Source organism: Colius striatus, chromosome 3, assembly GCF_028858725.1.
Source record: "Colius striatus isolate bColStr4 chromosome 3, bColStr4.1.hap1, whole genome shotgun sequence".
Classification (NCBI taxonomy): Eukaryota; Metazoa; Chordata; class Aves; order Coliiformes; family Coliidae; genus Colius; species Colius striatus.
The window spans coordinates 27625516-27913873 of record NC_084761.1 but is presented as its reverse complement, the minus strand read 5'-3'; the positions used below and the strand labels follow the sequence as shown (position 1 = coordinate 27913873).

General features: G+C 38.6%; 7 protein-coding genes across 20 annotated transcripts; 2 read left to right on the top strand and 5 right to left on the bottom strand.

The window, feature by feature from the left end:
- The first annotated feature begins 33764 nt into the window (after positions 1-33764).
- On the top strand, positions 33765-45880 carry PGRMC2 (progesterone receptor membrane component 2). Its single transcript, XM_061992095.1, has 3 exons — positions 33765-34138; positions 43780-43935; positions 44667-45880. Exons 1-3 carry the CDS (start codon positions 33772-33774, stop codon positions 44762-44764), a joined length of 621 nt encoding a protein of 206 aa, XP_061848079.1. The 5' UTR covers positions 33765-33771; the 3' UTR covers positions 44765-45880.
- LARP1B (La ribonucleoprotein 1B) lies at positions 45710-81501 on the bottom strand. 7 transcript variants are annotated; one of them, XR_009818391.1, is made up of 21 exons: positions 80865-81501; positions 72696-72757; positions 71605-71664; positions 68474-68642; positions 66930-67073; positions 64410-64553; positions 63848-64016; positions 59960-60104; positions 59563-59737; positions 58598-58770; positions 57896-58267; positions 56509-56683; positions 55509-55717; positions 55032-55138; positions 54390-54550; positions 53928-54072; positions 52789-52898; positions 52461-52588; positions 51087-51652; positions 49587-49663; positions 45710-48724 (listed from the first exon to the last, which is right to left on the bottom strand). XR_009818391.1 is itself a non-coding variant. In XM_061992089.1 (19 exons), the coding sequence occupies exons 1-19, from the start codon at positions 81139-81141 to the stop codon at positions 51419-51421; spliced, it is 3159 nt and encodes a 1052-aa protein (XP_061848073.1). In that variant the 5' UTR covers positions 81142-81501; the 3' UTR covers positions 49705-51418. The 7 variants fall into 7 exon arrangements, 5 of the variants coding, with proteins under 5 accessions (XP_061848073.1, XP_061848074.1, XP_061848075.1 ...); XR_009818390.1 differs by lacking the exon at positions 45710-48724 and having other exon boundaries at positions 49185-49663; XM_061992089.1 differs by lacking the exons at positions 45710-48724; positions 49587-49663 and having other exon boundaries at positions 49705-51652.
- Positions 81502-85653: 4152 nt separating this feature from the next.
- Positions 85654-108547, bottom strand: ABHD18 (abhydrolase domain containing 18). Of its 4 annotated transcripts, XM_061993434.1 has the most exons (15): positions 108494-108547; positions 107502-107591; positions 105459-105607; positions 104542-104650; positions 101847-101931; positions 100733-100833; positions 99017-99095; positions 98852-98936; positions 98148-98175; positions 95843-95981; positions 93971-94060; positions 93157-93258; positions 91457-91835; positions 89324-89486; positions 85654-88369 (listed from the first exon to the last, which is right to left on the bottom strand). In XM_061993434.1, the coding sequence occupies exons 4-15, from the start codon at positions 104631-104633 to the stop codon at positions 88318-88320; spliced, it is 1395 nt and encodes a 464-aa protein (XP_061849418.1). In that variant the 5' UTR covers positions 104634-104650; positions 105459-105607; positions 107502-107591; positions 108494-108547; the 3' UTR covers positions 85654-88317. The 4 variants fall into 4 exon arrangements, with proteins under 4 accessions (XP_061849418.1, XP_061849415.1, XP_061849417.1 ...); XM_061993431.1 differs by lacking the exons at positions 98852-98936; positions 99017-99095; positions 100733-100833; ... (3 more) ...; positions 107502-107591; positions 108494-108547 and adding an exon at positions 96381-96523; XM_061993433.1 differs by lacking the exons at positions 98852-98936; positions 99017-99095; positions 100733-100833; ... (3 more) ...; positions 107502-107591; positions 108494-108547 and adding an exon at positions 96381-96469 and having other exon boundaries at positions 98148-98171.
- Positions 108548-108794: 247 nt separating this feature from the next.
- Positions 108795-120199, top strand: MFSD8 (major facilitator superfamily domain containing 8). The gene is made up of 12 exons (XM_061993821.1): positions 108795-108912; positions 110469-110554; positions 111553-111596; positions 112702-112942; positions 113231-113344; positions 115021-115165; positions 115762-115820; positions 115946-116051; positions 117140-117274; positions 117638-117741; positions 117841-118100; positions 118792-120199. The coding sequence occupies exons 1-12, from the start codon at positions 108827-108829 to the stop codon at positions 119005-119007; spliced, it is 1596 nt and encodes a 531-aa protein (XP_061849805.1). The 5' UTR covers positions 108795-108826; the 3' UTR covers positions 119008-120199.
- A 1822-nt stretch (positions 120200-122021) lies between these two features.
- PLK4 (polo like kinase 4) lies at positions 122022-139076 on the bottom strand. Its single transcript, XM_061992735.1, has 16 exons — positions 138937-139076; positions 137948-138043; positions 137127-137222; positions 136922-137036; positions 133994-135026; positions 132390-132490; positions 130662-131035; positions 129671-129775; positions 129474-129576; positions 128559-128708; positions 126762-126892; positions 126408-126499; positions 125893-126034; positions 124128-124268; positions 123135-123241; positions 122022-122428 (listed from the first exon to the last, which is right to left on the bottom strand). Exons 1-16 carry the CDS (start codon positions 138964-138966, stop codon positions 122329-122331), a joined length of 2916 nt encoding a protein of 971 aa, XP_061848719.1. The 5' UTR covers positions 138967-139076; the 3' UTR covers positions 122022-122328.
- Positions 139077-160019: 20943 nt separating this feature from the next.
- HSPA4L (heat shock protein family A (Hsp70) member 4 like) lies at positions 160020-184710 on the bottom strand. 2 transcript variants are annotated; one of them, XM_061991758.1, is made up of 19 exons: positions 184349-184710; positions 179965-180022; positions 178842-178982; positions 178047-178169; positions 176448-176547; positions 174555-174688; positions 173376-173620; positions 173213-173289; positions 171878-172029; positions 171278-171384; positions 170733-170866; positions 169351-169553; positions 166745-166846; positions 165708-165845; positions 164915-165040; positions 163648-163755; positions 162456-162575; positions 161753-161914; positions 160020-161334 (listed from the first exon to the last, which is right to left on the bottom strand). In XM_061991758.1, exons 1-19 carry the CDS (start codon positions 184453-184455, stop codon positions 161140-161142), a joined length of 2532 nt encoding a protein of 843 aa, XP_061847742.1. In that variant the 5' UTR covers positions 184456-184710; the 3' UTR covers positions 160020-161139. The 2 variants fall into 2 exon arrangements, with proteins under 2 accessions (XP_061847742.1, XP_061847743.1); XM_061991759.1 differs by lacking the exon at positions 166745-166846.
- A 7108-nt stretch (positions 184711-191818) lies between these two features.
- On the bottom strand, positions 191819-248530 carry INTU (inturned planar cell polarity protein). 4 transcript variants are annotated; one of them, XR_009818424.1, is made up of 17 exons: positions 242646-242782; positions 237526-238112; positions 228272-228357; positions 222274-222477; positions 217811-217929; positions 215187-215276; positions 214532-214609; positions 213550-213739; positions 208886-208939; positions 207438-207500; positions 206173-206394; positions 205194-205616; positions 204580-204677; positions 203795-203984; positions 202900-203054; positions 200685-200952; positions 191819-191882 (listed from the first exon to the last, which is right to left on the bottom strand). XR_009818424.1 is itself a non-coding variant. In XM_061992545.1 (16 exons), exons 1-16 carry the CDS (start codon positions 248523-248525, stop codon positions 200841-200843), a joined length of 2760 nt encoding a protein of 919 aa, XP_061848529.1. In that variant the 5' UTR covers positions 248526-248530; the 3' UTR covers positions 200141-200840. The 4 variants fall into 4 exon arrangements, 3 of the variants coding, with proteins under 3 accessions (XP_061848529.1, XP_061848528.1, XP_061848530.1); XM_061992545.1 differs by lacking the exons at positions 191819-191882; positions 242646-242782 and adding an exon at positions 248437-248530 and having other exon boundaries at positions 200141-200952; XM_061992544.1 differs by lacking the exon at positions 191819-191882 and having other exon boundaries at positions 200141-200952.
- Positions 248531-288358: the final 39828 nt, after the last annotated feature.

Here is a 288358-nt window from a genome sequence, read left to right as displayed (position 1 = left end):
TTCACGTATTTATAACCTTGTTGTTTAGTTTCCTTCCATTTACTCTATGTATAGGTTACCTACCAAATGTACACATGACAGCCAATATGGACCCCTTAAATGCTGACAGTGAGCTATTGGATGTTAGGAACCACACTCCAGTCAGGTTTGTAAATGTTACGGACAAAAATGTTTATCATGTAGCAAAAACTACAGGAGCTGCCTGCCAGACACTATCCATAAAAACAAAACTGTTGGAAAGTGAGGCTGACAAAATAAAAGTAACCTAAGAGTCACCTCAGAGATGAGAAGAACACTTGGTTTCTGCACAAACAGTGCTGGGTTTATTTACTAATGTTTTGGGGTTTTTTAACAGATTTCTGATGAGCCTCAAGGCAGAATTTTTTGGGCCATGTACTCAGCCTTTCCTCAAAGCCAGGCTAAGGCACCATTCAATGAGAGATGATGCACAACTGTTACCTTCTCAGGCAATCTTACATAATGTCATGACTGGCTCTAGTAGCCTTGTTCTCCTCCCAGTGACCCCATAGATGTCCTTTCTACTCTTTTTTTTCAGCATTCTGAGTAGTTTGTGGCTTTTTTGAAAGCCATTACCAGCAAGGACAAGTTTAAGTAATGAGACCATTTGTAATGGTTTCGCCTGGGACAGGTTTTGGTAGCGGAGGGGCTACAGGGGTGGCTTCTTTAAACAAAGAGCTACCAGAGCTTCCCCTGTAGCTAATAGTGCTAATGCCAGTCAGTTCTAAGATGGACCCGCCACTGACCAAGGCCTGGCCAATTAGTGAGTTAACCCCTTTGTGAATAACATATTTGAGAAGTGGAAGAAGTTGCTGCAGCAGCAACAGGGAGTGAGAATGTGAGAACATCTCCACAGACACCAAGGTCAGTGGAGAAGGAAGGGGAGGAGGGTGCTTAGGCCCTGGAAGAAAGACTCTAAGACTCCTCTGTGACCTGTGGTGAGGATCGTGGTGAGGACCATGGTAAGCCAGGTTGTCCCCCCTGCGGTCCATGGAGGCCACCAGGGAGTAGAGATCCATTCACAGCCCATGGAGGACCCCACGCTGGAGGGGGTGGATGCCTGAAGAAGGCTGTGACTCTGTGGGAAGCCCGAGTTGGAGCAAGTTCCTGGCAGGTCCTGGGAGCCCATGAGGAGAGAGGAGCCCATGCCGGAGGAGGTTTGCTGTTGGGACTTGCAATCCTGTGAGGGACTCAGGCTGGAGCAGTTGCTACCTGAAGGATTGTTCTCCCATGTTGGGGCAGGGTGTGAGGAGCTGCCCCAGTGGGAGGCCCCATGCTGGAGCAGTTCATGAGGAGCTGTAGCCCATGGGAAGGATCCACGTTAGAGAAGTTCATGGAGGACTGTCAACTGTGGGAGGGACCGCACACTGTAGCAGCAGGAAGTGTGAGCAGGCCTCCCCTGAGAAGAAGCAGTGGTGAAGTCCATCTATAATGAACTGACTGTAACCCCCATCCCCCATCCCCTGTGCTGCTGGTGGGGAAGGAAAGAGGGTCCCGGGAAGAGGAAGGGTTGGGGGGAGGTGTTTTAAGATTTCATTTCTCATTTCTCTGCTTTGTTCTGATTGTTCATTAATAAATCAAACCATTTCTCCTCAAGTTGAATCTGTTTCTCCAGTGACAGTAACTGCTGAGTGATCTCCCTGTCATTATCTCAACCTACAAACTTCTCATTATATTTCTCTCTCCCCTGTCCAGTTTGGGAGGAGGAGTGATAGAACAACTTAATGGGCATCTGGCATCCAGCCAAGGCTAAACCACCACACCATTAAAGGTGAACACATTGGTTCTAGCAGTTTTTTGGTAGCACATGGAACATGATGCAAGACACAACACTGACTACAGTGAAACCCACATCTTGGGTTCTTTGGCTAAGAGGAGTGATCTGATTAGCCAAGGATGTTTCTGGCATGCATTTTTGTATGAATATGATCCATCAGCAATATATCTCAGTGGTAAAAATCTTCCCTGACTTAAAAATAGAATAGTTTTGTAATCTTATCCATAAAATAGTACAATGTTATTCATGTTGAATGAAGGCTTCTTCTTAATAGAGCTTGACAGAATGGTTTCTGTTAACACCTCTTAAAAGGTCAGCTAGGGCGTAAGAGCAGGAATAAATCAAATGTGACTAGATCATTCTACACTTTGTTAGGAATAAGATTTTTTTAGTTTGTTCACTGTATTTAAACACTGTTTAGTTAAAATAATAGCACTGCATTTTAATTGCAATCATCCCTCCTGCTTCAAAGCTTGCTTAGTTGTTTTGGATCTTCTAGTTGTATCTAGGTGTCTCTGAAAGGCACAAATTCATCCACAAAAAAAATGAAGACTAAAGCATTATGGTAAGGTTTAGGTGGCATCTGGGTGTCACAATTCCAGTTCTGAAAATCCTGTCCCAACAAAGCAGCTACTGAGCCCTTTTTATTTTTTCTTTCTTGAACATTGTGGGATTTATGCTGTGAAAAATGAAGTAGCATTCTCTGTAAGCAGCAGATGGGATAACTGAGCCTACATCACTCTTGATATGTGCCCTGAAGCAAGTCATTGCTCTCTCTGCAACATTTACTTCAACTGTAAAATTAACGTATTGTAGTGTCCTCCTCAGAGCAGGAATGGAAAAAAAACCAGTAATGTAAACATGTAAAAACTTTTGTCACCTTTAAATATCCCATTCCTAAATGAAAAGGTTGTTGAGACTGGTGGTCTTTGGTATACTGACTTTTTTTTTAACTATAGTAAAAATTATGAAACTATTGTAGAAGTTACCAAAATACGAAGATCATTTATTGTTTAATCTTTCACTCAATATTTGTCAATTATCTGTTTCTGGAGGCAGCTTTATAGGAAAATGGAAAGTTCTTAGAACTGGGCATTCAAAAGTTCTCCAGCTTTGTCAAGAGATTAATTGAAGGAGAGACCAAGAACCTGTTGTAAGGGTCCGGAAGATCTCAGGTTGTAACGTGAGAGGTGGAGGGTACAGAAGAGGTGGGCACAGGGTGGAGTGAAAGGAGGTGCTTGTGTTAGCAGATAAAAGCACATGGTGTAAACAATTAGTGGGAATAAAGCATCATCCATACTGTGTATGTAGTGATCTTGTCTCCTCAGCGGGGGTGGGCTGAGTGATCCGTGTGGGCAGCCTGGTGATGTTGCCAGTAGCAGCAACAAGAGCCTACACCATCAGCTGTAGGACTCTATGCAGACCAACAGGAGCAAGCATGTCACTTGGTATTGATCCAAACTGAAATAACAGAGAACCAGTTTAGGACTCATTTGTGATATGTGTCTCTTAAGTCTGCACTACATTTATAAACAGATGGACTGTAAATATGTGTGAAACAAATTTTTCAAAACCAACTTGTAACCTCATAACCAAGCACTAACTGGATAAACATCTGTGACAATATAATTGAAACAGCTATCTGGATTTAAGAAACATAGAATATAACAACGTAAATCCTGAGTAGACACTTTTAGAATGACTAGAATTTGCAAGATGCTATTAAATGACATAATAGCACTAAATGTTTTCAGATCTGGAAAGTATTTAGGTTCCTGAATCAGTGCTCATAATTGGAATTAGGTATAAATTCATTGTTGCCCTAGGTAAAAAAAAAGCAGAACCCAAACTTGAATGCAGAGTCACAGTAGCAGAACAGGATATTTGAGTTGCATTATATCCACAAAACACTGACGTTCTCATTTTTATAGTAATCATTGCAGCAAGAAAAGAATGTAATAGTCTAACTTTAGATGTTATTACTAGAACCAGGTATCTTGTTGGAGAGATACTGCAATTGCAGAGTTTACAACCCCATAAACCTCAGCAGTGGCAATTCTAGACTAAAAATAAGCAAAGATCTGAAATGTATAAAAACATCAAAAGGAAAATAAAGGCAACTGTTGTACCACAGCACGCAATAGTCACTGTATGGTTATTTTGACACGTACAAAGTACCTACTATGACAGTATCTTAGACATGCTTCTAAAACTTTCTAGGGTAGAATTGATTTATATAGACTGAAAAACAAAATACTTAAAATTTAAGGAATGACATATTTAGGCTGGTGTTATAAATGTCATTCTCTTTTTATGCTTTCCCAACTCCTTAGCAAATAATAGGCTGTCATATAATTGTACACTGCATCATAATGTATTCACTCGAGAAGGCAAAATTAAAGATACATTTACTTTCATAAGAAGAAAAAAGTAAGTAATGATGGTGAAGGTTTTAGAAGCCTGTATTTGTCAAGAACAGGGCATCTAAAGGCTTTTAGCAAATAGGCTTTTTCTAACTGGTAAAAGTATCATTACATTGATATTCTCCATAGTTACAACTCCAGCACTAGTTGCAATAATGGAAATGACATTAGCAATAGAGCTCAAGGCACTAAGGCTCAAATTGCTGCCATAACCAAAGGGAAATGCTACATCTAATTGTAGCATTGTTCTCAAACAATCAGCTAGCGTGATTTACTCTGATGACCCATCAATATTCAATACTGAACTTAAGTAGGATTTTCTGGAAATAGTCTGTATATAAATTCTTACTGTGATTTCCTGAACACACTGCCCAGACCTTGCTCTCTTTACAATCAGTTTTCAAATTATGGAACACATTGTACAGATCTTGTCCTCTTTACATTCAATTTTCAATTACTTTTTGTAGTATCTTCTGACATTTAATAAAGAACATATTTAATGATCAGAAGATGTAACTTCATACAGGTTAGCTTTAGTAGAGATGCAAACATGCTGACATCTAAGAGGACAACTCTCACAGCAGCTTGTGTTCACAATTACCTTAGTTGTCTCAGTTTCAGACTGAAAATAAGCTAAAGCTTTCATTCAGCAGGTTTCTCTTCCTTGTTCTAGTAGGTAATTCATTTAAATATTAATAAATCATCATCGACTTTTATCTTGTTCCTGTTGCCGCAATAACAAATAAATTCGCAGTATTACTCAATGGGTACTTTACAGATAACAGATCTACCTACCAGCAAAGGCTGGGAGTATTCCAATTGTATGTTGTAGCTCATGTTTATTTCCAGTAATAATATTAACTATACTTCTCAACAAACTAAACTGTATTAAGTTGGACTTTACCTTCTAAAATATGCAATTCCCATATTTAGCCACTGGATGGACTTACAGAGCCAGCGAACACTTTTAGACTGGCGACAAGATGCACAATTTGGTGAGCAACTTGGAAGAACTTTCCTTTCTGGGCAGTAGGAGTAGCTTTCTGTAGAAAAGTTTTGTGCCTAAAAGGCAAGGTGCAAGAACAGATTTTAGCCTCTCTTCTTCAATAGATCCTTATTTTTCAACACATTTAGTTTAAGAAAAACTAGGCTGTGGAAATGAAATAGACAGAGTGATAAGAAAATGAGTTTGTAGGAGAACATACAGGTCAGTTCCAAATGTGACAATTTGGCATTAAAGTTTTAGGGTAAAAGCACTAAAAATTGTACTGAAAAGAATCTCTTAGTAGTTTTTTGATAGTTCAGTCTGCAAACAGAAGCAGATCACTGTTATTTAAAGTTCTGCTTAATTTTTAAAACATATGCTACTTTAAAAAGCCCATATTCTTTAACAATAAATTAGGAAAGCATTTGCTTAATCTATTTCTTACCTTTTTCTGGAATAAGAACTGCATAAAAGTTTGAATCACTGCACACCAAGTGTAAAACAAGCCCTGCATTAAGTACAAGCACTATCAGCCACAAATATAAAACTTTTATTTCCTTTTTTTACTAGAGCTGATGTTGTAATGACTTCTGAGTATTTTGTGTGTATTATATTTACCAACAGTACAATCTCTTTCGTGCACTTTTTTAGACCAGTTACCATTTCAGTGTATACAGTAGTGACAAAATAAGTATGTGATTCCATACGCTGTGTTCAGATGTTGTGTAGCTAAGAGAAGTAGTAGGCATCAGTTGTAGCAGCAGAGCTCAGTAAATTCACCTCAGAGAAAGCAAATAGAGTTGCTCTGGGGAGAACTAAGTGAAGTTGGAGAATACAAGTATACATACATAAGTCTAGGAGAAAGAAGAGCTGTTGCATAAATCTCCCCATATCTGCTCCCTCAAATCTGTGATTAGTGAGATCTAACATAACCTCTTCACATTGCCTCTGCAGATACACTCAGTTATATGGATGTGGATCACGTGGTTTTAGTATTTTATCTGCCATTACTCTATTCTGTCCCAAACAATTTAGAATGACACTTACAGGTGAGAATACATAATCTCACTACAGGTGAGATTACTCTACGTGCCTGAATTTATTTACTGTGAAGGTCATGTGCAGAGTCTGTGTAGTGAGTGAATGTCCTTTGACTCCTTATTTAATTGCACAAGATAATCTTACCGGGTACCTATTATAGCCCGGATGAATGAGATATCGTCAAAGAAAAGCATGTGAGCAGAGAAGGAAAGGTCAGGTTCCATGCTACCATCTATTGCTTTCAGTCCTTTTCCAGAACAAAATATGAAAGGAGACTATAGACACATCTCAGCTAACAACTTCTTCTCCAGCCTAATTCACTTCTTAACCATTTACTCTGTGGGTAAAACAAAACCTGCACAAACACCACTCTGGATATCAACAATATTATACTACTTTCTACCATAATTCTGTAAATTCCTATTATTTTTTAGAAAAGCAATCAAAGCTTGATGTAGGGCCCAAAGGAGACTAACTTTTACATTTTTAACATTTGAAGTTACACTTGCATTTTAACACCATTCTAAGTCAGGAACTAATATCCATGAATTAATAGCCTATGATGATCATATAAGGCATGGAATAGGATGGAATAAGGCCTTCTACAATTACCACAATCATGGTGCTCATCACTGGACACAAAATGCAGGCAACATGTCTCTGGCATGCTAGGGCTCCTGAATGCGATATGCTGTCCTGACCTCAGACAAGGGAATACCATCTGGCATAGAAGCCCTGCAGTGTGCACTGCAGCTTGCAGGCTCCTTTCCCTCTCACCCAACTTCACGCCCTACCTCCCTGACTGTTACCAAGACTGTGATCTTGCAGGAATTAAGTCAGGCTACAAGAATACTGAATCATCGAGTCAGAGGCTAGGAATGGGGCTGGCAGCTCTAGAGACTGCCTGATACATATCATTGCCTAAAAGTAAAATTGTGATAAATCAGGTTCTCCCATACCCCTCCCTAGGCAATGAGATCTCCTCCCTGTTCTCCCCACTACATACAGAGTCATGTCACAGGTGTGCAGCTTCCTGCTAAAAAACTCCCAGAAAATATACCTCTGCCAAAAATGCTTCCCCCTGCAAAGCCCCTGAGCATGACTTGCTATTCTTGGCTCGTTCTGACCTCCTTTAGTTTCCTGACCTTGTTCCGGGAACTAGGTGTTGGTCTGCTTTTAATCACGCCAGACCAACCGAACAGCAATCTTCTCATACCAGTGCTGATTTAGGAAGCTTTTGCTAAGCTGCTGCATTAGGAATCTTCCACCATACAAAGATTAGGTCACAGATTTCCTTCCAGGGTAGGTGGCACCTTGAGCTGCCAGCTCCAAGCTGGGACGGTAAACTGGGTGGGGCAGCATCCTTATATTAGAGGGCAATGTAGACAGAGCCTATGTAATTCCTAGCACCACTAATCTAACCGCCTACATAAGCAAATCAAATGAATCATCTACCTTACTGGTCTATCAAGCCTCAGACACACATATGATACAGGATGTACAATGGTGGACTGGTTCACATGAATTAGATTTTTAAAGTGCTTCTAAATTACATGTTACAATTCAAGCCACTTAAAGACACATGTTTGGGAGTGATCCTCCTTCAGACACAAAACATAAGTAACTTATTATTCTAGATGAACCACTGAATACAAAACCGTTTATTCCTCTGAATAGAATATTTGTCTAAAGTTCTAAAACCAAAGAATTGCAGGATAATCTCATTATTCTTTCCCTATGTCAAACTTTTCAATCTACTCTAGTCAGGAAAAAACTAAGTAAGTATCTCCACCTATAATATTGCTTTCAATTAAAGCTCTGACAGGCAATTAGTTGCTAGCTTCACAAAAGACAAAACTCATGCAAAGCTCTGAATCTTTTCACACACAGATTGTTTGGTAAATTGCTTTATTTGCATTAGATGCACTACTAAAATCATTCAAATTAGTAACCAATCTGTTCCTGTTACTGTACACCTGAAGCTGTAACAGCAAATCGGTCCTATTACAGCAAAATGACAAATATCAGAAAAAAAGTTGCCAAGACTGCCTGGTTTATCTGTGCTGAGGCCTGTGGATTCCCACCTGTTCTGTGCAGTGCCACTGTGCAGATTATATCACAGCACAGGCTAAGTACAGATTGCAACACTGCAAGTGTGGGTGATATATGACATCCAATATGAATTCCCCTCACTTAATTAACATCATGTACTTTCTTCGACACACAAAAATTTTAGTAGCATGTTCTTAAAATTTAGAAAATTGGCTTTGATTTCTTTTTGGGCATCCATGTGTGTCATTCTGAAGAAGTAACAAGATTAAAGTACTCATTGCACAAATCCAGTATTTGGAATGTCAAAACCTTATGCCAAATTATTTTCTGCATATCCAAAGTGCTTGCATATACTCATGCTGATAGGTATTTCTTATCTCCTGACATTTCGGTGTTCATTTCAGATTAGATTTTTTAAGACATAAAGATTTTCAATACATGTTTCCATGTGCTCTATAGCCTATTTCTACTCAATTCAGAGTTTAACTTCTGACACCACATTTACAGCTTTTGTTCACTGGAAGCAAATATCTACGCAAATATGAAGGAAGAAGGAATTCAAAAGGAAAAAAAATAATTTGCAATTCCTGAGCAACAGATGAAAAAACTTATAAACTTTCTATCCTGGAGAATATTTGCTTTTATGTATTTATAATCAAATTCCAAAGCCATAAGTTAGTAACAACAGCCTTCTCTCCCCACTAGCAAATGTGTATCCAGAGCTGACCAATTAGATGAATGGCCCACTCAATGAAGGAAGTCCTGACCCAGGGATAACTCTATCCATGTTTTGCTAGTCTTCATGCTTTAAGAATTCCAGCAATCTATGCCTAACTTTGATCCTCACTGCTTTATAATCAGGTATATGTTTTTATGAATTGTTTTTTATTTAAACTTAGGAAAATAAGATGTTACTGTTACACAGTGTACTTGCACTTAGAAACAGGAGTCTCGCTCTGCTTGCTAATGTCCAGATCACATGCCACAAATCCACTCACAATTAGACATCAAATCCAGTCCTACCGAGGGAACGGATTCCTTCAAATGGAGTGGGTACGACAGGCAAGGTATTAATTTCATGTACCAATATGTATACTAACAGACTACTTTCATGTACCAGTATGCATTTTCCTTATCCATGATTTAGAGCCTCTGGATGAGCTCAGAGCTACTGGTGACTCCAAAAATCCAGGGAATAGTCTTAATGCATACAATTTAGACAAAGATTGATGGAAATGAGTGCCATAATTATCTAGGGAAGATATGCATTCATGTGTGTGGTAATTAAAAAGGAATATAGTGGTCGAGCATAAAACTCATAGTACTAACAGAATGGAGAAGCCAGCATAATCTTTCTCCTAATATGTTGTTCTTGTACTAAGGAGTTCAGTGATTTCTAAATATAACAGCATTGTGTAGCAGCACTATTTAAGATAAACTCCAGTGTCAATGTCATTTAATCTAAAAATAGACAAAATGCTGCTCCCCAGAAAGACTGTAACTGGTTTCACAAGCAGTTTACAGCAATCTAAGTTTGCACAGTTGTGGAAAGCAGCTGTCTTCTCCTTTCCTCCATCTCTGCCTACAAGTTTCTGCTCTCTACCCTTGCCAGGACACTGTGCCATAAAACAACTACGTAATGGTCATTCAGTTTCCCAAACAAAGCTACCTTGCATCTGGCCAGCTCAATAAACACAGCAGCAAACTCCATGACAATTTGTACAGAGATCTTAGGCAGCATTTAGGTTAGATATTCATGAGATGTGACTGAGTCTGGAACCTAGAGATTAGGTTTCATGCTTAAGCTCCTGACACAGTAGATGTCTGCATGCCTCAAAATGAAATCCAAAGCAATGAGTGAGCTGACTGGGAAGCTGCTTGAAGCCATTGTCTGACTACAGTGGGTCGAAGGAAATCTCAGTGCAGAGCTGCAGGTGCTTTGTTTCATATACATATGTGTCACTACACAGAGCTTCCAGAATGAAGTCAGAGCAGATCATTGTCCTCTGTGAAAGCAATCTAGCAGGAGAGAATACCATGGTGGTAACATTGTGAATACAAAATGGTATGAGGCCTTGGTTTGAGGTGGGAAAATTGACTTAATTTCTTCTTTGAAAAAAATATGGTTAAACACAGATCTCTCTGAGGTATGCTCTGGTCATCAGGCTAACATTTTGGTCTTTGATGAGGGCTGGAATAAAGTACATGGTCAGGCACTTATGGTACTTGAAGGTACCTCAATATTAAAAAAACCAAAGAATAATGACATGACCAGTTGTAGGTATGGGAAACACAGCTTTGCAGCTGAATGTAGAGGGGGGAGATGTAAGCTGCTGATTACTGTCAATTAAAAACAAAACAAATACCCAACCCAAACCATAGATTTGTCTTATAAAGCTTTAAGAGTCTGGTCTTTTTTCATGCAACCAGATGGAGGCTGCGTGTGTCACACATTAATTTACATTAGCAAGCCTAAGGTTTCTACTGCAAAGTAGTACTCACACAGAAGCTCTTACTTCCATTCATGCAAAGTTATGTAAATAATTATGAACAATTACAAGTATTTTCAATATTTTGCTTATATGACTGTATTTTCACTGTCTCAGACAGAATGCCTCCAGATCAAGTAGCAGAGATGCATGCCATAGCACCATCTATCAGACTTTTTGAAAAGGTACAGACATTTCACCATTCCTATTTTTGGGTTCTTCTTCCCTTAATTGTACAAGAGTAATGAGACTACAGACCAATTTCGACATCTTTCCCCTCTTTTGAGTTGCAATAATTGTTTTTCATTTTTAAGATGCTTCCAATGTTTAATAGCAAGGAGCATACAATACGTATTGCTGTTATAAAGACTGTAAAGAAGGGGACCCCTTGAAGCCCTGTGTAATGGGCCTTCTGACATCATTCCATGTACACAACGTAAAGAGCTTTTCTCCTCATCCTTAAAATCAATTAAAGCAATCTGAAGACTATTTCAGATTGGACTGTCCTACTAGCATTGTTGTCCTTTAACAAAGAGTCTTTTTATGGGTTGCCAGTCAGGTCACTCAAATTCAAAGAGCAGGAGAATCAGCTACCATGTCTTCACATTTCCACTACAGCTCTGGCATCAACACACAACAACTCGTATGAATCTTCAAGCTCAAATCAATAGAGAGGATATAGAAAAAAAAGTGCAAGTATGGGCAATAACCTCTGATGAACACCAGATTTGTATCTAAAAGACACTCATAAACTGCATATTCTATTAACAGGGGTTTGTTTCCTTTTGTTCTGGAGAATGAATCACACAGAATCACAGAATCTCATGGGCTGGAAGGGACCTCAAAAGATCATCTAGTCCAACCTCCCTGTCAGAGGAGGACCACCTAGGGTCAGTCACACAGGAGCCTGTCCAGGTGAGTTTTGAATGCATCCAGAGAAGGAGACTTAACAACACACAACAGCCTGTTCCAGTGCTCTATCACACTAATCGTGAAGAAGTTTTTCCTGGTATTTCTTTGGAACCTCTTATGTTCCAGCTTGTACCCATTGTCCCTTGTTATATCATTGGCTATCATTGAGAAGAGCCTGGCTTCATCCTCCTGGCACCTGCCCTTTACATATTTGTAAACATTAATGAGGTCACTTCTCAGTCTCCTCCAAGCTAAAGAGCCCGAGCTCCCTCAGCCTTTCATCATAAAGGAGATGCTCCGCTCCCTTCATCATCTTTGTGGCCCTGCACTGAACTCTCTCCAGTAGCTCCCTGTCCTTCTTGAACTGAGAGACCCAGCCATACACACATTAGTTCTGATCCACAGCACAGACTACAAAGATATTTAAACAGGGAGACTAGGCTATATCAGTTACCCTTTGAAGTGGTCTATAAAAAAAGAAATTATGGCTGCTGTAATGAGGTAACACCTGTATTCCTGGCTGTAAAATGTCTGGAATTCAATCAGATTTGAACTTTGCTGTATATTTGCATACATGGGTCAGTTCACAGTTCTTTGCTTTCTGAACAGATCAAGACAGCGTGGCTTTGCAGTTAGAAGAATGGGCTTCCTTTCTAAATAAGTACAGCTTTTCTATCTAGCTTCTTGGCAAAACTAGAACTAATGGACATCTCTCCTTTTGGTCACTGATTACATCCATAAACAGCTACCAAGCTGGATGCATTTCTGCTGTATTTAATGAAATAATTTGTATATTTCAGAGTATTACATCTCAAATTTAAGCTTACAGCCAGTCCATCAGGATTGGAAGAGAAAGATAGATGGAAACCACACAAATTTAGCAGCTATGGCTAAAGCACAAAGCAGGGCATGGCAAGTTGTTGTATCTGAGAGACGTTTTCAGGTGTAAGTCTGAGAAAGAAAGATAGACTGCTGAGAGCAGCCAGGTGGCTGGTTGGTGGCTGCAAAGTGCTATGGCACCTTAATAACAGCTGAGAGGGTGTTAGTGATACTGCAGCATTTTAGAACACAAAGAAGTGTTTTCTAAAATAATCTGGTTTAGCTGGGTAGGAAGAAGAAAGGGGAGCTACTTTCTTCTGAATCTGCTGCTCTTGCAAGGGCTTCATTCCAGTGGTTCTCTTCTGTGATCTACCTCAGACTAGAGAAAGAAGTAGATATAACCAGCTACATGGGACTCGTGACGTTAAGAAATCTGCTATTTCCTGAAACATAGGCTTAGAAAATGTAGCTGAGATGTGAGATTTTATGATCATATTAACAAATATTTAAGTACCACTAATGATACATAATGCATAAATGGGATGGAATGGAACTACACACCACTGATTATAGGAGCAGCAAAAGGGAGGAGCATAGATACAAATTACAACAAATACAGCTATACTGATGCATGGAGGACTGTAGTCTTGTCAGACCAGCAGAAAGTTATTCCCCCTCTCCATTTCATTTTGTATAGAGGGAAAACAGAACTTATGTACCTGTGAGCATATATCTCCAATCAGAATTGTCTAGTTGTCAATTAGAAAAGTCTCTGATAGCAGAAATAAAATCTCTGATTTTTCATAGGCAAGAATAATTGTTACATGTTTTTACATTGAACAATATTTTGGTAATAAATATAAAATGGCTTTTGTGAAAGCAAAAGCAGGATATGGAAGATATCACAGTGAAAGTATTTCATTTACAGTCTCTAGTTGTGCTTCGTTTTCCAAGTTTAATTATCAAAAACTGCTAGGATCCCACTAGAAGGAACTGAACTTTTTTTTTAGTAGTAGATAAAATTTTCTCTGTTAATAATTCCTTTCCTTAAAAGAAGAGAGCTTTTTCTTTCTCCTGTGTGCAGCCTTTAATTAGTCTGTTCAAATACAAGTAGTATTAGCTAGACTCTGTCACAATTACCCACATTTGGTAGCTAATTACTCCTTCAATAGTCTTAAGGCTACCAGCAATTTTAGTACAATTGGCAGCCTGGGGCCCCTAGGAGCTGTTCCAGCAACCAGGAATAGCTGGAACAGAGAGGTAAAGCAACCATGACCCCTTCTCCTCAGTTAAAATCTAACATACCTATTGTGCCAAAGGCAAGAGCACCACAGAAATGAAAATATTCCCAAGTGACTACATGTGCTCTCTTTATGGCCTTTGTAAACTAATGGAGCAGCATAAAAGAGCTACAGGGAAATGGAAAATAGGATCTTTTAAATGCTAACGCATTGGCAGGACTATTAATGATTTTTCAATGTTGCAATGTTCCATTCAAACAACAGTGCAAAGTGCTTATGTGGCATCAGATTCTGACATAAGACTTTTATTCTAGTGTAATTTTATTCACTGATGGCTCATGTTGGGGTAATTTACATTTACTGCAATATGAGTGTCAAGTGGGTATAAAACGCTGACTTGATTTAGTTACATTTCATATGTATTTTACACAGGTAGAAAATACTTCACAAGGGACACGGCAGTCCCTGTGATTTCAGTAAAATGATTCCTGCTCTACAGTTGTGTGACATCAGTGGCAGACTAAAACTAACATAAAAATGCAAATGAAAACTTCAGGATAAATACACCGTTAATTCAGATTCTACTTCACAGTTCCACAGAGTGTTTCTTTGCAAATTCAGCAGTACTGGGTTTGCAAAGAGCAAGGAATTCCTTTCAAAAACCTATACAAGGCTATGCAAAATCCCTTTCTAAATGTTTCTGTAGATACATCCTCGCTGAAGAATTAGCTCATTAGCTCTGCTTTTCCTAAACCCTTCAATTTAGGACAGTATTCCCATTTAAAAAAAAAAAAACAACTCCATCACATTCTCAAAGTGAACTGACTCTTCTTGAACTGCATAACCAGTTGAAAAGAGGTGCCAACACTTGATGTACACTACTTTGGGAGAAGAGTAGAATCTGCTCTTTCCACTGACTGCCTGTTGTTATTCTGGATCAAGCATATGGTAAAACTACACTTCATTCAGTGCCACTCTGGAAACTCTTTTCTACTAAACTGTGGAGACCATGAGAATTGACAGAAGATGCTGCAAGATTCTTACCCTTCAAGTTAGTAGTTATCCATAGCACAGAGTTGACAACTACATCCTTTAAATTTTACCTCTAGCTTATCACTGCTGACGAGCAAACTCATATAGAATCATAGAATCATTTTGCATGGAAAAGACCTTTAAGACCATCTACATGGCTTTTTAATATCTCCAAGGATGATGACATCACCTCCCTGGGCAGCCCGTGCCAGTGTCTAACAATCCTCTCAGGGAAAAAGTTTTTCTTAATACTCAATCTAAACCTACCTAAATGGTGCAATTTGACCCCATTTTCTCTTGTCCTATCACTCGTTACTCTGGAGAAGAAATAAATCCCCATCTCGTCCAACCTCTTTTTAAGTAGCTGTAGAGAGTGATCATGTTTCCTCTCATCGTATTCTTTTCCAGGCTAAATAACCCCTGCTCCTCATAAGACTTTCTTCAGACCTTTCACCAACTTTGTTGCCTGTCTCTGGACATGCTCCAGCACCTCAATGTCCTTGTTCTAGTGAGGGGCCCAGCACTGAACACAGTATTTCAAATACGGCCTCAACGGTGCTGAGTACAGGGACACAATCACTCCCCTGATCCTGCTGGTCACACTATTTCTGGTATCAGCCAGGATGCCATTGATCTTCTTGGCCACCTGCGCACACTGCTGGTTCCTATTCAGATGGCTGTAAACCAAACAACTCACCCAGGTCCTTTTCCACTGGACAGCTTTCCAGCCACACATCCTCAAATCTGTAGCACTGCATGGGGTTGTTGTGCCCCAAGTACAGGACTTGGCACTTGGCCTTGTTGAAACTCACACAATTGGCATTGGCCCATCACTCCAGCCTGTCCAGGTCCCTCTGAAGAGCCTTCCTGTCCTCAAGGAAATCCACACATCCGCCCAGCTTGGTGTCATCTGTGAACTTACTGAGGGTTCGCTCAATCCCCTCATCCAGATCATTGATAAACATGTTAAACAGAGCAGACCTCAACATTGAATGCTGGGGAACAGCACTGGTGACCAGCCACCAACTGGATTTAACTCCATCCACCACCACTCTCTGGGCCCAGCCATCCAGCCAGTTTTCCATCAAATGATGAGTACATAAGAGTTACTAGATATGGATGTGTCAGCATTGCTGAGGTGCCCTGACTCACAATTTCCCACCCTTTGTGCTCCCTTAACATCAGAGTCCAAGACTGGAAGAAGTGACAAGAACAGCAGATGCTGAGGAACAGATAAAATTACTTCCTAAAACAGTCAGGGACATGGATTAGACAGTAGGATTGACAAATTGTAGGACAGATAGAAGAATTATTGTAGAAAAAAAAAAATGATGGTTAAATACTGAAGCAAGCTACCCAAGGAAGTCTATTGACTCTCCATCAGTGGTGATATCCAAAACTCATTAGGACAATGCCCTGATCAACCTGATCCCAGACAGCTCTGCTCTGAACCAAAGTTAGATGAAGTGACCTTCAAGGATTTTTTCAAACTAACTTATTCCATGATTCTGTGACCAAGGAGCACATGCGCATGACTCTGATGAGGCTCTGTGTGCAAAAGGCAACATAGTTTAAACTAGGTAAGGCTCTGGATTAATCCCAAACAGCAGTCAAAGCAAAGTTTCAGCCTGTCCTTTTGTTACTTATCCATTTCCCCAAGCTCTTCTTTCTTTGTCCCTTGACCTTCTCCTTTCTGAAAGTATTTTGTAAGGTCACCCAAAAATTTCCTTTATAAAAAAAATCATTCCCCGTTGAAGTTTGCCATGTAAGCACTAGATAACACAGATCGGTTTGAGGAACTCAGAGCCTAGAAACAAAACTGAAAGGTGAAGAGTTACTGTTCAATTTCCAGTTTTTATAGCAGCAAAAAAAGATATTGATTCTGTTTTTTTAGTCTTTCCAGATTATGGAGATCGTATTGCCTCTTCCCATCTCTTATTTCATATGCTTTAGAAATTAAGGAAATGTCCATAGCTCTGATACTGTTGTAGTTGCATCACAGCAGTGAGGGAAATGGAAGCTTGTTTATGCATAGAGCATGTTCTCACTTTCTTAGTATTGTTTGTAACAGTAGAGAGCCCATGTTAAGCCTTGACATAGGGAAAACAAGGCCAAAACTAAGTGTAACTCAGGAATCATTTAGAGTGTTAAAGCCTTGGGACAGGTATAAGGCCTTGATTTGTTGCCAAAAAAAAAAAAAAACCCAACCCACTTGTTTAAAAGAACAATCATTTTCTGTAAACCTGCAAGGCCTTAGTCAGAAAGTGGTTTGCTTTGCATTAGAGCCTTTCCAAGGATTTTTTGTTGGGAGGAATTTCTTTTTCAATCGTTTGTGGGCAAATCCCAAGTTAGGTGTGCCATTATCATTGCTGTGAAATGAGATTTAAGCACACTGGGAGTTCACAGCACAACAGTTAATTGCATATAATTATAAACAGAGTTTTGTAAAATGTTTCTGTATTTATCCTTAATAAGTACAATGTAAAGTCAGGGGGGGTTTAAGATTTATATCTAAAAAGGTTAATTTTTTAATTGATTCAAAAATGCATTGGTAAGGCTTTATAGACATCACTGTATAGTGATTAATTATTTCTTCTATGGTCAAAATGTTCTTACTGATACATGTTTTGATGACAGGGCATGTTCTCTGGAGGTTGATATAACAGGCGTGGGAGCATACAGAACAGTGGCTGCAGAAACTATCAGTAAATGAGCAGGCTCTTACAGGTCACCATTTGAAGACACCATTACTTTAAGCCTGTATTATGAATGGGCAGTTGCCTAGAGGGATGAAGAGGAAACATGAAATATTAAAGGGGAAAAAAAGTTTGTGGCTTCTTGGCTTACTACTAGGAAAGAAACAGTCATTTAGAGCATGTAAGAATGACAGTAACTCAACTAGAGGTGAGCATTCACAAAAGCTAACCCACATCACAAAACCTATCCTTTTGGCATGTTAAGAGTGCCAAATTTCAGCAATGAAAGTAAATACTATGAGTAGGCAACAACATGGAAAGAGGAGGATGTCTGATATGTACCTCAAGGGGATATGATTCTAGGTGACAATAGCCAATGATATGCTGGGAATGGCACCGTATGGTCTGGGATATTCTTCTGGTGGTCAGGGTCAGCTGTCCCAGCCATGTCCCCTCATAGATTCTTGTTTATCCCCAGCCTCCTTGCAGGCAAAGCACTGTTTTCAGCCCAAATCCAAAATATAGCCCATACTAGCAACTGTGAAGAAAATTAACCCTATCCCAGGCAAAACTGGTGTGCATCAATATCTTACAATGGTAGGGGCAATGGTTCTTACAAACTCTTCCAAGAGCGAGATTTCAGACAGATTATTTATTTGACAGAAGGTCTGCCAGCAACAGGGACATTGGGAGGAAGGTAAACAAGAAGGAACAACAACAAGGGACTACATCCATACCCAAGAGATTGAGTTTCTGTATACCAAAGATCCCTTGGAGACATGACATATAGATATTCCTCAGCCACACCACACTAACTACCCTCTTCTACATTGTCCATGTCCACAATGGAGGAGTAAATTGTCAAGGTTGCCAATAAGAAATCACATACCTTTTTTTTTTTTTCACATCACCCTTGTTCCCAGCTTGTTTACCACAATGAACAAGCTATCATTCAAGATAGTAGTAGATTGTAGTATCTGGGCCAACCATACTCAATGTTCTTCAATAGTTTTTTTGCTTTAGGATTTGTGGTCACTCCTGAGTCTCTGAGCATCCAAAACAGCCTGCCTAAGAGGATGCATCTATAATGCCTGCGGCTCAGCAGCTGGACCCATTGAGTCCCAAGCGCACTATAATCACACATAGGATGGCTGTTGTTTCTCTTGCAAGTGGAAGTCAAATACATAAATCACACTTTGGATTAAGTATTTACATATATAGCAAACTGCTATGTACCATCAGAGCTTAACTTACTTGTGATGGGTTTGTATGAAACTGCCTCTGCCTAGTAACAGGGGAAGGGGGTTGCAGTGCTGTCCCATTAACAGTTCCTGAAACTTCTCCCAGCTCTGAGGTGGACCCATCTCTGGCTTGGCCAGGCCAATCTGGCACCTCTGCCATCACTACGTAAGACCAGAAATTTTTAGTGAGTAGGAGGAAGTAGAAGAGTAGGACAAGATGGAGGTGACCACATGGACCTCATAGTCAGAGGAGGAGGAAGGAAAGAGGAGCATCAGACCAGAGATACCCCTGCAGCCCCCAGTAAGAACGCAGGCTGTCCCATGTGACCCATGGAGAGCAATGGCATGACTAATGCTAGGACTCTGGGAAAACTCTGTGCTAGAGTGGGTGAGTTTTGGAGATCCTGTGTCAGAAGGGACGTGTGTTTTGGATCCCAATCCAAAAGATGCAGAGAGTAGTTGCAGCCCTCAAGAGGAACGCATGTTGGAGTGGCCTGTGCAGGACTGCCCCGTGTGTAAGGGACCCTGCTGTGGAGCAGGAAGGGCCAGTGTGGAGTCTGACTGCCTTGAGGAGAGACAAACTGCAGGAACCGCTGGAAAAGGATTGACTGAAACCTCCTTTCCCTGCCCTCTGCGCTGCTCTAGCAGGTGAGATCAGGGCTCTGAACCCAGGAAGAGCAGACGAGTGGAGAGGTGATCTTAAAGGGACTGGCCATACTGTTCATCATCACCTTACTCTGTATTGTTTTCGACTGGATATTTGTTATGGTTTTGGTTGGTGAAGGATTAAATAAAGCTTCATTTTCTTCTCCACGGCCCTTGGTACTTATGGCTGATAGCGGTCACTTGTTCCTGGATGGGCCTAAACCACAACACTTAGTACATTTAATCAACTTTCTCTTGGACCTTTTACTAAGCACCCCATTTTGAAAAATTTAGCCCTAAAGGATGATTTAAGTTATCTTCTCTTCTTGTATACATTTAGTTCTTGCATATAATGTAATGTGATTGCAATTAAAATAGCACTGCTAGTACAGATGACATTGGAATGGTCATGAGCCCAAGCCTGCGTAAGCGATGGGAGTGCTTTGTACGAACTGAATAGTGGTATGCTGCCAAAAGTCAGGGTTATTTATCCACAGGAAACTGTATTGAAAATAGCAATCTTTCAGTACAATCTGGTCCCACTCTGAGAACAAACACAAGCTTATAAGAGGTTGTAGTGGTAGAAGAAACAGTAGTAGAAGAATGCTAAAGATGCTTCAGCTGTGCTGTGGAAAGTTCACTGAAATGTATTAAGAGAAATAGAATGTCTTTTCAGCTTATAAAAAGGAGCTTCCGCACTTTCCTGAAGTCCTAGCTTAGTGAATTACAGCTCTAGAAGCTCTGAACTAAGATGGAATTTTTGTGGAATTTGGAGTGTGCGATGCTTACATTTAGATGGGTATACTATTTTTTGGTGATTCCAATTTTTAGGGGTCTCGTGCCCGTAAAACTTTTATTAACATAACTCTGTCAGTTAGAAGAGTTTTACTAGCATTCTTCTACCAGCACAATTGGTATAGATATAGTCACAGAATCACAGAATCTTAAGGGTTGGAAGGAACCTTGAAAGATCATCTAGTCCAACTGTCCTGCCAGAGCAGGACCACCTAGTGTATGTCACACATGAACGCATCCAGGTAGGTTTTGAATGTCTCCAGAGAAGACTCAACAACGAATTTGGGAAGCCTGCTCCAGAACAAAGCTCCCTTACAACCTTCAGTACTTATTTTGTATTCATAAGATAGCACCTACTTCAGGATACCTTGTTCTACTTTAATTTGTAGAATAGAGGTACATATATGCTCTCAAGTTTGTCAGGAATAATCCTTCTTTCTGTTTGTTCCACAGCATCATACCCTTTTGCCACATCTGTTGTAAGTTCCCAGCTCCATTTGCTTTCATTGACAATGTAGTTGTGAGAAAAAAAATTCAGTGGCAGTGCTGGCTTTTATAATTGCTGCTACTCTTCAGCTAAATCAGTTCCACAGACTAGTCTGCTCTGCACCCAAAAAAACTTCTGTACTAGCCTCATAAAGGCTGTGGTGCAGGTACAGAAATGAGTAGCCTGTTGAATTTCAGTCAGTTGTTGAATGTTGAATTTCAGTCAGTTACAATTCATGGCCAAAGACAAACAGTACTGCAGTGGTAAAAGTAAATTCATAAATTCTAATGGAATTCAAATATCAACTAACTAAATCTCACCAAAACCTTAAATAGCCTCAACCAATTTTATATCAAAGGTAGTAAAACCTGTATATAGCAACTGATGGATTCACCCTTTCATCTTAAGAAACTTCAAAAATCATCTGTTTCACAGTGTAATGTTTTTGTTTATGATCTGCACCTCCAGTAACTACTCTCATGACAATTCATCTTCAGAATGAAATGCCAAGGATCCATAATACGGCACAGCAGCTGGATATTTAAAAGATGAAACATGGTAGAAAGTGCAAAATCAAATCCCTTTTCTTTCATAATATGGGTCCAAATCTAATCCCATAATTTCAAGAATTATGTTCCTAATTATCATCACAACTCATTTTTTCCCATCTCATTATTTACATTTACACATGAGTACACTTGAGGTTTCTATACAAATCACACTCTCAAACATTTCTGTATTTGCCTAAAGTGTAAAATATAGTTTGAATTTGCAACTCTCCCCTTCTTTTCCTCTGAGGAAAAACCGTCAGTCTTTTTACAGCTAATCAGATATAGACATGCTCTGACTTGAAAAAGATTTGTCTAAAGACTGTGTAGGGTTTACAGTATATTAGGGTGGTAGGCTCTCATTCTGCGAGACAGTAAATAGATTGAAGAAATAATTTTGTCCCAGGAGAGTTCCTATCAGCTGAGATATTTTCTGCTTGTACCAGTCTAACTTTATGCTGGATCGAGTATCATTTATCCTCCTCAACTGACAGAAAGCTAGCAAAAAATTTGACTCTGGATGATTTGATAAAATTGTAGCTGTGTGCTCATGCCAATATGGATCGAATTTTTACTGCCAGGGAATCCAGTGTGCACAGATTTTTATATTACTTAATGCAGAACCACCAACATACATTGCATCATTTTTTAATGTATATGAATTGATTCTTCATTATGTTATTATGAGCACAAACAAAGAGTCCAGGTTTGTTTGAAATCTCCCTGACAAATACTTGCGTGGAGTTAGCCTACCGTAGCCTAATGACTCTCCAAACGTGATCTCCAGACAGCACAACTGTCTCTTTCATAACACTGCCATAAATGATCTTTTATCTTTATGGTCTAAAAGAAAAAATTATTTACTCAAGGCAAAAGAGGCTGTAACACCCCTCTGTAAAAAGTATGTTGGACTGGCAGTATATTTGCACCGTTGATACTCACTCGTTGATTCCCACTGCCGATATACTCACTTGCAATGTAGGATTTTTTCTGTTATTTTTCACCTCTTTGCAGCCACTAATAGCACTGGAACAGAGAAAACAAGCTACTCTGATCTTCAACAGGAAATAGTCCTGTACAAGCTTTATGCTGTACCTATAGTCTCATGCACACCTTGCATTCTGCACAGTTGAATCCCTGTTCAGCACAAATTTCTAGAAGTACACAGTTGCTGTTACCATTGGAGGAAAAGCTCAGTGTCTAAAGACTATTGCCTCAAGACTGAATATAGATGTTGACAGGAAAGTTCCCAAATCCTTACTTGTGTTACAGACAGCCTCACTCTCTCCAGGTGAACAGGCTGATTCTGTTTAACGCCCTACCAGCTTCCAATTCCAGCAAACACATTTTTTAAATAATAATATTGTATTGCTCCATTGGAATGCGGATTTCCGATTTAGATTCAGCCTAGCCCTGGTCATTATTCAAAATGAAAAGGAGGAGACAGGGGTGAGATAAAACATGGATGCATACACACTAAACCTGCTTTTCCAGTGTCTTGTCTTTTATTTAGCTATACACACTCCTGCTAGGTGAGTACAAAATGCAGGTCAAGGGCTATTTGGATTTGTTAGTATTATGCAGTTAACTTTCAAAAAGTTTTAATAACAAAAGATTTGCAAGATATTCTAGTCTAACTTACTTCTTGTTACAGTAGCTAAATATTTGCTAAGAATAAGTTGAGGAAAGTGTGTATTTGACAGCAGGGTGTGCTCTGAAAAACTTCAGTTCTTTCCCACTCAGCCTTCCTCTCATTGGGTAGCACAGTCCAGCTAGGCAGCCATGATCCTGCTCACAGTAGAACCATGTGACTGAGCAGCTCTGTCATGTCGGCATCACAGCACCTGACCTCTACTGAGGCACGTTACTATCATCTACCATATGTCTGGTGGTCTTTGTCTCTTCCAAGGGGAGGGACAAAAGACACATGGACTACAATGTTTTGCTTACACAGTATTTTGTTTTGTTTGGTGCTTTTTCTCTCAGTAGAGAATAAATGTTCACATCCTTATAATGCTTAAAAAAAAGATGGATTAGAATGAGAGAAACTAGCTAATACTACCCTTCATTAAAAAGTTCCCTGTAAAACATAATGGAAGGGGTTCACTTGTCCTAGAGTACATCAGTAACAAATCGACCTACCGGCTTAACGGGTTTACAGATGCTTTTTAATGTAAAGTAGGAACTCTGAATCTAGATACAGATACTTCAAGACTGATGTGTATGGTCAAAAAACCATAATCATAACACATAAATTACATTTCTTTTTTGCAGTTGTCCTTCAAATCATAGAATCATAGAATGGTGGGAGTTGGAAAGGACCTTTAGAGATTGTCTAGTCCAACCCCCACGCAGAAGCAAATCATTAAATATTTTATGTATTTATAATATGCAAAATAATTACATTCCTCTCATCACAGGATCTTGACTACTCCCAAAAGGATATGACTGTTTCTTCTCACAAAAGCCTTGCCTAGCACAGGGAATATGCTTCCACAAAAACAACTAGGCCCATAACTTGTCCTCCCAAAAGTTTTAATGCCCACATTAACCAGATGAAATATAACTCAAATTCTGAATGTCTTGAGGAATTTGGTCACACCTATGTCAAAACCACTACTTAATATTGGCAGGCACTGACAAGATACTAGACAAACTGGAACCTTATTCAGAACCAGTGGCATTGCTTCTAATGGGTTGGAAGTTGTTAACACACTTGGGTAAACCTCATTTATCTTCTCGTGACATAATTACAGAGGCAAGCCCCAGACAATGTGGGGCCTGAACAGAAAAATCAGCTATGTTTGTAGCCACTGCTGAAGTACAACACGCATTTGGAAGTCAAGACAACACTTTCAAACTACAAACAGTTTAAGCAAGTTTGAGGAGCACTTCATTTTGCATCTTTACGTGAAAAACTGAAAGTGAGGATTCTGACAAGGTTTGCATCCTGTAGCTGAGTCACACTTCTGGGAAGTATCCACACTTTTCACAAGAATTCAGGCACGCTAAAATTAGAAAGACTGTATGCATTCAGATTAAGTCATTTTAGGGAGCAAATTATTGCTAACACATAGGGTGTTTTTTTGGGTAGAAAAATGCTCTGGCACATGTCATACACAAGTTATGAAGCTTTATATTGTGGTGCAGTGCTTATTCTTTAAGAAGCTTTTGGTTAGGTGACTATAAATCTGTACAGTAATACAGTACCAGATTAATTGTATGGATTGCATGCGATAAGGGTTGATTGCTTTTTAAAATTACCTGTCAATTTAAACACAAATCTTGGCATACGCTTTTCTGTGAGCATCAGATGCTGTTGTATCTGACCTTACAGACTGTTTTACTATTCTTTTATAAAGCATTCTGGTATAAAGGTAATTTCTTTATGATTAAGCGAACAAGTGTCTAAAACAATTTCATTCATATTAGAAACATAGAAAAGTTTAAGAACAATGATATCAAATCTTCTGTCAGCTAACAAAAACTTCACGTTTTTTTAACTACCTAGTATAGTTTGGCATGCCAAGTGCAAAGTATAGCTAAAGTGAAATCTATAAAAATAAAGTCTGTAAGTGCACTGTCATCATTTTTATGTACTATACTGTACAAGTTATTGCTCGGAGATCTTGACATTAGTCTTTATAGAATCTGTATCTGCACATAAACTTGAGGTGCTGGAAACTATTCATTACCCTTCTAACATGTGCCTGCTTTCCTCCTTTTTCTCACATCATTAAGTTGTCAGAGTTTATTATCCCTTGTTGCTGTAGTACCAACAGCAAATCTTGGAATTCAGTGTACCTCTTTTGCATCTCTGCAGCAGTGTGATTGGGAATTGAGATCCACTTGTTTGCTATCAGAGCAATGGCTTTGCTCAATCTCCTACTTGACCCATCCATGTTCAGAGTACTTGCAAAATTAGAGAAAGAGAATTCATTAATTGGAAATTAAAACGCAAAATGTTGCTTAGCTTCTTAGTGATAAAAGACCCAACTTCTAAATTTTAACACAATGACTATGCTGTCTTTTGAAGCACAAAGGTATTCTGTTTCAGTAGAATTTCTTTAGACAATAAAAAGATTTTGTAGACTCTGGTGACAATATCATGTCTCAGGTAATGTGAGTGTTAATCATGGAAATGACCCAACAAGAATTCACCTTCCAAGCCAAACAAATCAACCAAAATTCTGGCTCCATAATAAGTCTGTATTATTTATTAGAAGTGGCCAAAGCTACAGATGAGGTGGTGATGTAAATGCTGCTTCCTGGTAAGTATAATCTGTCTGTACTCTGCAACTTCTTCCCCTTATCAAAAATAGGAAAATAGAGAAATAATGGGCCAAAACTGGAAAACACAGACATTAACACAGAACACTTCAGCACTTTATTCCTCAGTATGAATGCTTGCCAAAGAACAGGAGTTGCATGTGTGTAGTTTTAACACACACGCACATACACACACACCTGCCCCAGCCTCACCTCCCCCCAAAAGTACTTAGGACAGACTGGTTTTTGGTGACTTTGAACTCTGATGCATTTTATCCAAAGAAGTCTATTATCAGTAGCCTAAGGTATGACTCAAGTCTATATCAATTTCCCATTACATGAGAACAATGTGGTTCTACAGATTATGCCAACACACTAAAGGAAAGGCATCTAATTGTATGTAGGGTCATATAGGCTATTTAAAATTCTTAAGTCACTACTATAGTACATTTACACTTTATTGTGTATTTACCATTTTCCATCCTCAATAATGTGGACTTTGGGATGTAAAAGAAGCAATAAACTCCTGCACAAGCTGCTTACATAGCTTCTGCTCTTAACAGAAGCCAATCTTTCTAGGAAAACCAACACTGTAACAGATACAGCTAAAAAATGTGTATTAGCTTGAAAGAGGTGACTGGAACATTGCTGTTATGAGGAAAGGCTGTGAGACCTGGGGCTGTTTAGCCTGGAGAAGATTGAGAGGGGATCTGAACACTTATAAATCACATGTCAAGAGGATGACACCAGTCTTTTTTCTGTATCACCCAGTGACAGGACAAGGAGTATCCGACACAAACCAATACACAGGCTTGTTCCTTGTGAACACAAGGAGAAAATTCTTCCTGTGAGGGAAAGGGAGCCCTGGCACTAGCTACCCAGGGAGATTGTGGAGTCTCCTTCTCTGGATGTTTTCAAGACTCATCTGGACATGCAACTTGACTGAGGTAAACCTGCTTTATCAGGGGGATTGGACTAGATGATCTCTAGAAGTCCCTTCCAACCTCTACTATTCTGGGATTCTGTAATTGGTTCCCTCACTTTGATCTTGTGGGGGCACCCATGAATTCATTGCTGAAAACTCCTAAGACAGTGAGTGACCACTCTGAAATGAACCTAAAACTGGAGTGCATAGTGTACCCTCCCAGCACAACTTAACAAACACAGGTCTGCTTCTATGGTAAGCAACTCTGGACCACTGGCCTGTCAAACCAGGTATTCATCAGCTGTCTCTCTCAACAGTAGCCTAGAACAGTCCATGGAAAAACAAATAGTGATTTCAGATTTAATAGAATATAAAATGCCTCATAGACTTAATTGAACTGAGAAGGAATGGTAGGCAATCGGGGAAAAGAGATACAAGAACACAGAGGAGGAGTATCTTACTTCTGGTTGGGATCTTTTAACTTACAGCTAGCAGAGTGGTGTGTCAACACTAATGCAGAGAAAACAGTAGCTGAGGTAGACACCTGTGGACAATCTAGCAGACAAGGACAGTAGTGAACCAAGGAAAGTACCATAGGAATTGGGCTAAATCAGTATTCGTTTTAAAACTAAATGTAAAATATCCATGTTAGTGCTGTTTCCTATGGGGAAAATGCACAAGCAAACCAACCAGCCCAGCTATTTCTAAAATCAAGACAAGGTTACTAGTGTTATTAGGTTCACAAATGGAAAAGCTCTCATTGACTTAATGAGATTTAACTATATCATTGCACAGGTAATTATAATTTGCTTACTGAAGTGCTTGGTTTGCCAAGTAAAATACACATGGTTCAATTCTGCCCAGTGTGCAAAAGGTCACACCTGTAGGGTTGGGAACTCAGTCGGAAGAATGGAAATATTAAAATTCTTTTCAGTTGTATTAAGATGTTCAAATTATTTTCTGACTTTAATTCTACATTTTACATAGACTACTTCATTATCTATAGTGCCATAGCCTACCAGTGCTAAGGCAAGAATACCCATACCTGAGCTCATGAACTGCAACATATCAAGAAAAAACTTATCTCCCAAGCCACTGGACAGATCTTATCCCCAGGCTCCTTGCTACACTCTTATGACTGTGTAACATTTTTTTTTCTTGTGTTCTTTTATGGAGATCTGCTAAACAATATCCTTCTACACCTCTTATGTAGTATCCAGATTGCCTGTTGCCACAAAACAGTGAGCTTATACAATCTAGTGATAGACATGGGCATGTCCCGTAAGCATGTAGGGTTGTTCTGGTTTAGGAACAAAGGACCATGATCAGCGATAAGTGCCAAGGGCCTCTGGAATGCCCTAACGACAGGGAGGGCTCAGTTCCCACTTATGGTCCCTCTATGGGCAAAATAGACAAGACTACTCAACTTGGGGAAGAAAACAGAAATTAATCCACCACTAAAGACATAAAACCAAAAAAACATAACAGAAAACAACAGAGCAATACAGTGATGAAGAGTACAAACAGCCTTTTAAGACCACCTTCCCCCCACTCCTCCTCCTTCCCAGGCTCAGAGTCCTGATTCCGGTGTCTTATCTCTTCCCCCACTGAAGAGGGGCAGGGAATGGAGGTTTCAGTCAGTCCTTTCCAGATGGCTCCTGCTGGACTCCTTGCTGATCCTCCCTGCTCCAGCGCAGGGTCCCTCACAGGCCAGGCAGCCCTGCATGGGCAGCTCCAACGTGCATTCATCTGGAGGGCTGCAGCTCCTCTCCGCCTCTCATGTGGGTCTCCAGCATGGCCTGTGCCATGGGCACCTCCTCACACAGTCTCTCGCCCATCTGTGTGCACTCACCTGGAGCTGCTGGTGGCTCTCAGTCCTGCCATTGCCCTCCATGGGTTGCAGGGGCACAGCCTGCATTCTCGCCACGGGTTGCAGAGGGGTCTCCAGTCCAGCGCTCCTCCTTCCTTCCTCCTTCTCTGACTGTGAGGTCTGCACGGTCACCTCCATCTTGTACCACTCTTACACCTCCTCCCAAGCAGTTCAAATTCCTGTCCTTAGTGATGGCAGAGGTGCCAGATTGGCCTGGCTAGGCTGGAGGTGGGTCCAACCTCAGAGCTGGAGGATGTTTCAAGAACTGCTTACTGGGACCAGCACTGCAGGGTTACCAAGCAAAAGGCGGATCCCCACAAACCCATGACAAGGGTCAAATATGAAAACACAGTGCACTGTTTATATTGAAAATCTGCCTTCTTCCCTACAAACAGCTGTGCCCAAGGCCTTCCTGGGTACCTTCTCTGCTGTTTCATTATAGCCTAATCACTGCAATTCTGAGGTTACCATTTGAAAACACAGCTGAAATCATCCAGTTGCAAATGTCCCAAATAAGTTGTTTTGTTAAATACCTGCCTTTGCAAATGCACAGGCATATGTTTTTTTAAGAATTATCTATAGCATACAAGTCAGTAACTTACTTGACCAGCTTTGCAATGATATATGTCAGAGCTCCTGTGAGACCAAGAGCTGAGAGCCAGAGTAACCCAAGCTTTTAATCTTTGAAGGAAAGCTGCTCCCAGCTTCTACACCAAGCTGAGCTCCAGTTGCAGCTCCAGCTCTGTAGCAAGGCACCACCAGATACTCATCTGAGCAGCGTTTGACTGGTGCTTACAGATTTCTGCTGGTCCTAGTCTGAACTAGAGAGAATTTTCTGTGAAATACACTGTTAGATAAAGTAACTTTTCAGTGGATGAAGAAAACCAATCTGCTTTGTTACAGATTAAGTTAATCTATTTCTGCAATATTATGGCCAGCACTTCAGATATCACAACATTTACAACCACTAAGAAACAAGAGTTGACTTGTCACCAATGAAAAATTGAGCCCCGTATCATCAACATGAGAAGATAAACTCTGTCCTAGCCCTAACAAGCACAATGGGTTGATATGAATTTTGCTATAAGGGTATCCATACTATATTTTTAAGTTTTTCAAAGCAATCAATGAATAACTTGTATGTGTTCAGTATTCCTTCATGAAAAGACCCTGTGACATGAGATTAAAACAATTATAGATAGGTCTATATGTAGCATTTCAAATAAATAGGAAATAAAGATGTGTTAAAACATGTAGGCAGACACCATTCTGAAATAAGACAACAAGCATTGCATTGACATCAGTAAGCATTTCTAAGTTGTATCAGCTTTATATAAAATCATCACTGCGTCTCATACTTTAAGCTGGGTTTTAAAAATATCCCAAATCAATAGAGTCGATTGATTATTCTGCTTTTCCAAATTTACTGAGACATCCCTCCAGTCCATCATACTCAGTTCACATCCTAATCTGTCCTGAACATAGCCCGCCCTTGTATAATAAGAGATGCTTCCTTAGCTTCAAAATCAACAGAAAATAAACTTTAGCCATGACAGTGGCTTGTATCAGAGCTCAGTTTTGGTTTGTAAAGTTGTGCCCTTATTGTGCTTTTCACAGAGTTCAGTCTTCATGCCAGAGACTGTAACAAGCAGTGTTTGAAAAGAAAAAGTAAGGAACATAGCTATGAGTTGATGCGTTCTCCTCCTAATGGTAAGGTCATCTAGAAGCATCCTACCTCCTCTTCTCTAAAAAGAAAAAAAAAAGAATTAGAGAATTATTTTATGTGGAGCAAACAAAGTTGGTGGCAATTGTGACATTCCTAGGACAAAGGTGCAATAGTCGGTCATAGTAAAATTGACACAGTATAACACAGATGTCTCTATTCTGAAGGAGAAAATGCAGATGGATGTAGAAGAATATTGAACATTTAACACCAACGAGCAAGTAACTTTAAAAGATACTACTGTTTTTTCCTTGTTGCTAGAATGAATAATGTCAGATATGACACAGAAGTAAGTCAGTGGCTATTAACCTTGAAAAAAATGAAGGATAAACAAGTAACAATGATGAGATGGCATATGTATATAGCGATAAATTATTCATTTTCTAAGTACTCCTCAAATCTAGATACTGCATCAAAACAAATAACCATGGGATCATGTAGCCATTTCAGTTGGAAAAGATCTTTATGAGCGAGTCCAACCGCTAACCTTACACTGTCAAGTCCACCACTAAACCATGTCCCTAAGCACCTAATCTATACCTTTTAAGTATCTCCAGGGATGGTGACTCCACTACCTCCCAGGGCAGCTCATTCTAGCACTTAACAATCCTCTTGGTGAAAAGTTCTTCCTAATCATAATTACTCAAGAATAACAAAAGCTATAATATATGTTAGAAATTTGGTAATGTTTTTTCATATGTTTTTTCAGGGCTTACTAAGATCTTTATGGGAAACTCTTCAGATTCAATCCATAAAAATTAATTAGCTATGCATTAATTTCAGAATTGGGAAAATTCTGAAGGGCTTTTCCCACAGGTAACCCAGAATGCCTACTTTTCCTTTCATTCCTCTAATCATATGGTTGTAATTACTCCACATTTACAATTGTATACATCAGCAATACCTGGAATCCCCAATCACGGGTCAGGATCTATGACAGTTGCTTGTCATTTAGATCAAAATGAGATTTGTTCCCATCAAAAGAACCACTAAGTGCACATGAAAAAGAGCACAAGAAATCCAGTAATGCCAAGACTTTTGAGGACCTTACCAGTCAAAGGTTTATAGAACTTAACTTTTATACTTTACAGACTTTTTTGTCTTGGCTAAACCAAAAACAGCCAAGGAAGAAACAGTGGATACAGAGTTGAGAAACTGGATTTTTCTGGCATTTTTCTGGCAGGTAAAGCTAACAACAGAGTTACAAAATCTAACTGAATTTGAAACTAGCTTCCAGTCTCAAGGTTGAAAGATATTTGCTTATTGTACTTGAGTTAGCAGATCATGAGTGCCTAATGATGGTGTTTTGGCACTGAAGATGCCTGCAGCTGCATGAGGACTTTTAACTTCCTTGGCACTTTGTAGACTTGTCCAAAGTGTTCACTAATGAGGGGGCAAAAAGCCAGTGCTTCTCCAGTTCGGAACTTACGTGTTTTCAGGGGCTTCTATCTGCCAGTTTGAAATGTTCTAATCCAAGTATACATTGTATTCTATTCTTTTTAATTTATTTGTCTATTTTCTAGTGCTCAAATTCTTTCAAGTAAAGTTCTTCTAAACTAGGTCTTTCAAAGAATTTCATTTCCTTAGCATGGGTTCCTGCAACTCCTCTTGGCTTCCAGTTCCTATCTGGAGAACCTAAACTAGCCAACTTTTTGTTGCACTAGACCCAGTGCTCACAGAAATAAATCGAGGTCTGCTTGCCAAGCCCAGGTAACAGTATCATCTCTTAAGGCGGCACTCAGAACAGACAAATGAAGGATCAAATGCTTACAGTGGTAACCCTGATTTCTGAAAGCATTCCTTACAGAATATAGCAGAACACTGCATTAACGCTGTGGAAAACTATGTGCTTTCAAAGAAACATCAAGGATCATTTAGCCAGTATGTATTAGTTTAGAGACAAGATCTTGGCAGGAAGATGGGCAAAAGTGCTTCACATCTCTTACCACTTGTTTTCTCAATCCATCTTTAAAATACAAAGGAAGTTAAGAGAACATCATGAGATGTTGTGGGAAATCTAAACTCATGAGGGAAACAAAACCAGAATTGAAAATGCAATCCTATCTTTTTCTGACCTGCATCACAGTTGTGCTCAGACAATCCAAACACATTACGATTCTGTGATAAAAACTGTTTCAAACTACAATCAAGCTGTGACTTGAGATAAAAGGACTTTCTTAATAGTGTTTACTTAAGAATATATTGTGTAGAGCCTGCTTGGCTGAGAGGAACAGTAGTAGTATCTTAATTTAAGTCTTTAATTGACAAGAACTTCATCTTGTTTCCTCACAGAAGTAGTCATTAGTGGACTGGCTCAGAAAGCAGAAAATGAAACACCTAATCGTTACACATAGCATTGAAAATGCAGAGCTTTATGTAAATGTTAAGGATCGTTAATGTTATTTTCCACCAGCTTTGAGTCTCTTGTGCTGTTTACTAGCTTTTGTGAAAACATCTGAGTTTTTCAACATTTGCTGCCGAGTTATGTAGCTGTGAACTTTTCCTATGGGTGATGATATTAGGAGTTGATGATATTAGGCAGCACCATTCAGTTACGTGGAATAACGTGGCTTCCCAAGTCTGAAGTATTCCTTGTACCACGTTCCAACTGCAAGGAGAGCGGCTGAGCTTGGCTTATGTTCCCTAGGTGCAATTACTCTTTAGTATCATTTTATACGACAAACAGTTTTTATTGGGAACACATTCACAAGATAAGAGGAAGCTTAAATTCTGCCCAGGTCTTTGTCTTCTCTCGAAGTACGTGTCGTCCTACTGAGGTAGTCTACATACACCTCTCCTTGACTTGAGCTTTAAGTGCTCACGTAACCAGGAAAATTCACTCCTGGGCATGGGCTTTACTTTACAAGATACGCTAAAGCCATCTATGTCCTGCCACTGCTGTATTTCACAGCTCAAGAGTAATCCTAGTGGATTAGCCTACTGTTAGGGATCATCCTGTTTTCTGACAGAAAAAAAAGGAAGGGTATATTTACCCTAATCGGTGAAGTGCCCCTGAGCTACCGCCAAAGGTTTCCCCTCCAAGCCTGGCGGCTGCGTCACGCCAGGGTCACGCCTGCGTTCACTCAAGGGGACAGCAAAACCACCGCCGCACCAGCGCTTGGAGCGGACGTGTCGCTTACTCAGCAACCGCGGAAAGGACACTGCACAACGTGGCTGCACCACGATGGCCAACGCCGCCGCCCTTCGACCCTCTCCCGGCGTCAGATGCACGCGTGTCCCTACACCCCCTACCCCCCCCGCGGATCTAACGCGCCGCCCCGCCGCCCTCAGCGACTGGCAGCCGGTGCGTCGAGCCCCGCCGCCCTCAGCCCCCTCACACCGCGCCGCTGCCTCCCCGCGCTCTGCTTTTACTGTCGCGGTCGGCGGTGCCCGCTCACTCCTATAAAGAGAAGCGAGGCGGCGGCGGCGACGGTGCCGCCCCACAGAGCTCCAGCCACCGTCCATCCCCCCCCGCCCGCCCGCCGGCCCTCTCCCGCAGGCTCCCGCCAACGCCACCTGGCCGCGCAGCTGGCCCGGCGGGGGCTCGGCGCACGCGCGCTGGCGGCGGCGGCACGTCTCGCGAGCGGATGGCCGTTGGGCTGGCGGGGCGTGTCTGCACCCCATTCGCCCGCGGGCGCGAGCCTGGCGGGGCGGGCCGCTTCTCCCGGCCACCAATGGGAGCGGGCGGGTGGCGGGCGGGGCAGCGGCGCGGCGGCCCCCTCGCGGCTCTCCAGGCGCGCGCGGGGCGGGGCCGTGCGGCGGGCGGGCGCTGGCCTGGCAGTGATGGCGGACGATGGGGATGCGAGGCTAAGGACTGAGGGGAACGACGACGGCGGCCGGGGGGGCAGGGGCGCGGGGGAGCCGCCGGCCGGCGCGGCGGCGGTGGTGGGCGGTGAGATGCTGCTCAACGTGGGGCTGCTGGCGCTGGCGCTGCTGGCGGCCTACCGGCTGTACCTGCGCTGGGGGACGCGGAGCGGGCCGGGGGGCGCGGCCCGGCAGAGCCAGGCCGCCGCTCTGCCGCGGATGAAGCGGCGGGATTTCTCCCTGGAGCAGCTGCGCGAGTTCGACGGGACCCGCAACCCTCGCATCCTTCTGGCTGTCAACGGCAAAGTCTTCGACGTGACCAAAGGCAGCAAGTTCTACGGGCCCGGTGAGAGGCCGGGGCCGGGGGGGGGCTCCCTCGGCGGAAGCCGCCGTGCCGGGCGGGGGCCCCGCGCCGCCCCTCGCTGCCGCCCGCCGCCTTTTGGGAGGTGGGGGCGGCGCCGGGGAGGACGGCGGGGACCTGTAGATGCGGGTGTGCCCCGCCGCCTGAGGCTCCTTGCTAACGGCACACGGGCCTCTCCCCCACACCTGGGGGGCGGTGGGGTTCGCGAAGGCCTCGCTGACTTTCGGCGCTGGTGGCCTCTCCCGGGTTCCTGGGGTTAGGTCGGACGGAGAGACCCAAGCTCGCTGTCTCCACGCGTGACAGGGACGCCGGGTCCCCGTTGTGGTGTCAGGTGGAACACAGTCCTGCAAATCGCCCTGGTCGCGGCGGTCCGCAAGCCATTACTAGGGAAACATGCCTGCTCAGGGTCTAACGGTAGCTCTAAATTGGTGCAGAACGGGTCTGAGTTCTGCTCGGGCATCTGTCACCTGTCCATTCTCCATTTGCCCAGATTTGGATGTGCAATGTTTAATTTTTTTTTTGTCTTCTGCCTTTTCTAGTAGGTTTCCCAAGTGCAGCTGAGCAATGCTTCCATCATTCTAGCTCTTATAATTCAAGAAAGAAAAAAACCCATCTGGTTACTTATTTGGGTGCAAGTGCCATATTTCAATCAGGATAGAGGCAAGCAGGGAGAGCTGGGTGACTGATATGAGAAGAATGCAGAGATCAACCCAATCTCTTAAATAGAAAGACAGTACGTTTTTTTTTAAATTTATACTTCAAAGGTTCAGAAGAGTATGCTTTAAGTATGTTATGTTCCCAAATTCACGTTGTAAATTGTGAAATTGCAGCAGATTTTCTTGTAATAGATAATGTCCTTAATAATGAGGTGGATAACCTTACTGGGGAGTGCTGTGTTCACATCTGATGCCAAAGGAAATGAGGGTTATGGTTGCTGATAATTCTCTTCCTTAAACAATGGTGGTTTGGAAAACTCGATCTAATCAAATTACAGAGGAGTTTTCATAGTAGGGATGTAAGTGTCCTTGCATGAGAGCTGGAAGAGAGAGAGAGAGGATACTTTTTGCTCCCCCAGGAAATAGTTCAAGTTAAGTAATTACAAATTTTTAATAATCTTAGGTCACAAAAAGAACAATACAGAACAGGCACGTTAAAAGTCTTTGGTTCTTACCAGGGAACCAAGAAGCAGCTGTACAGCTGAACTGGGCTAGTATTTTGTAACTGTTGTAACCCTCAAAGTTTGTGATACTAGCTCTGCTACCAGTTGCCAAAATTGAAACTGCCATTATGGAATCAAAATGTTTTTCTGACTGGGTACTGTAGAAGTTAACAATGGAATCTAAACTACCTTGCTATGCCTTTACTTTTGACAAGTAAAGCTGACAAATGCAGTCTGTTGTGCTGCAGCTTTCATGACACTTATTCAGGCTAGTTCTTTTATCTCTCCTACTTTTTTGGTTTTTGAACCGAGACCTATGTGCTGCTATAAAATGCAGGCAATATCTATGCTATGTGAAACTTGAAACACCAGTAAGTTGACAGATTGCTTCATAAATTACTCCACAAAATAATACTGAACTGCAATCTAAACATTCGCTTAACTGTTCTGTGTATCAAACATAAATTTTATTTTGGACACTCCATGTAGATGTCATCATTGGTTCATCACCAAACTGTGGAGGTCTATTATAGTGAGCAAGCTAAAGCTTTATGTTTTGGGACATCAGTCTGCTTTCTGGGTAACTGGCAGCAGCAGGTTTCCCTAAAGCAGTGCTCCCAGTTTTTCATGGAGAGGGACAAAGGCTTTTTCTTTTTTCCCCCTGTAGTAAAAGATTGCTCACAGCAGTTCCCTGTGGTAATTTTATGCATGAGAGCAAGAGAAGTGCAAAGCACACCAGCAGAGCCATGGACAAATTTTATTTAGCAGAAGAAGCAGTTAAGGGCACTGGCTTTCCTCACATCTCAGGCTTGGACTCTGAGCCTTTTGTACTTTGTTGAGGTGCTGATGCAAAATAGTGCTTCAGCTTTGAAGGCGGCAAAAAGCATTGGCTGAGGGCTTACTATCAAATCTCAAGTATGGCTTGACTGCTGGGTTAATGTTGAGTAACAAGGCTGTCTCAGAAGTCTTCTGCTGGCTTGAAATTAGAGTCTGTTTTTTTTTTTTTTTGCCCTTTCAGCGTAGTTTGGATGCAAAGATATTTCTCATTTTTCTACTTACAGCAGAAGGCTAAAAATGCACACAATTGTCATCTAGGCCAGATTTTTGTCTAGCAGTCTCTGAGATTCCATTAAGATTCCTACCAAGCTTCTGATTTTATTAGAAGCTATTCTGTTTGGTCTGTTTCATTGAAAATGCTCTCTTTACTTACGTGCAGTTAAGATATTTTTCAAAACTGGTAGGCTGTTGAAGTTATCCCTTCAGATAGCCATGACTGAAAACTTCAGTTTTTTGGACATTCAGTCAAAACATTTTCCAGTGTTTTGTTCGTTTGTTTTCTCATGTTGTCTTCTTTAAGCCTCCCACAATTTATTTCATTGGTATCCAATTAGTCTTTGGTATGTCTAATGCATTTTAGCTAAGAACAGGGAAAGATTATATCACACATTTAACTGTCTATATGTCCAAAAATCACTTGGCTTATGTTGAATTCTTAACCTAAAACTTTGCTTGCCAATTTTTTTTCCCAAAATGCTGCTTCCTGGGATAGTTTTCTGTCTTGCAAGTATACCCTTTGTTTCAACACTTCACTTTGAGTTGTATTAAATATTTAACACCTCTATTTGTATTCAAATGATTAAGTGTCCTAGAATTCTTTGCTTGATTATTAATTTCATTTAATTACCTTTTCTTTTATCACCTACAAACTCTAAAAGAAAGAAAATAAACAATTAATGGCTCGCTATTAAAAATGTCATGTAAGTAGAATTTCAAATAAGCTGTTTTAGGGTGATTTCTCCATCATGATCACATCTCATTACTTAGAGTCTAGTGATGAATACCTTTAGTCTGTGTTATGTTGGTTTTATGTCCTTCTAATGAGAGAAGGGTTTATCACAACATTTAATTTGATGTTTGCTTATGTCGAGATCCCTGGTAGCACCTTAGTCAATAGAAGAGCATAGTAAGAGTTAAAAGTACCTTAGTATTTATCATTTAAATTGGTATGCCAAGATGATGCTGTATAAAGGTTTTGATTAACTTAGCAAATACTTTCTACAGTTATGAAAAATGCAAGGCTTTGAGCATGACAAAGCAAGACTATATGCAATCCAGTGTATACAACTGTGCCACATCACTTCTTGGTTCTTAATGTTTCATGATTTAAAAAAAGAAATCAATTTGCTGACTTTCCTTCGCTGCAATACATTGTCACTGTCAACTCATTTCTCATCCTACTCTTGTCTTTCAAATTGTCATGATGATTTTGGCTTTCTAGATTGCCAAGAGGAGTACATTAGGCAGTAGTAGTTTCTTCTACAAAAATTTTCATCGTCATTCATTTTTCCTGAGGGGAAATCTACCTTTATTTTATGTTGCAAATCCAGATAAGAACTAACAAACAGCTGTCATTTTTTCCCCCCTCATTTGTATAAAAATTCTCTGATGTTGTTAGACTTCCTTTGGAATTGAGTGCTGTAAACTTAATTTTGTCTACTTACAAAAGATAACACTGATGCCTTTTGATACATCCTTTACAAGGGTGTGTTTGGAGTGAAATGTTGCAGGAGGGACATCATATATGCTGTGTCTGGAGAATTCTGTTAAGGGTGGCCTTATCTTAAGAACACAACAGGCTCAGGGTTTACAGATAAGTACAGAGGATAAGGCGGGGAAGGGAGAAAGAAGTGTTTCCTGTAAGATCTTCTCTCTCTGTTTTTGATGGTTGTCAGCTCTTTGGTAACTGTGTAACGGAGATGCCTCTCACTCTGGGACTCAGCTTTTCAAAGAAACACTGTTTCTGGATAAAGAAGCCAAGTGCCTACAGAAGCAGTAAAACTGAAAATGTGTATACATGCGTATCAGCAAGAGATTGTTTCTGTACTCCTGCTTGAGGGGAGTAGTGTTGTTGCTGCCAGGATGAAGGGTTTCTTCTAACCTCTCAGTCCATGTTTGTGGAGAGCAGAGGTCAGTAAAGTGGGCCTATGCTGGAGGATACATCACACCGACTCCTCTGCTTCTGCTTTGTGCATCTCTCTGCTCTTGTGTCTTTTTTTTGCCCCCTTTTTTCTTCTTTACTAACCTGAATATAATCCTTAAAATTGAACAACTGAGTGTTTGATAAAAGGTTTGTGTAAATTTCTAGTTCTTTTCTAAAGCACTCAGGTTCCAGTCACCTGAGGTTTGAGGGGCCTGGTCAAGCAAGTATGCTTAAAACAAGATAAATTAGGATGCAAGCATGGCATCATTATTAATGACATATGGATGTTAAATCCAGTACAGAGCAGTGTCATTCCTTCATTGAATCAAACACCTGGCCAGCAGCATTTGTCACTAAGGCAAAATGTAGGATCTAGGTCCTTCTCAAATATAGGGCTGTCTTCCAGCTATCTCCTTGCTATGGAACCAGACTCTTCTAGCAGCGCTTGTTGTCTGGCGCTTTAGTTGAAATTGTGTCATTGATTCTTGCACTTTTTTTCACAGTTAAAAAGGAAGCCAGCAGAAGAGAGAACTGAGGCTCTCATGCCTAAGAAGTCAGGCTTAGACTTCTCTTTTCTAAGTAGTTCACATCTTAGCATGTAGACTTTCTGGATTGCTCTCCTAAGAACACTTACTTTCCATACAAGTTACAACTTAAAATCAACTTACATCTTTCACATAAATCTGGAGCAGTAAATTAAAATTTTGTCACCTTAGAATTCCTAGTGATAAATGTTATTAGAAAGCTTCTGCTTTCAAGCTGCCTCTCAACACAGCTTTGTCTTATTTTGTAACTTTTTCATTCCCTCATAAAAGATGCAACACTGAACAAACACACTTCAGGATTCAGATGGAAAATTTTAAATAGTGGAAATTTCACTTTGATTTGGAGTGGAACAGGTAGACAAAGCAGTAGAATAGAGCAGCTGCCAATAATGTTGTGGTCTATCTCCTTTTGTTCCCTTAACTTACATTGAATTAGAGATGAGTCTTTATTCTTGTCTGCAGTTTAAGAATTGTTGTCCGTGATTTTCTAAGCTTCAGACAAAACTGAGTTTTATTTTCAGTGGCTGCGTGGATGCCACAGCTGCAAAGAACATCTGGTATGCTTTGCATATTTGGTGTTTATTGACTACCTGAAGAAACCAATACTGGTTTAAAACTGAACCTTGTTAATCCCCGTTGCTTCTCCAGACAACTTGCGCGAACCTTGTGAGAATAGATGCAATCCTTAGATTCCAAACCACTTAGGCATAAGCCCACACATGGATCTCTGTTGCAGTCCCTGTGCTGACAGTTGGAGCGATCCAGAGTTTAGTGTACAGTGTTCACCTTCGTTACCAGAATTGGACCAGTAGTCTGGGATGTTCTGTAAAGCCCGAGGGGAACTGAAATGGTCAGACAGCCTCTTTGGTAAACCAAATCATATCTATGCAAAAGTTGAACACCAGCATAGGTTTTGCTAAACAGTTTGAAAATTGAAACACATGCTGTTCCAAGATGCCATTTAGCCTGTTTTAGAGTAAGTGACTAGAAGCAATGCTTCCAGATAAAAACTTCAGGTTGGACAGCTTCTTATCTCAATTTTTTAAATACAGTGCTTAAATGTTAAATTTATTTTTCCTTGCCTGCTTATATTTTAGAGTATCTGCAAAGAGAAATTATGTCTTCATTTGAGAACCAAAACAGGGCTAGGAGAGGTGCAGAAATCCCAAGTGCAGGAACTGGAAAGGCACTTCACTAGCTGAAGAGACTTTGTCAATTCTCAGTCTACCAAGTTCATTTGTGAACAAAGATGAATGTCAGGCTGGAACAAGATGTCAGATTCCTCAGATTTTAACTGGATTCTGAAAGAAAACTCGGACCTGCAGGTGGTGTGGATAGCAACATTTTGCATGCATCAGAGCTTGGAGAAGGGCATACTTTACAAAAGGTAGAGTAAGGTAAATGAGGACTTTATACAGGGAGAAAAAAGCAACATATAAATGCACAGGTGTGGAGATACTTAGGCAAATGTGTAGTCTTGGTAACTGGTCTCAGTAATAAAATAATCGAACAACTCTGAAACAAAGGGTTTTAATATGTGGACACAATGTTGGAAAGAAAAGCATTCTTCGAGGAACAAAGTTTTTCTTCATGTGAGGCTCATACCTCCATGTAGCCAAGTCACATGTTGCAGCTGTGTTTTAATGGGTTTTGACACTTCCCTGACTTCTCTTTTCTTGTTGGGAGATGCCAAATAGGAGCAGGAAGAGAGTTTTGGAAATAAATATTTGACTATGAAATTGGGTATTTGTGGGTAGGGTACAGCAAAAGAAAACCACTGCAGTTTTGTGACAGGGTCTCAAACAATTTGGTATACACCTGTGTGCTAATGCCATGTGTGCAACCTCCTCAGTATGCATATCGAGTCATGGTGCAATCAATTATTTAGAACAAGAGCCGGTCTAAATAGGTAGGCAGACAAAAGGAAAGAGGAGAAGGACTGTGGATGGGGCTTGAGGAGTAAATTGCACCTGGTCATGAAAGAACTCTGGGAGTATGTCTAAGATTGCACTCATGTCTAACTCAGAATCGTGTTCTTCAAGCATATTTTCTCCCCAGGGCTCTCTGTGCTGGCACATTCCTGGATGCTTCTCCAAGTGCAATGAAATCTGATTGGCAAAATACCTTTTTAAGACTGTTGCACCAGTATTTATACAGAAGGGAATAACATACTAGAACTTACAGCAAAACATCAGACCTGTATATTCTATATTAATGTAATATTGTACTTAAGCTCTGTGTAAAAGGATCTGAGTGGAAGCTTTAAATCTTGAAGCAGATTGCCTGTACTGAAATCTCTGAATTTTTGCGTTAGCAACTCTGCAAATTAAGGTGAAGCCAGGCTTGCACTTTAAAAAAAATAACATAATTCGATATCTGCCTTTTAATAAAGGATTAAAGAATGAGACACATTTCTGAGTTACATTTGCAGAGTTGGAATTTGAGATGCTGTCTACCAAGTCCAAAGGCTGTTTTTCACTAGTTAGTATTCTATTGAGTGCTTGGACTCTGGCTTCATGGTTCCTCTGAGACTCCTGAATACTTCTGTAGTAAACACACTGGAATGTTAACATTTATATTAAATTTTAGGAAAGAAAAAAGAACCCAAGCTCAGTATAATAGCACCTCACGTTGCAAAGTTTCTGCACATGTATTATAGTGATTAATCCTAATGCAAACTGATACATTCTTAAAGCATTCATGCTTTCAGCTAAGCGTATTATTGAGATATAAGGGTGCTCAAGGCTTGATACTGATAAATACAATGTAATTCTCTTTTTAATAGAAATAATTGGAATCAAGCTGGTGGACCCAAAGGTGGCATCTCGGCAGATGCTGTAAAACTCCATAAACCACAAAATGCAGGATACAAGGGGAACGGTGTGCTTCTTTAGTTAGCTGGAATTTTGAAAAGACATAATGCAGATAGCTGGTAGGGTTTATGGAAATATTTGTTTTAAACACTTCAGAGGAAGGAAAATGTGGGGACAAAATGCTGTCAGTGGGGAGGTAGCAATTTATAATTGCTCTTAAGGATTTACTGATGGTGTGGGTTTTTTGTAAGAGCGGTTCATAGCTCCTGTGTTCTTCATTCAGAGTACCAAAAACTACTACATCACTTGGAAGACAGCTGTTTTGGAGCAAAGCAAGGCTTTGAAGAAGCTCTGTGTTATGTTGTAAATGATGGCCACCTACCCTGTTTTATGGGAAATGATTGAGCATGCAAAATACGTAGATTATCTTGGTGTATAGAATTGATTTCAATCTCTGAATCCTGTTTTTCAAATAGGCATCTAATTCAGGAGTTCACGAGCCCTATCAACTTTGATTCTCTTAAGTAGCCTAAAAATAGTCCCTGATCCCAAAGAAGTTATCATGAATGTTGTTCCTGGAGCTAATTACCAAAAGGATGAGCATGGAGATGCTGTTAATCATTATAGTTGTCTCTTACAGCGAGACTTGTACGGTGCATGCTTTCAACTGATAGTTCTCTCTCCGATATCTACTTCTTGTGAAATTTTGGTTTTAAATCAGTTGGTTTATTTCCAGAGAGACAAGGGAGTTGTCTTTGGCATACAAGACACCCTTCTGTTATCAGGTTTGACTGTAAGCAGTGCCAAGAACTCTGGGGTGGAGAGACGACATCAGTGCTGGGGAGGATGTAGTTTCTTCTAATCCATGCAGTACTCGGGTTCCTTGCCTCAGGAGTTCTTCCTGCTGCATTCAGCCTCTGTGTCAACTCTGAAGTCAATGCCCAGCAAGAATCAGATAGGTGTGGTGGCTGGAGCAAGCGGCCTGGGAGGACACCAGCCTCTCTGGATGATTTCCCGTGTCTCGTCTTGGTGCAGAAGAGGTCTGAGGTGCTACAGCAGGCAATAGAGGGGGTGAAGGACAGTGTGTTGCCACTTGCTTGTGTTCATTCTTGCCCATGAGTGCTGCCTTTTCTTCAGGCTGATGGCCACTGTCGTCTTTTGAGAGGTAAGCCAGAGAAGGGTTCTGGCCTATTTATCTTCAAGTAGTGACCCCTCGTTAGAATGCTTTAGGCTTTTCCCTGTTGCTTAGCTGCTGCACTTATGCAGAATATTTTAAAATGTTGTTTTGTTTGGGTTTTTAATTGACCTGAAATAAGGTATTTGGTTTTAGGTCAAGAAAGTCTAAGAAAACAATATGCTTGAAGTTCTTGAGATTAATTAAAATTTGAGAAAGCCAGTTATCAACTTCCTTCTGAAAGTTGTTGGTTTGCAAATCATTCAGTTCTCTTTGTAATTATATTATTTGACAGTTATTGCTCAAAATTTTATCAGCACATTTGTGTTGCTTTGCATCCATCAAAAGGCACCAAGGAAGCAGTTGCGTTCCATTCTTAACATGAGGATTTGTGCAGTTTGAAGAACAATATAGGATAGATGTATGGGTAATCTGCTGCCCAAAATAAATTAGGTTATTTCCACAGAAGTAAGAAATGTGTTAGAAGACACACAGTCTGTCAAGTATGCAGAAAGTTCTGGTTATTCTACAAAAGTTTTCCACTTTAAAGTCCTATTTATTGATAAAATTCAATGGATTTATAATGAAGATTTCTATACAATTTGCTTCTATTTATGCCTGACTTGTAAATATACTGTGTTTTGCTTCATAGAAGTGCGTTTCTTTTGAATTCCAGCTTCCAGTCCCTTCGGAGTTTATATCAACCCATATGCATCATATGACAGGGATTTTTCCAGATTCAAATCTCTTTTCCTGGTTCTGCTTCTCTCAGCAGACTCTGTCTCTTAGTGATCCCTAAGACTGAATTGCAGTGCTGTCCAGTGTCGAACAGCCATGGCCTTGGGACTACTGCTGTTCCCATTGCTGCAGAAGAGTCAGGAGGCTTTGTAAAGAAATTACATTGGTCACCATAAACAAAGACTTGAAGGTATCAATTTTGTCTTTTTGTTTTCAGAGGGTCCATATGGAATATTTGCTGGCAGAGATGCCTCCAGGGGACTAGCAACTTTCTGTCTAGATAAAGATGCACTGAGAGATGAATATGATGACCTATCGGACTTAAATGCTGTACAGATGGAAAGTGTAAGAGAGTGGGAAATGCAATTTAAAGGTAAATTCTCAAATTAGCAGCACATCTTTAGCTTAAGGAAATGCTTTTAATAAAAAGAACTGATTTGGGCTTGGGGCAGCTTTTAAAGAGATGTTGACAGTAACATTAACAATGCAATGTAACTTTCTTGGGAAAAGAGCAGGGCTTTCAGGCCTTTCTTCCACAGAGAGGATTCCAGTATAACCCACTATAGCTTTTCCAACCTTTTGTTTTTATACAGAAAGGTGTTCCCCTCTCAGCTCTTCAGCACAGAATTTCACTCTGGAGTCTCACTGTAGCTTAGTTGATGGTATTCCTGCATACAGGTCGTTGGCTTTGGATGCCATGGAATTATGATTAGGACTAAGAGTTGTTTTGGCATGAAGAGTTGAACAAGTTTGCTCAAAATTATTTCTGAAAAGGATGGAAGTATGCCTCAGGGCGGGAGGGTGTCATTTTTTCACACGAATTGAAATCAAAACAGGAATTTGTGCTGGTTTTAACAGCAGCATTTTCAGCCCGTGTGATAAAACTTGCTGGATTAGCTGCTGGAGAATTGAAACAAAGTACTTGGAGTAGAGAAAGTAGCGAGATTGGTTTAGGAGGCTGAGCTTGCTGATGAATTGCCATTAATTTCAGTGATTCAGCTTCAGAACCTTAGTGTGTAGGAGAAAAAGTAAATTTGCAGCAGTGCAGGCTGACTGGCAAATGCAGCTGTGTTTGATTGTAATGAAATCATAAATCTTTTTCAGACAAATATGACTACGTAGGTAGACTCCTAAAACCAGGGGAAGAACCTTCAGAATACACAGATGAGGAAGATACCAAGGATCACACTAAACAGGAATGAACTTTGTAAACAACCAAAGTCAGGGGCCTTCGGAACTGCAACCTCTTATTCCCCATCACAGAATGTCCTGCATCTTTGGGTACAGTTCATCTGCTGCGAAAAACATTCAACAGGTTTTGTACAAGGAAAATAATATACTCACAAATGAAGATTTGAGTACTAGACATTATTTGTGCTGCCAAAACGTTTTGTTGCAGTTTATTTGTAATGTCTGGTTAGGCTTCCTTAGTGAAGAGGGGCCAGGGATTTAAAGGCAGAAACGCTATTTCCTTTTTATCAGTAAGCTGAAGCCTTCAAATAGTCTGTATTACAAGCTCTCTAAAAGATGTGAGTCTTCAAGCTCAGTGGAAGGTTTGAGTCGTTTCATGTGTGTCTTCTTGAGCATTAAAGAAAGATATGTTCATGTACATCAGTATCAGTAGGTTAGACTACTGAAACTGGTGTTAAAATGTGAAGTTCCAATTTTGTTTTGTTATGTTGGCGTTAGTAGCCCTGGCAGAATACTTCAGTTCTCTAAGAGAAGTCCATGTGGATTAGGATGGAGATAAAAATCATCCTTTTCTCGAAAGGATTGGGTAAAACCATTTCCTCTGCCACAAGTATTATCTGAAGCCTGCCTCTCCCCCCTTTTCCCATCCTCTAAATCAAATAAAATATTAATTGTGCCTTATTTCACTTACATAGACTTGAATTGTTTTAAGAGAGAGCCCCAAAATTGTTTCATAGTCACTACAAGCAGCATTGAGGCTGAAGTTAGAATGTTCTGTTGACTGGAAAACCTTGATGTCATTCTGTGTATAGAATGTAAAAGAGGAATACTCAGTGTTACTGCCATATGTTAATACTACATATACTTAAATTAGCAATGTGATGGCCAAATGCATATTCCCATGCTTCTTTTTAAGTAAGTACAAACACACGAAAAAAATCACCCTTCCTTCTCTTCCAGAAGCTGCCTAACTTTTGGGAGCATAGCCTTCACACCCTGGTAGAGTGAAGGGGCCTGCGCGCGTGCGTATGTGTGCGTGTCTGTCTGAGTGCAAGACTCAGGAGGGATTGTTTCTGCAGATATTGTAAATACGAGTACCATTTTAATAAAGCATGTACAATACCAAATGTGCTGTCAGACTTTATGTAGAAGCTGTTGAGCAAAGCTGGAAAATGACACAATACCAAGTAAGGGGAAGAAGTCTTGGATATGAAACATCCACCACTATTCATTCTGTTCCTTGTCCTTGTGGTATTTTTTTTCAAATCACAGCTTTTGAAGACTCTTCAAGACTCGCTCAGGTAAGCTGTATTTCAGAGAAGAAGCACGGTAGGAAATGGCATAACGTGCAGTAATAGGACAATGTCTCATGGCGCTAACAGGACAAGAAGGCTGGAGAACTATACGTGGGTATCACTCAACGTGTTGCAGAAACGTCACCGTCTGTTCTGCTAAATTCCTAAGGATAACACTATTAAGTTCATGACCTGCAGCTTTATGGCTTACCTCTGTACTTCCCTTTGCAGACTTCACCTGTGATAAGTCTACAGTAACAGATTTCTATATATACCTTCTGTTGAACTGTAAATTGTGAAATTCCAGGGATGACTACTTTTTTATTACTATTTTAAAGATTTATATCGATGTAAATGGAACAAATAAACAAATATCCTCTGTTGAATCATGTGTAACTTACGTGTCCTAGAAAGCAGATTGAATTCTTGCATCTCCAAGCTTGGAATAGCATAGTTCTATCACGGAAGAAATCCCAGTACAGGAGCCACTGCTCAGCTGAAGTTGGGCTCTGCTGGTGGGTTGGTGTACTGGCTGAGCCATCCCATGGGGCACAGGGCTGCCCGGCTGCTGCCTGGAGTCCAGGACAGTGCCGCTTCCCACGTAGGCGCTGTCCTTGTCAGCCGAGCGTTGGAGGCGCAGCCAGACTTCCCTTTGCACCTTCACACTCTTATGTCTGCTGACCACTTAACACGGCTGCAAAGCTGGGCGTGCCAGGGTAATGAACCACAACAACCTGTGTGGTGTAGATGGAGCAGTGGGACAAAGAAAAGCTTCCTCACATGGACTAGGAGCTAGGACTAAAGCACTGGTTCTTTAGGTGTATGCTTCACTAGGGAGTGTTTTTCTCTAAATCTCACTACAGACGATTCTACAGTACACTTCATTTACAGTATGCCTTTCCCTTGCAGCTTTTGTGCCAGCTGCTGCATCTCATCGTGACCCTGAGCTCTGCATGGCTGTAGAGCACGAGAAGCAGCCTTACCCACCTATTACATAGGACAACCCAATCAGTCGTTTTTCCCCAGGCAGCCACATGAAAATGCATGTCATGTGTGTTACAGCTTCCTTCTATTGCACAAAGTCATGGCCAGAGGTCCCTAACGCTTGCTGTGAGTTACTCTGCCCTGTGCTCACCGCGGTTGTTGGTATTGCTGTAGCATTAGCTGTTTATCTGCTGCTCTCTGGTTTATGTAGAAACTTCCTACTGGAGAAAGAAAAGGAGATTTGTATATGCTGTGACCTCCTAGTGCAAGTGCAGCCTTGTCCTTTCCCTTGCTCTAAGAAATGCTGTGAAGAAGCATCACAGCAAAGTTACGTGAAGTTTTGTTCTGTTGGGGTTGTGTTTTTTAAAAATTGTTCTAAAAGGCCAATGCTCAAATTTCTACTTTTATGATTTACTATTGAACAGCAAGATGTGTAAAGGATAAGTTTTGCTTTAGAGCTACTAATTGGTAACTGTGAAGGACACAAAACTTCCATGCTGTGGCAGCAAGGTATTAATCCTGTATTTTGATGTCTAGTGGGTCTAAATCACATTTCTCCTACCTACAAAGTCACTGGTGATTTAACACTGACAAGATAAGTGCTGTAAAGTACATTGCAGTCCTCATTTTTATACAAAGTTGACACGTACAAGAATATTCTAGAGGAACGTCAGCTCCATCAAAACTTCAGTGCAATTCATGTAATAATGTTATGTAAACATTCAACCTGTAACATCTGTGTCAAGCCCTTGGTCAAAATCCACTATCATCTAAAATGACAGGCAGTTTGATACTGACAATAGATTAAATTTTGTTTAAGCAACATGAGGGACGTGTAGTGAGTATTTCTTATCTTCAGCAACAAAATGAGATTTGTTTTCCTAGACTAGGCTCAGTGTTAAACTAGTTGCAGCAGTCATTTGTTTTGCCATTTCTGCCTCATTTGTACACCATTTACCAAAAATGCTTTATTGTGGCAGGAAAATTATTTTTAAACCTTCTTGATTCTTTTTTAGAAAAGTACCACATTATTTGAACATCTGGCCCTTACTCCTAAAGACTACAGAATAATCCTTTCACGTGCTTCTATATCTTTTCATTGAGACAGAGCTACTTTGCTCATGTTTACATTTTCTATCCTTCAGTCTCAGGCACAGCATGGAGAAGTCGTGTGGCACTCTGCTTCTGATCTTATTTCACTGGAGATATCTAAGCTATTTTCTAAAGTTTGAGGTATTTGTTTTTCTTCCTACAAAATCAGTTTGATTTTACTATCTTCACTGTGGAGGTCAAGGATAATTAAGCCTTACTCATGCTTTGTTTGAGTCTCTTTGGTAACTGTTTTCTCTGCAGTCAAGGGCTGTGAGGTTTTATTTCCTCCAGGAAACACAGGCATTGTTGAGTAAAATAGCACAAAATCTTGATCAAGACCTAGTACTTTGAATATAATAGTCTTCCTGGATCTGCTTTGGGGTTTGTTTTCATTATTTAGGACCAAGCTGTGTAGTTTTTCAGGAAGCACAACTAATTCAGCAACTGCATAGTGAAGTGTTGCTGAAATTCATTAATGGCTCTCAGAGCATGTTTGTAAGGAAGTCCTGGGGCCTTCCTGCAGTCTGGGGTCTCCCCTGGTTGACTGTTGCAGACTGAAGTATAGGCTGGCAGTGCTGTCCTCCAACTGTTCTTCTGGGCCTGAATGGAATGAGACAAGTGCAGCTGTAGGTTTGGCTATTTACTCCTTTTCCTACTTAACACTAGTAATAATGTAACTCTGGCCTTCAAGGCTTACCTAAATATGGAAACCAAATAATTAAGTAAGAATGGGACTGGCAAAGCCTTCCACTGGCTTCTCATTTATGGTTCAAGGTGTTAACAGAGAGGGGTTGAAGCTTGCTTTTGATAAAAGAAATACTAAGACTGGTTCAAATGCAGGATTGTTTACCTGAAAACTTACAAATACCCAACCTAAGCAAACCCAGTGTTCCCTGTCCTTCCATTGGGAATTCTTGTGGTTTTGTGTTGGCTTAAATAGACCTGAAAGGCAGCAGGTCTATTTGTACACACATGTACAAGGACAAATTTATGGCTCTGCAACAGACAGGGCAACTGTTGCTGGGTGATCATCCACTTAAAGCCATGAAGAGAAACAAGCTGCTTAGCCAGAGAAGTCTTAGGGGTTTATTCTAAAATTCAGTGATTTTGTTCTCAGCAAAAAGCACTTTTTGCACCAATCTGCAAGTGGAGAGAAGGAAGATTCAAGGGCACAGGAACTGAAAGTAGATACTCCTGAAAGGTAGCCAGAGCTGTGGTCAGATGGAGATGGGTTTTTGTCCACCCAAAGGGACACACAGTACCTAGACCTATGGAGGCCAACAGGACACACAGCAAGTCAAATAGTCACACTCTCTGCTTTCAGACGTATGTATCGTGCACCTGCTGAGTTTTGACAAATACCCAGTCACATGGAAAAAAAAATTAAAAATCAATATTGAAGAAAGCTGCCTCACATTCCGAGACTCACTTCAGTCTTTAAGGAGCTGTGTATCCTTCATACCTTGGTGCATCAGCAGCAACAGGAACTCACATGCAAATCTACAGCCTTCACACTATTTCAAGTTGCTTTTCTTCACACTTTAGAGGGAGGGGAAAAAGTTGATATACAACACTATTAGTGGGGTTTTTGTTGTTTTTATAAAATTTGTCAAGATATCACAAAATTACACACACTAAATGCTTAATCTGCACATTTTCCAATGAAAAAGTAAAAGGAAATATCTTAGATCCATTACTTGTATATACAATTTCAATCCAAATTTACATTTGCATCATTTTCTTGGATAGCAAAAGGCAAGGAGGATCAAACACAGGATTGAGATGTGTCACTTCAGCATAGTTACAGGATATTACTTAAAACATCAGTATGTGTTCAGTTAAATTCCTTCAGAGCGGGCTGCTTACAAAAGGCTCCTTTTTGTACTGAAATTGCATTTACTGTTGGGAAGGCCACTGCTAATGTACACTCCTTCACAATGCAAACATTCACCATTTGTTTCATCTGAGATGCACAAGACAAGGACTGAAAAACTAATGGCCTCATTTTAACCTTTGAGATCTGATACACATTTAGAGCCCCATATGTGGCTGTGTGGTCAGGCAGGACACCTTCACAGATTAAGGCATTTATGCTAGATGTTACTTTTTCCACTTTAAAAGTTAAATGAAATCTCTGCAATTTAAAAAAAAGCTGAAACTTCTCACTCTTGAATGGGAAAAGTTACACACTTGGTTCTTTTGGAGGCTTTAAAAGCAATGTAATGAAGTTAATGAGAAATTACAGGATACAAACGTCCCCATCTTTCAGCTACAGGTACAGATTTGTATTTGAATAACTTAAATTCATTGAAATTGTATTTAGACCTGTTTGAAATTGTTTAGGTGCAGCTAGCACAATTTAAGCAGAACTTCATTCAGGTATTGCAAAATAAAGCAAAAAAAAATTTACAAGTATTTTGTTTCCCTCCAAGCTCATTTTTATTACTTGAAATATGAAGAAAAAGTATTATGCCTCATGCTGGAGTACTTAATAATCATAAGAGAATTCAAATGAAGATGCCTCTCAAGCTGAGAATAGTTTTAATAGTTTGCTATTTTAACAACCCGCAAAAACTGTAGATACTCTTGTTAATTTAAGACACTATGAAAACAGATCTGTTTCTCCTGTATTTTTCTGTTTCTTAAGAACCAGTACTGAAAGAAATATCTGCAAAACTATCCCAGTTACGTCCACTCAAGCTCCACACTTAAAATACTATGGAGACCCTGAAAAAAACAGAAACGATGTCTTTAAATAGAATCCAGAAATGCAGTTTCATATATAGCTACACATTCCCAAGTGCACTTTTGCACAAAACAATGTTTAATAGATTTGAGAGCAAACTAATCACATAGATCCTTTCTTTACATAAAATTTGACATATAATCTTCTTCTGCTTTGGTGAAATAATGGGAAAATCTGGGTGAAGAAAGCACAGGAAATAACTTGGGGAAATCATACCTTTTTTTAAGAAATACGAGCTGAAATGTAAGGCATCCCCCAAAGTTTGTGGGTTTTTGCATATGCAAGGAATGCAGTTCTTTGTAAACAAAAGCTTGAGGAAAGCAATACTGAAGCCAAAGAATCTTCCCTAGGAGCCTTCTGATGATCCCAAAACCAAGAGCAACTCTCCTAGGGTGTTTCGGAACTAAATCCTGTGGACAAAACCAAAATCTAGTCTTTTATCATCCCATATGTTTTCAATGATGTATTAGATTGGCTCGCCTTGAAGATCTCCAAATTGAAAGTGTGACATAGAATTTGATTCTCGAGGGCACAAGCTTGTCTGAAGTTTATTTTTCTGGTACATCACTTTCTGCGGATTTTGTGCCGGCGGTGACAGGGCTGGTGGATGCTGCCAAGGGATTCCCACTGGTGATGCAACCCAGGGCCTGGGACTGGTAGGTGGCTGTGGGTTTGGTGGCAAGAAGTGTTTTAGAAGTAGTAGACTGCTGTCTGCGAGGACCTGAATCCTCACCTGTTGCAGCAACTGGTCTCTTTCTGCCAGATTCTTCACTAATAGGAGGCTGAAAAAAAACAACCAACAAAACATTGGCAACCTGGTACACGTCTTTCTGCAAGGCCAGGCATTTGCCTTTTGAAATACTTAAAAGGATCAAAAAAAGACAGAACATTCCATGATTAGGCCCTGAGTCAGGCCTAGTAATCTTAGTTATTCCTAATTCCCTGATGATACTCTAAAGCTTTCCTGGGTGTTCAGCTAGAAGTGACATATTAAGGACTTCTAACAGTCTCAACAGCATTAAGTTGTCATTACTCAACCATTTGCCACAACTCCTAGCAAACAAAGGACGACAGAGGATGATGGCAACGAGGCACACTGTAACCCTGCTGCAAGAAGCAGGCAGCACTACACTTGGCAGGCGCACACTTGAAGAGTTCAGCGTTCTACAGGAAGGCTACGCTGAATCGGGCATATAAAGTGTCAGCCAGGGCATTGCCTGTCCCAGTTCATTAAGAAATGCCACTTGGGCATTAATTCATTTGCCAAATTCTTCAACTGTCAGGAAGCCATAAGTCTTGCCAGATGCCAAAATAAGCTATTTTTGCGATTTATTTCATGACACAATGAAAACCGATCAATGCTCTTTACATTGTAGCCACGGCATCTCAGCGCCACACTTGGGTACCAAAAAGAATACCTAGAATAAAACTGCATGTTTCAACTGAATTTATTTTTTTACATCGTGCTTTTTCTAGTCATTGACAGGATTTGTCAAGCTTCCTTTTTGTGACACGTTCTGGCTGTTCCCAGTTTACCTTGCAGTAAAAACATACATACATTAAATACTTAAAACAGGTATTGACACTTACATCCACTCTGAAGTCCTCCAGTCTCTTAAATTTATTAAGGTATTCTTGCAGTTTGGGGTCAATGGCTGGGGTCTTGTGCTGGGAGTACTTTAGATAAGCCCAAAATTTTTCCAGTCCGTAGAGCTGACCTAAATGTGGAAAAAAGAATCCAATTTACAAAGGTCAGACTTAATTAAAAACTTATGTTATTCACTGGTTAACTGTAAGATAAAAGGAACAAGAACAAAAGTTGATCTTGGGTTCGTTAACAAATCAGTGCCAAGAGATTGGGATTCTCTCCCAGCTACGGATACCCAGTTGAGAGCAGTGACTCGTGTATGGTAATTACCAGCTTCGTAGTCTCTCTTGGTTTCTTCTTGGAAATCCTTGAATACTTCTTGCCTGAATTTCTTCTCTAGGCCATAGCTGTAAAATCTAAACAAGCATTCCAATCCATATCTGTAAGAGAACAAAGAGGTACAAAAGCCTTATATGTATGCTCCTCATTCCTCAGAAAATTCAAGTTTTCAGACTTTCCTTGCACTTAAGTAAATGGCACACTCTTATTTTGCCCTTCTTATAAACCCCACTTCCTTTTCACATCAATTTTTATCAACCTATTTTTCTGAAATATGTTCACAAACAACCAAAACTGACATAGGTCAATCAGGTTTGTTCCATGGTTTCCACTTAAGAACTAAAGACGCTATATGCATACAAAATGAAGGCAAACGTTTTCACATCGGAGCTGCTATGAGCCTCTAGAGAGCTGGGACCTCGTGTTCTGCATTCACCTCTTGTCACCTTAGTCCCCTTAAGAGTTGGGGGGGGCTGACATTTCTCCTGGTAAATGTATCCTTGGATAGCCATCACAGACCATCACAAAGCTCAGAGCAGAGACACAGGGTACCATTAAAGCCACTTTTGCACCCTAGGGACTTTCATCCTGCAGTCTCAGACAATATAGCTGACTTTCAGGACTTCCATAGGCAGTACTTCCTCACCAGGCACTCAAAACACCGGGCTATCTTGTCTCTCTGGCTAAGAGAAATAGAGGCAGGGGAACTGGGCGAAAGGAAGGGAATAATATCTAAGAGCTGAGGGGGCAGCGGCAATTTCCTTTGTGGTCACTCTTCTGGTGGTTTTGCAAGACAAGAAGCAGTTTGAACAAGCTGAATGAAGTCAAGAACACCTTCACATACAGAAGGAAGAATTCTTTGACCGCTAGCAAATACAGAGCTGACTTGTCACAGTCAACAAGTTTTGGGATTCTGTAGAAATCAGGACCAATTACAAGTCAGGAAACACTGCGTGTTTAACTATTTATCTGCAAAGCACAAATAGATACAAACAGATTTTTGCTACTGCAATATTAAAGAGTCAAAGCCAATACTAAAAATGTTCACTTTAGATCTACGTAAACTTCACAGTCGTTGAAACAAACCATAAGACTGCAACAGTTTTTAACTACCAGGAAAAGTCAAATACCTGTAGTGTTCTTTTGCATCATCTACAGCAAGTTGTTTGAATTCTTCGTACATTTTTCTGTTAAAGTGATCTCTCAGAAAAAAGGACCAGAAACGAAAAAGTGTGTTCATCTCTTGGGACTGGCCAATTCCCAACCGTTTCCTCTCTGGAACAAAATAAAAAAGGGGGACAAAAAAAAGAAGATATTTTTAATTGCTCAGCACAAGATTTTTAAGTGCTTTCCCATTAGTAATATACACATTCAAGATCTTGCAGTAAGTTAAGTTTAAATTTGAGGGTAATTTTTTTGTCGAGGAGTGTAAAGTTACACGGAAAGCAGAGTTTGTAAAATAGAAGCATGAAAAAAATCTTGCTTTCCTTTTCCAAGAAAAATTAAGGAACAATATGGAGAAAACTGTTATCAGATGATAGACACCTGGTGTCTTCTACCTAAAGTTTTAGGAAGCGCATTTAGCAGCTTACCTGTTAGACACCTTCGACGATACTTGTGGTACACGTGTTGAGTAAAGCCATTTTCCTTTAACAGTTCATGAGAAGGATGCTGAAATTTTGGAAGAGAATTTGGGGTACACCCATAACTTCCTGCTAGTGGAGCTCCTTCTGAAGGTGAAGCATTGGAACTGCTGAAGAAAAAAAAAATACGAGAACATATTTCTGTCCTATGGAGAGTGCTTTTCTGCACAATCAGTTTTCAACCATTCTGATCTATACCAAGAGCTGTTGGAATAGTAGAGTCACCTCGTGACCACTGCAATGCATGCCTGGGGTCCCAAGCTATTTGTTTTTAGGTGCAGCTCAGGAAAATCAGATTCTGTGACAGTCTGTCAAAAACCAGGAAGTTTTGAGTGTTGATAATTGAACATGATTGCAACGCCCGATTTTAGGTGACATCAGTACTTCAAAGTAACAGTACTGCTACTGTACCATGGATCAACAAAAACATTGTGAACATCATCAGTCCGTCCACCTTGCTAACAGAAAGACCTGTATTCTCTGGTTCTGTCTTTCTTGATTGCTTTTTTCTTGCTTCCACTGTATTGCTAAATTGTCTTTTCTAGTTCTCCATCAGCAGTGAGAACTGTGACAAAAAACAATAGTAATTACCTCAGAGAAGAAGTTCTTGGCCTGTGATCCCTGGAATCCATCACCCAACCAACGTGGCATTCTAAAGGAGGATTTGTACTGTGTCGTGTTTTTCTTTTTCTGGGAGTCTAAGAAAGTAAATGAAGTATTTATTTCCCTAATTTGATTTCACTCCTCCTCTCCCTTGTAAAACAAAGTTCTAAAAATGTTATAGTCTAACACACACTAAAGTTCCACACTGCAGTTCCGTAGCCTAAAGATTAATCTTATTTAACAAATTAAAAATCTTTAGACATTACACTTTTCATCAACCACTGATGTTCCAGAGAAAACTCAGAAACCATTTTCTAGAAATTAAAAAAATAAACATTTAAGACAAACAATAAGGAAGTACAAGCATTTAATTTTTTGCCTTTTCATTCTTGTTAAATTGTTTGCACAGACAGGAGTTTTACAGGCTTGTCCGGTTTAGAACAAATATTACGTCCTTCCCTTTACCTTTACATCAATGGATCGTGCCTCTTTAACAACAGGGTAGAACCTGGGAGTTTTGTTGGGATCCTGAAGCCTTGGGGTGCGAGGTGTTCGCGGGGTGAAGCCAGGGTGAACACAGGGAGAATCTGGAACTGCTGTTGGGAGCGATCGAGCTATTGCTGCGGTTGGAGGTGCTTCAATACTTAAATTAAAAGCCAGCTCCTCTCCTATATCTGTATGCATGAAGGAGAAAACATTGCTTTTCAAGAACAACTTAGGATTTCATAGCCTAAGCTCTCCTTGTATCTAGTATCTTAAAGGCTTATTTCAGTTCACATGAACTACTTCATCTCCAAAAGATAATCAAATTAATGGAAGTACCTGGTGTAGAAGCAGCACAAACTGCTCAAAACTACAGAACAGTATTTCAGCTATGTCTTTGCTAGAAAATTTACACAAGATCAAGGAGTTCAGAAAAAAGTGAGTTTAATCTACACTGGCAAAATAATGGAAAATCAACACTAGTGAAAGTGTTAACTTGCTTTTTGGTGAGGTGGCTTCAGCTACTTTGAAGATGCTATTAGCACATATCCTAGCAAATGTTAGTAACACTACTACATCAGAAATACCTCAAAAGATCTGGACACCGTGACTTCTACTGTCACTTCTTACTTCTATGAAAACACTGGAGTTGAGAAAATGTTCCACAACATCACTAGCTGTTATTTCACACACTGTAAATGCCAAGTTACACAAAAAGCACCTGGTGTTGGTATATTGTGACAATGAAACAGAACTTTGCCTGCTGATGCTCCTGTCTCCTGAAAAGTACAAATAACCAGCTTCTTCTAATTCAATGTTAATCATCGTACTGATGAATGGCTGACAATTTGGAAAATTAGCAAAGAAAAAGCCCCTCAGACTGCTCAGTGAATCAAAACTAAAATACTGCACAGGCAGGAAGAGTTAAACACACCTACAAAACTGTTCTTTATTACAGAGACTCTAAAAATGCATTTCTTACCTTTCTGTAACACTGGAGGTACTAGGGGAACTTCTTGGGTTGGGTCAGCAGTTGGTTCTGGTGCAAGACTCTCAAATTCTTCCTTACTAATGAGATTTAGCTTCTTAAAGTTCTCAATCTCTTGCTGAATTAGAGAAAGCAAATTGTAAATACGAAGCACGGCAATGGATATCATCTGGAGAAACCAGGGAATTTCTTGAGAGAAAAGAAGCCAGCCAGCATTGACAAACAAATACCCACGGACAGTACAGATTTCTTATAAGCTGTACATAACACAGCTCACACTGCACTAGCTAAAGCAAAGTTAGGCTGACAAACGGAGAAACAGAGGTGGGCATGGCCACCTACGTGTGAACTTCCACAATTAAGAAGCAGAAATGACTGAGAACCTTGCCCCTTGCAGTAAGCACACCAAGAAAGGAAAACCAGTTTTCTGGGTTTCTTGGTCTATTTCCTCTATAATAAAAGCTCCACCTTCTGAATTCTACCTTTACTTCTTGTTCTTATTCTCAACATTCATTTATGTCAGTTGTTTTTTATCCTCATATGTTCCATTTGTCCTTTAAGCTATTCCTCCCCCATCTTCCTTCCCCACCCCACTTTATACAAAGATGAAGTTCTTTCCCCTCACCACTTAGTGTTCAGACAATTGTTCTGTACACATAAAATCTGCTAGGGATACAGTGGGATCATCTACAGACACACCACTCAAAAGAAGAGGTTTCTTAATAAACCAAGAGCAGCAAGTGATGACAGGGCTGCAGCATGCCATGTTGACCTCTGCCTGTGTGCTGCTGGAGTTCAACTCATCGGTAATCTTCCAGCTGCTTCGTATATTTAAAAAAAATAAAGCTGACCAAAATGCCAAGTTTTGAAAGCCTCAAAGACAAGGACACAAGTAGAGGCTAGAAAATAAAAGGTTTTCTCTAATAAAAAGAAAGGCGTGCAATGCAAGGTTTGATTTGCTCACAGAGCTATCATTCCAACAGCCCACAAGGCAAATACAGCCTTAACGTAAAATCACTTTGAAATTACTGTATTGACTTCCTCTCTTCCTCTCTCACCTCAGAAATGCAACCCCTCCCCTCCAGTAGGGGTTTGCAAATGTTGTGAAACAATGTGTTCACAGAACAAGGCTGAGTGATCTCCAAAACATTAAAAATAGTTCCAAAACACACTCATGCATTGTTTTTAGCCAAATCTGTGACACGAAAAAACTTGGTGTTTTGCTTTCAACTCTGTTATCAAAATAAAGAGAATTCAGCAGACCTGTAAATTCAACTACTGTCCCTTTTTTTTTCCAACAAGCTGTAGCATTTGACTATCACACAGCAGGTGGCTGAAAACAGGCACGGTTTTCAGGTTAAACAAGAAAATGAAGAGTTACCTTCATCGTAGTGTCATTTTCACTCTGGTCCATCCACAAGTCCTGTTCATAGTAGTATAAGCCATCGTTAATAACTTTAGCAAGTTCTGATGTAATCTTTGCACGGCACACGTGGTTGCCAGTACGATCTCCACCAGGATGTTTTCTCATATACGGTGGTGTCTGTGTTACAATCAAAATCTTGTTTATGTCCTGATCGTCCATTTCATAACTGGAGTCACTGTCTGACCAATCAGTAAATTTATTCTTCCGACCTTGCATTTGTTCCATCTCTTCATCAAGCAAAAAATCAAGTTCTTCTTGTTCTTGTTTCTCTGAAGGCACAGGTGGCTGTTGTCGATCTGGTGTTTGATCAGGTACAGGAACACTTTCCTAAGTTGGAAAAGGTGATCCGTTTTGTATTTGAGTTGGACAGTGATTATCCAAGTGGGGAAAAAATAGAACATTTTCAATAAATAAATGTATGGGAACTAGGAACAATACAGCTGCTTTCACATGTTAAGTACTGCTCTAAATCTGCCATAAGCTTTGTATTACTTTTTTTCAATAATCAACAGGTACAACTGTCTATCAGCAGGAAAACAAACAAAGAAACAGTATTTCCTTTTCATTTTAGCGAGCTTTGGATCAGCAAGCTAATCTGAAAGTTGGCAGGTTTTACATTTGTTTATTTAACCATAACTTAAAGGGTTTTTACTTTACCTTTAGTTTGACCATGGACGCGCGATGCCTCTTCTTCACTTCTATCCAAGGTTCAGAGTCCAAATCAGGTAAACTTGTAGACAATCCTTTAGACATTGTCTGAAAATTACTTGTTTCAGGGTTTTCCTTTGGATTGAGTGGGCTTCCCATTCTTGGAGAACTTGGTGCAGATTCTAGCAGGGGAAAATAGCAGTTTAGTTCTTGCTGTGGGTTGTTTTGCTGGTTTGGATTTTTAAATTGTTTCCCTAGTCTTTCTTTTAACCGAAGCTGCTATTTTCCCACCTCTCTGGTTAGTTATAATACCAATCAGCAGAATTTCTTTTAATTGTTAGAAGATAGCTTTTCACAGGTTCACTCATTTTAGGAGAAGATCAATTCTAGCAACTTATTTACATGAGAAGTTTCTGACAGTCTGAGAGACATTATGTATTTTTCAGAAAACAAGAACAGCATCATTAGGGACATGCTTTCTTCACACCATCCTCTAGCTTTATGGTTGGATGCCTAACTCAGTCTTCATTCTTCCCATCTCATGCCAGCCAACTTTTCAGTAAAAACATCTCCTTGCCAAGAGTTGTCAGTCAACAAAGCCATCTCTCTCTTAATAATGTGAGATCCCCAGGATGCACAAGAATTAGCTTTCAGCTGCTACCAAAATGATGCACATTTTACAAGTAACTTAAGATTACTGTTACTACTTCTGCTGCTACTGCTAAAGGACTACAGTCCATCATACTATATGCTGAAGAACGGTCACAGTTGTAACATGAAAAGAGACATTTTGATCTGGTTCACATCAGCCATGCCAGCCACGTGACTTGGCAACTGCAGGACTGACAGGCATATCAGCTGAATAAACTGTTACCAAAAGTACAACTTCTATTACGAAATCAGTATCAAGAGGCAAACTTCCCAAGACAGACAGACAGTCCTAAACTTATGTTTATCTAAAATAAATCCTTTACCAGTATGTGAGCCAAAAGTTTGGCCTGGTATGAATTCCGGACAATTGATGAGCTGAGAAAAGTCAGTCGGTGGCAGACTGCTTGGAGGAGGGCCTGGAATTGGCCACTTCTCTGGATCAACCCTTTTCCTTATCCTCTGATCCACAATTTCAACTTCTGTACTGTCCTTTAGGGCCTGCAACACAACTATGTTACATCTTTAAAAATTTTTGGATGGTGTTAGATATGTAAAGAGAACACAAACACTAAAACCCACAAAGTCTGCCATTTATAACCTCTACAGAATCCTTGTCATTGCAAAAAGAAATCTTTCTTAACTTCAGAGCACTGACTTTAAGTGGCAGTGCAAAATCAGACCATGCTACTTTCTACATAACATACTTCTGTATTGTTTTACCTCCAAGATGAGCGCAGCATTTGTAGTCAGAGCTTGCATCCGACGGAAGCTAGCAATCAATGAAACAGGCAGAAATCCTTGTTGGTCCATCTTTCTCCTCAGAAAGAAGTCTCTTTCCAAATTTTCTGTGCTGAAATAATACTCACTGCAGAAAGAAACAGACAAATATGAGCCTGTTATAGGTTAAAGAAATCCTACAACAGCAACTTAAGAGATTCCTCATTAACGTCTTCCATTAAACACAGAGAATACTTAGTCATCAACAAAATCATTCTTTCAACAGATGTATCACCACAAGCAAAACTTGTAGAACAGCACACATGCTTGACACATTAAGAAAGGCTTATGATCCAGTACAGTGCATTGGGGAATAAACCAAGGCCTTGTTACATTAGCACATGTGAACTGTGTAAGGAAAAACTATGCTCCAATTCTTCTTTCACCCATGCCCTCCATTATTACTTACATGAGCGGAAAAAACCCAACATTCTCTTAGCCTCCATACACATGAAAGGACAATACTGCTTACAGACAGGGCATAAGTTATGTCCCACACAGCAGTATCAGTGCACTTTCATTCTGAACTGCATCATTTCTTTTCCCAGTTTCCAGTACATTAGAAGGTTTAAGTACTCTATCTGAGTGTTGAGGCACATGTATGTACTCTGAATCATTATTTCAAGTATGCTTGTGGGAAGATGAGAAAACAAAAATAGTAATGTTGTATTTGTCATGAAACTGTACCAAAAGGCACATCAGTTCACAAAGAAAGGTAAAGTCAAAAAGAAGAGATGGTGTTTCGCAGATAAAGAGAAGGAAGACAAGGACCATTTCAGGAATCTGACAATACCACAGAACAAGAGACATGAGGGACAAAAAAAAAATCAGAAAGACAAATCTTCTTAAACAATGAAGTTGCTCTGTGAAATGATCAAAGTGTCAAGATGTTTTATACTTAGTGATGAGGAAAAGTAAGGAATTCAAATCACAATCTGTCACACAAAGCGAGGGAGTGAAAAAACATCCTATGAAAAAGAATGAGAAAGACTAAATTAATCACGACAACTAAAATCTAGGTCTTTCACAGAATTTATACGTCATACCACAGTTTTGAACATTACATTCAAGGAACATTACTCCTCATCAGGTTCAGAAAAGTGTAGGTAGTGAAATATTTAATGGAGAGCAATTAGAAGTCTATGACACGAAAAGAGAGCTAGTGCAAAAAAAAAAACCCAAGAGCATTAAAATTCTGAGGAAAACACACCCCACATGCAAATGTAAATAAAGTTAATTCTACTTTCAATGAAGTACAAAATGCTAATTATCTCCACTGAACTTGAGATCGAGGCCAAAGTTACCAAGAGGAGAGGACTCCAATGCCATCACTGACCCAAGGAGAAACTTGAAACTGTTTCTTTCTCTAATTTTTGGTAGCTAAAGAAATTCAAAGCAAAAGCTCTCTAAATGAAATGCTCAGCTCAAAGACAGAATGAACATAAAGTCTCAAAGTTGGACAACAAGACATACCACAAATGAAAACATTGCCATTAAATCAAAGCAAACAGAGAAGACGACAAAGCTTTTGGAGAATTCAGCTCTTACTCAGAGCTAAGTAAACTGATTAGTGAAGCAACTGTGCACAAACAGATGGTTACTTTGAAGAATACCCTATTATGTTCTGAACTGCTACACTTCTTTTCCCCTCCCAGTCTAGAAGATAAGCAAGCACAAAAGCCATATACCAGCATTTTACTAATGTTACCTTTACAGTCATATAGTAAAGGTAAAATCTTGTAACGATTCACCTAGTTAAAAATTCCACAAGCAGAAATGGACAATGACTGAACTTGACTCAAACTGCCTCAATTGATGTCCATCACTCTAGAAAAAGGAATGTGAAAGACCATTAATGATAAATGAAGACAATGCACAAGTTTGCTCCAAGGAGAGGAGCAAAACTAAAACAGACAAATCTCACCCTCCAGCTTTTCTCTTCCATTTTCCTCATAGTCCCTCCACTTATTCTTGAATTTATGCAGACTTGAATGCATGTCTGAACTTTTACTCATTTCACTATTTTCTAATGAAAAAGGATTTTAAGTAGAGTTCTACTGCATGTTGCAAACTGAGGAGTTGCTAAGCACTAAAACTTTTCAGACTGACAACTTCAGCCTGTAATGATAAGTGTCAGTTTTGTATGTAATGCAAATATTACTCTCTTGCACATCACATACACTGGCTCTTGGGACAAGCATAAACTGCTTGATAGCAGTGTATTTCTTACTGTAATTTAACTTAAACTCCATTGAACAATGTATCTTTTTCCCTATAAGCAGGTAAACTGTTTTAAAAGGCATAAATTCACTACGATTTAAACCAATCTCACTTTAATATATTCTGATTTATCTTGGACTCCATAAGGAACTCTGAGAACTAACAGTTCTGTGCAGCTTTGTTCTTTGGCATAGTCACTTTAACAACTAAATTCTGAAAGGCAGATAAAAGCTTCCCATTTAGAAGCTAATAATAGGTAATGGACGAATAAAGTCTGTTTCCCCTCATTTTTGAAGTGATAAAAGAAGTGAATAGATAACAAACCACTTTTAAGGAGCATAAAAATAGTGAAGTTACTTTCTAAACCTGCTCAAGAATCTCCCTCTCTCTCTCTCATGGAAAGCAAACTCCACAATCAAACTGCCTTAGGAATTTGTATCAGACAAGCAACCAACGGCTCTGGATAGCCAGCCATGCCAAGCCTTCTATTGACACCTGCCAACCTCTTGTTGCTAAAATAAAATACAAATATAACCAAGAGTCAGATGCGACCAATGCTGTAACTGACATTTTTCTCAGCAGAGGGGGACATCATCATGTCCTACCTTAGAAGGTCTGGATTCTACACTGCATGCCCAGAAATCTGGCCAACAGTGGAGTGTCTGTGCTCCTCCCTCATTTGTCTGAGGACAGTGCAGGCCGATTATCCTGACATGGGGGTACATGTCCACTGTCAGGTCTCTTAGGGGCCTGGCAGCAAGAGTAACAAAAAAAACTGCAATAGAAGTTTTGAAGTTGATAGCCACATGCCAGATACTTTCTGCCCTTAAAGAGGCTTTTTTCTTCCTTTTTGCGTCAACTGTAACAAAAGAAGCAAGAATAAAATAAGCAAGTTGCTGTATGGAATACAAGGGCAATCAAAAACCACCACAGAGGCATCACAGAGAAATGTGGTTGCAAGTACAGAAGATGAAATATCTGCCAGTGGTGGAAACTGTCTCTTTAAAATGAACTAGCAGTTTCCAGGCCCTTTTTGACTTGTCTCCTGGTGATAATCAGTCTTCCGGATGGTTTCTCTTTGCCTAATGGTGTACACGAGAAAGTAAACATTTCAGATTATTGAAAAATCAAGTACCATTGCAAAACTGCTTTCTTTCCGTTAAATGCTTCAGGTGAAACACTCTGAAAACATAAAACCAACAAGACTTCTCAAAGTGAAATTGAGAGCAAATAAAGGGAAACGTCTAGCTACATCACCCAAGAGCAGCTTTTTAGGCAAACAGACCAACAGTACTCAAAAGCACAAGCTCAGAGACATCCATATCTCAATTACATGACAACATAAAAAGAGGGCTATGTACCATAAATAAAGCAGGTATACAAGTTAGAGCCAGACTGCAGCACAAGATGCAGAACAACTTCCTTAAAATTCCTCCCCATCACTCAAGCTTTTCCACCCCACTAGTGAACAAATTCAAACTGGAAATGGGCAAAAAATTAAACTGAAATGCCTAAACTCCATCTTTATATGGATACTAATGATTTATCACTCATTTTGAGATATCTGAAATAGATCTCTAAAAATATTTGTACATTAAGCAACCTACTTACATTTGATGTTTTATATATTCTTTGAGAAGTGCTTCATCCACAGAATACATCTGCACTCCTGTTCCATCACTATAGTAATACATCACGCTAGCATTAAGCTCAGGGTGAAACATTGGGTCAATTCCTTCACTGTACAGCTCTTGATAACCAACGGAATATTCAAAGTTAACTTCAAAATAAAGGAGAACATAAAAGAAAGAAGATGAAAAAAAATATTAAGTCCTGCACACAAATATTTTAAGGCATGACACATACTGCCACTTTATTGTAGGCTTTCAGTATCTCATTTTTTAGAAGACTCAAGCTCCTCAATTCCTTCCATCCCTGGAGGCATTTAAGAGACAGGTGGATGTTGCACTTAGGGAAATGGTCTAGTGGTTGATAGGGCTAGGACAAAAGCTGGACTTGATCTTAAAGGTCTCTTCCAGCTGAACCGATTCTATGACTCTGATAATTAAGTTACAGGACACGGTTTTTTGAGCCAACTCTTACTTAATGTGCAAACAACAACACTATAAACACAGTTTTAAAATTTTTGCTAAGCATCTACTTCTCTGCATACTTCTAGGGTTTCCTCTGCCTCGTCCTCTTCCTCTGCCTCTACTTCTTCCTCTCCCTCTGGAAAATCCTCGAACGCTGCCACTCTCGCTTCTCACGCTGCACACTTCATCCTGATCATCTCTCTTTTCTCTATCACGACGCCAATCTTTAAGAGAAAAAAAGCAAAATACTTGCAATCACAATTAAATATGACAGTGCCAGAAAGTCCCTTGTAACACAGAATTCTCAGCTTGAGCCCAATCAATCCACCAACTTGGTCTCGCAGGCTGAAGTGGGAGGTCAGATCTAAAAGCTGAAGTGGTTTGCCCAGCCAGGCCTGAAGATAAGTTGAGCAAATGTTGTAAGCCAGAAAGAAGAGGAAATGGGCTTGAGTGGCAGTCCATCTCGAATGCTTCCAAATCAACTGGACACTGGTGCCAGCTCAAGGATCACAATACCTGTGAGTGGCTTAAAATGGGAAGGAATGACCGTACAATTCTCCTTCCAGGAGTGATAATACAGTGTCCTGCTATGGACAACTCCCATTACCTAGTGAGAGCCAGGAGGAGCTGCTAGCTCTTTATGACCCTGCTCTGGAGAGGACTTCCACAGCAAAGACTCTCTGGACTCTCTTATTTGTTCCCAGCAGCAGTCACCTAGCACTGCCCATTTAGCAGCACTCATTTTTTCTCTGCTGGTCCTGCCTGAAACTGAGCTTTTAAGTTAAGGACCTCTTTTTGTTAACATATTCAAATCTAAGATGACTTTTTATGAGTCTATGTAAGGTTTTCATATAAATAAGTGATCTGCACATAGCAAAACAGAACAGGAGAGAAGGAGAAGAAAAGAAGAAAGGAAGGTAAAGAAGCAGGTTCAAACCAGATCCCAGAGACCTTGGCTCCACTCACCATAAAACTTAAGGATAGGTGTAATTCCCATTTTACTCATGAGGAAAAACCAAACACTTCTCTCACACCATTTCTCCCTCTTTTCCTAACACTCTCAGAGACTTCCATCTTCAGTCAGTCTTCCTTGCTTAAAAGTTTATTTAGGTTGTAATTGCATAGTCTTCCAGAACCTGAGGGATCTCTTTGTCAGACGAATGCCTGGGCATACAACTGCTGTTTGATCAAACTGAGGGTTGCTAAATTTAACAAAAGACTGCTTAAAGACATGATTTTTTGTTTGTATTAGAAACCCTGGTTTACTATCAACTAATTTTAATGAACCCTTAAACAAAATTTGTATGCTTATATATTCAAGTTCCTATATTTTCATTTTTTGTCAAATAAGACTGATTTATTAATACCATACTCTGTATGTGGGTGTCTCATTGGAAATTTGGGTCTTAGCTTTCACACTTAACTACCCTCAACCTTAAAAATCTCAAGTGTGTAGGCATTATTTGACCTATTTCCCCAGAATAGTTCCATTTCAGCATTCTTGAGAGTACATTTATGTGGCTGAGACATGTAACATCCTGTAATATTTAACAGCTGCATGAGCTAGCATTCTATTTAAGACTGAAACAGATTTTTAATTTACACAGTCAATATTCCTGAAGAGCATATGTTTTACGTTCTCTCACATTGAAACTGGTCTTGAATCACTATAGCCTTGAGGCAGAGTTCATGCTACAAGTTCCTAAGGAATAATTGTCAAAGAAAGTGATGGACTAAAGGTCCTTTCCCTGCTCCAGCCCATCCCTCAGACATCCAGATCAAATCCTTGAATCAAATTTTGTGAAACGACTTCAAAAACAAATACCATCTCAGTAGCATCCAGCACTTGATGTAATGACAAAAACACTGTTAATGTGTTTAACACTTATACACAGGTGCATAAACCAAAGAGTTACACTCAGCCTAAGACTTCTGATGTCTGACAATCGGCACTCCTTGAAACCTGAGGACCAGAAGCAGTACCAGTTCTGGTGCATTTCTCCCTCTCTAAAAAGTACAACTTTTTGCACAGCTGTGTTGAAAAACAGGTCAGGGCACTGAAGAAACTGGTCCATCTTAAAGGAAAAAAACACAAGCAGAACTGCCAAAGCAGAGTTCAAAGTGCAAGTCTGCAAGCAATTGATCTAACAGCAACACACTGTGGGAACAAGAGTAAAGCAGTAAAGAACAGCCATCTAATTAGACTATTTCCAAACTTTCTGCATGGCAAATTGGTGAACCAAGACTCTGTAGAAAAATATAAGAGGAAAATATATGCTGTTTCAACTGAGAGCACTAGCACATACTGTAGATAGACTGTTTCCAAACTTACTCAGCAGTTAGTGATTGAGAAACAACAACTCTGGTCAATTTTTGATGAGAAAAAAAAATTGACAGTACACTTTTAAACACAACTTTTCCAATTTAAAATGTTACACTACAGTATGATTTATTTATTGCTAGTTATTGTACAATATAAAAACTAGGTTTTACTTAGTATAGGCAAAGTCAAGTTTCCACTAAATGCCCATCTAATGCCTACTCACACGGTCTCATACTTTGCCAAAAATTGAAAGACTCACACATTGAAAACTACTTACTTCTTGTCTCATTCCGTCTGTTGTTATGAGGTATTAACTTGTTTGTTTCCAGCAAAAATCTTGAACTAGTTCGAGAGCTTGGTCTTTCTTGACTGTCTGACCTTACATCATTCAAGTGAAGTGGCACCCATTTCTGCTTGTTACCTTGAAAAGTTAATATATTACTCTTAATTACAGCACTGCTTGAGGTTTCAGCTCTTGAAAAAATCCTGTAGAATTCTTGTAGAACAAGTAATGGTTCGTTTCAAAGTTTAAAAACTGGGAGAAGATTAACATTGGAATTTTAAGCTATGACGAATGACTAAATAATAAACACAGTGAACAGGAATTTCTCAGACTGAAAGGTAGCCTTACCTGAGCTTCAAATAAATGAAACAAAGGTGAGCTTGTTTTATTCAATGAAATTTTAAAAGTAAGCTCCATTACCAATAACTTACAGCTATCTAAGTGTTAAACATACACAGTAAATTTCTTACTATATAATTTCACAGCCTGCATATAAAACTTAAAGGTAAAAAACAACCTTTCAAGTTAACCATTAAAGATTTCAAATCACAAACGATAAAAATCTGTCTTAGAATTTAGGTATTTTTCTGTTTTTTCACCTTGAGATAGATTAAGTTCACACAAGTGCATCAAAAATTATTAGTAAGGCTGGTTTTTTGTTGAAGGCTGCCCTAAAAATCCACTAACCATTTCTTTAATGCTATTTGCTGTTCTCTACTTGACTGGTATTGTGGGCTTCATATCTATGTAGATAAGAAATATAAATACATAAAAAAAACCCATAAAATGTGTTCTCCACACTGGAAGAACAAAAATTAACATAGCTTTTACCTCTGGGATGCTTTGGGTTAGATTTACATAGACTGAAAAAATTAAAAGCAATTAATGATTTGGTTTTACATATATACATAGGAAGATTAACAAATCTAAACAACAAAGGTCTTTAGGATACCAAGAAATATCAGCAGGAAAGCGAGAAAAAAAAGCAGCTGACAGCAGTAATACCTTTAAAGTATCGGCTGCTTCTCCAGCCTACTAACCAAATGAGATGGAGGTTTGCTTTCTATTTTTATGTAACAGATTGGATCAAAAGGAAATTAGCAACCTGTTTTAGTTTTTCAAGTGATCTTCTCAATATGTAAGCTAATAGTAAAACATGAAAATTCAGGTGTTGCTATATATACTAACATACATATACATTTTGAAGTTAACACAGTACTACATACTTATGGAAATAAAGGTATGAGAGACAGTTATGGTTTGTACAGCCTTGTTAAAATTTTCCAGGAACTGTCAGAGCTCCATGGAGCATCAGTATGACACAAGCTGCTTTTTCTCCAAAAATTTCTATTTCACTAAAGAGAACACTCCAAAAACTGAGAAAATCAGCCTGTTTTAAGCTTCCTAGCAGAAAGCAATACAATCTGTGATTACGTAGAACTCGCAGAACATGAAGAGTTTCAAAAAGTCATTCAACTGGAATTAATGCAACTGTATCAATGGCAACTTACTCCATTATACATAGTGCCCAGACTGACCTTTTCTCCTTTGGTTATTAGTTTGAGCTTCATCTTCACTGATATTTTCTCCTGGACCATCTGGCTTTGCCTCTAGGTTATCCTTGATTCCATTATTGCTTTTTTGATCAGTTTTCTCCTCCCTTTCTCTTCTGTTTATTGTCTTCTTATTGTGACTTATACTCTTACACTGCAAGAGATACTGGTAATTATTTCTGACAGGACAACTGCTGATAGCAAAATGTATATATTTTCTTCACCTATTAAAATTCCTTTATTATCTGTTCTCAGCCTCTTCAGTAGTTTAAGAGCTGTGTTGTTTTTGTCAAGTCTCATTTAAAATAGTTGTGTTTTCTGCTAACTTGGCAAGACTATAAAAAGAATTTTAGACTAAGAAAAGGTTGGTTGGTTTGTTTCTGAAATGAAGACACAGAATGGCAGAGTACACAATAATCATATTTCAATACCTCAAAACTGCGATGTATTTGATAGGAAATAAATATTACTCACCAGTACCTACTGTTTAGACTGACTATCTTTAAAAAGCTGTGTTTACAGAATAACGATTGGTAAATCACAAGTTCCCATGATGCTGTAGTATCTCAACAGCATGCCAAACATTCATGTAAACCATAAGGAGCCATAGGTCTCAGAGTTTGGTTCATGTTCTGATTTAGTGGAACAGAAGATCAGAGGATGTGTAGGTGTATGACTACAGATTTTTTTTCCCCACATTAGAATATGGCATTTACTGGGATCTGTGTGCATTTGAGGAGTGCCAGCATCCTGCAGACCGTAATTTCTTTGAGATCTGTTATTCTGTGGGATTTCCAAGCTGAACAGCTTTTTAGCAAATAGTGAAAAGCTTCCTTTTTTCCTCCCCCAGTACTGACAGAGGTTGGGGAATGAAGGGCTTTGAGAAGGACTTAGGGCTACTGGTGGATGAAAAGCTAGATGTGAGCTGGCAATATGCACTTGCAGACCAGAAAGCCAACCATACCCTGGGCTGCATCACAAGAAGTGTGGCCAGCAGGTCACGGGAGGTGGCTCTGTCCCTCTGCTCCACTCTGGTGAGACCCCACCTGCAGTGCTGCATCCAGGTCTGGGGCCCTCAGCACTGGGAAGACATGGATCTGTTGGAATGAGTCCAGAAGAGGGCTACAAAAATGATCAGAGAGATGGAACACTTCTCCTATAGTGAAAGCCTGAGAGAGCTGGGGTTGTTCAGCCTGTAGAAGAGAAGGCTCTGGGGAGTTCATATTGCGGTCTTTCAATACTCAAAGGGAGCTTGTAAGACAGATGAGGAGACTTTTTAGTAGAGCCTGCTGCAATACGACAAGGGGCAACAGTTTTAAACTAAAGAGTGGATTTAGACTAGATAGAAGGAATAAATTTTTTACAGTGAGGGCAGCAAAACACTTGCACAGGTTGCCCAGCTCTATCCCTGGAAACACTCAAGGCGAGGTTGGATGGGGCTCTGAGCAACCTGATTCAGTTAAAGATGCTCATTGTAGAGTGGTTAGACCTTTAAAGGCCCCTTCTAACCCAATCAACCTATGATGCAATATAATATCTACCTGCAAAATTAAGCCTCACAGACATTTCTGACAAAAAGGAAGAATACTCCTATGTTGTGGAAATAACTTTGAACCTGCTGAACAACATACAGTAGATACTGCAGTACTAGGCTGTAATTAATGTCAACACAAACCCTTGCCTTAGGCAAATTGAGATTAAATACAAACTAAATGTTATGTGGTTTAACAGACATTGTATGAATTTGTGTACCAAAATTCTCACTTAAGTCAGCAAAAGGTTGACATCTACTCAATACAATCTAGATCATCTGGAAAACTAAAACATCTTTCAAAAAACGTTCCTAAAGCAGAGAGTGTTCTGTTTTCAAACATAAAATATCCAATGTGTATATTCTTATGAAACACTACATACATATCTATCAGCCACTCTGATTAGTACTGTACAGACATCATTAGTCATATCCAAATTTCACATAATAACCAAATAGATGCTAAAGACCTGCACTACTAAGGAGAGCACAAGAGATACGCGTGCACATTTTCTACAGTCACTAAAATCAGTGCTTCAAAAAAGTTTAAAAGAGACATGCTAAAATAAGCATATTCTAGACTCAGTCATAAATCAACATAAGCATTTACAAATACTATTAAAGGATATAAAATTTTATCCTTTCAGTGCTACACAATCTCTCAGATTTAGGCTTGGCAGACTCTGCTTTCCTAAGCACCGTAATATGGTAAAAAAATATTGTTTTCACACAATTACAGAAATTTTCTGCACTGTATTTTGTGTTACAACAGTAGTCTCTGAAAAGTTACCAACAAAACTATTGCATAGTGGAACTGACCACACAATCTTCAAGAATGGCATTTTTGAGTTATTAGGCTGCAGCAAATGAGAGGTTGCACATCTGAAGTATAAAAAGCATGGTGACATTCTTTTTAACTTTATGAGTAGTGAGGGGAGGAGTCTGATGCACAGCTGAGAAGTATAGACCTCTAATGACACCAGATAAAAGCATCACAGAGGTGCTGGAGAACTAAAGGAAAGAGTGAAATGTCACTCACAGCTTGCAATAATGTGTGCTCTGTTCCTGTTTTAAATAGCATAAAGCAGGGGTAAGACATATTACACACTTACTTGACATAAAATGAAAGGAAGATAATTTGATGGAACAGATGTTACCTAAAGATCCAGCAAGGGGAAAATATATTACATTAATAGGGCACGGATAACTAATTTGTCCTGCATCTGAGCCACAAGGAAGGACAGCGTGTTCACAACCCCACAGGCCTTCTCATCTGGACATAAAACTTGCCAATGAGTAGAAAAGAGAAACAAGTTTTAAAATGGTAAAGATGCCACATTTGTACCTACACATCCATGGCACAGCACTAACAATAAATGTAGTGTATACGTGTGAGCTTGTGAAGGGTTCAGAAATGTCAGTAACCATGCAGAAAGCTGAGCATGGCTCAGTATCCTGAATTATTGACAAAATTTCTGCTGAAAGCCTACAACACCCAAAGCTCACTCTAGGGGGAACATTAGTAAGCAAAGAAGTCAATATCATTTTAAAAAGAACAATATTGAAGAGAGTAAAATATACTTACTTCATTGTTTGCTATTTCGCTTGGTGTTGGCCAGTTTGTGATATCACCAAAATCATCACCCTGCAAAGATGATAAACAGTTTACAGTACTTCCTAGATTTAGTCCTTTTTAAAACATGCAAGTTGTCAGTCATGACTTGGATGGCCAAACTACTCCTTTGAGCAGAATGATTACAAGTATTGATTTTTAAAAACACACAAAATACACAGCCAAGTCTTGAAAAAAGGATACTATCAATTGTAGAAACGACTATTCATTGCACTTCCATACAAATTAATGTCCATACTAATGTAATTAGTAGGACTAAAGAATATTTTAAGTGAGTACAGACAAAAAAAGGATAGAACATAGACATTTTGCTTGCTGGCTATTATAAAACAAAGCGGGTTTACGACTTTTGAGCACAGATAAAACAATTGTCAGATTGAATTCTGTCTTACACATAGCTTCCCATGGGATTTAAAGATACCTACTGCTTAAAAGTTTTTTAGCTTTTGGATGACCTTTGAGCACAGGTATTACTATTCAACGTAAAAACGGGTGGCTATACAAAATTTTAGAAACTGAATTTTTTGATATTCAGTGTCTCCTGTCATCAGTAATGATAATTTTATAATAGCACATAAATCACATTACATAATAGGCAAAAAGTATTTTCAAAAACAATCTAGCATCACTTATGTTCAAGTGATAGCATTTCTTTGCAGTCCCTCAACACTTTTGTATAATCCCCTTGCTTTTTTGTGCAAAAGTGCCTTTCTTTATCCCTCAAACATACACTACTTCAGCATCCCTTCCAATTTTAAATTTCCCTTCCCTTTCCACTTTGTCTTCAAATCAGCCAAGGCAGAACATAATACTTCTGGTTGTAACTTCAAAATACCTTGCCATGTTTTTATTTTAAAAATATCAGTTATTTACCATATTGAATACTTACAGTCAGCAATGCTCCTTTGAAATTACTTCATTTTCCTACCATACTACTAGCAAAGCTAAATGCCAGTTTAATTGAAGAGATTAGACTAACTAACTGAGACTCCTGACACAACCAGACCAGTAAGTCATACCTAAATGTTCTTGCAAATACAAACCTTGCTGCATTTCCTTGTCCTGGGTTTGGCTGCTTTTATAACATTAGTGGAATTTTGTAGTTCTGAAAAGGGAGAAAAAAAGCTTTCAGATGAAGGATTAGACTGCCCTTAAAAAGAGTAAGGAAGGTATACTTGAACAATACTTTTTAACTATGTATTATTCTACACCAAAATTTATTGAGGCCTTGGTATTCAAGTTAACGAACACATCCATAAGGTAACTAATAGTACATGACACTAAGTGTAATTATCTTGAAAACCAGGTATGGAGAACAACTATATAACAGTATTAAAGCACTTGCTCAGCTATAAAGTCAAGTCTATCTCAAAATACTGGTATTTTAACCTAATTAGCAAAGAAAATGAGCCCCTGCAACACCTTAAAAAGTTATCCTATTAGAAGCTGTATTTAGAAGACAGGATTAATTTATGTAATCTATTATTATGCAAACATGAAAAAAAAATCATAGAAGCAGTTACTACATATTCACAAATTCCTAGTAATTTCCTTTTATAAGCAATTACTCAAGTGTCAAATAAAATTTAGCCATATTGCCCATAACCAAGCCAAAGCAATGAAAAAACTTTTAAAGAAAGAAAAAAAAACACCTATAAAAACTACATTAGGATTAATAGATTTTAATGCCCAAATTCCACAATGGATATGTTTATGATGAGTATTTTCAATGCCAATGACACTCAAACTTTTTCAGAACCATCCAAGACCTGAACTTTGTAACAATATAGCGTTTTTTCCTGGGCCAGGTTTGGGGCAGGTGGGGAAGCTATGGGAAGGGGGGGGGGGGGGGGGTGGCGCGTGGCGCGTGGCTTCATTAAAGAAAGAATGCCAGGAGTTTCCCCTGTAGTTGATAGGGCTAATGACAGTCAATTCTAAGATGGACCCACCGCTGACCAAAGCCTGGCCCATTATTGACTGAGGTAACACCTCTGTGATTAATGTATTTGAGAATCATAGAATGGTAGGGGTTCAAAGGGACCTTCAAAGACCATTTATTCAACCCCCCTGCAGAAGCAGGTCCACCTAGGTCACATCACTCAGGAACGTGTCCAGGCAGGTTTTGAAAACCTCCAGAGGAGATTCCACACCCTCCCTGGGCAGCCTGTGCCAGGGCTCCCTCACCCTCACTGTGAAATAGTTTTTTCTTACGTTTAAATGGAACTTTTTGTGTTCCAGCTTCTTTCCATACTCCCTTGTCCTAACACTAGATACAACAGGAAAAAGGGATGTCCCAACCTCCTGACATCCACCATTTAGATATTTGTAAATATTAATGAGATCCCCCCGCAGTCTCCTCTTATCAAGACTAAACAGCCCCAGTTCCAAAAGTTGCTGCACAGTTGCTGTTCTGTGCCATTTTTCCCTATCCATCTCAATTTTTGTATTGGGAATTCAGGGAAGAAAATATTACTAGTATTAGGCAACTTTTGTCAGAGACTACAATTGAGAGAGAAAACCACCTCTTCTGTTAACACCTGGTTCTGTTCTCCCAATCTTCCAAGAGAAGATAGAGATAGAGAAGTGGTCACAACCTTCCCTTGAAACTTCTTCAGTACTTTATTGTAAAGCAAGCTTGAAACACCGAACTTGACTGAAATCACTAGTGAATTACCATTTCATACAGGGATAAAATCACCTCCTCAATCCTTATCTCTTTTACATCCAGTGACTAATCTTCCTTATCATGGCTTCACACTAGGAACTCCACCCTCATACCCCAGTGACTCTGTCTGCTTCCTGGAATATACAGTGAACGTTAGAAGGATAAACTCACGTATATTCCATATTCCAGACTGTAAATTATATTAATACTGATAGATACAACTTGAATATTACACAGGGCATATGAATTCAGTGAATCCTGATCAACCTTTGACCTTTGCCACACCATTTGCCAGCAAGTATTTTTTCTTCCTCTCCCACAGATCTGCTTTTTAAAACAAAGACAAAGCACACACCCCCAAACTGCCTGTTTCTTCTTTTTCAGCTTCAATTAACTTTAGTCTGAGAGCTTTCAGAAACACACAGTGACTGTGTACTCCTAATGTTTACTTGTCATAAAATAGTAAACTAATTGCCCTTTAAAACAAGACAAATAGCTGTAGAGGTGGAGTAGCAAACAAATTTGTAATTTTCTGCTACAAACCTGCCAATTACCTGTAAAGGTAAACTGACTGGCCATAGCATTTGTGCTCCAGTACCCTGTAAACACACCTCTCTTTAGCTGTTCAATTACCTTATTGAAGCCCTTTTTCCATCTCACAGCACTTTTACTTAAATTGCTGCTGAAGGGACTGCTCTGCCAGAACTTCTACTTTGTGTGTCACCAGGGCGTAGCAGTAGATTCAAAAATAAAAGACTCAATGTCCCTGCACTACCTTAATCATGGGATATTATTCCAGGCGGCAGGAGAGGCTATCTGAATCAAGTAGAATGAGACTCAACTTGTTTTAAGGAATCTGTCATCTGTATGCAGTAATTCAAGACTTGGAAAATGCATTTGCAAACTAAATGGAGAGAAAATGAATATTTTCTGGGCAACATACTGCCCAGCTGATGATGCCCCCTCTGAAATCGAAGGCCCAAGATCCCACCACACTCCATACTTCTCTATCCAAAAACTACTCCAGTTTCTTCTCCTCCCAGAGCAGCTATGCTCAAAACCAAATTTAACTGACCATCTTTGTGGGACTTACCCGTCAGAGATGGATTTTAGTGTGAATCAATGAAAGGGGAAAAAAAACCAAAACAAAGGGTGTGAGAGTAAAAGAACAAAACATCAGATCATTTAATAGGTGTGACTTTGTGTGTTATGAACAGGCCTAGGCCCACTGTTCAGTCAAAAATTAACTCCAGAGTGCATTTCGATAAAAGCTCTATGCTTTACATTACTCTGTTTTTTGCTTTCAACGTCATGTAACAGCGCTGAATGCTCACCCATGGCATCTGTAGTACATTGCTCCTGCAGAACCAAGTAAGCCCTTGCAAATAAACTATTTCACTCGTTCTTAATTCAAACCTAACTGTATTAAAATGGTTCATTCAGTCACATGCTACAAGGTAACCTGTCTAGTAATGGCATGTTGTGTTGATAAAGGAATTCAGTTATTTTCAATTGCATTGCTTGCTGAGCTTCAGCTGATTTTTGATGGGGTGGGGAAAGAAAATAAAGATGAGGATGTTTAATTGTCAATTATTATCTTTCAATCACTGAACTCCATTCAGAAAAGACACTATCCACAAGAAATCAGCCTTCAAAGTCATTTTTATTTAGGGTTCTTCCAACTCTTAACACACCACATCCTAAGATGAGCTATCTTCTGCAGAACAACATGGATGCGCAAATGTGCCAAGTGCAGTAGGTCAGGATATATGGGATGACAGTTCTGACCAAACTGAAGAAGAATTTTGGAACCACCAAAACAGTAGCCATGGGGACAATGGCAGCAGAAAAGGACAAGTACACTGGATGCTATGCAGAGATAAGACAAGCAAAGTTTGTACACAGAGCTCACCAAAGTAACACTGATTATATTTTCAGCAGCAGTACTTCAGAATGGAGGGTTTCAACTTCTGCAAATGACTAGTCAGCAAGTAATTATTTCTGTTAGAAGGGGAAGGAAGATATTGCCAACTTCTTCTGAAAGCAAACTCTATTAATAAAGGTGGACCACATTCTAATTTTGACACAAATGTGGTTTATGCTCTAAGGATTTCTAGACAACATTCAGGTTTTATTTTTACTTGGACTGAACATTAATTTCTTTCAGTGAAGGAATATCGCATAAATACCAAAAGTGCTTCAGGAGGCAAGTGAAATCACTCAGCAGAACAGTTCTTCAAAACTTCAGTGGAACATGTTTGTTGAACTTGTACAACATTTTCTTTTTAACACTCGGTTTGAAACTTCACAGCATAGTCCATTTTTATACAAGGTAAACTATACTTAAACCTTTTGTTTTAATAGATTAATGTGACAATCTCTTGGAGTATATCATAATGGCTTTCAATGAAAGATTGTGGGAAATTAAAAACAAACAACAGTAATTAGGCTAACATCCTTTCCTCCAATAGTCCCAGCATTTTTCAGTGAAGCAACATTACATTGACCTTCCTTACACTATTTGAACAACTAATCAAGGCAGTTAGTTTTTATATCTACATCCTTCCACCTATTTACATTCAAAACCAGACCATTTTTCAATATAATTAGCAATGGGGGAAAAAAATCCCCAGTACACAACTTATTAAACATTACCTCTTTCATTATCTCTTTCCCTTGCACTTCATTTCTCATCTCAGTTTTTCTCTTAGTTTCTTCAGAGAAAGCTACAACCTGTGGCTCAATTTCTACAAAAGCTTTCAAGGTCTAAAGGCAGCACATGCTAGACCACAGCATGCCAGTACTGTGCCTTAGACTCTAGGCAGCAGGATGGATTTCTCTCTCATAACCTCTCTCTGTTTTAGAAAGAAAGAAACAAAATTCTACCACACAAAATTACACATGCTATTATACACAACTAAATTATAAACAGCAGGTTTGTAAAGATACTGTTTTTAATCTCTTCGGGGCTGAGGCAATCGTCAGTGGTTTACGTTCTGATAATTCTTAAAATGATTATTTAAAAGTGCTATTAAAATACTCAAGGAATTAATAAGAATGATAATATCTGCCTTAGATACATAAAAGATGATAATCAGATCATTTACCAATCTACTAATCAAGCCCTTGCTATTCCTAGTAACACAATATAGAATCATAGAATGGTAGGGGTTGGAAGGGACCTTCACTAAACCATGCTTTTATAACGTGTTTTGTTAACAGACTGAGCAAAATAATTTATACAACAGCACTACAGTCAACTGGTTATACTGCCAAAATATCAATCAGATGAGAGGTCTTTGATGCACAGAAATAAATGCAAGGAAGACAGACAAACTGAGTACAATATACGACTGAAGCATGAAGTTATTTTATTTAACTTCATCATCCAAGCACACTAAGAAGTATACCCATTTCAATCACTTAAGAAGTGCATATATTTTGCTTCATTCAAGACTTTCATAAATTTCATTAACAACTTTTGAATAATTATCTAACAAATCATTAGAGACCCACATGAGCTATATAAATCATGTTAAGGCCAAGGATCTTGTTATTGAGATTCCCCTCTGCAAGCTCACCGAATGGGCAGCACTTGAAGCTTTATCAACAGAAAAAAGAAGTAGAACTTTCACAATAAAAATTTTGTCAAAAACTCCATCCTAGGAGAAATTATTTATATTGAGGAAGAGTAACTGGTTTCTTCTCTGAGAACCCAGCTCTGAGGGGTAGATAAGGAAAAATAAGATTCAGAGGAAAGACAAGGAATACAGGACTAACATTGGATTCTTCCACAGCTTCTGTCTGGGCACATTTTGTTGGCTGTATTTTTTAAAAAGCTTATCTTGTTACTTTGCAAAAAATTAGCTACAAGATTATATAGGACTTCTTCCTTGGAACCATTCCTGTTTTCTTACTGAGCTTCAATGTGAAGAACAGGAGACTTACTGCAATATACTGGCCAGGTGCAACAAGAGGAGGTCAGGGGAGGAAGACAGACCGTAGCAGTACCTTTCTGTCAGTCTATGCTAAAGCTTACTCGCCATGCTCATCGGGATAAGACCGAAGCCTATTAACTTTAATAGCAATTTTATACTGCTATAAGTCTTTCGCCATGAGTTAAATGCAGATTAGGATGCAAAGATAGCTGTATAATTCCAAAATAATTCTGTTTAACAGGGAAATTTAATAAAAGTCTCAGTCAGAAATATCAAACTCTGGTAACCAACATACCAGGAAAAATTCAAGTATGTTGACATTAGGTGTCTGGTTTACTGGAATATAATTAAAGCCTACTAACACATATAAGATAAAAACATAATAGGTCATAGTAACAGCATTTTGGCCAAATTATTTTGCCCAGAATTTTAAGCATTTTACTTTAAGTTTTTCCTTCAAGTGTGGGGTGATGAGAGACAGGTATGCCTCTATTACAAATTAACATCATGCTAAAGTAAAAGTCAAAAGATTACAGATTAGGGTCAATTTTCCTTCACTGTGTAACTATCACTAACCATACATGCATGTCTCAGGAAATTATCAACAAATTAATCCAGGATCAACAAGTGAAACAAGATTCAGTCACTACTTTGATGTGAGATTCTTTTACATTTTATTAGCCTCTTTAGGGATACTTTTATGTTCCATCCCAGTATTTCTTCTCATCTACTTATTTCACATAACTAATTTTCACACTATTACATTCATAAGGGCCTAGTGTGTCCGATTTTGATTTGCAATTAGTTACTTCAAAATACACCCCTCATTGGAGGTGGAGACACATAGCAATTCCTTCCTTCAAACAGACAGAAAAGATGAGCCGCTTTGCTTTTACAAAGCAAAAAGCAGTGACTCCTTCACAGTGCTTTCTGTGGTGGTCAAGCTAGAACACACACCCTGGTTCTTCACCAACACCGTTACCGTTACAGTGACTCCCACATTTCTTCCATCATACACTTGCCAGCAAAATAGATGTTCCAGTGTAACTGTTCAATTTATGGTAAGCACAACTTTTATACAGAAGAAAAAGAATTTAAAGTTCTCTGAAATCATCAAATTAAACATATAACATGCATAGCGTATAAAGTCACTGCCTCCTTTCTCCTCCTTCCTTCAACAACTGTTCACGTGTTCACTTTTCCTTAAGTGGAAAAGTAAACATAACAGAAGGTGAAGCACAAGATGTTAACGCAACAAAAGCAGCTTTCCCGATGCTTCTGATGTACCATTATTATTACTGCCACAGTAAGGCAAATACGAGTGACAAGTTCTCTTTCTTGCATGGACAAGACCACAAGCTACTGACCAGTAAGCTGGATTGTAAAGCTACATATAAATTGGTATTTATGAGTGCGTCAGCACGTACAAACTAAACAGGCGAGATGATAAAGACAACTATATATGTTGCCAAAAGGTTTGATCTTGCAGCTAAGTAGAGGCTTTGTGGTCTGCTTGCATGACCTGTACGCTTGAAACTATAAATTACATATTTCTCTCTATAAAGGAAGTACATATTTAATTCAAGGATAAAAGTGACTGTGAGATCACAAAAAGGTTTGTCAGGTGCCTTCAGGAGCAAGTGCTGAGATTGAAATTCTCAGGAAGCACACGTTGAAATACGTATTTTGAGGTCAGCAGTTTACTTCCAGCCAAGAACAACACTCCAAGAAGCTGCTAACTTCCAGGAACTCTTTGCTAGCATAAGCATAGCGCATGGCCGTTTCAAGCCAGGTCTTTGAAGACCAACATTGTAAAGCCATCTACCTCTTCAGTCGGTATAGAGCCCGTAAAATAGCTTTATCTTACATGTGGTGATTAAAGGCTGGGAAATTATACCACGGCTACTCTCACTCCGCCTCTCTCCACATAAGCTGTTTGAATCCTGACAACAAGCAAACTGATTACTTTTGTTAACACTTAAAGCCTCCACAATCCAAACGTTCTGGAAAGCAAAATCAAGTAACGGATCGTATTGAGGGCCTTACTACATAATTAAACAAAAGAGATTCGCGCTAAAGCAAAAGGCAATTTTCAATAGTTCCGAAGAAAAGCAAAGTAAGACAAGTACCTTTCCAGCCCTATTTGCCAGTACTAGAGCCCAGCGTCATGCGGTGCTTGCCGTAGGCAACCCTCCACGGCTGGGGGCGACCATTTACAATCAGCACAATGCCTTCCTCACCCTAAATCGTGTCCTCGTATGTCCCCCCACCGCGATTCGGGAAAAGGCGGCGGCCGGACCGTCCTCCCCTCGCTCGCTTCCCTGCTCTGCCCATGTATGTCAAAAGCCGGAGCGCCCGGCGGAGCTCCCGCGGAGCTGCACCACCGGCCGACCAGCACCCGGGCCCTGTTCGGCTAGTACAGAGAAACACGTTTCGTCTCATAATAAAAAAGAAAGAAAGAAAGAAAGAAACAAAACCCCTGCCCCACAAACACAACCTCAAAACAAAACCAAAAGCTGAAAGCCGCCGCCGCCGCCATCACCGCACGCCAGCCAGCACCCGGCCCGCCGCACCCCCACCCCGGGCCCGGCCCGGCCCGGCCGCCGCACCTGGGTCCTGCGGTTCAAGCTGCCCGTCCGCCGCGGGCGGGGAAGGGCTGTCTTGTGTGGGTCTGCGCCTCTTCCACGGGTTCTCCTTGGGCGGCGGGGCTTCCACCGCCAGCTGCCACCGGCCGCCTTCCTCCGCGGCCTCCTGCCCACGGGGCGAACCGGGCTCCGTCTGCTGAGGCTCCTCCGTCCCCCGGGTCCGGCCTAGTGCCGCATCGTTGCCCTCAGCGCCCCAGCCTCGCCGCTCGGCGGGCGCCGCCGACACCTGCGCCGCGGACATGCCCTGCCGCCCGCCGCGAGGGGCCGCCAGCCGGGGCGGCCGCGGGGAAGCCAAGGCGGGGGATCCGCCTCCTCCCCTCGCCACCGCCCCGCCCCGCCGGCCGGGGCTCCGGGAGATCCCCTGTCAGCAACGCCGGCCGGCCCGCAAAGCCGCTAGCCCTCTCCTGCCCCTCAGCCGCTCATTGAGCGAGCGCCTCCCGCAGTGCAGCCCTTTCCCGCGGGTACCGCGAAGGGTCAGGGGAGGAGCGAGAGGGAGCGAGACGACGCGACCCACCGCCGCCTCCCGGCCCCGCTGCGGCTCAACCGGCCCGGCCGTGCCCGCGTGGAGCGGGGTGCGCGGGCGGCGGCCGCCGTAGGAAGGGCGGGGCCTAGGGGCACTCCCCTGCGTTATGACCTCACACCGGCTGGGCTCGAGCACGGCGGCTCCTCCTTCGCGCGTCGTTGGAAGCGACGGTGCTGAGGCCACGCTGTTTTTTCCCCTCACAGAAGCCGGGCCGCAGAAAGAGTCTGTTTAAGTAACGTGCCAGGCGCGCCGCAGGGCAGCGCAGGGACTCCACTGAAAACCTCTTTGCAGAGTTCAGGCGCCTCTGTTAGTCACCCCCTCTGACCTCGTATTAATGAGCTCGCGTTAATTAAAAAGAAAATAAGGCCACGCAGGTACGCAGCGTACGATGCTAAACGGGCAGTCGCCCGAGGGCGCTCAGAACTGAGCCCACTCACACACCCCAGCCCAGAAACACGCTAACTCAGGACGCCTCACTGCTGCTGAAAAACGTAATACATAAATCACCCAACACCTGCTTTGAAGTGAGAACATGGCACAGTTCCAAAAACCTCACTAGGACCAGCTTTTTTTTCTTCTTTTTTAATATCCAGTCTACTTTGAAACTGGCTGCTTGAGTGGAAGGCAGAGATGAACCACAGCTGAAGAGGGCAGGTGATGGTAGGACAGGAAAGCACAAGGTACAGTGGGTGCCCTGTCCTTGCTCTCCATTACAGACACACCTCCTTAATGACGGTTTGAGCTCTCAACACTTACGGGACATTTCATTTTTATAGGTCCATTTTATCTTTGTATAATATGATGAAAGTCTCAGTAGGAAGGTGAACAGGATTCATTGAAGATAAAGTGGACATCTCCGGTTCAGCACTTCCAGCAGCACAGCCTAGAGAATACGTTCAATGGGCAGGTGAGAACATACTTGGGCCCAAGTAGCAAGGGATTCCTGTATCATTTCACCGTTGCTACAGAGAGGTACCCTCAGTTATCACACCCTCTGCCTCTTCTACCTCTCTACTTTCTGCCAACCTTCTCCCAGAAATCATCTGGCAATAGGACGTGTGCTTGTACCATGCTTGCTGGATTCATTGGGAATTTACGCCAGCATTTCTGCTGCTGATTATCCCAGAAGTGCTATGGTCACAGAATGAGGAGAGCCACTGCAGCATCTCCCTGTTCTCTCTTTACACTCTCATAGTGGTCCCATAGTTCTCCTTCATTACACCTTCAGGCACTCCTTCCTCTCCTAGTTCTTCTATTCAGTTTCTTGGCCCCATTTTACTCCCTTTCTTATAAAAGGTCTTCCAAAAAAATGCCAACAAAATGCTTTTTAATGAAATAAGCAAATTCATAAACAGGCTTTTATAAAGCTAATCAAATATGTTTAAAGTAGGGTCCAGTGTTTTGCAGCAGAAAATCTTTTTCTGCTTGGGTTAACATTATTCTCTGATTTAATGAGTTTGTATGCAGTTTTACCCCTTCATCATAAAAAAAACCACACAAACTCCCACTATAGCTCAGTTTTTCAGGCCCTGAGGTATTTTTAGGATTACTCTGTCACTGTGGGTACAGTAGCAGCTCAGAAGAACAGAGGCGATCTTCTGCAACACCAAGCACTTCAACTATCCTGACTTGCAGAAGTGGCTGATGGATGCCTTCCTCCCAAGAGAACGGTCATTAAGTCACGTGTGATGAGGTCAGGTCATTCGATGGAGACAGATGTCTGCCTCAAAGAAGAAATCACTCACATGCTTATTGCTTTCTTCAAGATATTTGGATATTAATGACCTGTTGTGGTAAAGGGATTTGAAATGAAAACATCTACCGCAACTTTTATGCTACTTTAAGCAAACCACAGATATTTTCACAAATGCTCATGTAACTGCAGATTTAAGCTCCAAACATTGGTAATAAATGAGGAATTTCTCTTTTCACAGACAAAAAAAATACTACTGCTTCTGAGCACATTTTGTACAAAAAGTGACACTTATATTCTTTGTTCATCTGAAAGCTACACCAAAAAAGAGTAAAAAGATAGACTGATTAAAATTAAAGCATATCTTCAAACTCTTATAAGCATTTTCTTTGCAACTAAGGACTTGATTTTTTTTTTTGATGCAATAAATTTACTAATGAAGGACATGCCAATTGCATATTGCAGCCACAAATTTATCTGAAACTGAGGAAAGCATTCTTAGTAATTTTCACTTGGAAAAAAGCCAGTATCTGTATACATCTACATTCCTGAAAACAGGATTACAATCACACTACCTGTTCAAAAATCATTTTCACATCTTTTGTTTCCCAAACTAAGAAGTTAACACAGAGGTGATATCGAAGTGCAGAGGCCCTACTTATGTCAGTACTAAGAAGGGGATTAAACTCCTGTTTCCTCTTTTTCTCCTACAAGTATTAGCAGACAAGGAAGCAGATGCATGGGCCAACTGGGACTTGAGAAGCACTGCAGTACTGCAGAGCAGGAACCTGACCAGAGAAGGAAAAAGCAGGAAACTTATTAAGAGTTAAATATTGGGGGGCAAAAAAATAGTAAAGGTGACCAGGAACGTGAAGGCTTGAGCAGCTTTTGTACATACTTGTTTTGTCATCTCTGTGGTAGCAGAAGATTTACCGTGTAAATAAATAATAAATAAATCTTTATTGGATGGACTGGGCCTGAAGAGTATATAAAAAGCTTTTACAGTTGAGTAAGACTCATCCTTAATTCTTTGTCCACTTTGTATCATCCTCCTTGTTACCATCTGGTAGTCAGACTTCCTTGGCAAAACCCACAGGACTTAAAACTCACAGCATTTAAAATACTCCTGCTTGAAAAGAGATTTACATTACATGAAATAGAGAGAATAACAATTGTTAGGAGCTAATTTACATTTAAAAGGTTGTTTCGCTCTTGTGTGGAAGCATCCAAGCATAGCAGAAAACACTGCAAATTATAGGACTATACAATATAGTGGCCTTTTACTCATCTCAGTTTTTCATGAGGAATTACATGCCTGCAGACTATATGAACCTCCGTTCAATACCATGTAACTTATCATTACAGCCAAGCTGACAGGGAACCTGACAGCTTAAGATAAAGAAACTTCCCTGCCCAACCAACTGTAATGAAGATGAACGGTTTTTTAAAAAGTGACTCAAGACAGAATCAACTGAGATCAATTTAAAAATAAAAATTACCTGCCTCAAAGTATTGGCAGCTACTAAATGAAAACAGCATGAGGATCCAAGGATTTCCACTTTCTGATCTATTTTAAAAGTATTTACATGCATATGAAGTTCCAGCAAGAAATAGCAACAGATCCCTTCCTGTAACAGTACATTTCTGCAGACTAGTTCCTAGAGTAATACAACACAAGTGATCCATCCTTGTTAAATAAAAATAAATTGCTAACCAGTCACTTCTGAGGAGGGGTGTTTTTCAGGCCTGGGATAAAGAAAATTACAGAAAGCTTCATTTGACCATGATGAGATGCATTCTGTTCCAGATGGTGATAAACACTTAAGTGCCAGGAGAGAAACACGTGAAGCAGAATGATTGCTTCAATTCCAGAGTAAGCCGGAACAATTTTCCAGTACTTCTTTTTTATAATTTATTTTTGCATATCAACATTAAGACTCATAGATGCACTTGCCAGTAATATTTACAGCTGTCTGTACAAAGCAGCCTTTCAGCTAGCATGTGATATTCCCATTCATATGACAGGCTGCTGCAGACGATGAAATAGCCTCCTCTTCTGGCAGCAGCACCACCCCAAACCCTTTACCCACCTTCCCATTGAACATCCATTAACTGCAGGGGTGATGATTTCAATTACTCCTAGACAGCCCCACAATATGCTGGGACTTTATTATGGTACAACACAGCCTTGCTTGGAACACAGCAGCAAGCAGGAAGAAGTAGTACAGAATTTCGACTGTCTTAAAAGTAAAATGGATTTTAAGTAAGTTCAACAAATTCTACCACAGTGAAGCTACTGAGAGGTACAAAATTGGAATCATGACAGTATCTTAATTAGATGATCCAAGCTTATTTTCTTTACTAGGTACTGCATGTAGAAAAACATGAAAGCTGTATCACTGTTTGTTATGTGAAGCTTTTATCTTGTCCTGCAGATTAACTACTCTTGTGCAACAGTGCTAGTAAAATAAAAAGGATTCTATGACAGCAACATGCATTTTGAATTCCTGTTAACATGAAAGAAAAACACCTTCACATCTGTTTTCTTAGAATTTTATTGAAAAATATTACAAGAAAAAAAAATCAAGGCCAGTTTTACCGTAAATTTGACACACAGAAAGGCTTGTCTGCTGTTTTTATTTAGTGCAGGAATCTTATTCTGATATTTTTCTCATGCAGTGGTTGCATTAAAATCACATTCTCATTTAACATCAAAATGGATTATTAATAATGCTTTCTTAAGATTTAACTTTAAAATGTGAATTAAAAAGTCAATTTTCCAAAGGTTAAAAACATTTACACACCAAGATTTCCCCCTTCACAGACCAGCTAAAAGCTTCCTCTGCCTGGTAACTGGCAGAAACAGACCACAGAGCTCATTTTTCCTTTTCATTATTCTAACCTGAGAAATTCCTTAAATGCTTCTTCCTAGGCTTTCATATTTGTCCACATTACTTTAGTTACATAACAAAGTGTGATTTCTCATTCTTGTCAAAGACCAGGCTTTCACTGCTTATTCTCAAAAGATGCTCCCACACCAACAGGAGTTACAGAAATCTACCTCTGTGATTGCCCCTTTGGCAAGTTAAACCTTGTTGGTAACATCAACAGAACACTAACCTTAAGTGGTCAAGTTCCCATCAGTTGTATAACTTCTAGTATTGGGCACTTTGAAGGTACTTTGTCATATTATACTTTGTAGCGTAGAGAAGTTGATTTTTTGTGTGTGTGTTTAATCCCCACTTTACAAAAATCTGTCTTTTCACTCTTCCATTTATTCAAGCCCTTTCCGTTGCCATCAGTTATCTCCCTTTCTCACAGCTGCAACACAAACGGGACATAAAACACACAAATACATTGAAAATATGAGAGCTAAAAAAGTTGGTGACAGCAGACAATGGTCTTGTAAAACATAAATTCCATACATCATGTAGCATAGTATTGAAGTCTTCATCTTTAAATTTGTTAAGTTTACTTAAAAACCTTCCAACGTTCAGTGTTTTACTATATTTAAATGTGCCAGTCACTTCACACCTTTTCCAAATAGATTTAAAACAAACACTGCCTAAAGAAAGGATGACAAAACACTTGAAAAAGCAAATTAACTTCTAACAGAATATCACTTCTTCTGCATTTTCAGTAAATTCATATCAAATAATTTGGGTTATTATAAACTGTTAAGTTTTACTTAAACATATTTTCAAGTGAACCATGATTTCTTTCTGGTTACTAGATCTCTCTGCCAGATTAAAATTCAAGAGAATGTACTTATATAAAGCGAGCTTGCTTTGCTTCACACTCTGCCTATTAAAAACTATTACTCTAACCACATAGATCAATGAAGCACTTGATTTGAAAGGTGTAGAAGTCACATATGCCAATAAACAGATTTTTCTGTTTGCTTCTGTGTACCTCTGGTCATTACTGCACTAAAAATAATATTGAAGTGTTTCCCTTTTCAACTTCTCTGCAAACTGGCTTTAAAAGAATGCTATAGGAGATACCACAAAAAAAGATGTGGACAAATATTATATACGGCTGATGCATGGCAATCTTTTATTCTAATGTAATTTCATGGTATTTTTCATCTCAAAAGAGGAAACAATAGACTCTGGATCTTCTTAAATGCATTAATAATCTATTTTTTTTTTTTAAATTTTCCTTCTAATTAAAAAAATAGCATTGAAAAATAAGAAGCTAACCAAACTGTTTTCTACAATCCTCAGTCTCACATTTTTAATACAGGGAAACTGCATTTTGCATATCAACATTGAGTGCACTTTTAAAAGGACCTCTGTTGATACATTTCCAACAGGTCTTTACAGCACCATATAATCTGTTGTTGACATAACTACTTAGAAACAGACTCACTATGCCATTGGTTCTAAAGAAAAATTATTTTTATTTCCTCTAGCACTATAAAAATAGTCTAGAATAAAAAGTTTATGATATCTGCATGTAAACAATTAAGTATTAAGAGACTCCATTTTCACTTATTCCACTTTTTTTGTGAAACTGATGAATGAATTGCTATATGATTCTTCTGGAATGGCACAGTCTTAATTCAATGGCAGAAAAAAAACCTCACGGATACATCAAATGAAATCTCTCTGTCTCACTCATTCAAACTTGAAGCCTCTTTTTGCAGAATTTGATGCTGCCCCTTCCATTAGAGCCCATTTTAAACTCACATTAGAGAAAATCGGTGACAAATACAAGAGGCCAAGTGCTGGCAAAGCCATAGTACAAAACAATAGAAGAGCAAAGGGATGAGGAAGCAAGAGGAAACCCAACTATCTGGAATAAACTCAGAATACACTAAATGGAAGACAGTGTCTTACTCCTAACAGAAGGTTTACATTATTTCAATAGTGAGGTTGGTCTGTTTTCAACTGATACACAATTCAGAATTTATTCCAAATTAAAGGAATTCACAATGTGATTAAAGATGAAGTACGTGAACTATTCCGCACTAACAAATGCTGCCATTGTTTTTTTTCCACAGGCAAAGCTGAAGCAAGTGTGCCAGAATGGTATTTGGTTGAAATAAAAGTAATGCTGGTACTTGACAATTTTTTACAGTAGTTATCTACAACAGTCAGTGACCATCTACTCAACACTGCAAGAGGCTTGTTTTCCAAATATGAGTTCCAGTAAGCAGAAGTGCAAATGAGATCCGTTTGAATACACTGTGAAGGTTTTTAAACCGTGTATTTCTGAAGAAAGCGGTCAAATGCATCATAAATCGCTTGTCTGAAACAAATTAAAAACAACATCATTTGTAAAATTCAGCAAAGGGAAGATAAGTGGCATATTTCTGTATATTTACAAACACGTTTACAAAGCTATCATCATAATTTTAAAATAGCATTCAATAAAATTTGATATTAGATGGTTGTCTTCACTTATTTCTGGGCTCCCTCACTTCAATCCAGTAATGTATGTTTCAGGAATGAGTGGGACTTTACCAATTTTAATGAGTACAAATGTTAATGAATTAGGAGTTTTCTCCTCAAACATGTCAGAAAATGTGTCAGATACATATAAATAATTTATACTTTTTGAGCAACTCTCATAAAATAAGGCTGAAGTTTTAAATCACAGTAAGTTAGTGCTTAGCATACCCTGGGCTTGGTATATTGCTACTACTCCTTTTTGTTGTTGCTTAGACTTCCTAAATAGAATGTACAGTCAATTCCTTATATTTTACAACTAACAGCACAAGTATTTAAATTTTAAAACTGTATTTATATACCTGCCTTTTATAACTGTCTTGAGAAAGCTAGTACCTAGCATTACTAAGGCAAGAACTCATACAAGTACTACTCATTTGCAGACAAGCTTGTATTTTAATTCTCATCTTCATCTGTGTTTTTTAATTCTCAGAAGACAATATCTGTAACAAGACAACTGTTACACAAGTGGTCACTGCTTAAAAAAATATTATCTAGTGTCCAGTGAATGAATAAACTAAAAGCTTTCATAGGAAAACCAGAGTCAGAATGATTGTTCTCTTGCCAGCAACTTACTCAACGATTTGATCTACGCTGCACCCCATCTTTGCTCATAAAATGAAAATGCTGACATTCTCTTTATTTCAGATAGGAGAACTTGTTCTTCAAAGCAGAATTTGGTATTCATTGCTTTTAGAAGAAAAAATATGGTTTTAAACTTTGAATTATTTTTAAACTATCCTGTTTACCTTACCTGAAGAGTCCTTGTTTGAAGAGGTAGGCACTGATATGACCTCCATCCAGATACCTAATTTCACATCCGGGCCAGATTTCTTGAAGACTACGCACACCAGTTCGAGGGATATATGCATCCTCCTTAGCTTGTACAACTATAATTAAACTTGGGTCCACTGGAACTAAAGAAAAACAAATCAAAATTTAATTAATCTAAGGTAAGAAACAGACACTTCTAAAAAAAAATTAACAGTATTCTAAGTTTTAATAAAATTAAATTTTCTGAAATGTCCAGCAGAATTTATCTGGTTTTTGAGATTACAAACACATCATTCCCCTTTGCTCCCTTAAAAGCTGAAAAATTCAAAAGTCTTTGAGGAATGACAGGAAAATTTTCTTTCCCCTTATCAACAAAATCCGATGGCTTTCAGGTCAGCTCCCTGAGATCTCTTTCTTTTTTTCAGTGAAAAGAACTAGGGAGATATCTGAAATTCAACAAAGTAAAAGCTTTGTATATTTTTTTTTCCTCCGGGAGAGGAAAAAAGACAACTTCTCATATGAAAGGTCAAAGTGCAGTGTATGTTCACTTTCTGTTCTGTTTCTTATGTGTTTTAGTTATGAAAAAAAATCTCAGCACATTGTTATATATATTTCTTTTTTACAAAGATAATTTCACCTGTCAGATTACTGACTGACAGGAGCAACACCAAAATCATGTTAACAAAAAAATAACACCAAAATTACACTGAACACAGAACAGTTCTCTCTTCACAAAGAATATATGTGGTATGGTAGAGAGTGACCAGTCAAGATGTTTGACAACAATGGGTTGGCACAAGTACTTTAGATCCTCTTCTTTCATACATGCTACATCATGTACAGAGAACGTGTAAGGCTGAGATAGATTCTAGTCTTCCATTCCGTTTTCCATGAAATCTGAGTGTTAGGCAGATTTTCTGAAGCTCCTTTCTAGAAACACTGCAAGGATACTCTGGCAGAGGATGAAGCAGAAGAAACCTAAGAGACAACTGACACAAAGGACTACATCTCTGACACGTGCATTAGGTTCACAGAGCTGTTTAAGTTTCAAGAAAGGTCAATGCTTTAGCTACGTGCTACCTGGATAAGCATCTAGATAAACGGCTGTACTTAGAAGTTTCTGGAGTTGTTTTTTTTTTTGTCTATTGAAACAACTTTCAAAGCTTTAAGGAAAGCATGTCACTGGTATTCGTCACAAAACATCATTGGCTAGCAGTGATCTGGACATTGTCCCAGTCAAGAAATCTGTGCTAGTGTAGAAATATTTGGAATTTTTCAGCATTTCCCAGAGTTAAAATGAGTTGCACAGCGCCTCAGTATCAAGAATGTTTTGACATTCAAAGATAACTCTGTCAGAAACCTGTCTGAAGTCGAAGTATGTTCTATGATAAGTCCTCAGCAGGTACCTGTGCAGTTGGACTATTTTGTCTGAGTGGACTGCCACAAAAACAATTCCAAGCCCCCACTCCAGCAAAATCCTTTCAAGGAATCACTTGTCTGCATTGCCTGCAAGCGGCCATTGAAAGGGATTTATCCTAGATGCCAAGAAATGCACGTTCATCAGATTTAGGGCTGGCTGGGCTACAGCTCCCTCTATATGCTATGCTAGTCTTGGGAAACACTATATTCACCAGACTGAATCATCCCAGAAGGACCTCTGCATTTTTACTGGTCACATTCAAGCTTGATTCTCAGCTATACAGGCTACTTTCTATCTGAAGTCAATACTGGATTTCTGCTTTATGAAATGTATTTGAATCTGCTTGAAAAAACCTTATTAGCAGATTAATTAATCTAGGTAGTACTTAAATCACACAGATGTTTTTTCCTTTTAAGAAATAAAAATTAGCACTAATTCATATCTGAAAATAGCCACAGCAAGACAGAGGAAAAAATGTGCACATATAGTGAAAGGCAAATCTTTAATTCACTTTATCTTTAGTTAGCCATTAAGAAATAGGAAAATAATTAGGAAATGGAGTGGTAAATAGATGCTACTGACTAATACTTAAAATAAACAAGAGGTTTACACAGTGGAGAAGAAAATATCTTTCCTTCCACTGTATTTTATTCAGTTTTCCAAACTGGACATTAAAACAAAAAAAATACATACCTGAGAAGTTAGCTACATGGGTACATTCATCCATTACTCCTTTCATGAACCTTAAGGATTCTCTCTGTAAAGTCTCATTCTTTCTTCTTATATTTATCCTGTGTCCTTGTGGGCTGGTTATGTTTTTACTGCTAATGCTACTAGCTGAAAATGTTTGATTTACGCACTGTGTTTTAGAAGTATCTTGTATTAAGAGTCTTTCTGATGAGGCACTTAGAGTACTTTTGTTTGTGGTAAAGCTGTGAACAGCTTCTTTAGATATAGTCTTGTTTGAGGAATCAAGGTCAAACATTCTGGAAGTCACATCCACATCCTCCAGACTGTCCACATCATCAGGGAAGTTTTTAACAAAGTCTTGTCCCATCTTGAAAGAATCTGTCTGAACAGAGACAACAGATAATTTATTAAGGGTTTCTCCTTTAAATCAGTTGGTTTATCTTACTTTTAATATCAACTCAGTACTAAAAAAGGGAAAAAAAAAGATAAAAACAGCACTGCTTACAGTACTTGTTATTTTCAGCCTGCATATCATTCAAATCCTGATCATCATAGCTTCTTGATAACTTCATTCTACATTTCTGTCAGCTTCAAAAATGCTGGAAGTACTTACATATGGTAGCTTTAGATAACAAATGTTTGCTTTGAATTCTATATTAAAAACTCCAAATTTATAACTGCAGTCATTTAAGCCTAAATTTCTGGGCAATAAAAACATCTGACAAGGTCTAGTGTTACGTTTATGACTAAAGTTTTGCTATTGCTAAATACTATGAAGACACAAACTGAACGTCTTGAAATGTTTCTTCATTTCATTTTGTCTGCTCCATTGTTCCTGGAGTATATTTTGGCAGACACCTAAGTAGCTATCTCCACCCCAGTCTCTCTTCTTCTAAGATCTGAAAAAAAGACTGCCACAAAGCAAAGAATCTTAGGAAAAAGGTTATTTATCAGAATTGGCTAGAAGACAGTGTTACAACATATAAGGAATTCTCAGTTATCACTCCAATCTAAGAGTGGTGAGTCAACTAAATTTTCACTGGGAAGAGTCTTTTAATCTTAGCCAAAAGGAGTCAAGAAGAAAGCAAAAAGAAAAAAAAAAGCAGACAATAAATTATATTTCATAAGGAGCAAGAAGCTAATTAGGAAAGCTTTACTTCATGTTTATCCCAAATGTCTATGCAATAGAAGTTTAAAGCTGAGGAAGCGCTAGCGTTACACATAGAAACAGAGAGATCCAGTACACTAAAACTAGAAAAATAAACTAATGTTGCTGCATATTAAAAATACCCTACAGCATTAAATATTTGGAAGTAATTCCTTCAAAGGACAATAAATAATCTTTTTATATTTACCTGCCAGGCTCTTGGTTTTCCAGAATATAAAGCCAGTTATTGGGAAATACTATCTACAGTTTCCATGCTTTATTAAATTTGTTTTATGTTGTAGATTATGCCAAGTGCAGTCACGGAAAACTTGTAGCAAGGGCTATACTTAGTACACATTATAAATCAAAATATTAGCCTCTGTTTTTCAGAAGGTTTTCCTTCAAAGCTTAAATTTATCAAAAGCATGAGAAAACAATAAGCAAACACATTTTAGCTAAAAATTGGCTAGTTTTACCAAAAGTAAAAAGAAGTTAAATTATTTCTTAGATTTGCACATGAAAATATTAGCAAATGCCGAAAATAAACTATACTTACTCCACAGTATTCAAGCATTTGAATGATTTCTTCTTCATAAACCGTTTGTGTAAAATACTGTTTCTCTAGCTCTCTCCAGTTCACTGCTTTGCTCAACACACCCTGAGATTATAAACACAAGCATACAGTACATGACTAAAACTCACAGATCATTCCAAAATAATGGTATACAGAGAAAAATCGATCCGTTCCAATCTGTGACTTGATTTTTCTAGTGGACTTCTGACCAGGGTTCCAGATAACCCTTAGAATTATTGCAACCAAAGCATAAGGACTTATTATAACATAGGTAATGGAAACCAACCTCCCCTTAAAAAACAAATAAACAAAAAGGCAGCAGAAGAGAGTCCTACTTACAGTTTACACACATCTAGATGGGGCTAGACCAACAATAGGTGTCAAAGCCAGTCTATTCATTCACCTACCCCAACAGTAGTAGTGAAAACAGGTACCATGGGAGTAACAGCATTATTACTCAACTATTTAAGTGAGTCAGGCTTTGAGCAGAAGAAACCATGTTTTCATGGCTTGCTTCCTCACCTTCCCACATTCAGACCAGGATTCTAGTCACTGTTCCACAAACCAGCTCCGGCCTCTAATTCAGTGCATGACCCATAGAAGTAGCTCAAAGTTACCCTCCTTAGCATATGTTGGCCATCTTGAGCAGGAAGGGTGGGTTTTGCCACTAGTCACTAATAAAGGACACAGGGTGATGCAATGCGCTAACTGAAAAGATGAATGGGGCCAGCTCAAACCTCTTAACTTACATATCCAATTACACTCTAGTCTATTAACAATAATATATGTTAATTACCGTAGTAAAGACTGCAGAAGCTGTTGACCAGGAAAGACACGGAATCAATGGCAATGGTTTAGGCCAGTTTGTCACTGCCAGTGAAGCCATCTAGAATCAAAGGCACTTGTTACGTATTTTAATGTTGAACTCAAAATACGGTAAAATTGTTTATGTAGTATCGAACCATCACACAGTTCCAAAGCAGGTAAGGACTGTGGCAGCGGAATATACTTTTCCCTATACAGCCTATTCTTCAATGATTTCCCTAATAAACGTTGCTCTGGTTAGGACTAATTTCAAGATTTAATGGGTTTTTATTGCAAGAATTCCCAATAAAATATTTATTTTGACCTTTTAGTTGTTTTAAACCATGAAAAACATACATAAAGCCTTTTAATCAAGCTCTTGCAAGCTTATTTGAAGGCAAAATGAAAACAATCTATAAGAACCAGTTAAAATTCTGTAGTTTTAAAATTCGTATACTGGAAACAAAATGTGGACAAGTAATACAGCATGTTAGGTGGACTCATTTTCTGTCATTTAAAGTTTAAATTATTATTTTTACATCAGTTGTCAGAACACATTTTTGTGAATAGGGAAAACTGTTTTTTCTGTAATGTTCAGTGATAGGACTAGGGATAATGGACAAAAGCTGGAACACAAGAAGTTCCACTTAAATAGAAGGAAAAACTTTATTGTGAGGGTGGTGGAGCCCTGGCACAGGCTTCCCAGGGAGGCTGCAGAGTCTCCTTCTCTGGAGGTTTTCAAAACCCACCTGGACACGTTCCTGTGCAACCTGACCTAGGCAGACCTGCTTGAGCAGGAGGCTTGGACTACACAATCTTTAGAGGTCTCCTATGTTGTGACTCTGTTTATCCCAGAAAAAGCGTAGCAAAGAAACTCAATGTACAGAATTTGCCTATATGGTATATTCTTGACAAGTTTTCTTTTATTGCTCTAAACTAAACAACAGAGCAAACCCCTTAGTGCAAAATATTCCATGCCTGTGTGATACAGTACTCGGTTATTCCCACAGCATTTGAAGTATCCTGCATGGTTAGTGGTGCACATATCAGTTTGAAAATTCCACTCCAACTTACAAATAAGACAGGGAAAACATGCTTAACACAAAAGTTGTTTCAGCAGGGTAATGTTTATGTACAAAGGTCCTTTGTACATTTAGGACATATAGATTTATAAAATTGTGTTTGGGGGGAAAATTCTTTTCCCTTTAGAAAACACTACCATTACCAATGTTATGTAGTTAGTGCCTAACACAAACCAACAAGGATTGGCAAAACAAAGGCATGTTGTTTTAATAAGCTTTGACCAATGATTATCTGTAGACATGAGCAGTAATATTTTAACTGTATATTAGTCTTACTACCACCCTGTTGTTTTAGTTTGAATATGCATGGTGTCATATACAAAATGTTATCCACTTCACTGCAGAAATATTCTCTAACCAATAACAATGACTGGAGAAAAAAAAAGATGGGAACAGAACTGACACCAAAAGTCAGCTCAATTAGAGCAAGGAGAAGGCATTTCATACAATGCATTCAAAGACAGAACTTTTTTGGAGGAAAAGAGAAATAACAATTGATCAGCATAAAATTTCTTTCAGAAAACACTTCTTTTCCATATGGAAAAAACCCCATAATTATGTGAAAATCTTCTTAAGATTTCTTCTTAAGATGTCAAGAGATGGCTGACAAAGGCCTCTATGATTTGTCAGCACTTATTGAGAATTACACTAATTCATTACTCTAAATGTTTATTTTAAAATACTTCTGAGAGGAACACTATAAAACATTTTCTTTCCATATGCTAAATGATTGAATGAGAAGTTAAAACAAAAATTACTGAACAGGAAATAGAAAAGCTTACATGTCCTCCCATGGATATTCCAGTCATCCCTAGCGGTCCATAGCCTTCTCTCTCTAGCCAGTGCAAAAGAGCTGCCGATTCTAGAACAAGAGCTCCTCCCATCACAAACAGGTCCGAGACATTTTTTAAACATGACCGTCTTTTCTCCCCAGAAAAGGAAAATATAGGATTTATTTTCTAAAATTAGATTTGGACAGTTCTCATCGTTGTATACATACTTTTATATAAAGCCTGACCACAATTCCAAAGAATTTTGGAGCTGAACTTCTGCTGATTCAACAGCAGAAAAAGCAAGTCCAGATTCTCTGGCACTTGTACTTTTTCCTCCTAATTGACTAGAAATTGACTAAGCTTCTAATGTCATATTACTGACAGCCTGGTCTTCTAGAAACAGATATTGTCAACATTAGAATCTTACTAGCAGTGATATTCTGTTCTGTAAAGTTATAGGGTATCTTTTAGAAATAAAGTCATACAGTCCTAGATATACACTATCTCATTTGCAGAAACAATCCTTTTTCTTTTTTTTCTTATTTACCTGTTTTACATCATTGAAAAATTGCACACAACATTTGAAGAGCAATCAGTATGTCAGCTTTGGAAGCACTCATCAGTGTCACTGTAAGACTGAAATTGTAAAGTGGGAAGTTTGTCACGGTACTGAGAAATTCATGTAGTGTACTGCAAAGCATTAAAACAGAAGAAAAAAAGTAGAAAGCTATTCAGCTGAACCATCAGAGTGACTCTAAAAAGCAAAAAAAATATTTTTTTTTACAGAGAAATTAATACACCTATAATTTGGGGTGGGGGGACTGTGTATTTTCAGTATCACACAGGTTACAACAGGCTACAGTCGCATTGGAGACACTCTGAAGCACAAGGACAAAACTTACTGTGCAAGCCACGGGAGAAACACACATATCTGCTGCAGACCAGTGTTTATAGGCTAATGTAATTCTTTCCTACAGCTTTGTTATGAGATTCCTTAGCCCTCTCCAGCTACTATATTTATTAAACACTCTTACTAGCAATATTAACTACACACACTGCTGCTGCTTTTTAACCTCCAATCGACAGTGACAATTACTGGTTGGTATATTAGACTGAGCACTTCCCTTTCAAAGAATCCTTCTCCGCATCACGCATATACTAAGCAGTCAAGCTAGACACCTGAGAAAAGAGTTAGAAATACTTTGGCCAAAATATTTAGTTTATTCTTCTGCATCAAATCCTCAATAATTGGGAGAAAAAAACCTCACCAATGGATGACGAACCTGGCAGTTTTAGGTTGGGGGTTACACTTGATGACCTTAAAGGCCTTTTCCAATCGTCATGGTTCTGTGATTGTGATGTAGTCCAGTACCCTCCTGTCATTTTCCTCTCATCTTACATTTCTAAATGCATTCATAAAAGTATGTATGCATGTTTAAGCAGTTTTCTTAGCAAAAAATCAATTTTACAATAGTCACCTTAGTTGACAAACGTAATTCACTTTTTAAAGAAAGTGGTCAAAAAAAAAAATCACAACTCAGCATCTACATAGAAAAAAACAGACATTTTTTCAAATTAAAATTTTCTCCTAAAGAGCAATTTTCTAAAGCTTCCAGATTTGGGAATTCTAAATAAAATCTAGAAAGTCTAAAATGCTGTAGTGTGAGACAATGTTCATGGTGAAGTCCTGACAGAATGGCCAGGTTTAAAAATAAAACCCATCTATGTGTCTTCTATTCATGTTGAATGTCCAAGTTAAGATTAAAACACCAACTGATATTTGGACTTTAAGAAATATTGGTAGACTAAAATCATCGCTTTGCCTGTGACACATATCCTATTGAATTCCATTTATACTTCAGTGGTGCAGAACAATGTGAAAACTAAAAGAGGAATGCCTAATTAGACATCTAAATTCATATTTAAGAAACTGAGAGCACAAGTCCTGTAAAATACTATGCCAACTGCATAGTTTCTCCTGATTAATAAACAAGCAACATTAGATTAATTTATATGTCTCTGTAAATCCTTAAAATTTCTTGGAAAAACAAAATCTTAGTGTATTTTCCTGTTATAATTGCTATCGCATCCAAGATTATTCACAGTTGACTGAAACGTAATTGCAGCGTTTGTACATGCATAGTCATGAATCGGGAAATCATCTCACCCTACACTGCAAGTGCATCTCAGGCAAACTTTCCTGATCACTGTGATCTCAATACAAAAAATGACAAAGCAGTCTAGCAAAGGGTAGATAAAAAAAAAAAAGTGGTATTTTGAAAAGTATCCATGAATGTCACTAATAAATACTTACAATTGATCCTTAGGTTTTCTACAGCCATGTAGAAGACTTCAGTTAAAGAAAGTAAAAACATTCTAGATAAAATCTGGCAATTAAAACAAAAACTAAAGTAAAATAAACCACATATATAAACAGCACAGATTAAATGAAATTTAGAACTTAAATGCCAAATATTTAACTGGAACTAAATCAAGTTAAATGTAGTTTGGTGATGTAGTTTGCAATGTAAGATTTTACTTTTGTAAGGTATATAATTAGGAAAACACTGTAGCAAGAGATTCTATTTAATAAAACAGAGTAACAGTGTTACAGAAGTTACTGATTAGTTGATGACAGGACAAAATTTAACATTTTAAAAATCACAAATGTCCAGAAGTCACACAGTATGATGTAGAACAAAAATCATAATTTTCACACTGTCACAGCTAATGGAATTGTAGTGGTACTTTGATGAGTAGATAGATTCTTATCAGAACTTTGATGACTACTACTAAGAAACTGTAGAAAACATTGTTTAAGAATTGCAAAAGCAAGACTTTGTCTAAAAGTAGCATATTATATTAATATTGCCTTTCATGCAATGGTCATACTTTGCTCTTTGCTTCTGTCCACTGAAAAGTCCACTGGAAGCCAATCCACAAACTAGATACTATACCAGTGTGATGTCTTCTGCCTTCTGGAGAGAACATTAACTACTGCTTTCCACAAAAGGATATAATAAGGATTTTCTAGCAATAGGGAAGCCATACAGGCTTCTTTAATCATTGGGCGTGCCATTAATGTGCGTCTCCTCCAGAAGTGCTAAAAATAAGAGGTAAAAATATATATTACAATAAAATTAATTTCTTAATAACAATCAATTTTACATTTTACGTACTCACATGATCTCCAGTGCCTGCTAAATGAATGCACACAGGTCTGTGCTTGCTATTCCATCTTCTAGGTGTGATGAACTGAAACCTATGAGAAACAAACACCTATTTTAGCAAAGTAAGTTTATCTATTTACAAGCTGACAGAGAATTTTATTAAAAAAAACCCCACAAACAACCCTCCCCCAGAATAAAGTATTTTCATAACCCATGCAGGCTAACTGCCAGCATTTCAGCAATATCATTTTTCATAAGCACATCCAGTAAAGAAAGGAATCCAAAAGTAGGACATAATACATGCCGAACAAGAAAAGGAGCCAAGCTGAAAGATCATGTTCCCAAAACAGACTACTACCTCATCATCACAATTTAAATTTTGCAGAGTGGAGATGAAGACCAGCCTAAACAAGTATGACTAGCTCTCCTAGGCTGCATTACTATTTTTCCCCTGAGTGCACAACAGCTAAAATTGAAGATTAACATGAGCAACGTGGTTCTTTTTTTTTTAAAGAAATCAAAAGTCCAACATACAAATCATGAAACTATTCTACATACAACATAGCAATCATGTGATGTCACTGCTACTCAAGTTATTTACTGTGGCTACTGGGAAATCTCTTCTGAGACACTGGTATTTTCCCCACAAGATGAAGCACCGTTACCTACAACAGTGTGGCACTTGAGAAAAAAAATATTCACCCAATGCACAACAACCTTAAGGGTTGTTAGTCAAAACTGTTAACAATACCATCCAACGTAACCAGTAGCATAATTTGAGTACAAACTATAAGAAAACAATTGGTATACTATATTTTCCAGTATGGTACTAGTTAGTCCAATAATGTCAAGACACAGTTTCTTTCCCTAACCAACAGAAAGGTGGAGGACAACTGATATTTTGACAATCAAACTTTTGCTGAGGTTCCTTAGTGTTACATGTTTAAGTACACCTAAAACCACCAGCCAGTAACATTGATGAAATTGACAAGTATCAACTTGAGCTGACAAATTTTTATGTTAAATATAGTAACTTAAGTTACTAAACAAAGCTTGTCAAAAAATCCCATCATGAAAGTTTAACTAAAACTGAAAGCAAACAAAAATTAATCTCTCTTTCCAAACACATTTCTGAATTGCAAAGCACTGTTAGTGTGAAACCAGCAGAAATGCCAGTATCTTCTGACCGCCAGCTTTCTGTGAAGATTGGGTTTTTTGGGTTGCCAAGAAAGAAAGGCACCAGATTCTCTGCTATAATTAAATGAACTTTACTTCAGTATACATATTTTTATACGCAATGTAAATGGAAGGCTGTAATGGTTCCTTCAAATACAATAAAACATGCTTCTTTCATATAAACAGCTTCTCCTGCTATGTATAAAACAAACTACTGTCCTGGCTATAGTATCCTTCATTTCTAGCATCCTGTTCATTTGGCAAAAAAAGAAACAAGTATTTAAAAAATGACCCAAAGTTTTTTTACAGACAAACAAAAGTCCCATACGGGGGACTTATAAACATTTATTTACACACAGATTGAATTATCGTAAGATTTATCTTCTCTTTTGAGATCAAAACCTATTTCAACACATTAGTGCAAAAAAGTTTGAAATATTTACAGGTGATTTATATTACAGTAAATTAGCTTTGCAATAGAACTACTTATAGACCATTCTTATTTCTCTGCCCTACTAGTTTCAGAAAGGAAATATCACTCAGTTTCTCCTACCTTGCTACAAGAGATTCAACTGGCAGGATACCTGGGACATAATGAGCCAATGGGGAAATGAAGTGCCCCTCAAGGATTTTACAGTCGGATTGCTCCTCAACCTAGAGAGGATACAAAGATAATAGTTTATTTCTGAAAGCCAGTCTCTTGAAGAAGTTGTTATAGGATAAAAAAGAACATTTGTTTCAAATTTTGCTTTTATTAAATGACCTATTAAAGGAATCAAGGAATAAAATGTAACACTGTCCCATTGTAAATAACTTTCTTAACACATACAAAGTTTTCAGCATTTTTTGAGCTTTAAGATCTCAACCTCACAACTAAGGTATTACTGGGGAGAAAATAAAGCAGTATCTGTACAGATACTTTGCAGATCTGTACAGATACAGATGCTTTGTTCTTTCAGTTTCCTTCCATTCCTCACTACCAGCCAACGTGACTGTTCATTTTCCCATCCCTTCCAACACCATTTCACATTTTTGCCATTGTCTTCTATTCACAGCAGCTAAAAAACAAAAAACCCTAAACCAGTAAACTTAAAAACATTTAGCTTGGCACAGCATTGCCCACCAGTAGATTTGTTTGACTTTAGAACTGCTCTTCGTTTCTGATCCCCTATTCGCACTTTTGAGATCGAAAAGTCTTCAGGGCAACAATTGCTTCCTAGTGAGGGATGCAGATAGAAATAGCACAACTCCTTTTTCCAATCCCAATCAGGAGCACTTGAGAAGTCATACTAACTGATTTCTTGTGCCTCTACAGCCTCACCTTCTCTTCCCTCACAGACCCATTCCAGTGTCCTTTTCTTGATACAGAGCAACTGGTAACACTAGTAAAGGCAGTTAGTGCCACCTGTTAGAAAATGTGATCAGCAAATACTGACTGAATATTGTCAGAGGTGCATTGACCACCCTATGTCTGTGTACTCCCTAACTCAAGTCCCCAGCTGACAATCTCAGCAGCAAGTCATGCTGTGGTAACATCAGACATCAGGAAAACATCAGCGTTCAATTTTTCTATCCTGTAAAAACAGCCTGGTAACTACTAAGTTGATTTCACCTTTATATTCCATCAGGAAAAGAAATTTAGTTACACTGCATCATGTCTTAAGTACCTTGTCAATGAACACTGGGTAATCTTTTGAAACCAGCGTCTGGCATTTTTCCCTGTTTCCAATAATCTTTCTGAATTCAAATATTCTGTTGAAAGGAAACAAGTAGAGAAGATTCAACTTTAAATCTAAAAAAAAGAGAAGACAGATATATATATATATTTATAAAATTTCAGAGGCTGAAGTAAGCCACAAAGAAGATAAAAGTTATGAAGCTAGCTTTGCATTTACAGATTCATCACGTTACCTATAAGGGCAGTTATGTAAGAATGTTTTTTAAGTTTAAATGCCCCCCTAAAATGGCTCAACTACATTGCTTGTGGTTGCACAGGTCTTAAGTAGTATAATCTGAACAATGACAAGTTTTCAACATAAGATGTAGCAACATCCTATACTTACATATCCTTGTAGCCACACTGAGAAAATACAGACTGAATGGGTGAAAAACAGCCTAGACTGTCAACATCAAAGTACTGGTGTCAATGATCTGAAGTCTAGCTGGAAACGGGTTACTAGCAGCACTTAGGGAGGATCATGAACACAAATGGAAGGGTGAGGTTGATAGTAGGAAAGTAGGGCTAGCATTCAGAGTGACCTGGATAAGCTGGAAGAACAGGTCAGTCAACACCTTCAAAGCTCAGTGATAAAACTGCAACATCTTCCACCAAGGACAGAACAACTCCATGCAATAATACAGGCTGGGAACTTCCCAACTAGATAGCAGCTGTTGCAGGAAAAGGCAGGGGGTTTCTGTTGGACGGCAAACTGAATGAGTTCGCAGCACATCCTTGAAGCTAGGAGGACCAAAAATATAATCTTTGCATCTAACAAGAGGGCAGTCAGAAGGTCAAGGGAAGAGGGTTGCATTGCATGGGAAACAGAAAGCTAAGAGGTAAATCAAGTTGCTTTTTTCTGACACTTAATGGTCAGTCCTACAGAAAAAATGAAACAAGACTCTCCTCAGTGAGAGAACAAGAACGCAATGGTTGTGTATAGCAACGTAAGAACTTCCTACTGGAACACAATGATACTGGTTAAGCACCTGAAATGAGTTATTGAATAACTTGTTCATTCTTACAATTGTAAATACACACAACAATGTATTCTGACCATAAATCAGCAGATCTGGGTGCAAAGTACAGAACAACAGTATAACAGGAATTATGTATTCCCCTTTTCAACCAAAGAAAAACAAATCAAAAGGACCATATAAAAAACTAGCTCTTAGTAGACTTTGCTTCTCTTACAGAGAACAGCAAGTGCATTAAGCATTTCTGAGAAAATAAGGGTAAAGGTATGGCATATGAGTGTGGAAGGTCAGGTAATTGAAGGGATGTTCTACTTGACTCCAAATCCTCCAAAAATACTGAATGTCTTTACTTCCTCTATAGTCCAGAGGATACTGAAGTCTAAATATTGTGTTGAGAAATTTCAACTACTGCTAATGATTAAAGAGTAAAGAAATAGAGTATCAATAGTCATCACATCAAGGAAGCACATAAAACTTCAGATTACAGCTAAGCAGCATAGTCAGTACTCAGTTAATCAATCTCAGTTAATGCTTGAAGTATAAGAAAACTAATTTCTTCTAGTGGAGCTTCAGAGTTACTAGCTTGAGAAACAAAAGCTGACAACTGACACTGTTTCTGGCATGACAGGGCTTGCATACTAGGGAGTGGTATTCCCTCTTTCCACTAGCCAATGTAAGGAGTCAGGAGGAAGGAGTATTTTTCCTCCTTCATCCAGGTGAGGCCATGCCCTTGAGGAACAGCTCATCTTCTTACCACTCAGGGCCAACACGTAAAACTAATTCCTTTTCCACTTTTCAGATTACCAAGCCTGCTTTGTGTTTCCCCCACAGCTTTTGACCTCATGAGAGAGGTTTTTTTTTCCCCACTATGAAAAAGGAAGAGCCATAGCTGATACCATCATTACTACCAGCAATGCTTCTTGATTGCTGTTTGACATTAGTGATTACTCTTACAGACTCCATGCACTGTTATCCACTGTGAACATTTTTTTCAGTCTTTTTAAAAAAAATTCGTTATTGATTTTAAAATATATAAGAATTAGCTTATTAAATGCAGATTTATAAATTCCTATTTAAATACTACATGATGCAGAATATATATTCAGTAAATTTTTACACTTTAAAAAATGTAAGTGCTCAACTTTTGGGTATTACTCTAATAACTAATATAAACCAATAAATATTTTTAAGTACTTCATTTTTTTCTCATTTTTAAGACACCTAAAAAGAATGATTTCACTACTTTGAGTATGAGAGAAACTTCTGATTGCATCTTACACTTTTGAATCTCATTTTTATCAAAACGTCACAGAAAGCCAGAAACAGTCTCTTTGACATTAAAGAGAATAATTCCCCTGCAAAAATTCACCACGTTTTTATTCAGAAGCAAATTTCAGAGATGCAGCTCGAGGTATGCCATCATATATGCATAAATGAAAAGTGTCATTTGACACACATTCTTTCAAGAAGAGCCTCTTTAAACACATTCAGCAAATCCCTTTAAGACTTCTTTTAAATCTCTTGGTTATGGAAACACAATTTCCTTAACAAAACAAACCTTAACACTTCATTGTTTTTAAATATAGAACAGTAACAATTGTTGTAACTTCAAGGGTTGTTTCTTTTTATATGAAATACAATTTATGCTGTTATTTTTTAACAAGTCACCTTTTCAGATCTTCTGGCTTTCCCCATCCTCTGATGAAAAGTTTAGTAAGGAGAAGCTTTCTGTACAAGACATCTAATTTACTTACACCCATTAGCAGCAAACTGACATCTAGAAAAAAGAAGAGGTAAACCCAAGGTGATTAAAGGGGTTGACTGGCAAGTTCATGGATTGTATTACAATGCAAGTTCTTATTCTGATAGCTGTATTAACAAAAGCCTATACCATTTTATTCCAAGTTAGTTAACCTTGACATTCGGTTATTTTCATTTGAAACAAAACACAAAGGCAGTTAATATAAACACTAGCTTTTTTTAGGAAAATGGAATTTAGGAGTAGGAATTTCAAATATACCTAGAAATTTATTATGTAAGCGATGACAAGTCAACTAAAGAGGCATAGAGGGTCACAGAATTACATCTTCAACCAGTCTTAACTGTATTTTGCTTGAACAGATAAAACAGAGAGTGGCATTAATCTCTGTCCTGTCAAGATAGCTAAGATGGCAAAAACTTTTCAGTCAATGTGGGCTTTCATAAACATACCTCAGAATGGAAGCCTGAAAAAATATTTGGTTTTAAGAAATCAGGAAACTATGGCTCTAACGATATAATTATTCTACATAATTATTAATTTATTAAAAAGAAAAAAAAGTAGCTCCAGTCACTGTTGCAGAGAAAGCTTATTTTTGCAAACTTTTCCTCATTGGTGTCTCAAACACATATCTTAACCCTTATTTTATCCATTCCTTTCCAGTTTTCACCACCTCATTTCTTACAGTTTTGAAAATGATCCTCCTACTCCCTTCAGGGAAGAAACCACACCATCTTTTATCTTTCAGCAAATACACTTGCTCAATCATAACTAAAGCAAACAAGATTTTAGGCAAGCTGGGTATTCTTTTCAAAGCAATACTTACTGAAGTGAACAGGGAGCCACTACTGTGCTCTTCCAAGGAGGAAGGAAGGAGGGGTGAAAAAAAAAAAAGAGCACGTTCAAATCTGGTTTCTTGGTCAGCAAGACACAGATTAATCAATTAAATAAAAAAGTTCCAGGATCTGTGTATACCTAAGAAAACAAATTTAATAATCAAACACTTGGTTAGAAAGTTACCTTCAACTATTTTCTAGTATTTTCAGATGCCTTGATACTAAGCACTCTAAACAACTTCATCACACTTCAAAATAGTGTAATTCAATACACGGCATTTTTAATCCAAAATTAATTTATTCTGCCCCTCTCTACTATGGTCATTGTTAAAATAAGTTTGTCTGAATATAACAAGTTAAAATTAATCAATAAGATTAATAAATACATTCCTTTGCATTTCTAAAAAGCCAGTAGTTAAGACTCAGTATACAGAAAAAAGAAAAACAGTTTAACACTACAGTAAGTTGCTGTGAAAATAGAAATTGACAACTTCAGGTACTTGAATACTAGAATAAGCATCCTAGAAAGCCACAATATTATAGGGCAGAAAGAAATACCTGAAATGACCAGAAAGTCAAAGTGGGCACCTTCTATTTTAACACTTTAAAAAAAAGTTAGTTCCTACTCCACCAGTCCTAAACAGTTCACTGGGTCATCTTACTATTCTGATCCATATCAGAATGCTTTGTCTAGTAGAATCACAACCTCAATATAATCTTTTTCCTTGCTCACTCTGCAGACACTCACTGACCTCACGTGCTGTTGGGCTATCAGGCAAGAAATGCTTTCTAGACTCTGCAAGGTCCTTCCTCTGCTTTTTAGATCAGGAGATAACTTGGTATTTTCCTGGTACTGGGGAAGTCAGGGACAGCAACACAGGGCAGACCCTCCATAGGGTTGGGAAGACAGGTAAGAGCAAGTATATACAAGAGTAAATCTATGCTGTCAAAAAGATAGGTTCACTTTTCTGTTGTTATGCTGCTTCCCAGTCATTGTGAAAAGACATTTTAAATAATGTTTTGATGCTTAACAAAGCAATCTTGCATAGTTTGGATTTTTTTGGTTGGTGGTTGTTTTGTTTTTTTAAATCTTACAAAATAGAAACCAAATAAATGAGAAAACATGAAGATGCTGAGTTCAAAGTGAGTTCAAAGGCTGGCCTGATGAGCTCCCTCTGCTGCACCACTGCAATGCCAAAATAACTTGCCAAAATAACTTTCTAGACAAGTATTTAAATGCAACATTGATTGTGTGGAAATAGTTGTCTCATCCTGTATTCTAGTTCATTGATTGAATAAAGGCTTTGAAGTAATTTGGGATATTTCAATTAATCAGACTGAAGACTAAACCACTCCTGGAAAGAGTATAGGAAACACTAATATGTATATACTCCAGATATGTGAAGTACGTTCTATAGAACTTCTCAGAAATATTATTCAAATAACATAAGGGTTATCTTCCTACTTTTTATCTTGGTAACAAAAGGGTAGGACATCCCTCATCCATCAATGTCTGTATGGAAAGACAATTACACTTGTCAGAAAAGGCACTTGTCAGAAAAGGCAAATTCAGCTGTTGGAGACTGAAGTTTCCTTACGTCACAGTATAAGTAAATAATGCATGTGAGAGTCTGAACTTGAGAAAATAATTAGAGCTTGCTTCAGAATGCGACTGGACTTCCACCACTTGATAACACACATGTCACATCTTGATCCCCTTTTTAAGCCAGGTCATCTGGAATAGTGACCTAATGAAGCACTGCACAGTTGCATAGCTGAAGGAACAGTACCTGTGTTATAAATATTCAATGGGTATATTGTTAACATGGTGCACTTCACATATAACTGGAAGATGTGAAAGAAATTTTAACAGAACCAAAAGCACACTAATAAGTGAGTCACTAAAACAAGACCTGCATTTTAAGTGTTTTCCAGAGAAGATGACAAGTAAACCTAGAGAATAAATCATAAATAGGCTCTTGCTCTAGGTAGAGTTTTTCTTGGCTTCCAGAACCCTCACACTGTATACTAACCAATTTTGGTGCATACTCTTGTTTCATAGAAATAGGTGAGCTGTTCCTTTTTATCCAGTGGATGAAGCTTCAGTTATGCGAAAAACGCCACTGAAAAGTACATAAAGACTTTATTAAAAGCTAAGACTGCTTCTATTCATGAATATAAAACAGCTCCCACCACGTCAAACTTAAAAATCCCAGAAGGTGCATTTATTTTAGAAGGCTAAGCCTTAACTTCACCACCTTATTACTTTTTTTAAAAAGAAAATCCCTCTCGATGTTCTTGGTTTGATTTTCTCTTTTCTCTAAAATAGAAGAAAAACAGCTTTAAAAATAAAAATCTCAAAGTCACGGTGACAAGAAATAAGCCCCACAACGACTCCACACAGAGGAGCTTGCGGAAAAACAAAGGGGCCTAAGCCGAAGCGTTACACCGACCGCCGAGCAGCTCCCTGCCGCTGTCTTCCTGCTCTTCCTCCGCTCGCTCGGTAGCCGGCTATTGGCGGACAAGCAGTCGAACCCCAACACGGCCTGGTCCAAAGCACCGGGCTCAAGAGATGGTGACCTGCCAACGCCAGAGGCCGCAGGTTCCCCCCCCACCCCGTCTCACCAGTTGAGGGTCACCCGCTCAGGCCGCCTGCCGCTCGGCCCGCCCGGCGGGGACAGGTGGGACCGTTAACGCCCTTAGGCGCGGCAGTAACACAGACGCGCGCGCCCCCTCATCCTCCGGGGCCTACCGGACTTCCAGGCCGCCCCCCTCCCCGCACCACGACAGATGTCGGTAGCCCCCTGCAGAGCGAGACCACTTCGGGTGGCAGCGGCGACGTGTCCGCAGCACATCCCTTGGCCTGGGCACAGCCGGCAGGGAAAAGCCCCAGCGGGGCACAGCTCCCCCTCGCTCTCAGCTGCGGGACACACGGAGACCAAACGCCGCTGCCTGGACTGGCAGCCCTCCCTTCCCGTCCTGTCTCTCCCGGTCCCCTCCCGTCCGCCGCGCGAAGGTCACTCACCCGACGGCCCGGAGCCCGGCGGTGCTGGGGAACCACATGGGCGGGCGGGGAGGGGGTGGGAGGGAGGGGGTGAGGGAGAAGGGCGGGGCCAGCCGCGCGCGCGGGCGGGCGGGCGCACGTACGCAGGCGCGCAGCGGGGCCGGGAGGGAGGCCGCTCGCCCCGCCCCCTGCGCGTGACCAGCGCTCCCCCGGGAGGCGGGTGCGGGAGGGTCCGGCTCTCGCGCCGGGCCGGCAGCGCCCACCAGCGGCACGGGCGCGAGAGAGCGGCTGGGAGGGGCCGGGGGAGTGGGGGGTGGATCCCGGCACTACCGGGCTGGGAAGCGGCGGCTGGGTATGGCGGCCGCCGTCTGCGGTCCTAAGGTGGCTACTGAGGGGCAGGAGCCTTTGCTGAGTCCTGGAGAGGCGGAGGAGGAGAGCAGGTAGGGACTTGTTCCTTCTGCCGCCCCTCTTTTCTCAGGTGATTTCTTGTGCCGCGGGCTGAGGGGACCTGCGCCAACAGGCGCCTCCAGTCTCTCCCTGCTCTGAGGTGGAGGGGATGGAGGCGCCACCCTCACGAGTCCCCCGTGGCTGACAGGTCCCTCTGTTCCCCCTCCGTGGGTGCTTTGCCCCCACTAGGAAAGGCCAAGCTTGAGGCAAGCTGCCCGCTTGGGGAGCCGGCGGAGGGGGTACACTGCCAGCTACCTTCCCCAGGCACTGGGGTAGCCTGAGTCGGCGCCACCGCCGCCTACATCTCCCGCTGCGCCCTCCCTGGGTTTTGGACCGGGCAGGCTCGCAGGCGGAGCACGGCAGGAGCCGCGGCCCCGGTGGGGGCTGTGTCCGTCTGTGAAAAAACAAACGCGGTCACTGGGCAAATGTCTAAAAAGCATCGAAATCGATTATTGCGGCGCAGAAGTTTGGATATTTAGTAGAACTCTTGTTCTCTTCCTTTCGTCGTAAAGGTGTAGGAGTGGCACCTGCTGTTGCCATCTTTGCTGTTCTCATATCCGAGACGTACCGTTGATTTAACTAAAACCTTGAAAATAACCAAGCATGGCATAAACATGGCATATACAAGTGTTTGACAGACTTCTTCCTACACTAGGTGGGCAATAAGATGACAAAGTACGTTTAGAAACACCATTTACATGATTAAAGCGTCATTGAGCTAAGGCACTTCAATGGTATAAAAGTTTCTGAAGAAATAGACGTGCGGATGATGCAGTAGAGTAGCTGTATTAGCTGTAAAATGTCTGTGTATGACCTGTATAAACAGTGTTTATACACTATGTTCAGGCATATATAACCTAGCTCTACATCTTTCAGACAGAGGTTGTTTGGAATACTTCAGAACCAAAAGAAGTGAAGAACTCTGAAATGTTCTTTTTGAACAAGTATGTGGGCCTCAGAAGGGCCCTTACAAGTTTTCAAAAGATAACTTGCTTACAAAGTTTGTAACTTGTATTTTGGATTTTTTTGCAGCCCTTAACAATCTTCAGCGATATCTCTTAGGCACATTTTTTACCTTCTGACAGCAAGAATAGACTGGTCATACCTTTTAGTCTGATCAATAGTTGTTCAGGTTTGGGCTTTGTTTTTTTTTTGCTTTAAAGGCGCAGTTCTGAGAAGATGTTCAGTTTTAGGGTTTAATACACACTTCTTAAAGCCTTTACATGGTATCTGTGATGCTCCAAAGCGTCTATACAAAGAGGTTGCAGAATTGAAGACCTCTGTAGACAAAGATCTCTTTGTATATAACATTGGAATGCAGTTGTATGTGATAGCATGTGTCAGGTTTATAATTTGTCAATCTAGTACTTTTTTAGTGAAAAATCAGTTTGCTTCTAAAATAAATTCTTTGTATTCTTTGCTGTGTAGAAGTTCGTTCTATAACAACTTAACTGAATTGCAAGGTTTGTGAAAAATGTTTTCAATGTCCTGTGAGAGCAACTAGAGGAGAATCTGATAATGATTTCTTTCTCTCTTGGTTCTAAAACAGGGATGTTGTGGAAACACAAGAACATTATAAGAGCAGGTGGCGATCCATCTGGATTATGTATCTCACTATGTTTCTCAGTAGCGTAGGTGAGTAAATGTTGTTGGTTTTCAGTGTTGTTTGCTGAATGAATATATACTGGTTTGAAAACGTCAACTACGTAGCTCCATTAATGCTACTGTCCTTTTATAACTGCAAAAAGATGTATTTTCTGATTCCTCAAGAGATGAGACTAGCAAACCAAACAGAGTGTTACATTTCTTAAGATAATAATACTCTGTTTTGAGACTAAATGACATATTACTTAAATCTTTGTTTTATGGCTTTGTAAGTTGGGGCTAAAAAGTAGTGTCAGAGTAAGCTTATTGCTTAGAACCAACCAAAAGTCAGACTTATTATGCAAAGTGAAACTTCTAGGGAACGAAAACAGAAATAATGCTGAGTTTTTAAGAGGTAGGATCTTTGTGAGAATATAGATTATGTTTTTCAAAATGGGTATGAGAGTTTGTTTTCTCCTACGGGATTTTGCATCTCGGCTGCAGAACAAATTACTATTTCATTTGTAAGGAATTGCCTCTGGAAACTAGCCTTCTGGTGATTTTTGACTTCTAGTGATCTTCTGTAGGCCTAGAAATGATAAAAATGATAGGATGTGTCAGTGGTTGTTTTTTTAAAAAATTCTTTGTTTAGTTTGAGGAACTAAAATTTCTTTGATAATGATACAAGTATGTCAGTATATGGAGAAAGTCATTATTTACTCTGGGGACCTTGTCTTTCCATTGTGAGGAAAATCCCATCCAGTTTGCTTGGTGCATAAGTGAAGTTTTTTTTATTGGAATTTCTCTTTGGACTTTTTTTGTTTGGTGTGTCCACACCTATAAAATATCCTTTCAGAAACAGTGTCTCCTGTTAGAAGGAATTGTAACTTTTTTTTTAATTCCATAATACATATTTTTTCAGGCAACAGACTGATGCACAATTTTAGACTATAATACACTTAGAAGGAGAAGAATGAGCCTGCCGTAGCTGTGTCACTAAAGCAAATGGCAAACAAAGTAATTTCAGTTATGTTTTTACTGCATTTCAGGTTTCTCAATTGTAATTATGTCTGTGTGGCCATATCTCCAAAAGGTTTGTACATGTTTTCTTAATTAATAAGAACAGAAAACTCCTGCTCAGAAACTATATAATACAAAACTTGGCATTTTATTTAGGAAAAGAAACAGTAAAGGGAAGTGTGTGGTTATAAGATAATTTTATTTTTGCTATCCACTTAGACAGCTTTCATTATTTCATGTAAAATCTGGCAGCTTATTTCCTGAATTGATAAAGCTACATCATAATCCAGAAACATTTGATGTTCCAGTATAATGTCACTGTTTTCTTGACAGTAAATCACTAAAAAATCCCTTTATCTGAATGCATTTCTAGTTTTAAAGCAGAACATACAAGGCTTGGCTACATTTTAAATAAAAAAGCTGAAAGTGCACGTCAGATTGTTGCACATACACCTTGACATTCTTAACAGGGAATTGCCTGTATTCCTGGATAGTGTTTTGGGTTTGTTAGAGGGTTTTCAATTTTTTATTGTTAAAAGTGGCATAATAGGTCTGTAAAACTATAATCTGTGCCAGGATTTTACTCTTCCTGGAACTGTAGAAGGTGGTTTAAAATGCAAATTTGGAAGAACATTTCCTGAGCAGGGTCCTAGAGGTATCGTTAAAATTGAGGCTGGTGCCGAATACATCATTGGCCATGTAAAATCAGGACAAATTCAGGCATATGAAGAGATGAATTAAGAGATTGCTTGCCTGTAAACTGTCTACCGTACTATTCAAGTTATGTATGTAGCGTAGGACATCAGCAGTGATGTATGAAAACTGACTTTGCTGCAAGTGAGCAATTTCCAGTCTCAGAAGCAAGGCACTTTTTATTGGCTTGGTGCATTGCCAAAGACAGTTAGCCAAGGTTTATTGCCACAAAGAACTATGTGAAAACAACTGCTTCTGAGACCCAGAGTGGTGTGTTTAATATAAACACCACACAATGCCATGCAGACAAGCTAACCTGTTTAGCAAGAGCTGAGGTTTGACACTGCATTACATAGTGCCATATACCTTCAGAATTACAGTGCAGAGTCTTTAAGTATTTCAGGTACTGATTCTAAAGTGATTTTGTTGATATTATAAAATACTATAATACTTTACCTACAGAATTGATAGATTTGTTTCTGCAGATTGATCCGACAGCAGATGCAAGTTTCTTGGGCTGGATTATAGCTTCATATAGCATTGGCCAAATGGTTGCCTCTCCTCTGTTTGGCTTGTGGTCCAATTACAGGCCAAGAAGAGAACCTCTCGTCGTTTCAACTGCCATTTCAGTAGCTGCTAATTGTCTTTATGCCTATGTCCATGTACCTCATTCACACAACAAATACTACATGCTGACTGCACGTGCTCTTGTGGGTTTTGGAGCAGGTAACCACAGCGGAATTTACATTTCTGAAATGAAATTCTGTGTCTTGTGTAAGATAGTTAACATGATGTTTTCATACCAGATTTACCATTATGTCAATGATAACTTACAACAAAGCAAAGAGTTGGCCAATACTAGTTTATCATAAAATTGTGTAATTGTGCAGTTGTGTATAAATATTAGAAAGAGTGCTGGATTTTATTTTCGTGCAAAATAAGAAAAAGAACTCTTAAAATAAAAATATAACTTAGTGTTTACATTAACTCTTTCTTGGTTTTGTTTGTTTTAAGGAAACGTGGCTGTAGTTCGATCATATATTGCAGGTGCCACTTCTCTCAAGGAAAGAACAAGCGCCATGGCCAATACCAGTGCCTGCCAAGCTGTTGGCTTCATATTAGGACCAGGTAAAGCTTATCATCTTTCCTCACTTTTCTAATACTTTTTAGAATTACATTGGTCATAGGAAGTAGGAATCCTCAGCAGCTGTATATTGGGGATTTTAAGGGATAGTTTGTCAGTGGTATGAAAATCAAACAAATGGGTTCCATTCATATACACTTGTGTATACCAATATAAATTAAATATTCTAGTCCAAAGAAAGTGTCATTCTTTCTAGTTAAAAACTACCTGGTTTGGATTGCTTTCTGCAGGAAATGCAATTTCCAAGATGCTGTCTTGTACAGTACTCAGTAGATACTCTTTATGACCAGTTGCACTTTATTCATAGAGAAGAGAATTTAACATTACTGTGTGGGGGCAAACACTTCCACCTTTCTGAACTGACTGAAAATGTCACCATGCCTCACATGTGGTAGAGAACAACATCCAACAGATCTTTCTGATCTTGCAGTGATGATCACAAAATCTTCATATTGGCAAAATATTGTAATCTATAACATAGGTATTACAGAGAGACAAGGGAACAAATAGCTCAAGGGGTATTTGTTAGATCAGGCCTAACTGTGGCTCCTGTTGCTTCATGGGAAAAACACATAGGTTTGCTTTGTGCTGTAGAGACCAGAATTTGTCCTAAACAGACTCTACTGATTACTTGTCTTCTATAGCTGGAGATGAAGATTATCTGATTAGTAGAGCTGAAGTTCTCTGTGTGTGGTAATATAATAGGGTGAACCTTTAGAACTGAAAGGTTTTTCTTCTCCACAAGGGTTGACAGCAACAAAAAATCTGCATTCTTTGTGTGATTTGCATAGAGTATAAGTTTAGGTAATTCTCTGTTCTGATTTGCTAGAGACTCGCAGTCTGTTTCCTAAAAGTAGTAAGAAAATGACCTGATCTACAGCCTTTTGCTGTGCACCAGTTTAAATTTTAATTAAAAAACCCCACAACTTCTTTTCTCTGTAGCTTGCCCTTAGTAGGAGAGATAGTCTGGTCCCAGGACCAAGGTTTTCTGCATAGGAGGAAGAGCAGAAAGATTAAATCAGCTGTCTGCATGTGGTCAAGAAGATTAAACATTGGCACACTCAGAATTCATAGAATCATAGAATGGTGGGGGTTGGAAGGGACCTTTAGAGATCATCTAGTCCAAACCCCTTGCAGAAGCAGGTTCAGCTAGATTAGGTTGCACAGGAACGTGTCCAGGCGGGTCTTGAAGACCTCCAAGGAAGGAGACTCCACAGCCCCTCTGGGCAGCCTGTTCCACTGCTCCCTCACCCTCACAGTAAAATAGTTTTTTCTTATATTTAAGTGGAACTTTTTGTGTTCCAGCTTCAACCCATTACCCCTTGTCCTGTTGCTACCTACTATAGAAAAAACGGATGTCCCAACCTCCAGACACCCACCCTTTAGATATTTAACTGAATTCAGTTTCAGTTCCTCAAGTATCATGCTGTTATTTATAGTGTATCTGTATGTAAACAAGTAGTTTTCCAGCTAGTTGAGATTCTGCTGGTATCCATCAGTTTATTTAGAGTGGGATTCTAAAAATGTAAAAGGTTTGACAATACTTTAATTTTACTTAGCAATTAGAACAACTTTTCTTATCCAATTTTATGTGTTTATTCTGTGTGTGTTCTAATCTTAATGATTCTCAAGGTTTTCTCAATAAATGTACGTTTTTAAGTTTTTCAGACATGTTTTACACTTATCGGAGAAGAAGGAGTAACATGGAAGTTAGTTCATCTTCAGCTGAACATGTATACAGCACCAGTTTTATTTGGAGCTCTCTTAGGAGTCATTAATATTATTCTCATCTTTGCCATATTCAGGTAATTAAGTAAAAAAAGTGAAATATTCTACATTGGTTCCATGGGTGACTTGTAACAAATAATATGCTGCTCAGGAAGAGTAATAAGCCTGAAATCTGGAGTGCTAAATTTATGAGCTGTTATCTGTTTTTCAGGGTTTCTGCCTTCTTTATGAGCATAATGAAAAAGACAGATATTAATCATAGTTATCTAATGACTAGAATGTGTAAACTGATGAAAAACATTAGAACTGTTAGATTATTAGCTTAGCCTTGATACATTTTTAATGTTGGCGTTTTCTGCCTATGTGTTTTCTCTAAAGAGAAGTAAAATTAACTTCTCTGTAGGGTTCTCACTGTCTCTAAGAATCTCAAGGCAGTATTTTTATGCATTATCCCATTTATGGCAGCGAGGGGAGATATTCTCCCACTAGAATACTTATGTTCTTGAATATGGTGGTGTTCACTGCAGCCATACGTAGACTACATAGATGATGCTTAAAGGAACTGGAAATAACTAGAATTTAAGTTTATGCCATTTACAATTATTTAATAGGAACTTGACTCAATAGTAGATCAAATAAATATGTCTTAATGAAAACAGTTCTAAATTTCTAGAGAGCATCGGGTGGATGACATGGGACGGCAATGCACAAGTATCAATTCTGAAGGAGAAGGTAGGTTTTCTTGAAAACTTAATTTTGGAGTACTCTATCATATACAGGCTGTTTAGAAGTATTCTAAAGTCTGATGGATTGGAAACTCACAGTGGAAAATAGGCTGCTTCTCTTTCTTGTTGCAGAAAGTGGTGTGGATCAGGATACAGAAGGAAACATTGACCATGTTGCTGTGGTAGCAATCAATTTTCTTTTTTTTGTCATCTTGTTTGTGTTTGCTGTCTTTGAAACGTAAGTTTGCCCGTTTTCTCTCAAAATACTTAGATGTGTAACATAGTTAAGACTGGATAGGCATGTAAAGGCTGTTCAGTTGCATGCCTCTTCTTAACCATACTTTTCAGAAATATAATTCCAAAACCATATGCAATGAAATCCATATGTTCAGTGACATAAACTAATGAATTAAAGGTCAGCAGTAATTGAAAATATGTACTGTACAGTTTGTATTATATGAAACATTAAGGTAAAGGCTTTTTAATAGATGCAAACTGATATCCTCAACTTGTTAATTGTAAAAAAAAAAAAGTTGCTTAACTCAGGATGCCTAAAATCTTCAGAGAAAACTCTCTTGAGTACCTTGTTCATACTTTCTGTTTTGATTTTGTGTAACTTAGTATGATTCTGATTAGTTCCAAAAGCTCCAGTGAAGCTCTCAATAATGATTATATCAGTAATGACAGAAACAGTTGTTTGATGGAATTAATCTAATGGACTGTATTCTTAAATAAGCTATTTTACGTGACCCTTTTTTTCCTGAAAAGGTACATTGTTCACTCCCAAATTTTCTATGTATAAAAAAACAAGTAAAACATAACATTGCCTCAGACTGAAGAATACCTTCTTTTCTTATCAAAAACTTCAAAGATACAACATTTATGTTATAAGTTTTTTCATCTCTAACGTAGCTAAAATTTCTTTTAACAATATGGCTCTGTCTTAATTGCATTATCTTTAGAAAACTGAGTTCCTAGGGACTGATTGGTTGCTCAGACTGAAGCAGTAGTAAATGTTTATTATTTTTATACTTACAGGGTCAGGTTTGGTTTTTTTGTTTCTATATTACTGTTGCTTTGCTTTAATTCCATTATCTGGAGATTAATTATATGTCAGAGTACGTCTGGTGTAATGCAGTTGTGAATATTATCTAGTGGATTTATTTGTAATAAATGATGCATGACAATTTGTAATTTCTGATGTGTCCATCAGGAAAGGCTTCCATAGTACCGTGTTTGATGCCTGGGACAATGCATGTATGGAAATGGCTGTACAGAAGCAGCTTTTTTAAAAAAAATTAATATAATTTTGTTTTGTCACTTTAGCATAGCTACTCCCTTGACAATGGATATGTATTCCTGGACCAGGAAAGAAGCTGTTTTTTATAATGGAATAATCCTTAGTGTGGTTGGCATCGAATCAGTGATTGTTTTCATGGTGGTTAAAGTGCTGTCAAAAAGGTAAGTTTTTATTAGTTTATTGGAATTTTGTTACTTAGGTTACCTAAGTGTGTGTACCTTTATGGCAAAGATTTAACAAATGCAGAGTTGTCCTTGTTAATAAATTTGTGTTTGCCATGACAATGAAGTACTTCCAGTTTGGACCCAGCCACAGTGATGTGGTTCTTTGTTAACACAACTCCCTTCCTTCTCTGTCTATTACCTTTGAATCACAAGAGGTTTTAAGTTGTTGTGAATTTTTTTTTTTTAATCTGTTGCAGGTGTTTTGATCAGGCAAACTAATCATCAAACTCATGGGCTATGTCATTAGCACTGTCATGAATTTTACTTTAATGAAATATTAATCACTTCTTTCTTTGATAGGACTGGTGAGCGTGCCATACTCCATGGGGGTTTACTGATTGTCTTGGTTGGATTCTTTATCTTACTGCCTTGGGGAAAGAAACTACCAAATATCCAGTGGCAAGGTATAATTCAAGTCATACTAAACTATCATTGTCATGCTTCCTTGAAAGTTTTTTCTTGTATTTTTTTTTCTTACCAGTATGCCTAACTTGTTTTTACAGAAATAAAGAATAACTCCATTCCCAGAACAATTTCCACTGAAATGATAATGCCTTTCTGGAGTTCACAAGCAATGCACCTGCCATCCAACCACACAGTGGAACCTGTAGGCTGCCCTGTCACACAGTCCTGGTGCCTAAATACTCCTATGATCTATCTGGCCCAGTATATTAGCTCTGATGTACTAATAGGATTGGGCTATCCAGTTTGTAATGTCATGTCTTATACTTTATACTCAAAAATTCTAGGACCACAGCCTCAGGTAAGCATACTTGACCAGTTGATTGCATTTGCTCTCTAAGACTTGCACCCTCTTGATTAGAATGAGATCTAGCTAAAATTCCTTTTGTCATCAGCCATATAATATGTATGTTTGAACCAGGGCAGAGGTTTCCAGGAGCCCTAATCTTATTTTAAAATTCAAGGCAAGTCCCTAGATGAATGAGAAAGCAAAGCTTGTACTACAAACTGTGGCAAATCTTACAGCACAAACATTTCCGAACTACACCCAAAGCTTGTGACTTTACCACTGTTCTGGAAGTTATTTTTGTAACAACCAATTATATATTTGGAATATCAGCACGAAATAATGTTCCTCTTACTAATGTTATTTAATATAAAATACTATAGATGCTACAGTACTTCCAGTTACTGACATTTTACAGTGGTGAAACACATAGCAGACTCGTAATACTGCCTAACAAAAAACTTTATTACCATTTCCCATGTTCTCTGTTATATTTTGCTGTAAGAGACTAAATGCTTTGAGACAGAACGTCTTTTTCTTAGAAAGATACAGAGGTTGTAGCTCAGTGGAGCCTTCAAATTAATGCTTAGATGAGCTAAGCAATTGGTTAAACGCTTCTGTATTTTCTAATTGGGAAAACTAGTGGGAATTATCGGCTAGCCATATAATTCCTGTATCACTAACACAAGGTTTTGGTCTTCTGTAGGGTATCTACATGGGATGGTTAACTGCTTCTGGAAGTGGAGCACGAATACTTGGGCCTCTTTTTGTGAGCCAGGTATACACTCACCTGGGACCTCGTTGGGCATTTAGCTTAATCTGTGGAGTAGTTGTACTCTCTCTCTTACTTTTGGAGATAGTATACAAGAGGCTAATTGCATTTTCTGTCAGATATAGAAGGATGCAGGAAGAGAACTGTTAAATATGAGGTGGTGTTTTGTTGGTTTTTTTTTTTTTAAGTAAAAGCAACCAGAATAATACTTTATTACTATGTTTTAATGAGGAGTTTTTAACCACTGACCTTATTGGCTGTATGCTAAGAACTGTACACCTGTACTTACACATTGACAGAACACATAACTTGGTCATATCCTAATATACGGTTAAACCTGCTGCACCAGAGCTTTTGAATTTTGCTTTTCTAGCAGCAGAGAAAGGGATTTGAACAAGTTAGGTCAATACAATGGCACATTTGAAGTGTGTACAGAATGCAGCTGTGAAAGTAACAGGTTACATGCATCCTTTCTGGAAAGAAGTAAAAGAAATATGATCTTGATTCTATGAATCAGGATTAGTAACGCTTCTGGTAACGACAACATTAATGGAACTGTATGCACTTTGTATGGAAACATCACTCCTTTAGTGAGCCTTCTGATGTTCAGTTTGATAGCTTGTAGAAACGTCTCACTTTGCATATTGCTGGTACATATCAATACATCTTCTCCAGGGTTTCAAAGTAAATGTGACATTTACAGAGGAAGGTAGGTGCCTACTCTACAACCAGTTTTTCTGGGGTTGGGGTATTCAAGTTGGCAAAGAGCCATCAAAGATCACACACTTAGTGGCTCTTACTTGAACTACAGTGGACTGTGTGTGTTTTTCTTCTATTATTTTGAATACCTTGTTGTAGCAAGAAAGATAAGCTGCAGTGCTGAATTACTAGGGATCGCTTTTCTCAACTTTACTAAAGAAGGAAATACTAAGCATGATTGTTTACACTTCACTGTCACTTATGAGAATGAATGCACTGTACTGAGCAATCAGCATTAATGTTATGTATAAAAAGGAGGAAACTGTCTTCTCAGCTCTTGACTTATTTGTAGACTTTTTTTTTCCGATATGGTATGAAAAGCAAGAATTTTTAATATTTAAATCATTCAGTGTTTCAAAAAGTGAAATAATTTTCCTTCAAAAGGGTGCCTAAGTTCATCTGTATGGATTTGTTTTATCTGTTTGAGTACTACTGGGAAAAAAAAAACTTGCAATAACTGTAGTATGAGTTGGAGTTGCTGCTTAATATATCCAATATTTGAATCTTATGGAATTTATTAAATGTAATTTAAGTATGCCTATGTAATCAACTACTCAAACACTGAAAGACTACTGAATTAAAAGATTATTTTTTCAATACTGACTGAAAACAACAGAGGTTTTATTCTGTCTTGGGCTTTCCTGCTGCAAAAATCACAAAATGTTATGAGAGGATTTATTTTTAAGCACTTCTTTGTATATACAAATTGATAATAAGTAGTACTAGAAATACTGTGTTTGGGTGGTGAAAACTCATGGCAAAAGAAAGTGCTTACACTGATCAGAAGTTACTCCAGTCATGAGAAAGTGGTCTTCCTTTAGAAATGGCTACCAGGGTTAGGATAGTGTAGTCTAGAACTCAGGTTGAGGTGAAAGTATGCGAGTTAGAAGGTTTTTATTGTTGCTGTTCTTCAGAGTAGATAACTTTCAGTTTAAGAGTAAGAAAATGTTTGGGTACTGAGAATGATCTTCATAGCTGTAACTTAAAAGGTTAAGAATAAAACTAGATTCAAGTTGTTTTTCGCAGTGAATACCTATAGAATATATAATATCCCTCAAAAGGGGAGCCCATACACCTTCTTATTTACATAATGCTCAAACTAAGAAAGCAAGGTTTGAAAATCTTAGGAAAACAAAAACAATCCTCAGGGCCAAGGTCAGCTGTAGTTGAAGATGAGGCTTGCTTGTTATGGATTGTCCTATTTTATTCTTATCAAATATGTTCTTGTTATTATAGCTTTTTTCTTTTTGCTGTGGTTAGCAATGTAATCAAACTGCACTCAAGTCACACTTTTATACAAGCTTCCTGAGCATTCTTTCTAATTATTTATGCCATTCTGCCCTCTCATGTCTACCTCCTCAGCTTTCTTCAGCTATTTGCATGTCTAGTTTGCACATCAAACTAGAGTGTCTGAAGTAATCAGTATGGCTGATAATGCAAGTTCTTAACATGCAATACTGACTCACATCTTACCACCACTGACTCCATACTTTAAAAGTCAGTTAAGATTCAAGTACTAAACAAAAACATTCCTTCTAAGAAAACCGTATTCATGTGCATGTGCTTGTATGCGCAGGTAATAGGGAAAAGCCCTTACAGACTACTTGCTTTATCAAGGGCTTGTAATAGTTCATTGCATGTGAGTACTAAGGTACAACATGAGAAGGGTTTTGCCTTTTTTTAAGTGCAACTTGCATGTCATTCTTGATGTTCCCAGTGACACATTCAACTTCAGCCTTTCTCCTAGCTTGTAAGGAACTTGAGTATTTAAGTATTAATATAAGCACCATCAGGAATATTAGTAAACATGAAGCAAAATGCTTTAAAAAAGCTAGTGTTAAGCTCAGCTTAAGTGTGATTCATAATGTGCAAGACAAGTTAAAAGTATCAAGAGTTAATAAAATTCCTACAAAGTAACAAACTGAATCAGTTATTACAGTAGATATAGTTCACTCTCCTATCAACTGTGCTTCTAGTTTCAGTCAGCTGTAGTTCTGAAGTAAAATACTGAATATATAAACCTCTGCGATTTTCCGGTTCAGCAACTTAACAGTAACTTTGTGCGACAGTTTTGTGTTGTCTCTCCCCAAGCTTCAGCCAGCCCCAAACTCCCACCATGATGCTCCAAGATACCAGATCAGCTCCTGTTATAAATTAAGCTTAATACTTGGAGCAAAGGGCTCTCAATAACCCTCACTTGAACATGAAACAAATAAATCTGGACAATTACCACTGCATTTACTTTTTTTATAAAATGCTTGTGCAGGGAAGTTAAAGCTGCTGCTACAAAAAAATAAAAACACACAGTTATAAAACATATACATATTTACATATATTACTTGTAAGACGTAAAAAATATAAGTTATTTACAAATACAGATACTTCAACAGCACAGATGCATTTTCCATGATTGTTGGCACTGAGTAAGCAGAGGGGAATAAAGAAATAAAACAGCTTCAGATCATTTCCAAAAAGTTGATGCTGTCTAGAACTAAGTTGCTCAAAGTTTTTGCTTGAGCAAGTGTATCCATAATTTTGAGAAAAAACATGTTCTGTATGATACTTAACAAGCTATTTGCTACACAAAACAGAGCAACACTTCCCTTCTTAATTTTTTCCCATCTTTCGGAAGAATTTCTGCATAAGCTGAAGATCAGTCACCTGAAAGTGAGTTTATTAAGCTCATGTGTCCTGACAGCTGCTTTGCTTTCATCAGTGGGGACTAGCTGGATTGGTGAACATCACAAGAATAGAAGACAGACAATGCAGCTTCTCTCTGATGTATTCTGGCAACTTATCGTTTTCTCCATACCTAGAAAGGTAAATAAGCATAGAAAAAATTAGATGCTTGAAATAATTCATTTCAAGACTGCATAATTATTTCAAAGCTTGCCTGTAAATAGGCAAACCACCAACTCAAGTAAATTATCTAGATATACTTTTTTGGAACTTGCTGGCTTAAATCTAGGCCCTCCCTTGCAAATATGTATTTAAATGAAAAAAGTGTCTCAAATCCTAAAAATTACGTAAACCATGTTTGAAGCTCCAATAATATCTAAACAGACTGAATATTACTGTCTTGAACTTTGCACATACAAAGCATATTACAAGTCGCTGTATTTGTAGTGGAAGTGCCCAGTGTCCAAAATGTGCAAAACTTGACCTGAACACCAACACCTCAGGTCTATGCATCAATTTTGTCATGCTACTTCCATAACCCTGAAGAAAAAACAAGTATTAAAACCTTAATTTTCTGCCTCTCCTTTTTATACTATACATAAACGGTAGCTGTCATCTAGAGACCCAAGTAGATGCCTTCCCAGCTTTCTTTCAGAGTTCAAAGCTATAGGTGTTTCTCTTTATTAAGCTTATTCAAACTCATCAACTGAAGAGTGATTGAAAAGCTAGGCGTTAATATTTACAACACAAAATGGAGAGCAGCTATGAAGTTTACCTTATGTATTGCAGCCTTTCTCTGACAGTAATGGGAACTGTTTTTATAGCAGTGATAGACTCACCTAGTCGTCTGGCCATCTGGAGATGTGTAAGTGATAGAAGAAACACCTGCTTGGGCTACCAGTTGGGATCCATCATTAAACTGAACCCATACTGCTCCACTGGTCAGCTGACAAGAGAAGTTATATTGTGGTTTGAGGACAAAATACAAGATTACATACCTAGAATAATTCTAACAATTGAAACAAAGTTTTTTCAGAATTGCTCCAGTGACTTATGTATCCTGGTCAGTCTTTTAAAGATTGCATGCATAGTATTTTGGATTAAGTAGTTGCATGCAGTCTCAAGCATCAGAATTCCTAAGGTTTCAGACACTCAGCTTTAGTTATCCTTTTCAATGTGAGCTAAAAAAAGGACCTTCAGCTTAACCACTCCTAAAGCAAATTTAAATAGGACTAAACATAAAATAGAAGGCATATTTGTGAGAGTTGACACTATATATGCTTGAAATTTTTTATAGATAAAAGCAAACTGTTAGGAGAGAAAGCTTACTTTATCTGGATGGTAGAGAACCATTTTTGTAAATCTAAAGCTGGTCCCACAGAAAAGCAGAGGAAAATATTTCTCTGTAAGGAAATAGCTTTTCCTCTTGTATAGGCAGATTCATTCTATTTGCACAGATCTGGTACATATCTGTTAAATACACTGTCACAACACCTTTGCATCTACATCAGTGGACAGACAAGTTTAGTAGCTTCCATTTTTTACTGAAGTCAAATGATAGAGACAATGAAATAAGCAATAAAGACCACAGGAAAACTGTGATAACTGAAATACTGAACTATTATTTTAGTTTCTTCTGCTTATGTAGTTCACCATGGTATTTAAGCAAAGGTGCTTCTTTGGAAGGATCTTTCCACGTACCATTTTTCATATTTAATCTGTAGCAGCGCAAAACTGAAAAGTATTCTGCACAGACAAAGTGGAAAGTTTATGACTTAAAAATATGTACCTCAAGTTTAGTAGGAAGAGAAGAGTTTTCCCTTATTTCTTACCTGAGAAGCCCAACCAACATTCTTCACAAAGACAGATTTTAAAAGTTGGGCTGAATTTGGACTACATTCTGTTTGATGAACAGAGGAGCACGTCGTTTCAGCAGTGTTACCCATAAATGTAGACTTTTCATATGACATCACCTAAAACCAAGAAATGCACAGTATTAGCAGCCTTAGTGTTAATCCAAATGATTGTGCCAACTGTAGTGGTCAATTACTCCCCTTTTAATCTTTTCATAAGATACCAACAGATTTACTCTATATATGCTTCATTTAATACTATGACATTATAAAACCCCCAGAAGACTTCATATGACTTCCTCAGTATTCTTCCCTGTCCTCACAAAGGAACCCCTTTCCCTAAGCAAACTTTTTCTACTTAAACCCCATTTTTCCTTATTTGACTGTCAGAAAACTCTGTCCATCTTCAGGAAAATTGTTCAGCATGTGTTGTACTATAAAATAGCCCTTATTCAGATAACCACTTGGCTCATATTTCACAAAAATACAGACATTACTATTCATTGGAAACGAGAACATTAAATGGTAATAAGTAGAAGAGTTCTACAGCACAGAGTCTTTTACAGGTTTAGAGAGATAAAAGTGATGAATTAAGAATAAGAGAGGATCAAACTTTGAAAGCCTTTTGGACAAGCTAGGAGGAATGCATCTACTTCTATAAAACTATTAAGATACCTCCTCCACATGTAGTGTGAGTAGCAATATTTAAGATTGAGGGTTTAGTGAAAAGATGCAAGTCAGAGGATGCCTCTGAAATAGCAGAGCTTGTTCAGGAAAAAGATCAGAATCCAAATAATTACAGGAACCTGAAAGAAACAAACTGTACCTCAGGATATACTGACCTCGTTCAAATATAAAGATGCTGACAAAAGTCAAGAGTAACATGGAAAGGCAGATAGCTATTGGGTTATTTTGCTTAGAAATACACGTTTCAGAAGAGAAAGCAAAGAATGAAAGTCTTAAAAAGACCTAGGTGTTTACTACACAGGAAACTAAGAATGAGTTGGAATGCTGAACCCTCAAGTTAGAACTCTGGTGATGAGTACCCTTAAGTCAGTGTAAAAGTCAACATGAGTACTGAAGCCCTTTGTTGCCAAGTTCATTTCAGTCAAGCAAAAACTGGCAGCTTCTGCACTAAGGGCATGTGCTTCACAGTCAAAGAAACTGAGATGCAGATGCCCATACATTCAACAAAGTTCAGAAGCCATAAACTGAGTGTGCCAAGAATCCAATATAACTCAGCTGAGGAAATTATATCAGGGCTGTGATGCACAAGTTGAAGCACGATGGGTCTTTTAAAGAACTTGATGAAATTAGACATAAAGCCTTGTTGGTTATATATCTACATATATTTACACATACACTTTTTATACACACTAACACTTATTTCAGAAAATAGCCTCAACTGCTAATATCCTTTGTGACTGCCATTCAACATACAGGCCTAAGGGCTCATCAGAGCTCTCCCAAACAAATTGAAGACTGTGTTGTATAAGGTAAGCCACTTTCAACCTGTTTTCCCAGGAGGCATTTGTGGTAAAGTTTTGTAGGATTTTGATTTTTCAGGTGATCTTGAAGCCAGGTATCTAGTTGAAGTCAAAGTTACCATTTCTAGTCAGTATGCTCACAAATGGCTAATAAAAGCCTACATTCATACAAATACAATTCCCTTAGTTCAAATAAATCAACAATATTTTAATTCCTACTGGAGAGTAGTTTTCACTGTATGTTCTTGTGTACTTACAGAAGGAATACAGCTTGGAGGTTGAACTGGAGTAGAACTGGCAGCCCTGTTTTTATCCAGTGCCACAATTTCTTTTGAACAGTTTGTGTTGTCCAACAGAGGAGGTGCCACAGCCTGAGGAGATTCAGTATTGCCAGGTTTTCTGGAAAAATAATGAGATTAATTGGGCAAAATCTGTCCAAAAAGGACTAAATAAACAAGTGAGAAAACATAGCTTTTCCTGCAGGTCACCACAGACCATACAAAATGCTTGATGGCACTGGTCTTCTGCAGAATTTATTTTTTTTCCCCCACATGCCAGTTGTTAGCCTGGTTTAGTCGAAATCCACAAGCATACATTGTCCTAGTATCAAAGGCAGCTTTGCAGGTCAAAAAAAGGTATTCATACCTGTTATCAAGTTAGTATTTATCTTGCTAATGACTACGAACCTTTGTTAGGCAACTTTGAACTCTGCAAACAAGCTGCCTAAGGCTGTTTAGTGAGAATACTCAAATGCATTTTTTCAAGATACTACCTTCCAACAATTATTGGAAAAAATGGAACACTGTCACTCCTTTTTTCTTCTTCCAAAACAGCAGATTCCAGGGCAAGGCATATACGATGTCCCTGGAATTAAAATGAGTTTGTGAAAGAACAATATAACTATTTCAAAACTGTTCAGCCCAGCAGGTGAGCCTACACAAGGCAACATTTTAACAACCCACAAAACATTGACAAGTGTCTGGGTTTTGTTGAAAACTTTTATAAAGTACCTTCATCTGGTCTGTTTGTGAAAGAGAGTCCAGATGTGAAAGTCCATTTGTGAAAGAGAAACTCAATTTTCAGAAAGTTGCTTTGCATTGGAAAAGGTCTCTATACAACAACTTACCTCATTTGCATGATCCATATAAGCCTGTATTTCCTTCTTCAAACCTGCTTCGCTTTCTCCTTTCAAAGTGAAGGATTTCCCCGATTTTTCAATCACACGAGTCATACCAGCTGTTTTGTGTATCTTCGCTCCTATAAAAAGTAAACATTTTTTGTGTGAATGGTATCAAATACCAGCATTCATAAAATACAGATTTCTACCACTACATTCTGCTCTACTAACGTGCATCTCACTGACCAAATTACTGCAAGAATAAAGCCACTCCTGCATGAACTTTATGTCTAGCAGAAATAAAAAGCCACTTAAACAGAGACTGTGATATTAGCAGAATGCCCTTTATGGTCAAAAAAACCCCTATCAAATGCAGATACAAAGAAGAGCCTGTTAACAAAAACAAGGTGTAATTTAAATAATGCTTTTGCAACATGTACTTAGAATCATAGAATGGTAGGGGCTGGAAGGGACCTTTAGAGATCATCTAGTTCAACCCCCCCTGCAGAAGCAGGTTCACCTAGAGGTCGCATAGGAACTGGTCCAGGCCAGTCTTGAAGACCTCCAAGGAAGGAGACTCCACAACCCACCCTGGCAGCCTGTTCCACTGCTCTGTCACTCTCACAATGAAATAGTTTTTTCTTGTGTTTTAAGTGGAACTTTTTGTGTTCCAGCTTCATCCCATTACCCCTTGTCCTGTTACTATCTACTACAGAGAAGAGGGATGTCCCAACCTCCTGACATTCACCCTTTAGATATTTATAAATGTTAATAAGATCACCCCTCGATCTCCTCAATCTCTTCTCCAGACTAAACAGCCCCAGTTCCCACAGCCTTTCCTCGTATGAAAGATGTTCCATACCCCTGATCATCTTGGTGGCCCTGTGCTAGGCTCTCTCCAGCACTTCCCTGTCCCTCTTGAGCTGAGGAGCCCAGAACTGGACACAATACTCCAGATGAGGCCTCACCAGGGCAGAGTAGAAGGGGAGAAGAACCTCCCTCGACCTGCTGAACACACTCTTCTCGATGCATCCCAGAATGCCATTGGCCTTCTTGGCCACGGGGGCACATTGCTGCCTCATGGTTAGCTTATTATCCATCAGGACTTACAGGTCTCTCTCTGCAGAGCTGCTCTCCAGAAGTTTGACCCCCAGCCTGTACTCGTGCATGGGGTTGTTCCTTCCCAGATGTAGGACTCTGCACTTGCCCTTGTTGAACCTCATGAGGTTCCTCTCTGCCCAACTCTCAAGCCGGTCGAGATCCCACTGAATGGCAGCACAGCCTTCTGGGGAATCTGTCCCCTCATCCAGGTGGTTGATGAAGATTTTGAACAAGACTGGCCCCAGAATCTATCCTTGTGGAACTCCACTGGTCACAGGCCTCCAACTTGACTCTGTGCCATCGATCACCACCCTCTGGGCTCTGTCATTGAGCCAGCTCTCGATCCACCTCACTGTCCACTCATCCAAGCCACACTGCCTGAGCTTTCTGATGAGGATGTTGTAGGAGACAGTGTCAAAAGCCTTGCTGAAGTCAAGGTAGATGACATCCACTGCTCTCCCCTCATTTAGCCAGCCAGTTATGCACTCAAACCCTATATACTTTACTTCCTGAAGATTATATCAATAAAGAACTAATGAATCATAAACTGATCTGCAAGTACTAGAATAAAAGCTGAGTGGCAAGAAAGCTCCATGTCTCTAACGTTTTCTTCAACCTGAAGTGTTTATTGTTTAGTATTCAGCAATATTTTAGTGCAGCTTTAATACCATAACTATTTTCATAACTGCAAAAATTAATACATACCATCATAAAAACAAATTTCAACATCTGCAGTGGGTGAATTTTCCATCAACATGCACTTGGCATATCTTGTGTAGAATGTAACTTTGGGGGTTTTTGTTCTTACCAACTGCACAAACTTGGCTGCATACTGGTATTTTTTCCAGTACTTCTCTAAAAATGAAAAATTTAAAACTTTTATCAGAAAGTCAGCTTGGAGAGATGTAATTTTCAAGATAAGTATTTATCACAACCTTCAGCTTCTGTAAAAACTTTACAGAAGCATGTTCAAATAAATGGAATTCTTTCCAGCAACTTTTAGAAAAGTGCATTTTTAATAGCTTCACTTGAATTGCTTCAATTAACATATTTCATAATCTAAAAAACACAGTAAAGTGCTGCAAATACCATTTAACTAGCTATTGTGGTCCAGATGGCTTTCTGACTTGAGGTAAAACCTGTCCTTGATCTCTAATTAATAGAGAAGTCTGCTTGTCTTATAGTTAGCTTATATTTGTTCTTCAGCTGTCTACATGATATACTTTGTCAATGCTCTAAACAAGATCTTCTTCCTCTTCATCCCCAAATGGAGTGTTAAGAAGCACAAGGAAAAGTTGCTGTTTAAAACATGACTTTAAAATATTTCTTCCATTCAGATTTAAACAGCTTCTAATATGAACAGGAGATTAGGAACAATTTAATTTTAGTACCCTACATTATAAACAGATCAGTGACTCCTTATATCTTCCATACAAACTGAATTAAAACCTGTGGGTTTACACTTCCTCCTCAAGTTTCAAAATACAGTTTCTATTTAAACTATAGTTTGATTCTAATATCTTCACAGTTATCTGAAAATTAATAACTAAAAAGTCTCAAACAAGATCTACTTTTAAAATTACATTAAACACCATAATTTTAAATTAAATTTCAGATTACCTGGCAAGTTGTCAAAATTATACATACAGATGTCTTCAGGAGGAGCAGGAGGTCTGTCATCAAGAAGGAAACCTCTTCCTTCATTTGGATGATAAACTGCAATCTACAAAACGGGGAAGGAAAAGTGTTTATGTTCTGAAAGAACATGGTACTCTAAGCACTTTATACAACAGTGAAAAAACTGAAAACCTACTCACCATATTTCCATCACAAGATATTCTGAGAACTTCTTTCACAAGTTCTTGTGAATGGTGTTCTTTTAGAAACTCCATACACACTTCCCCAGAATCTAGAATGCTCACCTAAAATATATCAAGTATACAAGTATACAAGAATACCTTTACTTTCTAGCATGATAAGAAAGAATTTCTTTCCAAAAATGCTTTTAAAAATTGTTTTCTTCAAATGCACAACAAACTTAGAAATGCTTCTTATAGTAACTTGTGCTATTAGTGCTATTAAAGCAGAACATTTCTTCAGGATAACTGCAGGTTGTTAAGTGTGGTCAGGGAGGGTGTGGCTTCAGTGACAAACCAAGATAGGCCAGTTCCATGATGTTCTTTTAAAAAAAAAAAAAAACAAAACACCACACAAATTGAGGGGCAGAGAAGGAAAACAGAACAGGATGAGTAAGACTGTAAGAAATGGAACAGAAGGCAAAAGGGTGATACTAGTAACAAACCAACCAGAACATTTATGTAGTCAGTAAGGATTCATGAAATTTTTTTGCTTTCCCACCTACAAGACAGGGGAAAAAGGAGCACTACAGGAAAGAGATTCTAGTTTTCACTGACAACAAGACTGTTTTAATTTCTAATCCAGTTATTTAATTGGTAAGTGTGTTCAGTGTGTTTGACAATTAAAATCTCAAATGCAATGGTACAGCTAAGTAAGACTGAGTTTTAGAACTGTAGAAACTATATATGCACTTAATATTTGCTATGCCTACCTACAGTTTCTTTGCTTGCAAGCTAAAAACAATGCCATGTCACTGTTAGCAGGTGATGACCGTCAGTATTGCCCTACGTAAAAAACTTGCATGGATCTTACTAATAGAACTCTAAATTAAATTTTTATAGATAGAAGTTTCCTAAAAACAAATGCTTCTAGCTTACCAAGTGATTTTTAAGACACAGTCACACCGTACTTAACGCTCACATTGTTTCCCTTTAAAAACATCATACATACCACTGCATTTTTTGTTTTCTGCCTGATAGGTTTTAGCCTGAGAGCGTTGAGAGGTGATACTGTACTTCGCAGTGTAGGTTTCTGATGGACTGTTGGTTCTTTGCCCCAGGTTTGGTTCTGTTCTGAAGTTGACCAAAGACCACACGGAGAAGATGGTTGAATTTTCTCAGATTTGCAGAAAACTCCAGAGATATATTTCTTTGGGTTTCTCTGGTTTAAAGACTGTGGACAGTCGACAGATGCATCTTGATTCCTTATATCTTTTAAGGTGTTCCATGCATTTCTTGATGCATCTTGCTGCACATCCAGGTGATACTGAAAACCTCCACGTGCACTACTGTTGCCAGTTAGGTCTGCAGGTGGTCTCAGTGGAACTGTAAGCACCGCAAAGGTACATTGTAGGTTCAAAGGGTCACAGTCAGAAGAACTAAAAATGCTATTATGTGTTTTAAAAGCTTTTCAAAATACCAGACGTATGTAAGTGGAGAATGGGATTTCTTCAATCCTTAGTCCAAATCATTAGGCTGTGACTTTAGTACTGATCAATAGCAATGCTAACAAAATTTCAGTGCTACTTTAAAATTGTTATTAGATTTCAGTTTTTATGGCCTTTGGTCTTAAGGCTTACACAAGAAATAGTTTACAAAAATGAATCTATTGAAACAGTTTACTTGCCATTCAGATAACCGCTGGTACCAAGTTTCACTTAAGTTACAGCTTATCCAGCGTTTCACATGAACTAGCGGGTTGAGTACTCAAGATGCTAAATGCACACTCCAAACCCCTTGTTTTATTTCCAGTCACTTGTAAAAAGACAAACCATTATTTTTATACTTTAGCTTCCTATAACTGCTTCCTTAATTTTGAAACTTAAGCCCTTGGTCAACTTTTGCCTCACCCACACAAGTACTGCACTCCTCCTGCCATATTGCAGGACGGTTGAGAAGGGACCAAAAATTATGTAGGATTATTCAGACCATATGTCATAATTCTAATTCCCTGTACAAAAGAAGGGAAGGAGTCCAGTAATATCAAAACAACAACAAAAAAACCCAAACAGAATGGATTTGTGATTTACTTTTATGATTAAATTACATTATTTTCAAGTGATGTAACATGATACATGACAAAGAACACCTCCTTCCCATCTGTGTCTTTTGTCCTTTCCTCCACCCCTCCTTCTGCAGCCTCATTATCTCATTCACTGAGGTCTTGCTTTCTCTCAAGGCACATTTGCAAAACTAAATTAGCAGGACTTTGAGTCACTTGTCATTATTCTGTCATGTATTTTTATGTATATGTTCCAAGTCACAACTGAATAATTATTGCAGGTTCGAGAATAGTATTTTTCTTTTTTTTCCTAAAACACTAAGATTATTACCTCATTTGGGGAAGCTAATTATTCAATTTCAGTACACAATTTCTTAACTCTTATGAAGGCAGTTACGTCCAGTTCACCATACCAGCTTAACAAGAACCTTCTGAAATTAATTCTTGCCTTGGGAAACTGAAATGTTACTTTAGTCCAAAGAAGAAAACAAAACTATGTTTTCAAACATTCTTGCTTACGAATGATGCATTATAGGCCAGTATCACGGTTACTTGGACACACAGGTACTCCTGTCACAAACTTGAAGAAATAAAATATAGACAACCCACACAGAAACAGTTAAAAGTCACTACTCCAACTTCAGTACAAAAACACACAATTGATTAGTAGTAACACACCCTTTGTCTGCATGCTTCCAAGCCATTGCTGCATTGTTTCAGCCTGGGACTTCTGCTCTAACAAACCAACCTGGGGCTGCATCGGGCAGAGATAATTTGAGCTGCAAAATAAGAGTTAGATAGGTAATCAAGATTACATCCATGCCATTTGCTCAACAAAAGTTATAATATTACAGCTGCAGAAACCACAAGACTTTCAGAACATTTAAGAAACCAGATGGCATTCTGCAGCTCTAGACAGGGCAGAACATGCTGCTTTTACGGGGAATATTCCTTGGGTAAAGCAAAAAAATAAATACTGTTTCCAAATGGAATAAAAAGTTATTACTAATTTTTAGCATGAAGTTAAGCCTGTTAGAACCTGCTAGTAGACTCTTGGAACTGACATAGAATCGCAGAATGGCTTAGGTTGGACAAAGCCTTAAAGATCATCTTAGTTCCAACCCCTATGCCATGGACAGGGACACTTTCCACCAGACTAGGTTGCTCAAAGCCCCACACAACCTGGCCTTGAACACTTCAGGGACAGGGCAGCCACAGCTTCTCTGGATAACCTGTCCTAGTACCTCATTATCCTGAGATACGCAAAAACCCACTGCTAATGCTACCAGCACTGTCTGTTCTTACATCAATTCCCAGTATAAGAAATAACCTCAGAGAAGGCAGAGACACTTACTCCATTTACTTTTTCTACAAAACAAAGTGCTCATTTGCATTTTCCCCAAACTGATTTGCAGAAATGAAATCATCACAAAGTTGCCACCTCTAAAACAGAGGCACTAAGACACACAATAGCCCTTATATTGAAATAGGAAAGCATTTTTAGATTTTCTGCTCATGGAATAAACAAACTTCTGAGCATAGACCGATTATCATACAGAAGGGCTCTTGTTGCATAGCAGTGCACAGAACGCAAAGATGAGGCTTCAAAGAACGCAGAAAACATTCTAGCATCACTTGTAAATTTGGCACATGAAGTGGTTTGTATCAGCTGGGGAAGTCCATCAATGTATAAGAAGAAGCCAGGCTTTCCACCCAGAAACTCCAACTAAGAGCAGAGCTAAATTTCAGGTAGTTATCTTTGAGTGTTATTTTCCTTTCTGGTATGCTAGTTTTATAATCCATCACCTGATCTACTTAATTTGTTGGGGTTTTCTTCTCCCTTTACCTTGTCTAAGTGTAACAGGAAACAAACCAACCAGAGCAGCAAGTCCAAATGTTGGTGGCAATCACACTCTGAAAGCCTTCTACCCTATTCCATGTCTCTTTCAGAAAACACAACAAATAATCAGCAAAGCTTGCTACTACAATTATCATGGGGAAAAAATGCTCAACTTGCTGCACATGGAAATAAGTCAGTATATTACCAGGAAAAATAAGCACTACAACTTAGCCAGCTGATGTGCTGCATTTGTGAATTCTAAGGACAGTGGGGAGGTAAGCCTCTACATCACAACAGTGTCAACTATGACCTGCTCCTAGTTAGTATTTAAGCAACAAGTGTGGAGACTTTTGTCACTTACTACAGGTTAGTCACAGGAAAAATCATGCATTTAACATACAAGGCAACTCCAAATTTCATCTTAATAAAAACTGATTCTTACTGTGGTTGATCTTTTACAGGTGGAGATATTTGCTCTTCAAAAGAGCCAGAACTACCAGAAGTCTTCTCCTTAAATATTTCTCCTATATCAGTATAGCTGTTCGCAGGTGAAAAGCATTCTGTCTTTTCCCTTGTTCCTACTTTAGGCTTAGAAAGCAGTTCCATAGAGTGACATCTCTCAGCAATATTCGATATGCCTGGAGTTTGACTGTGGGATGTGCCAGACCTATCTGAAGAGTGGGCTCTTCGGAGGTAGCGCGAATGCGGTCTCTCTTCAGTGAGCTGCATGGTTCTTCCCCTGCCAGTTATGCCAATTTCTTTTCCCTGAATTCCCCACTGATGAAAAGAACCACTTCCATCTACGGATGAAGTATTACTGGAATTCTTGGTTTTGGGAAAAAAAGTCATTTTATTTGGGAGTGGCTGTCCAACTAACAGTTTCTTCTTTTCCTTCAAGCAACCACTAGTACTAATGCTGGAAGAGCCTGTGAAGGTTGTAGAGATGGTAGCATTTCCACTGTCCATGGAGTCTTCTGAAGTTCCTGAATCCTTACTCCGTGCAGAGCTACACCTGGACATAAAAGGATGATCCAACACTGAGGAAAGGCTCAAGCGGTCTGCTGGATTTTTGCGAAGTAACCTATGGATAAGGTCTTGCGCCTCCCTGGATAAAAAAGCTGGCATTTCATAATCTGCTAATACTACTTTATTCAGCGTGTTCTTGACAGTGTCAGTGTCAAAAGGTGGCTTTCCAATAAGAAGAGTGTAAAACATACAGCCCAAAGACCACACATCAGATTCGAGTCCATGTGGGCTCCTTGTGGCTATCTCTGGAGAAATGTAATTTGGAGTTCCACACATGGTGTAATGTTTTTCATGAGGCATTTTCAGCTGAGTTGCTAGTCCAAAATCAGCAATCTTGACATTCATATTATTGGTGAGTAAGATATTAGAAAGGGTGAGGTCCCGGTGCAGTATTCCATGAGAATGAAGGTACAGCATACCTGTGATAATTTGATGCAAGAAGTGGCGGGCTGCCAAAACACAAACCCAAATATTTTAGTCACAGAATTAAAATCACAGTTGTAAAAAGATGAATGCTACTGGTCTTGCCTTTTTTACTTTTAAGTAATAAGGATGTGTAATAGTCATGCTAATGAGAGTGGAATTAACTTTCTGCTTTTTCCTTTAACCAAATAGGACTGATTATGTTCTAAGATAGTTCATTAAAAAAAAAAGTTCTGTAATGCAGTAATCAAATAAGTTTCTTTGCTAACAGAACAATATAAACAGAACTGGAGATACTTCCAATTGGTCTGAACTTTTTAGAATTAGGTTCTTAAGAATGTAAAAGGTTAAGCTGCTTCACAGTTTCAAAAACAGCAAATACACGAAATCAAGCAGCTTCACTATGTGTGGATTATAAAATATGGGAACAATTTGGATTATACTTATTTGAAAACTGGCAAGGCTAGAAGTATTTCAGTTTCTCAAAAACTAAGTTCACAATACTAGGCTAGTCTTTCTGTTACATTAGAAACTCAGAGAAACATTCACGAGTTTTAGCTTACAGCAGGAATAACAAAACCTTATCCAGGCTGAAACATCATCAATTATTATCATATTGCAACTACAGCAATTTTAAGAATGATTTTTTTCTAGAGCAAACAATTTACAATCCTTCTGTTGGCAGAGGGCAAAACATGACAATTAAGAAACAGTAGTAGAAACCATTTCTCAAAGGAAGAGGATTTTTTATCCAGGTCAGTGGTTTATCAGTATTTAGAACTAAGGTACCATCAGATGAACTATTTTTGCTGGAGTAGATCTGAATTAAACAGATAATGCCTGTACAGCAGTACCCCTTTAATTCAGTCCTGTGATCTGGGTTCAAAATATAGTAGTTTCACAGAATTAGATTAGAAACTTATAGGGAAGCAGGTAAACTGGAAGAACTGTAAAAGAGATGATCAGTGCAGTAAATCTGGAAGCAGCAGAGGCAATAACCACGGAATCCACATCAGCTGAAACCAGATCAGCTTGTTTGGCTGTGGCTTCAAATATACACATCAGCTTGCTTTGTTGCCTTGACCTTTTATTTTTTATTGCACTATTCTGGTTAAGATTTCAGCAGTCTGTGTTCTAACTGAAATCCTCTCACTGTCAACTGTAAGAAAATGAAACATTGGCAAATTCATAAGTGACATTAAGATGTATTTGCAAGACTTTTCTCAAAATGCTATTCAAAAAAGTAACATAACAAATTTAAAGTTTTTGCATTACCCTTACAATGAACTCTCAAGGAAAGATAGGATTTCCAGTGCTTTCCATAAGAAACAGAAGTAAAACCTCATTACAATGTCTCATCAGTTGCTAGTCCTTCAAAGATGATCAATGGACTGTCAAACTAGGTGTCTCCTTGCTAACTCAACCCTTCAATCAACACATCGCACATCATCTTCATTTCCACACACCTTGGAACACAGTAAATGTTTTCAAGGATACTATCAAAGCAAACTCTAGTCTGAAAGGCTTTCTAACTGGTGACACGTAGTACAGTAACACTGAGGTGAGCAGGTGCAAGACAAACAACAAATCTGTGAAGTTGCCAGTTTTCCTCTGTGGCACTTGAGAGTCTTGTAATTATATGTACAATGCACCTTCTACATACCTCTACCTTCTAGGATCACTATCTATTTTTTTCAACCCCAAATAGCACAAGCTACTTTAAAATGCCATGAACAGAAGTATACAGAAATTCAAGTGAATGTATGTGTAACAGTAATTATCTCTAGATTTTCACTTAGCACAAGATTTTAAGCTATAGAAACTGGTTCAGAGTGATGGCAGTTTTAAATAGGCTTTCGGTAGAATTGAGTAAGCCAAAATGCTAATGCAGAGAGCTATGTAAAAAAAAAAAAAATCTCACCTTCTTCTTCTGAAAAGGGTTTCTTTCTGTTCTTTATGTATCTGCTCATTTCACCATTGTGGCACATCTCAAGTATCAAGTACACGTAGTTGCTATCTTCAAAATAGTTGTAAAGCTAAATATGAAACAATGAAAACATTAAATGTTTTGCAGATTATACAGCAAGTCAGACAAACAGTCTGCTCCACAAAAGCATGATTCTTACCTCAAGTATAGATGGATGCTTTAGCTGACAATGTATTTTCACCTCATTTTGAACCCTCTGTACCATTCCAACCCTGTGCATGGCTTTTTTATCTATCTGCAAATAGATTACAGAATATGTTTCAAGCACTGAAATACTGGTAACATACATGATAGTTTCAAGTCAACTTGACATTTTACACGTTCAACACATTTTTGCCTGAAAAGTTAAACATGTTTTCATATTGTTTAACCTACTATATGCTTTTAATGAACACATATCAGAGATTAATGGAAAAACAAATTCTGAATATAGACAAGTGTTAATATTTGCAATACTAACACTACTTTTAAAAGACTCTGAAATACTTAAGCAGAGAAACCTAATAGGCTATAGGTAATCCTAAAAAAAAGATGGCTGAATAGAGTACTATAGATAAGTTAATATGGCAGAACACCTGTGATGTACAAGTTTCCTTCACAAACTTTGTCCTGGCATAACGGGCATAAACAAAGACTGTATACTAATCTCAAGGCATTTTTCCAGGACCTCTCCAGCCACCAGGATTTTAAATGACATTTTTGCCGTCACAGATTCCTGAATTAGACTTATAGGGCTTACTGTTGAACGTTTAAGTTTCTTTAATAGTACTATAAGCATTTCTATTAATTATCAGTACAACCTGTTTCTTTGTAGTGTATCTCTTGGGATTGAATTCTCATCTAAATATTGGTTACATACAAACAAGTGATCCAGGTATGAACGCCTAACTGCATAACCCCAACCCGTTCTAAGTTGTTTGTGTTCACTGTGACCAAGGCTTCCTCGGCTGGCTCTCTTACCATTTTGATAGCCACTTCTAGACCAGTTTTCAGGGATACTGCTCTGTAAACTCCTGCAAAGGAACCTTTCCCCAGGAGGTTCCCCACCTTGAAATCCTGCAGCAGAAACAAATCATCATCATCAGCCCCTACTCAGGTTTTAATGGTTCTCTCCCAATGCAGAGCCTCCCTCCTCAAAAGATGAGGATCTCCACACCCCCAAGTGGTGTGGCAAACCCACCGGCACCCTCAGGGTGCGCAGGGGGTACCTGGACGGAGTCCTCCGAGGCGCGGCAGCTCAGCACCCCCCTCGGCATCGTCTTCCCTGCCCGGCGACCGGCTCGCACTGACACCGGCGCTGCCCGGGGCTGGGCTGGGCGGCGCAGCCGCCTTCCCGCCGTCTCTCCCGCCGAGAGACACCCGCCCTCGGTTCCCGCTGCTGTGGCAGCGGCTGGGGAGCGACCGTCGGTCGCTCCGCAAACAGAGTGCTTGGGGGTTTCTACAGATGGGCTCGGTGTTAGGTTTCCGGGGCAACATCAGGCAGCCGCCGCTCACGATGGTGCACTGGAAACACGAACCACCGCGAGGGTTGAGCTCCCCGCGCATCGTGCGCGCCGGTGAAGCTGGGGCTTGCCGCCGGGTGTCGCCGCCCAGACCGGGTTCCCTCCGGCAGGTGGTAAACACAGCTTCACAACTATGCCGGAGGGCAGATAGCGAGGGAGGGGCCAAGCTCTACCGCCTAAGCCCCCACGCCCGTGGCGCCAGCGACCCAGCCCGGGGAAGCGCCCGTGGGCCGGCCCGCCACAGCCCGCCGAGCCGCCTTCTGAGGAGGAGGGGGCGAAGGGGCAGGCGGGCCTGGGAGGAGCCACGCTCGGCGCCTCACCGACCACCTCTCACAAACGAGACGCTCAGAAGAAAGACGAGGCCTGGGCCTAAGCTCCCCCCCACCACCGACCCCAGGCCACTGGCCGATGGCCCACGGGCAGCAGGGAGGGGACTGGACTCCGTACCTCTATTTTCTCGCCGATGCAGGTCGCCATGGCGCCGGCCGCTCTCCCCGAGTCCCGCTATAGATTCTCCTCAGGAGCTCGGCCGCGGCTGCCCATCACGGCGCCCTCCGCCGCCCGCCCCGGCCCCGGCCTGCTCGCTGCCGGGCCTGGCGGCCGCTCCCCTCCCCCAGCGCCTCCATTTTGAAAAATCGCGCCGTTACCCCCTCCGCCCCGCCCCGCCCCCAGGTCGAGGCTACGTCTGACGCAATCACGTCACGCAGAGGCGCCCGCGGCCGGGCTGGGCCATGCCGCGCATGCGCAGAGCGTCGCGTGTCCGTGTTCCCGGCAGCCGTTAGGGCGCGTGCGCTGTTGCGGGCGCGTAGCGGGTGTGTGCGTGCCGTGGCTGAGGCGGCGGCAGGGGTCGTGCGCGGCTGGTGTCACCGCGGCTTGGTAGCCGAGCGATAACTCCTCCTAGCAGCTGTGCGCGGTTTCACATATCCATCCTGAAAGGAAGGAGAGCCTCCATGCTGTTCTTGGCCTAAAACGGTCTCCCTGGCGTTGCTACCCTGAGCCGGATCGGCTGAACCGAGCGGGAAGGGTCAGCTCCTGGTTGATTGTGAATGGATGTGAACTCTCCTAATAAAAAGAACAGTGCTACCGTCCCGTGGGTATCTCCCTCAGACTTGATGGAGAGGTTTTTTTATTCCTTGTTTTTTTTCAATAGCTGGCATAAATTCTGGGATGGACTCTTGCAAAGTTTAAGGGCTTCCCGTGGGCTTACTGACTTAAAAAGCACAAAGTGAGCTTTTTCCATCTTAGCTTTTCTGAATCAGTGTCTAGTAATGGAGGGATAGGGTTTTTACCTCAGATAAAAAGGCTAGACACAAGAATGGGCTTAGGTGAAAGACACAGTATGGAGTGGGCTGTGTGCCCAGCCTTGTCCTGGCACCGTGAGGAACCCGCAGCTACAACAGAAATGTGCCCAGAGCTAGCTGAGAGGAAGAGCTGTTAATTGGGGTTTTCCCCAAATCATCATTTCTCAGGTATTCATAGAATCACAGAACGGTAAGGGTTGGAAGGGATCTTTAGAGATTATCTAGCTATTATCTACCCCTGCTAGATCAGGTTACACAGGAATGTGTCCAGGCAGGTTTTGAAAACCTAGAGGAGATCCACGACCGCCCCCGCCCCCCTCCGGACAGCCTGTGCCAGGGCGCGCTCACCCTCACAATAAAATAGGTTTTTTCCTTATGTTTAAATGGAACTTTTTATGTTCCAGCTTCTTTCCATTACCCTTTATTGTGTCACTAGTTACAACAGATAGATGTCCCAGCCTCCTGATATACACCATTTAGATTTTTATAAATACTAATGAGATCTTCCCCCGCACCGTGGACTCCTCCAGACTAAACAGCCCCAGTTCCCGCAGCTTTTCCTCATAAGGAAAATGTTCCAGTCCCCTGATCATCTTGGTGGCTTTGCACTGGACTCTCTCCAGAAGTTCCCTGTCCCTTTTGAGCTGGGGAGCCCAGAACTGGACACAGGACTCCAGATGAGGCCTCACCAGAGCTGAGTAGAGAGGTAAAGAAGCTCCCTCGACCTGGCCACACTGTTCTTGATGCATCCCAGGATGCCATTGGCCTTCTTGGCCACAAGAGCACATTGCTGGCTCATGTTCAGTTTATTGTCAACCAGGACTCCCAGGTCTCTCTCTGCAGAGCTGCTCTCCAGCAGGTCAATCCACAGCTTGTGCTATGTTGTTCCTCCCAAGGTGCAGGGCTCTGCACTTGTCGTTGTTAAACTTCACGAGATTCCTCTCTGCCCAGTCCACCGAAGGTGTTCAGTCCATCAAAGGAGGAGGTGCAAGCTAAAGCTTTAAATCCTCAGTTCCCAGTCTTCTGTTTAAAGATATTGCTATGCTTTTTTCTCCAATTACCTGAAAAAACTTAGGCCACTGAGGTTTTGTCAGATGATGGTGTTACTGTGTGCAGTAGACTATTGGAGCACTTGCTGAGAAACTGCGAAGCCTGGAGTAACCTGTTGGAAGGTCCTCTGATTTTGGGGCTGTAGTGCCAAACTAAGTAGCATAGCTTCAACGTAAACTCAGTGCAAAATGGTAACTAATTTTATCACCAAGTGTGCTACGGAGCACTGAGCTGATAGTGATGATTCTTTCTGTCTAATACCTACTTCTTGGATTCTTTCTACACTGTTTTGTATGAAGTACAGACATTTTTGAATGCAGAAATAAATATGAAAGTTAATTAGGACAAACAGGATTTTTTTTTTAATTAAAACACTATTACAGTGCTGTACTTGAAAGGGTTTTGAATATAACAATTAGAGCTTCAGGGAATGAAATATGGTTTGTGGTATTCCTCATCAGGTTGTATTTCTCTTGTAAAATGTGGGCATGGTATTTTGACCTATATATATGAAATGGCATGGAGCATACTACAGATGACCCTTTCTTGGCAGATACACCAGTTTCTCACTAGTAGAAACTACGTGTGTGCTCTGAAAGGTGGTTAAAGTAAATTGGAACAGAAGGGGGAGCTGTCAGCACGCCGGGAAAAGAAGAAGGGGCTCTGTACAGACCAGAAGATATTCCTTTTTTTGCTCTTAACAGAAGTTGATCAAGTATTATTTTCTCACAATCTGGGAACAAAAAAACTGTACTCGGTGCACTAATGATCTTGCACAGTGAAACACTGAGCAGTAAGAACTCCATAGACAATCTTTACTATAAAGAGACCAGGTCATCATTCTCCTACTTGTATTGATCATAATTATTTGTCATTAAGAAGTGATTGCTTCACTTAAAGCAGCAGGTTTTATCAGTTTTTTATGATATCCTTTAAGAGGTTTATCCCTTTGTTTTAATTGTCTGTAGCATCATCCCTCCAAAGACCTTATTGTTTTTCTGTCTGTTTTTGGCTGGGGTAGGGTTAATTTCCTTTACAGTAGCTGATCCAGGGCTATGGTTTGGATTTGTGCTGGAAGTGTTGATAACAGGGATTTTTTTTTTTTTTATTGCTGAGCAGGGCTTGCACAGAGCCAAGGCCTTTTCTGCTCCTCACATCACTCCACCAGCAAATAGGCTGGTCTCTGTTAGCCTGGATTGAGCTTACTCGGGGCTGCCATTGCCTCATTTATCTCTTTAATGTGCTGGATGTGATGTTTTTTTCAGCTGAGGCAAGCTGTTTTAAGAGGCTGAGTTATTTTTTCAGCAGGGTTAGGTTTTGCTCAGTGCCCTGAAATAGGTGAGTGTGCGATTGTGCCACCAGCAGTGCTGATGTGGTGGAAGGGGCAGGACTGCAAAACAGGGAGCAAAAGGAAGGGTGAGACAGCAGCATCTCTGTCTTGGATCGGCTGATGCTGCTGTGAAATTCCATCCACTGGTGGAAAGCAGCGAGGTGAGGCTGAGCAGCAGGAAGAGCACTGGATATTCTTTTCCTTTGTTGTGTTGTAGAGTTGACTGGTAAGTTTACTGATTCTGTGTGTGGCTTTAAAACTACTGACTGACTTTTTTGTGGTGTGTTTTATGTTGAATATACAATAAAATCCTCTAGCTATGTAGATAGTTTCTCACATTGGCTGTGTCCTTTGGCTTCTTCATTTAGCTTTTGTTTATTATGTCAAAGTAGCAATTAGACCCGGTCAACAGCACTTCATGTATAATGTCAAACACAGCATCTTTTTATAACAAATTTGTTGTTATGGGCTGACTGCATCACTGATGAGTTTTCTTTCTGTGGTTTAAAATATGAGTGAACATCTTCAAGCTTCATTACTTGGCCACTTTGTTTACATTCTCGCATGCTTTTCCGTTCCTCTATTAAACTCTATTAAAATGAGTTTCCTGTTCGGGCAAGTATGCTCTCAAACAATATTTAGACTCAGCTGCTATAGTCAACTGGTGCAGGTCCCTTGCACAGAATAAATTTTCTGCAACTTTGGAGAAAATCTTTGCTTTTTCATTTCTTATTTTTCAACAGGTAGTTCAGTTGTATATTTATTTTGTCGTTGACATTCAGATGCAGTACTGGCTGAAGCAGATGTTACCATTTCTTTCCAGCATTCCCTTCCTCTGTTGTATGTGAGGGCTGTTCATCTGGCTACATGGTGAACCAAATGAAGGAACTGGTTTTGTCTGGGAGCAAGACTTTTTTTGGTTTTTTAATTTACCCTCTGTATGATTCTACCTCATAAAGAGCTTGCTGGTTAGTTTTGTAGCAGGAGAGTGCTCCCAAAGAGTTACTCTGGCCAGGGCAGGCTGGCATCCAGGATGCAAGGAGCTGCACTGACTTAGCATTTCACCTTCTCCGATGTTTTCCAGCTCATGATTGTAAACCTAAACAGTTCCCCTACTGCCTGCCAAATTTCATTGTTGGAATAAAATACAGAAGTGGGTTGTAATCAAGCTGCAGTTTCTTCAGAGGAGGAGGAGGCCCTGGGGAAGTTACATGCAGTCATACACTCCATAATGGATGTAAAATGGGTTGTGGATAAGTGTACAAGACAATTGTTGAGAATACTTAAATCTGAAACGTATGCTAAGTACCATTCTTCTTCATTCAAGTGGCACTGCAACCTTCTAAAGCTGATGCAGCTCTCCCAGCCTCCTCCAGGAGAGCAAGGGAGTGACAACAGATTTTTGAGTAGAAGGTTGTCCTGGTTTAGGGCCATCCAGGGACAAAAGACCATGATTAGACTTAAGTACCACAGACTTCAGAACTCTTCAAGAACAGGGAGGGCTTAATTGCTGCTTATGGTCCCGGACAAAACAGACAGGCTACTCAGCTTGGGGAAGAAAATTAAGCTTAATTTAATCTGTCTCAAACTAAAACATAACCAACAGAAATATCCAACAGAAAAATAATAGAGAGTAGGGCAAATGATGGAAGTGCAACCAGCTCTTTAAGATCACCTTTCCCCTACTCCTTCTCTCTTCCCGGTCTCAGACCCCTAAGCCCAGTGTCATCACCTCCTCTCCCTAAAAGCAGTGCTGGAGGCAGGGATTAGGGGGTGCAGTGAATCCTTTCCTGATATCTCTTGCTGCTATCACGCTCCTGAGAAGTGCTCCTTGCCAGTTCTCCTTTGCTCCAGTCTAGGGTCTCCCACACGCTGGGCAGCCCTGCACAGGCCACTCTGATGGGGCACTGCAACCCCAGTTCATCTTCTCTGGGTTGGGGTCTAAACTGCTCAGTACCTCTGTCTCAGAGTCTCCAGCTCTCACCCCATCTGTCACAGGGTCTCTGCTTCTCATCACAGGCTACAAGATTGTCTCTGGTGCAGCATTGCTCCTTCTGTCCTTTCCTGGCTGCAGGGTCTATGTGACTGCCTCCATCTTGCCCTTCCCTTCCACCTATTTCAAATTCCCATCCTTAAATAGTGATGGCAGAGGCACCAGATTGGCCCAGCTGGGCTGGAGGTGGATCTGAACCTCAGAGCTGGGGGAAAGTCCAAGAACTCTTTACCAGGTCTGTACTGCAGCCCCCTCCTCCTGTTACCAAGCAAAAGCAACTCCTCACCAAACCATGACAAAGGTGAACAAGAACTGTTAAAGAGTGCTGGAGCTTGCAGCAGTGGTGAGTTTAGCTCATGTTCAGAACACTGTGTATTGGTGCATTGTCATAGGCATGGTATTAGGCCATGAAAATGGTTATTTTAAATCTGACATCTCTTGGATGCACTGGCTAATTTTATGAGCATAGATAATTTTGCTATTGGAATCCAACTATGTGTATCCCAAATTATGCAAATCAATTTGCCCTTGAACAAAATGGCAGAGGTGCAGTGTCAGTGGGTTTCAGAAGTGTCCATGCAACTCAAGTCGTTAATTAGCTTGCTTGTTCAGAACATCTGATACCTGATTTGTTCTCGTTTAAAAGGGCAGAATTTACATTCTCACTGGGTCAGAAAAGCTAGTAGGAAGCTTGGGTGAAAGAGGCTGAATGTCAGTCTCTGATTAAGAGATTAAGAGTCCTGTGGCTTTGGCCTGATCTGTTTTACACCAATATATGATCAGGTATGTGCAAAAAACATGTCATGTAAACAGTATGATCCAAGGTTGATTTGTTAGTTTGTATGCTGTTCCAACCACTGGTTCCAGTACTGGTGCATAACAGTATGTACGTGATAGAGTTGTCTTTCTGTATGTTAGCTGTGATTGTAAACAGCCTGTCATTGGATAATTTCTGGTGAAGTATTTCTTAGAAAAAATGTGAAGATGATCCAATTGACTCAGTTTTTATTTTTATTTCTGACATTAAGAATATTTTTACATTAAAAATGACATTAAGACATTAAGAATATGTTTTGCTGGGTCAGATCAAGATCAAACTTTTCATTTTAGCCTTTTTGATTTTAAGTTTCTTGATTAAAAAAAACAAATGAACAAACAACCTGCTTGGATTTGTGGTTGTAACTCTTAATTTTAACAAGCCTTTTAAACAAGAAAGACCTACTTGTAAAACTGGGAAGCAGTCAGTACATTTGTAAAGCTGTATTAAAGAATGTATGGACATGCCTGTGGGGTTCATATAGACAAGAATATGTGTTTACAAAATAAACATTACACACCAACACCGAGAGCACTTTCAGAGAGTACTTGACCATAGGGCTTAAAGTTACAGTTTACAAATGGTAAACTGTCATCCTGGGTTCTTCTACAGGTTTATCTGAGTCTTGGCAGCAAGGTCCATGACACTAGTAGTTTCATATACTTAACACCTGTATATATTTCTTATTAATACTTTTGACAGCTGCAGAAAAGTGTTCTCAGATGTATCTGGTGGTGTAGTGCCAGTCTAGAGCACAACAGTTATGTCTTTTTAAAAATAGTGTTAGTGTATCCTGGGTAAATGAGGAGTTGTGAGCGTGCAACGATACATCTGCTTTGACTTTTATTTCACAATTAGAACTAAATAAAAAGAATCCACCTGGTTTTATGCCTTTCTCTTTCAGGAATGTATCACTCAACTGGAATGAAACATTAATTCTTAATTAATGAATTAATTTCATGAATTCACGAATTCTTAATTCATTTTTTGTTCTATGGTGGACATTTGGCCCTGGTGCTGTTTCCAAGTTGAGTTTGGCTCACTGTTTTGTCCAGCAAATTGCTTCAGCAATTCATAGCCCACTAAACATTAACCACAATGGGTCATTTTGGTCAAAGAAACTGAAGGTCAGGGCAGTTGAAGAGTTTCTAAAAAATTAAGTTGTGCTATTTCAAAGAGTTCTTTCTTACTGAGGAGACGGAAAAGTTTGAATGAGGCAACAAATGACTTCATGAATGTATTTCTCCCCTGAGCCCTTTCCTGTCACCGCCCTTGCAATACTGTTGCCAAGACTTGATTTCTTTAGCAACGCAAACTAGTATTAAGGCTGCTTCAGTGTGCCTTTAATTTGAGCATCATAAAACTCATTAAAGGAGAAGGATACTTCCCATTCACTGATTTTTATTTGATGTGTTTACACTGCTCAGGTAGTCAAGCAGCAGAGCAGTGGTCAAACTAATTCTTTGGAACTATCTAGTTTACAAATGTACCTGGAGCTAGTGCCCATTTCTCTAAGAGCATACTTACAAACAGCACTTATCACCTCCTCAAGTCTTTATTTCATCACTGTAAACAAGCCAAGCTGTTCTGCTGTCCTGTTAGTCTCTGTTCCTCAGGTCACTATAGCTTCTCTCTGCACTTCCTATATAGTGAGTTAATCTTTTTCTCAACATGAGTTTTTAGGGCTGTTGCTGGTATTCAATTAACAATAGTGATACAAATCTTTTTCTCTTACTAGAAATTATTTTCACAATACTTCAGAAGCTCACATCTTGCTTTTTCAGTCCTCTAATACCAACATAGTCTTTGCCAGATCAGCTGTTGCATTCAAATCCTTCCTTCATTGTTATTCTTCAAATTTAGAAATGTCTTGTAATAACACGTTTTTGATTAATTCACAAATGCTTCACTGTATATTACTGGATTTAATTACATTTGTTATTGAAATTCTGAGGGTCATCTGATTCATCAGCTATGATACCCAGCCCTCTGTTTTTATGACGGCTTCTGATTCTATGTTATCATTAAAGCTTATTCATGTATCCCTCATGCTTTTATCACATTACTATTTTAGTTTTCAGTATTTTACACCTTTGATGAAAAACAATACTCCCTCAGCAGAGTATGTGAGTCCTACTTTGGAATCCCCTAATTATCAGACCCAATTTTGTTTGTAGTAGTTTTTACATCATCAACATGTTGCACAGTCTTGACAACAAAATCGGTGGGGTTAGGCATTTTTGGGTTCCAAAGTTTATACCAGCCTTTTGCCAGACATACTGTACCGTAAAACGTGTTCAAAAGAGAAAGAAATCTCTCCATGTTACTCTGTGACAGTTGCCATGACCAGACATACTCAAACAACTTTGTTTTCTATACAGAAGAGATAGAAGAGCACTGGTACTGTGTTTGCCTGAGAGACCCACAGTTCTGCAATTCCATCTCCAGGGATCTCATATCTGTAGAAAACATGACTACAGTGACTCTGTCTTGCCTTTCGCTACATTGCCTCAATGGCTAACTATCCTCACTTTAAAAGCATGCATTTATTCTAGAGTGACTTTTCCAAACTTTGTCATCAAGACATTTACCTTTGTGTTTCTTTTCTGCTAAAATACAAATCACTGCCTTCATCCTGTGTTATCAAAAATGTCAAGCCATCCAGTGCTTTTCAGGAGCCTAAGGATGAGATGTTGTATTTGGTCTGTAATAGAACTTCTGACTGACTCACCTTCTGTGTTTGGTGCCTTTTCTGTGACATGGTGTGGCTGATACTTGTGCCAACACCCCCTAACTCTTTCACATCTTCTACTTTTTTCTACACTGATTAATCCATTTGTGTCTCAGGTTGTCCCGTTAGTCCTTTCAAAATACTATTAAAATATTCAATTTGCAGTAATTATCAGAGGCTTCCCCAAGTGTCAGCACCTTGGATCATCTCTTCCATAATCTCTGTATTGGAAAGACTGGAGAGGTGCAGTCAGTTAGATAATAACCTCTAATTATTTTTCCCCTCCCTTTTATTGCTTCAGAGAAGTGCCAATCTTTTCTCTTGATTTTACTCTGCTTTAAATCTAGAGCCAAAACAGATGCTTAGTTTAATTTTAATAATAAGTGAAAACCATAGAGTCCTCTGGACAGATATTTCCCAGCAAAACAAATACACTGCTTGAAATTTGTAATAAGCACTTATTCTTTTTAAAATCTGGTTTGTGATTTGAGTTCATCTAAAAGCTGTCCAGTTTTCCATGGATATTTGCAGGTCAGTTGTGTTTTATGACATTTTACTTCCCAGACTAATAAGAACATCTCAGCATCTCAGCAGAATAATCAGAAACTGTAGGAGATCTGTAGTTTGGTAGAAGCGTTGTGCTCTGCAATAGTGAGTGGGACTCGGTTGAAACTGTCCCCATTTCTGTGTTTATTTAGTGCCAAGTGTTATAGAGTAAGATTGCTTTAAAAATCTGTAGCTTTTCTGGTATTGTCAAGCTGTTGTTTTGCATTTAGTGGAGATTTGTTTGCTATTAAGAATATTCAAAGTAGTATTCTTTTATCCAAGAAGGCACAAATGGTTTTGGGCATGACTCAGTCATATCCTCCCTTATCCCCTGAAGAACTGGGACGATGGCTGTGCTTTTGAAGAGCTCATTTAGACGACACAGCAAAGTTTGAGATGTTACTTCAGACTTGATTTATTTATTTGTTTTAAAGTTTGTGTCATTTCTGTCCCTCACAACTGCTTTGATATGCAAAAATGCTAGAAAGAACATGTTCAGCCGGGGTGAAGGGAAGAAGGAAAGAAAATAAACCACATAATGCATCATTCACTATCTTAAGACAATTAAGGTGTGGCACAGGAAGATGTTGAAAGGAACCCTGTCCAGATCTGCTTTGATGTGTTCGCTTTATATTTTAGATGTTAGAAGAAATTATGCCTTAGCTTCACGGGCATATGCACAAGAGATTGCTGGGACCTTCCAGGGAGTGATCTCATCAGCAGCATGCTTGTGCAGGGAGTGTACTTGAGGAGCACTGCAAGCAGTTGAAGAAGGGCAAGCAAAGCAGTCCAGGCACCAGGGCTTGTCCTACTGGTCTTGCCTTAGCAACATGCTAAAGTAAGTGCAATTCTGCGAGACTTCTTCACCAGGACCAGCAACTGTCAAGGAGAAAAACAGCTTATTTTTTTTAAATTGCAGTTTATAATTCTACAGTCACGGAACTTTAGTGGGCTCAACACCACTGAAATGCATCTGTTTTTTTCCTGTTTATCTTGAATACCCTGTGAAGGAAAAGCCACTTCCAGTTACTCAGTGGTACCACACAGGCAGTATTCTGCCATATCCTTTTTCCTGGATAGAAATGCTGGAAAAATTAGGCAGGGAAGAAATGATTTTCCCAAAACATAAAACTGACTCAAATCCAGCTTATGTTTGCCATGGTTTTTTGTGTATTTTTTATTAATTTATTTTATTCAAGGGAAAGTACATGATCACAGAGGCGTGGATGTCTCTCTCACTAAATAGAATTATGAGCATGTCAAATTTCATGAAATGGAAATTTACTCTGTTTCACTACCCACCCACCCAAATGTTTTCTGAGTTAACCTTTCAGCAAGAGAACTGAGCTTTGCTTTCAGAGATGAGAAACTTTGCTCTTGCTATTTAGATGTCTGATGAAAGCTTGAATGTTGAAAAGCGAAGTTTCTGTCAGTAACAGTTCTTTACTGGCTGCTTGTTGCAGTCTGCCATTTCAACAGTTTGATCATTAATTTTGGAATGTCCTTACTTGCTGTTTACAGTGGTTTACAATCTTCACATGCTGCTTTGTAATTACAATAAGTATCTCTTACAGATAAGCATACAAAAGGTATCACCACTTACATGCTTTACCTTAAAAGGCACCAGGCCAAAATTTGTGAAAACAAAACCTCTGTATCTTGATTATACTGATGTTTGAGCAAGTCTCATTAGAAGTTTTGGCTTGATTAAGAGCATATGACTTATTTCTTATGGATATTATCCACACCTTCAGTGTCTGAAAATTTGTTTTCTAAGTTACAAACTGTCAAAAATATTAGTGTTCTTCTATGACTCAGAAGGTAACCTGGGAAAAAAACCCAACCCAAACAAAAAAACTCTTAATGTTTGGCTTATGCAAGAGGTATTCCACCTCAGACTTTATGTATGCTTAATTGAGCCTGCCAAAAAGCCTGGAGAGGGGTATTGCAGCATTAATTTATTGCAAATGTATTTTATTTGAGTAAAGGTTTCAGTCTACAGTTTCTCTTTCTGTCTTGAGCTTTCCAATATCCAAAAGTGACACTAGCCTCCAGACCACATACAGATGGAATTTTAGCTGTTTGTCTTCATCTCAGTAAATCTTGTCATCCCATGTTGGTTTACCTCTTCTCTTGACAGCTGAGTGACTGAGTGCACTGGAGATGCAGCGCCACAGATACACATTGACTGACATATATGCTCAGTGTGGTTTGGCATCTGAGGATTCACTAGACTCACTAGTCCATTGTTTTTGTCCTTGCCCAATCCCAGCATCTTCATCCCCCACACCCCCGCCCTGCCCTTGGCCAGCTCCAGATACACTACCTAAGATATTAGTTTATTTAGATATTCACTGGAGGTTTCTTTGGTCTGCCTTACTGAATATTCAGTTACCAACAGTGGGTGTAACTGCCAGTGTTGACAGCTAGTTTTATTTACAAACCTAGTCTGCTCCCTTAGGCTCAATTCCTTTGTTAATGAAGTTTCCAAGACATACGGAATTATGCAACAGCCATGAAAGTAACTACTTTCTTACATCATGTTTTAATCCTTTTTCTAATTAGCATTTGTCATTATGTGTGTTTTCAGAACTCAGATCTTTGCACTTACCTGTACACTGAGCTTACTACAAGCAGTTGTAGTTTTCATCTGTTTCACAGAGTGCAAAAAGATTTTTAAAAAAACCCTGTCAATATTCTTTTAAGACATAACGGGTAAAAAGGAGTTAAGTGCCTTTGTAGAGTGTACTGTTCCTTGTGCTCTTCTGACAGAAGAGAATTAATTGATTTACCTGTCTTTTATGTTTCACTCTGACAGTAAAGCTAACTAAATTGTAGGAAAAAATATATGTGCCTGTCATATGCAGCATGGCATTGTTAGGTGTATTTATTTGTACTGTGAACATTTATGGCCATCCCCGAGCCATCAAGTATTACCTTCTGTCACATGAAGTGTAGAAATTCTTTGAGTGGACAAATGATCCAAAGTGACTATTTGCTGTTTTTCTAGAATCTGAAACAACCTGTGACATTCATGTAAATGCAGAGGCTTGCCCCACTATAACATCTTCAGCTCCCTCTAAAATAAGGGGGACTTAGCAAAAAAAGAGAATAAGCTTTCTGTCAGTTGTAGCAATAGAGCTGATCACTAACTAAATGAATGTGGGATTTTCCACCGTCTTGACTGATATGTGAAGTGCATGCTTAAACTGTGCAGCTCCTCCGAAGCAAATACAGGCGGAAACCATAGTGGACTGGTTTTTTCTCTCACATATGCAGCTGTAGTTCCACTAAGTTAAAGAAATTGTATTGCTTTGTACAAAGGTTCCACTTCATTCTTAGATTGAGGTTTAAAATTTTCAAAGGCTGTGAAGCTGCATTTCTTTGCTGACATTTCCAGCTCGATAGTACACAGCCTTACCCATAGTGAATAGGAGAAAAAAAATAGTAGGTTTTTTTTTTCACTAGTGCAATTCACATACTGTTAGGTTGGGGATTTTTTTCCTGAATGTCCCAATCTCAAGAATGCTTTAACCTAATGGTTCCACATATATGCCAGTTCTCTTGCAATGATGCATGCCTAGTTTTTTACCAAAGCCTGAGACTGGGCCTTTGCTTGAGGATTAATAAGCCTGCATTGAGCCTTGTGTTGATGTGGCTGCACTAGCACTTGAGCAAGGCAGTTGAAAAATGGCGGGGGTGTCTTTACAATGTGACTGGACTTTGGGGATACATGGAGCTTTGCTTGGAAACTCCTTTCTTGAACAAAAGCCTACGCTCAAGTTTTAATTATTGAGCTCTTAGTTCTCCTCCCTGATATTCTCTTCTACCATTAAGAGAACAGACTGGTTTTTCTCAGGAACTTTCCATGACATGTTTATACCCATGATACTTTATTGCTTAAGGCAATAAAAACAGTAGTGTTGCTACAGTGCAGTACAGGCTCTTTTTCCTTTCAAGTAGCTCAAGCTGTTAGGTTTGGGGTTTATTTTGTTGTTTGGATTTTTCTTACTTTCTCAAGATTCCACATGTGGCTGCTCGGGAGAATGACATTTCTTTCTTAAGCATGCTCAGAGGAAATACGTGCATTTAAATGTCAGAATGTTTGAGTTGTGGGAGACTGGGAGTTCAACAAGTATCTCAAGATGTGTGTATTATTTTCCTGTTTTGCCTCACACAGGAAAGGGCTGTGATTCTCATCCATCTGTCTGATGGTGAATTCTCTAGAGAGAACACTGTTTCAGACAGTAAAAAGAACTGAAAACTTCATCCTGTAGCTGACCCTGCCACTTCCATGCTGATCAAGAAAAATATACAAGAAAAAAAATATTTTCTTACCTACTTCTGTACTAGTGAAAATGCATTTGTATCAGAGATGGAGTTTTTTATTTACATCCATGTCTTTAAGAAACAAGTCAAACTTGACAGCCATGTGATTCAGTTTACTCATCTGTAAAACTGACAACATGTTTCATCCTTAGCTGAGGAGTGTGGGTGGAGGGGGGTTGTTTGTAATGGAAGTGACAGAAAAAAGAGTTTGTGCAAAGAGGATTTGTTTCTGAAGTACTAGTTATTAAATATATTCACGTTTGAGTAAAATCCTTGGTATGTCATAAGGCTTTGTTCCAATGACTAATACATTTCAATGGACATTCCAACTTTGAACTCTCCTATCAAGTTATTGGCCCTGCAGCAATGTCCTTTGGTCTATGTTACTGGGATATTATGTTGCTTATACAAATGTTGTCAAAGCCAGACATACTGCTTTTGCTAATTGTGTTGGACTACAATGCCAGCTTTTGGTAGACTAGTGATATACTCCCTGGATTTTCACCATTTATGCCAGTGTAAGCTTTTTTCTCCCATTGTATCTTCTGTATGTCTTAGGGATGTTACTGTATTTGTAACTTGGTGTGATACAGTTGAGTCCTGTCCCTATAGATACCAAGTGTGAGGTTAGTCACTGGTTTACCACTAGAGCCAGGCTGAGATCATACCCATATTGTTATGGAAACAATTAGGTCATTAGTATGTTTTGCTAATTTAGCTGGTGCCTTGTTTGCAAGCATCTGCCATATACATTGTTACTGCATGGAATGTAGTACCAGATTGTACTGTCATCCTAACAAGACATGTTATGCCTTCCTGATTTGGCTTCCCCAGTCTTGACTGTACTTATGTTTGCAAGCTTCTTTGTAACTGTACATCAGTGGATATCAGTATGTGACAGATGCATTGTCTATGGATCAATCTTTGTGTTGCTGCTGCAAAGCAAACACAAAGCAAATAAAATAAAGCAAAAGCAATTATTAGTTGTGATTTACAGCATAGTTGTGTTTCCCCTTTCTTCTCTGTTCATCAAACTTCTTGATGGCAATCAAGCACCTTACAAGCACATCTGCATATCTTTTGAAAATGAAACATCATTTCCATTCTTTAACTGTATAACAATAAAGAATAGAGAGTCTAGATCAGTTTGAGATCACACAGTGCTCAGTGTTTGGCTTATGCATATTGAGTAATTTCCTTGCAGAACTTGGTCTACATACACCTGCCAAAAAGACGACTTCTAGTCCTGTTTGAAATTTGTAGCAGAGTTGGGGCCGTGTTGCTAATTCTCACTGCAGGCAGAAATAGCTAATGCCCAGTCCCTTACAATAGCTATGAAATTCATTTAGTGAGCAAACATCTTTAAAAGCTTTTGGTTGGGATTTTTGTGCGTGTGTGTGTGTGTATTGTCTCTGAACCCACAAATACATTCTCACTATAAAAGATTACCTCCTGAGAATATAAAGTCTGACATTTTCAAGAAAAGCAAACCACACATTTGTTAGGACAAATATACCTTTTTTATTTTTGTCTTAATGCACTTAGGGGGACTAGGTAACCTCAGGAAATTCTTTCCAGATGTACTTTCTGTGATTCTTTTGATTGTACAGCACTTGTGATCGCCAAGTGATAGTTTCTAATGGAGGAAACTTTTGCAAGTCAAAGTAAATTCTGTGAGAAAGAGTGGTTTCAGTATTTGAACTGATTGTTAAGACCTAGCTTGGTCTAGAACTATGATTAAGTTCATCATACAGTCTTCACAAACCTCACTTACATCAACGAAAAGTATTCCTCACACTGAAGTGAAAATAACACAGGTGAAGGAGTTTGAAATCAGTGCAGATACTTAAGGGTTTGCACTTGTGTTACGTCCTTGTAAAGTAACACAAACTTAAAACTAGAGGATAGATTTTTCTGTGCAGCATCATTGCTATTTGGATACCTAGAGCTAATAACTAATTTAAATAAGAATCAATTCAGTATTTCCTTAGGCTATTATGTCAGAAATATTGATTGACTCCTTGGAAACCATTTTTATAAATTTACTTGTAACTAGTACTTAGTTGTGGAGCAAGCAGCTGGATTTGTAAAGAAGCTGAATCCCTTGGGTAGTGATATCTGCTAAGGTCATTAAAGTGGATTTGAAAAGCACAATAAAGGATGCAATATGAGATTGAAAGCTTCCTCAACAAAATACGGATGACATTGTAGTATGCCTCACTGAAATCCTAGTAACAGATTTCTCCACACCTTTTTTCATTGCGTATTTTACCATCAGGGCATGTATCTACCTCTTTGGCTTTTTTTCAATTATTTCAATGGTATAGAGACAGTATCTATGAAAATATAATGTCACCAGAGCATGAGGATGTAATTATTTACAAAGGATTTAGATAATTTTAGTGTACTAAGACAACATTTCTCAGCAAATGTGGTTATGGTGGTTTTTCTAACATGATACTGAGGAATGCAAAACAAAACGCTTCTTGAACAGGTGCAATAAATTTGGGATAAATTGCTTTTATTAAGCAGCTCTTTTTCATACAATATTTGAAATCTACATCCTCAAAATGCATTTCAGTATTTTGATGCACATACCATTAATCTGACAGTGGAGCTATGTTTTTAACTCCTTGAGAGTTTTAGCTGGCTACCTTAAACTTCTTTTCACATTCACCTAATTTTGCTAGAATAGCTGACTTTCCTATTTTGCAGTGTAACGGTGGACTACTTGGTGCCCAGTTACCTCGCACAGATGGTCAATACTGAAGCGTAAAGCAGCTCATTTAATCTGAGATGTTCAGGCAGTGAAGTAGGCCAAGGGTAGTATCTTCGCCTATATTGACTGCTGTTAAGCACATGGAGTTGATTTTTAGGTTGTTCATTTGTATATACACAACTGTATGTATAGATACATGTGTGTGTGTGTGTGTATATATATATATACAGACATCTCGTTTTAATAGGACTTTTCCCCACTCCTAAATCCCAAATCTTATGAAGTTAGTATTATTGAAATGTTGTATTAGATTTATCCAAGTATGCAAAGCCTGAAAGAAATGTAGACTTTGTGTAGCTTGTAATGTCTATTGAAGATGACTATAAATGCGCCGAGTCATGTTTTGATACATCCATGTAGGGGATGCAAATATTTGACAGGCATTGCATGAGGACGGAGGGATTCTCACTGCACTGCAGAGGTGAAAGACCTCCTGGGGTAAGCGCATGGACTGCTGCACTTCAGGATCTTCTCAGAAAACCACCACCACCCAAAGCCATCAAGTTCCCCATGATGCTGGAAGACTACTTTGAACTTTTATGTTGCAATACATTATTTTAGAGAGATGAATTACTTTAAATTTAGCAGTTTGTGCTTGCCAAAATGCACAAGTGATTGCAGGTATGAAAATGACTGGAGTTGCCCAGAGACACCACAATACTATGGGCTGCAGGGGGTGGAGGGATCAGTCCCAGTGTTCATAGGTAATTCATCTGGTGGAGATTGTTGGTAGAAGAGTCTGCAGCTAACTGGGACAGGGAAGCATGAGAGAAACCACACCTGACCAAGCAAGACAGGGTGAGCTACCTAAAATGCCTATTTCTTACCTGAGGTCTTTTGGCCAAACATACCTTGGATTAATCCATGACATCAGACAAAGCTTCCTTTAAGAACACTGATGTAAAAATGAGGTCTTGGGTGGTCATTTATGGTTCAAGTAGCAGTTTATATATTTATTATAATTATACACAACCTTGACAATCTATATTGCCATTCAAAAATAAATTGAAGTATTGTCAATTTGCACATGATCTGTCACTAATAAGAATCCCATTTACATACAGAGTAAACATTTTGCATACTTAAAACACTGCTTTAAATTCTAACACTCCCATCTCTTCCCTCCCCCCACCCTGTGGAAATATGTTTAGACTATGTAAATGAACTTTTCCAACTATGTAACATTCAGGGACTACCACCTTTCTGAAATAAAGTTCGTTAAACCATTTCAACACTTTGTAGAGGTGGCCGGTGGGTATAGCTCTTAATTGCAGCTTTCCTTATAATTACTCTTCATAGCTCACATTGCAGCAACTCCTCCTTTTCATTGTTTGATGTAGTTCCTTCTAACCAGGAAGATGGAAAACTGGGTCTACTATCAGTGAAATCACATGAGCACATTCCCGATTTAGTATGCTGCAGTGCTAACAGTCAAATTTAACTGGTTTTGCTGTTATTTACATGTGTAATAAATGGTTAAAGTCTTCAAATTTCAGCTGTGGAGAATTAAGAATTCAGCTGTCAGCCACCACACACCTTCTCTAGCTCCTAACAGTTTGTATTTATACTCCAAACATTATTTTGAGAGTTGAAATTAAAATCTGAAGCATTAACTGCCTTAAGTAACATATTTGTACCACCTCTTTTGGTAAGACAGCTTGTCTTCTTGGTGCCTGAAAGGCCAGAACACAATCTAACAACAACAAAAAGTGTAAGAGGCCTCATAATATTATTCCACCCTATTAACAACTCTCAGCCAGTGGTAGCTGCTCAAAGCATCCTTAAGAGCCTGTGGATACTATACTGACCCACAGCTGATGGGCTCACAGATATCAGCATACTAGAGTCTATTAAAAAAAATGATAAGCCCTATTTTGAGAAACAAGGTTCATGATGACACTAATCTATGGTAATTGAACTTTGCTGCTTTTCCTACAGCAGCTGGCTTAGGGGTTTTGAACCAGTAAATGCCACCCGTGTATGCTGTTGAAAGCTAGTGGCACACAGGAGTGGAAAGATTCCAAGGTGAGGGCCGTAAAGTTCTCACAAGTTTCAAAAAAATACTTGGAAAGGAAATCCTGTTTCCTGAAATACAGAGTATCTGAGAACAGTTAGTAACAGGACAAATATATAGCAGAGGGGGGAGTTCATCACACCAAGATGTTTAAAAAAAGTAAGCCACTTCAAGTGCTGAACAGCTGAGGGAACTTTATCAACTGACATTAATAGCTCTCGCTTTTAAATGGCGGCACCAAAAACTTGCCGCTGCATGTCAGGGCCGTGGTAGCCTCTGGCTGCCCAGAAGTCATGGAGAACACTGCAGTTACAGGCTTTGCCTCAGAAGTGGAACTACAGTTAGTGGGGTGCCTGACGGTGCTGCCATACCTCAGAGCAAGAGACAAGAGCACCTTCCCCCTCACACTGTCAAGGGAAGACAGTTTGGTGCTTCACCCTAACAACTCTTGGGGAATTTGGAATCAAACTGACTACTGTAAGTTTTGCAAGCATGCCCCAAGGGCAGTGTTTAAACAGTGAAAAGAAGGACACTGCCAGAAGCAAAGAAAGAAGAGGATTCTTCATTCACATTCAGCCACACATTCAAATTCAAACACAAACAAGGCAAGCAGCTGCATTGGGTTATTATGTAGCACCCTTCTCCCTTCTAAAGCAAGAATATTAATGGTTTAACTTAAAGGGACTGTTAAAAAAAAAAAAACCAGATTGTTACATCTGAATAAAGTTCACAGAAAATCCTGAAGTTTAAGCTACTGTAATAAAAGATGTGGAAAGGAAGCCTAGAATCAGTTGCAAAGCAGCTGCTAACAACTTCGTTTAGAAAATTAATTTAAAAGCCATTTCTTGAGCAAGTCCTTACTGCTCAAGCCAGGAGAAGAGGAAAAAGGAAAGGTGTAAGTGGTAAAATAAAAATGTATTTATGTTGTTTTCTAACTAAACTTTTACACGAAGGTGGGGATTGTGATTAACAAAACTTTTTTATTTAAATAAAGAAAACCCAAACCTCCTCCTGCCTTTACAAAAACAGTGTTACTTCCTATTCTTTTATTTTTGTTGGACAGAGGGAACATCTTAAAACAGTAGAAAGCTATCTTGCCCTCAAGAGAAGACTTTAGCAACACGTGCCTGTTTTAAATAAAAGAAACAAGATGTAGAGTAGAATACAACTGTGTGTTCCCTAACAAAAACTTAGTTTGAAGATAAGTTGTTCTGGTGCTGTCAGGGTAGCCACAGGATAACTCTCCTGTTTGATTGAGTTCAGTGCACAAAACCTCATCTTCCAGTTGTGCATAACTTATGTAAGTACTTGAGAACTTTAAATCTGTGTCCTGGTAAAATTCCTTATTTGTAACTGAAAACAGATTACATATTAACGACTCATATGTTCCTGTTTATGTGAAGCCCACTGTGGAAAGAACAATTTTGCCCTTCCAATGGGATCCTTAATGTGTACATCAGCAACCAGTTACTAGTGGCAGGCTGGGGCTATAGAGACAGAGCAGATGCACAACAAAAAAAACCCCTACTCTAGAGTAAGAAAACCTTACTACAGTTGCTTAACCATACTGCTTTTAAGCTTGCTCTAGAATTACTGCAGCCTTTATGCATCAGAATTGCCTCAGACATTTGTAATGCAGTATTAAGCATCCCATGGCCATGAGTAGAACACTTTCTCTTCTTATACATGACCTTTTAGTTACTGGAGAGCTTACACTGGAGATTTCCAATGTTTGAGCTCTTCTGCAAAGTATCAGGACGTCTCCTAGACACATTAACATGTAGCTGAATTTTAGGAAGCCCATACTTAAGAACGGTACTCCTTACACTGCTGTGGTGAAGCCATTAAGATATCAGCCTACAGGACCAAAGCTAGGCTCAGTCATGTACTGACTTAGGACAATGGTCACTGAAGTACAGTCACCCCCCCCCCCCCCCCCTCCCAGTGCCAAAGATGTATGACTACAGTGGCAGAATTCAAGACTGATGTTGCAGAGTAGCTCCAGCGCTCTTCACAGTCACTCTGTTTTTGTTCAGGAGCAGTAAATACTTAAACTCCAAGTGCCAGACCATCCACAGTTATTTTGTAGAGGCAACAGCAGGGCAAAGTATGTGCATCTCAGTCACTTGATGTCAGTCCTGAAGATACAATTGTGGCACTTGAGCTAGTTTAGCAGATTTCTCTAACACTGTGATACTTCCTTTTTCAGTGAAGATATCAGAGTATAGTTCACCTCTACCAAATCTAGCTTGGGACACAGACTGCTGTTTTAGTATGATGAACAGTGATGGAAGACAAAGGACATGGTTGGAGACAGTATGACCCTGCACTTGTTTACAAGAGCTCGTACAGGAGAACTGCTGCAGAAAAGCCTGATTAACACCTGAATGCATTTCTGCAATGGAGTTTGACTCAGAAGCTTACACTGCAACTACTCCTCTTACTCTGACTTGACTTCACAGTTAAGAGTAATCCACTCCTATTCTGGTAATAGAAGCACCAAAAGTCACAAGAAAAAAGAGACCTACTAAGTGCTACAGTACCTCAGTGACTGGCAGAAGCATCCAGAATTTATGAATACATATTGGACCTTGACAATGTCTAAGATGTATCAAAGAAAATAGTGACTCAACTGTGTAATACATTATAGACACTTTCATTAAGTGACCAAAGATAACTGCAAGTTATACAAGTTCATCAAGTAGGTTCCATCTCTGGGGTAACAACATCCAGTTTTTAAGCTCTTTTGTTTTGATCCTTGACAAAAAAAGGTTTACATGCTGAGCACCAAGGCTTAAATTAGCTCTCGGTACTTCTTTCAAGTTTGCAACAAACAGCACTCCAGCAACATAAAAACCAGGGTGCTAATATCTGGCTTGCACAGTGCAATTTTTGTTGTTTATCCACCCCAGCAGAAGATGTGATCAAGACCTAGATTTCAGTCAAAACAAAACAAGCGGAAATACTAACATGTGCAATAAGACATTTGCAAGGGAAAGGTACACAACAGTCCTTGTGTACCCTTTTTTGTACTATTGTCCTTAGCATCACCCTATCCTAAGCACAGTAGGTTCATGTACAGCCATATGCACTGAGACCCTTGGTGAATTTCACTTCAGCACGTGGCACAGCCAGTATGCTAGCACTTTGTAACTAAGATAGTTAGTGGTATGGGCATCTAAAAAATGTTTAAGCTTGTATTACTCAGTTTATGTGAATAAGACCATACAATTCTTATGATACAGCAACAAGATGGACTAGTATGCCAACTAAACTCTATTTTAATATTTAAATTATAACAATACATAACTAGAAAAGGTCAGTGCTTTGGAGTGACAAGTTTTGCCACTTCAATTCCAATATTTTTCCAAAATAAAGATGCAATTAGATCTACATTTGAGCATCAGTAGTGCAATACAGTATCCTTTCCTGAATAAAGGAGCTGAGGTTTATCCACAATAAAAGCTTTAAATAAGGTAGATTGTTGCCATTTATATAGCAATTCTGTATGTTTGATATAAAATATATTGGGAAAGCTTAAACTGACTTATACAATCTACATTTGGCTAAAGCTCCACATAAGCAGCATCAGTGGAAATGAACAGAGGTGTACTTAATATAAAACACTTTCAAAACTACTCAGCAACAAATGACGGAAAGTTGGCTAAGAATAACTGAACATCTGAGGTGTGTACCAGACAAAAAGAATGGACCCTGTGGTTACTTGCACTATTTTGATTCAGTAAAAGAAATGCAAGATTTAGTCCACTTCCATTTCTCCAGGTGGTTTGGTCTGCTGAGAATTGTCCTTCGCTGGTTCAGGTTTCGTTTCAGTACCACTCTGTCCGTTCACTGGCCCATTGTGTTCACCATTAGCTTTTGGCTGCCCATCACTGGGAGGTTCTATCTTCGGTTTGGGTTTGTATATAATGGGATTACAGAAGCTATCCAATTCCTAGTTGGAACAGAAAAGCACATTCATTTGGTGGCACAAGTAATGGCACTCAACTAGAACATCTCAAACTTGTTTCAGCTTCATAATGACCCAGAGTTTCACTTTCAAGGACCAGACTTAACTCTGTCAAGAAAACCTTCCCCTAGCAAAAGGCTTCCCATCTGTCCAAAGCCTGTTTGGTAATCCATTCCCAGCAAGCCTGGTTCTGTAACTCACAATATTTTATAAAGGGTTGTTCAGAGGTACTATTGTAAACCAAGAGCCACAACTGCACATTGTTAAGATCACTGCTCCCTCTGTCTGAATCTTTTAATAACTTGAAAATCTGTGCAGGTGCAATAGTCTAGCTCAACACAGAAGCTAAAATCTTGTTAAGAAACACTTAGAATGCAACATGTCCAATGTTGGGTTTTATTACCTTAGATTTTGTCAGTATTTCTGCCACTTTGACAACTGGATCCTGCGTTAGGCTCAGTTTGTTCTGGGCATTCATTTTGCTGTTCAACCAATTCATAGCCTCACTAATGTATTTTTCAACTTTCTCCATCTCAGAAGGATCTAAGTGATCGTATTTTTCATCCTAAGGAGAGAGATGTTTATATCATTAACATATGCTTCCCACCCAATTAAAAATGTCATGGACACATAAAATAGGGTAACAGTTACAACTTGCTAGGAATAGCGTTTAACAAGCTTGTAGTATGAAGAATGACTGCAGAAAAAGACATGCTTTTTAGACACTTTAAATTTTGAACTTAGGTGCGCACTACTGAAGTGCAGGTTACTAATCAAACTACATAAAGAAAAAAGCATCTGAGGTTTACTCTAATTTTGTGAACCCCAAAAGATAAGCCTTCTAAGCTAAAGAAACTATGGTAACAGCCAGAACTTGAGACACTCATTCCAGGAGTACAAGTCGGCACAGGAAGTGTGACTATGCTTCTTTTGTGTTCTCATGACAAAACCATTTTTGCTACCAATCTAGAACAGTAAGAAGTTCTCAGGAGCAGAAGCACAGCTGTTGTTTTAAAGCAGCAGAACACATAATCCTACAGGACTACAAAAAGTATACTGCCAAACTCAAAACACCTGTAATAGTTAATTCCCTAATTTGCTTCTACCTTATTTTTGTATGCTTCCACTGCTTTCATAAGGAGCTGAATCTTCTTTCCCAGTTCATTTAAAACTTTTGGTCTCTCTTCATGTTCCATGTATCTTTCCTGAATAGGCTGTCCAAATTTCTGGAAACACAAGCACAAAGATCTTGACAGAATGCAAGTGTAATATATACAGAATACAGGTTTAGTTTACTTCAGTCTGGTTACTTTTCTCACCCATTCAAGAGCTTGGTCTTTGCATTTTGCTTTAGTGGAACACAAGCAGCCCAGAAGTTTAAACACAGGAGTAGAGTTTGCCCTTACGAGGCTTAGTATTTTGCAGTTACTTACTAGAGAGCATTTTGAACAGTATGTTTGCAAAAGAAACATGACAGGATTTACAGGGATAGTTTCACTTTGAAGCTGTTAAACTGAACAATTTTAATTTTCTCCACTGTCTGTTTTTTCCTTCCCCTGAACACTGGTATCCAGGGCAAGACGACAGTTGCCAGGATCTATGCTGCTGTTTCCATCAGTTATGCCTCTCCTAAAGAAAATCTGACTTGAAAGAAAATGGTTGAAGCCCAAGAGCTAAAGAAAAACTAACTGCAAACCAGTGAATCATCCATCAGAATTCACATTTTCCCATGAGATTATTATAATTTGTTATGGATTTTCTGATCATTACTAATAAGTGATGCAGTGGAATGTCCTATTAAAGTATTTTTCAGCATTTATAGCTAAGCAATACATCTAAAATTGAGGTTTATGGTACAGCTACAGAAAGCAATGGAAGCAGGAAAACCAGAGTATGTGTTCTAAAGTGTAATTCTGAATACTTGGGAGAGCGATCAAACTACTCAAAGGCCTCTTTCCCATCAGTCTTGTGTGCAGTCTGAAAGTACCACAGCAATTAGTTATCTCATCACTAGTGACAGTCTACTTTATTTTCACCATTTCCACCATTTCCAAGTTAAGCGCACAACTGATGTTAAACTGAATTGTATTTCCAGTTCTAGATACATTCATTTCATAACTACAACCAGATACAATGTGAAAGTCCATATTTAGGAATTCATGGATTTACAACACTCAGATAGATGCACAGATACATCTCATTGAAAGAGCTTTGCTTACTTAGCTATAAATATTTCTCTGGATCCCCTCACCCCCAAACACACACATGATGTTTCTAGATAGGAACTTAAAACCTTACTCTTAACTCCTGAAGCTTATCCATGTATACTTGTTTTGGCTGGTCCTCTCCATCTTCATAAAGCCAGTTTTCTGTGTCTTCCAACATTAAAGTCAGCTTGTTTGAATCCTATGGAGGAAGTCAGGGACAATAGTTCAGAAGGGAATGTGACAAATGAGGTTTCTCTCAGCACACACAGACCACCCCTTACTCAGCAAACACCATTTCCACCACTTTAAGACATTCTAAGTGATAGTGTAAGAATAATTAATAACCCTCAAAGCCAAGATTTTACAAAACAGGAGAGGCAAGAGCCCTATTAATATGATTTGCAGGTGAAGTTTATGGGAGTTACGTAACTTCAGGATTGGTTTTATTAGAAAGCACATGCCATCTCTTCACATTCTCTCCTATTATTTTTACATGAGAAGTTCTGCTTCTCAGATTGCAGGACAGAAGCAGACAAATTCTTACAACTACACATACAGTTGAAATTCAAATTGTTTCAGTTGGACTCCACTGGCTAAAAATCAACGGCGTTTTCTTTATTTTGAAATATTGATCTTATCTAGCTCCATAATAAGATAGTTTTGAAACGGCAGTGTGAAAGAGCCTCACACCCTTGCGTTTATACTGGAAAGGCAGCTGTAGTGCACTGCTGGGTTGATGACCAAGTAATTCAGAAAGCAGACCTTAAACCTGCTGCTGGACATTTGCTTTCTGAAGAGCTGATGTCTTACGTATCAGCCACTTTTACTCAGATTGCTGTTACAGAGAAGTGATTACAGGGTTCTTTCAATACTGCTTTTGCAAAAACCTAGTGTACGGCTTTCTTCAACTTCAATTGGGACTCCAACAACATGCCAAGTTCAAAAGACTTTTTAAGTGGGGAAAGAAACGTTTTTTCTAAGTTAATGAAATTAGATAGTAAAACACAGAGCTGCAGACACTCCACTTCCGGTCACTTTCATTGTAATCCTACCCACTCATGGCATTTAGGAGCACCTGGTGGATTTGCACTGCTTTTCCTACCCCCAGCATAGAGGTGTTCTTCCCTGCCTGCACTCTGAATCTTTCCTTGCCACCGAAACTTTTGGACAAGACATGCAAGTGTACATTTTTGTAAAATGCCAGGTGTAAGTATAGTTTCAACTTCACTTTGGGAAAGTTAATCTACTTCATCTTAAAAAGGAAAGTCCAAGAGACCCTCCTCAGCCTACAAAAAATCCACACTCCAAACTTAAACACAAAGGGATTTTTTCCATCAGCTGAAACATAGGTGTCTTACTTCTTCAGTGATGAATTTCTCAAAGACTCCACAGAGTTTGTCTCTGAAGTCATACACGTATTCTTCAACAGCATTCTTAGCATCATTTCTTTCTTTCTCAAGCTTGTCTTGCATCATCATCTTCCCCTAGGACAGAGAAAAGCTTTTTTTAAAAAAAACAAGCATTTCAAGTGTCAAGCTTAATGACTACTCTTGAAACCATACCACAGAACTCTACAGAACACAGACAGGACTACAAGTCTATGATAAGTAGAGACCAGTCTTGACCCTGGTTTGAAAGTCACTACAAATCATTCTGCCCTATGAAAATGATTTTCTATTTTATTCTTCCAGACTGATCGTCTTTCAGAAGAACTCATACTGGTGGGATCTTCACACACAATACCTAGAAAGTTCAGAAAGGATCCTCCGAAAGGCAAATTTTCTAACATCAACTTTCCTGCTGATCAAGAGTTAAAGGACAAAACTGTGATATAAGTAAGCTTATGTAAAGCACCAAAATACACACAAATGCTACAATGAGCACTCCTGTACCATACTGTGCAGCCTTCTCTGGCAATCCCAGGCGTTTCCTACCTAAGAATGAAACAGGTCTAACTCAGAGATCTGTGCATTAAGTCCAGTGAACCTGATTAATTTCACCTACAAACCCAACCACAACAGGTCCCCTTACAATTAAAGGCAAAATCCCAAAGAACTCTAAATTAAATAGCAAGTTTTTGGTTGCAAATACTTTCTGGATAATTTTTTACAGTAACATTAATTTGAATGGTCATCCATTTGTGTTGCTTACCTCGTTTTCTATATAGCAATTGATAAGATCTTGTCCCAGCTGTCTATAAAGGCTTGCTTGTATAGGTAGGTCAATGCTCTTAACTTTTGCTTTCACCTTTGGCTGGACTGGATGATCTTGCTTTTCTCCTGAAGCAGCCTATAAGAAAATGTATGCTATTATGAAACTTTGAAGCACAGAAATGTAATAGCATGTACACTCACAAAAAAGACAAACTAAACTAGTAAAGCTACAAAATTGATCAATGTAAGTGAAGCACATAATTATTCCTCTGCTATTCAGAATCATCACTACCTCAGTTCTAAACCAAACCAGTAGACTTTAATTTTTTTGAACTGCATTCGCTGAGAAAACTTGTTCAAAAGCTAAGGGCACCATATACCACATTTCACAATGTTTCTTAAGTTCCCCTAGATCTCATCTTCACTAGGAAACTATGTTAAACAACAGAAACTTACTTTAAAGTCTTAGTCATACACCTAGTTGAGAACACAAGTGCAAAGGCTAGAAAGACTAGAAAGGCAATAGTCTAGAACAGAGGAGACTGAGGGGGGATCTTATTAATATTTACAAATATCTAAATGGTGGGTGTCAAGAGGTTGGGACATCCCTTTTTTCTGTGGTATCTAGCAACAGGACGATGAAGCTGCAACACAAAAAGTTCCATTTAAATATAAGAAAAAACTATTTCACTGTGAGGGTGACGGAGCAGTGGCACAGGCTGCCCAGATGGGTTGTGGAGTCTCCTTCCTTGGAGGTCTTCAAGACCCACCTGGACATGTTCCTATGCGACCTGATCTAGGTGAACCTGCTTCTGCAGGGGGGTTGGACTAGATGATAGCTAAATGTCCCTTCCAAACCCTACTATTCTATGATTCTATGAAATGCAGGATTCCTAACAACATTTCAATATAGCTGTACTGCTCTAAATACAGTCTCATCTTTTGCAACTAGTGATATTAATAACTTTGAGAATACTGGGGAAAAAAGTCTCAGGGAAGCAACATCACATTTCCTTATCAATACTGAATACGAACTTTTGTTTCAGTTCCTGCATTTTCAGTTTCCTCATCTGCTTGGTTCTGTTGTTCAGCTTGACTTTTCTGAATACCTTCATCTTGATCAACCTGCATTTTATCCTAGAAAAGAGTTAAATAACTGAATGCAAATGTTTGCTGTGCAATTTAAGACTGAGGTCAATTACAGATCACAGACAATATACAGACTTATGAAGAATTTTTGATTCACCATGTATAAACAGGCATTTGGATACAGCACTTGTATTCACATCTTTCACAAAGGCAATGAAAAGTCTTCTCTGCCTGTGCCACTTAAAATAATTATGACGTTGACATCTGTCCCCATTACAGAATTACACTAAGCCTTGTGAATACTGTTTTAAAGTAGAAGTAAATACACAAAATATATGCAAAAACATTCTAGAGACACACCACCAACACAAGCAATAACAACAAGTTCTCTATGGAACAGCCAGAACTTTGACCTCCTAATATTTTTTCACGCAAACTTTCAAGTTTGTAATCCAAAGCAAAAGTAACGTAGTCATCATAATTGTTACCTCAATCTGCCTCACAGGACCATAAAAAGTTAAGTGTCTATAGTAGCCTTTTGGAGCATGACCTGTGCTTCCATCCCTACCATCCAAACTTAAGGAAGTTTCACTTGGATTTATCTGTAGTTCACCTGTGCCTTGAATAAGGCATGTAATTTAAAGATCTGAAAGACATCACTAATTATTAGTGCTGATCACTAGATTTAGTTTGAGTAATACAATTCTGTCATCACTGCAAAAAAAATTTACTAACATAGCAAGAGATATGTCTACAGTTTTCAGGATGACTCCAATACTTGGAGATCCAGAGCATCAATAACTAATGAGCTCTGAGATCTGAAAAGTCCAAGATTACTTCCATTGCAATGAAATTACAATTCCTGGATTTAAGCTACATACACATGTAAAATCATTTACTGTTAGTTCTTTGAAATGCAAGAAAAAGTGACTGAAGGAATTGGAACTCTAGTGCAGGTGCATACGTTGCAGTTTACCTATATTAATTGGTTCAGCGAGTTTTTAATGATAGAGGTTGAAAAACAGAAGGCTAATTGTCCCAAATTTAAGTTTGGTCACTTCAAAGTAGGAAAAAAAAAGAATATAGTCTTCATCTACTGTTCTTACTGTTCACACAGAAATGGCAACAACTGGAGGGAACTCTTTTGCCTACACAGAAAAGCCAGAGGGGGGAAATAATACATATATACACCACAAACCTCCTCCTCAGGGTCGAAGGTATCATCCTCGATAATGAAAGGTAATTGCTGACAAGCGCCATTGTGAAACAGAAGATGTGTTAGATGGATGGAAGTACTACAGATTGAAAGCCTGGGGATGGAAGTGATTACTCTTGTACAGAACACAGGGCACTCATCTTGGTAAACTCCACATGCAATACTCCTGCTACACTAAGTGCCAGCTAAGTCACTTGCCACCATTCATTTGTACACAAACATCAGATGCGGGGCACTTGTCCACAAGTAACTGCATCATCTTTGTTATTTCAAATATGCTCAGATTCCTGGAGAGTAATACATTTAAGGAGTTACTTATGCTTATTAATAATATAATATTGTGTAACCACTTGCTCTAATTCCTATAATATATTCAACTAAAGTGGGAAAAGCTGCTAAGGAGAAATTTCTAAAGATCGTGTCAGGAAATGAATTCACTCCTTCCTCTAAATAAAGCCGCCAAGTGTTTGCTTTCTGTTAAACCTCACTCAGTACTCCTGACAGCCTGTGAGGCCAGTCACTCTGCTGAGCACTTTGCATGCTGCTTAATCCTCTTTGGCACTACATCTCTTTCCCCGTGAGCTGTGCCGTAAGCAAAATCACAAGCTATAGGACAGGACAAGCCAAGAAAAAAGGCTGCCAATACCACCACTGGTGTGTCATTCCCAGTTGCAAAACACTGTCAGCCAGTCCTCAAGCTCTACATTGCCAAATGTGGTAGCTGCACCTCACTGCTCTCAATGATCTACTTTCAGTATGCAAGTCTACTACCAAGGAAGTTAGTTGATCCTCCTTGCACTACATTAGGAAGACACGATTTGTTAGTTTCTCAGTATTAATGACAATTTCTAGTAATTTTACCCTACAGGCTTACAAGTCAGTCTGTAGGAACTGCCAGTACTGAAGTACATAAAGAAGTGCCCTTAGTGAAAAATGTTCTTGAACGTATTTATGAAGTTTCCCATATATAAGAAATACCACATATTTTGCTTCAGGCAAGTGTAGTATTTGAGGAGAGACAAACATTTAGAATTCATTTGCCAACAGATCTCATTGAGTACACTGCCATTCGATAGCAACATTAACTAATGCTGAGACCAGTAAAGAGATGCTCAAGAACAAAAAAAAAAGTCTTTCTTTAGAATCTGGTTTTACTTTTTAGTGCCATTCTCACCAGTACTGTATTAATAAATATGAAGAAATATATTATGTAACTGAAGAAATAATTGAAGAGTGAAGAAGTAGTAAATGTCAAAAGCTTAGACTGTTATTTAATTTCTAATTATTGTCTCTCGTCAGAATTACAAGGAGTGTAGATATTTACAAGTTTACATACCAGCTCATCATCTCTGCCTTGGTTCTTACTTGATGATTCAGTATCCATAGGTGTGTCATTGTGATCTCCCTCTGTGTTCTGCTTCTCTATGATAGAAGCACTGGCCACACTGAAAAGGCCGTGAATGTTGACACGCACTTTGACCTTCACTTTAGAATTGTCACCATCATGCTGGGGACTAACATTTTGAATAGTGAAACGCCCTTGAAAAATACAAAAAGATGGTTTCAATTTTTGTTCCAAAAGATAGTGAAAGGAAAAAAAAAAGTTTAAGACATATTCCTTGAAGGGTTTTCATTTCAATAGCAACCTCATCTAACTGGAAACTTCCTACCTTGTTATCAATTCTACAATGTAAACCACAGCGAGATAAATTAAAACAGACAATAATTGGGGAAAACAGGATACCTAATAAGGCATTTGTGTTTTTTTCTTGACTTTTTAATGAAATACAGGTAATACTCTTAGTTCTACTTCTCTGTTGCTTCCTCTAACCATTACACTTGAGAAATTACTCTGATTCATCTCAAAATATCACTTTCACCCATGTAACTCACACTTTGCACTGATAAAATACAACATTACAAGGGTAAAAGGTTCCATTTGAATTTGTTAACAAAGCTGCATTACACATTTTGGAGAAAGAACAGTATTTATCAAGGCTCTGGAAGCTCTAAGGCTGATCTTTATTTTGCAACTTGCTGGAAATTTGAGTGTCAATGATGCAAATGGTGCACATGTAAAAAAATGTTCCTTCCTAAAGGCAACAGACTCCTTGCATAGGCAGCTGAATCAGTAGCACCAAGTTTAGATCCAAATCATGTATTGGTAAATAAAACTCCGAATGAGCTTTAAGACTGAGGAGTCTACTAGAAACTTCAAGTAAGGTACTATCAGCTACCTTAAGGAGACTTATATATACCAGCTAATACTTTAGATTGTACTATAGATACTGAAGTGCAGGAAATGTCAATCTTATACATTCTCAGATTAACAGAAAAACACGACAGACACCTGTCTGGACAGGTGACTATCTAGTGCTACTAGCTCCTTTGATCCAATGTCTTTGAAAAACTCCAGGCTGGTGGGCACCTAAGATCCTTATCCATATTATTCTGTTTAAAAGAACCAGACGACTGAGCACTAAGTACTTTGCAACTATTTTTAAAAAAGCATTCAGAAACAGTGAAGAAGAAAGTAAATCACTGACAAAAGTTGATGTTGGTAAATATTTGGTTACTGCATCTAAACTAAGAAACCATGCTGACTCTTTCTGAAGAACTTAAGAAATCTGTAAGTAACTTATCTTCAAAAAACAAGAGAATCACTTTTCTCATTATCAACAAGAGCTGGGTATGGGGGTTTTATTCACATGTCTTTACCTATTCTGGAATCAGGATAAGGCACTTCCTGGGGATGGGTATAGTAAGCTTCCAGGTCAAAAGGCTCTTTCTTGTGAAAAGTAATTACTTTTGAGAACGGAGCAGCATGGTTCTTACTGAAGACTTCACACTCCCTAAAGCAGCAAAAAACCCACAAAAGTAAGGTTAAACCACCAAGGAGAACATTGTGGGTTATCAGAATCAAGGTCATTAATGATCGGCAGCCATGCTAACCAAGAAGCTAAGCAATTTAGTTTAAGTCAGCTCCTAACAAGAGTTGCAGTTTGAAGGCCTGTAGGTCTCAAAGCTTCACTATGCATTCTATGCCACACTTAAAAATTAAGCAACTTCACACTAACATTTATTTCCAGTCATTAAGCTGTAATTAGAAATCAAGAGGTACATATACACACAACAGAAAGAAAATTACAACTGTTTGGGTGGATTAACAGCTTCAAAGTCTGAGGCCTGGTCTTTCCTTTAGCTCAACATTTTTCATTATACACACAAATGCACATTTTTTAGTAGGCACCAAAACAACTTACCCTGTTCCTTCTTCATAAGAAGATTTCCATCTTAACGTTACAGAATAAGGAACAACATCTGTGATGGAAAATTCACGCACTTTAAAAGCTGGGGAAAGAATTGCACACTAAAAAACAAAAAAAAGTTTTATTACATCCATGTGGTCAAATAAATACAAAGCACAAGGCAAAATACAAAAAGGCTACAATTCATATAGGTCACATGAAGGTCTTGCTTATCACAATTTTTAAACAGAAGCTTCCTATGCAAAGTAGAAAGTTAATTGAACGGAAAGACTTAACTAAAGTAATATTAACAGATGCTACTTCCCTAGTGATTGTCAGCAAAGATACCCATTCAAAGCTTCCAAATGATTACACAGATGTGGGAACAGTGCAATTTGGGTCATCAAATTTAACAGGTCTCTAACATGAAACAGCAGCAAACTAGTGAACGTAATACAATCAATTTTGACATAGTCACTTCCACCAGCTCTTGAAAGAGCAAGTAAGACTCTTCGTCTTATTTCAGCTCTAGTACCTTTTGCTTTTGGTTAGTTGGATTTAGTTAGTACATGATGTTAAAGAAGCAATACTGAATCTGCATGTCAACAACTATACCTGCAAGGCACAGCCTCTTGCAACAGCTTCATCAGCATTTAGCGTGGTGCTTATCTCTTTACAGAAAAAGTTAGAGATCTGTTCCTTCACTGCTGGAATTCTAGTAGCCCCACCTACTATTTCTATACTGTAGATATCTTCACGCTGAAGTTCTAGAAAAGAGAGTGCATGGCCTTAAGTTATCATCAAGATGTAGTAAAGCTCTCTTTGGACAACCAAAAAAGCCAACACAAAAGGAGTTCTCTTATCTAGGCACTGTGACAAGCCCTGAATATATTCAATAGCTGACAAGACCTTTAAAACCAGATTTGTCATGTCCTATTCAACATCTTTGTCCCTCCTGCAGGCTGCTAAGTTTTCTAGTTGCATAAACCTGGAAAACGCAGAAGCCAAGCATCAATGAGGATAGCTGTTATTTAAAATGCATTGTGCATGTTCATCCCCCTCCTTGTGTGCATAAATCCAAGAGGGAAATGGAGCTCTCTTCAGGAGCCCTGCACTACTGGGCAACACCTCACCCCTCCCAAACAAGAACACATTTTATCTCTGGTTTTAGTTTTGGTTGCCAATAAAGGAAAGCAAAACCTCTCAACTAAAGATATATAATAAGACATTAGAATGTGCTTGCAGGGATACTTTTTAATTCTGAATTCAAGATGTGTATAACGCAATGTCAAAAAACTGTCAGTCCTTGAACAGCTCTGCTCTGCAGTTATTCCAGTTATTTCCTGTGTTAGCCATCTAGAAAAGTCACAAGATAAGCAGAATTCTTCCCTTTCTTTTAGTTAAAGGTGCTGCAATTAGAGGTAAAAATCTTTTCCTGTATAAGTCTGATTTTCTCCTTTATACTACTTGAGGCAAAAAAAAAGAAAAAAGTTATTTGCACATGCTTCAGGTAACTTATTTCAAGAATATACTGCCAAATTCTCAGGTCAGTGAGGACATGTATGTATCACATATGGAACAGGCTGGCCAGACAGTACAGTAAAGAGTAACTGTTTTTCCCATCATAGTTTTGGTTTGGTTGTTTCATATTTTTCAATTTAAAAAAATCCCATCTTTTCAGTGCCAACCTTTTCCATTACACAGGGTGAATGAGGGTCAATAAACCAAGGTTGCAGAGTGTTATGTGCACTAAATGAGGCAGGAATGGGATCATGCATACATGACAAGCATATGAATGGAACTTACATTTAACTTTTCAGTACTTAGCTTTGCAATTCTAATAAATACAAAAATATATTAAAAAGATAATCATTAAAGAGGTCTACGATAAACTGGATTACTAGTTACTTTCTTGAACCAAAAGTAGAACCTAAATGAAGTGCTACTTACTGGCTTGATCCATGGCTGCTCTTAGAGGAGGTTCCACTCTGGACAGAAGGGCAGCACACAACTGCTCAAACTGAGCTCTGCAGGATGACGGAAAGCATTTCACATTACAAGGTAGCTTAAAGATCACACTTCCCTGCACTGCAGTGAAAATAATGCACAGTACCTGTTCATCTTACTGGAGACATCAAGGTCATTCATGAAGCACTCAATATTGAGTGGAAGGTCAGAAGCATTTGCACTCATAAGCTTCTTTAGTTTTTCACATTCCTGATACAATCGTAGCAGTGCCCGGGGATTCTCTTTTACATTCAGTTTGTATTTTGTCCTGAACTCCTCTGTGAAGTAGTCCACCAAAGCCTCATCAAAATTCCTACCACCTATGAATGGGTCAAAAGTTGTGGCCAAGACCTGCACAGAAGTGCAAGAACAAAGATTAGGAGTTATTAATGTTTGGTTAGATATAGTGATAGCTTTCATACAGATGCTAGTTTTATACGTTAATGTTTTTAAAACCAGTTTTGACGTGGGAAAATTCTGTGTGGCTTTTCCACCATCTTCTAACCAACAACTGCATAGAGCAACTTAAAAAGACGATTCCTCAATTATTTAGTTTCTGTACTCCCCAAATGAAATACTATTGCCATGTATTATGCTATTTTCTACCATTCTGCAGCATCTACTCCATTTACTAGCTTGCTAGAAGGCAGACTAGGATAGCTCTTTTGTCATGCTATTACTAGTTCTGGGTCATTTACTCAAATCAGAAAAACACTCACTATTCATCCTCCACCTTGGATGAATACCTTTTTCTACCAAAGACAAGTTGACAGAAAAAAACCCAAAACCAACATTCAGTCATTAGTAACTTAAGAGAAAAATATCAAAACTGGGAAGTGATGACTGTTCAGTTTTAGTTCATATCCTACTGAATTTAGACCTTAAACCTTCACAGATGGCAGAGAAAAATCATCATAGTACAATTCAGGGAATGCAACAATTTCCCATATACAAGTCAGTTGCACAACTACAATGCTTACAAAACTACCAGAACATGCAAGTACTTCCGTGATACAGTATGGCACAAAAGCTGTGCAGTGTGCTCGTCAAGCACTTTTCAAAACATGCTCTGGGATACTTCTTTTCTGTGTTTTGTAAGAATTCATCTGCTGAAACAGCCCAAAATAACAAAGTTTTTGTATTCAGCACTTCAAATATACTTGCTATAGACATTTATTTAGGTTTTTTTAAAAGAACCATCTTTCTACAGAACAGTACAGAGAATATTGCACAATTAAATACTAAAATGAAATCTGGGATTTCATCATATTACTTGAAATATTACCTTCAGCTTTCCCTTGTTAAAAGCACAGATTGAAACTTGATAGGCAGAATGTCCCATGTCTACAAAGACCACATTTCTTGGCTTCTCTTCCAAGGCTGGCAGATCTTGCTTGTATATTCCATAGGCCAGTGCAACTGAAAGACACCAACCCACAGAAGCTAAGGAAGAGTCATATACAACTGTAAAGCCTACAGTGAAAGCACCACCCAAAGAAAGACACTATTTATGTTTAGTCTTTCTAAATGCCTCCAGTACTCTGCTCAAATAGAACATAAGGGTCAAAAGTTTTAGACCATTAGGAATTGCTACATTCTTAACTTGATTTATAGTTCAACTAGTAAATTACCTCACCATCACTTAATGTAATTGACATATAAGTACTCTGTATAACCTAACATCTCCTTCCAACAACTGAATGCTTTGAAGGTGCACAGTATAAACTTCAAGTCAATAGCATATGTGCCATCACAGGTTAAATCTAGAAGCCAAAGTTCAATAAAGTTAACATGTTGAAGGCATTTTTTCACTGAAAAGGGAGGAAACTGATGTCAAGCAAAAGCTGAACACTACTAAAGCATAACTTCGTATTGCAGTTCTGCTTGTAGTAAAATTCATATTGTAATTGTGAAACTGTGCTGATTAAGACTGATGCCCATGTCTCTCCTTTGAAATGCCTCCCTTTCAGTTTTTTTCAGCTTTGCAGAAGTCAAGCATGCTCAAGAGATGCTTTAGCTGACTTCACTAAGATCTCAGTTGTCAGCATCCATTTGGAAAGTTAGTTGAGATGTTCTAAAAGCAAGAAATTACATGAAGAAGTAAATAAGTAATGGTCTTAAACGGCTCCAGCGTTAGTTCCCATGAAGTGCAATCTACTTCTAGAATTCAGACAAGCCAGAGGAGGGCAGTAAACAAACTTCTTTTGTAGAATTTGTGTTTTTGCCAATGCTACAGCTGACAGTTGCCACAAGTTTATGCTGTTGTTATCCCACAGACTCATGCTTCACTTCACATGAATACTTCAAAAATTCATAGATTAAAAGTTGTGTCTAAATTTTATCAGCAAGTCTGCTTTCACAAAAGCCTCCATAAAAATGCAGTTGTGTATAAGGACCTTTTAAAGCATAAATATTAAGTAGCTAAAAAATGAAAAAACCTTGGATTCTGCATTTACAAGTTTCCCTTCAATATATTTCACTTCAAATAAGTATCAGCTTATGATAAAAAAGCATTCCTCTAGTATTTTCATGAGATGTATTTTTACTTCAGCACATTTATCTTCCAGTAAAGCTGAGAAGAAAATTAGAAGACCTCGTTACACTCCTATGTTAAATCATTTGTTTACTGCAATGTTTCAGACAGATGCAGGTTACATCTGATAATGCTGTACTACACTTTTTAAGTAATAGTGTAGTACACAACAATTGCAAATTTAGGTCAGGTGCACACCCAAGGTGGATCACTAAGAATTTTTTAAGCTGGCTCAGGCCCTCCTCATACAGCTGCTACAGCTCCATAGTACCACAGAGAACATGGATACTAGCTTTAGCTGGATCACTAATTGATTTCTAAGCTGGCTCAAGCTCTCCTCATACAGCTGCTACAGCTCCACAGTACAGCAGAGAGGCAAACACAGATACTAGCTTCATTTCAGAAGCAGGGACACCATATTTACACTAGCAAACCCTAACTCTCATCCTATCTAAGTGCTGGAAACAACAGCACCAAAACGGTTGCTATGTTTCCAGCTTCCAAGCTGGACTGGCCAGTGCTAGCCTGGATAGCTTTTCCGCCCCAAGTCCCTGATTGTGTAACAGGAGTATGTCATCATTCTCACAGCTTCAACAGCCTGAATGGGTAGGGGAAAAAAAAAAATGCTGCCCTTCTGCCCTTTACCTGCTGTAGTTTCATTCATCAGCTTCAGGCAATTTAATCCTGCAATCTGTGCAGCTGCCATTACAGACCTTCTCTCAGCATCAGTGAAGAAGCTGGGTACCTGTTTAAAAAAAATAATTACATAGGATTTAATGAAATATGGATTTTTTTAATTTAAAGAAATCAGACTTACTAATTAAGCAACTCTATACATTTCAATACCACAAGAAACTGTTATAAGCTAACCTTAGATTAATAAAGCAGTCTGAATAAAATGGCTAGGTAATTCATTTTAGTGCATCTTTTAATTAAGATTTCAAAATATGACAAAAATTAAATGACATCCAGAGCTGTTTTAAACATAATAGGTTTAAAAACCTGGAAATAATTTATCAGATTCTTCCCATGAGTCTTTGATCCTAAAGTCATTACCAGTTTCTCAAAACATTTGTGTAGCACTCAGTCAACACAATAAATATTGATACATTGCCCCAAAATAAGTATTAAAAGAAGGACCACGGTAGTGCTGGGACTAAACTTAGTACTGAACTCAACTCTGTGTTACAACTCAACCTGTTACCCATTTCTTCAGCTATCAGCTCTACCACAGTGCCAGCTGACAGCGTGCTACACAAAACTCAGTTCCATCAAAAATAGCCAAAGCACAATCAGAGCCCATTTAGGAACCGGCTGCAAGCAGCTGGCATATCTTCAACTTCAGTCAGGCTTCAGACACAGAATTAATTGCATACATAGTGTCTTTCGTTAGTTACTATTGTGGTGTATCACCAAGGATCCTTGTTTGTGTGGGAGGTATTCGCTGTCAGTTGTCTTTGTATACCATAAGGAAGCAAGGGAAAGATTAAAGTAGATTTCTAACAGCTAAAGTATACAGCTTTGCAGTTTCCAGGTCTCTGTCTGACACAGAGGGAATAACCACAATACTTCATGCTCAGGCTTCTCAGAGCAAGAGCAGAAGTGAAACAGTAAGCAAAGACATTTAAACAGACATTTAAGATATCTTATCTGGAACAAAACCTCTTCTTCAAGCATTAACCCCCTCAATAGGTGACGACAATAACTAAAAAAAAAAAAAAACCAACCCCAAGCAACAGCCAAATAAAAAGACCTTTTCAAACAAATGCAGGTAGTTAGAGCTTCTCAAATTGCCACTATGACCCTCAAAGCCATGAAGTTCAGGCAACTCTAAACTGCAATACAACCCAACAGCGTTCATGTTAACAAGGAAGAAATTTAACAGGAACCTGGGAAGGTTCTTTGGAACTGAGGAAGATATACATACACATAGAGAGTCCCCATGTGTAACAACAATCATAGTCAGCAGGATCATTACACGTATGTAGCACCTGGAGTTAGTCAGTCTGAATCAGCCTCAAAACTATGATCTTTCTGAAAGCACAGTCTTGATTTAACAAATTTTCCACCTTCTCCCACATGACATCCTGAAAGTATTTTCATTTGGTAAAACCTATGATAAAGGCCCATTTCAGGGCAATGCAATTTCTATCTACTACTCTTACCAGTGGACCATGATGCAAATGGTTCTTGCTCACCCAAAATTATCTATAAAAAACCTGCAATAAATATATTGGAACTTACTGAAATCACGCAGTCTGCCACTGGTTTCTTCAAAGCACTTTCTGAAGTCTCTTTTAGTTTGGCCAATAACATTCCTGTAATTTGTTCAATTGCAAAAAGCCTCTCTTCATCGAGGTATCTCACCTAAAACAGAGAATTGCAATTCAGTAATAGATTATCTCGACTCTTCTCTAAGATATACAACCTGGACATTTTTTTTGTAGCTTTGAGAACTGAGACACAAGTTTAACACCAGACTGGACACAAAGAGCATTCTGTATCAACTGATGCTATGGATCTGTGCTACCTACAAGTTATAAACGTTCCATTTGGCTGAGAACTGTTTCCTGGGAAACAAAATTTTAAGACCCGAGTTATCTCAAGGGGCTATTCACAATGCTGCATCTTTTTGATGTGGGTCTTTTTCGTTTGTTTTGGGGATTTTTTGTGTTTTGTTTGTTTGTTTTAAATTAAAAAGCCCCAAACCACCAAACAGAAAATGTGTAATACACCTAAAACCACATTTGCCCTAACATGAGCTAACAAGGAGGAATTGCTTCCTGTAAGGGTTGTTCAAGCATCTGAAGCAGGAAGTGGGCAAACAGGGTAATTTTAACAGTCCTGCTCCACTTGGGAAACAGACTTGAGTCTTCAGCCTTCATGTGAAGTTTTGCATCCTGAACTCCTGACAGGCTTCTGTCTGTCTAGCAATCCCAAACAGTCTTGCACAGGGAAACCCAGAAAGATGAACAGTGCAGCTATATTTACACTGGCAACCAGTATGATATCGGCAAGTACACAGACTAAGAGACTCACCTTTACTCCTACGGATCCATTCGGCATCTTCTGAAGTTCATAGGGAAGTTTGGCCCTTTCAGCTTGTATGTAGGGATCTTCAAATGCTCTTCCATGCAACTTTTTGAAACCATGTAATGTATTTTTTACATTTGTGACAATCTGTGGAAAAGAAATTTTTATTTTTCATTCCCCATGACATGCAGCCTATAGAAGACAGAAGCTCTAGAAGATATAGTTCCAGAAAGGAACTTCTGTTATGCTGAGCTTTACATACACACTGCAGACCCATGTCAAGCCTCACGCATTTACTGGAAAGCAAAGTGTGCAGAGAGAGAAAGAAGCATCTGTTTCTACGGTCTCTATTACAAAAATGCACATTAGCTTTCCTCTAATATCCATTTTCTTGCTGCCATCTTTCACTGTACTTGATATTTTAGAGTTTTCTGATAACAGTATGAAATACTAGAGATCATAGTACATACTGTCTGTCAGTAGGAACAAATGAAGTTATTATCTATGTTACCTTTAAATGAAGCTTTGACAAGTTCATTTCCTTTAAAGTACTCCTCTAATTCACATCCCATCAGGCCATAAAGCCTTCCCACACCTGCTCTCTCGTCACTGTTTCAACCTAGTTACTTTTAAGGACAAACTTTTAAGTTACAAGTGAATTTACACAGGAGTAGAGAAATTTTACTTCTGTTCCAAGGTCCGGACGGAGAGAGTAAATTACTAAGATGCATCCATTTCACATCACAAGCAACAAGCTGTATCTATACCAACTTCCATTGTTCAAATTTAGTCTCAACTTTTCTAAAATGTAAACACAGTATCTTCCCCCCACCTCCCATGGAGTCTTCATTATGAACTCTATTCCTGCTATCATTAGCAAGAAAATCTTTTACTGGGGAAAAAATAAGGTTTTGTCTCTTCCCATTTTCTTACTCAGACAAAAGAACACACAAGTATTGTTTCAATTTTAATACAGAGAATTCAACTGAGAAGTGTTGAAACAGTTATTACTGTGAAATGTACACTTACTGTAGAAAAATTTACTTTAAAACAAATATATCAAATTTATCCACTACTTTTCTTCCCACAGTTCAACAGGAGACAAGACAAGAGTTTGTGATCCACTCACCTGGCTCTTAGCTGCATTCCCAATGGCCCGAGTCTTGGATCCTAAAGATATACATGCTCTATGTAAAAACAGAGGAGGGGGGAAAAAAAAAAAGGCAATTTAGCTTTCATGGAAATCATTGTAAAATATTCCCACAGTACTTCAAAACACCCACAAAAATTAAAGGAGTAGAACATGGATGTGGTATTTTAACAGCATTATTGCATGAAGCACCAGAACTTGCAGTGGATTTCCAGTTATTTTCTTCTTTGCAAATTAGTTTAGAAACTGTAGCAACCATAACTGTTTTCATTATAATTGCATTTAAGGAATGCTTTAAAAGGTTAAGTGTTCTACAGATCTTATAATAAAGGTTAGGAATTAGTAGTTACTTTTGGGTCACAGCTTATAACCAAAGAGGCCTGTGATATTTCATTTAAAAACTTGATACAAGTCCATTTCTCTTGACTCAACAGCCCTGAAGCCATTGGCAACAAGAATCTTAAGACAAGAACCAAAAAAAAAACCCAACCCAGATGAAGGTAGCTGAACTGCCCAGTCCTGCAAACTTGACAGAGGACTGCCAGGTATACAGGGTGAACAGGCAAAAGGGGAGGTGCCTGGGAGCAGCTCCCAGCCACCAAGGGCTTGCTCAGGAAGTTCTCTAGTAGTCCACAGCCCTCAGCAGCTCAGGTTACCAGCAAGCTCCCCTCTCAGCCTTGCCTCTGTCTCTAGCAAAGGCTGTCCCAGATCCCCAGCCACCGTTTGGCCACCTCACTACTGCCTTTGGAAATGAACTTTACTATCATTATTTTTATTGTTATTATTTTGCAAGTTACTGTAGCCATGCCTCCACTTTACAGAATGGAAAAAGGACTCTCTCCCCTAAGGAAACTTATCCAGTTAAACCCATTCAGCAGTAAATAACAGATACAATACAGATTTCATACAGTTCAAATGTAATTGTTTAGTGAGCACATAAAGGTCACACCAGTAGATTGCTTCCCGCCTCCTCTCCATCATCACTGTTATAAGGGCACTGGATGTAATTTGATCAGTATTATCTAGCAATCTCTCCTGCTGTAATACCACACCAAACATGCAAAACCTTCTCCAAATTTAACTGCTGCAAACAGACAATGCGTTGTCCTACATTTTCAAATATGTAGTTCAGCTTTCACAAACAGCTTTTACAATTTAATGTTGCTTAACACTACAGTTTCCCAATTACACTGTTTCCAATTATAAGAAAAGTCAGATAAAAGAGCAATTTAGGAAGGATGCACATGACTTACAAGACACTTTATGGACAATAACATGCTAGGGCTATTACACCACACTTTTCATTGCAGGAATTTGACTTTGTTGACAAAACAGTGTTACTTGCAAATACTCCTATGCAGAGCACCAAGCAACCAAGAGTTTCTCCCATGGTTTACTTCAATTATTCTGTGCCAGCACAAGCGATGGATGGTTTCCCTTTCCTGTGGCTGGAAACGGCGCTATCAAAGAAATTTCTGGCTCCAAATACTTCAGCTGGATCGAAGGCAGTCCTTTAGAAAGCACATCCACCATAAGGACATCAGTTTGACAACACAACTGTTTCCCCACTGCTACCCTGAGCCTACCTTTAAGTGAGCTTCTGAGCAGTACATAGACTTTTGTAAAGGCAGCGATTCTTTTTGCCAGAAGCATATTTCAATATTCTCAATCATCATTTTGAAGAAAATACTTCCTCACCATTTTAGTTAATGATTACACTAATTGATTAAATGATCTGAAAAAGCTTACTAAAAATTACAAGCTACCAACAATAAACCATTTCCCACATAACTGGACTGAATATGCACAAATGGTCATTCCTCATGAGTTTAACATGCCCAGCACGCTAGAAATGTGTACAAGAGACTCGCTGGAACTCTCTGTTTAGAAAAAGCCAAATGTCAGCTAACTTCCAAAGAAACGCAAAGGCCAAAAGCCTTAAAATGTACAAGTTATAACAAAATGAATGGCTTAATAACAGAATCTTATTCTTCTCTCTCTAAAACACTTGTGCTGAAGTTTCAAAGACGAGCTACATTTTAAGAACGCTAAAAATGCCATGCCTTAAGTATGCAAGTTTTAGGCAAACACCACTAACAACAGATCACCTAAATGTTTTAACAACCAAGACACTGGATTTATGACTTCAGAGTGCTGTATTAAAATACATATCTTCCCCAACTCTACACTACTTTCCACTGTAATGCTGACACTAAAGCTGTACTGCTCACAGCAGTATTACACAGGTATCTGAACCAGCTCCAAAACTGGAAGCCAGCTGCGCTAATTAGCCTTCCTTGGGAAAAGCAATTAGCCCTGTAGAGTACAGCCAAGACTGTCCTACCTTTAGGACCTAGCTCGGTATCTTAACACAGCTTAATAACACACTGCACAAAAGTGCATTAGCTTGTCCAGAGCTAGTTCAGGTATTTTTGCACCTCACTACATTAGACACAAGAAACATTAACACCTTGTATTTCTCTGTGTAGGTCCCTGGTATTTGGAACATATCCAAGTGACATTAATTACTAACTAACTTGAAGTATGCAAGTTATGTAAGCACATCTATAGAAACATATAAATAAAGAGTGCATTTACTGTATATGCTATGTGTAGTAAGCATATAAGCTCAGCCAATTGAAGAGTTAGATCTCCCTACATTACTCAAATCCTGTTCCAGGTAAGGTTTAGTTACCACGATAAACTTCCATAACAGTACTAAACTTGTGTTATTTCTATCTACTTGTCTGCTTCAAATCAACAGCATGAGAAAGCAAGTTGTTCATGTTCCTCTACGTTGCATTTTGGAAAAACAGATTTAAAAACGCAGGGAAAATGTCACTTTGAGGTAACTAACTACTGCCTTTACTTGTCTGTGCTGTCCCAATGCTATTTTGCTAACTGTGCTTTAAAGTCCTTTCATAATCACTCTGGAAATGTTTAGAAAATGTAGTTGCTCTAACATTAGTTTGACAAATATTAAACGCAGGGAAATCTATGTGAAGCCTACCTGCAAAGAACACACTCTATAGCTAAGAATTGAAAGAGCTCTTGATTATAAGAGGGAAGCAAACTGCAGCTGCCTGAGGATGCTTTGGGTACAATTTCTGGGGGTTCCTCGCACAGAATGGGAAAGGCCCCAGAATTTCAGTTCTCAAACTGTGCACAAGAATAATGCCTTCTTGAGAGTCAATGTGAGAGGTGTTTTTTTCCTAAGCAGTAAAAAGAATGTTGAAGAGTACTCCGATTAATACAAGCAGTATACATTTTAGCACTCGATTTCTTTATACTTAAATTCACCCCAACTTTTTAAGCAGCAAAACAAAACCTACGTTACTCCAAAAGACAGCCATGCTAAAGTTACTATGGCCTCACAGAGCAGAAATAGCTTTCTGCTGCTGGCTACAAATTCCTTTAAAGAAATCACCATCCAAACCCCGATTTTTATGATTACACGAATTCCTGAGTCCTCCTTGAAAATTCGGCACAGATGGAGCTCCTAGACGTATCCCTTAGAAACAGACGAGAAAAATCTCCACCTACTCTTGCGTATCCCATCATCACGGCCGCTGCCCACTGCTTCCCCCTCCTCCTCGCCATGCCCCGGTAGCCCAGGGCCGGCAGCTGCAGCGCGGTGCGAGTAAGCACAGGCTTCTGAAGAGAGAACTCCCCGCGCCGCTTCCCCGGTGAACCAGCTGCCACCTCCCCCGCTCCTCCCCGCCGAGCCGCACGGCCGCCCCGTCACAAAATTGTTAATGAAAATGCTCCGACTCCGGCAGCCGCTGGAGAAACACACGAACTTAACCGCGATCTCTGCTACACCGAAGTGCAACAAGGACAGAAAAACATACCCGTTGTGGCCCAGGAGCCGCGCGGCACATGCAGCGCGAGCGGTGCTTCAAGGACACGGCGGGCTCAAACGCGGGGGGGAAGCTGCGGGGCGGGCAAGTGTTCCCAGGTGGCCTCCTGCCCCGACAGGCGCGTTGCTGCGCCGGCTTTAAACACCCCTCTCGTTACCGAGAAAGGGACTCTCGTCCAGCCAGGGAGGCCTCACACTGCTGGCTGCTGAATGACGGCGGGGTCTCGGCGGCGAGCCGCCAGAGCCCCGGCCCCGCTCCCGCCAGGCAGCCGGGGAAGCGCCAGCGGCGGGCTGGACGCTAGAGCCACGAGAGGAGAGCCCTGAGGCCGCGGACAGGACAAGGCCCTTCGGGGACACACGCGCGACTCCACCCGCCCCACAGCGCCCCGCCGCCCGGGGAAGCCAGCGGGGAGGAGAGGCGCGGGGGGAGGAGGGAAAGAGAGCGGCCGGGCTCGCGGGTGCGGAGCACAGGGGACTGCGCGGCCCGGCGGCGCCGGTACTTACGGGGTGCAGCGGTCGCTGTACTCGTTGGCGATGGTCTCGATCCCTCCGCTCCGCGCAACGCCGATGTAACAGTTGAGGAAGCCGAGGTCAATGCCAACCACGGACATGGTTGCGCCTGGCACTTCCCGCCGGCCTGCGATTTACAGCGGCAGCGGCGACCGTCTGGGCTGCTGGGACTCGGCTCCGCGCCCGCCTGTCCCCCACTGCGGAGCACCGGCCACCAACCGGCGGATCCTCTGCTGTGCGCAGGCGTGCTGCGCCGGCCGGCGGGGAATCCGCCGGGCGCCGGCCGCGGCTTCGGCACTTTCCGGAAGGGCTCGGGCTGCGCTGGCTGCGGGCGACGCGCGTTCGAGAAAGATCTGGAAAGGGAGGGAGGGAGGAGGCGGCATCTAGAGCGGCACCTCACGCCTGACGTCAGAGCTGCGGCGGGCCCCGCTCCCGCCCCTCTTAAAGGAGCCGCCGGGGAGAAGCGGCAGCGCCCGGAGGGGCGGGGATGCTGGCGCTGCCGGCCCCACTGGCCCCGCAGGAACGCGCCCGCCCCCGCGGCGCAGCGCACGTCAGCGAGCGCCGCCACCTGCCCTCGCTTGCCACTACCGCGTAAAACTGCCGGCAACACAAGATGCGTTAATGTGATTATATCGATCTGCTACAATAAGTGCCGGGCAGCGGTTAGGCCGGTTAAGACACTCGCCCTCGGGAGCCGTGAGGTAGCCGCAGGAGCGGGGCTGCCGCCACCTGCGGGCCCCACACCTGCCAGTTCAGGGCCCTTCCCGTTAACCGGTCGGGGGAGGAGAGGGGCCGAGCCCTCAGCTGCCAGGGCAGGACAGGTGGAAAGGGTAGCTTGGAGGGAAAACCCTCGAGGCACCAGGCGTACGGTCCCCCTGCTGTCAGCCATGTTAGGCGGTGAACATGGAACCCTGGCCTTCATGTCTCAATCGTACTGCTACCCAAAATCCTAATTAAGAAAACTCGCTAAACCAAACGACAGTTTAGAAAGCTGACACTGGTTTATTGTAGTGCTGGGTGCATTGGGGATCCTTCCACTTAATGTGCACCCCAAGTAACAGAAGCATGCTCACGATAAATATGAAAAAAACCCAAATATTCAGGGAAACCTAATGCATATGCAAGTACACTGCAAAACGACCTCTGCACAAGGGCACTGTACTGGGGGAAAGATCTCTAGTGGTGGCTGGAGGTAGACTTTTAACTTTGTTCGTGTATGGTCACATCTCACAGCTTTGCAATTTCTGCAGTTTTGGTAAATTCTGCTTTTGAAACCTAGCAGAACTGGGATGCTCAGTACTGACTGGCACTTGGAATTGTCCTTTAGCATGCAGACTTGTTTATCTTGTTAGTGCAAAGTTTACACCGAGGGGTCTTCCCTTCAGTTCTTTGCATACTAACTGCAGATGGGAGTCATGAAGACTTGCCTGTCTTATTTGTCAAAGCTGGGGAGTGGGGTCTCCTGTTCTTTGTATCTTTGGTATCAGTACCAGGGACAGGCACAGACTTCAGGCCTTCAGGTCCTACTGGTCTTCCCACTGCCAACATCTACAGAAGAGCTGTCCCAAATTTGTGCCTGTGTATTCCCAGAAGCACCCCATCTTCATCATTTTTCTTTCCTAGAAAAAAATAACCCATGTCTTGAAACTTGACTATCTCTATTGCCATTAACCCATTTTTATAGGTGACATTTTAAGTATGAAGGACTGGAACTCTACAAAACATAACTACTGTCTGGAAAAGCTCCATAAGTATTTGTTTGCTTCTAAAAACGACATCTCAATTTCACACAGCAATGTGACATCTTTCTGACACAGCATGTGACACTGTGCTGCAATATTTTGTTCCACTGGAGAGACTAAAATAAGTGCTAAACCACCAAACTAGATTTGCATCTCTGTCAAGAGTTTTATTTCCCCAGTTGTTATCATTTCAGTGGTCTACTTCACAAATAGGATTTCCCTACAGATGCCAGTTCCCTCTAAAACCTCCAGAAGCGCAAGAAGCCCTAATTAAATAGTTATTTGTAAGACAACTACTATTTATTAGTCCAAGAGATTAACCACCTTATTTTCTTTGCTAGTGTTAGCATCAGTTCAGTTAAATCAGTTCAGTTCAATGAAGGTGCAGTCCCATCTGCAGTAGCCAGGGAGATAAACTCCAACTCAGGTTTCTGCTGCTGTTTCAGTCCCTGTTACAAAACCAGTTCTCTGTGATTGAAGATATTGCAGCATTCTGCTTCTGCAGCACCACCTGAGGCTAACTCCTGACTGAAATAAACCTTGGACCAAGAGATTATATGCAAATACTCTTGCATAGCTATCCAACATTACTAAGGCAGGCTTAGAAGACATTGAGCAACCTTGCAGGAGGTGAACGAGCCATTACTGCAGAAGTGCTGGCCTGCCTCACGTCTCAGCAGGGTATATCAGCCTGTGTGCAGCTTCATGCTGTCACTGCAGTGTTTCCAAGTGTTTCCAGTGTTTCCAACACTGCAGTGTTGCCAAGCCAGCTGCAGTCAGAAACACAGATGTATCTAGACAATTGTGGCAGCCGACAAGAAAGTGCCAATGGACTTTTTTATTTGCTTTGTCAAGACTGTTAGGAGTTAGAGATGCGAACATAAGCAGGATAAGGCAAACTCTCAAAGTATTTCATAAAAGCCTTGTTTGCGTGCTTTGTGTCATACTGATTGCTCTGTCTGCAAGTATGAACAAGAATCAGTCCAGTCAGATTGGTCACAGACTTGCCCAAGCATGTTCTCCCTCAATCATCTACTGGCACTGTAGCAATCTCTGAATTGGTGGTGTCCAACTCTTTTTGGTCTGTGGATCACATCTCAGCCATTTAAAATTCCTGTAGGTGTTAAGTGTTATAAGTCTCTAGGTGCTTGGGTTTCTGCATTTTTGGGCCGTTATGGCTAGAGTGCTTTCATCCAGACTACAGTCTTCTCAATGTCGGAGAGATGGGACAGAGAGAAAAGAGAGTTGTTGGCTGTTTTAATGCAAATTCAAAACAAGAAAAACACCCAACAAACTCCTTTGCTGCTTCACTTGTGCTTTAAAACACCACAAAAACACAACAACAGGCTAGAAATACATTTTGTTTTTACTGTGGTTCACACAGAAGCTGTGGCAGGCTGATATGTGCACATACATACATTGGGCTCTGCTGACAGGCTGCGGAAATGCTGTTCCCAAAATAAACCCAGGTTCATGCCCTAATTTAAAATGCAAAATGTGCAACATTTAGTATTAATTAAATGGAAACACTAAGAATTTTAAACAAGAGGCAAGTATTTTCTCGGATTTGTTTCCTGAATGGAATTAAAGCAATACTCTTTCATTCCCTGAAAACAAATTATTTAACTTAGTACATGTTTAGTCACAAAAACGTCCAACACAAACTAATAACATGCTGTGCAAATGCTGAGAAGTCTATCATGAACGTGGCACAAACAGAACAACTGTTCACTCAGTATTTTAATAGATCCTGAACTCTCCAGAACATCAAGATTAAAAATGTCCTTAAATTTGTCATGAAGAACTAGCACCAAGGCTCCTCCTGTTCCATGAAGGAGGTTGGAGAATGCTCCATGAAAACAGCATTAAGCCCTTCCCACTCATATGTAGTCAGAAAGCTGTCAACATTTCCTTTATATTGACCTTCAGTCTCCCCACTCTGCACCTTGAATAAGGACAAGTCATCACTCCACTGCGGATGCCCAGCAACCGTTGTCTTTCTTCAGTAAAGAACACTATGGAACTTTTTCCCAATGTTTCGCTCACTGCAAAGGAGTGATCTTTCAACTAATAAATATTTATCTGATGTAATGCTCTGTTAGCTGGTTCCAAAAGCTAAATTTAGAAAGGCTGTGATCCTTCTGGTGCTTCTTTTAAGCTTTACTGGGCAAGTAGAAGGCTTAGGAGTTTAATGAGGTCACTCCAGTCCTAAGGGTGCTCTGAGTCGTTTCAATGCGATTAAAACTTCCACAGTTCATTTTTTTTCTTCTTTAGTACCACTGAAATATTTTTATACCAAGGAGGTTTCAGTTCATGAGCAACAGTATCCTCTAAAAACTGTTAAGGTCTTGACTAGCATGATGATGTAAGAGAGGTGCAGTAGAGTTTTCATCTTCCTGAGCATTAATTTGCTTGAATTACAGAAACAAAGCAAAAAGAAAGATTTGTTAGAGATCTCAGCACTATGTTCAGTAAAACTTGCTTCGGGTTCTTACAGGTGAAGGAAATGGAGCATGGAATATTCACGTGCACATAGTCTGACTGTTTCTGTATGAGTCAGAGTTGAAGTACTGAACTTTCCCTTCAGCTTTTTCCAAGTGCTGTATGACTGAAAATCACACCAGCTCCTCTAAGTTTTGACACTTTCCATGGTGAAGTGGAGAAGGCCCAGAGGAATGGTGTGTAGCCATTCTCTGCACAGCAGAGTGATTGGAAAATACTCTTACCTACTGTGGAATACAGCATAGGGACAACAGCAAATCTCTCAGGGTCTTAGAGTGACACCACAGCTCTGACAAACCATTCTATGATTCTATGTGCTTGGTGAACTGCCAGACAATGCCTGTATTGGAACTGCAGTCTCTTCAGGAATTGAAGACTATATTAGGCACTGACACTGCTTTTTTCCTTAGCTAGCAAAAACCAAGTACACATTTTTTTGAGAAAGATTAATCCAAAATGTCTATTTTTATAATAAATTATGCTGGAAAGAAGACACTATTTTTTCTACTTAATGCTGAAGATTTGACAAGATTATATAACTGCAGAAACAGAACCTTGTTGCCTTTAGGCCTTTGTGATATACTCTGCAGGTAATCAAGTGACCTTTGAATTTTCTGATGAAGGCAGAGTTAGACTTTGTTACATCTTCTGTTAGGAATCAAGGTATGAGCTCATAACAGATTTCTTGAACATAAGAAATTCAGGAAGTGCATCTCTGATAAATATTCATGTAAATAAATATAAATAGCATATTAACATAGCTTAAAAGCATTTAAAATGTTTTTGTTTGTCTTGAATATATGCAAATTAAAGGATATTTCATAACAGTTATTACTGCTTGAAAAAGTTATTGTTGACAAAAGTAAACTTTGCTGAAAGCAATAACTGTACCATCCTCATTATTTCAGAAAGTTATCTCAACTGGCAAATATAATTTAACTGAAGAATTAAAAGGTGCTAAATTTAATTCAGGGACTCCTCCTGCATCAGAATAAGTGTCACAATAAGAAACTGTTAAAAATCATACCAATCAGCTTTATTTGTATCTGAAGCTTCACAACCAGACAAATGAAATATATTTAAACATCCACAAAATGTCTACATCTTCTCATTCTTATCCTTTGTGCTAGAAAACCCGTTATCTTACTTCATGTGATTATAATTTATGTTTTCAATAATCTCAATACTGTTCTGTATCCTACTGGTAAGTTAAGAAATACAGGCAATTCTTTGGTAAAGGCCTTAAGAAGTACAGTACTTACGAATAAAAATAGCATTAATCGTAGGCCTACTGCTGATTAAGCAGGTAAAGCAGAATCTGAGGACAGTGAAATCATATTTAGTCTGAAAGGAATAAGTGAATAGTGCTTATGGTGTTTGCCCACTGTAAGCTTCAAGGATTGGCACAGAATTGAGTTGGAGGCCTATGGCCAGTGGAGTTCCACAGGGATTGGTTCTGGGGCCAGTCTTGTTCAACATCTTCATCAGCCCCAACAGATGAGGGGACAGAGTGTACCCTCAGCAAGTTCCTTGATGACACCAAACTGGAAGGACTGGCTGATTCCCCAGAAGGCTGTGCTGCCATTCAGCAGGATCTCGACCGGCTTGAGAGGTTCAGGACGTTCAACAATGACAAGTACAAGTCTTGCATCTGAGAAGGAACAACCCCATGCACCAATACAGGCTGCAGATTGACCTGGTGGAGTGCAGCTCTGCAGAGAGAGACCTGGGAGTCCTGGTTAACAATAAACTGAACATGAGCCAGCAATGTGCCCTTGTGGCCAAGAAGGCCAATGGCATCCTGGGATGCATCAAGAAGAGTGTAGCCAGCAGGTCAAGAGAGGTTCTGCTCCCCCTCTACTCTGCCCTGGTGAGGCCTCATCTGGAGTCCTGTGTCCAGTTCTGGGCTCCTCAGCTCAAGAGGGACAGAGAACTTCTGGAGAGAGTCCAGCGCAAGGCCACCAAGATGATCAGGGGACTGGAACATCTTTCATATGAGGAAAGGCTGCGGGAGCTGGGGCTGTTTAGTCTGGAGAAGACTGAGTGGGGATCTCATTAATATGTACTAATATATAAAGGGTGAGTGTCAGGAGGTTGGGACATGCCTTTTTTCTATAGTATCTAGCAACAGGACAAGGGGTAATGGGATGAAGCTGGAACACAAAAAGTTCCATTTAAATATAAGAAAAAACTATTTTACTGTGAGGGTGACGGAGCAGTGGAACAGGCTGCCCAGAGGGGTTGTGGAGTCACTTTCATAGACTCATAGAAAGATCTGCCTGGACACATTTCTATGTGACCTGATCTAGGTGGTCCTGCTTCTGCAGAGGGGTTGGACTAGCTGATCTCTAAAGGTCCCTTCCAACCCTACCATCCTATGACTTCTATTATTTAAGGCCGATTACCAGAGGTGTGAAGACATGATGTATGAATTGGAGCATCCCTTGGATTTTTCTGAAAGCACCCAAGCAAGTTCTATGCCAACATATATTCTGATTTTCTTCTGACTTTCTGAAGTACTGAGCCAAATGAAGACACTCCTGAAACAAAATGTGGATCCGCTACTTTGAAGTAACAGTTCTTTTCTATTATCTGATGGCTAAACTTCCTCAGAGAGGCAGGCAACAAGGTCCTGATTTTTCAAGAGCTTTTTTGTCTTTTTTTTTTGTCTTTGAGGGTCATCTTTGTAGCAATAACTTACATTATTACATGTACTTAAATGCTACTGACCTCCCTAGCAAAATTACCTAATAGCTAGCAAAAAGATCTGGAATTAATTGCTAAAAATACACTACCATACTCATCACATGCTGAGAAGTAATTCTCAGCTTGTACTGAGCTTTGAACATTACCATTTCCACCTCACACCTCAAGAACAGCTGCGTGCCACAGACTGTATTTTTCTAACTGCATTAGCTGAGCTAATGAAGGGTATTATTCTACCCACAAAGCTGTCTTACTCCAAATATCTGGCTTCTAAGTAGGAAAAAGAAAACAGATCCTGTCTTTCTACCAAAAGCTCTCACCAAGCCATCAACTGAACATACTTTTATGAGGCTTCTGCTATATTACTGTTCTTTTGTTTGTCTAGAGATGTTTTCATGTTTGTTGTAAGTAGAGCCTTGCTTGCTGTAAGGCTAGACAGCACTTGAATAAGCACAGCAATCTTTAGAAATCTAGTAATTTTCAGAAAAGTATTGCAAGCTAGACCGTACCTGCATCGTCATGTGCCTCCTGACAGTGTCAAAAGGATAAGATGGCATTCCTGAGCATGTAGTCAAAACCTGAGCAATACAAAAGGAGAGAATGAGTGAAGTTTCTTTTGGATTTGGCAATAATCCTTGTAAAATACAACAGAATAGGAAGCCAGCACAAATCCTGTAAAATGTATGTAAAATCCAGCAGGTAATTGGTATAATTTTGATCCTTTCAGTTGTTAATCCTACTGTAAAATGGCTTGGCTCTTGAGAAATATACTTTATTGAGCATAAATGACTGTAAAGACAAAAGCTGTAAACAACACCTTCATTAGCTCATCATAAATATTTATCATTATAAAGATATAAAACATACACCACTAAGCTCCCTTAGTGGTGTTATAGCATCCAAAGTAGGAGGCTCAGGATACAACGAGTCCCTGTACTGAAACACCAAAACACTGGTAGAGGCCAGTATGTGTCTTTGCAGTTTCAGTAATTCAGTCACCATGTCCCTTGTTGCTCAGCAGCACCTAATATAGAAGAAATTTATGCATATTGTTATGCTTTACAGAAGCCCTTCTCTTTAGTTCAAACTACTCTGCATGACTGAAACATATTGTCAAAATCATGTGAAAAATATTGTAGATCATTGTCTTCTCCACTTATGAACAAAGCATGAAGAAGAAATTCAGACACACGGATGGATAAAGACAGTTGACCTGTTGGATGTGTTCCTATGCGGCCTGATCTAGGTGAACCTGCTTCTGCGAGGGGGTTGGACTAGATGGTTTCTAAAGGTCCCTTCCAATCCCTACCATTCTATGATTCTGTGATTCAAACACGTAGTGGTATCAGTTGGTAAAACACTTGCAGATAACTACCATTCCAATTTTGTCTTCATTCAGTTGAATGCTTAAGTATGAATTCTCTTGCACTCTCTCTGAAAAAAAATTGTTTGTGTGCTCTTAGGATTCTCCACAGCATGGCAACAAATGAAGGAAGAGCTACAAACTGTACACCTCCTTATATAGAAGGTATCATGAAAACATTAATCAGCACAAGTAGAGTGCAGAAGGCAATAGGTAGACTCAAGCAGCCAGTTCCTGGGACAACCCTGCACAGCACAGACAGCAATTAGTGTTACCTTGTCCCATTGCGGGTAAATCAGGAAAGCCAACAAGAACACTTAAAGCAGAGATTTCTCTCTGTCTCAAAGCCTTGCACACAGTGTTTTTGTGAAATTAATTTTATCTGTTTGAACAAATAAAATATATATCTAGAGACATGTACTTCCCAAAATCTTTGTTGAGAATCTTCAGTTGATATTCTTTATACAGAGTAAAAGTGGTCATTTATTCTTGAAGTGACACCCTATAAAACCCTAGGTTAGCAAAAAAGAAACTCCTCTGGTTTCTGGTATCCAAACTTGGCAAAATTCAGTTCAACTTTTCCATATAGAATATAAAAATTAAGCAAAGTTTTGAGAGCTATGCTGTAGCACAGTTTACAAAGAATCCCGTCACTCACCTTCACGCTTTTCGACAAACGTTGTACATTTCTTAATGCTTTTCAGTTTGTAATTGTGCAATGGTAAATTTTTAAGTAGTAGAATTCTAATACTGCTGCATTTTGGTCTACCTCTAAAATGAAGTAAATAAAAACAACCTGAGGCACATCAGATAAAACTGGAACTGCCTTTTAAGAGATTTTACTACCTTTCCCAATATTGGCAGTGAAATGAGTTTGTGCGAGGTCTAATGGGTACGCTGCACACATGGATGTTGGTCCTGCTGCTCCCCCAGAAAACACGTTTTCCAAAAAACCATTTCCAGAACTGAAACACGAAATTTGCAGTGTGCAGTTCTGAAAAAACACTAATACAATACCATAATATTGTAAATAATAAATGAAATTTGAAAGCACAAAGCGTAAGACCAGTCTAACATGGGGTATTTCAGAATTTCTACTCATAAAGATTCCTGTCTATCCTTACATTCATTAAAAATAGTATTTATAAGCTATGCTCTTTTTCAGCTTCTGAATTATATGGTGCTCTGGAGGCTCACCTAGAAGATAACATTATTCTCATCTATAATCATCCAGTCCTCCATAAAAATCCACCCGTGGATCTCCCTGACACAACAATTGCACATCAACTCTCAATGATGTTGGGCTGGCCAAACAAAAATCACTGCACTGTGGCACATACTGTTTACTGAGGAAGAAGCAGCTAATCACGGTAGAAGAAACATTTTGCTTAACATTTTTAGGTGGTGATACTTGACAGAGCTCTGCTGACTTAAACAGCATCACATGCACCTCTTGTATAGTACATGCAGACCACGTAGATGGACTCCAGCTCACTTTCTATTTGCTGGTTCAGTAACAGCAACACCATAGCTGTAAGTAGTATGGAGTCCATCATAGCTTAACTGCTCTTGTATTAGTTGTAGAGAAGGCTTTGAAACCTGCCCCAGCATGATAATGTTGCTGTGGAGCAGCTGCAACCTGAAGATGCTTGACTGCCCCAGTATTACCTTCAATACTAAGTGTCTGGCATGTAGACACAGCCTGTCATCTTTAACAGAAGTTCCTTTGCATTTCACAATCTAAAGTGTTTAGGATTTATTTTTAAAAATAATTCAGCAACACAAAAACTCATGCATGTAACCATATTGGCTTCCCTATTTCCTGTCCTGCACAAAACAGGTAAGAAAACATCCAAAGACCCCAAGCTCCAACAGGGAATATGCTACTTTGCTAAATATACTTCTAAAGAAATTACTCCTAAGTGCTACTCATGGAATGTGTCTAAAATTTGAGTCATAAGCTCAGACACATGTAAGCCATCTGGAAACACTTCTAGGAGGTGGAAAGGAGATTTGAAGAACTATAAACACTGTGTTACTTACATCATACGTGTTTTACTTTTTCCACTGTAAGAAAGGAAACAGCAACTTTAAAGTCTTTACATACAAAACGACTGTAATTGAAAAAGGACTGCTTAAGAATTTGCATGCAATACAAGGAGATTAACGAAACTTTAATGACTGACAGTTTCTGATCAGCAGCACCAGAAAAGCCTGTGACAAGAAAAATTTCTGGCACTGGAGTGAAAAAATGTCAACAAGAGAAAGTGCAGAACATTTCATTTTTGTTTAAATTATCAAAACCTAACCATAGAAATCCTGAAACAGATAATGAGGCAGACACAAAGCAGGATTTCCAGCTACTTTCGAATGAAACAAATGTAAAATTAAGAACTGTAATTTGTCAATTACAATTTGTCAATGCCAGTATAAACATTTCACATTCCAAGACTAAGATTTCTTGTAATGAATTTTGTGAGTGTAGACCTCTCTCTGTGTCTTTAAAGAATCCAACCAAGTTAAGGGACTTTTCCCAAGTACACAGAACTGCAAAGTAAGGCAGCATAGTCCAAGTTTGCCTTTTTGAGTTACAACCTAAAACTGTTCCTTTTTTTGGTGCACTGTACAAAACAAAGTTCATGAAGTGCTTTAACTACTCTTAAGTATGTATCTAGCTTTACATGTAGTAATAAATAATTTTTCAGTATAAAGTATTGCTTATCTGCAGCAGCAAAATGCAATGTACTATCTCTTAAGTTTTTTGTGATGCTTGCTTACTAATGTTTGTCCTGAAAATAATGTGAAAAAAAGAGACTTGCTTGAGGGACACATCCAAGAACTCCACACATTATGATAAACCCAGCTGTAATTCTACGTGAGCGAAATTATAAGCATAAAGGGTTTTGAGACTATGGGTTAATATAATCTTAACTGTGAGAATATAACTGAAGTTTTTGATGAGGTGCAGAAACATAAGTGTTTGAGTCCAAGATTTTTAATATCCACCTTAACAGCTGCATCCGTTAACTCTGGAACAAAACCTAGAAAATTCTGACTGCAGTTATAAGCTGTTATTTACACGCACTTTACAAAGTTATGAATCATTAAAGATCAAAACCTGGATTTCATTATCTTTAACAATATGCTACAGAATATAAGCCATGCTCACCATTCCTCTTGTTATAAAATATGCCGTTATAAAATTACAAAATCTTATCAATATACCACAATTATCAACCATGCTGAAAGAATTGCATAGCTTGAGCAGATTGCTTGTTTATGAAAGAGATCTAATATGCAAGAGGTTATTTACGGAGTCGCAGAAAGTCAGCGTTTGGAAGGGACCCCTAGAGATCATCTAGTCCAACCCCCCTGCCGGAGCAGGTCTATCTAGATCAGGTCACACAGGAACACATCCAGGGGGTTTTGAAAACCTCCAGAGGAGACTCCACACCCTCCCTGGGCAGCCTGTGCCAGGGCTCTCTCACCCTCACAGTAAAATAGTTTTTCCATATGTTTAAATGGAACTTTTTGTGTTCCACCTGTTTTTCTTTATCCACTTTGGACATGAAAATCTGTTTGTACTTGCCCTTAAAAGCAAAGTTTAGAGCCTGTGTTAGGAAATACCATATAATGTTTGCCAAATTGCCAAACAAAAAGCTGAAAAATCCTACAGAAAAATACCCAGATCTTTAAAACAGCATTTCTAAAGTTTATACTACACCAAGTATATTATACAATATTCCTGTCAGTGTTTCTACTTTGGTGTGACCTGTAACAAAGGCCAAGGATGTTCCTTTTCAAGTCCTTTATTCTTTAGGCATTTGGTGTTGGAAATCTGGATCTATTCTGGCACTTACCAACAGATGTATGCATTCAGTGTTAGCAAAAAAATTTAAAACTGCAAGAGAAACATCCATAATGCTGAGAAAGAAGTAAAGATTCTCCATTTCCGTATTTAATATATTTCTAAGACTAGGCATATCTAAACAAAGTGCAATCTGGAAACAGGAAAACATTTCACAGAATTCCTAAGTAGCCTGCCTATGCATTTTTGCTTCTATAGGGGGTGCTCAGACTCCATGTGACCATGGCTTATACATGGATCAGAAACTCAGTAGGGCTTTTGTAATTACACTCTTAATCTAAAAATGCGACATCCCTTTGGTTACTAACATAAATGCCTGAGAAGATAAATGGGCCTGAGGAGGTAGCGTGGGAGCAAAACTTAATGGATCATGAGAAAAAAAAAGTACGTCAGGATGTTCAGAGACATTGGGCTGGCCACAAAAGACTTGGCTGAGCAGTGACAACATAGTGATTGCTGTAATGCATAGCTGTGCTCTTCATTCAAATAACTTCCTTTTCTTGTGTTGCTGCGGCTAAAGACAAAGTCTCCTTGAAGACAAAGAAAACAAAACACTACATTTTATTATTTTGATCTTTGTTTTCTGCCTGTTAATATGAGTATGCCAAAAAATGCTGCTTTTATACAACTATCAAAGGAAAATGTTCAGGGTGTCCTAATGCTGTCCACAAATACAAACAGGCAGGATTTTGCAACTCTCAAATAAGCAAAAAAAAAATCCTGCCAGATGTAGCCAGCAGTAATCCCCTCCTTACTACCTCCTTCACAGGTATCTGTACTCCTTTGCCCATAGAGGATGCTCCGTTGCTGTCACTTCAAAGGCCTTTCTACAAGCTTTTATAAGGTTTGTGAGAGGACAAGGTGCTGGGACAGAGAAGCAGCCCAGGGTCCCTCCTTTGCTCCCTGGGGGTCCACCATGCCCTTGTACAGGCTGGTCCACTCGGATCTGCTTGGACAAGGCCTGCACCTGCAGCAACAACTTCACCCTCTCAACAGGCACCACTACCATCTTGGAGATGGTGGCCAGCCCGCTGCAGCCAGCAGGTCCTTCCTGAAGGTGGGGTCGCAGGTGTCTGTGCCCTGTGGGGCCACCACGGTGTACAGCACCACCTGAGCCCCTGCCCTGTGATTTTCTGTTCTTCACCAAAAGCACATGGCCCACAGGCACTTCACTAGCTTCTTTCATCTCAAAAGTTAAAAGTTGATGGTCTCAGGGTACTCAGGAGCTGACCTGCCTCCATCCCCCACCATTACTGGTTGTGAAGGGTGGACGGGCCCAGAAACTGCACCCATTTGCTTCTACTCCATGGATCCTTTCTGGGGAGTGCCACACTCCCTGAGCTGAAGGCAGTATGCTTTCCAGATTGCTCAGGCAGTTTCCAGAAACTTCTCTCAGCTGTGGGAACTGACCTGTCACCCCTGACGTGGAACTAGAGAACAGAAAACCAAGTGACAAAGGCTACTTGTTGATTACATTGAATTATGAGTTAATAAACATTACATGTGACAATGAATTTTAGTCATGTTAATTATACTCATTCCATTGCAGGTCAGAAGTATCAATTCCTTCTAGATTGCTGACAGCATTTTAAAAAATTGCTTCAACTTCTCTGCATCCATTAACTTTATGACTAATGAAGGCACGAAATGCCACATTTGTTCAGTCAAAATGTTTGCATTGTTGATGTTTTAAGATGTGAACTTCTGTTTCTTGCATTCCCTTGACACAATTTTAACCCCGGTACTTCCATTGATTTGTTGTACAGCACATTGCTTTGCTAATAGTTTTTTAAAGTAATAATTTAAAGGTCCTGCACTTGGGCCACAACCCCCAGCAGCACTACAGGCTTGGGAACGGGTGGCTGGAAGGTTGCCAGGCGGAGAGGGACCTAGGAGTGTTGGTTGGCAGCGACTGAACATGAGCCAGCAGTGTGCCCAGGTGGCCAAGAAAGCCAATGGCATCCTGGCCTGGATCAGGAACAGTGTTGTCAGCAGGAGCAGGGAGGCAATCATTCCCCTGTGCTCAGCTTTGATGAGGCCACACCTCAAATACTGTGTCCAGTTTTGGGCCCCTCTCTACAAGAAGGACATGGAGGTGCTGGAGAGGACGCAGAGGTGGGCTACCAAGCTAGTGAAGGATTTGGAGCATGTTTCATGTGAGGAACAGCTGAGGGATCTGAGGCTGTTTAGCCTGGAAAAGAAGGCTCAGGGGAGACCTTATTGCTCTCTACAACTACCTGAAAGGAAGCTGTAGCCAGGTGGAGGCTGGTCTGCTCTTCCTAGTGATAACCAATAGAACAAGAGGAAATGGCCTCAAGTTGCACAAGGAGGTTCAGGCTGGATATTAGGAAGAATTTTTTTACTGAAAGGGTTGTCAGGCATGCCCAGGGAGGTGGTGGAGTCCCCTCCCTGGAGGTGTTTAAGAGACAGTTGGATGTTTTACTCAGGGAAAAGGTCTAGTGGTTGACAGTGCTGGGACAAAGGCTAGACTTGATGATCCTAAAGGTCTCTTCCAGCTGAAATGATTCTATGAATCTGTGTGCTTAAAAAAAAAATCTGTGAAATACAGTCTCTGCTCACTTGACTAACAAAATAACCAACAAAAATCTCCTTAGGTGTAGTATCAACATGATTAATGCAAAATTTGCAACATTTTGTTGCTGAACTACACTGCTTTGAGTGTAAAAGCTGTGCTATGCTTGGATTCCCTTGATTCTGTTTGAAGTACAGTTTCTTGTGAAGAAGCGATCCAGTCTAAATAGCCGACGAGTACTGATGAGTCTCACCTTCCTTCAGTTCCTCTTTTCTCCACACACATCTATGTTTTCACACTGTTTCTTCTGCACTGACTCAGCTGTGTGTTTGGCCCAGCTGAGTTAACAGTGTTTATCCCAGTACACTGGCAGCAGAGTAGCCTAGATCTGACTAAACAAAGATCTAGATAAAAGTTTGCTGTCCTTTTTTTCAAAACGATCAAATATCCTCTTTTTTAGAATTCCACCATATAGGCCAGCCTTTAAAGGATTGAAAGAAGAGAAGAACATCCTCAAAATTACCCTTTTTCATACAGATACACACTTATGTGCACAGAAACACACATATAGGTTCTTTAAAAGCTGTTAAAAGTTGCTAAAAACAGTGTAGCAAAGACTGCTTGCTATTCCTTCCATCTACAAAATCTAATATTCAAACCTTACTTATTTTAGACTTGTAAAAGTGCCATTCAGAGGTCATCCATACTATTACATATTCTTATTTTTAAAATACAGTAAATCTTGCATCACTTGAGTTACAGATAAGGAAGTAAAAAGACTCCTCAAAATCCTACATTTTAAAGTGAAATTTTACTAAAAAAAACCTTTAGAAACAGTGCATCTGTAGATTACAAACATTGTAACATCTTGTATGAAAGCTGAATTTTGTAGAACGGGTCTGATTTTGCAAGCATCTTGCCTTCTCTTGCCTTATACAACCTAACTTTTGTAATATCAAGCTGTAAACTGTGGAAGATTTAGTTAAACAAATATTGTGAAGTAAAAAAAATCAAATCACAGAATAATCCTCTACTGGTCTTTGACAAATATACATTTTTTATTATGAAATTAGAATACAAAATAAGCTGGAGTTCATGCATATGTGTTAAAACCATCACTCCCTTGCCCTCCCCATCTTCTTTTGTGCCTTCAAAATTTCATTTTAACGAATGTAAGTACTATTTATAGTTAAAACTCATGAAGTCAAGTAAACATCAACAAAACTACAAAATGATAAGCAAAAATGATAAGCTATTAGTTTTATGTGGCTAAGAGCCATGAACTGGCTAAAAGATTTCTTTCTGTTTTGATTAACACAATATTATTGAAAATATTCATTATGTTTCATGCCCTTAGAGGTGAAAACTGTAATTAACTGGAATTTTTTTTTTTTCCTGTCATCACCAGTTTCCAGATATTCAGAGAGTACTTTGAGGATATCAGCTTATCACTTTACATTGCATACTACACACTGAACAGTGGTGAATGTATAAATGATGTGATGTTTTCATATAATAAGGATCAGGATAAGTAATTTAAAAAAGAGCTTTGATTCTCTGAAATCTTCTGAAGGATCCAATTGATAAGAAAATTAGAATCATCACTGAAGATTTACCTGTGTCATACTACAAGGTAGATTTATTCTTTTCAAAATGCATTTCAAAGACAGCCCATGGGTGGGCACCTTAACTGAATTAATTCCTCTTTATATTGAAGTACTTTAAAGATATAATCACACCCCGCAGGCTGGCTCAGTGTTCAGGAAGCTCAGCTATGTAGCTAAGCCGAAGGACAGTTTAAAGGCCAGTTCAACAGCAGCTTCTGTGACCGAGTCATGAAAACAGACATAACACTCCTGAGGTTTTGGATGTTCAATGAGTCTCCTGAAAAAAAAACAAAAACAAGGACAAAGAATCCCCCATTAACAAACATAACTGTAGCTGTTAGCTTTCTCCCCTCTGATATGTTCAGGTTGTACTCTGAGGTTTCTATAAGATGTTATAAACAACTGCTGTGTAAGACAGCTAGCAAATTTCTTTGGCGTTATCTAGCTTTTAGTGATAAATCAGATATTTAAAGTAAGTTATTCTCCGTACAGTTTTCTCAAGGCTCTGTATGAAAAACACCTTCAGGTTTTCAAGACCTATTTCTATGCTACTAGTGTTTTTGCAGTAGTCCCAGGTTTCCAGGCTACAAGCTTCAATCAAGGCACATATTTAATAATTTTTAAACTTCACACATCTAGGCAGGTACATTTCCAAATGTCAATCTAATGAGCAGTTTTAGGGAAAAAGCTGAAACAGGAAAACTGTTAATTTACTTGTGCATAACTGTGTAGTGTTACAGCATAGCATATAGCTCTGCCAATACTAAGGGACTGCCTCTGGTGTAACACATTTGATAATGCAGGCTGGAAAAATATTTTTAAAGATATCAGCAGCAGTGTAAACATTTTAAAATGCTTTAATTAAGATTTTTTTTTTCCCCAGCCCCAAGGACAGCATACAAACTGCAGTTACCTACATTCATGGTAGGGAAGAACTGCTTGTTTTATTTCCTCTTTATACATCTGATTTGAAGGCAAACAGGTTGAACAAAGGCTTTGTTGGAGAACTTCTGCATTATTATTCCTGGCCAATGTAATTAGCTGGGGATGACATTTGCCCTCATTGCATCCAAAAAGAAGTTCTTATGCCATATTCAGAAATGGATTTTGCTGTTTTCCTATTTGTGCAATTGTTGAACTAATCAATAATTATAATGCATTAATCCAGCACGATCATTTTTCTTCCTTTCATCCCCTAGCATGCTGAATTTGTTTCTCATACGGTGAAAGCATAGCTTCCATTTAACTGGGCATTTGCGTTTTTCTTTATCTAGTACAAAGATCAAATCATAGAACCATAGAATGGTAGGGGTTGGAAGGGACCTTTAGAGATCATCTAGACCAACTCCCTTCCACAGAAGATGAATGTAGAGAAGAATGAAACTGACCACTTACTGAAGCTAAAATGTAGACAGCACGAAATATAGCAGATGGAGGAAAGAGTAACATATGAGAAGTAGTGGCTACAGAATGTAGCTTGCTGGCCTGGACTTAAATAATTACAGGATCTGATATGTTTCAAATTGTGAAGAAATGATGCACACTACTTTCTCATTACATCTAATTTTAATTCTTTTTTAAGAAGTATTATTTTTAATATGTAATGCCTAGGGCAGTATCCTGTTGTGTTAGGCTTAGCTATATAGCAGTAACTACATGTACCATTAAGAAAAATCACTGAAAATGAAGTTTAAGTAACAACACAAAACACACTTAATTTACAATTATAATGGCAGAACTTTGAGAGTTCTGAAACTGAGGAAAGAAAACTCCCCTTTCCAAAATATCTCAAAAAGACATGATCTTCCCCATGAAAAAAACCCAACCGACAACTACAACTGTTCACCTTACTTCTTTGTATCACTGGACAGGTATTATGCATGAAGGCAAGACAGGTGTGATTTACTTTCAGAGCAGGTAATGGAGAGGTCAGAAGCACAAAGAAAGTGCAAGGCATGAAGAGTATGATTACAACATAGCACAGTGCAGCAGTGCACGGGGTGCCAGCTCTGTGGAGTTAACATGCTGGCATAGTGCTCACCTGAGTTAACACATGATGTATTATAGCAGCACAACTTCCCAGATCACAAACCGAAGTGACCTCAGTCAGTCAGTTCAAGTATTTTGGGGATGTACTACAGTTCAGTTTATTCTTAAAAAACACATTAGCATATTCAAAGTGGAAAATTTTGGGATAAAGAGATTCATTTGTTTTCAAACTCACCCCACAACCCAGTAATTCAGTGTTGGTGGTGGTTTCTTCTGATCGGTCCAGTTATCAGGAGAACACTCAAACAACACTCCATGTTCTGTTATTGGACCTAGAGTCTCATCGACCTGACTAAATTCTGAAATCCCAATGCCTGTTTTTCTCTTGTTCTGTAAAACAATTGCTGAAATGTTACTACACAATGAAATACTTTAACATAAATGCTAACAAATGTAACTGTGATTTCTTCAGGAATTTCTGGTGTCAAAAAGCCAGATTCAGAAGATACAACTAACTTGCTTACATAATTCTTTTCTCCATGGTTCCTATTTTGGCATCAACAGGCTTTTCCATTGTTATGCAACTTGGAAGAATATGCTCCCTTTCTTGATTTTTTTTTCCTTCTAGCTGAACGCTGTTTCTCTAGTTAGACATCTGAGATCCAAGTACAGTGAGGGGAGACTGCATTGTCACTGCTCATATGAAACATTTTCTGTGAAAAATGAGGGCTTGAATTTCTTTTTGCTGCCATTCTGAAATCTCCTCCTGGCATTAAAATGGCTAAACCCCTGTATTCTGCTACTTACAGTTCTTGAACCCAGAGTGCAACACTTTTTGCTAAGTTACAAACAAGACTCCTAACATGAAACAGTAAAATAAAATACTGTATGGGAGATGCAGAGTAGTTATTTTGTGGTGGGAAAAAGAGCCATAAAATTACATGCATACTTGGTTAGATGGTCAGAAAAAGAATCTGTCCATAACAGTAAAAATATCAAGAACTTTAAAAACAACCACACATGTGCAAATACACCTGCTAGCAAACTTCTTAAAATAATGAATGAAAACAATCTTGAAATAAGTAGTGGAGAATGTTATGTAGAAAAAACAGAAAACAAAGTCTCCATACTTCTTTCCTCATGGACTGCTGAAAAACAGAACGAATTGACAGACAGCAACGATAGAAATTCTCAATTAACTGAGGGTGGATGGAGCCACCAAGCCGTGCTACTTCTTTGTGAGTTGGAGTAATAAAGATTCCTTGCATCGTTTCCAATGATAGATAGTGGAAGAGGGTATTCTCAGGACCAGATGTCAACCTTAAAAACAATGGGAGACTTCACTTAATATTAAAATAATTTTGGAAGCAATTTTAGTTCAACAACATGTAATTTTGTTTCACAAGACAGGATTTTTTTCCTGGTAATTACAACAGAGTATAAAAATAGATACAGATATTCAAAAGGTGCCCCATCCTACACCAAGGAAATCCTGCTAATTTGGGCTGTTAATATTCAATTCCAAACCAAAATCAAAACAAAAACCAGAACCCAGAGCAGACTGTTGCTGTCACAAGCAACAAAGGGCCAATGGGACAATCACAGCTACTTTGTACTACTACCTAGAGAGACCAGGGAGACATGAAGCATACATATGTGTAGTCCAAAAAACACATACGTGATCTTGGAAGTTAAAATAAATGTGGGACATGTGCATACATTCTACTGACATGTTCTTGAGAAATAGTTGACTTTTTTAGTTGAGCTCTTCATTTAAGAGCTTCACTTCTGAGAATCCTTGCGGGGCAGTTTTGATTAGAATAAAACTACACAGGAACTTCTGTGACCTGTGCATATTCAAAAATCAATCCAAGTATGGCCTTAAATATGAAATACTTAAAAACCCATTTCTTACTTGATAGCATTAAGAAGTTCTGTATCTTTCTCTGAAACTGTCTTGCTGAGGTTTCCTAAATGAAATGGATTTGGTAGGGTATGTTTTTTTCTAGTGGCCTGAAAAACAAGCATTAGATAGATGAACTAATGGAGAAACCACAGATAACAAAAGAACAGAATCAAATCGATAAATCGTATACTTGAAAGTAAGTAATGTAGCCTGTTTTTAAAAGGCCAGAACAGTTGCATCAACTTATATAAATGTATTTGATAGCTTATTTTAGACTAAAATGGGTTAGAATCAGCTGTACAACTGTACAGCAATTTGTTCTGACAACTTATGTTTATGTAATTTTAATTTTTGTGATATTCTGCAATTATTTTAGCTGCTTCCAATGCACCTGTGCCCACCTGAGTCATGTGAAAAAACCCAAATATTTACCAGCATAGTAAATACCGTGATGGCTGTGAAGCTGACCCAAAGCCTCCCAAGGCAAGGTAAGTATTTTCTACAGAATTCAGGGGGTCTTAGATTTATTTTTTTACAGTTACTTGAGTGAGTTTTTAAAAGAATTGCTGCCTCCCCCAAGCCCATCAGAAACTTATCAATTTTCTTTGGCTTTGTTCTCAGACCTGATCCACTACAGACCGTGGATTACTGTTTTCATCTTCCACAGGACCTTCATTACTGTGGTCAGGTCCTCCACTGGTTCTCGTAGGGCTCGGCTTACGTGTTGTTACAGAAGAGTCACCAAACAGGGTCCTTTTGCTTGAAGGAGTGGTTACTGATTTGGAAGTATTTTGTAGCTTACTTAGGATGGTTGAGGTGGTCAAGCTCTCCAGTTTGTCGTGTGTGGCAGGAAGGAACCAGTCAGCACAAGATAAAGGTGGAATGGAAGGAGAATCTAGCCTTTCCTCTATGCTGACATCTATTCCTTCCAGTTGAAGTATAGTGGCTTTGGCCTGATCTACATAGATACAGTCTGGTCCTGGATTCCCGACAACTTTTGATGCACAGCCTCCTGCCTCAAGCAGTACACACAGCATAAAGTGTCTCTGTAAACATGGAGGTGACAACATTAGCCTTTGGTTTAATACACAGTATGCACTCTATTATATTTATGTTTCATCTCATACTTGAGCAAAATACAGCATCATAGTCCACACTCCCGCGTCATCTCCAGAGGAGTTAGTTTTGGGGTTTTTTTTGTAATCAAATCATGTCCAAGCAGATCTTTCAGTTACTATGTTATTTAACATGATCATACAGATGTATAAGTCATATAAACTAATTAGTAGCTTCCTTTAAAAAAAGTCCATGTTTAAAAAACCTCCAAACATTTCTGAAATGAATTGTCTGAAAAGAGAAGATGGTGAAAATAGCATTTTCAGCCAAGAAGGCATAAAAAGAATGAAAATTCATAACTAAACCTGTAAGCTTTACAAATGCATAAAAATGCTACTCTCTGAGAAATTCTATCCCATGAAACAGGTCTAATACAAATATTTTACTACATAAAACGCGTGGAAAGTGTTCATCTCACTGAACAGTAGACAACATAGAACAGTAAAACAGCAGCAGAGAAGGGGCATAATGCAAACATTAACTCACCAAGCCAACTATCAATAAAAAGTATCTTGCTTCAGGTTCCCTGTATCCTGTAAAACTTGAAACTTCATATGGTTGGATATGATGATGTGGAAATACTTCCCGCCATATCACTAACTGACCAATCTTCTGTTCTGCTGCCAGGGGTAACAGACAATAGTGCCGACAATATAAACCTATATCAATAAGATCTTCCTTTGGCAAGTGATTACCAATCAAGTAACCCTTAATTAAACACAGAAAAGGAAGTGTATTCAGTAAGAAATAAAACACCACCACTTATCACTTAAGAGTACTTTTCATATAGAGACATCTATGCTCCACATGCATCGAGACTGTAAACTTTCTGGCCAGAGATCAGAAAGTGTAAAACTGTACACCAAAGTAACACTGAGCTTTTGCAGCACATCAGAATAATCAAAATATTGAAATAGAAACAAATAAAGTATTAGCATATGTGCAGGTTATCAAAAGTAAGCTGGGAAAAGTATGGCTTTAACAGCTTGCAAAACACCTAAAGAGTTAAGGTGCTTTAATTCTCATTCAATTCTCTAAACAAAAACACTGAGCTTTCATTGGAATTAATAAAATGTCCAAAGAAGGTACATAGTACAACAGTATTTCTAGCACTAAGGGTGTTACAGTTAAAGCACCATCACAGTAGATACTGCACAGCTCCCTTTGTGCAAAAAGTTTAGTCTGATAACAGTAGCAGCATAAAGACATAATAAAATCCTTAGAATGTAAGTTTTTAAAGTTAAGTCTGTCATCTTCCTCTTTATACTGTTGAATACAGTCTTAATTTAATAAATACTTTTACAAATGAGGCCAAAGTGAAAGAAGCTGTCAATCCAATTTCTCAAGGCTTTGATTTAAAGATAGATTACAGATAGATCACCTGTTATCTTTGTTAAAAAAATGGCAATGGACAAAAAAAAATCTATTAGCATATCCTACAGTCTCACTTGAATTGACTCTTATTATTTTATTAGTTTCTGTCTTCAAACCCCAGATCATATGCTGCCAAGTTCCCATAGAACAGTTTCAAACAAGTGTTTTGTACTGATCATACAGCACATATTGCTTCCTGACATATTTTTTTTCCTTTAGAGCGTTTCGAGTTTTAGTTCTATTACTAGAAATACATGTTTAAAGCAGTCATACTTTTAATTGTCGTATTTGTGATGTTCTGAAAAGAATTACTCCATGATTGGGTTAGATTTCCAGAGGCATTTTCCTAATCTTTAGACCTTAATCACTAATACTACCTTGTAGAAGAGACAAGAGCCCATAATCATATATAATCTTCTCATGTCATAATAATCTTCAGACTGGAGGGGAAAAAAAGAGAACATAGTATAATTTTTAATTCTTATTTTTAATTTTGTTTAACAAATACAAATCAACTAATTCCAGTCAATTGTAATAAATATTTAGTACTATACTTTTTGACTACTTATTATGAGTATGTTCAGTTAGTATCTAACAGTTCATTGAAATACCAAGTTTTTAGCCTCCACTATTGATTTTCATGCCACTACAATTTTCTTTAACAATTTTCAGCTCAAAAGGACAGATTTCTTATTTAGTTCTTTTCAAACTATTTGTGTTACGATATGCTAATCCTCAGAGGGCTTAAAGGCAAAGTAGCTGAAGCCTAACTATTGACACCAGAGGCCCTCCTAGAGTAAAACTTCCAAGTCAAAGCATTTTTATCCCCCCAGTACTTTACATTTTACCCAAAATATACCTCTTCACTGATCGTTTAATCTGGATGCTCTGTGCTCTCACGTCAGTAACACCACCTTTAGGTGGATATAGTATACCTTAAATTAAGTACGTGCTATCAATTTCTCTGCTATAAGCTGCAACTTGCTAACAATGCTTTGTTAATGTAAATTATCATCCAGGTTGTTTAGTACAGGGATTTTTTTCTTTTCCTTCTTTTGCAAGATGGACTGCATGCCTGCCTACCCTGGATTTTAGGTTTTAAGAACTGTTAAGTATCTTTTGTAATTAAGAATATGTATGTCCCAAACTGCTTTGCTAAATATGTGATCAAACACTTATGCTCAATTGTAATATATCCATATGGAATATAATTTAAAGGTAACTGTTCTGGAACATGAGTTTATGAAAACTCTTTCATTAGAAAGTAAAATTGAAATGTCAATGTGTTTACAACTCACTGTCCTATACAGTGCAGTAAAGAACATGTACTGCAAGTGATTTTGAATTAAATTGCTATCTTTCTCTTCAATGGTATTAAAAATGCGCCTAACTTGTAATTGCTTTCTGTAAACTGAAAAAATAAGTTCTCAGTGCCCCACTGAAGTTTTCTGGTTTCTTTACAATTGCTAAAAAGGAAACAGTTACCTACACACAAATAAAGAAACTTGACAACAATCAGCTATGTTGAAATTAGAGTGTCTTTGTAGACAAACCATGGACCTAAATTGTAGTCAATCACGGGTTTTCAGTGACAAATCCTACAAGATTATAATACAGTTGTTATGTTAACCATGGAGAGAAATAAATGATAAACAGACTGGGTAAAATTGAGTTATCTTAAAACAATTATCTAGTATACTTTGCCTTGACTTTCACTTGATTTTTAAAAAATCAAGTTTGGAATGAGTACTTTTTCAAACTATTGCACCTGACACGAAGCCACAGAGATACTGTGTCACGCAAACAACAAAAATAAAATGTTTACCAGCTCTGCAAAGTCAGCTGCTTCCAGATCACTCAGCGCTGTGTCAATTTCCATCTGAAATATTTCAACAGCACATTTCAATAGACATTTCCATGGTACTAACTTACATTAACAGCATAGTTGGCTCTATCTTGGTAGTCTCAGAAGATTAGGATTCACAAGTACAAGGTGAATGGATAAAAATCTGCACATACTTTTTCGTAGCAATATCAAATATCAAAAACATCTCATCAGATTAAAAAAAATCCTTCTTAATTGCTGCATATTTCCTTCTTTGAAACTGTAAAATTTCTCTGCTTGGGCGCCTGCAGAACCCACTGTTCAGTATAAAGGAGACGTCACTCTTACTTGCAGCATGCTTAAAACAAGAGGTCTAAAGACTATCCCTTGAAGGCTGGAGACAACTCTGAAATCTGGCAAGCTATTGTATCCAGCTGAGTTATTAGAAAAAGTCTTTTCCACAATGGATTTAGTTTTTGTCTCTACAGACACTCCCAAGACTCTCTCACATCTTTGTTCTACTGAAATTGCTTTAAGCTTGTTTATTTCTCTGTTGGTTCACGTAAGCTTTACTAAAAATGTCTTCCTTTAAAGAATATGATAGTAAGCAGTGAAGTTCATGACGTTAAAGTGCTTCTTAATGAAAAGAACCTGAGCACAACATTACAAACTTTTGGGGCTTTATTAACAAGATGCCCGTAATTGAAATATGGCCAGTTTTTCAGATACAGAAATGTCAGTGAGGCTTCTGGCAGTCAGCAACTAACCAGTCTCTCAGCTTTTCCACAGTTATAATTTAAATGGCTTTCTGCCCAATAAAGAACTGACATTTTAAATTTTTTATTCCATATAGAATATAAAGATATACACTAAAACTTAACTGGAAATTTCATCTTCTGCAACAACATCTTTTTTTTATGTATCTCCGAAAATTTCAGAATTTTATCCATTTCATTAATATCAATTACGTTATTTTCTAAATCCCTCTAAAACCTACAATTTTGCAAGAAAGAAACAACCTGAAAGCTAAACTCAAGAACAAAGTTTAATTGAGTCTCTCTACAGAAACTTGAGAGAAAAGAAGAAAGTATGGAGGGGCAAAAAATGGATCACCAAATAGTACAAGAAAAAACTGATATTTCCTGGATAGGAAAACAATGTGTGACAACAGTTAGAAGTGCATTAAGTTCAAATATATGTTAGGTTGCTGACTGACCATATTCTTCAGCTACGTGTTGTAAAAATGTCCTATTCTCCTTGGTTGTGGAACATGTATTTTGCAAGTGAGTGTATGGACATGTTACAGGACTCTGTGCACATCTCTTACATTTTTCACCTGGATATCAGATTTAGCTCTAAGAGTTATTTTCCCAAGACACTCAGCTAGAACATATATAACAGAATGCTAATACATACATATTACAAAAGCTGAAGGATGAGAAAAGAATTAGTTTAAAATCCCCAACTGTTTTGATTGCATTACATTATAGCAAATACTCATTAAAAAACAAACTCTACCATGGCAAGACCAACAAATTCTAAACATCACTCCATCTTAATGAAAATTTTTTTCCTGTGAAATGTTGTAAAAACTGCCCTACACCTATTGACTCAAATAGAATATGCAAATGACTCTTCCTAGTTGTGCAGTTGGCAACATTTAAAAATCACAGAGGCAAAAACGAACCCTAGATTCACTAATGTTCAAGAGGATGGAAAATAAATTGCTGAATTGTTCAGTCATCCACTTCAGACAGTGAAATGACTGATAATCTAAGAGGTCCACTGTGCTTTACACTACAATACCTGGTATCTAAACATTCTAGAATGAAAGCCAATATACAAACCACTGTGGAATTGCAATTTAAGTGTATGTGCTCTATGGAAAATTACTTTCTCAACTGGAATCATAGACAGTAAGTTTTTATATTGTGTGTCAAATTATTGCTCTAAATAGAAAAAAAGGTTCAATTTTTCAGTATGCTTGTCTCATTAAAGGCCAGCAGATTTAAATAGTAATTATCTACTTAGTCTTATGTTTAGTTCCTTCGATGAGACTGTATTTCTTAAAATATCTGCAGTGTAGATTCTCTTTCTGAGCTGGTCCTTTCACCTCAGGCTCTCTTCATATTTAATGCAGAAGAAGCCACAGGAGTCCTACGGAATGACTCATCTAATACTAAAGTAAACAGCTGAAGCTGAGCAGTTGAATTACTATTGAAGTACCAGACTTTCCCCATTAAACAATAGGAAGAGTTCAGGATTAGCACCTCAACAGCAGTCATTTATATCACAGCTCTAAAAGGAGAGATAGATGCCACACCAAGTTGCTACAAATTCAAGAAGCGTCATTCTTAACCTTATTTTGCTATGAGGATAAAAACCTAATCAGAAAAAAAACCCACCCCTAAGGATTACTGTAAGAAACATTCATTAAATATACAAGGGAATAACAGCTATTAACACTCATGAAATTAAAGAAATTGGAAGGGAAATAGACCGCAAACCAGGAGAAAGACAGGGCACTTTTAACATATTCAGCCCCGCTTGAACTTTTGCTTTAATGCTCTACAAAATAATTTCTTGCAGATGCTTTATTTACCTGAGCATACTGCGCTGTCTTCCAAGAATAAAGCTCTTTATTTAAGAACCCAGAGAAAATAGGAGTAGGTTGCAGGAGGGAAAAAAAAAAAAAAAAAAAAAAAAGAGAGCTTTCAGAAGGGACCTTTAAAGATCGTCTAGTCCAAACCCCCTGCAGAAGCAGCTTCACCTAGATCAGGTCACATAGGAACATGTCCAGGCAGGTCTTGAAGACCTCCAAGGAAGGAGACTGAACAACCCGCCTGGGCAGCCTGTGCCAGGGCTCCCTCACCCTCACAGTGAAATACTTTGTTCTTATATTTAAGTTGATTGATGAAGATGTTGAACAAGACTGGCCCCAGAACCGATCCCTGTGGAACTCCACTGGCCACAGGCCTCCAACTCAATTCTGTGCCATTGATCACCACCCTCTGGGCTCTGTTATTCAGCCAGCTCTTGATCCACCTCACTGTCCACTCATCCAAGCCACACTGCCTGAGCTTTCTGATGAGGATGTTGTGGGAGACAGTGTCAAAAGCCTTGCTGAAGTCAAGGTAGATGACATCCGCTGCTCTCCCCTCATCTAGCCAGCCGGTTATGCACTCATAAAAGGATATCAGGTTAGTCAAACAGGATTTCCCCTTGGTGAATCTATGTTGACTCCCTCTGATAGCCATCTTTTCCTTCATATGTTCAGTGATAACATTCAGGATGAGATGTTCCATCACCTTTCCAGGGATGGAGGTGAGGCTGACCTGCCTGTAGTTTCCTGGGTCGTCCTTCCTGCCCTTTCTAAAGACTGGTGTGACACTGGCTTTTCTCCAGTCCTCAGGCACCTCACCTGTCCTCCATGATTGTTCAAAAATGATGGAGAGAGGCTTAGCAATCACATCAGCCAGTTCCCTCAGCACTCTAGGATGCATCCCATCAGGACCCATTGACTTATGAGCCTTAAGCTTGGCCAACAAGTCTTTAACCTCTTCCTCTTCCACCCAGGGCAAGTCCTCTGCTGTCCTGGCCATCCTGTTATCCTTGCTGGGCTGGGCTTCCCAAGGGCCAACCTTGGACGTAAAGATTGAAGCAAAGAAGGCATTCAGTACTTTGGCCTTCTCTGCATCCTCATACACCAGGGCACCCTCAGTGTTTAACAGCGGGCCCACATCCCCCCTCACCATCCTTCTGCTGCTGATGTACTTGAAAAATGCCTTATTACTGTCCTCAACATCCCTGGCTAAATTTAATTTTAGAAGGGCTCTAGCCTTCCTAGTTGCACCCCTGCATGCCCTGGCAATGTTCCTATGCTCTTCCCAAGAAGCCAGCCCTTGTTTCCACCTCTCATAGATGGCTGCTTTCATTTACTCTGTGCCACACAAAAGCCCCAAAGGTCTTTATAATGAGAAACTTAAAAGTAATCATTTCATGATCACCATGTTTTGAAAGTACACACTGATTTCTGTACTGTCAGCAAACTGCACCTAGCAAGACCTGAACCTACTGTCAGATCAAAGCATGTTCTAGCAATGCTTTACATAGAACACATGACACTTGAGCAGTGATGCAAAATCACTTTACAACAAACTGTAACATAAAAATAGAAAATGTAAGCCCTTTGAAGCAGCAAGGGAAGTCTTCTGGTTTGTTTCTAAACAATCGTGTACTCAGTTGTTTTATTAAAGAACAAATTTGGCACCATAAGTAACAACAACAACAACAAAATCCACAGTGGTTTAAAACAAACAAACAAACAAAAAGCTCTGAGAGTGAAAAATTATCTGTATGCATAACAGAAAAAAATAGTTGAAGAAAAAACATTTCAGAGGAACCTTCTGTATATAAGACACATTATCAGCTTTTGTCTTAAATGTAGAAAAAAATTCCCCCTACATTCTCTGAGTATTCTATCATTACTATTGCCACATTAATAAAAGGCATCATAATAAGCTTGTCTGCCAACTAGGAAAACAGGTTGTCTGGGATAGGCAAAAAACTTAGGTTAAGTGAACAATAAAAGCAGAAGCTATCCACATCAATTTTCTGGCCTCTCATACAGAAGTTCTCCTATAGAGATCTGAAAATGACACTACCTTGGTTTCCTGAGGCAGTGTCAGCCAGCGCAAGCCTGGGAGATTGTCCAAGAACAAGGCACTGCAGGTATCATAGTGCTGGGTGCTAGGGTTGGCATTTGACCTGAGTCTTGCAGGCTGAAGCACACGCTGGAAGAGCAGGTTGAAAAAGTGATCCAGGCAAGAAACATTTTCCGCCTGGCAAAAAGCACTGAACAAACATGAACTCCAAGTTAGAAAAACATCGAGAAACTTGTAGCTTGTTTATATAACCCTCTGTACTATAGAAGTCTTTTTCCAGCATGATAGTATGCTTGGATTCTTAATTTTTTTAACATTCACTTTAAACATGGAAAAATCCACTAAGTTACTACCTAAGCAGTACCCACAAACAAACAAAAAAACTAAAGCAGTACAGTATTACAGTAGATGTCTAAAAGCAACTTATGACGAGACAATGATCAGCTTCATCCTTCTGGAAATTAATTCTTTTTCTTTCTCTGTGGCATACACACTTTAACCCCAAATGGAATGCAAGCGTATGAGCAGCCTACCTTTGCAATTTTATTTAGGTTACAGTCAGACTGAAAATTTCTGGATGATTTCCAAATGCAGAGAAAGACATTCTGCCAAATAAAGTTCAGAAGTCTGGAGTGTTTATTAAAGTATAACACTAATTCTTATGTGAGTTTTACAGACAGTGCTTTAACACAAAGGATAACACTTGCAGAGTGCTGTTGACATCCACAGTGAATTAGCTGATGTGAATGATTTTACCTAATCAAGGACAAAACACCCTGAAGTAACAAACTGTGAGTCTTACTAATATTAAGATGGAAACATAAAGGCAAGAACAACAGAATTCTGTTTTTTCTGCAAGTGTAAAGGGGCATGCAAAGAAATTCCACGCAAATATATTAAAATTAATGCTACTAGTTGTCTGTTTCAGCAAGCATCAATGGCAAATTAGAGACTGAAAAAAAAAAAACTTTTGAAAACTCACTCTTCTAAAGAACTGTACATAAATTTCAAGGTGTTGACAACATCTTCAAGCATATTCCTCAGCTGAGAAAGTGGCACACTATAAAATAAAAATGCAAATATACAGCTGTGTTTAACACATCTTTACTCTGAATAAGCATAGGCATCTTTTGAAGAACTTTATTCTTAGCTAGTGATACAGTGCAAACAAAACAGTCATTGAACTTTAAGAGAGACTGAGTGACTTGTCCACTATGACAGACAGTAACAAAGCTGAGGAGAAAAAGTCCCCCAAACCCAAACACACAAAAAATGTACCTCCTCCTGGAACACATAAATATGTAGTGTTGGTGCTATTATTCAGTAGTCTCTAATTAGGACTTGACTTCATCAAATACTGAAAATTACTGTCTTCTGCCCTACACCTATTTCCGAGATTTAATGTGACCTTTTTCCCTTTATAGGAAAAGAAAAAGAAACTCTAATAATGGATATATAAAAACTGCTAACAAAGTCACTCAAAGAAATGGAATCATAAGTTGAGAAACTAGCTATAGAAAAAACAGTACACTGTAAGCTCCCCCTTTCTTGCCTCCCCCCTTTTTTTTCTAAATGGAGTAGTACAATTTGAGGACACACAATAGGGGAAAAAAAAAACCATTTTATTTGAAACTCACTTTTCTTCAGGAAGGCCAATTACAAGCAACTTGTCAGATTCTTTCCAGTAAACAACTTGAACCAGTTTTTCGCATAAGAAAAGGGAAGAACTAGAAAAATTAATCCAGAAGTAGTTAACACTATGAAGTAATAAAAGACTACCATTGTGAGTCAAAATTATTTACATGTGTTCTATATGCGAAGTCATGCTCATGTATAATCACATGCATGCAACTGTGCTAGGTAATTATATTAATTATTACAGAATTCAAAGATGCTCTGATTTTTATTCCAAACAGATCACACCAGTAATAGCAATGTTTTCCAGTACATAAATATAAAGGATGAACAACAGCTACTGAAGCACCACAGTCACATTCTGAATGACTCAGGTGGTCTTTAATATCTTCCTGCCTAACTTTTAATACAATCAACTTAGAAAATGAGGTAACCAGAGGTACTAATGAAGGTTCTGAACAAAGTAGTCACTCACAAAATCATTTTTGAATGTAGTACCTGAGTGGTAACAATAAGCTTTAACTCTCACACTATCTCCTTGTATAGAAAGTTGCTCTATGGAGCTCAGCAATCCCAGAAGGACACAAAGAACTTCCATTTGAACCACAGAGAGGATTAGAACATAAAACAGAATTAGAACCTATATTCTTGTGAGCAGTAAACCATACATTACACATCAGATTATTAGATTATATGTACTGGTTGCTGCTAAAACTGAGGTCTGTAAATATCTTGAACACTAAATTTATAGCTAAACACTACCTTTCTTACAATCATGTTAGAAATTTTAAATAACATAACACTGCTGTGAAGTGAAAGAAGAGTAAACTTTAGTTTAAGCTTGAAAGAGTTAAGAATTTAACTTTTGGGATATGGCTCCATGACTAAATTGCTTCACTGATTCACTCATACTGTAAAATTGATGTATGGAATAAAACAATAATTCCATTTCATTAATTAAGAAATACTTTAGTATTTCTGCAGGTTACCAGAAAATTTTTATCCTTCATGTAACCAAACAAATGCTATATTTATAATGCAATTAACTACAAAGGAATAAACATCCCCATCCCAAAAGATACACGAATACATGTGCAGACACAATCATCACCATTTAATCTTCTGACAGAAAAGGCTTCATGAGAGCTGAGGGTTATCTATTTTTTTTTTCAGAGATGAGATAGTCCATAGACATGAGCAGAACTGCTTTCATCTTTTTAGAACTAAAAAGAGGGAATTGAAAACCTTAACAGGAAAGATGAATCTATGTTATCATGGATTTCTGTATTATTTTTCCGATTACACCATAGATTAGATCAAAGACAGATTGATTTGTCTTTTGAATGTGTTTGAAAATCTGGACATATCCAAAATGATTCTATACGGGTCAATTTCCATTAATAACGCATAAGCACTTAAGGAGATTTAACATACTTCAGTGTTCAATAATGTGGCATTGCATTAAAACACTGATATATGAAAAAGATCAAAAGCAAGTGTTTGGTAACTGCTGCTAAAGGGGCCAATCCACATTCCTATTGTTCATTGACATGACTTAGTAACTTATTAACTAGAAATTTATGAGCATGATTAAAGCATAGTATAAAAACTTCTAAAAATAGTAGGAAATTGACAACTCTGAAGGAAAAAAATTAAAATAAACAAGTGTAAATTAAGCCATATTATTTTCCGGGTAAGCAAAAATATTCAAAAGCACTTCAGAATTCCATTGAAGGAAAAACGTACCAGTATAAACCCCAACTTTAATATATTAAACAGGCTTTTTGCCTTTTGAGGAGTTCCTTACTATTGTCAATGCTGTTCACTACTGCTTGCAGTCTGTATTCTTGGGCCTGAAATCACACTTATATTTGGCTTTTTTATATCCATCCAGGTCTTGTGTCTAACACACAAGATATTAACGTGCAGAAGAGAATCTTGCCTGAAATGCCCAAGAGATGTAAACTCATATACCAATTCTCAACAGCCAGAAGCGAGAAAATGAAAAGTAGTACCTGCTATCTCACTTCTAATTATTCCATAGGAAAATCATCTACCTTGAAATATTCAGTAATCTTTTGGCATATCTCCAGCCATCGCTATGCCTCTCCAAAAACTCAGGAGTCATTTTTATTAGACTTCTTACTAGAGTCTGGGTCTGTGGATATAAAAATCTTTCAAGTACTACAAGTTGAATGTGAAATAAAATGAACTTAAAAGCAGCAGGTGCTCATGAATATAAATGAATTACATTTTATCTTTTTTCAAATTTGACTGAAGCTCTTGTAGTATTATTTTGAGTCTGCCATAGTATAGTGCAAGACTCCCAGTTCAGATAATGATGTTTTAAGAGATCTAAAAAGCAACCTAAAAAAAACATTGCTCAAAAAACTTAGTCATTGCCACCCATGACAAAGAAATTCCCTCAAATCAACGTACATCCAGGCTGAGAGGTCCAACTTCAGGCGTGCTGTTCTAGTTAAAACATTAGTGCCTAACAGGTACTACAGGTACTAACAGACTCTTCTGTCTAGAACTTGATACATGACCCATATGTGTTTTTCTGTAGACATATGTATATAATAATAAAAGTTGTAATACATTATAAAATTTCAGATACTTTTACCTGATAATCTGGGTACCAGTAACACTTTCCAGTATGTCAGATAGTGTAAGAAATATCCCTCTCACACTTTTCAGTTTCTGGGATGCTTCTGATATAGGGTACTGATAAAGAATTTCTTGCTGTGAAGAAAGTTAGCCATTATTAAAATAATGCAAAACCAAAATCACAAAACCCTTCCCCCAGAAAACATGGCATTATTTTTTTCCTAGCATCAATTTTTCTTTTAAAACATGAACACTTTTATCTTGTATTTTCACACAGTATCACAACAATCAGTGGTCTGCACAGGCATACTGAACATTTCTAAAATGCACATGAATGTTTCTGACAGTTTAAATGTTTCTATTTTATGGAACAATAGGACTTATTTAGAATTATTATTATATGGAGAAACACAAAATATGACCACATTTTACAGCTTAAAGTACACTGTTAACAAACATGATTCCAAGAGATAGCTAATATTTGTGTGGTTCTATCAATATTTAAATTGTGATTTAAGTCATCACACATACAGCTCTTTGAAACCAACCAGAAGAATATGAAATCTCCAATCTCTATATATGCTTTGGAGGTACAGCACAAAATATACTCAAATAAGATATACACCATGAAAAATTTGTTGCCAAACATTTGACCACCTCTTAAAGAAATCACATTGAAAATGAAGACCAGCAGAGATAAGTATTTGTGCCATTTTTTCTTTTTCTAACCAGTTCTTTCAAATAAATTTTTAATGTAAGCATTTTCACCAAATTTAAGTATTTCAGCAACCATAAAAATACAGTACTTATTGCCTTCTGACAAATTATGATGGGCTAGAAATAATGCATGGAATATTAAGCATATCCAATACAAAAAAAGTAGAGTAAATGATGTTTCCACATTAACAGAAGAAACACAGACATGATTAATTTTCCTATTTATGTCACTAAGCACATCTAGTCAGTGCCACTACCCATTAGAAAATTTTCCTTCACCAACATTAAAAGAATGTAAACTTTCATTACAGAAGGACCTGGCAAACTCTTCATTCTTATACAATTTAATTAGCTCTATTTTCAAATACTCATTAGTGACAAGGATTTTTTTTCTTGAATCAATCCCTCAGCTGAAAAAAATCCTGCCATTTTCTAATTATGGCACACTACAGAGGGCTAGAGACTTTTTTTACTCAGACTGTGAACTGAGGCCTTTACACAAAATTCATTTGAGAAGTATCTGTACACTTTCCCAGGGAAAGAAAAGACAATTGTAACAAAAGGTCATAGCTGATTCATATATATATAAATGAGTCAGCATGGTTCAGCACATGCCACAATACAAAATCAGCTTTTTCAAAGCAATGTGAAAGTTCATAGGCCAGCGACAATGGAATATTAATAAATGAGAAGTAGCTCATTTCTTAAAACGCGTAAACCCCTCCTCAATCCAGGAAGCCCAGACTTCAGCAGATTATCTAAACTAATGGGCTACCAAACAGCTAATCATTTTTATTTTACTAATTTCACAAACTAAGCCTAAATAACATTTAAAAAAGTCAGTGCAGTCTTTGACAATGTAAGAAATGGCTCAAGAAACTGTGTCAAAATGGTGTCCACCAGCACAATAATCTTCAACCTACCTATAATCCTCAGACATAGTGTACTGACAAGAGGCCAAAAAGTTGCATCTTATGCAAGATCAAAAAAAAGAGTAGGTGAAAGACAACTATAAATTCTTGAAGACAAATTTAGAAGTTAAAAAACAGCGAGAAATGCTAGAGGAGGTACAAGTCAGTGTCTGTAGTAACCAAACTATCTTAACAATTGCTACTTAATACTTATTTTGCATGTATGCTAAACACATGCTTCCAGTAACACTGTCATGTAGCAGGAATACGGAAGACAAGGTATTGCCAAAAGCAGTTCAAACCCATGAAGATGTTATAGTTGTATGCTGCTTCAAATAAGATGTTGTAATTGTAATACCTAGCTTGAACTGAATAAAGAAGACAAGATGAACCTTACTCATGGAAACCATTTTCATATGGGACACTCTCCACATATATGCACACATCCTAAATTATTTCTAACACTATTTTCTTTTATAGTTGAAGTAGAAAGAGCTTACAAGTCTTAGTGGTCATTAACTCTATTTTTGAGTGCCAAAAGCTCACAAGTGGACGAATTAGTTACTGGCTCTAGTTGCCACTGATTTCATGGATACCATGCCTCATTTGGGTATGGGTAAAGCAGTTTAGTAAAGGATCATTCCATTTTAGTTGTGCAATATCACATAGGTGTGCAAGAACTTCACTGCTAATTTGGAGTACTACTGTAAGCCAAATCTGGAACAGTACATATACAAGATAAATGTCACTTACCATGTACCCAAAGAAATTAAAGACAAATGCCTTGAAGGCAGCATTTTTTTGTTAGGAAATGTTACAAAGAGCTTGATTATACCAGCAAAGCATGTCTCAACATTAGAGGCTATTTGGGGTTGCATAACTGCCAAGACTTCTAAGGAAGCAATTCTTCTATGGTATGAAGGGAGAACAAATGCATTACAATCCCTCTTTCACCACTGCTCAACATTCAGGGTTAATCCTGTTTCTTGGGAGAGTGTAAAGAAATAATGGGGCAAGAAAGCAGTATTCCACTTACTCTGAAGTGCAGGAACTGCAATTATATATTTGCATAGCTATTCACCGACAGGGGAGCCCTGAAATCCTAGTTTTGTTTTTTTAAATATTTCATAAAGTTTATGTAAGTGACCAAGAAAACACTGATCTTTGTCTACTGCAGTTGTTCATAACTCTTCTGTCCACATAACACAGCATTCTTGGACCACAAACTTCAAACTGAAGAAAAAATTTGCAATATATAACTGAACTTTGATAAGGCATCTTATTTAATTCACAGTTAAATGAACTCTTGTCTTTTTTATTATAGGGAATTACTGCATATCATATGTTTTAATGGAAGCAGTCTCAGGCTGGGGGGGGAAAAAAAGAGAACAGAATGACCTCACCTAGTTACAATGCTATAAAAAGAAATTATTTAAAAAAAAATAAAGAGATATTTGTATAAACTAATTTCTGTGGAAGGTACTTCCCATAAAAAAATGTGGTCTCTTAAACACGACTGGAAAGAACTACAAACCAAAGGTTACAGTGCTCATATGCTTCATTGCGTGTTACAGCAAGATAGATAAATTGAAAAATATGATGTTACAAGAGCATAATTTATGTTGCACAGTCAAGTACTTCAGAATTATGAAGTACTGGATTTATGCTTGCCTCGTAAGTCTTAATTATACCCACTTATCTCTCCATCTTGTCCTCTGCACAAGACATGCATCCTTCAGAAAGAAACTTAATGCTTCAGACAATGTCATGCTGTGTATGTACAAAAGGGCTGAATTAAAGTTGCACAAGTAGCCATAAATCTGTCATTTCCTAGCTTTCAACCACTTGACACTGCAAACTTCACAACATTTTTACGTGGTATTATGATATCATGTAATTTTCAAGGGCTCTCCTCCCCACTAGAAAATAAAAGCTCCATTATGTGTAGTTGTAATACTTGTTCTCTATTACACATCACTAACAGAGAGACACAGACTTCTATCAGTTGAAAAATAGTGTATTAAAAAATAAAGACATCTCAGAGAATGGATGGAGCACTGACTGCTCCTAAGGATTAATTCCAGGGGAGAGAAAATAAAATGGCATTTTCAGATCAGGCAAGAGGCCAAGCTCAGATCTCCACTCTGCTCTGAGTCTTCCCTCCATTCTGAGTGGAGTATTTGTAGCTATGGCTACATCATGAACAACATCTACACAAACTTACAATGGGTTATATGTACACTAGCAAAATTTTTTCAAAGAACACAAAAAGAAAAGAGATGTGAAAGGAAGCTTTATAAGAGAAAGGAAAAGCACTTCAGTAACTCAAAAACATTACCCAAGCAAGATCCAACAGTTGACTGCAAACAGCAGACATGTGAGAGTGCTGTAAGAAAGGGCACATTAGCATTTCAAACTAGGAGGAGCTAGACAGATTATGTATGGGGACTGCCAACAGCTCTTGCTGGGGAAATTTTTTTGACTATGCAGATTTCATACTAGAAGAGGCATATTGAAAACATCAGAATGAGCAATTGAGAGGCAGTAATGAGCTCCTGAACTTATCTCTGCTTTGTTAACACCTCTAGCCTGCTCTTTATGGAAAGACATTCAGCAGTGCTGAAGTGATTTCAAGTCCAACTAGTGCTTGTCAGCAGTGATGATAACTCTTTTTCCCTGGAAATTCAGGCCTTATTTCTGTCAAAATGGACATTTTACAGACAACTCAAGATAATTAGCACAGGTTTTTTGGTGGGGATTATTATTATTTTTTTTTTTACATCAAAAGGCATAGCAGTTACTGTTGACAGTTGTTACTTTACGTCTCAGTTGTACTTAGTGTGACACATACCTCATCCTTCGATGTTTCAGAGTCCAGTTTCATTGTGAGAAACATAACAATGTGAGGCACTTCTTGTACAGCCTGCTGAAGGTCTGCACTATCTTCTCCCCACAGGAGCCGAACCAGATTGTTCATACTTGACTGTGCCTGTTTATGCTTTTGCTGAGAAGTTCCTTTAGCCTCAAATATTGATGTTTCAAATGTAAGTTTAACCTATTAAGAGAAATAATTATTGTGAAAATTAGGCTGTACTTTAGAATTACATTCTAATACCAGATGAAACCGATCCAGTTTGAGCCCTGTAAGATATTACATTTTCTTAGCTTTACTGACAAAGATGTAAGCATTCAAAAATTCCTGCTGTTCCAAGAAAACCAATTATATATTCAGCCTTACATAACCCTGTATTAAGGACAAAGCCAGCTATTACATGCTCTATGAACCATGTGAGTAAGCATGTGGTTTGGTGTGTTTTCATACTTCTTAGGGTTTTGAGAATGGAAAAATATACATACTGCTCTGGGTTGGTCTGAGCACAAAACCTGTTACTATGCTTTTGAAACACACAAAATATTTTATTTCTTTCAAAATGTCAGCACTTTCATTAAGTACATATCCTCAAGGCTCTTTCATGAGCATTTCTTCGCTAGTCTGAGTGCAGTGACAGATGCATTTACACAGGAAAATCAATTTACATTCAACTGCAAAAGTCTGTTAATTTGTAATGCTAAGTAGCAATTTTTTCAATCTGCCAATATTTTCACTATATTCAGTTTTCTTCTGTTTTTTAAACTGTAAAGTCAGGCAAAAAAAAAATAAAAGCAAAACCAGAACATTCTCCAACAACCTTACTTTGTAAAAAAAATAAATTACATAATGTTTACTGTTGTTTATTTCCTAAACAAAGTAAAACCCAGTAATTTCAGAATAAATGCATATTTTCTGGCTCCCAAGCAACAGAAAACTCAAACTTGGTGTGGAAACGTGATTTACAATTTGCTTTGCAGACCTCTTTTTATGAGTACTGTCTTACAAAAATTACATTTGTTTGTTGTTACAGCGGCGATGAAAGAGTAATTATTTTTCTTAGTGAATGAACATTTCATTTTAAGTATGAAATAAGGATATGTAAGAAGTAGCTAGCTGCTCACTGAGTATACAATCATAATTTCCAAGGAGAAAAAATTTATTTATTTTCTGAGATGATACTTAGTTTTCATCAAATATACTTGGACTAATAGGCACACCCTCACTTCCCTCTTTCATGTGTTTTTACTCAAGGTTATTTGTCTGCCTTAAAGTATCCTTAACATGTCTGTTGACCGGGAACTTCTCAAAATAATACATCACATCAAATCCAGCTTCTAAATCTTTCAAGTCAGTGACAGTTTTGCCCAATGATTGATGCAACAAAAAAGGTTTATATTTCCCCAGTTGCATTAAATTTGAAAAGCCCAAACACAGGTATTTTGTGCATTTAAATACAGATAATTTGCATTTTTGTATTTTCAAAGAGAGGAGTGACAGCAAGAAATGATGATGCTTTAAAACACCCACTGCCTGTCCAACTGGATCTGAGAGAAGTGCCACCAGCAGCTCTTCCAGCTACAACATTTATGTCACTGGCTGCTGCATTCTTGTTCCATTCTACTCCCTTCCAACACTTCTCATTCATCTTTTCCTCTCCTACTTTGGCTGCTATTTAGCTTTTTTCTCTTTTCTCATTCTCTTGAACAGTATTGCACTCAATCCTGCTCTCCTGCCATGTGCTACCACTTTCTTTTCTGACATCCCTCACTCTCTCCTCATCATTTCAGCTTCAATTCATTACACTGTGTATTAACAACTAGAGCAGAAACATTAAGCTGAGAAGCAGTGGCTTTTTAAGACCCAGTAACTTGATCAGTCACAGTTTTATAGATGTACGTTTTCTTCTCCAGCATTCTGACTCAGTTCTCTTTGTTCGTCATGCCATCCGCACAGATTTCAGAGGACATCCCTTATTAACTTCTTGCAGATTTCCTCAAGGCTCAACAGTTATTTCTCTCAACTTCTACTAATCTTGTTTGTTGACGCTTATTTGTGACACTCAAGTCTACAGCATCTACAGTAATGACACATGGATTTAATTCTTGCTGCAGTCTACCTTTTAGTCTCTTGGTTTAAAAAAAACATCCCAAATTTGACCTGTTTTGTCTTAACAGACACAGATATTTGGTGTTTGCACACAGAAGCTCAACACAAATTGGGCCTAACAGAACTGTAACTCTCCCTCATCCTGTAAGCATCCATGCTGTCCCCCACAGCACTATGGGCAATACCATACCACGCAGATGTGCAATCACTATATTTGGAGAAACATCTTCCTCTACAATTTCACTAGGCATTCCTTTGCAAATCTTAGTTATATCCAACAGCTTGAAACATGACATTTTCTGTTTCTCTCTACATATGTCCAAGTTCTATTTCCTGCCTTTAAAAACTAAAATACTGTGAAAAAGACCATCGAGGCTGCAAAATGCTGTAACAGAAAATGACCAGGAGACTACACTTCTAAATATCCTAAGAAACTAATTTTTTTGTGGAGGAGAAATGAATCTCTGTCCTCTGTAGTGCACAGGACCTGATTACATATAAATTTTATATGTATGTTAATAATTACATATAAAATGTAATTATTTATAAATTTTAAAATGTATTTATTTATAAAATTATTTATAAATTTTAAGATTTTTTATAATAATATCTATAAATACTGACTACAAAATCTTTCACAACTTGATTTTATTTCTTCTAAAGAATATCTTAGATGACAGTTTGAAAACCAACAAAAGTTAAGGTAATACGTATCAGTTATGCAAATAAATCACTGCTACAGGTTACTATGGAGGTCAAGGAATTTTAAGAACTAGACTTAGAAAGGAGAAGGTACAAACCTGTAAGTAATCCAACAAGCCCCTAACTACTGACTGCTTGAAGCTCGGAAAGTATGTCAGGAAGGTCATTCTGTATTTAATTTATTTCTTAATACTATTTTTAAAATGTTTGTCAGCAAAATAAATAGAAAATGTACCTTTTATACTGTTGGTCTGACCCAGAAAGGCATGCTTTTTGATTGTCTGCACGAAAGCTGTATGTCTTAGAATATGGATTTTATTACAGGCAGAGCTGGTGGCAATGCATGCCTTTTAAGATTGCCTGCCATTTCCTGTTGTAAATCTCCATTTTCCATATGTGTAAGGTTTGCACAACTGCAACTCAAAATTTCAGGCTGAAATTTCTCATCCTAAATGTCTGCCTCTGGATGACGCTTTTTATAAAGTTCCAGGTAAAATGGTTATGCAACTTCAAAGTATCAAGGCAACAAGAAGTATATTCTTCTAGTGTATCTTCTCTGTTCTATTCTCTCCTCTGTCTTGTGGTGCTAGGAAACGGCAGCTGTTTTGATTACAGAAATGTGAAAGTGTTTAGACTGCAGAATGTAACTTTATCATACTATCTCAGGCATTGACTGAGGGTATACTTTGGCCTGTCACATTCACTAACTGCTATAGAACTTCTAATGGAGATGTCCAATGCTTTAATCAGCAACAGGACTTTATTAGGCAGCATCCAAGCACACAAACAGAAACAGTTCTGTTATTTAAAGTCAAAAAGACTGATGTAGCATTTAGACTTCTACTTCTCCATAAGAACATTAAATCAGCCCTTACACACCTAGAAGGTAGTTTGCCTTAAATCAAGGTAAGGAAGATAAAATTCTGGAGATAGACTGTTATGAGATGTTATGCTATACGCTGCAACTGAAAGAGTCTAGCTAGGTAGTTTTTGAAGTTACTGCCAGTGACTTTTAACATCGAATCCAGCGCAGCAGTCACTTTGCTTATGTACATAACTTATAACTCCAGTAAAAAGGCTTGGAACTGCATCTTTTTTGGTGTTTTGCAACATATGATGAATGAGAATACGTAACAGCTTTGTTTGCGTAACAGCTGTCTTTATTACTAAATCTCAGCAACAACAGCCCTCTATTTCTTCAGCAGCATGAACTTAGTGTTCTACACTGCAAAAAAACCTCCTTAACTCTTAATTCTCCACCAGTCTACTTCAGCAATCACTCTTATATGATTTGACTCAAACTGCACAGTAAAAAAAGAATAATTGCACTTTAATAAAAGGTTTTGGAAAGCCAGCATGACAAACAGTTAAACGTTTCAAGTAATCGCTGTCTACTTGACAGATTTACTGACAATGTAAACATTACAGTTACATTAAAAGTAACTACTATATAAAGGGCTGAATAGCATTGTAGCAACAAGTAATGCATATACTTTAATCTAGCAAGGGTACCATTAAATAAACTATATAATCTGTGCTTTTTTAATCATTCTGTATTTAATAACAGTTACAGCAAATCCATATTTGGACAAAGGCAAGGCAACGGTTTTCTACTATGGAGCTCTGCCAATACCTGACCACAACTCTGGTAGCTTAGCCAAGCTTTATATTGTCAAGTATCTTGGAAAGTTTCCTAAACTGACATACCAATACTCAACCTTACTGTAGTTGCAGATGTAGTGCTACAGGCATTTAAACAACCTAAGTTTAAAACAAAAGCACGTTCAACAAAATCTAAAATTTCTACTACTGTTTATCTCTAGACTGTAAAATACTTCTATGATCAACATCTCTTCTGCCTGAAGAAAAACTACCAAGAGGTTACACGTGTACTGTAAGAGACACTATAATTTTAATCTGTTGCTACTTACATTCCAGGTAATTAACACTCTCCTGGTTTTATTCTGAAATAGGTATTTAGTTCTTTATTAGTTATTTAATTCTCCATTATAACTCTGAAATTATAATTCAAATTAAAAAAGAAGATATATGCAGTAGGTTTCGTGAGGAAAAAACATTATTAATCAGGTAATTTTTTCATTTGCTTTTGTTTTGTTTTTATTCTAATTTTATTACAACATCTATCTATTTTCATTGTTGTCCAGTTATAAAATATCTTAATCTGAAAGATCTTAAATACTCAAGAATGAATTTTTCTATTTAATTATGAAAGCGGTAGCAATTTCTCCATTTACATGCTCTTAAACATCTTTTAATAGCACTACTTGTAAATTCAGGCTTCTTTTTATTCTCTGTGGTTTGTGAATTTCTTTTGATGAAGGATAGCTACTTAAATATTTACATAGCAATTACTACCATTTTAAGAACAGCAGTTGACAAAAAAGCCACTATTGCCCTGCAGTTGACATATTTATTAAGCTAGACATCAATGCATGCTATTGTCAGATTGCACATCTTCAGCCCTATCACCCACCAGGAGCAAGGTATCACAACATTGCATATCTTGTCCTTCATTTGTTGAGATTAGAATATTCAAAATAACAACTCTCAAAGCAACCATACTTGCCACCAACTACAACTATCGCTGGTTAAAAGCTTGTGCAGAAGTCACTTCCTTGTATTCAACAAAAAGTAATTTTGATGCAAGCGCTAACATGAAGTTTTTTTCTGAGCAGGAAAAGTAATAAACTTTCTTCACATACTTATATGCTATTTCTCATAAAGAAACTTGCTGCAGGCACAGTATAACCTTGATTCTCATATTGGACCAAAATAAATTAAAAAAAAAAAATCAGGTGTCACGGGTAGTCTAAACTTACAAGTACGTTATAGTCTCTTGCACAATGTTGCATATGCTTTCTGACCCTGGTCCATGATGGAATATATAACAGCTAGACTGTGCCTTGTTTCTCCTCATGGGACATTGGGTTAGTAAACCACTTGCACCTCCCTCTATTCACAAAACTTACCAGAATTAAACTCTGAAATTTCTACTCTAAATTTGACTTAAGTCAACCAATGTGTTCATAGAGCAGATGAGGAAGTTCTAAGAAAAAGATTGCCTAAGTTCTGTTTCCTTAGGAAGAAAGGCTGGAAACAATATTAATTTTTTCAAAGGACATTTGGAATAAATGTTCAACTACTGTACCTGCATCGGACCTGGAATACAAGACAAAACCCTTTCTATGTTTTCAGAATTCACATCAACATCATTTACAGCAACTAGAGCATCTCCTGGAGATAAAAAACAGACAAAAGCAAAAGAAAGTTAGATGGTATTACACCAAAATGCAAAGGCCAACAGTGTTTTGTTTTAAAAATTAGTACAATATTCTAACAATGGTAAATGGCTTTTTGTTACATGTCAGTAGATGCCTTCTACATGCAAAATTTATTATGTTTGGAAATAGTCGTCTGTGACCTTAAAGCTCTTAAGACCTTACTGCCAAGCTTGTTTCATTTTGGAAAATAACTATCAAAGCCTCTCCCTTCCATCCAAGCTTGTATCATTCTTGATACTTAATTAGAAAACCCAGCAACTTCACCAATTTACTTATAGCCAAGGATTACCTTTGTTTCCCTTCAAACTACTTCTGTTCATTTGCCAGTCCTCTCCACCATGCATAACGACATCTATTGTTTTCTAAATCTGACTTTCTTCCTATTACTGGAAGTGGGGAGGAAAAAACCCCAGGATCCCAAAGAAAAAGTTTCTAACTGCAAATGGAAAAGTCATGCTGCATGCTGTGAGTTCTCTTAATGGACTGCTGGACAGAGAAGGCCTCCCTTCCTTTTGCTTCCCTCTCCTAACCCTGACAAGGCTGTAACTCAAGCTTATCACTTGCACTGTTTTGTTTTGTGCTCCAGGCTAGCCAGGCTGTACAAGGGCAACTCAGAATCAGACACAGCAAACACCGACTTGTCCAAAAAGCTGTTAAGATGGCAGGAATTCTGGAACTGGTATAGTAAAGTTATGTGGATATAATGTAAATCCAAAGATGGCTCTATCGTCTGTTCAGTTTGTTTTGTTATTGTTATCTACATTTATATCTCATTACATTTAAGTGAGCCTTACTGAAAAAGACGAAATAAACCAGCACGTCCCATGTCCTCCCAGCTAGTACCAACATACTTGTACAATTAAGGGAATTATATGAATTCCCAAACATGCAGGCTAGAAACCGCAATCATGACACCTGTCCTTTTCTCCTGCGTCAGGACACGTGAATAGACAGAGTGAGTGTTACAGCAGTACTCAACTACACCTGCATCAGAGAAATCCTGAGCCAGGCAGTAGCTGCAAAGCTTACTGCTCTTGCAGGCAGTGTGAAGACATTAAGAAAAGGATATGGATTCACAGCAAATGTGTTAGTATCTATATTTTAAGCCTTGACTTGGCAACAAAAATGTGCTCAGGTGCAGAAATACAGCACTGAACAAGTGTAAGGCTTAGCACGTATTTAAATTTTTCTAGGGAGAAGCTTGCTCAGCTCAAGCTAATACGGTGATGATAACAAAATGCGTACCAAGACAAAGCAGAACCTGTGTCTCTAAGGTTGCTCCATATCCTGAGAATCTAGTAAAGACAACAGAATCTGAAAGATTAGAAGAACTCTAACAGTTCACCATTACCTCTGTCTTCTGCTTCTGTTAAATTCCATCAAATACAACTGGAATTCTTCCTAGGTCAATTGCTTAAAATCAGTGCATAACACAATTAAGGTCAATGAAAGAAAGAACATTCTTCTTAACTAACCATCAGAAAGGAAATACAGATTCCCTCAAAATGCAAGCAATATTCCTCTTCCATATCCTAGGCATCAAATAGCTGCTTACTGTTATTTTACATCAAAAGAAAATTCATTCCTACAATTCCCTACAGCAAAACCAAGAAAAAGTTAAAAGTTTTATTATACACCTCAAAATGTTCTAATTCCTTGGAATTCATTACATTGCTTTTTTCTATTTCAAGTAATAGTTGTTCTCTCCCCAATGTCTGTGTTTCGTGATGTGCAGCGCAGTGGAATTTCAGCCTGTTGAACATCCAACACAGTAATAATTCAAAGACAGGAAAGTTGAAAGTTAAATAGCATTTAAATGTAACTTAGTAAATCCATGTCAGAGCACTGGAGCTTAAAAATTAGTTATCAAAGGCAGAACTTTCAGGCTACTTTAATATAACAGGAAAGTATAAAAAGAATTACTATATTCTTTGTTGAAGATAAAGGTCATCATTCACAAATGCAGGAGAAAGCAGAAATTGCTCTTGTTTAAACAGTGTGCCAGATGATTACAAAAGTTGTTTGTGTTCCATTTGTTTAACCTGAGACATTACAAATTCTGTTGTAAAGACAACAGCTGACTCAACCCACAAATAAGCTGCATGCATTTTCTGAAGATGTATGCACCTTAGCACTTCAGGGAGTATTTTTGAACCACTTCTCTCAGTGTGGAATATACAAAGACACTTTGCAAGGATAAGATCCATCTTTTTACATGTTAGATACTCAAAGTGTTTTATTTATTCAATGCCTGATGTACATATGTAAAACTTTCATTCCAGCAGTAAATATTTACTCCATTCAACTTGTAAAAATGTAATCAAGTACCATAAATGGAACAGTGTTCCAGAAGTCAAAGCCAAAGCAGTCCTGAAAGGCTGTCTGCATTTTGCCACAAAATGCTGCATCACTGTTAAAGAACTGCTGATGTAGAACTGAGAAAAACTACATTCCTCAGTATGGACTTGCCAGGGGTGAGTGGGAGTGTATTTGCATTTTTTTCCTTCTTTTCTTTTTGCCAAACACAACAGCATTCAAAGAACAGATACTATGAAGTAACAGAATGAAAGACATCACTGTCATGACAGGAAGTAGCTAAAATTATAAACACATAATATATTCAATAGAACATGACCACAACATCTACTTTGTGTGATAATTAGTGCCAGTGAAAGAGTTTATATATGCAAGTGTGCCTTTGTTAAAGAGTTGAGCATTTACATTTTCTTTGAGAATTGCTTCCTCCACTCCCCTTCAGCAGTGTCAAAAACTTACAGACTTCAGTCTTTAGACATTAAATTCAGCAACAAATACAGCATAAATGTATAAAGTTTAATCTCATTCACTTAATGCTTAATCGAGGTTAAATGAAATAAAAGTGTAAATGATGTTTGCAATTGTTGATGTAACTTGATGGTTTGCAGACTTAAGTCAAATTTTCCCTGACTAAAACATTGCTGAATTCATATGTAGAGAGACATTTCACTTGCAGAGAGAAAAAAGCTGTACAGATGGTACTACATTTCTCAAGCACTCTTATGGTCTATGAAGTGGCTGAAAGCCCCCTACAACTGACTCTTCTTTAAGTACAGAGATCAAAGTGAATGTCTTCCTTTTTGCTGTAGTAGACAGATATGCTTACATAGACAAGCAGCAGACGTGCATGAAATATTGTTTTCAAATCTGACATAAAATCATGTATAATTTTCCCTTTTTTCTTTTAGCTTTTTCAACAATACATTTATATATAAAATTTTTTACTGTCTAATACTATGTATACTAGAGCTTGACCTGCTCTTATTGGCTTGCATTTCTACCAGCCAGTAAGATCACTGTTGTCTGTCATACAGTCACTAGCACGACTAGGTGGAGAACATTAGAATAAAGGCGCAGTTCCATTTTAAAACACACAGTAACTGCAATAGAGGAAATTAATTTTCTTCAAGCAGCTCCAGGATATCAGACCTTGAGCCAATAAATTTATTTTTAGAAAAATACATGTTTTTGTCTTTAAGGAATAAAGGAAGCTTTTTTTTTTTTTAAAAAAAACCCATTAAAAAAAAAAATCAAGCTATGGAGTTCTACCAGTTATTAAACAAGGATTCTTAGTTTACAATGAACAATGTCTGTTCTCTACACAATGCTAAGCAGAATGGAATTTTACTCCAGTGATGGAACAAAGAGAGATGTGAGGCAGGAATTCTTCCCAATTTTCTTTGTTCTTTCTGCTTTCTCATTAGAACAGATTTCTCACAACCAGTCAGTTGTAGCTACAAACTGTATACTGATCTCAAACACCTAGTTTGCACATGGCTGATGAAAAGGTTCCTGCTTTTTTAAAGACAAAGTTTAGAAACATCTTTGGGACTGCTGGCATCCCAAAAATGTCTATTTTGGAACTGCCTATCACTCTGCCACAGGAGGCACAGGACTATTACCTTTATTAAGTATCCATTCCCTGGAGATAAGCCTGCAAGCACCATTTCTAAAAGGAAATCTTTGCATTAAGCCTGGGACACTGACTCGAATATCTCTTCCATACTTATGTAGGAAATGAACATTTTGGGCAGAATTAAAATCAGAACAATGTTGTTCACATGGGAGAGGTCTAAGGACATTTTCTTTCATGAAATTGTTATACTTAGTTTCCTCTGCTCTTGGCAATGACTTGGTTGAAGTACTTCTAAATCTTCATGTACTCCTCTCCAAAAAAGGCAAAGTATGGTACACATTCTACTAAAGAAAACCAGATCAATTACTTGCTTTCTATGTTAGCAGGCTGCTCTTACCCAAACTGTTTTTCTTCATGAGGAGATTAAAAGAACATAAACGATGTCCTAAACTCCACAGTGAGAACATAGTAAAGTTTACGCAAGCTCTGTATTTCTCTCTTGCACGCTCAACATCTCCACTTTGGAGAGTTTTTTCAGCAAGTGCACCATATATGGTAATTCCTCATGAAAATTTCAAACTCTCCCAGTATTTTGGTCCTTTCAAGGACATATTTCTGACAGGACTCTTAGTTCTGTGTCTGCAAATGACAAAGACAGCATTTACTTTGATTGCTGCAAGATGGCTGCTTAATTTTTTAAGTGGATTACTGTTTTAAACCACTAGTCTTTACTATAGAAATCTAACTTGGCTTTCTTGCAGCAATGACGTTGTTTACCGAATTTCTTAAGCCCAATAGTAATATCTGTATTTTTACTATTAAAATTTGCAAAGATTACTTGTTAAACATTTGTGTCTTCAGGGAAAGCACAGAAACAACCCTACCACAAAACATCAAGAGAATTACTGGATTAAAAATCTGTAGAAAACCAATTGTCAGTAAATGGGTTTGGAATCTGGACTGCTTGCAATAGCAGTCTGCATCTTCCGCGTACTTGTTCAAAATTGGATTATTCTGGCCCATCTTAACTATCATCCAAGATTAAACCTTGTTCCTGGGTAGCTTTGGACAAGTTTTGACAATTGCACCTACTTATCAGGTAAGAGAAAACATGCAAACTGTTAAAGCATTCGGTGCTAAGAGGAATAAGATCAGAAGATACTTTCAAAGAGGGTAACAATAGTATGCTCCACAAGTGAAAGGAGCTTTCCTGTATTTTCAGTGTCATTTGCATTACTTTTCCATTTACAGTATAGTAAAGGTGATGATCACCAGTATTTATAAGAAGTATCCCCTGTTGTGAATTGGATATGTTTCATTGTGAAGAGGAGATTTAATATAAATAAATAATTAAAATGGCATTTTTTTTATCACAACCCTTATTTGTCTGGATCTAAAAGGGAATATTTAGTGGATCCTTTTGTCTTTGAAGACATGCTGAAAGATGACACTAGAAACTTTTATACAGCAGATCAAGCTTTGTATTTTGTTAATGATGAACTCAAGCAAGAAAAGTTTTGCCAAAAATACAAAAGACGCTTTAAAAACATGAGGAAAATGCAACTGTATTTCATCTTAACTAAAATGAAAGTGACAACAAGAATTTAAAAGTCAATGAAGGCTTTTTTGTTTTGAAAATTTAAGATGGCTGCTGAACTGCTAAATATAGAAAAAAGATAAATGAACTGATAAACAACACATGGATAGTGTGTCATCTTTTTAGAGCTACAAAGCAGCAGGGTTTTTTAGCTTGCAAAACTGTTGTGTTTATTTTCATATGGTCAGTGCCTGCATTCTACTTGGTTAATAACATACAGCAACAAGACTTATGACTTCCATATGCAATCTTAAAAATAAATTAAAGTGTAGTACAAAAAAAACTGGAGTGTAGTACACAAATAATAAACAGATGTTTTAAGTGTTCAAAGCTGTAAGAGACACACATTTTAGAATCAACTCAATAAGCTACCTGAGGAAAGCGATTATTTAGAAGGGAAAAAAAAAAAGCAGTTATTTCTACTAAAAAAATGTCAAAATAATAACCACTTAGCAACTGGTTTTTTTTGACTGAAAAAAAATGAAGCGACTTTAGTGTCCCTTATGATTTGAACCTGGCAGTTAAGTGGCTACTATACTTATCACTGACAATTTGCCCATGAAAATACAACATAATCAGTTACTTGGTTATTATTTAATATCACAACCTCAAGTCTTGGGAAAAATAATCTAGAGATCTCAAATTGTAAATAAGATGGGAGACTTTGAACATATCAGGCATAACCAGCAGGATTTTGGTAGCGGGGTGCTGAAGGTATGACCCGCATGGCAGGAAGTCATGAGCTGCATGTGCTGCTCATAGCCAGTTCTGAAGCTGATGTATGCAGCGTGTATCAAAATATCACAAAGCGATGGCACCTCTGGCCAAACATATTTAAGAAAGAGCAGCGGTCACGAGGAGAAGAATTGCAGCTCATGGAGGGGGCTCATCCCTGAATGGTTGTGGTCTGCAGAGGAGTCATGCTGCAGCAGAGGAAAAGGAGCAAGGAGTGGCATCAGAAGGAAAACATCACACACCAATTCCACCCTCTTGTGCCACTCATTACCTCACCAAAGGGGCTAGGACACTGTGTTAACATGCAGTGAAAACAAGGGTACCTGAGACTGCAGAAGGGAAGAAGAGAGGTGTTTGGTGGAAGCTGAGCCTGGAGAAGGCAGGGAAAAAGGCATTTTCTTCATTGGTTGGGGTCTTGTTTTGTTTTCATCTCAGTACCTGAAACAGTGATCTGAAGTTTTATATTAACTGGCAAGAAATTAAATTCAATAACAACTGTCCAAGTCAAGATCGTTTGTTGGCAATGTGCGTTGCAAAGTGGTCACCAGGAAGACCACAGTATATCACTTCAAGGTACCTATCTTAAAGGAAAATATACTTAAAATTTGCTTCACAAAAGACTACTGCAAAATGGTCTACTAAAATATAAAAAGCAAAAGAAGAACTGGTTAATATCTATGCATATGCAGGTCAGTGAAGATGAACAAAGTTAAAATTCAACCAGCCAGCAGGCATGATGCTACACTGATGAAACATTCCTTGTTTGTGACAGTTCAAGAAGCTGCTAACTTTTGTGCATGTGTTTCAATTTTAGACTGACCATAGAAAAACACTGTTACCACAATTCACAATAGGATTCCTAAATCTTACTTTTAACAACAACAAAAAAGCAAAGTTCTACTGTATTCTTCTTGAACTTTCTGTCCAACTTCAGATTCTGTGAGTATCTGAAACTACTGAACTACAGTTGCTTTTAAAGCAGGCTTTGGGTGTATACCATAGCTATGCCATCCTCTGATATGCAACACAGAAGCACTAAACCCTCTCTTCTGACCAGATTTTTTTTCCTCTATATTCTTTATGCAGACAGTGCTGAAACCTGAGCATCTAATTTATACAAAGCATCCCTATTTCTAGACACCACGTAAAAATTCCAGAGTACTCAGTGTTCACTATAGATATATAATTTGAAAAATATTTTTATATGAAAATTATACATCTTATACTGTTGGCACAGAATACAGCTCATTTTCCCAGTTAAGAGCTGAGTAACTATATTATGCTTAAAAGTATTTGTTTCCAATGTGCAAAAACAAGGCAATATTGGTTGGCAATAGCCTGAGATATATTAAACTGCTAGACTGTTTGATGTTCTTCTCTTTGAAACAAAACAAAAAACTCGGGTTTTTTCCTCACTAACTCCAGGAAGCTTTAAGTGCTACAGATGAAGTACCAGCTAAAAAAATGTTACCTTTATCTCCTGGATCTGCTATTTGTCTCCTCTACTCCGACTTTACACCTGCTCTTACACACATGCAGTTATTTATGAATTTCCACCCCCAAATTACTTTACAGGTTATAAATACCTGCTCTTACACTAGTTAAACACCATTAAGCAGATCAAGCTGAAACTCCCTCCCTCCTGGTCCTCAGTCTGCATCCCCAACTTCTTGACTAATCAGTTCTTTCTGGTACAATTTGAAAGCTATCCAGTTTTCTCTCTGGAGTGTTCTTTAGCATCCCTACCAAAAACATGTGCTAGAAGAATCAGCTAGTCAAAGCACGATTTGCCTTTCTGCACACACAGCATTGGAATTTCAGAAGCTGTCATGCTGACTTTGTGGGATTTGTGCTACTATAGTATTAAGATTTTCTAAGCAACATCACATCTTTGCTCTCTCCCTATGAGCGATCAACTTAGACGGTAATTAAACAACTTTGTACTCTAAATAGATGCAGTGTCTCACATTTACTGTCTCTGAAGTTGAGGTCCTGTGAGTACCAAGTCCTTTAATGGCTCCTTGATGCTGCAAGTATGAGTATTTCTGCTCCTCCACTACCAGCCACAGAAGTTAATTCTCCTCTGTTATTCATGCTCGGGCATTTGTCAGACCTTTCATGACCCAAATTTAACTTAATACAGCAGCAAAAACTAGACAGGGAATTTTTCTTCTGCATTAGTGCTCTGCCAGGTTATTTAGTTGCATCAGCTCATGGAAGTGTCTGAGCCAAACCAACACAAAGGAGAGCTGCTCTACTGGTGCACTGCCTCCTCAAACTACATCCCACTATGAATTTGGAGGCCGTCTGATCAGAACTGCTGAGGAAGCAGCTGCTATACTTGCCAAACAGAAGAATATCCAAACAAAGCTGTATAGAAAGTCTGTAACATATGAACACATCTTACTCAGTACTTTTCCTCATTTTTACATACAAAATCCATTTGAAGTGTATCCAGTGAAGCTTTTTAACTAAAAGGGGTGATGTGGAAAACAATGAAAACAAAATATCTGGCAGACTATAGCTTTTGCCCACTTAGTAGATAAGTCCCACTTCTCTACTGAGCAAAGTCTATGTTAAATTAAAGGAGGTAGTGGTGGGGTATTTGTTACTCCAAGTTCAAGCTGCTCACTCCCTATATGCTTAAAGGATAGTCATCTATTTATTATATGAACATCTTCTAGTTTATGTAACATGAACTAATATAGTAAAACTGAACAGATAGCAAAACATCACATGCAGTGACATTTATTTAAAATAGTGCCTCAAGAACTGACAAAAAGTTCTACGTATTTGCTTATGTCTTAGGAATATTTAGGTCAGCTACCTCTAAACAAAATTTTAAAACATCATCATTTCAAAGAAAGACTGTGTAAGTTAACTGTTCAATCACTTACCAATCAAGATTTGGCCTGTTTTCATTGCAGAACTACCTGGCACCAGACTATGTACTATAAGCTTCTCTTCACTGATTCCTCTGGTGACCTTATCCTTCCTGCTGTGTTTTTCCATTCTTCTGCTGCTCCATGAAGACTGATGGACGATCCCTACTAAGGCTTCCAGCAGTCTATGCTGCTCATCTTCTCCAGCACTGTACAGTTTTCTGGGATTTACATAAGCATACACATCTTTGTACTTCTGCTGAACAGTGACACCCGTTTTCTGCGTGGATTGGTGTTTCAATATGGAAGTAGGACCAGTAGAGTGCACATTACAGTTTCCACTGCCTTTCTTACCAGAATACTTTGGTAAAAGATTCTTCTTTTTTAACATTTTGGTCAATTTCTTCAGTTCATACTTTCTTTCTTTTCGTGATCCCTCTTGAATAACTTCAGCTTCATTTTCACGAAACCTGACGTGATTCACTGCTGGCATTTCTGGACAGCTCTTCTGAAGCAGAGCTTCTTCTTCACTTTCACTCAGTTCTAAATAAAATAACTCCCCGTTTCTCTGCACACCATCCAACCATTCAGGCTCTAGTTCACTGGGAAACAAAGAAGAATGATCAGTGACAGTTCTGATAAAGAAGACTGCTATGCAAGTGACATCTGATTACTTCAAGTAGGGAAGCGATAGAGAACCTATGGAAAAAACAAGTTGTTTTGGGGTTTTTTTTAAGTTTAAAAAAAAGTTGCCTCCTGAATATTGAAAGCTCAACTGCTTTAAGTTTGCCATATGGTAAGAGCTTTTCTCGGACAAATCATGGATATGGCAAAGAAAGACATTCCTCACAAGTGGAAAGAGTTTCTTTAAATACCTTACAGGAAAACAGCCATTGCAAAAAGCAGAACTCTCTTTTCTGAAAACAAAACAAAAGGCCAGCTCAAAACATTACTTTCACATACAAGTTTTAATTAGTTATTACATTCATTGGCATGACGGGGCTTTCTCTGAGAGAAATGCCATCCTATTTGCTCCATCCAATTACTTTTTCCTTTATGCATTTGTAAGAAGGACTGTACTCCGAGCTATTTGGAAAGACAAGATTAATATCTTTAAATCACCTCAATATAACCAAAAAGCCCAAGATGAAAACTAGGTAATACTTTTAAAGACAAGTTCAAATAGCATACTCAAGCTCACATGCAAAAATGCACACTAAAAAAGTAAAGTGGCAGCAGCGCTACAGAAAAAGTTCTAGCAGCTGGAGTGGATCACTAAGTCACTAGAATCAAGCTGCTGCAAAGAAAGGGCAAGGCAACTACATGATCTACTAACAAGAGTACCATCTGCACAGCACGAAACATTTTTTGTCCTAATTTGGCAATGACTATGTGTCAACCATGTCCAGTTTTGGCTAGTACATCTTAAGAGAGATGTAAGAACTGGAGCAAGCCCAGAACACAGAGACAATAGTAAGTAGTTTATAAACATGTTTTAAAGGGAAAGAGATTGAAGGAAATCATACTCTTTTGGCTGAGAGTAAAACTAACAAAAAATGATAGCTGAGAGGCAACAGACCAAACGGGCCACTTCTCACCACAAGATGAAGCACAGAGTATTACTACAGAAGGATGAGGATCAATAATGGTCAAAGTCAGAGTACTTAGTGGGTTTATTTATCGAAGTATTTAAGATAAATATTAAGTGAGCTTTTTGATCAGGTTATTAGTGGCCAATGCACGGAACAGCTGGGATATTCTCTATGAAAAAAAAATCAGGGTCAGATGATTCTACCTGACTACATGAAAAACACATCTCCCTTTCTATGAATCTGAGACCACACTGATAAAAATCAAGTAAGGAAAAACTAGAGACTTATATCCTAATTAATATCATTAATTTTTTAAGGTTAACATATATTAATACATCTTATGCTAAAACTACCTAACCTTACTGAATAAAGGATGACAATTTTCTTTAAATCTGGTATTACAGAATTCAAATAGAGTATTAATTTGCATACACAGATAAATGATCAAGCTTCAAGTTTAGCTGGACAGAGAACATTGTATAATGTATAAAAGGCACTGCACCACAGCCCCTTTAAATGCTCAAAGGGTGAATCTGGAGGGACTAATAATATAGGCATTACTTCTGGGAAGCCCAGTAACTTCAAGAAGACTATGAATGTTGCAGGCAGGAAGAAAGATCAGCAACTTCCCCTTCATTTGTTAATTGTTTTTTCTCGAGTTGATAGTTTTAAAAGATCCACAACTTGTGAGAATTTCTTTTTTCCTGATGGTCGCAGGTAAAGTCTTAAAGCCTCTGCAAAGTCTTCCTAAAGAAAGTATCAGAATGATACAACAGCTAAAGGCTGTTACGGCCAGGCAATTATCTGATCAAGCATCTCTCACAAAGTGGTAGGTAAGAAATAACATCAGAGGTTTTTTGTTAGTTTTTGTTTGTTTTTTTTCAAGTACTCCTGCATTCCGATAGATGTAAGCAAAATAGGGAAAAAATGAAATTGGGAAAGGAAACATTAGAAATTGACAACATAAAATTTGGGAATAATATTTGGGTTAGCAGAAACTCCTGTGCTGTATGATAGACTTTTTATCCCTCTTTAAAAGGGACTGTGATCTTTGCAAAAGCTCCTTCTTGTTTGAGGCAGATCAAAAATTCAATTTGACTGTAAGTTCATACACTCATGTTTTCCAGCTTCATTGTCTATTTTTATTAGAACCTGGTATAGAGACCAAAGGAAAAAAAATCAAAACACAAACACATGTGTGTATAGGTTTACACTGGGTAACAGAAACAGAAGCTCTCCAGCAAGAAAGCTTGTAAAAAAGGAGCACATATGGAAAAGTCACTCTATGCAAATAAACTGATGAACTTTCGAAGAGTCAGAAGTATGAACTGCTCTCCTTGAAGGTATTTTTTCATGAGTGTACTTTAAAGGAACTATCACTTTCTGAATATAGATCCATACGGACATCTAAATAAGCAAAGTCTGAAACAAGACATCTGCACCCAGGATGACAGGTTTTTTCCCTAAAGCTATAGTTTTGTAACTGATTTAAACCAACCAACCAAAAAAAACCAAACCCACCAAAAAAACCCCAAAACAAAAACCAAACGAACCCAAAAACCACAACTCATTTCCATCTATTTTCTTTTATGTCCAAACAAGCACTTACACAATACCTTGAGCTTCTATATATGCCTTGAAGCTTCCATCAAGGGATCTAAAAATATGGATAACCCACTCCAAGAACAGTTTCACTGATCCCACACAGATATTTCTTCTTTGGGGTAAAAGTCTGAAAAACTGTGCCAGTTGAAATTGTCCACATATGGAAAAAACCCATATACTAGAAACAAAGGATCCAAGTTCTGACGCGACTGTTCTCACCCAAGAAAACTCAGCAATAATAAAGTTAACATCTGTCAGCCTCATTTTAAAGCAATTAAAGGAAATAACAAATCAAGAGTTAACTGTTTTACTACACTGTATGATTAAATTCCACTCAGATGATACTTTACAGAAGTTAAGCTCATCATCTTTAGTTTTCTCCACCTTTGCCTAGCAATGATAATTATAGCTTCAGCTGCCATGCTTTTCATAGCTATCGCTCCTTAGATGCAGCACAATCAGTGAAAGCGACAGTAAGTGTTAAACTCTGTCAAAATGGACAGAACTACAGGGAAAAACCCCCAAAACAAGACGACTACTTTGACAATGGCATATATAAGCAGTCGCTTCTCAGCTCTCTCTGAAAATAGGCCTTGTGCAAAGTTACAGGTCTCTAGCAAAGCAGCCCTCCTATTGCACATATTTCTGCCCTCACACAAGTGTTCCTTGGGCTATCTTGGGTTTGTCACATCATCTGTAGCATTAAGCAACATAGTTTCAACAGTCAGAAGTTATTCTGGAAGTTTATAACTTTTAATTCATAAAACTATTGCCAAGGTTTTTCTTTCTTGAATTTACTTGAATATGGCTTGTTATAAAACCACATCCAGATCATCTATAGAGGAAGAAATGCCATTGTCTTCAAATACGTAACAGATCTATCGTTGTACCTGTTACTTAGCAAAACTGCAGTCTATTTCTCATCCCCTATTTTCATTATAAGTCATATCTTAACCTTTTTTTTCTGTACTCAGAAGACTTCAGTGCAACAGAAGTTACTGTTTGGACCCAAAATTAAAGCTTGGCAGTTCTGTTGATGCAGATATAGAATAAATGTATTTCTGTTTATCCAACAGCATTACACATTGTGTTCTATGTTGAACAGAGTGAAATGTGGCTTTATCACCTACTAAATACACATAAAGAAAGCTAATAAATAAGCATTTTAGAGGAAAGAATTAGAAAACACTCAAACACACAAAAAGAGGGAGAAAAAAAGTAAAAAAAGTAAGGCTTCAAGCAGAAATGTGTTAAGAGTTGAGTTCTGGTTTATGAAGAAAACAGCAGGTGTACACTCAACAGCTTTATGGGTAGGGATTGGAAGGGGCTTTTAAACATCATCTAGTCCAACTCCCTCTAGCAGGTCCACCTAGATCAGGTCACAATCTAGATGGGACAACTACAAACCCAAATGTATGTAAATATACTTCAAACCTCTCCTACTTTTTTTCTTCACTGTACTACATCATGAAAATAACATGCCAAATAAAATGCCATAGAAATATAAATTTCAACTGTCAAGCAGAGTTACTTTAATGTAGGAAATGGAAAGTCAATTCTTCTACAAAATAAAAATAATAAGTAAAAAAACCCTAGATATTGCACCGATGTCTCTAAAATATGTACTGGTATCCCTGAGCTGTCCTCTGACCTACTTTTTCCCGAAAGACAGGCCCGTAGAATAGGAAGACTGCGGCTCAAGAACTACAAGACTTGTAACACATGAACCACGTCTATCTTCCCCACCTCTTTCTCGGGCAGTGTTCGGCTGGGATACACCCATGAGGCCGCACACAGCCCGCCAGCCGAACGCACGCTACCGCTCGCCACGTTACTCCGAGGTCTCTGCCAGAGAAACATCACAAAGCCACCCGCGCGGGAAAAGCGCCCGGCCCGGCCCACCGCCGCTCGCCCTCCCCCGCCTCACACCGCCCTTACTCGGAACTCGCAGACAGCGAGGTGGCACACGAGCCGCTCTCGCTGCCGGTGCCCGCACTCTCAACGCCTTCATCCCTCCATGGTTCCATCCCCTCGGCTCGTCCGAACCCCTTCCCGCCGTTTCCCCCGGACGCCATGGCACCCACACCCCTCCGCGCCGGGTGGGCACGTGACCCGCGCCCGTCCTTCCCATTGGCTGCCTCGGCCCGGCGCCATGGAGACGAGGGGAAGCCTGAAGGCGCTTCCCGGCCGGGGCCGCCGCGCGCGGAACGCACCCGCAGAGACAGGCCGCGCTTCAGGGCACCAGGCTCGGCTAAGGACTAAGTACGGCACGAACTCCTGCCCGCCTCCGAAGAAGTAAACGGTAGTTTTAGTGCAGCATGTGGCAGAAAGGCCGCCTCCTGCCTCCTTCGGCTGGTAAGAATAACAGCAAACAGAAGCGTCCAACCTCTCCACATCCTTCCTCAAAACAGCTGACTCTCACTAGTCCCTTTAAAGTCTTTCAGTGGGTCAGTATAGAACATATAATGGCGAAAAAACTATTTATGTAATGGTTTGACATCAAGGTCTCAGTGACTGTCCCATAAAAAAGACTATTGATGAAGCAGTCCTGGGGTGAGCCTCAAAAGCGTTGCTTGTAATAAAAAACTGATTTGGACAAAGAAATGTGAGAACAGTAGTTTTCATCAAGCCAAATACTTCTGTGCTTTATATTACACTCCATTATCATCATTTAAGGAGTTGTCAGAAACTAAGATAACTTCTGTTTAGGTTAGTCAGAAAAGCAGTTATGTATGGGAGGGGAGGCAAAGATGTGAGACCGACCCAAACAAGACAGATGATTTGGCACCTTGAAGTGGTCAATGCAGTCTACAAATGCAAAATCGTGCACAGTCAAGAGAGAAAAAAAAATCCAAACCCTGCTCAGCTTTCAGGACTTAAATTATTCACACCCATGAAAAATAAGACCCATGGCAACCCTGCAGGCAACTTGCTGTGTAGCTATGTCAGTAAACCCATCAGGACACGCATGGTGAATAAGGAAAGGGATGGAGAATAATTGTTGGAACATTTTTAATATGTTGGATTTAATATCTGCTCAGTGGGATACTTGCACAACTTCAGCAGTGAGGTTTTATAGTGCTGCAGCACTATGTAGGAGTCACAGAACTCTGGTATGAAATTCCTCTGCTTGAAACTGTTTTAGGGAAACATTCATTAATAAGTCCGATTTCAACTGAATTAACAGACAGGAATATTTTGGACTCATATCCATGTTATTAAGGCTTCAACTGGAGTACTTAGAGATACTTACATTAAATTTTGTGGCCATTCTGAAGTACCTATACAAGACTTGATATCACAGGTAAACCATAGTTGTGAGGATTTTAAGACTACAAACCTATCCAAAGGAGGAGGCAGAAATATTTCCTACCTACAGGTCCAGGAGGGAAGTTTGCTCCAGTATGGTTTCATTCAGTTTAGGACAAGACATAGTAGATAACTTAGAAGTTTTTTTCTCTCTGAGCTGGCAACAATCACTTCACACAAAATATATAATTCACACATGGTAGCCAATTCTTTTTTTAAAAATAATAATTAAAAAAAAAAGAAATCAACAAACGCCCAGATCTTTGGTTGTTTCCAATTGTCAGAATGCAAGATAAGTACCAACTTTTCTTTCTATCACTTCCAGAAGAACAGGTAGAAAAAATATTCTGAAAGCAACCCATTTCCCAAACATCTTACTTTGATAAAATGCTCTGCACAAACAGCATTTCCTGAAAAGCCTAATGATTTCCTAAAAGGAATACTGTAGGAGTTAGAATTTTAATAGATGTAGGTGAGATACACTCTCCTGCCCTTCTCAATTCTGCTTATATTAGCAGGCACTTTTAATACACCAAACAGCACACTGAAGACCTTCTGTAGAGAAATGATAGTCTGTGCCAGATGGTCCTGTGTTAGTTATGTTAAATTTCACCAAGTTCAAGAGCTGGTTAATTGTTTCCCGTTGTTTGCTCAATCACTGAGAAATACAGGCTCTCTAAAAAGGAGGAGGCAGTCATCTTGCTATTTTAGAGGGATAACCATATTATGAAGGAAAGGATGCTGGAAGATTTCAGGCCACAGAGAGAGGTGGTTGGGAGTCACCTAAATATTTTTTTTCTGAAATGAATGTGGATTTTTTGCTGCTGTGGGAACAATTAAAGATTGCAAGTTATACTGTAACTCACACAGCAGGATTTTATTTTAGTGAAGACACAAAATTCCCACACGATTCCTCTTTAGAGGAAAACCTCTCATTTTTTGTGCATAAATATTAGGAAAAGACTTGAAATAATTTGTCTTCTGGCAGATCCCTTACACTTAATCCAAGCAGCTGGGTTGATGCTGCTCACTATGAAGCCCATAAGCCTTTCACGCTAGGTTGCTCACATAAACAAGCAGATGGCAAAAATTTGCCACAGGGCATAATTAGCATCAATACTACTGTTTACCCTTACTGGACAACTGGTTAACAAGCATTTAGAAGTGGATAATTAAAAAGTACTCTCTTCTGGCTTAAGGTTGCTCTGATTAGCTGTTCCTGCAAGGAACTAAATCCATGTGTGGAAATTCATTTCAGAACAAGAGTTCCTTGTTACTTTTTTTGGCTGAACCTGCTTCAAAAGCTAATGTGCTTTAAAAATATCAGTCTACCTTGATCCACACTGACATTCAGGTGTTGATCATAGTTAAAAGAGGCCAGTGTTTAGGACACACCAAAGAGATATACCAGTCCTTTCCTAATAAAGAAGGAAAATAACTAAGGAATAACTCTTTTTTTTGGTACTGTGGCACAGGTACTTATGAACCCCCTACTCCACCTAATGTCCAATTTAAACAAGTAAATTTTTTTCATTGTTATATGCTGACAGGTCATTTTTTTTTCAAGCCAATGATGCAGAAATGAGACTGGAATTACAGTCTTTTCCTAGCAGCTAGATGGAAGAGCACAGGGAAGTTTGGGATTTGTTTTTATGACTTTCTAACTTTTCATGTTTGATTTTGTATAGTCAGGCCTGATTTTAGCAGTTTTACTGAAACTCATCATTCACTAATTGGCTATCATGGGTGAGGAAGGACAGTGCTGTCTCTGGACTAGCTGAACAAACTGGGAGAACTATCTCTAAACAGGGAGGATTCTCTGACTGGATCTGATAACTTTCTGGCTCTTACATACAGCATAGGCAGTATAGACAGGACAGAACAACACTGCGAGACAAAGCTCACAAGGTGTACCTGGACTGTAGTTGAATATGCCTTTCTTACACTGGCTATGCACATCAACAGCATTTTAAGTGTCTATTTGCATTCCTCCTCCCTTCCGTACTTCAAATTACAGTTCTTCCATTGTCAATAAAGAAGCGAGAAGGCCTAAGTGACTTCTTATTGTCTGGTTTTTTTTGTGGGTTTTTTTGTGGGTTTTGGTGGGGTTTTTTGGTGTGGGTTTTTTAATTATTATTTTTCTTTCTACATGTTTTCCAATCAGATAATATTTCCAGGAAGGCTCTATCAACAACTGGACAGATACATATATTACGGATTTAACATGATAAGTTACAAGCAGACAATACTAAGAGGAGAATATTTTCCTATTTGGAAATAGGAAATTCTGTTTATTGCTGCTAACACCTGCTTTACTCAAACATCTGAAGAAAAATTAACAGAGAATCTGGATTGTTGAGTGACATTCCAAACTCTTCTGCTATCATTTTTTTTTTATTCTTGCAGTGCACAGCAATATATGAGTAATATCAATACAGCTTTCAGCTAGCCTGACAAAGTCTTTCTTTACTAAGAGACAAAAGGCATACTTCATAAGCATCCCGTAATACATAAGACTTTGTGATTATGGGGTATACATGATTACAAAATCTTCTGTTCACAGCTTTTCTGACATTACTGCATAAAGCAGCAATCAAATAGTGATACTACACTGTCATTTTCATTGGGATATTTACACCTAAACAGACTAAATGGAGAATAAAGGCTACCCTTGTGACCAAGTGAACATTTCGTGAAACAACACTCCAGTGCCTAATAAATAGACTGTCTTGACTTTTTAAGCTTTCTCTATCAACGTCACTCTATGCAACTGGATTACAGAATGTATTTTAGAAGAACATAAAACCAACAGAAGAGAGACATGAAGAACTCAAGAAGACTTAGCTCAGTCCATCTCTTTTGTTTGAGAAAAACAAGATTTTTCCTACTGTTTTTACTTTGCATTAAATCTACAGGGTTTTTTTTTTAGGATCATCTGCTATGCATAGCAGGCGCATTGAGCACAAAGTAAACCCATTATTTGCAGTCAGTCAACACACAAATGTTTTGAGGATGACCAGTACCTTATTAGACTGAAAGGATACTAATATTAGTAATACCATAGGGCAGCATGTTTTTAACACAACTTTGAAACGGGACACTTTCTGTGAGGTCGTTGACAAACACATGCACACCATTTCAGATACCAGAGGGTCTCCCCGTAGTATATGGGCACGTTTATGGCTTACAAAGTGGCCTCAGAGTGCAGTGAAGAAGCAGGCTGATTCCCGTGCACCCTCCTTGCCGCACTTCAGTGTTCACAGGAACGGATTTTAAGTGACTATTCAGTTTGATGCTTTGAGCTGGAGAAAAGCCGAGTCTATAATGAGTTGTTAGTTTCCATAGCAAGAGCTGTTTGGAGTTGGCACTGAGAAAAAGTATACTTTTTCTTTCCAGTAGAAAATAAATCAATATAGCTGAGAAAACATGTTAGGAAACGAGCACTTGACAGAACAACTGGAGATGAGGTTATCTTGGATACTGCTGAATGCGATGGTGTTTGCCTTGTCAAGTTTAAACAGCTCTTGGCTACCACAAAGAAAATGGCATCGAGGGTGGCTTTGAAAGTCCTTTGAAAGCCAAGGTCTTACTGTCAAAATGTCTTTGCGGGGGGATTCCGTGGAGAACTGAAGTTAGAAATGGTGAAGTTGAGGGAAAAAACAGCTTCTCATGCGGTGTGCTTCCTACACATCCACTTCAGGAATGCCCATCTTAGATTTGTGTGTGAATTAATACGCTTCCCACCCCTGCCAACAGGAGAGTTCAAAATGCTTACAGAATCGATTCAACGGAGCTTCTGTCAACCCCTCTCCTTCCACGTGGGAGAAATCCCGACGCATACCCCCGGCTGTCGTGCAAGTCCCACACAGGCTGCAGGGCACTACTCAGAGCGCACTAGGGCACCTTCCCTCACCTGCAGCTCCACCGCTTCGCAAGAAGACAGGGCAACCCGAGGGCGAGTCGATGCCCCGCAGGCAGCCGCCCGTTCCCCTCCCTTGCACACCGGGGCAGCCCCACCACCACTCTGCCCCCGCGGCGACGGGCACGGCGCCTCCCCTGCCCGCGCCCCACCGCCGCCCGGGAAGGTGAGGGGAGGCAGGGACGCCGCGCCTCTCGCTTCCTGCCTCCACAACAAAGGGCTCCCGCGGCGACCCTCTTCTCCGAAGAACCTGGGGTTCGGCACTGCCCCACAGGCCTCGCTGCCGGCCCGCGGGTCGTCGATAGGCTGCGGCGACCTCCTCCTGTGAGGGACGGGCAGAGGCACTTCTCACCCGGCCGCCCGTCTCCCAGGTCAAGCGGTCAGGAAGCGGAGGCCGCCAGAGCCTCCCAAGGCTGGGAAAGCAAACTCCAGTCGTCCCCCCACTCGCGAAGCCTGCGGCGGGCTAGTGCAGGAGCCGCCTATCCCGTCTCCGCCACTGACCTGTGCAAGAGGACGCTCTGTACCGAGTCCAGGTCCTCCAGGTTCCTGGTGACGGGCCGGGGGATGCTGTACCTGCCTGCCCCAAACATCGCTGTCGCCCGAGGCCCCTTCATCGCCCGCCCCGCTGCCTGCCCCGCGGTACCGGGGACTGCGGACTGCCACAGGCAGGTGGGAGCCCTTCAACCCGCCCGCCTCCGCCGCGCCTCCCTCCCGCGAGGTCCTAGAGCCCGCCGGCGCCACGCCGCGGGGCACGGGGGAAGCGCCTCCCACGCAGCTGAGAACCGCGGCGTGTGCTGGAGGAACGGTGGGACTGGGACTGGGCCTGAGCCTGAGATGGTGGACTGCTGCCGCCTGGCCTGCTACCGCCTGCGCCGCCGGGGGCTGTCCCACCTCTCACCAGTCCCTGACGGGGCTGCCTTACGCCCTTGCGCTGTGTTGTTTCTCTCAGGACCTAGCGTAAACCCAAAGTTTTGTATGAACCCAGCGAAATCATTTCTAGCTGCAGCCGTGGATTTTTTTTTCCCCTAGAGCTGCATCCACCACTCACGTTGTGTGAACATAGTTTTTCCCCATGTATTTTCCTGTTGATTAAAATAATGGAATTGCTCAGTTGATTCTATTTCCTTAAGTATCAATATGAAAAAATGTAAATCCCACAAAATCTATTCCATTCTTTGTTTCCCTGTTTCACAAAATAGTAACTACAAGCGCTTTCAGATGATAAGTGAGATACAGGACTCCTGACTGTTTTCCCATCTACGAAATTCTGAGAGAGTATACTGAACGAACAGGGACGTGAATGCATAAAAGTGGTGTGACTCATATCTTCATCTATATCTTAGCCATGAACTGCCATCATTTAGTTTCTCATCTCATTTACAAAGATACTAGTTTAATGTTGAGAATTCTGGCAAGAGTACATAGTGGCAAAAGCTCAGTTTGGAGAGGGTGAATGAAAAATTGCCACGAGTCTGTGGCTGGGATTCTCACTAATATTCAGGTGTCCTACTGTTTTTTCCTCTTAAATTTTGCTTTCTTTCTTTGATGCTAGGTAGAAATTTGATGAGAAGAACATTCTCCTCTGAATTCCTCTACTGTCAAAGATGTTGGAACCACCATTACTGAGGTAAGCAGCAGCAGCAGTTCTGTCTAGGTTTATGACCATAAAACCTTTGTTATGGTCATTAGCACTAGGGCTGTGGTGCTAGGGAAGCTGAAGGTATTCTAGGATTTTGGGCCTAAGTAGTAGTGGCTGGAGGAGTTTGGGATTTACAGTATCAGAATAAGCACAATGCTTTCACAGTAGGCACTGAGCACATAACTTCTTGCAATAGCCACATCTTGATTTCAGAAAACCTATGAAAATTGCATGGTATCCACATCCTCTTCTTTTCTCTAGAAAAAACTCTTAGCCACAATCCGTGTTTCTAGGTGAGTGTACCAATGGGCAATCTGAAGCTTAGAATGTTTCATACACAAATATTCCTGTAAGTATGGATCAGATGGCAATGTTAGACATTTTCCTTCTGTTTGTAGATAGATCTACTTTTGTATCTTCACAGTGTATCTGCTATGGTAAATGAGCCCTGAGAATGTGGGGAAGAGACAGGGCAGGTCATTTTAAGCTGCACATTCGCTCTTGTCTACATGCTGAATTAAAAAAAAAAAAAAACACCTGCAAAGATCAGCTGATGATGCTTAAGGTAGTATTGATTAATCAAAAAATTGTTTCCTCTTTGACATAATCAGCCTTCAGCAGCTCAGCATCTGACAGCAGCATGATTAGGTGCCGGAGCTGCTAGTACTGTATGTATTTTCCTCAGGCAAATGAGAGGCAAAAGTCCCTATGCATGAGTACCGAGCATATAAATTATAGGCTAGAATTTCATGTAAGTCTGGGACTTCAGCAGCTTATCTGGTCTGCTAAATTCCTATCAGTCCTGTACAATGTGGTCTTCAGAGCAGCATTATGTAACAGCAGCAGAGCAAAAAGCTGCAAAAATTCACTTTGCCTTTTTATTTTTTTACCTCCTAGTACTATTTTTATGGCCCAAGGGAGCAGAGATGTTTAATTTTGTACACAACAGGAGTTTTCCCAGTCTTCTTAGGATAACACAAACCCACTTCTAGGGCTGGCATTTGATGCTAGAAAACAACAAAACCCCCAACTATTACCATCAAAATCACACTACATTGCCAGAAGGCCTTTCTAAGATGCTTGTCAGCTGTTCTTTGTCGCTGACTTCTTTCTCTTTTTTTCTTTTTTTTGTTTCTTGCAACTGCTGACCTAATGCTGAACTTAATGATAACATCATCTGCTACTACTATTGTACTTCTATATGAGCTTAAAATGAATGTGAAGATTTTAAATAGAATTGCTTACGACTCAGCAATACTCAATACTCAAATAAAAAAAGACTGCCTCAAAACAGGTCAAAAAACCCAAAAAGACGATTTAAGTTTTGTGTAGCTTATAAAATGGCAGATTTAACAGTACCACATTGCTCATAATCAGGTAAGATAATTTTAAAATAAAATAGGATGTTTTTCTAGGCATGAATTACAACTTTTACCATATTTAGTGTGTTTATGGATGGCACAAATGGAGAAAGAAAGAGGAGGAGAAATTAAAAAGTGAGTCAGTGGATACTTTCAGAGGCGTATTATATTTTCCCTGGATATATTTATAATACCTTAGCCACACATGAGATTCTTAACTTAAAAGAGAATTCTGGGATAACATTAATTCTGTAATGCAACTTCCACCTTTGACATTTACAAGAATTATTTCAGCTGAGTCTTACAGATTTAAGTTTCACCAAAATATGAAGTAGCTTTTCGTTGTATTTTCTGCAAAATTTTAGCACAGGTACAATAGACCACAGGAAAAGCAAGTTCACTCTTTGAAGTCTTTCAGCTCTTGCATTTAACTACATCTAGAGAACATGACATTACAGTGTGTTTCCTGAATCCAGTGAATTACATGCAACTGGAGAGAGATGAAAAAGTTCTAGCAATGCAGAGAAGCAAAACCATTAGGGGTTAGGGAAAGAGGAAATTCAAACAGGTTAAAAAACAGAGCAATGACAACAAAAAAGATTTTTAACAAGCGTCTTGCATACAAAGTAATTGTAGTATGCCTGGGGGTTTTGTGGTACTTCTACAGCTAGTTGAACTGCCTTATGAAAGCCCTTCTGCTTTATTTAAAAACACTTCTGGTGTTTCCAATGTAAAAGAAAAAAAAAAGGAAATAACAAAGTATTGTGATATTATGCTTATGACAGAGATCTGTTTCTGAGGCTGTAGTGCATCTTTTTTTCTTCAAGAAGCAGCTCTTGATTATGAGACTATTTCCTCTGTTGACAGGATTCCCCTTTGTAAAAATCTAAAAGGGGTAGTAGATATTTTTGCTTTATTTAAAGACCTTTGATCACTTGGCCAGCAAGTTTTAGCATGCCTTGGTATCAAAGACTAACAGCCTTTTATTGGCTACATGAGATGGAAATCAGGTTATCATTGCTCCATATTGTCATTTTTATTGTTAGACATGAGATGTTAGCACTCTGGGGACTGTTGAAATCTCTCAGAAGAGATTCCATTCCTTCCACTGAATTTGAAGGGGAAAATATTATATAATTATTAATTAGTCCCCTGCTCTTGGCAACATATACTTCTTAGTCCAATATCCTGGCAGTAGCCAGCTGTGGGACAGGAATAGGTTAAATATGAGGCCTGAATGAACGTGGGTTGACTGTGATTCCATCTGGGTAAGACAACAATTGTGACAAGATTGTAAGAATTTAATAGAAATTATGAGTTCTGAGCAGATAGGGTTTGGAGTATTTGTCTCTTTTATATAATTTTTGCCTGTAACATTTTTTGTCCAGGTGATAACTCTTTTTTCTACTTGATTATACTTATCACTAAGGGAGACTGTACCTTACTGTTCTCAATTCCCAAACTTTGTTAATAAACTGTGGCAGCTGAGTGTCAAGGTCACATATCTATCGCAATAAGGTATGGGAACCAAAGGAATCATGAACCAGAGATGACATTTTCTACTCATCTAAAGACACTGAGATTTCATAGCCTACAATTACTACAGTGGATGAAAGCCCATCAAGAAAATAAATCAGTTGGCACTAGGTTGTTCTGTGTTGTGTATATTGCCCTTCCTGGTAAGTGGATTCATTAAAAATATGTTTCTAACTATCTTAGAAACAAGAAAAACTGCAAAGTTTAGTAAAAAGCAGTGATTTGTATTAGTGAATATCCTTCTTCAGAATCATGACCCATAAAGAATGTATATGCATAAACTCTGTGATTATGTTGAGAAACTTTCTTCAAGCCTGTAGTGGTTTATTTCTAGTGTTGCTTGGTCTTCTGCTGATTAACAGTGAATAGCAATATCAATTTTGTGGAGTGGCTATTTCTTCTTAGGTAATGGGACAGGCTCTCACTGAAAGGTGCAGGCTGCTACTGCCTATCTGTTGCCATGTTTAAATGATTGAGGAGTGGGGTTGGTAGGATATTTTTGCCAAAGAGACGTTTCCAGGCTCTGCCTCCTTGCCACAAGCAGCCATCAAGGTTAAAAGAGGCAGAAGCAATACTAGCAGAGAGAGCAGAAGGTTTAGTTTAATGATCAGTACTTCTCAAAGTGCAGGAGTACGAAACATTGCCTGCTGTTGCCATGTCTGCCTGCTGTTGCCATGTCTGCCTGCAGTTGCAGTTGCCATGTGTGCTTGCAGCTCAGCCTTCCAGCGAGCAACAAGAGAGAAAATCCAGTTTATTTGTTGAACAAATTTCCTGTAATTCTGGGATCTCTTCAAAACCAGCCACAAAGGCAATGCTTTTGACCAACTGCTGAAGTCAGCAATGCAAAAACCCCTGGAAATAATAATTAATGGTCCAAGAGTAAAGCATTAGTCCAAGCAGTAAGTGATAAACTGAAGAGCAGCGTAGGACGATGCCACTCATTTCATATCAATCAGTTCCCCTCTGCAAAGACTTTTAAGTTTACAGGAGAGTGGGAATAAGGTGGCAACATGTGGGTGCTTTAAAATAATTTGCTCCACTTTTATTACTTTCTCTAAGACTTTTTTTTTTTTTTTAAATATGAGGAGTCTAAATCTAATTGAAAAAGCTACCCTAAAAATTATTACATTATTGATGTATTGCAAAGACTGATGAAACAGAATTAGATTTTGTTATATTGGAGCTGACAAAATTCTTATAAATTCATCTATAAATATGGTTTGTGACCATCTGGTCTTCTGAGAAATAGACGAGAACCATAAAAAGGGGCAACAGAGGTTTTATGTGAACATCTGGGTGAAGTATAAGAATACCTGGCAAACCTGCTAAATAAAGAAAATATCCTTGAGCTTTGACCCCAGATTTATTTTCTTGAATTGATTTTAAGGTGCTCTCTTTTCCTTTTATCCCCATTTTCTGGACTTGTCTGAGTTTGTGGAGGCAAAGACTGGTGTTCAGATAGCTGTGGTGGTTTAGCCAGGTGTCCAAGTCATAAAATCACTCCCCCTCCTAAACTGGACAGGAGAGAGAGTTTTTGAGTTAAGGACAGAGAGATTGCTCAGCAATTAGCATCCCAGGCAAAACAGACTCAACTTGGGGAGAAAAAGGTTTGATTTATTAAAGGAACAATAAGAACAGAGAGATGAGAAACAAAACTGAATCTTAAAACACCTCCTTTCACCCCTCCCTCTCCCCGGGGCTCTCCTTCCTTCCTCCCAGAGGTGCAGGGGATGGGAGTTGCAGTTTCTTCATTACAGATGGACTTTGCCTCTGCTTCTTCTCAGGGGGAGGCCTCCTCACACTTCCCACTGCTACACAGTGGGGCCCCCATCCCATGGTCCTTCACAAACTTCTCCAATATTCGTCCTTCCCATGGGCTACGGTTCCTCATGAACTGCTCTGGCATGGGGCCTCCCACAGGGGCAGCTCCTCACATTTTGCCCCTGTGTGGGTCATCCATGGAGAGAACAGTCCTTCAGGTACCAACTGTTCCAGCTTCACAGGATCACAATTCCTGACAGCAAACCTGCTCTGGGGTGGGCTCTTCTCTCCACACAGGCTCCTAGGTCCTGCCAGGAACTTGCTCCAGGGTGGACTTCCCATGGAGTCACAGCTTCCTTCAGGCATCCACCCCCTCTATTGTGGGGTCCTCTGTGGGCTGTGAGTGGATTTCTGCTCCACAGTGGTCCTCCATGGACTGCAGGGGGACAACCTGCCTCACCATGGTCTTCACCACAGGTCACAGGGGACTCTCCCTTCCAGGGCCCAAGCACCTTCCTCCTCCTCCTTCTCCACTGACCTTGGTTTCTGCAGAGATGTTTCCATATTCTCACTCCCTGTTGCTGCTGCAATTTAGCAACTGCACAACAACTTCTTCTCCTTTTCTAATATGTTATTCACAGAGGCCTTATCCCAATCACTTAATTGGCCAGGCCTGGGTCAGGTGCCGGGTCCATCTTAGAATTGACTGGTCCTAGTCCTGTCAGCTACAAGGGTGGCTTCTTTAAGCAAAGAGCTGCCAGGAGCTTCCCCTGTAGCTCCCCTGCTACCAAAAAACTTGGCCTAGGCAAAATCACTACAACTGTCTTTTTTTCTTACTTCAAGCAGGAAGTGGGCCTGTTTGCCTGTCTCATCCAAGGTAAGCAGCACAATGTTGTTGCATTACGATTTTATTTGCAAAAAACTTTCCGTGAGTATTGGTTCTTCATTTATGATTTTGGGTTTTGTTTGTTTGTTTGGTTTGCCTTTTTTTTTTTTTTAATAAGCTGTTTTTCTAAGTCTAGGTTCCAGAGACATGGGAAAATTTTACTTTAATTTGAAGAAAATTCTTCCTGTACCTAACCCTACTGGTTTCAAAGTAGAACATGAAAATTTAACATTATTGATACTAAGTAAAAAGGGAAAAATGTACTTTTATTGTTTTCAAGTCTCAAAAAGAAATCTAATGGTTCATGATTCGACTTATGCTAGTTAATATTTGGGGCTGGCACTGCAGTGTAGGACACCATCATTGACAGTAACCCATGGAAAAAATATTCTGTTTTATGTTCATGTAATAGCAATGTTGTGATTGTCTTGTTTTTAAAATTTTCCTCTCAAGTGTGCTGAGAATCCTCTGCTTCTTACATATATGAATGTGCAACACCAAAAGCAATCACAATTGACTTACAGTGTGAGAAAATAGGTACTTTTCTCACTCATTTAGTTTTAATCAGACTTTATTCTTTTAGAAAGTAAATATTTTAGTAGCTGACAGGCTTTTAAAAAAAAGCAGAATAGCACCACCTGGTGCTAAGCAAGGTTTTTACGATCGATTCCTATCACTTATGAGATTATTGCTGTGCAGATAAAAGTACCGTCTTTCCCAGTCGTGATTTCAGGCCGAATGATTAGGGACATAATGTTATCACTATCTCTGTTATTGATGCTTCCTGGCCTTTTCTTACAGGCACTATTTTTTTTTCTCTATATTTATCCATTATTTACCATTTTTTGGGCACTTTAAACTTGTAGCTCTGGATAGGTGCAAAAAGTTTTTCGTTAAAATTTGATTTCTAAACATTTTTTCAGCTGGCATATAGATATGAGGATGTGGAGAAACTACAGCTGAAAGTGAACTTTACCACTATTTTTTTTCCTTTGTTTCTAACTATTTATGGGCTTCCTCATGATGCTCAGAATTAAAAGCATAATTGAGGTTAAGACAGTATGCTGAAAGGACTTCATATGCTTAAAACCTGTCAAAATCAATAGGAAGTTAAGTTCCTGAGAATATGTTCTTAAGAATTCAGTTCTGAGGCATTATGTATTTCTGCAAATAAAACAATTAAATATAGCATCTCGTTTTTAAGTCTATTTCCTGTTTGCTATTTATACAGTCCTCATCTGAAGCCCATGAAAAGTACAGAAAATTTTTTGTTTGTGATCTCCCAGCAGGAATTCTCAATTTCAGCTACACCTTAAAGCTACCTAAAATTATAGTTTAAATTTCAGTCTCTGGCTGCACTGTTGCTCTTAATGCTTTCTGATTCTGAAGACTGCATAGACAGTAAAACGAAACCAACATCTTGTCATTAATGGAAAGAAACCCTTTCCCCCAAAGCTTAGCTGCATCGCTCCTGATGTACCTTGCTCTTAAGCTGTAATTAATACCACTTGCGAAAAGCACTAAGCCTAATTTTGTTCTTGCTGAAACTATTGAATGCGGAAGCTATTGGGTGACAGGCTGCCATAAAACTTTCTATATTGGCAAAAGGGTTAACTGGTGTTGACTGTTACTTGCTGTGAAGAACATGGAAGAGCAAGGTTTTTTTCTTTGTTGCAGTTCCCCATTTTTTCCTTCTGGATAGTGACATTATGATTACTTTGTTCCATAAAATCAATTTGTGTAGCACTGCTTGGATTGTGTTACTTTTAAAGATGACATGTATAATTTTTCATGAAGTAAGAAGATATTTTTTAAAACCCAATATAATAATACAGTAAACACCAATTCATAACATAAACAATAAACTAGGTAAACTGTTACAAATGATTACAAATTATTTGTGAGTTTATTGCAGCGTTTAGAATTTTTTGTTTTAATGTTATGTGTTTGAAGTATTAAAAACAACAAAAAAGATATTTTTTTAGCTTAATGAGGAAGAACTAAGCCCCTTTACATTCAGAAATTGCTGACCAGGTATGTAATGTAAAGAGATACTAAGGGCATATATTCATGAGTGCACAGAGCAGAAGGGTAGAGATCTCTCAACTACCACACCAAAAACTTCCACAATAAGAGCAATACTTAATGAGATAGGTGCTTGACCCTAAAAGTGTGATCAAAGCTAGTTGCCTTGAACACAGTGCTATGCTACATGTCAGGAGATGTGCTACAGCACATGCTGCTGCATACTAGAAATCAGGAAATCAAAGCATTCACAGGTCTCAATTCTTATTTCTTATAAGAAAGAAATTATAAGATTTCTTATAGTTGCTAGGTAGGTGGTGAAATCCTGATGTTAATGTAGTCTTATAACTTCTGTCATTTGGGAGAAAGCTTTGTAACTACATTGTGTCATATCTTGGCTTGGTTACCTCTTGTCTTCCTGCATCCATGCTATTTCTCACTGTGTACACATATAAAAATCAGTACATCGCAGAGTTGTGTAGGACAGGACACTCTCATTGAGGTAATGCACTTCTAATAAAACTATCATTCACCTTTAGTTTTTTCTCGTCTCTGAAATCTCAGCTGTTTGCTTTCCATCTTATCAAGGCACTTTGACATATTCTGCTTGCTCAATTTCTTTCATGTAGCAGATATACTTGGTTGTCTTGATCCAATGCATAGGATCACACAGCTGAAAGGAGACTGTGTACCTGAGACCTCAGGAAGATTCCCTTCTTAGCTATAGATAGTATCATGGCTTCTTTCTTACCATGTAGCTGTAGATACATAACGGTTCTTGTGCACGTATATCCTGAATACATAGGTTTACCAGTAAACAGGGTCTTCCAGTTCGTAGGAGAAGTTGAGAGGCCTGCTGTTCACTGTTTTAGTTTCAAACACTGAAAACATTCCACAGCCTGTCTCAATTCAGGACAGTTTTACTGAATCTTCTATATTTCATGATATGGCTGTATTTATAGTGGATTTGTTTTCAGTATCCGCAGAGGGACTTAAAAGTCCAAGTAACTGACCATGCTAACATGTTTTCACTGACAATAAACTTTAATTTGCAAGCAAGAAACACTAGAGGGCATTGAAACTTCTGTGCACATACATCTGGTAACTCCAGAGTGCTCTACTTTAACAGCAGCCTTCTCTGTGTGATTAACAAATAAAAGATCACTAACATGATGGAAAAATGTGTGGAGGCCATGTGTAGATGGGGGAAAAAAAACCTTCTGCTGCTTAAATGACAAGTACAATGACTGCTTTAGTCAGCAGGCATATGCAGCACACACAATACAAACCAACATCATATGAAGCTACACATGGCTTTCTCTAAAAATGGAAGCAAAACAATATCAGGTACAGCCATTTCTGGCTGTATACAGTGAAACTGTGTAACTTAGGACTGTCAGCCTGTGGTCTGAGAAACAGAGTAATTTTTTCCCTCATGAATTGCACAGATTTGGTTCAAAGTTTAACAAAAAATACTGATAATTTGACTAGGTTATATTTTAAATGAGTTCTAAACTGCAGGTGTTCTTATAGAGGACAGTTAAGACAGGCTGAGTATACACAAAGACGATTTTAGGAGTGGTTTAGAAGTAATTTTTCAGTGATAGGAGTAGAATCTGCAAGATAGCTCTTTGATTTTCCTAAACAAAGTGCAGGGTCTTCAGAAACTTCTGTGTGCTGAAGTACACGTTGCTGACCTTTCGTGTTGGAAATGATAATGCAGGAAAAATTCCAAGGATGCAAAATGCTCTTGAGAGAGAACTCTGCGTATGGGATACAGCAGAGGAACATCTTCTTCTGAGGAGAAAGATTACTAACTCTTCCTTATTTTTTATCCATTTCATATTTCTGTAGGTGTCTGTATATGGCAGACTTCAATGAGGATTTTTTTTTTTTTTAATAAAGTGCCAATGCTGCCACAGTGTCAGGAGTGATGCAAAATGATGCAAGGAAAGGTAGCCTACTCCTGCTTCTCTGATTCTTGTCAGTTTTGTAATCCTGCACAGAGCTATGCACCATCACAGGTCAGGGTCCAAAATAGTGGACTTCATTTCTAGTTTACTTGTATGTAATTCTACGTAATTTTAACCAAAAATGATTAAGCCTGGATGGTTTTTTTCCTTAGTAACTTTGCATAATACTAACCTACCAAGCCCAGGTAGTTATTTAACACCATCTGTCAAAACTGAACTGTTCTTAGGGATTTTAGAGATTTCCATATCAAAAAGTCATTACTGGTTTTCTTATGTCTCTGAGTTTTCTTTTGGAAAAATCAGAAGAAATCAAGCATACTCAATACAGAGCTACACGACACAAGAACTGTTGACTCTAAACCAGTCCCAACAAAGGCGTGTTCCCATTAGAGAATGAAGACACATAGCAGATAGGACTCCTATGAAGTATGTTTTGCAGTAAGGAAACAAGCAGACAGCACTTCTTTTCCAAAGGGGAATAATTCTCTGTAGCTATTTGAAAGCTTTTGAGCAAAATCCAATGTAGAATGTAGTGTTTGACTTGCATATAAAGTAACGGTGATAAAATGGTGCTTTAACAAGTAGAAAATAGATCAGTTGAAGATTTGAGTTATGTACTATACAGATGATGATGTCAAAAAACTATATTTTGTAGAGGAAAAGAAAGGGAAGTGGGTTTTTTTCATCACTGTATTATTATTTCAAATTGACTTTCAAAAAATCTGACTAAATTAAACATAAAGTGAAATATAACCACTTCTGAGAACATTGATGGCAAGATTGTACTAACTGTGTATTTACTTAGTAACAAGAAGAATAAAGAGCAACTTTTAGCAAGAGAGAACATATAATAGACTTTACCTGTCAGCCCCAGGGCTTACAAAAGTAACAGGCATCTTATTGCATCTTTCACAAGTTATAAATGAAAATTGACAAGGCTTGAAGTCACACAGAAATGTTTTGAAATTACAGAAGATCTGCAGTGGAAACTTACAAAATGAAGACCAGAACTCCTATAGTGTTTCCCAGTGCAACAGCATCAGGTATGTGTTCACTAGTTCAGACTTTTGTGAATATCTTTCTTTTTCATTATGACCAACTACTGGAGTTGCCACTAGCTATAGTTCTTCACAGAACTATTACACTATGAGATCTGAAAATGTTTTTGTTTTAAGTCTCAGATGCTGTGGGTTCTGCTTTTTGCTAGCAGCTGTTAGGATGGGGAATTTAGATGCAGGCAGATGTACTAAAGTCAAACACTGATGAAAGATGCTAAATGAGAGGTCTTCAAGAACTGAAACACAGTACCTGCTCCTTCTGCACCAGAAATATCTGGTGTGTTATCATTATAATGATCTTTAAAGCTTGCATTCTTCAATAATTAATTATTTTTCTGTTTATAGTTAATTGTAGTTAAGATGTAGTGCAGCTTATCAGTGCTTAATTGTTGCCCATTTCTGGCAGTAGTGAATGATACAATCTTTTTTTCTTGCTATGACTAATCAGAAAATTATTTTTTCTTCATTTGGTAGTGGGCTTGCACAGTGATCCATGCCTTTCTGCAACTTTCAGATTCCAAACATACGGTTTGATGGCTACTGTACCATTGGAAACTGTCATTCAAGGTCTGTTGTGGTAAGGTGAGATATACCATTGTGCTCTCTGAGCCAGACTGTTGAGGAATTTCTAGCATGCTACTGGCATAGATCCAGTACAACATGGAAAAAGTATTTGTAGCCAGGTTGAAGAGTCAGATGCACAACCAAAACCTAGCCAAAATGTATTTGCATAAAGAGTATATCTTGACTTGCTGCTGTCTAACCTGGTTGTAACAGCTTTGTCTTCACTAGAAGATGTATAATGAGTTGAATATTCAAGTGATAGTGTATGTAATTACATTTTTAGTAAAGCCTCATTTCCTTCTCAGGAGAATCATGAGACAGGGTCCATAATGCTGGAACCTGCAAAGTATTCATACACCTTTAATGTGCACAAAATATCTACCTGATAATATTTGGTAGTTTACTGAATAAGAAAACCAGGAAAGGTTCATCAGGAACTTTTTAAGTAGAGAAACTACATCAGCATGTTACCAAACAGGAAAGCAATATGAAAGCTCCACAGGGTGTTGAAGGAGACTGGCATGATCTCTACAGTGAAAAAAGAAAAATCTTGCTCTGTTAATTTGAAACATATAGGAGAAGAGCTTGAACTTGTTTGTAATATCTGGTACCTGCTGCACAAACCACTTCAACTTATATTTAGCTAGAGGTCTCTTAAGCACAAGTGGTTTATATGAAGAAAAATTCAACTGCATTACAGCAGAGCACATATCTTCAATTTAAAACAGCATGTCAAAATAATACCAATGCATTCAAGAAATATCTATAAAGGCAGAACTAACGCAGCTCTGTTTTTATTAATGCTCAGTTACATTAAGATGCATAACAGGCCTTCATGATTATAATAAATCAGTAACAAGGTATGCAATAAAAGTCATACTGTAGCTTAGAGTTGTGTTTTCTGATTGGTAACTGATGAAGTCATACTATGAATTTACTGGAGACTGCTGGAAGGGTAAGGTGTAATCATATTGTTTAGATTATGCACTAGTTTCCATCTTCTAGTATACTATAAAGTACACCTATTTTTTATCTGGACTATTACTTTAAACGTTTAGACTATTTCTGCTTGTATTACACATGGACATATTTTTTTTAAAATACTTTAGAAAGAAGTAATTTATATATAAACACTTTAAAGCTCACTGATCTTACTAGCTCTGGCACCTTTTATTGTATTGATAAGTACCACCGTGGTGCTGGGCATAGCTTTGGATGTGTATTTCTTAAAAGATCCAGTTTTCTCTTTCTCTCTGTTCTGAACATTCATATTCAGTGAGATAAAGAGCTAAAGAGGTTTGAAAACAGCAGCTGGTCAGTGCAATTTAAAAGACATTCTTGACCTTGGAGAATTTGACTTGATTCTCAACTTTAAGGTGTAATATAAAGATAGAAATAAAACTTTGTAATTTATATTTCTTCAATTGTATGGTAAGTAAAATTTTGGAACGCGTGCAAGTTTTTAAAGAGTAGGTCAGAAGCTGACTAGAAGAAAGTGTTTACAGAAAAATTTCTCTGATTTCATCCTAAGCATTGAGGAATGGCGCGAGAGAGCAAGTTCAGGATGCTCCTTTGCCCCCCAAAAGAACATAAAAGTACCAAGTTACTTTTCAGAATCTTTTTGAGGTGTAGTTGTGCCCTGATCACTTTCATTATTCTGCAGGGCAACATAGGCAGCTCTTTCAGCTCTCTGAAGGGTGAAAACTAAGAATTGCCTTCTAGCTGTTAAAGGAATTCTGTAAAGGTTAAAGAATTATATTTCTGGAGGGAATCCCCATTTGATCTCCTCTACAAAAGTGTCCAACAGTAACAGCAGGGTGTTACTGACTCAAGGCTGGAAAATGCAGACAATGCCATTTTACAAAGGACCAAAGAAAGAAATTCATCTTGTGCAATTTGAAAATAAATTAGAGCAACCATTTAAAACCAGTACTTATTTCATCAATTCTGATAAATGAGTTTTAATTTTCTAAATCATTGTGCCTCACAGCTTACAGTATGGCTAACCTTTAAATAATATTTCTGTACTTGAAAGCTTTTCTGTTTTTTCTCTGAAAAAAATTAAAAACTCTAGCTTGTGCTTTGTTTTCAATATTAATGTGTTTTATTAAGTACAGGATTTAATGGAGTAAATTGTGCTTAATCTGCAGGTACCATTGAAAACAGCCCCAGCTAGTTACTTCCCCAGAAATCATGGGAACTTTGGTCCAGTACTGAGTCCAGGAAAGAGGCCAGGTAACAACTGACTGCAAATTTCTTTGTGTAATGTTATTCAATATGAATTTCCTGGAATTATTTTACACTTGTTATGTTAATGTATATTTTTGCAATACTTCCCCTAAATGACACTAACAAGTTTCTGATATGCTTTTTCTATACCATGGGTCATTAAGAGAGATTTGAAACAGCAACTTTCACTACTCTTGCTTGGACCAGTGCTTTCTGAGCAAAAGAAATCATCATCTGCCTTTTCACTATAAGGTGGTGTCCTCTGGAAGAACATAAAACGCGTCTTTTTTACATAATTATCTAGAATTATCCTAACCCTCCTAAAACAGCTTAACCCTCTTTCTCACCTCTAGATTAATTTAGTTTAGTGAAACAATCTGAAGATACCTTTTTTGCCTACCAGTGAATTAAAAATGAGAAGTTTTTTAAAATTACATTTACTTATTATGAAGAGTCTTCATGGCAGTAGAGTTGGAATGAAAAATAAGCATCCTGGAAGAGCAACGTGCTTGTCAGTAGTGAAAATGCCTGTGTAATACTTCTGTTACATGCTAGAGCCTAATCACATCTTATTTAGAATTTGTTTATACAGTTGTCAGAAGAAAACACACCAAACTTGTTTGTACTTCTCTGGAAGCCAAAGCAAGTAGTTTTTTATTTCAATGGAAGCATTAGGAGTGCAAGCACAGATCTTGGTAATGGAGTATGCCTAAATTATCATAAGACACTGATAATAATTTTGTCTGAAGAAAGGAACTGAAATATCGATCTCTTTATCTAATCACCTCAGTTATAATAAATGATCCATTTCCACAATTTTCAGACCTGTAAAACAGGTTGTAGGAAAATAAAATTTTTGCTTATGTTCTTGCCATTGCTTACGGCTATCGTATCTGGATATAGTAACTTTTTTCCTGTTGGAAATTCTGACCAGCTTTTGAAGGTCTTTTCTATTTCTCTCGCATTTTGTCAATGAGGCCATGAATGCAATTCATTACTCTCTACTACTGATTTACACATATACAGTAACTTTTGAAACATCACTAAGGTTTCAGATCTACCTCACAAGCTCAGACCACCTGCTTTGTTTCACATGCACAGTCTCTCTCAGGAAATCCTAGGATGAAATCTGTAAGCACTATTTTGCAGAAACTTCTATATCAGTTCGATACCTTTCTGTCTTGTGTTTCACTGAGAAGGTCTTGAAAAAACACTTAAAATTACTTTCCTAATATGAGTCTCTCTATTTCACTGTCCCTCTCTTTGGCAATCGCTCTGGCAATCAAGCCCCACCTACTTTTCTCCCTTATTTCTTCCTTAATCTATGTGTCCCTTCCATTTCTTTTTGCTAGCTGTGATAAAGACCATTTCTTATTGTAACTATTTCATTGTTCAGCAATACTATAATCTCTGAAATTCTTCCTCAAGATGTATTTTGGTGATACCTATTAGACAAACAAACATGGATATATTAGAAAAAAAGCAATAAATTAATATTTACAATTATAGACAAAAAGAAATTTATTCTTTTTAACCACTGAATTGTGGACATTTGCATGATTCTTCTATCTCCTTCCCTATTTATGTAGTAAATGTAATGCACTGTCTTGAATTGGGTCCACATGATAGAGTGAATTATAAGACACATGCTTAACTTTGCACATTGTGAGGATTCCTGCTGACTCAGTGTCATTATACAGCTCAGTGTCTGCCATAATTCTTTATAAAACCAGGATCCCAGAAACAGGGCATTTAGAAATTTTTTAACACAGCAACTTTGTACTATACCTAGAGCAACTGTGCCTTGACTTCCAAATTGGACAAAAATTGCAATTTATATTACTCTGATATATGACTTTATTAAGGTCATTATGGTTTATGAATAATAACTGTAGTCAATGGCATTTACTGGCACATAATTAAAAAGGAAGCTTTGCAATTACATTTTGTGAGATTCAGCTTTGTCTTTGGACATTCTATAGAAAATTAAAACTGTAAAATACTTTTTTGTGTATGGTGAAATGGTGTTTTTCAGAACTCATAAATGGTGCAATGATGGAAGATTCTTTACTATGATACAACAGGACAGTGCTGCTTCTCAGTAAAACTAGGAAACAGCAAGGTATACTTTCTGCTGGCTTTACAGCTGTGAGATTCTGCACAACTATGTAAAAACCTAATCTACCATCATTGTAAAAGGTAGCAGACTTATCTTTTTGTCTAATCTAATATTACTGATGCACACAAACTTTTAAAAATGTAGACATGTAGGGTGAGTAGAGACCTTAAGGACATCTGTTCCAAGGAGTGTCTGGAGATATTGCATATCTAATCTAACTCACTTAATTGAAGCAGACTAAATTGTACTTAGGCAATCAGATAGATCCTTAGAAATGCAAAAGTTTGCCAAACACAGCTGTTCTCAGACCTCTGTATTTAAGATGTATTTATTATGTGACTTTTGCCTTCCCTTGCCTTCCGCTCTGGTGGCTGACTGTCCATTAGGCTTGTTCATACTGCAGGAGAAAAGCTCTGACTCCAGCTGAGGTCATGGGTCCTAGTTAGGGAGCAGCTGGTCTAACCAGGTCTTAGTAAATGAATTACAAATATCTCTTAGTAACTTGCTCCAGAACTTCCTGATGCTGTTGGTTTTGGAAGGTTTTTCCTAATATACAATTGGATTTTCATTTATTTTTGATTTTTTTTTTTCCTTGAAATGAATTTTCTTGTCCTTCTCATCCTGTTGTCATGGAGAACAGCTGAATGTTGTATCTTTACAAACACTCTTTACAGACTAAAAGACACATCTTACCCTCACTTTTTTTTTTCAAAAATAAAGTGAATTTCCCTGATATATCATGTGTTCTAAATGTGTTTCCTTCTTGTTCTCAAAATTATTTCTCCTGTGTTTATATCTTTTCTGCATGACAGTGCCTGAGACTGTGTATACACTCGGTTGAGGCTTCATCACAGAGCATTTACCTGGTAGTCTAACCTGAAGGAAGTGATCAATTCGCGTGCAAAAATATGTACTGGAACTTAAGTGTTTAATGCTTATAATAATTAGGCTTATAGGTCTTTGTAGGAAAAACAATCTAGCTCAATCTTGCTAATGTTTGCTCGGCCATGTATAGAAGACTTAATTTGGGCAAATGTAGTTAACAATTTTGTAGGTATAATGGAAAATGAGACACATTTTTGAAGATATCATTCTCAATTTGCTGTCCCTTTAGTTGTTGGCTATCATTTTGACTCTTATAAAAAAGCAGTTAAAGAACTGTGAAGAAAATAAATGGAACAATACATTTATCTACCTGTACTTACATGGTTAAGAACAATAAACTCATGAGTATTCTGAAGGATGTTTTATATTTGCTGCTAAAACTATGAAGCATATATACAAAATATATAGAAAATTATTAGATTTGAAATTAATTATGTTAAGTATACAGACCATATTTGGGATATCATGTTCAATTAATTTGGACATTTAATGTGTGGGATTTGGATCTGTGATTCCATTGTAGATAATTTAATTTGTTTTCACATTTATTTTAATTTTTATATCACAGGATAATGTGTACACTATTTTAAAACTGGAATGAAATAATTAACTGTAGAAGTTCTCAGATGCACACATACAAATTTCAGTGGGCTGGGGTTGACCTGCTGGAGAACAGCTCTGTGGAGAGAGACCTGGAAGTTCTAGTTGATAACAAACTCAGCTTTAGCCAGCAATGTGCCCTTGTGGCCAAGAAGGCCAATGGCTTTCTGGGATGCATCAAGAAGAGTATGGCCAGCAGGTCGAGGGAGGTTCTGCTCCCCCTCTACTCTGCCCTGGTGAGGCCTCATCTGGAGTCCTGTGTCCAGTTCTGGGCTCCCCAGCTCAAGAGGGACAGCGAAATTCTGGAGAGAGTCCAGCGCAGGGCCACCAAGATGATCAGGGGACTGGAGCATCTTCCTTATGAGGAAAGGCTGTTGGAACTGGGGCTGTTTAGCCTGGAGGAGACTGAGGGGGGCCCCATTAATACTTATAAGTATGTAAAAAGTATGTATGTCAAGAGGATGGGGCAGCTCATTTTTTCTGTAGTGTCCAGTGATAGGACAAGGGATAATGGACAAAAGATGGAACAGAAGAAGTTCCACTTAAACTTCAGGAAAAACTACTGTGAGGGTGAGGGAGCTGTTGCACTGGCTGTCGAGAGAGGTTGGTGGGATCTCTTGCTCTGGAGTTTTTGAAAACCTGCCTGGACCAGTTCCTGTGTGATGTGATCTAGGTGGACCTGCTTTAGCAGGGGAGTTGGACTAGATGATCTTTCAAGGTCCCTCCCAACCCTTAACATTCTCCGATTCTGTGAAGTGGAGGCAGGGTAAGGCATTTCCTTCTGACATTGATTTGTGTATTGGAGTGTGGATCAGCCAAAGAGAAGGAGAAAGACACATCTCTGACTGCACAGCAATGATTTCTACAACTTCCATATACACTGAAAGAGCTGAGAGGGCCCTGGTAGAACAGTGTGAATTCCCACTACTGTGTCAGGTGTGGTATGCAAATCCCCTTATCTCCCTGTTTCCTCTAAGTCCACAGTTACTGAGCCCCTGGAGAATATTGAACAGCCTGGGCCCACAGTAATTTAATGGTGATTGTAGTTGTCTACTCTGTTGGTTATGGTGTTTCATTGTTTTAGTCATTTTCAATAAAAGTATGGACAGATTCATAGATTTTTTTTTTAAATACTAGAAGACATCTCTGCATCTTTCAGCTCTTCTGTATAGCACTGTTCTTTTCACTTCTCTCTTTAACTGGCATAAAAAGCCAAATAATTTGTTCAAGCCATCGCTTCTAGCCTTAGGGTGAATATCTCAGGGGATACAAAATCCATCATTTCCCTGGATAATCAGTTAAAGTAATGAATCACAGTTAAAAATCTGTGCCTCTTATCCAGTTTAAATTTGTCTTCATTCAGCTCCAGCCATTGTCTTTTTTGTTGTTGTTGTTTAAACAGAGCTTATCTTTAGTATCTCTTGTCTTTTCTGAAGATAGCAAGTTCTTGGTCTTTATTTATTTATTTTAAAAGAAACAGTCTGACCTACTTACAGTTGCTCACTCTAAGGCATATTCTCTTCTTCTGTAATGTTTTAATGTCTGTTACATTACCTTCTCCAGCTTCGCAAATACAATGAAACTACTGCCATCAAAACTATATGCAGTATTACAGGCCTCATCTCACTCATGTTACATAAAGTAATGACCATTTATTTCTATTCAATCCTTCGCAGTCATAGAAATAAAGGTCATATGCATTCTGTTGAAAGCAGAAGGAATCAAGCATTCCCTCTATTCTGACTCTACGTCCTTCTCAATCATTACTCTGCAGGATGCAGATTTTATTTTATAAATAAAAATATATATCAAATAAATAAAATCTGCATTCTTTACTTCTGGTTATGACTCTGAATTTGGCAATGGTGAAATAAAGTTTTAATGATTCAAGCTTGCCAAATGATCCGGATCATTTCACATCACTTCCTTCATTGCACATCTGACACAGTCATGGATTCTGCACATTTTATCGAGTGTAATTTTATATTTACTTCCAGATCATTGATAAAAATGTTGAATATCAATGATCTTAGTACTAATGCCAGGAAAATCCAGTCAGATGCAGTCTCACTGAATGAAGATTTCTAACGGATATCTACTTTGATATCTATGAATAAACAGTTTTCTAAGATAGTTAACATGTGATTTGCTAATATTTTAAAGAATCATTCTTTCAATTATAGCAGAAAAATCTGTACATATTGACCTTCAGTTTATGACATGGTCCAAAGCCAAATAGAAACCAAGGAACTATTGAACTATTCTTTAGAACTTGCAATTTGAACTAATTGAGTCTGCTAATAACTTTTCATTTAAGTTTATAGTTTCTTCTTAGGAACAGCTTAACCCAACTTGATTAACTTGAATGGTAAGAAATTAAAAAAAAAAAAAATCCTATGGATTAGCCTATATAGAGCATGTGTGGAAACAGAACATCCAGGTTTTCAAAACAACTGGAAATCCTTTTAACTTTTGAGTTTAAAAGTTTTCATCAGAATGCAAGAAAAAATGATGATACAGTCACCATCAACAGTAGATAGAAAAAGTCAATTTCATAGGAATCATAGAATAGTAAGGTTGGAAGGGACTTTTAGAGATCATCTAGTCCAACCCCCCTGCAGAAGCAGATCAACCTAGATCAGGTTGCATTGGAACATGTCCAGGCAGGCCTTGAAGGCCTCAGAGGAAGGAGACTCCACACCATCCCTGGGTAGACTGTGCCACTGCTCCATCACTCTCACAGTAAAATAGTTTTTTCTTACGTTTAAATGGAACTTTTTGTGTTCCAGCTTCATCTCATTACTCCTTGTCCTGTTGCTAGATGCCATCGAAAAAAAGGAATTGATTTATTACAGCCCAATTTTTATTTTCTGATGTTTCACATCCTGCACTGTCCGTACTTTGGGTTGTTTCAGCATGTCTGCAGGCACTGAATTTGGTTCTTTAAGGGACAAATACAGCTTTCAATTTTTACAAGTTCATAGATTAATTTTCACAATGCTATACTAAACATAATGGGAGCATTTAAAAACATGTACAGCATTTGATTACACAAGCATCTCCCCAGTGTTCCTATCAGATGTGGGGAGCTGTCAGCATGCAATGGCATCCTGTAACTTTTCAAAGTTATCTAATGAAAAAATATGAATCAGAACACCAGAGGTTTTATGGATTTTTATTATTTGAAGATGCTCATAATGGCTTGTTATTGAAAAACTATATGCCATATTCCAGCTATGCTCTCCAGAGATCTGGAACAAGAATTCCCCTTGCTAACTTTTAGTTACATTTCTCTAAATGCTAGTGCTTTTGTTTTAAATTACTCATCCAGTTATTACCTTTTGCAGATTTTTGTATTACATGCAAGGGTTGCAAATGCTTTAATTTTATACTTTGTTATTCAGTGAAGCTGTCCAGCTGGCTAGGTTCCTCCTGTGTAAACATTCTGACACTTTTGTTTAGAAGGTATATCAGCATGTGGAAGGCAATGGCCAATGAAATCTCCATTATCTCTGTTTGACAGGGAATGCTTTGAAAAGCTGTGTATTTTTAATGAGTAGAAAAAATCAAAGGCAGAAGAGCATCTTGGGCTTTTATACATAAAAATGGGGCATATTTATTGAGTCATTAATACTAAATGTCAGATTTCTGTGTTGACAGTTGACAGTCTCAAGTGTTCCATCACCTACAGGGAGTATTAAATATAGAAAAAACAGCTCAGTATAAACTGAGGGGCCATTTTTCTATCAGAATAGTTGATGAGTTTATTAAGTTAATTTATTAACAGTGAAATTCAAGACACAAAACCTCAGATGAAATTCCAGGCTATAATTCATAATTTTATAGCTTTCTATTCTAGATTATTCTTTCCTCCCCAAACCTTGAACATATTTCTTTCTACAAAAAAAAAAAAGCTACCTTCTTCTTTTTTCTCTTTGAGCATTTTCTAGGCTTGGTATTGATTCTGTTTCTTAACCTCACTTCCTTTGCAGAGTTTTTAACATCTGATCTCTCTCCATTCCGTTCCTTTCTTGTACTGTGCTACTGACACATATTCATTCCTTGTTGTTCTAACAGTATTTGCTCTTCCTGTTTCTCATCTTATTTTTCATTAGAGCTCCCCTTTCTTGCACATTAAAATGACTCTTTACAGTACCAGGCTATTAACATGTCCTATGAAATGTTTTGGTCTTTGTTCAACTGAATTGTCCACTGCTTTCTTTTCACTTTAAATGACCACAGGAATAAAAATATCCGCAGCTTGCTTTGCTCGAGCACTTAATCTCTGTATAGAACTCATAGTTGGAAATTATTTCCTCTATCTCATCCTCATTTCTCTTCTTTGATTTCAAAAGATGAAGGACTCAGTGAGGGTTGCTACTATCCAGATTTATTAACAAAAGAAACAATATTTCACTACATTTGTATGTGAGGTTATTTAGAAGCATACCAATATCTATATAGCCAATGCAGCAGTATGTCTTAACGTAACATTTCTCTTATCTGTCTTTGCCAGCCTCTACCACATGCTGTTCTCACTTGTTACCTCTCATCTTCCATGTCCAATCTGATTCAAAAGCTTGATGACCTACTGTGTTTGGATAGTGTGTGGCAATTCAGCTTCCTACAGTTTAAGACAGTTAGGCACTATTACATAAACCAAAGAATAATAATCCCATTGACCTGATTTATTGTGTCCTGCATCAACCTAAACTATTCTTCCTTGATGTTTACAGTGTCTAATATGGGTGCATAGACATCTGTCCAAACTAATACTATTTTTAATACATTTTTTAAAAAAATGTATCTTTCCTAGTGATGTTCCTTCTAGGGCAGTATCCTTAGTTCTCAATTTGTCTGATGATTTTTATGACAGAGCTATTGTGAAAACAGCTCCAAGAGGTATGGTTATTAAGCATGCAAAAGAAAAACCTTGTCACAATTGTATTATTAGAGAAATAAACTCTATGTATTTGTTTTCCAAACTGTATGTGAACTCTTTTGGCTCCACTGGGATATCAGATCTAATTCTTTATATATACAGAAAGGCTGATCGTGCCTGAATTTATGTTACATAAATAAGCCTAATTTCCTGGTAAACAAGGGAGAAAAAACACATTAGCTCACAAATTTCTAGGCTCCCAGACTGTTTGGGTTGGATGATTTTCTGGACATTCCTAAACTGACCACATAGAGCTATTGGATTTGTATATATAGAGTAATGAGACCTTAAATAGCTTTTAAGATGCAAGTTGTTCCTAATTGGAATTGATTGTACTTTCTGATTCTTAAATGTTTAAGTTTGGACTGGTACAAGACAATATTAAGAGGAAATGTGAAAAAGAGATTTACATGGTAACTACTATGCTGGTACAGGTGTTTGCAGATGTGGAGGACAAGAGGTCAAGACCCTATATTCTGCATTGCACAAAGACCTGTCACAATCTAGCCTGCTGCAAACAGGCCAGAATGAAAATCTTCTGTATGAAGAAACAGTGAATTAAAAACTTCAGTGATGTGACTTATTCCATTGGTGAGTATTTTTGCTCCATCACTTTCAGTCCACAAAATTTGAGGACTTAATGAGAATTTACTAGGATAAAAATACACACAACTTATTAGAACAACAGCAATTAATAGTCTGATACTCTTTACCAAAGGCTCCAGGAATATCTATCCTGCAGCTGACCCTATGATGTCAGCAGACAGTCCATATGTTTACGGATATTTAGCTGTAACACTTATTTGATCACAGGCCAGGCCTGCTGATTACTGAATGTCAAAGAAAACAAGAAGAACTGAGCAGATAACACAAAATTGTGCAGAGGAGAGATTGTTGCTGAGAGAGTTCAAAAAGAATATTTTGGATGTGAGTCAAGAAAAAGTTGAGACTATTTGGAAAAGAGTGTAAGACCAAAGGATATGCCAGTGAAAAGGTCAAAAAGGAAGTTTAAGGAAAAATCAACTTAGATATTTGAGAACCTTGAATTAACAATAAAGTTTGATATTGTTGCAAAGAACCAGCAGCTTTCGCAACCAAATCCTATCAGGCTGTTGTGTTAACACATAGTATGTCTAACAAATTCTGAAGTCCTTGCTTGGTTATAGCAAGTCTTGAATAAAACCTATGCTGAGTCCTACAAGGTTCTTCTTACTGAGCTCCATCAGAACAGTAAGATAATGCAACTATATCTTAAATGTAATATTTGTTAGTTATGCAGTTCATTTAAAGAAAGCTACAGGGCAAGATGACCTATTCATAAAGAACAAAATTTTAAAATGAAATTATGCTTTCATTAGGCATTTTAAAGCTCTTCCAAGTGGTTGAGAACCCCTTTTAACACAGACTACTTACTTCGTGTTTTTCATAAACACATCTCCATGTTTTGTTACAATATGCAGAAATCTAGACTAGCAGTGATCTAGCCACACTGAACTGGACCTCCTGAGAAGCAAATTTAAAAGCTCATTTCTATCTCCATGTTATCACCAATAGATTGTGTTGATACCCAGAAATAAAAGTAACATAACTTACTGGGCTTTAAATACCAAGCTACATTCATGATGGGTGATGGCAACTTTTGGCATCAAAAAGATGGACATTTTTGGTTAACTTCATGAAGACAATGCATTCACTCAGAATAACTCTGGTCATTCAAAGAAGTTCTTTTCAGTTCTATTTGAAAAAGATTTTCAGCACACATCTTAATTTTATTATGCAATGATGCATAAAAATCTATCAAACGTCTCAAAACAACAAAAGAAATTCCTTTAAAGAGACTCTGCAATCCTCAGATCAATTCAACAAGTTTAGAGATTAATTAATTATATTAAAGAAGGCTTTTTAAAAAAAAAAATAGTATACCTCTAAAATGGTACTCCCTTTAAGATGTCAACTGCTGTAAGTCATTATCTCCTTCAGAGTTTCAAGCCTTTAGGCTTGTTCTTCCAGAGGTTTTCATCTTTTCCTCATTCAAGTATTTCCTCAGCAAGTCCAGAGTGACAATGTTGTTACTACATGTTGCCAAGAGGAAAGGCCTACATTTGAGCTTGACCTGATTTGACATTGCAGACATAATTTACTGTTCTCTAGAAGAAATAAATTGGTTCATCTGACTCTTGCAGAGCTGTGTATTTCAGAGGGTTGGTACAGGCAGCAACACAGTTTGCTTAACAGTGACTTGGTTACATTTCATTAAGTTTTTATCAGGGATTGAAGTGAAAGGAACGGGAACAGCAGGTTTTATGTTGACATTTATCATTAGCAGTAGTTTCTTTTTCGATTTGCTTCTTAGAGCTTCTCTCTTCCCTTGTCACTACTTGTTCAAGACCCAATCACATAAGCTTCTACTCAGATGTTACTTGATACCTGTAAGTATTGTAGATCAAGGAATTGTATTGTATTTACTAGAAGTCTTGTGGCTGGAGAGCTTAAAAATGAAGCAAATGGAGTATACTAGTAGAAATGGAAAGCATTTCTGTTCCTGTCTGTATTTGACCGTGAATCCTCTGTCTCCCAAGATTGTGCCCCATGGCAGTCTTGTACTTCTGCGCAAGTTAAGGATGGTTTGATCAGATCTTCTGGACAGAAGGCAACAACAGTAGAAGTTTTCTGATAAATTGAGTTAAACAGAGCTTTAAATTAATTTAACAGAATAAAATGTCTTGAATGTTGTGCAAACATTGCAATGAACTGTGAACAGCCTCCAGTGTCTTGTTTCTAACGTTCAGATGAATTCTTTGTGTATTTTAATATTTGTTTGTTCAAAAAACATAGCAATCTGCCTCAAGCAGCCTAGTAAGAGACAAGCTGGCATATTCAATTCCATAAGGGATTTTGAACATGCAGCTGAAAAGGAACTATTTGGAAATCAGCAATCCTATTTCAGACTCAGAAAAGATGAGACTCCAAGACATTCTCTTTACCAACTTTTATAACTATTTGAATTGCAACAAGGGAAAAAAAAACAGGTTTATTTCTTTGAATAGAGAAATTCCTTTTAAAAAATACAACAAAGCAGAAGTGAGTGTCTTTTATATGTAGGACAATTTACATCTTTCTTGCAGCACACAGAAAAGTCAGTAACAGTGCAATTTTGGTTTGAAATGCATTAAATATAAGAATAGCAATCTTCACCTTTTTTTTTTAAGAAAAAGCATTATGAAGTTACAGAAATAATTACTGTGAAAAGCATATTTAACAAATTTTCATTAGTGTTTGCCTTCTTAGTATACATATTTGTATCATATGTTAATAATACATCTTAAAACTCACCTTCAGCTGTGTATCTGGAGTGGTTCTGAATGTGATAAAGAACACTTGCTTTTTTTCAGCCATCTTGCAGGGTAACATCAGAGCTGCCTCACCTAAGTGTCTGCCTCCTCTTCTGCTGATTCCATTAGCCTGGCCTAGTCCATTTGCTTTTGTAACAGCTATCCTATTTTTTTTTTCAACAGAGTGGGTTAAATGCTCTTTTTTTGAACACCAGTGGCTTCATGGAGATTGCATGTGTGTAACTGAGAGGTGAAGATGGTCTTTTGTCGTTATGATACTAAGAAAAATTATCTGGGAGAAAAAATATTTTTGAGGCTTTTTCTGTAATGTATATATGTATGACTGTCTCCTGTGTGTGTGCTATCATGCAGCATTTTAATTTTTTGAACTAGTCTCTTGTAAGAAGCTTCATTTCATTCTGAATCTAGTTTTGCTTCACAGAACATAGAGGATACTGGAGTGCTAGTATAACTCAGCTTACGTTGTACCTGTATCTGCACAGTTCTCACATACACAGGTGACAACCAGCAACACATCCAGAAAGCTGCAGGAGGAATGAATGTGAAGCTGTAGAGTGATTCATTTAAAACTAAAAAGGTATAAAGGTATATTTTAGTGAAAATTTGCTGTTTGCCCCAGGGGTGTAATTTCACCATTGCCAAAGCAATGCCAAAGCAAGTACAGATTTTTTTAATGGTGAAAATGAGAACATGGTGTCTTAAATAAAATTGAAATAGATATTCAGAGGTAAACTTGTTTTATAGGAGCAAATCACACACATCTTCGTAGAATTATAATCATCAGCTAATTATTGTAACTGTATATCTTTTCACAGAATCACAGAATCTCAAGGGCTAGTCCAACCCCCCTGCCAGAGCAGGATCTCCCAGAGTAGGTCACACAGGAACTCATCCAGGTGGGATTTGAATGTCTCCAGAGAAGGAGACTCAGCAACCCATCTGGGCAGCCTGTTCCAGTGCTCTGTCAGCCTCACAGTGAAGATGTTCCAGCCTGTACCTAGTGCCCCTTGTCCTATCATTGGCCATCACTGAGAACAGCCTGGCTCCATCCTCCTGACACCCATCCTTTATGTATTTGTGAACATTAATGAGGTCACCCCTCGGTCTCCTTCAAGCTAAAGAGTCCAGTTCCTTCAGTCTTTCACCATAAGGGAGATGCTCCACTCCCTTAATCATCTTTGTGGCCCTGCACTGAACTCTCTCCAGCAGCATCCTGTCTTTCTTGAACTGAGGGGCCCAGAACTGGACACAACATTCCAGATGTGGTCTCATGAGTGCAGAGTAGAGGGGGAGGAGAATCTCTCTGGACCTACTGTCCACACCCCTTCTAATACACACCAGAATTTAATCCTGTCTGGCAAGCACATGAGATACAATTTCAGAGACAATCAGAAGAGTGCAGTAAATTATTTTATTATCCCCAATGTAGATTTTGGGTTTTTTCTGCCATGCTATTTGCAAGTTTCTTTCTTAATCTTTCTATACATTGGTCTTAGTTTGTGGCATGATTTCTAGTGAAGATTTTAAGATGATACATGAGATACTTTTTTTGGGTTTTTTTGTTTTTTTCCCAGAGCAGGCTGTCCAGAGGGGTTGTGGATTCTCCTTCCTTGGAGGTCTTCAAGACCCGCCTGGACATGTTCCTATGCGACCTGATCTAGGTGAACCTGCTTCTGCAGGGGAGTTGGACTAGATGATCTTTAAAGGTTCCTTCCAACCCCTACCATTCTATGATTCTATGATTCTATGAAAACTAAAGCAGTAGACTGAGATGAGTAGAAGGAAATTCTGAGTGGTGCTTTTTTGTGATTTTTTCTTGCTACTGTCTTCCTAGGGAAGAGAAAGATGTACTGAAATGCTGCACTGAAGATGCAATATGAAGCATCACCCAACTAATGTGTTCCCATAGTGCATACTTTCCCCTGTCTTTTCTTCTCTTGCTATTAGCAGGAGGCATAGATATGGAGAGTACTTGAAAGTGTATCTGATTTTACATGGCCTATCTCATCAATATTTAGAGCTCTGTAAACTGCCTTTAATTGAAAGCAGAAATGCACTTCAATGCCATGTTCATAGTGTATGTATTGGAGCAAAAAGTGAAGGCACGAGCACTGTAAACCAGACGACTGGAACCGAACTGTGCCCTAAGACTAGAATGGAAAGAGTTACAGTGTGAGAACATCTGCAGGCTTCTTACATAAATGTCCTAGTTATTACTCACCTGTTAACTGGTACTCCCTCTCAATTTTATAATTTTATTTGTATCTCACAGAGGAAGACTGTTGTATAGAATTTTTTAATATAAAGGTTTTGCTTAACTTACTAAAAAGAATTTATATGCATAATGTGGTAGTGGGATGGACTTTAGCCATGTTATCTTTGAAAATTTCATTCCTTAAAGGACTGAAAAAGGGATTTAGCTTTCTGACAAGTGTTGGAAAAAGATTATAATTTGCAATAGAAGTTGAGTTAGCTAAACTTGTAGGAAGAATAAAATATTGACTCTATTATATAAGTACTGATAAGAAAAAGGAGGTCAAATTGCTAAATTAAAAGATAAAATCCAAAGATCTGGACAGGCAAAACAATAAGAGAGTAGTTTTCATTGGCCAATGTTTGGGACTATATATGTTTTTCCATTAATGAACACAGTTTTCTTTGATTTTCAGCCTTTGAGGAAATACATTTATTTGATAGTGATTTGTACAGTGAAACTAAGAAAGAAGTGGTGTAATTGCACTACTTCCAATCTAAAGTGATTTTGATGTAGAGTTTTTATTTGGAGGCTGGAAATTAATATTTCAGTCAAAATTTCTTTGTTGACCTCATCTGTGACTTGTGTATATCAAGTAAAATGCAGATGTGATGCTGTGAATACTCTTAGATTTTACATTACTGAATGCTCTGAAAAACTATCAGTAACCACCTGACAGGGCAGGGATGAATTCGCTTTGGAAATGGAGTCTGCATTTGTCTTCATGACTTAAAAAAATTGGAAATACCTATCCTTAGAATACTTATAGAGTCATAGGAATGAAGAGATACAGAAGAATTCAATTTCTTCAATTTTTTTATCTTGGATGTTGTATTAGATATATCTACATAACATTACAGAAATATTAGAAATGTATTTTATGTCTATATAGTATTTTCAAAGCTGATGTAAGCAGAACTAAAAAAAAAGGACTATTGTTATTAAAACAGCATTGTGATATGATAGTACATACTACCTTAAGGGATTAACCTTTGCACATATTTCTCATGAATGAGAGTTTTTATATCCTTATACAATGCAGTATGGAAGTCTTTTCTGATTTGAAAGTAGGAAAGTTGCTCAAGCACTGTTTGTGTGTGCCCAGATCAGCAACTATATGTATAAAGAACAATGAGCATTGTACCTGATTCTGTTCAGATGTTCATTATGATTTTCTTAATAACTAGTGATAATTATTTATTTAATTATTTTTTGTTGTTGTTGAGGATTTTACAGTATAGGGCTAAGCGTTGTGAACTTGGGCAGAAGCACAAAGCTGGAAAGGCAGCAGTGTTATAAAAAACTGTTACGTTTGGCAGAAGAGGAAAAGACTGTAAAGGTCATGCTCCTTAGCTCCTGCCATTGCTTAGATTCATCAAGAGCATTTTCTGATTCATAGTGTAAACTGTTACAGAAAAGTCCATGGGCTAAATATAGATTATCCTACTGATACAAAACTGTCAGTAAGAGTCATCGCAGTATGTTCTAACTTGACTAACTGAATACTCAAAATGGGCAGAGATTAACACTGTTTTCTCCTAGCATCTTGTTTAGTCTGCTTTAGAATTGGTGATCAGACATTGCATGACAGTTTTGTGAAGTCTTTTGTGTCACTTATTGACTGAAATACAGATTGGACTTTCTAGATAGCTAGCAGGTTTTTTAAAAATGAGTGGGTTGACAGAGGTCGGAGTCAGAGGAAGGGATGCAATTGTTTGCCCTTATGCTTTACTTTTGTTGTCTTTCTCTGCCCATACTCATTCTTTGCCTAATACTATCTTGTCTACAAGATGATTGTACTGTACAGCCCATTTTGATATACTCCTTCAGTAACAGGACTTGTTACTTCCACATGTCCCTGTGTCAAACCAGGTGGTCCTGCACTGGATATTTGGGTGACAGCATCCTGCTCCCCAGCTGTGATAATAAATAAGGGGCATAAGATCTGGAACTTGTAAAGTCTTTTATTTTGGAAGCTTTTGACCAACATCTGGATAAAATTATTCAAAAGCATATTCCTCTAAATGAAATATTTTAGTGTAAACAATGGTATGTGCCATGAATACTGATACATTTATATTAGCCAGATACGCTGATTAACAGCAACAACATGAAAATGAAACTATCTCCCTTCGTCAATTTGTTTGTTTGATATTTGTGCAAGGGCTAAACTCACTATAAATTACTAAATTATGCCCATAATTAGTACCTCATTCTTGTGCAGATATTCTAATCAGATTGAAATTCTTTTTTTGTGTACTTTAGTAAAACAGAATACAGTAAAACAATGAGTCAGATACCTAAGTGTAGGTACATAGTGTTATTTTAGGTGCTTTGAGATATCCCATCTGGTTTCCAGCTGTTGCTATAGAAGGACATCTCTTCCATCAGACCTAGCCAGGCAAAAGTCCTGGATGCCCTGGGGTATCCCAAATGCCATTGGTTGCCACTCTTTGGGCACATCGATTATTCCAATGTCTCTTGCTGGTGCTGCTGATTAATGAGTAAATCTGTAAGAAAAATGTTTTTGTTAACTGAGCTTCCTACTATGATTGGAAAATTTAATCCTAAATACAGTGTGCATGGCTTTGGCAGCATGTCTGGGCAAGAACCTAAAGCATTTCTACATATTTTCATATGTGCTGTGAAGCTGACTTGGCCCAGTTGAAATAAACTGATAAATTTTTAATGATCAAATCTGAGAAATGCTTTAAATTAAAGTTCCATTTATAAATAGCCTTTTAATATCTGTTACATGGTTGCCAGATGGAGTCATATTCTTTTATAACTTATGATATATGTGTTGTCTTATTACGCTGAATTCTCAGTTATTGTGATGCAATAGGATGTAATCCAAGCAAATATTTTTAAAATATGCCTGTTTTATACCTCTTTTAGATTATGCAAAGTCTGAATTCTTTCTGTAATATCAGAAGTTTGTTTGGATATAAAAGGGCTTCATCATTATGTCTTGAAATGGAAGCAGAAGCCTAGTTTCCAAATGCTGTTTCTTCTAAGGAGTTTTATGAAAGGGTCATTTTGATAATTTTGATTAACCTTCTTTTAACATAGCCTGAATATTTCCATTTTTATTGATAATTTAAAAGATAAGGTGTATATATCTATACTTCTGCTTGATATCACACTTTCAGATCCATCTGATGTAATGGAAATAATGTTCATTAAAAATTCATGAATTGGTGTTGAAGTTAGAGATTTTAAGTGATCAAATCTTGCTTAAAGTGGTAAATGCACCTGATACCTTGCCTGTTTATGAATGATTTCCTTATGAAAATCCTGTAGATTTTTTCATCACTGCCAGCGAATGAAAACTAAGTGACTGCCTTTTGTACTTTGTCTTTCTAATGAAGTGACTGAGTTGCAGTTTGCTCTGGTTTTCATTAGATTTTGTTTTTTCTCATAACAGAAAAATCTCTTTTTGGGGGTAATATTAGATTGCATTTGTCTTTGCCCTTTTGTTGAGGTAGCGCTTAAAGCTATGTCATCGACAAAGTCTAGATTTTCACAACTATTGTTGCTTTGGAATTCATATATCATATGCCTGTATTTTCTGATATTGAAATTAATGGCAATACCAAACATGATAGCTTAGAGAATACATTGTTATTTAATATTAATCTATATGATTAACCATTCTTTCAAGCCTATGTTTAACTATGCAAGGTCCACTGTAATGATGGCAATAATTTTAGTCAGAATATAAGAACAATTCAAGATGTTCTATAGTGGTTTGTGATAGAAGCTCTCCATGTGCTGGGGAAATCTGTGAAATTTGTGCTGAGTGATAAATGGTATTTGATGCTCCCTTTGATGATTATACTTAGGGTAGAAATCTGGCCAACACATGAAATGCAGCTTGTTCTTGCTTTATTTCAGCTCTAAAAAAGAAGAAAAAGAAGGAAAGTACTTGAAATTATTTTACTATGTCCATAGTTTTGCTCACCTCAACCACTGTTATACTAAGTCACACTCATGTGAGACAATTTTTTACTATCTCAAGTGTTATTTTAAAGGTATTTCTTGGTCCCATATCACTCCCCCACTGCCTTCACTTTCACAGATTTCAACTGTTTGTGGGTCTTCCAGTCCTCACTTTGTGATGTGGCATGTTTAATGTTTCATACTGGGAATGTAATTTCTTTGCTGAAGTGTCTTGTGATGCTACTTGAGTTAGTCCTCAGAAAGTGACACTTTTTGTTTTTTCTCTGTGTTAAAGGTTTATTTCTGTTTATCCTTGACAACCCTTCCAGATAGTGTAAAGCGGCTAACTGAGACCTTGTTGATCTCATAAAGTGATTTACTATTACTTCTTTCAGCAACCACTTCAACTTCTTTGGCAATGCTATCCACATACTTCCTCTTGCCTTTTTACCTCCATTTTTTACTGCCGTGTCCTTTCTTTTATACAGATTTTTTTCTCTGCTTTTTATTCAGGAAGAAAGCCATCTCCAAAAGTGTTTTTGAAGTGCTGATGCTTGCTTTGGCGTGCTTCCTTTCTTTAACATAGCTCCACAGTGTCTCTTAGCAGGTCTGTATGTTTATTTGTCTGGGAGCCAGCTGCATGCCTCTGATACTGCCACACAAAAGAGACAATATATTCATGATGCCTTCTTGTGTGATGGACTCAGGTCATATAATATCTGAAATTTGCTCCTCAGTTTAACTTGAAATTGTTACTCTCATGCTTTTTATTTCAACTTTTTGATAGTGCTTTTTGGCAGAATGGCTTTTCACTGTTTATGAAACCTAAAAGGAAGAGCATTTTTTCCCAGGCTTTTCTCATTCTGATTCTAAGACTGGCTAAGTTTGCCTGTAGCACTCGACTTCATTATCTATGTCCAGACCCTTTATTCAAAATTAGGTTATAAAATTCCCAGAATTTTGCAATTAAAATATAATTTATTAACTTCTAAAATGAAAGTTATTGCACTGAAAGTGTAGTCCACACTCTTTTGTTGTGTTCCCACAAAAGGCTGTGGCAGATAATATTTTGTACAATACTGGCAGTGCTTTTGTGATCATGGTTGTTGCTATTGTTTTTTAACTGAAATTGACTGCAGCCTGAGAGTTTGATCTACAAGCCAAGGGACAAAAAAGCCATTTTATTAAGTTTTAGACAAATTGTTTGTCTAGTACAAATATAAAGTCTTGAAGAGAGAGGAGGCAACCTAGTGCTTGCCCTTGCTGTGGCAAATGTTCTGTGGAATAAGGATGCAAGGAGCTTGCAGGGAAAAGACCTGTGATTCTTTTCTACCTCAAAACCTGGCAAAATGCCTATAGCCCACCAGTTTGAGTTAGTGCATTTTTACTTTGAGTTTCTTTTAGAGATAAAATGAGACTTCAGGGATGTGGAGAGACATTCACCTGGGACATTGTTTTCCTGTATTTTATTAAAAGGCTGTGTTACTTGTGTGATAGCTGCACTCTGCTTCGCAGAGATTAAAACCCACTTTTGTACTTAGCTTTATGCTTGTTAGTCACACTATCATATGCACTCTAAGTAAAACATTACTACAGAGAATCATTGCATGTTATGGCAATTTCATTGTATAATACTAAAGATTAAAAATGAGTAATCTATATGTCATCATCATAAAAGTTTCCTACCCTGACAGATCTTCTGAAATGTAAAAGTGAACATATAAAGGGATATATATAAAGTTGTAGTATGCACTGTCAGATATGCCTCTATGCTAACAAATGACAGCTCATGTATTTCCTTATTCATAGAGCTGTACCTTAGCTTTTCATTGTTCTAGAAATAAAATATTAATGGAATATTAACATTTTGATGGTTGAACGTGAGCACTCAGAAAGATGTGATTCATAGAAGGTAAACACATCTGTTTTAATGATTAAAACTCTCAGAAAAATAAAAGAACAAATAATCAACTAATCTATTTGCAGTTGCCTAACAGGTAATCAAGTGACTAGAAAGTACAAAAATGAAATTTTCAGAAGAAATCATATTAAAGAAACCTATTTTTAATCTCTGGCAGGATTCCTTGTGTAGATTAGAAGCAGTACATATCACATGAACCTTAATAAGGCTTTTGATGTCATCTTAAGCGACATTTGGCTAAGCAAAAGATTACAAGTTTCTGTAGGTTAAACTACTACCACACAAATGCAGGATTTGCTGGGAAATCATATTCCACATATGAGAGGTTCCCAACAAAATGGAAAAATATGCCAGGTGAAGTTCCTCAGGGGTATCTTCTGTATTCATTATTGTTCATAGTTTCATTAATAACTTGAATAATGAAATAGCAAATTTCATTAAAGTTGCTCTGGAGAACGTAATCTTAGATTTAACAATTTCATATTAGAGATAGCTGATAATATTAGAATCTTAAAGTGTCTTCAGCATTCACAGCAAAGTTTTGAAGTGTTCAAAAATACAATTCACTCATGATGTGTAAAATCCACTGCATTTAGATAGGAATAATTGTAAGCTATGTTTTTATGAGATAAAAAGTTTAGTGGCAATCTGTACCTAAGATAGATGAGCATGGAGCAGGTCTCAGAGACAGCCTGTCTGAATTTTTAAAGAACAAGTTAGAGAAACATATTTGAGTGATGATTTATGTGTATCTAATCCTGTCTACTGGCAATGGGGTGGATCAAATATCCCCCCAAGTTCCCAGTCTGCTATGGATTCTGTTATCAAAGGAACCTGGTATGCTTGGCAGGAATCAAAGCCATAGCGTCTGAATATGGACTAATGCCGTTTAGCTGTCTTGAGTGGATGTCTGGTTTACATGAATATAACTGACCTACAAGTTAAGCCTTATGTATGAGACTTTCAGAAAATCTCAGTGTCCATCTAATTTGCTCTGAACATAAGTAGTAAAATGCCCACTGGAGTTATTGTGTCTTGAGATGAACACTTGGAAAGTCTCTATATTTGTGACCTGATCTAGGTGAACCTGCTTCTGCAAGGGGGTTGGACTAGATGATCTCTAAAGGTCCCTTCCAACCCCTACCATTCTGTGATTCTATGATTCTATTTATCAAATTAATTTCAGTTTCATTTATGGATCCAAATCACTGAATGTATCATTAGCCCAGTGGTTCCCACATCCATGACTGGATGCCGGTACCAGCAGGAAAGACCTGCTTTATTCTTCAGGATACTGGTTGCTACTCCTTTTGTTTTGAAGGATGTCAACAAATGAATTGATTTCCCTGTCTTCTTTTTTGCCTGTTACTTTATTCCCATATCTTTTACTTTTCCTCATTGTTTCCTATTCCTTTTTTACTTTCTTGTGTTAGTTTTCTTCTTTCAATTGATCTGCCTCCACTTCTTACTTTAGAGCTGTATGCTTCCTGATGATCTGCTGATGGCAGTGCTGATGTTTCAGGTCTTGGTGTGAATAGAAAATAATGATATAATTTAGTTTCTTAGGTTGCATTAGAGCCAGCAATTTTGTACAGGAGTTTTATTTCTATATTAGAAGCTAATAAAACCACATCAAAGCAGAGAAGGAAAGGTTGGGATGGGACTCCTATGCGTCCAGGATTTAAAAGTGGCTCTATAATTATTTTTTTTTTCTGTTAGGAAACTTGCCTCTTGAATATAAAAGGAGCATTGAACTACAAAAAATTATTTTATTGAGACACAAACTAGAGCTATGAGCTTTTACCAGACAGAAAAAAACCCACTATCTGCAGAGTAAGACAAAGTGTTTATATATAAAGTCTCTACATGATGTTGTATCCTTGCATGAAAGGTCTTCAGGTTTACTGTTATTTCCAGTAGAGTTCCATGGCCTCATGTGCTGCAGAGACCTCTGCAGAGTATCCTGCATGTCCTTGGAAAAATTGTGTGAGAGGATTTCATCTCCTCCGAGGATTTGAACAGTGAAGTCACCGTTTGCTGTTGCAGCAGGTTTCTCACTTATTGTGTGTGTTGCTTCCTCTCTCTATCTGCCTCAGACTGTGCTCCAGAACATTTTCTGTGCTGGGCAAATTTATTGTTTTAGGGGAAGAGAATCTTGTCTCTCCTTGACTGAGAAGGCAGCAGCTGGCACAATGGGAACAGGGGGCTTTTCTTCCTGCTGCTCAGCCTCAGCTATTCAAAGTAAGGCAGCATATAGTAACTGTAAACAAAACAGATCCATCCACTCCAGTAATTTTCAAGGATTTGTGTACTAATTTATAATCCCAGCTGAACATTTGCTTTGAGGATTTAAGTAGACCTGGAAAATCACATCCACCATTCATCTGGCCCACATTCCTTTGAATCTGTCATATCTCTGAAGTCGCAATGCCAACAGATTGAGAATGCTGTTGTAGGAATGATTCTCTTCACCTGTGAATTAAAAATCATATGAGTCTATGGTATATTTTCTAAATTGATTGACTATACATAGAATCATGATTTCTGTAACATGTGTAGAGCCACTTCAGAAAAATTGCTAGACTTTCTTTTTTAAGTAGCATTTCAGTTTTGTAGTCTACTCCTGGAGTTGGACACATGATTCACATTGCTGTGTGTCTTGAAACAGCCATAATGGATGCATATGCATTCAAGTGAAAAACTGCCTATTTTTGACAACAGCAGCCTTTCCTATTAAGAATTTATAAACAACTTCTATATTTGGAATCTAACCTCCCTTTTTTTTAAAATCCTTGAAGAGGTCAGGCTTTAAAACATGTGTGCAGTGAAATTTCTAATATTTACAGGAGTATCTACAGATGTTTGCATTAAAATATAAGCCATAATAATTCAGTTCATACTGACAGCTAGATTATGTCAAAAGTCATATCCTGTGATAGGGAAGAGAGGGAACTGCACAGAAGTGCTTAAGACTCCTCAATTCCCTCCCTTGCACTTAACAAGTAGTATTTTGACTGACAGCAGCTGCAGATTAATACCACCTTTTCACAGGCTCTTTAACACTCAGTGCCACATTAAGCATTACACAAAACATTCTCACATTCCCTTTCTGCAATGCTTCAGTGAAGAATATGTGGATGTGACAGTCCATGAAAGTTCTTACTGATGTATGTCTCGCTTGCTGAAAAATTCAGTTCAATGGGACATAGCCTGTCAGCTCTGTGAGTTCAGAAATAGAAGAGGAAGTTTGATAGAAAGCAGAAAAAATGGAAACAAAAATCACAGAATCACAGAACCTTAAGGTTTGGAAGGGGCCTTGAAGGATCATCTAGTTCAACCCCCCTGCCAGAGCAGGATCTATTAGAGTAGGTCACAGAGGAACTCATCCAGGTGGGATTTGAATGTCTTCAGAAAAGGAGACTCAGCGACCCATCTGGGCAGCCTGTTCCAGTGCTCTGTCACCCTCACAGTGAAGAAATCTTTCCTCGTGTTTCTTTGGAACCTCTTATGTTCCAGCCTGTACCCAGTGCCCCTTGTCCTATCATTGGCCATCACTGAGAGCAGCCTGGCTCCATCCTCCTGACACCCACCCTTTATGTATTTGTAAACATTTATGAGGTCACCCCTCAGTCTCCTCCAAGCTAAAGACCCCAGCTCCCTCAGCCTTTCATCGTAAGGGAGATGCTCCACTCCTTCATCGTTGTGGCCCTGCGCTGAACTCTCTCCAGCAGCTCCCTGACCTTCTTGAACTGAGGGACCCAGAACTGGACACAATATTCCAGATGTGGTCTCATGAGGAGAGAGTAGAGGAGGAGGAGAACCTCTCTGGACCTACTGTCCACACCCCTTCTAATACACCTCAGGATACCATTGGCCTTCTTGGCCATGAGGGCACATTGCTGGCTCATGCTCATCCTGGTGTCCACGAAGACCCTCAGGTCCCTTTCCCCTACACTACTCTCTAAGAGTTTATTCCCCAGCCTGTACTGGTACATGGGGTTATTCTTTCCCAAATGCAAGACTCTACACTTGCCCTTGTTGAATTTCATTATGTTTCTCTCCACCCAACCCTCCAGCCTGTCCAGGTCTCGTTGAATGGCAGCTCAGCATTCTGATGTGTCAGCCACTCCTCTCAGTTTAATAAATCAGGAACATTTTAAATATCAAAAGTCCAACTTACTTATTTGGAGTAACTGAAATAATTTTCGTTATTTTTAAACAGCAATAGGCCAGAAAGTTTGTAATTTAAAAAGGTAAGAGAATTTTAAAATGAAAGCTCTATGGAACTATTATATGACATAGAAATTCAGCTAGTGTGTGATGTATGTAGTAATTTCTATTAAAATACTATCAGATTTATTCACTTCATACACGAGTCATTCTTTTTGAAGCATATGGGAAAATTTAGGAGTAAGACCAGCAAATTCTAACGTGTAATTGGAGGAACAATTATAACATCTGAGTTCAAAAGCACAACTTGTTCTGATGTTTCTTTTACAATTTAAATGGAAAGGAAGACAGGTAAGTACACAACCAGCAGGATTCCCCTGCTCCCATGTCTGAGGAAACCATGGGCATGTGACTGTGTCACAGGATGTGGAATAGCACTAACAGGAAGCTAAAGCTCACGTTACCCTCTTCCAATAGACTGCCCAAATACGTCTGAGGCCTGTGTGGTATGTCCTGCTCTGAGAAAGCACTACATTTTTTATTCTTGAAATAATATTTTTACTCTTTTCTGTGAGAAATGAAAAAAAAAATTCTGATTCAAGCTGCAGAGCAACTTGAAAGTAATTGTGAGTTTATGTCCCATGATACTTTTAAAACAAAAGTTCTGCTTTCCATTTTAAGATAGCTGATTGATAGTTATGTTGTAGAGTATAGCTGTGAACTTTTGCTTTGCTTTGGCCTAAAGTTGTGGCATCTAGCTTGTCTCAGCACACAATATGTAAAGCATTCAGCTATATAAATCTCTAGTCTCTGAGGAACTCTCTCTCCATATCTGACATTAATGAGGTACACCTGCATAGTGTTCAACTATTACACAGATCTGTCATTACACTTATCAAAGCTATTGGAATCTAGTGATATACCATAGCTAAGACAATAAAAAAGGAACAGTTTTCTCATTAGGAATGCAAAAGCTTGAGCATCTTGGCTTTTGTTCTTTGTAACATCTGTTGTGCAGCACTAGATTTGATCAGTTTCTAAATATCTGCACACACATTTATGAAAACAATAATGCAAATTAAGTTTCCTCTTTAGTATTGTCACTGAGGAGCGAGGAAAGAATATGATTTCCCATGTAGTCTGAAAGCTGGTAAAATGGCATACTGTGTCAACTTCTGCATTTTGTTTAAATGAAAAGCTGTTAT

Bases quoted from the DNA above. Each gene is read 5' to 3' on its own strand.
- ABHD18 (XM_061993434.1), bottom strand. From the start codon at position 104,633: ATGGGTGTAAGTAAATTAGATGTCTTGTACAGAAAGCTTCTCCTTACT. The intron at 101,932-104,541 runs GTGACTTGTTAA...TCCTTTCAACAG, and splicing joins AAGCCAGAAGATCTGAAAAG to AATATTTGAATTCAGAAAGA. The intron at 98,176-98,851 runs ATATCCTTTTGT...GAAGTCTTCTAC, and splicing joins ATTGCTAGAAAATCCTTATT to ATGGCTGTAGAAAACCTAAG.
- MFSD8 (XM_061993821.1), top strand. From the start codon at position 108,827: ATGGCGGCCGCCGTCTGCGGTCCTAAGGTGGCTACTGAGGGGCAGGAG. The intron at 115,166-115,761 runs GTAATTAAGTAA...CTAAATTTCTAG, and splicing joins CTCATCTTTGCCATATTCAG to AGAGCATCGGGTGGATGACA. The intron at 117,275-117,637 runs GTAAGTTTTTAT...TTTCTTTGATAG, and splicing joins GTTAAAGTGCTGTCAAAAAG to GACTGGTGAGCGTGCCATAC.
- LARP1B (XM_061992089.1), bottom strand. From the start codon at position 81,141: ATGTCCGCGGCGCAGGTGTCGGCGGCGCCCGCCGAGCGGCGAGGCTGG. The intron at 60,105-63,847 runs GTAAGTAGGTTG...TTCTTTCTGCAG, and splicing joins GAATATATAAAACATCAAAT to TGAGTATTATTTCAGCACAG. The intron at 54,073-54,389 runs GTAAGCTGCTAA...ATTTTGTTCCAG, and splicing joins TCGTCGAAGGTGTCTAACAG to AGAGGAAACGGTTGGGAATT.
- INTU (XM_061992544.1), bottom strand. From the start codon at position 242,782: ATGGCGTCCGGGGGAAACGGCGGGAAGGGGTTCGGACGAGCCGAGGGG. The intron at 222,478-228,271 runs GTACAGTAGTTG...TTCTCTTAATAG, and splicing joins GTATTCCAGGTCCGATGCAG to GTTAAACTTACATTTGAAAC. The intron at 217,930-222,273 runs GTATGTGTCACA...CTTTCTTCACAG, and splicing joins CTGAAACATCGAAGGATGAG to CAAGAAATTCTTTATCAGTA.
- HSPA4L (XM_061991758.1), bottom strand. From the start codon at position 184,455: ATGTCCGTGGTTGGCATTGACCTCGGCTTCCTCAACTGTTACATCGGC. The intron at 178,170-178,841 runs GTGAGTCTCTTA...TCTCTGTTTTAG, and splicing joins ATGGATCCGTAGGAGTAAAG to GTGAGATACCTCGATGAAGA. The intron at 171,385-171,877 runs GTATAGTTGTTG...TTTGTTTTTTAG, and splicing joins CAAGAGGCTGTGCCTTGCAG to TGTGCAATTCTTTCCCCAGC.
- PLK4 (XM_061992735.1), bottom strand. From the start codon at position 138,966: ATGGCGACCTGCATCGGCGAGAAAATAGAG. The intron at 129,577-129,670 runs GTGAGTAGGTTT...CCCGTTTTGTAG, and splicing joins TATCTTGTGATGGAAATATG to ATTGCAGTTTATCATCCAAA. The intron at 126,500-126,761 runs GTAAGTTGTTGT...TTTTAATTCCAG, and splicing joins ATATGGATCATGCAAATGAG to GGACATCGTATATGCCTTGC.
- PGRMC2 (XM_061992095.1), top strand. From the start codon at position 33,772: ATGGCGGACGATGGGGATGCGAGGCTAAGGACTGAGGGGAACGACGAC. The intron at 34,139-43,779 runs GTGAGAGGCCGG...TTTTGTTTTCAG, and splicing joins CAGCAAGTTCTACGGGCCCG to AGGGTCCATATGGAATATTT. The intron at 43,936-44,666 runs GTAAATTCTCAA...AATCTTTTTCAG, and splicing joins GTGGGAAATGCAATTTAAAG to ACAAATATGACTACGTAGGT.